We start from the raw sequence: 239,327 nt of genomic DNA, 5'->3' as shown, positions 1-239,327 counted from the left end.
ATGATGAGTCAGTAGGCGCTTGGCCAGAGAGCCGGTGCCGGCCCAGATCGTCCCCTGAGCCCACAAGGGATTAAGACTGTCCACACTTTGCCCCAGCTGATGCTACCCCTGACAAGCCCTGTCTCCCATCCCAGGTGTGTCTGGCAGGAGGCCATGCCTGGACCCTGGCCCAGGTGACCTGGAAGTAGGCCTGGCAGGAAGGTGTCCCAGGCAGACGGGTACAGGGAGGCAAGGCAGGGTGAAGTGAGGTGCCACTTGCTTTGGGGGGCTTGTGAACCAGAGACTGGCTAGCCAGGGCAAATGGGATTGGGTAAGACCTGGCAGGTGTGCCCTCCTCCATCCCCAAACTTGTGGCCTTGGGACTGTGCCTGTCCACTACAAAAGCACAAACTTCCCAAACCCACAGGAGCCTGGCGTGGAGAGCGGGAGAGCGGGACACAGTGTGGATGGCCAGTGGCCAGCCTGTGTGCTGGGCCTAGGGTGGAGGGTGGGGGCTGGAGGTCCACGGACACCTTAGCGCCTGCAGAGAGGGACCCACGACCAGGCCGGATGTGGTCTCCCCTGGCCAGTCCCTTGCTCGCCTGCCCAAATTCCGCATCAGACGGCTTTCCGGAGGAGGTGTGCCCAGGAGCTGCTGTGCAATGTCCTCCCCGCCTTTCTCCCCACGAGTCCTCGTTCATCAGGGCCTGCTCCAGCCCACTTCGCTGCGTGATGTAAGGGCTTGGGTCGTAGAAGTCACTGTTTAGCCCAGATACTCATAGTCCTCTTTGTTTTTGTGCAATAATCGGTGTTCCTGGCAGAGCCGGGGCCACGCAGGGCCACCTCCCCGAAGAGAGCCCTCCGCCTGCCCGGCCGCTGTGACTAGACTTCCCAGTTGCTGCATAGTTTCTACAGTGTGAATGAACACCCCTGCCCCCCGTCCTGGTTGCCAACGGCGCTGGCTCCTGCTGGCTCAGACCCCCGGCATAGAGAGCCGCGTGGCAGCCACCTCCAGTGTTGTTCGAATAAAAACCACCCAGAAGCCTATTTAGGGAGTTCTCCGTGTGTCTCTGCTGTTCTTTCTCACAGTGGGGGAGGGACCAGCTGGGCTTTCTCTAGGGAGGGGTGCAGGCTGTGGGGGCAGTGGTGGGGACAGGACCCTTGTGGCCAGCGGCCTCTGTCCTGAGCTTTACCCCTGACCTGTGACTCCTGCTCTGGGTGCCCAGTGTGGATGGCACTGTGAACCCTGGCTCTGTGACTCCCAACTGCTCACTGGACGACTCTACCAGGAGGCCTTCAGACTCAGTGAGCCCAAGGCCCCAGTATCACCTGTGCCCTCCCTGCCCCTCACCTCTGGGGGCACCTTACTTTGGCTTGATGGCCTGGACACCTCCCCCCACCTCCGACTTGGGTTGAGGGCCAAGGTCATGGCTTCTGTCTCCTGCATGTTTCTCTGGGGCTTGGGTCTACGCTCCTGGCCACTTCCTGCCCAGGGCTTGTTCCCTTGGATTGCTGTGCCTTCTGACTGCCTCAGAGCCCTGTAGCTGTACCCCCGACCGGCCCATCCTGCAGCATCCTTCCTCCTCTGTGCTTCACCAAGGGTGGGGGTGAAGCATAGCCTCCCAGGAGATCTTGGCACACTGTGGGAAGGGACAAGTGGCCCGGGTCCTATCCGCTGTGTCCAGTCCCCACGGCAGGTATGACTGGCACTGGAAGCCGCTCAGTGAGTACCTGGCCACCCATCTCGCTGGCCCCGCTTGTGTGTGGATCAGACTGGTAACCCTGGAGGCCTGAGCCTGCCCCCCAGGACCAGGGCCCTTCTGGTCTCACTTGTTCCTTGCTCTCTTTCTTTGGTTAACTCTTTTCCCTTCAAGGCTGTTGGAATATCAACTCTTCCAAGAAGCCTCCCAAGCTGGCCCCTGGCTTTGGTGGACGCCCTCTTCTGATGCTCCGTCTCCCCGCACCATGCCAGTCCTTGGTCCCTGATGCCATCGTGGGCTGACCGTATCTGCTTGGGGCACAGCAGCCACCAGTCAGTCCCCCACATGCCCACAGTGTGGCTGTGGGTGGGAGGAGGGGATGTTGATGTTCATGTGGCTGCATTTTCCATTCCTCTGCATGAGCAAACATGCCCAGAGAGGCCGGTGGGTCACTTGGTGTGGCACAGGCTGAGGTCATGCCTGCGTGTCCTATCTTGTCCCTTGCCAGGAGTGGCTTCTAGCCGCCCCCCCAGTCCTGTCTAGTCCCCCCTTTCACTCTCCCTCACCCATTAATAACGGGATTGAGAGCAGGTTGCTGCTGAGCAGAGACAGGCTTAAAAAAACAACCCGAGAATGTTCTAAGAGACCGAGAATCTTCAGCCATCAGCACTTTTTATATAGTCCCGAATTCATGAATTTTAACCAAATAAACACAGGCATGTTAGATATTAATGTATGTGCCATTATGCAAAAGCGCTATTACGGCTGTAATGAAAATTAGATTCTGATTTGGCAGTGGTGGCGGCGTGCCGGGGGGGAGGCTGCCTCCCAGGGCCATTGCCATAGTGACAGGGTTGCAGTGGGAGTCTGGACCAGTCCTGGGGGAAGGGACAGGGGCAGGGCCTGGCCCAGGTGGTGGGAACCTGCTGCTGCCTGGACAGTCCTGTTGGACTCTCAGGAGGGGGGACCGTAGTCTGGGAGGGGTGTGGGTGTGCTGCGCCTGTTGGACTCACCTCCCCTTGTCCCGTCCCCTCCCAGCCAAGCAGAGTGGGATTACATATGTGAAATAGATCCATCAGGGACTGGCCAACAGAGCTCTCAGCTGGCTCACACCCCAGATGCTTTTAGTGGCCAGGACTGGGCCAGGCTGAAGTGGAGGAGCCGGAACCCAATCCAGGTCTTCCTGGTGGGTCACAAGGATCTTACCACTTGAGTTGTCATTGCTGTCACCTCTCGAGGTCTACGTTAGCTGGCAGCTGGAGTCGGGAGGTTCATGAGATCAGGACCGAAACCCAGGTACTGCGATGTGAGATGAGGGCATCGTACCATGCCAAATGCCCACCCGTGTGCATGTGTGAGTGTCCATGTGTGAATGTGTACGCATGTGTATATGTGATTATGAGTGTGTATGTGTGTGTGTGAACACATTACACACAGTAGCTCACGCACACACCCAACCATTTTTTGGAACATGGTCTAGGCATGAGACAGTCACAGGTCTGTGTGCAAGTGGCCGTCAACCTATGTCTTCCCAAGCCCACGCTCTCTTCCTGGCCCCCATGCTCGGCCCTAGCCCTGACTGCTACCAGTCTGCCTCCTGCCTCCTGATATGTCACGTGTCTGTCTCCTTCCAGCCTTTTCTTACCCTCCACAGGGTCTTCAGGGTTTGTCTGGGTCACAGCCTGATAGGAAACTTCCACATTTACAGATTGAATTGCACTTGGCATGGCTGGGCCATGCTGTCTGTGCCTTTCATCACCTCGATGGCTTGTACCTTTCAGAGAATCACAGGCGTGTGCCCTTCAGCCTGTCCTTGGGTTGTGGAATTTGTGGAGCCACAGCCCTGAGCCCCTGTTCCCTGGCTGCTGAGAGCCACAGTGGCAGCTAGCTCAGGGCAGACCTGGAGATCTGGGAGGGCAGACTCCGAGAGGAGCCGGCAGGCAGCGGAGCAGGGTGAGGACTGTGTGGCGGTGGGATCATGTAACACAGGGCACGTGCGTGTTTGTTACAGCTCAGCAAACGACTTTCAGGATCAGTGGACACCCAGTGGCAGTGTGCACATCTCCCGTTTACTTTGAAACCATCGAGGCGTCAGATGGTTGGTGAATGGCTCCAGACGTGGAGAGCTGGGTAGATGTGTGATCAGCAAATATTTTGAAATGTAAATGGCAGCATCGTAGGTGGGAGCACGTGGATGTTTGCTAAAAATTCCTTCCACTTTGTCGTGTGTTTGAAAAAAAAAAAAAGATCTTGCAATTAGATGTCGGTGGAGGGGGTTGGGGAATCGCTTATGGAGCAAGTCTTCGCTGAATGCGGAATGGGAAAATGAGAATAATAGCACTGAGGGGCGGGGGGAGCAAGTGACTGAGAGTGAGTGCTTCCATCTGTTGGTTCACCTCCCCAAAAGGTTTTGACAGCCAGGGCTGGCAGGTTGAAGTCAGGAGCCTGGAACTCCAGCTGGGGCTCCCACGTGGCCAGCAGGAACCCAGGTCTTTGAGCCGCCCTCTGCCGCCTCTAAGGCTCATTAGCAGGAAGCTGGCTCGGAAGTGGAGCAGCCGAGCCCTGAGCCAGCCCTCTGTGCCACCCCAGCTAAAGGGGGTTGTTCCAGTCAAGGCTTATTTTGTGTGAGGCTCTCTCATGTGTTTTAGCTGCATTTATGCTCTGGCCACCCCACCAGGAAGCGGTTATACGTGGAGAAATGGAGGTTCGGGGACGCAGCAGGGGGCTGGGCTTTCTCTGGCTGAGTGTGGCAGTCTGGGAGCTTCTTCGGTTCAGGCTCTGAAATGGGGATGCAGACTGTAGCAGGTGGGGGTGCACTGTGGCTCCAGGGCTCTGCAGGTCCAGCAGCCGCCAGTGTCCCTCATCACCCCCAGCTCCTGGCGCCAGCCCCTTCCCTGGCTGATGCTCAGATATTTGGCATGGCTGGGTGGTTTGACTGGGGGCCGCACTGCCAGGGGTGACCTGAGCCTCCCGCTGGCTTCGTGGGAGGAGCCATTCTGTCCACCTGCAGTCCTCGCCTGGGAGAAAAACCGCAAAGTCCAGACAGGCCCAGGTCCCTGTCTCCTTAAGGGAACCTTCCTCCCTTGGGGAGGTGGGAGGGGAGCATAGGGCCCCTGAGCTCCTGAGCAGTGCAGGGAAGGAAGACCTAGGGCCCTCCTGCCTTGGAGTCTGTCCACACTGCCACTGTCTTTCTCTGCCCGCCCCTCACACTCCAGGGCCCCACCTAGCCAGGCCATCCCTGGGGTCTGTGCTCCTCCTGGAGGCTGCGTAGGTCAGGATAAACCTGGCAGCCTGTGAACGGTTGGAGCATGTGGGCTCAGCTCTTGGAGGGGGGTGGCAGCCAAGGAAATAGATTCCCTGGAGGTCAGGGGCCCACCTGGGTGGTCTGGGGAGTGGGCTTGGCCGGCTGTGCAAGCTCAACGGAGATGACAGCTGTGACGTTCACAGCCCCGGCCCCCCCACACCATGTCCTAGGGGCTCTGTCCTTGTGAGCTGGGTAGGGCCCCAGGGCAATGGCTGATGTGTCTCTGAGTGACTTTGTTCCCTGAAAACCTGGCCTGGCCAGAAACACTGAGCAGGCATAGCCCTGAGATCATCCCCCTCCCACTGCTCCCCAGGGCGGGGGTGGGGCAAGGCAGGTGCCCTGGCTGGACCCTCCTCTACTGAGGCTCCCTTGGGGACACCCGCTTGGGGCTCCGACTTGCAGACAGCTGTGGTGCGGGGTGAGGCCAGGGCTGTCCTACGTGCAGAGAAGGAGTGGGAAGGAGAGAGAGAGAGGGAGGTGGGGGAATGCATCCTTGGGACACTAAGTCACTGAAGGAGTCTTCATCATGACCTCAGCTAACCCCAGCAGCCCCCAGCACTTCCTCCTGCCCAAAAGGGCCTGGCCTGAGACATGCACTTTGAGGAGATGTGCACCTGTGGTTTAAGATGGGACTGGCCATGGGCCTCTGACCAGAGCCTCAAGCACAGGCACAGGGACCCTGAGCTGGGCAGAACCCAGAAAGCACTGTAGGTCCAGGGCTGGGGCTGGAGAGAGACTTCTCAGGTTGTTGTGTTCTTCCCTGGCGGAGGACCTACCCACCCCCAGCCCCAGCCTCTGATGGGCCTGGGAATCTGCGTTTGTAGCTGGTTCCTGCAGTGTGAGAGCTGCTGCTGGGGCCTGGCCCCCTTTTGTGGGTGATCGTTCGTGCCTCTTCCAGGATGTCTCCCGACAGTGCAGCTCCTCCGGACTGCGTTTCTCATCACCTCCGCATCTTCAGCAGGGACACCACACGTGTGTATACTACACAGAGATGTGCACCCATGCACATGTAACACACAGCCACTCACACGTGCACAAGCACACACAGCCTTTCTCCTCAAGGAGACGTGCCAGGCTCCTCTCCGGGCCCGGCTGCCAGCCATTAGTGCCCCTGCATGCCAGGCTGCATGCCACCCTTCCCTCCAGACAAGTCTAGCTCCCCAGGGAGCCTTTCACTGAAGCCGAGGCACAGACCCCAGGGTGCAGATCCCCACTTGTCCCCCCCGCTTCGCATGTTGAAGGCCACATCCCTCAGGGGCCGGATGGGGTCCCCAACAAGTCCTACCTGCCCCTCCCCTCTGTTGGCTCTGTCTGCCACCTGCCCTGCAGAACATGTAAGCAATGTGTTCCCCACCCCAAGTAGGTCCCGTTCCAGGAGAAGGCCCAGGGGACAGGAGGGAGGGGCAGCAGGGAGTCCTCACCCTACAGTAGGGATGTGGCCCTGTGCAGGGAGGGGGCAGGAGTTCTACAGCTGCCCCCAGAGGCACCCAGAAGGTTAGGGTGTTGGGTGGGCCGGCCAGAGGAGGTTGGGAGGCTGATTCATGAGGCAGGTTACGGAGACCGATGGCCTGTCACTCAGCTGAGAATCCTGCGGCAGAGCTCGGCAGGGCATGAGGAGGGGGAGGAGGAGGAGGGAGGGAAGCATGAAGGAATCCTGGGCCACAGCTGAGCCAGACGCTGGTGCCTACAGAGTCTGAGAAGCGGGGAGAGCTGGGCCTGCCGTCGGAACCCGGGGGAACCTGATGGGGGTCAGGTGCAGCCTGTGGCCCTGTCTGAAGACAGATCTGTGCCCAGGGCTGGCACAGGGAAACCCCAAGGGTGAGAAAAGCTAGTGTGGCCTGGGTCCACAGCCCTCCTGTGAAAATGTCCTTGGCTCTGAGCCCAGCACCGACTTCACAGGTGCACACATCAAGCAGGGTCGCCCCAGAGCCCAGTTTCAGACCCAAAGCCAACACAGCAGGGGGTGAGAGCCCTCCAAGGGACTAGGACGGGGCTGGAATGGGGTCCAGAGCTGGCAGGCAAGGTCCTGTTCGGGGCGAGGGCTGCCATGATCACCAGTGGACAGTCTGAACTCCTCCTGGCCACCTGCCAGGTTCATGGTCTCTTGGTTCTCCGTGGGCAGTGGCAGATGCTGCCCTCCCCCCCACCCCACAGGGGCACATGCGTCCGCTGAGTAACAGACCATGTGTGCCAAGGCACAAAGACTCATACCTGACTCACTGCCTCGGCCCATGGGCACCGGCTGTGCTGGCTAGGGTCTCAGCGTGGGCTGCAGAACTCACTGTGGACCCCTCCCATGTGGCCATCTGCTGGCCACAGCTCTGGGCTCATTTTGGGAGGCAGGTGGTGGCTCTCCCCACGTTGCAGGCAGGACAGGGAGCAGAGAGGTGTCTGACCAAGGCCAGGCGGTGACTGAGTAGGTTGGAGTCCAGCTTGGTCTGACCCCTAGGAAAACCCATTGCCTTCTTCCACAACAACCTGTGGCTCCCCGGGACCCTGGGAGTGAAGCAGGCCTGGGCTGGCACCTTGCAGGACCTGTCAAGCAGCCTGATGTGGCCTCCCTGGACTTGATGCCTGTGCCCAGTTCTTCTCTGCCCCTCCCAGCACTGTACCTGTCGTGTAGAGATGCTGTGGCCTTGATTCCTTCCTGAAATGCCACAGATAGGAGCTAGCAGCGACAGGTTATCCAGATCCCCCAGGGAGGCTGTCCTTGCCCTGGGTTCTAGGCTCCTGGAGTGGTGCCGGCTGCCCAGGGTGCCGAGCAGCCCTGGGTTAAGGTGCTTGGGTTTGCAACAGCCTTGCATGGTTTTGTTGTCAGGGAAGGTTTTGGGGGAGAGTAAGAGGGAAACGTAGCAGCAGAAACACTCCCCCTCCTCAAACAAGAGTTCCTCATGAGTTTGAGAGATGGACTCCAATGCAGAAGTGACAGATCTACTGGTGCTGAGGGCCGGCAGCATCCTGCTGCTGCGGGGGGCGATCTCCCCTGCCTGGAGGAGGACCCTGAGGGTGCTGGCCTGGTGTCCATGCTCAGAGCTCCTTGTTGCTTTATTTGATTGTCACTGATATTCAAGAGCGCTTATTGGAGAGGCTGCAGGTGGAGAGAGATGTGTATGCCCATCCTGTGAGTCACTCATCAAGTGCCACCACCAGCGCCAGGGAGTCCACGCAGGCCTCTCACAGTGGCAGCAGAAACACAGCCCCTGGAGTGGTCACTGCTGCCTCCCAGAGCACCCAGCAGCAGGAAGCTGGAGGTGGGATTGGAACCCAGGTCTTCCCACATGGGATGTAGGCCCATGCCCGCCCACTGCGAATAGAACTGGGGGCAGACATTTGCGTGATCCAGCTCAGCGTGGGGAAGGATCAAGTCTCAGCCCAGCCGCCAGCTGCTCCTGGAGTGAGACCCAAGGAGCAAGACCCACACGTGGCTCAGCTCCTGTAGCCACCGTGCTGTGGGCCCCTGACGAGAATACTGACCTTCTTCCTGTACCTGCGGGGCCTGCAGCAGGCCCCTGAGTGACTTGGTAGAACCAGAACAGGCTCTGATTCTGGTGCTGGAGACCAGGGGTCCTGGCGTGGTGGCTGGTGAGGTGGGGGTCTGTGGAGTCCTGTTTCTTGGGCGCATTCCAAGGAGCTGGATTGGACGTGGCTGGGACTCGAACAGGTTTCCGCATGGGCTCCTGTGGGAACTGAGTGGTCACCTTCTCCAAACCTTGTTGAGGGAGCATGGGAAAAAGAAGAAAAAAACACATGGCAGAAATGCTTTCTGCGTGAGAAAGCAGTGAGTGTCAGCCATGGAGGTTCCGGAGCCATTTACAACACGTGTGAGTGGCAGGTGCTCAGCCCAGGCGTTAGAGCACCCACAGCCCACACTGGAGCACCCACCCAGCGCCGGTTTCCTGTGGTTGCACCGCTGAGGCAGCCGGTGTTGGCTCAGTAGCAGCTGAGTCCACACCACCCCCCGGGGAGGCCTGGATTGAGCCCCCAGTTCCCAGCCTTGGCTGTCACAGGCATGTGGGACGTGAGCCAGGATGGCAGCTCTCTGTCTGCCTGCCTCTCGGATACAGGGAGAATGAAATGCCTGTCAGCCACGCACACAATGGAACATGATTCAACCTCAAAAAAGGGAAGAAGTTCTGACACCTGCTGCGACCTTGTTCCAACCTTGAGGATGCTGTGCCAAGCGAGATGCCTAGAAGGGACAACCTTATAGAGAAAGAGGAGTGGCTGGGGCTGGGAACCAGGGAGAGATGTGGAAGGTTTGGGGTTGGAGGGAGGGGAGGGTCGTGAGGTGGTGTGAATCTGCTTAATGCCACAGAACTGTGCGTGTAAAAACGGATAGGACGGTAGGTTTTATGTAATGTGCATTTTACATAAGAGGAAAAAAAGTGACAGCTGCTTTGGGGATGGAAAAGGAAGGGATGGAAACATTACCTCATGCGCAGAAATAAAAGGGCGTGAGTGTGCGCGTGCGAGTGCGTGTGGGTACACCGCACGTGTGTGTGCGAGTGGGCGTTTCCTTTAGAGAGTGAGTGAGATGAGACTCAAAGGAAGGCTGTAGGTTTGTGGCACCCCCACTGCGCCATGGCGTCTGCCGTGTCGGCAGGAAGCTGGTGTTGCTGGTGACAATCTGAGTGGTCAGACACCCCCGGGAGGGGCCAGCACTGTGCTCAGCATGCTAACCCTCCACCTCCGAGTGTCATCCCATGTGGGTGCCAGTTTGTGTCCCGGCTGCTCCACTTCTCATCCAGCCCCCTGCTTGTGGCCTGAGAAAGCAGGGCAGGATGGCTCAAGTCCTTGGGACCCCTGACTCCTGGCTTTGGGTGGGTTTAGTTCCTGCTGCTGTGGCCATTTAGGGAGTGAGCCAGTGAGGGCCAGAACTTTGTTTCTCATTCTCACTCTTTCTAATAAAAATCTTGCTTTTTAATAAAAATTAATAAATCTTAAAAGAACACCGCTGGGAACTTTGGAATGCTGTCCAAATTCAGGGTGACAGCGAATTCCAAAATGAGCAATCAGGTGTCTGAGCTGGTATGAGGGGTACAGCTCAGGCTGTGTGGTCGGAGCTGAGGTGGCAGCAGCCCTTACCACGTGGTCTATGCTCCCCAGGGCTGGCTGAGCCGTTGGCTGCCGCTGGCCATAGCCAACAGGGCAGCTGCGTCTGCGGTGGCTCTAATTGGACACAGAGGAGGTGCCCTCCGGATACCAAATCCAGGCAGGAACCAGCCTCAACTTGGCCAAGGGCAGAAGGGACAGCAACTTGGCGAGGAGGCTTGGGGATCCCCAGAGCTCCTTCCCTCCTGCTACGGTGACCCTTGGAGACCTCTGTGACTGCGTGGAAAAGCCAGGCCAGGCAGGGGCCACGTGACTTGTCCCTGAGGTTTCAGCTGTGGGCGCTCAGGGACACAGCTGCAAAGGACTGCACAGCCAGCTGAAGGGGTGCTGAGGTGCTCTGTGAACCACTCATCCTGTCATTGTGATTACTGTTGAAAACAGCTCTACCTGTCTTTCATTCTATCCTAGGAACCAGCTATGACCGTGACCATGGCCATGGCTGTGGCTGTGACCATGGCCAACTCTCCCTGCGCCCCCACGCCTGCCGTCTCGACCCCAGCAGTAGAGGCGGCACTGAAGCTGCTGGCTTGACTCTGGTGGTCCTGACCACAATTCGCTGTTTGGGTCCTCCATGGCAGTTTCTACTGTCCCAATCCCGAGGCCACAGGAACATTGTGATGGTGACAGGCTGGGGCCCCAGAGCCAAGAGCAAAGCGAGATGACACTGTATGGTGGTTAAGGGCCAAGGGAGGGAGCGGAGCTGTCAGCTCAGATGTGGCAGGTGCAGGGGCCAGCGGCAGAGGGAAATTGAAGGTTTCTGGGCCAACGCTCAGCGGGCAGGGGGCCTGTGTAGTGGGTCTGGCTTTAGCTTTGTTGTCTCTGGCCCCGTTCTAAGCAGGTGCTATAAGCTGGGGACCAGGCTCTCAAATACTTGGTATCAAATAGCCTGGGAAGGTCTCCAGGTTCCTGCTGTGGAGGTCTGTGTTCTGGGGTGCTGCCCTGGGAGGCAGCTCTCCCTCCCTCACCTCAACCTGAAGTCTCTGGCAGCCTTTCTTGCTGCCCCGCCCCTCAGGTCTGTCCCAGTCGCTCTGAGCCTCCTGGGCTCAGCTCAGCATGGACCATGGCACTGGCTGGCAAGCCAGCACGTGGGCTTGGGGCATGGCTGTCTGTCGTCCCACTGGCCTCCGACTGGCAGCCCCCTCTGTGGGGCTCCGGGTCTAGTCTCCAGCTGCCAGGACCCCGCTCCCCACCCCCGTTTGCCTCAAAGCAGCCCCGAGGAAGGAGAAGGGATGCTACGCCTGCTCAGCTCTGGTCATTCTCATAGCCCCTGGCTCCTGGGACATCACCTCCTGGACCCGCTCTGCTCTGTGTGGCCCAACCTCTGCACAGACAGTGGTTGAAGACTCAGCGACCACAGCCACCACCAGGGCTCCCTGCCTGCCCTGCCCCCACGTTCTCCTGGCAACCTCCTACTGTGTTGCTTTGCCTTGGGCGGGGGTGGGGGGCCCTGAACAAAGCAGGAGCCCGTGGGTGGCTCCTAGCCACCTGCATCTGGAGCCGTGGAAGATCGGTCCAGGGTGCTGGGGAGCCCTCCTATTTCTTATCTATTCTGTTGCAGGGCTTATTGGAATCTGCTCTCTCTCCTGCACTCAGGTGTGTATCTGGTGTGTGCGTGTGTGTGCGTGCGTGCGCGTGTGTGTGTAGGGTGCCTGTAGTCCCAGGTGTGAATGTTGTGACTGAGTTGAGTGTTTGTGGGGAGTGAGACCCAGGCTCCCAGAGTTACTGTCACCGGAGCCAGGCCAAGGTCAGGGTCGGCAGGGCCTGGAGCCCACCACATGCTTCCTTGGAGAGGGCTGGTCTCCAAGACCCTCCTGTGCAGACCCCGTAAAATGGAACGTAAACTCAGCTGGAGTTCTGGAAGCTGAAATGCTGTGGAGAGATGCTGCACCCAGAGACGTCTCCAGAACCTACTGGGATGGAGAGAGCAGTCCAGTGGACAGGGAGCCTTTTCCTGAGCCCCAGGAACTGCGCTAGGTTCTGGTGACCCGGTCCTGGCCCCGTCTGACTCTAGGCAGGAAAGGGAGGAGGGTGAGGTCCCTTCCCCAACCCTCCCTGCTGCCAGGAATGGGTACCTGCCTGCAATGGGTACCTGCCTGCAATGGGTACCTGCCTGCAATGGGTACCTGCCTGCAATGGGTACCTGCCGCAAGGCCTTTGCAAGTGCTGCCTCTTCCTGCCCAGGCTGCAGTCTCCTCGGACCTTTTCAGGCCTTGCCTCTGCCCATATCATAAAGCTCTCTTCCTTGTCAGGAGGGGCCTTGCTCCTCTTGGCTTTCAGATCTCAAGTTATTTGTGTTCTCCACTGACTGGGACTTATGGTGCGTGAGGACAGAGGTCTCGCTTGGCCTGTTGTCTGCTAGACTCTGACAGCTGTCCTGGAAGAGTCTAGAAGCGTGCCCAGGCTGGAGCAGGCGATCAGCAGATTCCTCAGATGGGCACCTGCTCTGGGTCAGGCACTCAGGGACTGGACACTGTGCTGTCCGCTGTGTTGCCTTGAGCACCTCATACGTGGCTTCAAGAATTCCGAGGGGAGAAGCCTCTGGGGTCAGGGGTGCACAAGGGGGTCGGGAGGATGTGAGTATAGGTGCTGCAGCTGCCCAGGATCCGTGCCCCTTCTCAGACTCCCGATCCCTGAGGCGCTGTCATCTCGCCGCATGGTGCTGTGATGTGACAGCTGTGCTGTGGCAGCTTCAGGAAGACGTGGAGGAGTGTGGGCCAGTGTCTGGCTTGCTGCGGATATCTGCCTGAGTGGATGGAGAGACAACTGACCAGGATCTTGCAAGTTGGGGGCCTTGGAATGATCTGGAAGCCATGTTGCCGCCGTGTGTTTCTGAACCCACCGAGCCAAGGAGGTGGCTGCCATCCCAGCCAGGGGCAGTCCATCCACCCTCCCCCAGCAGAGATATCTGCCCGGCTGTGGCTGTGACCTTCACAGCCTTCTGAATGCTGCTGCTCGGGCTGCTGGCTCCTGGGAACCGGGCAATTGATTCGTGAACTTGACACATAAAGGCTCTCGCAACATGGGACTCGGAGGGATGCTGTGACAGTCCATCAAGGCCGGGCATGGCATTTGGCCGGCTGTGTCTTTTTCAAAGAAGTCAGTCCCTGGGAACTGCCTCCCCCCTCCCCACCTCCTGACAGCTGCTTGAACCACAGACCCGGCTCCCGGAGGGTGCTGGGAAATGAGGGTCTAGAGACACAGCCCTGACAGAGAGGAACTCCTAGTTCTGGGCTTCTGCTCCCAGCAAGTCATCTGGGGCAGGCTGGCCGTCAGGGTAGCCAAGCAGGGGGACATGTGCAGGAGACGCTTGGAAAGGCCAGAGCAGCGGTGTAGGCTCAGAGTGGCGCTGTCCATCCAGCGCACGCTGCCCCTGTCACACCTCACTCCCCACCCTAGGGAGCGCTTGCCCTGGGTCCTGCTGGTGCCCCCTGCCCCACCAAGATCTGGGCCTGGCTGAATTGAGCCGAGTGGCTGCCTGAGACAGGAGGAAACTGTGAGACCCAAGCTGCCAGAGGTTTGGGTGATGCTGTGTCCCCAGGGCTGCCTGGATCCCATCCCTAAAGAGCTGTAGTCGGGACAGCATCCTTGTTGCACTGTTTCCGGTTGCTGGCAGGACAGGCAAGCACATCATGGCCCGGAAGCCCTGGGCACAGGTGCAATGTATGGAAAGATGGAAAGATGCAAAGATGGAAGTGAGGAACCTTGGAGAAAGATGCACACACTTCCCCACGTCCTGTGTAGCCCCAGGATCCCGTACAGAGCTTTGAGGTCTATCCTAGGCATCAACCAATTGATGACTGTTGGTGCACACTGGGGTGTGTGTGCACCTTGCTTGGCGCTAGGTGAATGAGCGCTCTGCACATCTCAGTGGGTCTCTCACGGAGAGGTGCCTCCTGGTAGCTGTCATGGAGGGGTCAGGATAGGATCTGTGTGACAAGCACGCGCCCCTCGGCCCACCTGCAGGCTGGAGAGGGTGTCCTTGTTTCCTGCGATGTTGTTGTTTTCAGGGAGTTCAGTCTTCTGAGGGGAAGGAGATTAATGAGCCAAACGAAAACACTAATTTCCATATATTAGAGGTGATGAAATATGCTAATGGCTCCAACCTAGCTAATCTCCAAGATCGTGACTATGGAAGATAGTGTGAAGGGCAGAGGGGCCGTGCTGGGGATTCCAGATGCTTCCTTGGGGCAGTGGATTGCTTGTGTGTGTGCTCCCCAACTGCTACTGCGCCTCCCTGTCGAGTGGTGAGAGGAGGTGCTGAGAGTGACCCCACGAGGCTGAGGTGGCTCCAAGCTCTGCAGCTCTCCCCTCCCCCTGCCCCCCAGAACTCCTACCACAGAGGGTGGAAAGCACTGGGGTTCTGGTTTATTTCTGTAACATGCAGCCCACCTGCCTCTGCTGCTTCCCAACCAAGATCAGACTTAGGGCACCTGACACTGACGTTCTATGGAGGCAGACAGTGGCTCAGACATGGCAGTAACACACTGGGCTGAGGGGGACCCTTGAGCCTGCTGGTCTACACTGCCCTGGCCTTGCTGGGTGGTGCCTCTTCCCCCATGTACAGGACAGGGCCCTTCGTGGGTGAGGTCTTGTGGTCTGTGTTGGACAAGCTGGATGGAGGGCTGCTTGATCTCTGTATTTTTCTAGGAGTGATTTTATTAGAAAGGCACAGTGAAAGAGTAAGAGAGAGGAGCAGAGAGCCCGAGAAAGCCCGAGACATTTTCCATCTGATGATTCACTCCTCAAATGGTCTCAAATAGCCAAAACCAGGAGCCTGGAACCCCATCAGGTTCTCGCACAGTGGGACCATGCTCTGCTGCTTTCCCAGGTGCATTAGCAGGGAGCTGGGTGGGAAACAGAGTAGATGGGACTTGAACCCGTGCTCCCACTCTGGGATGCTCACACTGCAAGCCGTGACTCCAGGAGGTGTCTCCCAGCCACGGCCATGGGCAGGGGTACGACTGGGGTGGTATTTCCAAATTCCTGCTGTTTTGCCGCAGCAGCCACAACAACAAACTTGCTGGAGAAACCCCAAACATCAGGAGCTTTGGCAGATGGCCTCCCGCCCTGGGACCCAGAGCTGTGGGCCCTGCAGCCAGTGATGCCCGCTGCTCCAGGGTCCCAGTCCCAACTTTACCTGTCCCTCTGAAAAGCCGCAAGGCTGAACCAAGACATGTTCAAGTGCTTTACCAAGGCCCAGGAACAAGCCAGACTGAACAGTGGGAACTCTATGAGATAAGCCACACAGCTAACACAGTCCTGAATTACTCCCAAGGGGGCAAGTTGACAGTGCCTGCCTCCCCAGTGGGTATCAGAACCCGCAGATGCTTTGTTCCTGAGGTCCACCACCAGCCAACGTGGCTGTCCCTGATGGGACCTGAATGGTTAAGACAACTGAAGTGATCTTCCCTCTCCTTTCCCTCTCCCACCTGACCATCCCAGGCTGAGGCAGCACAGCTGCACACAGTGGCGGCTCTTGGTAGACCAGAGTGAGCTGGAGTGGGGCTGGGCAACACCCAAACTCTCCATGGAAGGTGGGAACGGAGGTGGACAGGGCAGTGGGGCAGAGAGTGCCCCTACACCCAGCTCACCCTGTGGGACCGCTGCATGTTGTCTCTGCAAGGTTCCCTTCTCTCCTAAAGGTGGGTCCTGGGAGAGTGCAAGTCCCTCATGGCCTCCTGGGGACTCCTGCCCATCCCCCACACTGTACACCTGCTGTGCCTGGTCCTGTAGCTTCCCATGGGCCCTGGCTAAGCAGCCTTAAAATCCAGCCTTAAAAACGTGTGCCCTTGCCACTCTAGACCTCGCCAAGCTCCTCAGAGCCGGGGGGGGAGAGTTGAAGGCAGGGGAGGGGGCAGCCTGAAGCAGGGCTTGGCTCAGGAGGGGAGGCAGGCAGGGCAGCAGCTCTGTCCAGCCCCTTCCTCCTGTTGGCACCAACGGGAGACAGCGTGGACTGCACATCCAGGCTAGCCAAGGTTCAAGGTCCAGTTGTGATCCTGGCCAACTTCCTGGGCCTTTTAGCCCATTTTCCCATCTGCAGCAGGGCAATAAATCAGTACCTTTCTGGCAGGACCTTTCTGAGAGGACCAGGGAGTGCCCAGAACATTGCTGGCATTCAATAGGCACCAACCCTTATTGCAGCAGGGCTCTGGGGCCAGCCTTGCCCCATCCCCTCCCTTGACCCCCTCTGTTGGTTAATCACTGGCCCTAGGACAGCTACTGCTGGCATCTCAAGCCTGTCACCTTCTCCCAGCCCCCACCTCCAGTTTTCATCCTACCCTCCAACTACTGTTGACCCACTGACAAGGGGCAGGGAGTGCACTTAAAAGAGACATTTGCTGGGAGGGATTGAAAAGGACTAGAAGCACAGTTGCAACACTTTTGGCTAAGCCAGGGTGACTGCCAGGGGAATGGTGGAGGGGAAAGGAATGAGCAACCCCGGGGAGCCCAGGAGCTGGCAGAAATCAGGGAGAGAGAAGAGGGAGGGCAAGCATGAGGCCCGAGCATGTGCTGTCATGGTATTGCCAGCGAGGGGCGGCCAGGCTGGAACAGGGATAGCCAACTTGTGACTCAGTGAGGGTTCAGAACAGAGAGCGTGTGCCCGTTGCTCTGACACTTGCAGGTTGCTTCCCAAGTCGCCATTGTTCTTCTCTGATGTTTGTATGGTATTAGGATGGTGCTTATGGCAAGCACCTTGGCCATGCTGCCCGTGGTAGGACTGGATAGCAGCCATGAGGCAGATATAGTCTGTGAGAAGCTTCACAGAGCAGTTGATAGGTCCAAAACAGTGAATGTACCACCCACGAACAGGTGCAAGATTTTTGCCCAGCTCAACTGCACAGCCCATGGTTTGTTCCCCCTTAGAGAGGGTAATGGTTGAGAAGCTGCTGGCATGTGCACCTGCTCGGCCCCCGCCCTGCCTCTCTCCCCATCTCTGAAGTGGCCACAAGGGATGGGCCTGGAATCTGAATCCTGTTTAGACTCTGTGCGTCTACTTCCTCTAGGGACCAGGTGAGCTAACACAAATGCCAAGTACTTTGCAGCAAAGAGTGGCTCCCAGCACAGCCCAGGGGGCCTGCTGCTCTCCTTGCTGGGGCGTGCACCCCTGCAGTCCTTGTGGCATTGCTAGGGGCCTAGGTTGGGGCCTAGGTTGGAACCTATGCTTCTTCTTCCATTCCTTGCACCCACAAGCTACCCTGGTGCCCCGTCATTCGCTGTTGCCACATCCCACAATGCCTAGGCTGCTCACGTCAGCTACAAATGCGCAGGCTATGAGAGGTCTTGTTCAGTCTGTCCTGTGAGGATGCTAGCTCCGGAAGGCCAGGACTGTCATAGGGTTGTGGTTTGGGATGTATCGGCAATACCAACAGCTGATTTGTGCGCATGTGTGTTTTTAACAGTCAGTCTCCCGGCTGTCTGCTGTGCTCTGAGGCTCCTAGGACCATGTGCGCCGGCAGTGGCAAGGCTGACCCTTGCTGCTCTTTGAGTCCTGCCAAGGGGCCCCTTGTGTCCTTCCTGTTTGTTTTGTAATTTATGACTCTTATTTCGTTTTTTTTTTTTAATTTATTGGAAAGGCAGATTTATAGAGAAGGAGAGACAGAAAGATCTTCTATCCACTGGTTCACTTTCCAAATGTCACTGAGCAGATCCGAAGCCAGGAGTCAGGGAGCTTCTTCTGGGTCGCCCATGCAGGTGTAGAGTCCCAGGGTTTTGGGGCATCCACTACTGCTTTCCCAGGCCATAATCAAGGAGCTGGATGGGAAGTGGAGCAGCTGGGACACGAAGCAATGCCCATATGGGATCTTGGTGCTTGCAGGTGGAAGATTAGCCTGTTGAGTCACTGCACCAGCCCCATGACTCTTACTCCCCCGCTCTTTTTTTAAGACTGATTTGAAAGGCAGAGTGACAGAGTATGAGATCATCCATCTGCTGACTCCCTCCTGCAATGGCTGCAATGGCTCAACTGGGCCAAGTCAGGCCAAAGCCAGGAGTCTAGAACTCCGTTCAGCCTCCCACCTGGGTGCAGGCAGCTGGGTAAGAAGCAGAGCACCTGCCACCTGAGCCTGTGCTGCAATGCAGGATGCTGTGATGCCAGCACGGCAAGCTTAGCCCACTATGTCACAGCACCGGCCCCTACATCTCTTGGTTTAAAGGTGCATGTTTTCCCAGCTGCTGATAGCTTAGTCGTCCAGTCCTGTCCAAGAGAAGGTTCTTTGGAACCAATGAGCACACTATCTAAATCCCACACACATCAGCAGGGGACTCATCTTGCTAGTCTCAGATTCTCAACGACCTCTATGAACACTAGCCTGCGAGGTGACCCAAATCTTACAGACCCCATAGCCTCACACAGTCCGTCACCTCCGCGCCAGTGCTGACTCAGGCACCACCTGAGTGACCGCGAATAACAGGAAGTGCTCACCAACAGACAAGCTCAGCTTTCCGTCTTGCTAATCTTCGCTTTTATCACCTTTGTGTTGTGCTAACATCTTTCTAGGTAAATTCAGAGACTGTTGGATGGAAATACAAGTGTTACAAAAGCATAATTTATTCGATTTCTGACTGTGCAGCTGATTGGACCTAAAGGGCCAAAGCAGAGCAGGGACAGGAATTGGTGACTACAGCCTATCAGGTGGCACTGCACTCCACTCTGTGTGTCCCCCGTGACGGGAGGGCCAGCGTGTCCCTTCGGCCTTGCTGCAGGCTGCTGTGTCACAGGGGACACGGTCAGTTCTTGAAGCAGCACAGTTGCACACATTATACTGTGATGTTTTGTGCTGCAAGTTTTCTGTTTGAATAGCTGCGAATGCCAGGAGCCATAATTCTGCAATAATTACCATATCTCCGAGAACTTGCTGCACCATTGGTGAGAAAACAGAATTTGAAATTACCAAACAAAATCATCTTGAAAATGCAGTGTCTCCGGAGCCACTTTGCTCTTCTCCAAGGCTGCCTGCTGATAAAAGGTGCCAGTGTGCATTCTGCCCTCCACAATCGCACGCTTGGCCTCCTCAAATTACTTGCTGTTCTGCAAGAGATAGAATCTGCCCATGCCACGCTCCAAACCCTTTTATCACATCTCAGAATTCAGGCTATTAAAAGCCAAGTCAAAACCTAGAAGTGCAGGCCCGGGTGTGGTGAATAGGCTTCGAGTCTACCCTGTGGTTCTCAGGGCTCTGTATCTCTCCAGAACAAAGGCAGACAGTGGAGGGAACTCCCAGCCTGCCCCGAGGCACACCACCGGCCCAACGGGCTCACCTGCATGGCCGCTGATGCTCCGGGTTCTCCAACAACCCCCTTTTTAAGTCAATGGATGTTGGAAACTCTTTAATCCTCAAATTTCAATGACATTTTATTGTCAACACTTTGCACTCACAGGTATTATGAATTTGTAGCTTAGCCTTTTGTTAAGAGCCGGTCTGTTCAGGTACCCTGGCCATACTACTGTGTTGCAGTATCAGGTCTGAATCTGCTGTGTCCAAGCTCCTGACTCATTCCAGTCAAACCCACCAGTCTTCTCTGCCCAGGCAAGTCTCTTTGTTTCTCTAATTCCGTTGGCCTGACCAGCTGCCACTCGTCTTTGGGGTTCGGTCTGGCTCTGGCCCTCCATGTCGCTGTGCCCAACTCCTAGTTCTGGGCTGACTGTTCTTCCTCGCCAGCCCGTTCCCCTGGTCCTGGGTTCCCCAGACTCAGGACACCCTCACTGCACTGCCAACTTCCTAGCTCTGCCAGTATCGCCACCAAACTGTCACCCTGAAGATGGCACGTCTGCCTTTTTCACTACTGAGTGCCCAATGTCTAGCAAAGTGCCTACTTATACAGGGTGCTTATTAATAAATACTTAAAGAATGAGTGCATAAGTAATTTGATGATGGATGAACAGTAAAATGTTTTATAACTGTTATAAAATAGGATCCTCACTCAAAGCAAAGTGCTTAATAGCATTCCATGAAGTATTTTTACTCTGAGATAGGTACAAAGTCAATCAGGATATACCCACTCCTAATTTTAACCAAGTTTGTTCTGTTCGTTTAATGGAGTTGGCTAAATAGAAATTCAAATAAGTGCTTAATTGTAGTAATTAACAAATGGTTGAATTGAAATACATAAGCTATGTGAAACCTAGTTGAGACGTGTGGTTATCATGTGCGTGTGGCAAGCACAGAATAAGTGAGGGAGTTTTGTTGACCAGTGCCTTGTGGGGAAAAGCCCCACGCTCAGCAGCAGACCCCCGAGACATTTTAAAGCCAGCACAAGACGTTCACTTCTGCAACACATATACTAAAGCCAGCACAGGAAGAAGATGACACCACTCCGGCCCTAAGGATATACTGGTGGGTCTCCCAGGTGCATAAAGAAAGCCAGCGGGTGTGATGCTCTCCTGTAACTCATGAAGTGGCTTTGGCCAACATCGTATCCATGGCATTCCTTTCCGCAATGCTGGGACTTGTGTGTCAGCTCCAAAGGGCCTTCCCTGGACAGGCTGTGCCTGAACTCCAGCCAGCTCCTTCCCCAGAATCCTCACACTATCACGTAGGGGTGGGGGGGCAATTTGATTATTATCAGATTCTTGCAGAACTCAAGCTGTGCCAGGACAGCACTGTCTGGTTTTGTTCCAGTCACTCTTCCCTAGGGGCACTGGTTGAGTCTATCAAATCCCTGCTTCCATTTGGATGGCTTTGAGAGGAAGTCTTCCAAGAGATGTTCCTTAGAATACGGTAACACACAATGGGAATGAGGAGACAGGAGTCTCTCATGAGCAGCTGAGTCTGGAATTGACCTGGGTACTTCAAGAACTTCGTGGAAGATCTTGATTTACTTGACCATGATAGTGGTAGACCAGGCAAAAACCCAAGGATTTGTATTATTCCTACAAATAAGGGTAATCAGGCACTCAAGAAAGTGCCATGCACATAAGCCAACAGAGATGATAGACAACAAAATAGACCAGCAAAAAAAAAAATCAGGAATTGGTTTATCAGAGTACAATATGCTGAGACCGGGAAAGGCACCTCTACTCTTCACGAGAAGCGTCAGAGGACGAGGAAGGTAAGCACAAAATAATACTTGTGATGAAACGGGAAAGCAACTCTAGAAAGTAGTCTGCCAGTCCCTCCAAAAACTCATGTTCAGAGTTCCACTGCACATAGCAAGAGTTGACGCACGCCCACACCCATGGTCAGGGCAGCCTTACTCAGAACAAAGAAACGGGCAAGCCACCTCAATGTCCATCAACTTATGAACGAGCACACGTGAGTGCCGTATCCACACAGTGGATGTTATTCAGACACACACACACACACACACACACACTGAATGAAATGGCATCACGCCACAGTAGCAGGCTGTGCTGTACTCTGTGATGCCGGCAACTCATACTGAACTGCAAGTTTGAGCCCCAGCTGTTCTGTTTGTGATCTGAGTTCCTCCTAACATGCCTGAGAAGACACTGGAAGCTGGCTTGTCCTGGGGCCCCTGCCACCCACTTGAGAGGTGGGGAAGGAATTTCTGGTTCTAGCTTCAGCTTGGGTCAACCCTGACTGTGTGGCCATTTAGGGAGGAAGCAGTTAGCTTGGAGAGCTCTTTCTCTTTCTCTCTTTTGCCCTGTAACTACATCTTTAATATATATGTGTGTATATGCACGTATGAAATACATACATATATATTTTTAAATATTAATGAAATACTGAGCCCAGTGTAATGGCATATCAAGCTAATCCTGTACCTGCAGTGCTGGCAGGCATCCAATATGGGTGCTGGTTCGAGTCCTGGCTGCTCCATTTCAGACTCATTTCTCTGTTTATGACCCAGGAAAGCAGAGCAGGATGGCCCCAAATCCTTGAGCTCCTGCACCCACATGGGAAACCCAGAAGAAGCTATTGCAGCCATGTGGGGAGTGAACCAGTGGATGGCATCTTTCTTACTCCATCTTCTGTAAATATTTTTTCTTTTTTTTTAAATGAAGCGCTGATATATGCGACAACAGGACTGTCATTACACTAAGTAAAAGAAATTAGACATAAAAGCTACATATATAAGATTCCATTTATACAAAGTATCCAAAGGAGGTAAATTCATGGAGATACACATAGGTTAGTGGTTGTTAGGGTTTAAGAGAAGAGGAAATGGACAGTGGGTGCTAGAAGCTACGGCACTTCATTTTGTTGTGAATATTCAGGAATCAGACCATGATAATGGCTGCTCAATCTTGTCAATACACTAAAAGCCACTGAATTTCACATCCTAAAAGGGCACATTTCATGGTATGTGAATTCTATCTTACTTCCTAAAGCTCAGAGGGATGTGGTCATGTAAAAGAAAATTTATAGCCTTAAATGAATATATTAAACTATCCTCACCAGCTTGCTAGAATTCTGTCCAGTTTACTTGCTATTTCTTTGTAAAAGACTGATTGCTTTTAAGATTTACTAACTGGGAAAGCAGAGGTAGAGGGAGAGGAAGAGAGAGAGACACCTTCCATCCACTGGTTCACTTCCCAAATGGCTTTAAGTCTAGGGCTGGTCAGGCTGAATTCAACAGCCAGGAGATTCCTTCAGGTCTGCCATGTGGGTGCAGGGCCCCATGGGGCTTTGGACCATCCTCTACTGCTTTCCCAGGCCACAAGCAGGGAATTGGAGCATCCGGGACTTGAACTGGCGCCCATATGGGATGCCAGCGTTTCAGATTGTGATTACCCCATGTCACAGTGCTAGGCTCCCTGCCCCCAAATTTATATTTTTCAAAGGCAGGAAGAGAGGGAGAGAGATTAGTTTTCTATCTACTGGGGCACTTCTCAAATAGCTGCAACAACCGGGACTGGGCCAGCCAAAGCCCAGAAGGCCAGGTGAAGCCTTTGAGCCTTCACCTGCGGTGCCCCAATGTCTGCCCCCACTTGTTCTTCTTACTTCTAAGAATTCTATACTAATTTTCACACTTAACACTCTTACTAGTAAAGACTAGTAAAAACAGTTTTACAAATATTAAAAGTAATACAGATCTTAAAAGTACTATAAAAATACAGTTAACTTGATTAAAAACTTGCTGGGATTATTTGACAACCAATTAAAAGAGAACCTGTTGGTAGGTTGGAAATCATGGGATATTCTGGGGTGAAGTCTCAAACAGTTTGGCAAGGACATGTCTGTTTATGTAATGTGTATACACACAAACATGTTCAGCAGGAGAGAGGGTAAACTGAGAAAAAATGCACATATTCCACTTACAACTGTCCACTCCCAACTTCCAAAACACTAGATGCTATTTTGTTTCCAGCACAGTGGCGGCTTTTTTCTGTTTCCTTCATTGGGTCTTTGACAACCTCCAGATCTTTTCATATTTGGGCCCTCAGTTTCTCTCCACTGCCACTCTCACCCCTTTGGGAATTTCATCCAGTCTCAAGCCAAACTAGACTGCTCCCTGGAAATCACTCTCACAGCCAGGGCCTCACTAGCGTCTCCACAAGAGCATCTCAGCAAATCCACAACACGAGTCTGGAATCTCCTCTGCCAGCAGCAGCCCTCCTCGTTTCAGCCTGGTTCTTGGACTCAACCTGGAGTGGCTCTTCTCAGTGAGCCCTTCAGCCAATCACTGTCTCCCTTCGCGCTGTCTCCCTGCTCTGAGACATCACCGGTCCTATCTGCCAGAGCCTGTTAATGAGCTTACCGGCTCCACCTGTGTCCCTGCACATCTCCCCCGCCCAAGTCAGAGTGGTCATTTCAGATGAAGTCGTATCACGTACTGTAACTTTATTTCACAGTCAAAACATTGCAACGGCATCCAGGGACCTGCACTGTGCTCTGCTCTGCTCCGCGCCACACATCTGTCTCCCCTTCGTGCTTTTCACTGCAGCCAGCCACCTCCCACTCCCCACCGGCAAGCCCCACTCTCCACTCCGCCCCCAAACACACATCGCTGCTTTATAATCTTGGCACTGGCCATTCCCTTTCTCCTAAACCCACTTTGCATGATTGTGTCAGGAAGTGGGACCGAGGCATTGTTATTCTTTTTAAATGTTTCCTATTTCTTCAGCAATAACCTGGGGTTGGTTATTTCACCCTGAAGTTGGGAGTTGTTGAAACAGAACGATGGGAACATGGACTCATTATATGAGTCTCCCAAATACGAGCAAAACGAAGCTTCCACTGGGATCCTGGGAACAGCACGGCTAGCAGTCTCTGCTCTGTAATTCCCAAAGGAGACCATTTCCTCCCTCACGGAGAAGAGCCATTTCTATCTGAAAGGCCATCTGAATGAATTAGAAACTTGCACATAAGGTGAAAATGGCAAATTTATTTCCCGAAATAAAAGGATGCTCTTGAATTTACTTTGCAATATGCACTAACAGTGAAAACACCAATGCACTCCTGACTGATTTCAACTCAGCTCCCGCCCTGCGGCATCTGCAGAACCCAAAGCTTGCAGGAGAGTGTGGAGTGCCTGCCCCAAGCACAGTGTGCCTGGACAGGGCAGGGGTGCTTAACACAGATGTGCTGCGAGACCTGCAGCTCCCTTGCCTCAACCAACATTATAAAACGATTCCCTCGTGCTGACCTGCAGCACAGGCCTTGGCCAAACTCTCACTAAAATCCACTTCCAAGTGCAGAGAGGATGACATCCTCAGCTTCAAAGGGTCAAAGGTGACACCTTTCTCTTGGGGAAACAAACCACTCCAATGCATTTACTGATCTGAAACATGCGCAGGAACCCGGTGAAGCACTGGGTTCTCCTTGTTTCCTCCCGGGAAGTGGAAACCCTAGAGGGCTAGTCGGGCTGGGAGCTGCCCTCGGAGGACAGGGGAGCCTGGGAACTGGTGCTGGGCTGCAGGCTGGGCTCGCTCATGCTCAGCAGGTGGCTACTGATGACATTAAGCTCCTGGATCACCAGGCTCAGATCCTCGTGTAGCCTACCTATGGCATTCCTGACTTCCCCCAGGAGAACTTGAACGGAATTACTGGCTTCTGTTTCTTTAGGCAAGTTTCTCGTTGTCTGGAAGCTAGAACAGGACAGAGAAGTGAAGCAGTCTACATTTTGGGTGGAAAACTCCACCCAATTATGGCTAGAGATGTGACTTGTCTCCTTTTTGGCAGAAGCAGGGTTGGGTGGGAGAACTTCCAGCACGCTGAGGTTGCTGCTTTCCCCGGGAGTCTTGGCGGGCACGTGGTCGTCTCTGGAGGCGGCAGAGGCAGGCTGCTGCTGCGACAGAGGCCAGCAGGCAGGGCCGGCCAGGAGCGGAGGCAGGAGGTGAACTGACCTCTCTGCAGTGGTCAACTCCGGAGACGACACAGAGAAAGTGGAAAAGGAAGCTGTGCCCTCGGACGTAGCTGGAACTGAAATGTGGGAGGGAGAGAAGTGTTGCTTATTTAACACACAGGTGAGAGGAATAACTGGAATTATTTTATAAAATTTAAAGCTTACCTGGAGAGTCTCAACATACAGGAACTACTTAGATTTTTAAATGTTAAATCTTCATATTAAGTGCCCCCCGCTAAAAAAAAAAAATCCAGAGTGGGAAACCCAGAAAATCTTTTACAGACATAAATACCAAAAATACCAAGGCACTGAAGTGAAAATACAATGATCAGTGTTCACGTTGACTCCCAATCCCTGCCCAACATGCTCCGCGCTGCTGCTGAGTCAGACGGCGGGAAGGCGCTGACCTCCGTGCCACCGACTGGCAGCCTGGCACAGTGGCATTTGAAGCAGAAAGGCCTATGAGCCTGTCTTTCGATTCCTTGCAGAGAATATCCCACCTCGAGGGACCCCCACGTGGGTGAGATTGATCTTCTGTTCTCTCTGAGGCCAAGTGCCATCAAAACTGAGGTCTGACTCACCTGAGACCCACAACACTCCAGCACACCTACACAACTTTGCCAGGAAAGAAAGAGGCTTCTGAATCTATCTTCCAGGAGTCTAATGATCTCAGAAAATGTGAGCTTCCGCTCAGGCAGAATCCTAGCGAAGGTCACTTCCCTCTGACTTCCCTTCATGTCCTCATTTCGCAGCCTGTGCTGATGAACACGGATTCCAGGCCAGCAGGACCTGGCAGGTGTGTACTGCCCCCTCCCCAGCAGGGAGGAGAGGAACAAAGCCCACGACAGTCCTGAGACATCCATGGCAAACTACAGAGTGTTTTCCCAAACTTTTTCTTCTTAAACTTAAAAAAATATTTTACTTATTTTTTATCGGAAAGGCAGATTTACAGAGGAGAGACAGAGAGAAAGGTCTTCTGTCTGCTGGTTTACTCCCCAAACGCCCACACTGGCCAGAGCTGAGCTGATCCGAACCCGGATGGGAAGTGGAGCAGTAGAGACACGAACTGGCAAACATATGGGATCCTGGCACGTGTAAGGTGAGGATTTAGCCACTAGGCCATCGCAACAGGTCCTCCAACCATTTTTTAACACCCAGCTTTTATTTCTTCCTTGAAGTCTGTATTTACATTCATTTGTGTATGTGAGAAATTATTGAAATTCAATTCTATAGTCTTCGCAAGTAACTGACTAAACCTGGCTTTTTGTTTTTTAAATAGAAAAGAGTTGTTTGCTATAAGTCACAGTACATGGAAACGGACATTTATTGCTTAGCAGGCTTGACTCCTCATTATTATTTTGCTTTACATATTCATGATGCATCTAAGCTAAACTGCATCTCCTGTAAGAAAATGTGGTCAGGGCAGGTGGCTTCTATTCCCTGCTTTAGAGTCCTCCCCGGCTCACCTCCATTTCTTAGGAAAGTTTCCAATCATGAAACTACGGCTGCAACCACACCTGAAGAGGAGAGCAGGCGCTCTCATCAGCTGATGGGCACCCAAGCGAGCACACCTCGGTCTCCAGTCAAGCTTACCAGACACTGGCTCCGTCGGCTTAAAAAAGGTGGTGGGCAGAGGGGCAGGGGCAAATCGTGGGGGTGAAGAGGTGCATGTCCGCGGAGGGGGGAGCAGGGGCATGGCGAGTGGGGTCGTCTTGTGTGTCTTTTCAGAGTCACAGTGCTGCACTCAGAACCTGTGCACTGCCTGCCTCCCAGCATGCCTGCTGCGCTGGCTCTAGTCTCTCTAGCCCATGTGTCCTCTTGGTTTACTCTCATTGGGGTGTAGTGTATTCTTTTCAGGCAAGGGTAGGGGCTGGGGCAGGTACTTGCTGTCTGACAAGGTGGCGAATACGAAGAGCTCCCCCCCAGTTGTAGGCACCTGCCTGTGTTGCCTTACAGCTAGACAAGTGTTACACTGCTGGGAGAAAAGCAGCCAGGAGCTGGTGCACATTCTAGGCCTGGTTGATGCCAAATTTGTGTGAACTAATCAGTATGCCAGCATAGCTGCCTATTCTATTTATTTTAAGATATGTGGGGAAGGTGGGGGATTGCTGGGCCAGGACAGGCAACCCCAGCCCCCAGGCCAGGGGTGGGATTGGGATGCAAGGGTGGGCTGCAGTTTGCCTGGAGAAAGGGGGTCTGGAGATAGAGAGGGAGTGGCTGAGGGTATGTTTGACAGCACAGAGAGGAATGACTTCCGGGGCCTGCCATGGACTGGGCCACTGTACTTGCAGGTAGGCAAGGGAGCTGAGACAGTGGTTTAGAGGTGGGATACCAGAGGGCATGTCTTGGTCAGGCCAAGGCACCTGCCTATGTGGGGGACCTGGGCTGGACTAAACAGCATCATCTGTAGCCTGCTAGTGCATGCAAAAGCTGGGGTTGGGAGCATGCCTAGCTGGTGTAGGCTGCAGTACTGACCCATGAGTGCTGGAGCAGGGGTGGGCCATGCCAAGCAGGGTCATTTCACCCATTGGCACAGGTGGGACCCAGGGATGGGAGCAGGCCTGGTATGGGAACTAGGGGAACTCCCCTATTGGGCTGCAGCTCCTGCTGGGGAGCACAACTGATCAGTCTGGGGGTAGGCCAGGCTAAGGAGGGCTGCAATACTTGTCAGCCTTTGTGTCGGCCAAGTCTGGGGCCAGGCTGGGCTGGGCCAGGTTGCAGCACTTGTTGGCGCACATGAGAACAAGGCTGAGAGTGGCCATACCCAGATAGGCTAGACTACAACATCTACCAGTGAGTGTTGAGACTGCAGGCAGGCCATGCCAGGTTGGGTTGAAGCATCTACCAGTACATGCAAGACCTAGGGTTGGGAGCAGGCCTGGTAGGGAATCTGATGGCCTGTACAAGACCCACGGCTGGGAGTGGGCCTATAAGGAGTACCTCCAGGACTTCCCTGCTGGACCACTGCTTCCACAGGTGAATATGAGAGCTGGAACTGGGAGCAAGCCAGACTTGGCTAAGCTGTTGCACCTGATGGTGCACACGAGAGCCAGAATGGGTGCAGGTCAGCTGGGCTAGGCCTCAAAACCAGCTGGCAAGTGCCGGGACTGGCTATGAGTCATGTAAAGCTTGACTGCAGTACCCTAGCAGGTATAAGATAAGATAGGGGGCTGGTAGCATGCCTGGCAAGGGGACTGTGGGCACTTCCCTGCTCGGCTGTACCCACTGCTGGTGCCACATGAATCAAAGTTTGGAGTGGGCCAGACTGGACAAGGCAGTGGCACCTGTCAGCATATGTGAGCGCTGGGTCTGGGGATGGAATGAGCTGAGCTAAGTCACAGCACCCATGTGTATGTGTGAGAGTCAGATGTGGGATGGGCCAGGCTAAGTTGCAGCAGATGTTGGCATGTGCAAAAATCAGTGCTGGGGGCGCGTTTGGTGGGGAGTAGTAGGGATTAACCTGACTAGGCTGTGGCACCCACTGGAACGCTTGAGGACTGGGTCTGTGGTAGGCTGGGCTGGGCTGTTGGTTTGCATGAGGTAGAGGGCTGGAGTGGAACCTATCAGGTATCTGTGTCCATTGGTACGTGCACTGGCTGGTGCAGGTGACAGATCAAACCTCACCCTGCACTGGCTGGTACACACAAGTTAAACCTGATGTCATTTCAGATGAGGTATCATGGGGGACTTCCCAAATGGACCACTGAACTAAGACCTTGGCCACGGGAAAAATCACAGACTGCATTGTTCAACCTTGAAGTGCATGTACTGGGACTGGGCCTCCTCGGTTGCTGATGTCTGTGCAATGGACAATCTGTTCAGATACACCCCGGGGACATGACAGCCAGATGTTGAGTGCTTTGTCAGAGGATGGGAAGCAGAAGGGGTCGGACCACTCTCCTGGCCAAGCTTTGTGGTATGTTTCTGGGGCTGTGGATGCACTAAGGTGGATTTTTTTTCCCCTAATCAATAGACCTTGGAAAGACTTTCTCAACCATGGAGCAATCAACTTCTAAGAACTATCAAATCCACTCAAGTACACCCGTGGCGCACTCTCCCCTACACTGGGGTCTCTAAGGTGTCATCAAATGACTGTCATCTGTCCCTGGGTGCTGATGCAGTCTGACAGCAACAAGTGTCTCCCCTCCTCTTCTCCCCTAAGAATGTAGGAGGAAAAAAACCCAACAAATCTGTATCTCATCCACCTTCCTCCACACCTGACTCTCTCCCATCCTAATTAGAGAGAGACCCACATGGACATGCATCCCTCTCAATTATATAAACAATATTAAAAAATAAAAACAAAATAAGAATACCAACAGTTCAACTGCTTTTCAAATTGTTCTTTTCTACTTCATTTTTGGGCATAAACTGTGGAATAGGTTTTGTAATCCTATTTTAAACATAAGAGTACTTCTAAAAGTTCTTAGAAAATGGAATTAGAGAATATTTTGTTTTGGTGTACCACCCCCAATTGAAATCCATTCATACTAGCATGAAGCAGAGACATCTCAAAGGTTAAAAATCTACCCCATGCTCACAAAGCTAAGAAATGGCGGAGACAGGATTCAAATTTGCATCTCTTTGATGTCGAAGCATATCTTAGCCACTTCCATACTGTATTTCCATACCATTCTGCTATGTTAGAATTAGTGACTCCTTTAGAGAACTGCATTAAACTTTAAGCACACAATTCAGAAGGCAGGCAGGTTACCTGGATGGTGAGGAATGGTTGGTGGCTATGTTAATCTGCACCCAAAAAGAGCAGGACAAGAGGCCATACTTAACTTGTTTGAAAATTGTGACTAAGATGCTACCTTCCATTTCTCTTGCTGTACATGAGTTAGAACTGGATTTAACATGAAAAGGAGATTCTGCCCAATTAGTGAAAGAACTTCCTAAAATCTCAATTCTCTACACACACAATGAACAGGGTTGGGAAGTACTGAGTGTCCCAATGCTCACGGTGCCCGGGAAACAACCAGAATGACCAACCAGCAAAGATATGCCAGGCACAATGCAGCGTCAGGCGACAGAATGAGGCATCCCTGAGCAGGACACAGCACACCTGTGAGGGCCCTGGGCTCTGTCGGTTGCCAGGTGCTTGCTGATGCATGCTGCCGTGTGAGAGCCACTGTTTCCTGCCCACTGCCCACCTTTCTCTTGCTTTGTAGCTGCACCTGCTGACTCACTGGGCTGCCATCATTTACAGCTTTGCATCTTGTATTCACAGGCTACGTGATGCGTTCACTTAGAAGCCACTCATTTCTAATCGCCCCACATCAATTCACTTTTGTTCCCAAACACTCCACAGCTGTACCACACATTCCCAGCTGAAATTCAGGGCACATCTTCTTGGCCCACTGTCTCCCTTTCTCCTGCTCCCTCTGGAAGTTGTTTAGATATCTTGCTATCATCATCTGCTCCCTGCAGTCCACTCAACGGAGCTGACATGTAGCTAGTAGCACAGAAATGATGCAACAAATGATTGCTGTTTGAAAACCTTGTGAGGGACTGTAACAATGGCTCTATTGGCTAATCATCCACCCACAAGCACCATCATCCCATATGGGTGCCGGTCCTTGTCCATGCTGCTCCTCTGCTTGTGGCCTGGGAAAGCAGCGAAAAATGGCCCAAGTGTTTGGGCCCTGCCACTCCCAGGGGGATTCAAATGAAGATTTGCTTCCACCTGGTCCAAACCTGGCCACTACGGCCACCTGGGGTGTGAGCCAGTAGATGGGAGATCTCTCTCCTCTGTCTCTCCCTCTCTGCAAGTCTGACTTCCAAACAAATAAATATTCTCAAAAATAACAAGCAAGTTCTTAGAAATAGTTAAAAATCCTTATTTGCTATAAATGCGCATTTTCCTGTAAGCAGCAGGTCTTTGATCAGCTGGACACTCTAAACAGTTCATTGTACAACAGAGGGTTTTTTTTTCCATTCTCTAGTTCATCTCTTCCAGTCTTCCCAGCTGATATACATGACTGTCAAGTTAACTGTACACATACGCCATTCTGATTTTCATTCTGTGGTTAAAAATTCTAACAGTTTACACAAGTGTTCCTAGCAGGATTATCTGTAACAGCCAAAATGTGTACACCAGCCAGATGTTGACTGATGCATCAGCAAGATGTATGTAACTGGGTAGTGGTGTCTTCTTCAGCCAAAATGCTACAATATAGATGGGCCTCCAACAGCTCATGCCAAGTACAGAAGCCAGTCAAAATGCCACAGCTTACGCGACTCCATTTACATGAAATGTCCAGGAGGAGTAAATCCGGGAAGATAGAAGGGAGGTCAGGAGTTGCCAGAAGTCAGGGGAAGGATAATAGGAATGTGAGTGATGGGAACAGAACTCCCCGGGGTAATGAAACTGTTCTGGAATTAGTAGAGATGACAAGTCTAAGAAAACAAGAAACACTACTAAACTGTGACCTTTACAAAGGCATGCTTCAGGATATGTGAATTAGTTCTCAATTGGTAAAAAAAAAGTGTAACATTTACTGTCATTACGATCAGTAAACTACATAAAACAGATTAAGGAAGCCCCTACATCACGTATGCTAAACTTTGGATTAAAGATGTGTTTCCTCACTCGTCTTTGCAGCATTGAGCTCCCTCGATGTGAAAAATGGCTTTGGTGTGCCTTTCTGGCTGCACACAGCAGGCAGGGGCTGGCTGGCCTCCCCAGGGGCTCTACTGGAGTAGTGGCAGCTGTAGCCCTGGAGGGAATACGCTCTGCCACCCTCCTCCTCCTCTTCTTCTTCAGGGAAGCTGCTCATTACTCTGGCTTGTGCACCGCACAGAAAGCAAAGGGGCACGGCTGGTGCGGCTCCGCGTGTGGGTCAGGTAGGGCTCCTCTCACTGGAACGGCTTCTCCTGCAGCCCATTCTGCCCAGGGAATCCATGGGACAGAGCCCCAGGATGCAGCCAGGAGGAATGACCACCACGATTCAACACCACGGAGAGAATGAACCCAGTATGGTCAAACACATTTGCTGTAGCTGAGGCTCGTAAGAACAGAGATAGCTGGCTGCCTCTGTGTCTGGCTTTGAAATATCTACTAGTTCCCCTCTCCTTCTAGTGTGTGTGGTAAAGCTTCTAATGACTTGAAAGAACAGTTTGAACTACAGATAAATAACATGAAATTTAAACGGAGAAGGAATGACCTGTTCCAGGAACAGCTATTTATTACCAAAAGGTCAAGTGAGGTCACTGCAGCCAATCTGTTGCTCTTGCTCGGTGGAAATATGAACATGCAGTAGCTGGCCACCCAAGACGGCATCTTCCAGATCCACTAAAACATGAGCGTGCAAACAGTTTTCAATTTGTTCCGTTCAGTATCTCCAATCTGGCCCTTCATACAGGAAACAGACCCTGGCTTTTCTATCTTGTCCCACTCTGAGTGGTCCAGCGCATGGTGAGTCTAGCTGTCATGCTTTGACTCTCCACCACCTGACTGGCACCTGCTCCTTTCATAACTTGGCCACATCATGACTCAACTGTACCACTCTGAAATCTCCAAGCTCACCTGCCTCCTGCTTACTTTTGCTCCTCCCCGTTTCCTTTAAGATGCTGACATTTGCCTCCTCAGAGACCACAGGTTCACGGACCTTTCTCCCACCTCTATCACTGCCTGCCTGCCTCTTTTCTTACTTGTCCAGGCTAGACACCCCTTATTTGTCACTCCAACCGCTTTGCTGCCACTCCCTGGCTGCACACATTCTGCCTTACTGGGTCCTTTGTGGCATAGGCATCAGCAAACCTTTCCTGTAGAGGCCTGGAGAGTGACACTGGGGCTCTGTAGGGCAACGTCTGCTGCAGCTACACAGTGCTCTGGGGCTCGTGTTGCTTTTACAGACAGAAAGCAAAGGGGCATGGCCGGAGCGGCTCCGCGTGTGGGTCAGGTAGGGGTTCCCTCACTGGCAAAAGTGAACCAGAACAGCTCCTCCTGCACCCACCCCACCCAGGGAACCCATGGGATAGAGCCATGCAGTGGTGTCCTCTTCAGCCATGGTGTCTGTAGTACCAGAGCAGCTACAGGCAAGGAGCAAACGCTAGCCTGCCCGTGGTTGCATTCCGACAAACACAGGCAGTGGGCCGTGCGTGGCCCGCAGCGGAGCCCTGATCCTCTTACTGATGAAACTGCCACTCCTCCCTGCCTGAGCCCAGGCCCTGCAGAGAAACACGGCAGCCTGTGCACTGGGACCAAGCCTGCTCCCTCAGTTGGGGGGGTCTCCTCAGCATCCCCCTCTATCTCCTAGCGTCTCTCAGCCCTGAAACCCCTAAGGCTTGGCAGACAGCCTGTGGTGACACACAAAGCCCAACACACAATAACAACCCAGGCCTCCTTACATCTGATCTCGCCTACCCTCCTTCCTTCACGGCTCCCTCCACCCCCCGACCCCAGACGGGGAGCTTCTGTGCTTCTGGGTTCCTCAGACCAAGGTCCACCTGACATCCTATCTCCCTCTCTCTCTTCTCTGTGGCTCCTTTTCTTGCATGGTTTCCCATAGCAGCCTCTGGTTTTACCTCTAAAATCCATCCTATATTCTTAAAATGCCTCTGGAAGGCTTAAGACCTTAGTGACTTGCATAGTCTTCAAGGGAAAGTCCACACTTCTTGAGTGCTTGCGCATGCACGCACACACACAAAGGGGCTTTTGAAAGTTGGTAGGAAGTGAGAAAAAACTATAAATGTATTTCAAAACTTCTTTGCACCAAAATAAACTTATCCTGCCGTTACATCTCCCACAAACTTCCTGAAGCGCCCGTGCAGCCCCTCATGTTTTCCGGTGTTTTCTTCCATAATTTCCTCATGAGTATCTTCCCTTTCTGCTTTACTCCTTTGCTTTTAGTTCACATACTGTGTGCCCATGGTGCACAAGGCACTGTGCTTGGTGCTGGAAGCAACAATAAGCAGGGCAGAGCCTGGGCCCTGCCCTCAGGAGGCTAACGTTCCAGCTGGAGAGGAAGTCATGTTCTAACTCAGCACTGGAGCCAGGACAGTAAGGTGCCAAGACAGCATCCAACTGGGGTGCCTGGAAATCACACGGCAGGCAGGAAATCTTGAAGAGGCGATGCTTGTGCTGCCTTGGGAAGGGGGGACAGGACTGAGCTGGAGGCAGGGTGAGGTGGGGTGCTTCGGCCAGAGGGAAGAGCTGGTTGAGCCTGCAGCCATTACCAGACAATGGTGAGAAAGCAGGCTGGTGAGAGGCAGAGGCTGGGCCACCAGGGTTGGGCTGCCAGGGCTTGGCAGCTAGTTGCCTGGTACTCCGAGAGCATGCTCAGCAGTCCAGGCTTTGACAGCAAACACCAGGGACCGTGCCACTCTGGCTGCCCCATGGCTGCCACCTGGCTCAGTGACAAGTCCGCATGCATCCTCTGCCTGCATGCCCGTCCAGGAGGATTGGGGTTTAGCTGTTTCTGGGACTAAACGGGAAACTGCGGGGGACTCTGAGAAACAAGCAGGGGGATTCTAAGGTGAGGGGAGGGCCGAGGTTGTACAGTTCTAAGAAATGGAACTCAAATACGCGCACCTGTGTAACAAGAGCAAGTTTTGAAGCAGCGGGTCCGACTCTCAGCACATTACAGTGGCTATGACACCATGTCTGCTCTACAGATGCAGGTACTAACAGGACAAACACCTGCCGTACGAGGAAGGTCATGGGTCTGAGCCCAGGCAATCTGACTCAGTGTCTGTGCTCTCAGTATTAAATATTTTCACCAGAAATCCAAGACACCAGACACAATAAGTGAGCCACAAGATAAATCATTATTTTCGGGATGGGGGAAGTAGCCGCTGGGTAGGGAGAAAGCGGGGAGCATGGAGAAAGAGCAGAACAAAGGGCAGAGGCCCCTGGGTAGCCCACAGGTGGGGTATGGGAAGTGCGGGCTCAGGGCCTGGCAGGTGCGGCTGTCGGTGGACATCAGGGATGAAGGCCTCAGAGGACTGGTGAGCGGGCCGTCAGGTATGGGGGTCACAAAGTACAGGGGTTGGTGCAGGGCTCAGTGTCAGCCTACAGGTGAGTGGGCCTGACGGGTACTGAGATCCAGGAGATTCACGGTAGTGCAGGGCAAGCAGGTGTTCAGGGAGGCGCGGGTCCAGGATGGCAGGGTCAGGGGGCATTATACTCAGGACCTATGCCATTCAGCAAATGGGCACCTCTGCCTCATCCCTGGTGGGCCCATGCTTCTTCCCAGTAGCCCACTGTCAAACTGCGGCCTCCGAACCATGTCCTAAACAACTAAATACAAAAATGGCCCGGCCCTTGCTTATCAATACAGAGATTTCAAGAACTTGCAATAATTATTGTTCAATCTGCCAATGTCACACACATATTCTATCTCCCTCTTTCCTATTAACAAAATTATTAGGAGAAATTAAAGGCCAAATTAATTTTTTAAAGAAATAAATGATAAAACATTATAATTAAGAATGTAATAAGAGGCCAGCACAGTGGCTCAACAGGCTAATTCTCCACCTGCAGTGTCAGCAACCCATGTGGGCATCAGTTTGTGTCCTGGTCGCTTCCCTTCTGATTCAGCTCCAGCTCCTACTTATGGACTGGGAAAGCAGTCGAGGACAGCCCAAGTCCTTGGGACCCTGTATGCACGTGGGAGACCTGGAAGAACCTCCTGACTCCTGGCTTCAGCTCAGCTCAGCTCTGCTCTGGCTGTTGTGGCCATTTGGAGAGTAAACAGAGGATGGAAGATCTTTCTGTTTGTAAACCTGCATTTCCAATAAAAATAAATAAAAAAACTTAATTAAAAGAATGTAATAAATGGGACTGTAATAAATGGGTCTAGCGGATGAAGTCACTGTCTGCTATGCTGGCATCCTACATGGGCACCAGTTTGTGTCCTGGCTGCTCTGCTTGCGATGCAGCTCACTGCTCGTGGCCTGGGAAGGCAGCAGAAAATGGCCCAAGTGCTTGGGCCCTGCTACCCTTGTGAGACACCTAGATGAAGCTCCTGGCTCCTGAGTTTGGCCCGGCCCAGCCCTGGCAGAGGCAGTCACTGGGACTAAATCAGCAGATGGAAGATCTCTCTCTGTCTCTCCTTCGCTCTGTAACTCGTTCAAATAAATAAATCAACCTTTTAAAGACATGTAATAAGTAATTGCGTCTGTTAAGCACCACGGCAGTGTCTAGAGGGAAAGAACAATCCTGGTTCTCAACGAAGCATCCTGCTGACAGCCAGGGAGAGTCACCCAGGGGTCAGCGTTTCAGGAGGAAGTGGAACATGAGGAGCAGGTGTGCTTGACAGTCCATTCCTGCCAAAACTGAGCTGGTCCTCCAGGGAACTCATGCAAGAGCTCCAGCCCATGGGCCAAACGCTTTCCACCAAGCTCTCCTCTGAAAATGCCAGACTGGGGGCTAAGCATCAGTATGAATTTTGAGGAGGACAAACCACATGTAAACCGTAGAACTATTCCTATGTACATACACACAATATTCACAGGTGTACACACCTAATATCGATATGTATACACCTTAATATATATATGTGTATACGCATTTTCCCCAGTTAATTTGACAAACAAAAGCGTCACCTCAATTTTAACAGGCTGTCTTACCCATTCAACCGAGGTATCAAATCTATTGCCGGGGGCTAATGTTGTGGCATAGCGCCTAAAGCTGCTGTCTGCACTGCCGGCAATCCATATGGGAGCCTTTTTTGAGTCCTGGCTGCTCCACTTCTTGTGCAGTTCCCTGCTAATACACCTGAGAAAATAGTGGGAGATGGTCCAGGGACCTGGGAGACCCAGAAGTTCTTGGCTTTGGTCTGACCCAGCCCTAGCCATTGAGACCATGTGGGGAATGAACCAGTGGCTTTCCCTGTCTCTCTCTGTAACCGCTACCTTTCAAATAAAACAGATAATTCTTAAAAACAACAACATTTCCTTCATTGTTTATGGTTACACAGCAAAATTCCAAGAATGCTCTTGTTCTTATTTTTTTTTCTTTTAAAGATTTACTCATTTTTTTTGGAAAGGCAGATATACAGGGCAGGAGAGACAGACAGGAAGATCTTCCGTCTGATGATTTACTGCCCCAGCGGCCACAACAGCCGGAGCTGAACCAATCTGAAGCCAGGAGCCCAGAGCTTCTTCTTCCAGGTCTCCCACATGGGTGCAGGGTCCCAAGGCTTTGGACCATTCTCGACTGCTTTCCCAGGCCACAAGCAGGGAGCTGGATGGGAAGTGGGGCTGCCGGGATTAGAACCAGTGCCCATATGGGATCCTGGTGCATTCAAGGCGAGGACTTTAGCCACTAGGCCTGACTTATCTCTTAATTTCATTTTACCACAGACTTTTTGAAGTACCTTTATGTATGTAGAAAGCTAATGAGATTTAAAGGTTATTTTATTTATTTATTTTTATTGTTTGAAACGATTTATTTTTATTGGAAAGGCAGATACACAGGGAGGAGAGAGAGAGAGGAAGATCTTCCGTCCGATTGTTTACTTCCCAAACTGCTGCAACGGCCGGAGCTGAGCCAGGAGCCCCTTCCAGGTCTCCCACGAGGGTGCAGGGTTCCAAGGCTTTGGGCCGTCCTCGACTGCTTTCCCAGGTCACAAGCAGGGAAGTGGAGCTGCCAGGATTAGAACCGGCACCCGTTTGGGATCCTGGTGCATTCAGGGTGAGGACTTTAGCCACTAGGCAATCTTGTCAGGTCTAGAACTCTTTTATTCTTTGTGCTATGACATATATGAGAGGATTTCAAAAAGCTCATGGAGGGCCCAGCGGCGTGGCCTAGCGGCTAAAGTCTTTGTCTTGAACACTCCAGGATCCCATATGAGCACCAGTTCTAATCCCAGCAGCTCCACTTCCCATCTAGCTCCCTGCTTGTGGCCTGGGAAAGCAGTGGAGGACTGCCCAATGCTTTGGGATCCTGCAGTTGTGTGGGAGACCCAGAGGAAGCTCCTGGCTTCTGGCTTTGGATCATCACAGCATCAGCTGTTGCGCTCACTTGGGGAGTGAATCATCAGATGGAAGATCTTCCTCTCTGTTTCTCCTCCTCTCTGTATATCTGACATTGTAATAAAAATAAATAAATCTTAAAAAAAAAAGCTCATGGAAAAGTGAATTTAAAATATATTGATCTTGTTGTGAAAATAATTTAAATTTATGCATACTTTTACCATAATTTTTGCTTTAAAAGTTACATGTGCTTTTTTAATTAGAAGAAATATATATATGTATAATGTTTTATATTTACCAACATAGTTATAATTTCCAGTGCCTATCATTCTTTCCTGTTAATTCAAATAAATATGTGGTATAATTTCTCATTAATCTTAAAACATTCGTTCACCATTTCCTGCAATGTCTATTTGCTGATGCTCAGTTAAATTCGTATTCACTCCAAAACTTTTGGTTTTACTAGATATAAAATCCTGATACGCTTTGTCTTTCTTTAAAAACATTTGGTTGAGGGCCTGGCACGGTAGCCTAAGTGGCTAAAGTCCTTGCCTTGCATGCTCTGTGATCCCATTTGGGCGCTGGTTCTAATCCCGGTGGCCTTGCTTCCCTGCTTATGGCCTGGGAAAGCAGTCGAGAATGGTCCAAAGCCTTGGGACCCTGCACCCTCGTGGGAGACCTGGAAGAAGCTCTGGGCTCCTGGCTTCTTGGGGAGTGACCAGCGGATGGAAGATCTTTCTGTCTCTCTTTCCCTCTGTAAATCTGACTTTCCAACAAAAAAAGTAACTAAATCTTTATGAATAAATAAATAAATTAATTAATAAACAAATAAATAAAATTTTAAAAATTAGTTGAGAGACAAAGAGTACGCACACACTTTCATCTCCCATTTACTCATTTATTCCTCAAATCCCTACAACAGCCAGGCCTGAAACTGGGGCTGAGGCAGGAGCTAGGGTCTCAATTCAGCTCCTGTACATGGGTGCCAGGACCCGAGTGCTTCCCAGGTCTGTATTGCCCAGAAACTGGAATTGGATGCTGGAACTAGGAACAAACCCTGGCACTCCAAAGGCCTGCCCGAGATTCCATCTATTAACACTTGTGAAATGACTTTTTTGTTGTCTCTTGCTATATACTGCTTATAATGACAATCTAGAAATTTCTCTCGTATTGTTCCTCTGTACATGATGTGACAATATTTCCTCGCTGCTTTCAAGATTTTATGTTTGGCATTTAGTTGTTAACTATAATGCCTGGGTATAGTTTTCCTTGTATTTGTTCTTTTAAAAACTTAATTAATTTTTTTAAATGATTATTTTTATTTTTGATGATTTTTACATAGTTGATTCAGGTGATTAGGGTCAAGGGCTACAGGAAGGTGGGTGAGATCACCATTTCAACATTCTCTTTTTTTCCCTCCCTGTGTCTAGGGGAAGAGGAGAGACAAAGAGAGAAGACACACCTAGCCTCCCAAATACCTCTGCACACTGGGATGGAGGGCAGCCAACTGACCACCCCGGGGTCCCTGATGTGGGGCATGTTCTGAGGGTCCTGCTCATGAGGTTTCGATACTTCAACACTTCTGAATTACTGCTGATCTCGCCACTCCAAGCACAATGAAATCTCTCCAGACTCCACTGACATAGTCCACCTTAGAGTCTCTGTTTGCCCAGATATTCACTGCAAACACTTTGCTGGGGTAGTTGAGCCATTTGTTCTGTCCTCCGTCCTCTGTTGTGGTACCAGGTGTCCTCTGCAGACTCCAATGGACTGCCATATCCTCCATGTGCACCTGGATATGCTGTCCACTGCTTTGCTTGTATTTATTCTTAAGCTTGGAATTCCTTGTGTATTCTGGGAGTTTCACAAATCTGGGAAGTTTTTGGCTATTAACTCTTTAAATATTTTTTCTGCTCCTTTCCTTTTCCTCATGTTTTTTTGCCATGTTTTGAAAATACAATGACAACAAGGTGACTAGTTGATATTTTCCCATGAGACTTTAGATCTCTATATTTTGAACTTATATTTTCATTTTTCAGGTTGGATAATTTCTGTTTGAGTTCATTTACTTTTACTTTTTGCACTTTTCCTTATCTTCTAACTCCATTTTTTTTCACAAACTTCCTGAAATGCCCTCTTTGTTTGTCAAGTTTCTTTCTTACATTCACTCGCTGTACTTGAAACCCCTGCATGAATTCACAAGAGCTGCTCTAAGAACTTGGCTGCTGGTGGAAACATCTGGTCACCCAAGGGCCAGTTTCTATTGACTTCCGATATCCTCATCATGACTCATATTTTCCTATTTTTTCACATGCCCAGGAATTTTTTATTTTACACTAGACATTTGAATGATACATTGTAGAATTTCTGGATTTTGTAAAATTCCCCTGAATAGTGATTTTTGTTTCAGTAGGAAAGCCCGGAATTTCCAAGCTGTCACCCTTATGGTGAGCAAAAGCTGATACCTCTTTTCAATTCTTTTAGGCTTCTAGCAGAACTTTCAGTTTAAAGACTTATTTATTTCACTTGAAAGAGTTACAAAGGAGAGACAGAGAGCGAGATGTTCCATCTACTGGATCATTCCCCAGACAGTAGTGATGGCCAGAGCCGTGTCTGTCCAAAGCCAGGTGCCAGGAGCGTCTCCATGTCTCCCAGGTGGCTGAAAGGCTTTGGGCCATCCTCTGCTTCCACGGGCCAAAGCAGGGAGCTGGGCTGGAAATGGAGCAGCTGGAACTTGTATGAGCGCCCACATGGGATCCTGGTGCCACAGACGGAGAACTGACAAGCTGGCTACGCCACTGTGCTGGCCCCTGGAATTTACCTTTTGTAAATCAGATTCATTGGCTGCCCAGCTTACATCTGTAAGTATAGCACATTGTTCCAAGATCTGGGATGAGTTTGCACTTGAATTGGGAGGAGGTGCAGCCCTTCAGGAGTCTCCTTTTAAGGATTTTCTTCATAACTTCCCAGATTCTCTGTCGGCACTCTCTTCTCTCAGGCCACGTGGCCAGGAGGGCATCCTCAGGGTCCCCATTTCAGCTCTAAGACTTTCTTTTTTTGGTCTTGTTTTAAACAGCTATTAGTACTCTGATGAAATTCTCCATCTTTTCCTCTATTTTCTAGGTCATATTAACCATATTTTAAAGCATCTATGCATTACGTTTCAGAGTCTAGGTTACAAGTCTGTTTCCATTGTCGGATTCTCTCCTGTGTTTGTCCGTTTCCTGGAATAGGTTTTTTTTTTTTTTTTTTTGGTGCTGTTGAACACAATTTTTTTCCATTAGAAATTGCAGAAACTCTCACACAGGGATCTGATTGTCTTCTTGGGGCACTGGCAAACCCTCCCCTACTCTGAGGGAAGCTGGGCGTGTGAGCCTGCTCTGTTCCTGGGTTGCCTCACGCCCAGTGAAGCTCTGAAAGCACAGTGTGTTAGTGGCCTCTCACAGCAGGGGCCTCTATACTCTGGCCTGTTTTGAACTCTAACTCCTGTCTTCCGGCAGCACAGAACCATCCAAATCTTGGTTGGCTCACTGGCTTCCCAGAGGAGATTTCGCATTGAGCTTCTTGGCATCCTCACCCAGAACATGCGCAGTGATGCAATGAATCAGAGAATTTCTCTCCCGCATTTCCCTCCCCTCTGGCCCTGGCTCCACAGCAGCCGCCCATTCCTCCCGGCTTCTGAGCTTCTGAGGCAGACTGCACGCCCAAAGCCTCTGACTGTTGCTGGGAGTCTGGAGCCTCTCTCTGCGAAGAGGTAACTGACTCCAGGCCTCCTCCCGACAGCCTTCCTCACCTGGGATCTTCCTGGATCATCCTGCATCTGCCTGGCGACTTGACAATGACTTTAAATCAGCTTTCTACAACTTTCCAGCTTGAATGGTTATTTTAGGAGGAGGGGTCAGGTCAATCTATCTACTTCATTCTGAACAGAACCCAAAGTCCTTCTTGCTAACCAGTTTCAGACGAACATATTACTAAGTTCTGCTAAGCTTACTCAGTACACAAACAGCGCCCAAAGCATATTTTCAATTTCTCTGTGCTACTGTGAAAGGGATGAACGAAAAGCAGCAGCTTCCCAGGGCACAGCTTTGCAGAGTGTCACAATTACCATAACCGGGTCCCAGATGGTTTCCACACCAGTAGTTTCAGCACAAAGGTTAATTTGGTGATAGCCAAGAATCTGTTTTACTTCCTTTAGGCTGTTCAATACAAAAAAATTCTCAAAATGGTGGTAAGAATTTTCATTATTCATTAACCTTTCTAGAACCAAAGTAAAACTCTTTAACTTAACATGATACCTTCTACTGTTTGAATTTACAAGTAGCTTTAATCTCTATTTCAGGTAGTTTGAAAGATTTATGTTAAAAGCTTGCTATTTAGAGGCTGGTGTCTGGCCTGGTGCAATAGTGTAACAATTAAGGTCCTCACCTTTATCATGCTGAGATCCCATATGAGTGCTGGTTCTAATCCCGGCAGCCCCACTTCCCATCCAACTCCCTGCTTGTGGCCTGGGAAAGCAGTCGAGGACGGCCCAAGGCCTTGGAACTCTGTACCCGCATGGGAGACCTGGAAAGAAGTTCCTGGCTCCTGGCTTTGGATCGACGCAGCACTGGCTGTTGCGGCTCACTTGGGGAGTGAATCATACACGGAAGATCTTCCTCTCTGTCTCTCCTCCTCTCTGTACATCTGCCTTTCCAATTAAAAATAAATAAATAAATCTAAAAAAAATCTAAAAAAAAATGGAGGCTAGTGTCGTGGCATGGTAAGCTAAGCCTTTGCTGTGGTTTTAGTATCCCATGTCAGTGCTGGTCAGTGTCCCAGCTGCTCCACTTTTGATCTAGCTATCCTCTTATGGCCTGCAAAGGTGCTGGGACCCTGCACCCACATGGGAGACCTGGAAGAAGTGCCTCGCTTTGGGTAGGCTCAGCTCTGGCCACTGCAGCTATTTGGGGAGTGAAGCAGCAGATGGAAGATTCTGTGTGTGTGTCTGTGTGTTTCTCCTTCTCTCTGTAAATGTGCCTTTCAAATAAGAATAAATGAATCTTAAAAAATAAATTAGATGAGTTCTAACTTTGGAATACATCTGTAAATTTATTTATAAAAAAGCTTGTTATTTATCAGTTGGTAAACACTACTATCCATGAGAATATAACCACGATTTAATCTTTGAAAAATGCATAGGCAAATCATTATTCTACTAATTAACTTTAATGAAGGATGCATAATTATATAATGCATGCGTTAATAGCTGACAGCCCACAACCTCGAATTTCAACTAGCTTTGTCCAGTATCACCCAGTCTAAGCAATTCCAAAGCCTCTGGGAGACAGGAAAGGGAGGCGCTGCTTTGCTCCCTTTGTGTGCTGAGCACACAATGCCACCTGTGTCTGTGTGTGCATACACGCCAGTAGACACGGCCAGTTCTTTCTCATATGGCATCTTGGTAAGTAGCTCACATCTCTAGTAGGAAACTCTCACCCAACGTTAGTTCCTTTTAGTTTGCTGTGAGAACCTAGAGCAGTGTAGTCAGCGGGGCACCTGTAACCCATGGTAACGAATTCTTCATCAGCCTTTAATAAAACAGTTTGACAACGGAGAAGTATTTGGCATGTACATGCTAACATCATCGATGGGGAGCAAAAGGAAGTGGTGGTGGGAGGCAACACGGGAAGCATAGGAAAGGGAAAGGAGAAGACAGGTTTTCTGTTGCTAGGGTTTGTTTTTTGGAGACTCACCCCTGGTGGCGGAGGCCGGGTTCTCATCCGCCATGGGAATGCTCTCAGGTTCCGGTGGCTTCGGGCGGTCCTTGTTGATCACGACCTCCTTCATCGGGTTAAATGTTCTGAATGAGGGAGACACGTAGAGTGTCTCCACAGAGGCTTGGTTATAGAAGGTAGAGTCTGACTTGGAGATCTTGAAATTGCGGCTGATAAACTCTTCTTTACTTGAGTACCAGAATGTTGGCAGATCCGTCAGGGTCTCACAGCTTCCGGCAGCTGCCGTGCTGTTGGGAGGCATGGGCAGGGGGTCTTCGGTCACAGCACTTGTAATGGTACTGTCCGAACTCTGGTCCAGACTCACAGCTGTCTGGGGGGAGGGGCTCTTCTCCAAGGGAGCAGGCACGGCACCTACAGAACAGTAAGAATTCTACATAAAGAAAAACCCAAGACACGCCACCCAAACCCATTGCACTTCCAATAACCAGGATTTCCAAAGCCATAGCAGAACTCCTCCTATTTAACTCTCCTGCATTCATATTACACTTCTATCTGCTGCCTATTTAAAGCACACCCAAACTATAATTGCTGCCTTAGTCATTTGGTGGCTGCCTTCTCCCTCTCTTCCAACTGAAGTACAAAGCAAAGAGAGCTTCAAATAGCTTGCCTTCAAAAATTTCTGCCAGCACCCACGTATCAGTCTCTGAAACCACCATATTTTTAGTATCTTCGAATTCTCCTCCCTTACAAGACAAACTGGGGAAAATGTGCCGCACCCCACAGGTCATCCTCACCCAGCCCTGAGCTAGCAAAGCCTCCTTCCTGAGACATGGAGTGTCTTCTTCCCTCCATGTTGGCATGAAGGGACGTTAAAAAGCCTGCATTGGGTAGCAGCAAAATTATAAGTAAACCTTTTGTGGATAGGGAAGAAAAGAAACAATCTTCCAGGGTTGTGACAATGACTAGGATGTAAGTTCCTTGTGGTTTGAGATCTTTGTCCATTCTAATCACTGAGTTCATCAGAGTATCTACAACAGTGCATGGAATGAAACAAACAAGCAGCATTTATTACAAATAGAAGAAACAGAAGAAATTCTAAGAAACTGAGACTTAAGATGAACTTGATGTAGGCCTGTTTACTCAATCTAAGAGTCACAGGCCTGTTTGAATTTCCAGATGCAAATTGAGAACAATATTCTCAGTGCTTGGATTTTCTCTCAAATGATTTTACCTGAATCTGGAGTGGAAATAAAACTTATTTTGGGGAGGTTGGGTTCACCAAATTAGAAGTGTAACAAGATGATAAGAGTAAAAGGAAGGTTATATCATTTGAAGCTCCCCAAATGGGAAACAGAATATAGAAATTGTATAAACCACTATCAAGTGATTATAAGCTACAATGCAGATCATAACATACTTACAACACACATTTGTATGCAATCAGCACTTTCAGGAACTATCTTATTTATTTGAAGGGCAGAGTGACAGAGATGCATGGAATGAGAGGCACCCATCTTTCATGTTCGGCTCACTTCCCACATGGCCACACTTGTAAGGCTGCAGCCAGAAGCTCGGAGCTCCAGTCAGGTCTCTCACTCGGGGAGCAGGGGCCAAGAACTTGGGCCAGCACCTGCTGCCTTCCTAGGTGCTTTAGAGCAAGTTGGATTGGAGGCTAAGTAGCCAGGACTTGAACCAGCACTCTCTGATACGGGACGCTGGCTTGGCAAGCAGCTTCATCTGCTGTGCTACAGTGTCCACCCCAGGCTCTGAGCTATTAAAAAAGAAAGCAAAGGGTGGACGTTTGGCACTGTGGACAATACACAACTTGTGGTGCCTGTGCTTCATACTGGAGTATTAGGGTTCAATGCTTGCATTCAAGTTCAGCTTCCTGCTAATGTGTGTCCAGGGAGGCAGAGATGATGGTTCAGGTTCTCGAGTCCCTGCCATCCATGGGGGAGACCTGGCTGGAGTTCTGGGCTCCTGGCGTCAGCCTGGCCCAGCCCTGCCTGCTGTGGGTCTTTGAAGAATGAACCAATGGAGGAAAAACCTGTCTCTGTTGCATTTCTTTCTGCCTTTCAAATAAATAAAATTTACAAAAGAAAGAACACTTTCTTTGACTCTAAAAAACTTCCTTTCTATTTTCAACCCCAGTTGGGGGCCAGAAGAAAGTTGCTGGTGAACACCACAGAATTAGACAATAAAGCAACTTATTTTGCTGTCTCCACCAGGAATTCTATCTTTTGTTCAAACTTCTGGCTTCTAAAATTCAATTCAAATATCACTTGCTCTGACCCTTCTGCACCCCATTCTCTTCCTGTTCTTAGCATCTCCTGCTCAGACCTCGTGCTTAATTATAACACTTGGTGTGATGTGTTCCAAGTCCTGCCCCTCCCCGACAACAACCTTCTTGACAGACATTATTAGGAGCTATCTTTATATACCAGCACTTAGCAGCGACCTTCCTAGAGGACGGAGTCAGGCAATGCTCTTTAGGTAAAAGGAAAAAGACCGAAGCACACAGATGAAAAAAAGCAATGCCAAAGTAAATACAGTTTAACTTTTTACAAAAGATTTATCTATTAATTTTAAAGGCAGTCATAAACTGGGACAATTCAGAGTGACAATGTCTTTCTGAAGAAAATATTTGTAACAACAATTAAAATTTCAAAATTAAAATGTATAAAGTTGTCTATATGACTGTCACTTTAATATCTAATGCGAAATATAAATGTTAGGACAAAAAAAAAAATAAAACCCTACAAGAGAAACAAAGCAAACTGAGGCTACTCTATCCCTACAAGCCTCTTTCCAATACCCAGGAAGAATTGGCTGCATTCTTGCTTGCTTAAACTTCAGTTAAAACTAGTAACTTTTTAAATTAATCAAATGCTATCACCTTAAAGAATCCTGATGAAACCAAGCCTGTCCTGGGACAGAATTTCCTTGAATTGCACCGAAAAGGCAGAGAAGACTGGAGTGAGTTAATTTGGTCAGCCTGCTTTATCTGGTTTCTCATTTTCTTTCAATTTAAACCTGAATGCCAAAGAGCTTTGTTCTCAAGTATCTATCCAACTGACTCCTACATGGGAAGCTTGCTGTTCAATTATGAGACTGAATCCAGTTTTCTTTGTTGTACAGTGCTTTCAGACCTGTCAATGTGCTTGATTAATGCAGAATAGGACCTCGAAACATGGCTTTTATTAAAGCTAGTTTGATTACTGGTAGTTATCATGTAAGGAGAAGCTTATTCTCTGTGTAACATCAGGCTGCAAATTCCAAGTGGATTGTCCTGCAAAGGTCTGACAGAGCAAAGCATGGTGAAACCAAACCAGCACTACCAGCACACAGCAAAAATGTCTGCATGCTTCCAGCCTGGGAAAAGAGGGAATATCATACTGCTAAAAGTGCTAGAATGTTCTTGCCAATGTGCAGGTGATGATGAAGTCGTGTCTGAGTTGAGGCTTCACCTCTTTTCATTTTCCACCAACTGCACTGCCTTGTTTCAGGTACCACAATCATTGCATGTTAGTTGGTATTCATTACTGAGAACCTAATAATGGGTGTTATGTCCCAACAGAGCCACTGCTGAGCTGTATTCTCTGTTGGTCTGACACATAGCATCCAATTAGAGTTACAAAGTAGAGAGCTGGCAGGCATGACAAAAGATGGATGCCAACACAGGTCTTTCTGTAGCTTAAAAATGTATAACTGAATGAATTTCTACTTTAGTGATTAAGTTAATCAAAGGAAATAGGAGCTGGAGGTAATAATAAGGTCATTTTGCTAAGAGGCCAGTTAGGAATTATTAATATAGAGGGTGTTTTAAGCTGCTCATTAACATAATGGTTTAAAGTAGACTAGGCAATTTAAACTACACACTGCAAGCAAAAAATACTCGTAACATGTTTGACATGAAAATCTTAATTTTTTTTTCTTCTGGTAAACTTGTGTGCATGATCACAGGTTAGAACAGTTACACTTTCCTCAGGAGCTGTCTGGTGGGGGAGGAGGGCACAGTGCATGTGTGCCAAGTTGCAGGTCCCCAGGATTTCAGCATAAATCATCACATTTCATGGTACTGTAAAAATAATAGCCCATGTTTGAGAACCACGAACCATGGCATGTAGTCGTGACTTGTTCCAATGTAAACTTGAGATCATGGTCTAATCTCTCATGTATGGACACACATGAAGGCTGTTTTTTCAAAAACCTCTTGCAAGTGGGACAGCTAAAGACTTTCACGGCACAAAAACCAGCCGTACGAACAGATTCTAACAGGAGTTCAGCATGCTTATCATAATGTTTTATACCACAGTTAGCTTAAAAACTGTGATTTCCTCAAACAGACTGCAGTCACCAACCTGAAGCAGAGACTGTCTCTGTGAGCAGGTGATCCCTACTTCCACGCACTGGCCTCTTAGGCTTGGGCTGAAGGAACCTGGTCTCCCTGCTCCACAGAAAGCATTCCAGCAGGTGCCTCAAGACCGATCTGGATATTGACAATAAAACACTACAGATGACAACGGAAGTCAGGAGTCACAGCTTTAATTTTCACACATGTTAAGTGTGTGAAACAGTACCTGGCTGCTGGGTGTTGTTGCCTTGAAGTGGTATGAAGCCTGGAATCCTGCCGAGGTCTGCAAGGCCCTGCCTGGAGCCAGGGGAACCTGAACAAGGCAGGGACCCTCCTCCCCCTGGAAACTGCACAAAGCCGCCCTGCTCCCCTCAGGCTGAGGTGCAATCTGACACCAGCAGAACAAACAATAAGTAACCCTAACTCTCAAATGTTTTTCCCAGTAAATGGACACACCAATTAATAAGGCTTGTTAACTTCAACTAGGAGTAAAAAAAAGTCTAAGCCTGCAACAGACACATCATTTAAATTCTTAATTCAAAAAAGTGTTATTATGATGTATTAATGCTCCTTTATTCAAAAATGAGCCAAAAAGAGGCCTATTAAAAGTACAAATATTACACTACAGAGTTTGTTTCTTCAGAAACAACTTACTGCAAAGCAAAAAGGACACATAAAAAGTTGCTCTTTTTATAATTCCTTGCTTATATTTTCATGATTTACAGTGCTACCATGAAATTTATCTACTAATGTTTCATTCATTCTCTCAGGCTAGCCTCTTGTATGTATTTTCACTCACGTAACAGGCATGCTTTGGACGGACCCTGTACTGTGCACCGTGTTTGGGAATACAGGAGGCAGTAACGCTAGCCCAATGAGGCCTTTAGATACTGGAATTACCAAACCAAGAAGATACAACAACTGCAGGTATACTTAACATGGTGAAAAATAAAATCTTTCTAAAGATAAGCCAGAAATATGAAATGAATAAGAAATAAAATGAAACAGATTTGACAAAGATCCAAGAACTTTCTCTAAAAATAAAACTAAAATAACTTAAATTAGTGGATGAAAGATCAATGGCAGTTGAAGATAAAACTGGGATCTGGATGACAGGTTTAAAGGAATTACTCAGACTCAGTGCAGAGATCAAAGGGCAATGACAGAAGTGAGATTCGGAGAGGGCAGACGACCACATGTGCGCCCCAGCTCTCACTCCTGCCTGATCCCCTGCCACCCGCTCCACACGGCAGCCACTCTGCAGCCTGACACCTCGGGTGCTGTCACCCCTCTGTGCTTTGCCAGGGTCTGCCCTTTTATTGTGTTCTCTTTCCTCATTTGGAAGTTGACTCCTCATCTGCTGATTGGACAAGTCTTCCTTACTCTGTCTATGCTCCGTTCTCTCGGGTGTTAGCAAGCAGACACAGCCAACTGTGTCTCTTCCTTACCTGGCCACTGTTGTGGTCACCGCTCAGTTTTTTGTTGTAGCTTCCTTGACTAATATGGCCAGCTATACTGTCTGTGTGTCAGGAACCCAAATTTTGGCTCCTATGGAGCGGATGTGGGGATTTTTCAGCACACTCTGAGAGTCTCCTAATTACATGATTTCCTCTTATGGGACGTCTGGGTATAGTTCAAATTATTCCAAATCTTGGATTTTTAATGTTTGCATCTGGCACCTTGGGGCTGGGTTATTGGTCAGTGCTAAGATCTGCGCAAGTGCAACTCCGTGGTCTGTGTGCCCACAGATCCCTGTGCGTATCCTCAGCTCTCCACTTCCCTTAAAGACATTTCCAAAACCTCACTGCTCTCCATCTAACCTCACTGAACCATCTTTGTCAGTCTTTTTCCTTCTCACATTCAGCAGGTGTTGTCTCCCAGATTCATCAAGATGGCTGTTTTTTAAATGGCTCTGCTTCTACTCCTCATCCTAAGACCTTTCCCTCCGGCCCTAGCTTCAGGACGCCTTCCTGCACCTGTCACTGGCTCATCCCCTCAAACCCCTCCTTCTTGTCTGCAACTTCTTTTTCACCGCTTCCTGCCTCAGCCCACAGAGCTACCCAATCTCTCACTGTATTTTTTCATTTTATTAAGCTATAACTGACAAATAAAAATCATATATAGTTACAGTGTACAACATGGTTGCTATATATATCCTGTGAAGTGGTTAAATAGCTAATTAACATTTGTAAATGTTTAAGATGTACCATTTTAAGTATTACAATACATTTTTACTTACTAGAGTCTCCATATTGTACAATGGATGTCCAGAATTTATTCACCTTTCTAAACTGAAACTTCAATAACCTGGTGACCATCATCTCTCCCAACCTCCATCTCCTGGAACCCAACATTCCACTCTCTGCTTGTCTGACTTGTCTTCCCAAAACACAAGCAGAAGTTTGAAGTCTGATGTCTTGGGGTTAATCACGGCAGCTAGGAGGTGGGGCCGCTGGAGGTTGTTAGGTTAATGGGAGCATGTGTGTGCTTTCAAGAAGGGTGTGTGTGCTTTCAAGAAGGGTGAGTTGTTTGAGTTCAAGCTTAGTCTAGCTTCTCTCTCTCTCTCTCTCTCTCTCTCTCTCTCTCTGCTCCCATGTTCATCATTTGATTCTTCCTCCACACCCACCATGCCAGCCTCCATCAAATTCCACTGCAAGGCCAGCCATTCCTTTGATCTTAACCTCCAGATCCTAAGCTGAAACTAGCCTTCTGTTTCCCAGAAAGCTCCTTCTGGGTATTTTACTCAAGGTAATGAAAAGCAGACTAATGGCAACTCAGCTATTTTTAAATTTTTTTAAATTAAATTTATTCATTAATTACATTGTGTTGTAATTACATAGAATCTGGGATTCTCCCCCCACCCTCCCCCCATGGTGGGTTCCTCCACCTTGGCAACTCAGCTATTTTAGATCCTACATAGAAGTGGAATCAGAAAGTAGTTCGTTTTCTGTGCCTGGCTTACTTCACCTAGCATAAGGTCCTCCAGTTTCATCCAGGCAGCCTCAAATGACAGGACTGTATTTTCCTTAAATGCTGAATAGCATTTCATTGTGCACATAAAACATACTTTATACATTTATCCATCGACAGACACTGAGGTTGATTGTAGATCAAGGCTATTGTAAATAAGGCTGCAATAAATGTGGGACTATAGCTGCTGCTCTGACACACTGACTTCATGTCCTGGGCATGTAAACAGTGGGAATGCTGGACCACATGGTAGCTCTGTGGCTAATCGCCTGAGGACAGTCCTTTCCATTTTCAATGTTTCTTTCCTGGGCCTGATTGCTGTATTTATCTTTCTCCTGGTACACAAACTCAACACATTGAAAAAACTTTTTTTTGCCATTGATTTATTTTCTCCTAATGTTCCATTCTGCTATTTCATCTGCAGCTGTGCTATGAGACCACCACTGGCTCCTCCCTGTTAAATCAGTGAGAATGTGTCAATCCAAAATCTCAAGCACTTGATTAATTCTTCTCTTTAACCTGCGCCCTTTACTTTCTATACTTACTCATTCAAAAACACATTAGGCTGTGTGTCACATGCTCGCACAAGCTCCAAGAACACAATGGTGAACCAAAAGACAAAGCCTTTATTGCCTTGGAGGTTACATGATAGTTGAGGAAGAAGGCATGAACACTCTGACAAGGATTTACATGAAGGAGATCAGATGGTGGCTGCTCCTTGCTAATGGCCTGGGAAAGCAGAGGAGGATGGCTCAAGGCCTTGGGCTCTTGCACCCATGTGGGAGACCTGGAAGAAGTTCCTGGCTCCCAACTCTGGCCATTGTGGCCATTTGGAGAGATCTCTCTCTTCTCTCTCTCTCTCTCTGTCTCTCCGCCTCTCTGTGCAAATCTGCCTTTCAAGTAACATAAATACTAAATCTTTTTTTTTTTAAAGATTTTATTCATTTTATTACAGCCAGATATATACAGAGGAGGAGAGACAGAGAGGAAGATCTTCCATCCGATGATTCACTCCCCAAGTGAGCCGCAACGGGCCGGTGCGCGCCGATCCGATGCCGGGAACCAGGAACCTCTTCCGGGTCTCCCACGCGGGTGCAGGGTCCCAATGCATTGGGCCGTCTTCAACTGCTTTCCCAGGCCACAAGCAGGGAGCTGGATGGGAAGTGGAGCTGCCGGGATTAGAACCGGCGCCCATATGGGATCCCGGGGCTTTCAAGGCGAGGACTTTAGCCTCTAGGCCACGCCGCCGGGCCCAATACTAAATCTTAAAAAAAGAATTTCTTTTTTTTTAAAAAAAAAGTAGTATACAACCCATCTTCTAACATTAATTTATTGGAGGCACACACACACACACCTCTGCCCCAACCAGTGGTTCAGTTCTCAAATGTCTGCAAAGGCTGGGGCATGGCCAGAGTTGATGTGGAAGCCAGGAGCTAGGAAGTCAGTCCGGGTCTCTCCTGTGGATGACAGGAAGCCAATCAAATGGGCTTTTATTGCTCTTCCCAGGCTGTGCATCAGCTAGAAAGGAGTCATGAGCCAGATCTGGGTGTGCAACTCAGGTACTCCAAAATGGAATGCAGGTATCTTATCCATAGAGACTTTGGAATCCCATAGCTCTGACTTATCCTTCTGTCCTTGGTTACAGTTACAACTGTCGTCTAGAATTTTAGTTCTCTTTCTGATACTACAGTAAGTTAGATGCTATAATTATTTTTGTGATCTGTAATTTTTGTTTGAGTTATTGTAAGCCTTAGAATCACGATGTGCATATTGTGCTGAGGCTGTATCTCCTCTACCTTAATCCTGCTAATGAGCTGGCGAAAGCACCACTATCAATCACACAGATGGTGGTTGTGCAGTTCTGCAGTCTGCCCCTTCTGCTTTCTTCCTAACGACAGGCAAGATCATCTTCTGCTCCAGGGATGCGCTTGTTGGGATTCTCCAAGTGCTCCATCAGTGTCTTTTCGCACCACATGTTCTTGTTGGTTCAGTGAGGGAATTCAGGGGCCTGACCTGTCTCTTGCCCAGGCAGATTTGGCCCGGTCAGTCTTGCTTTTGTTTTTCCCCATGTTGTGACCTTTGGCATCTCCCTGTCACTTTCAGCCCTGAAAATTGTTAATACACCTTTCGCTGTATGTGCTTTGAAAGTTCTGCTCAGAATCCAGACATCGCAGTCTCTCATAATTACACAGGCTCCAGCTGTTTACCTGATGGCTAACATCTTTCTGCTCATCTGGAATGGTTTCCTTCTGCCTAAATACATTTGTAAGTTCTTTCCATGAGCACCAGTAGTAGTAGATTTTTTTTTTCTTATTTGAAATGTCTTTTTGTGAAAAATGTGTTTCACCTTTATTCTGAAAAAGTTACACATTTCAGATGGACAGTCACAGGAGAACTGAGAAGATACCATTCACTGCCATCTAGCTTCCAGGGGCCCTGCTGAGAAACTCGCTCCACACTAAACGCTACTCCTGTACAGCTCATCTGCCTTCCTCTGTGGTCTGAGCAGTTGTCCAGGCTCTGACATGTCAGCTTGAGCCGTTTAATGATTTATCCCAGTGGATAAACACTGTGCTTCTTGTATCTTTGGATGTATGTTTTTCAGGGAAAAAAAATTCTCTCACCATCTTTTCAAACGTTGGCGAGTCTCTTTCTACATGTTTGGGTGGATAGACAGACATAGTCTGTTCTCTGGGGCTCCTGCTGGCTCTGGTAAGCTTCAATAGTAATTTTGTCTCCTTACTTTCCTTTAATATTTACTATCTTCTTGGCCTCCTTTTTTTTTTTTTTTGCACTCTGGGGAATTTATTCCACTACATATTTCAATCCATTCACTCTCACTTCAGTCTTGTTTAACTATTTGATTCATCCATACTTTTACTTTCAATTGCGTTTTTCCTTTTTAAAAGTTTCCGTTTATTATTTTTCCAATCTGTTTCATCATCAGCCCTCCACTGATTCCATCTTCACTGTTTTCCAGCATTTGATTCTGAGATGTTTAATTTCTGCAGCTAATAACTCACAGGTGAGATCCACTGTCTGTGCTTTTGCAGGTGTCTGCTTGTCTTTCTGGGTATCAATGATTATGGCATTACTGGGGTCCACGCTTTTGCCCCCAGAAGCACCTGTGTTTTCCTGTGGGAGGCTCAGGCCAACAGATGACTAAGAAAAGCATTATCACCAAGGCGAGTATTACAACAGCCACGGCAGAAAGCAGAGATGACACGCAACACACCCACCATCATCATGAAATTGCCACAACTTAATTATTGAGAATTCTGAGTAATTAAGCTTTTTCAAGTTTATAGGGAGCAAAGGACCACGACTCCTTTCTGGAATTTTCTGGTACTTAGCATTTCTTTTTGGAATTTCTAAGTTAAATGAAATCAAGTATCTACAAATAAGTAAGGCATTTTTTTAATCTCTATTTACTCAGAACATCTGACTAGAGTAGGAGCTGCACCCTAGCTCTGTAATTGCCATCACCCTTTGTTTACCAAAATCTGTAAGTGCTACGTTGGTTACCACTTTGCAACACTGCATGTTGATCCATCTACAGGAAAGAAATGCCTGCTGCAGAATCTTCTCAGGCACATTAGGGTATCTCTACAGAGCAGTATTGTATCATATCACACACACCTACAGATACAACAGAAGCACTACAACGTTTTTACAAAGGAAAAAAAAAAACCATTTTGCATGGACTTGAATAACTTGTCAGAACTAGCTCATTCATTGTCTACTTGCCCTTGAGTGCATCCCTGCTCTTTAGGACTAAGACAGCAACATGAAGAGGCGAAGATCAAGTCTCGCTACCTGCGTTTTGTTAAAAACTGTGATGTGAACATGAACTGTGCTCAGTGACAAGCACAGAGAATACCCACACAGATTCTCCCAGCATTTCATCAAGGACAGCTCTGTATGCAAGGCTTACCCCTCTTCATAGTAAGGAAACACTCCAATATTAGAAATCTACAGGAGACATAGGACCACCACCCAGGAAGCATAATCAGAATCTTCTGTTTTTAAATCAGGCTTTTTAAGGAAAGTGACAGTGATTAAGAGATAGGAAAATCCATCATCTAAGTTTTGAGTTAGCTATCTGAGTGCACTGATATTCAGTGCTCCCTAGAGTAGAGTGAGATTTTAGTATCATAGCCCAAAACACACTGCTTAGGAGATTTCCCAGACCTGCTGTTGTCCCGTGGTCCCTGTCTTGAACAACAGCAGCAGCACACATACTCATCAGGCAATGGCGGCAGCACACACTCACTTCACTCCCTCACACTCCCTGTCCCAGCCAATGGCGGCAGCACACACTCACTTCACTCCCTCACACTCCCTGTCCCAGCCAATGGCGGCAGCACACACTCACTTCACTCCCTCATACTCCCTGTCCCAGCCAATGGCAGCAGCACACACTCACTTCACTCCCTCACACTCCCTGTCCCAGCCAATGGCGGCAGCACACACTCACTTCACTCCCTCACACTCCCTGTCCCAGCCAATGGCGGCAGCACACACTCACTTCACTCCCTCACACTCCCTGTCCCAGCCAATGGCGGCAGCACACACTCACTTCACTCCCTCATACTCCCTGTCCCAGCCAATGGCAGCAGCACACACTCACTTCACTCCCTCACACTCCCTGTCCCAGCCAATGGCGGCAGCACACACTCACTTCACTCCCTCACACTCCCTGTCCCAGCCAATGGCGGCAGCACACACTCACTTCACTCCCTCACACTCCCTGTCCCAGCCAATGGCGGCAGCACACACTCACTTCACTCCCTCACACTCCCTGTCCCAGCCAATGGCGGCAGCACACACTCACTTCCCCAAAACATCCTTGCTCCCATTCCCCTGTCCGCCAATCATCAGGAGATCCCGAGGACTGAACTCCACAAAACATCTCAATGCTGCTGTTTGCCATAGTCACTGCCTCTGTCCTCAGCCAAGGTCCCTGGGACAGCTGATAGGGAACAGTCTCTTCAGTGACCTGCTTCTGTTCCCATCCTCATTCATTCTCCCTAGGCCACATTTAAGTAAATATAAACCAGCTCTGTCGCTGTCCTCAGCATCCAGCCCTCCTCCTCCTCCCCACATCTGCCCTTTGCCGTAGCCCCCATCTTCCTCTGCTCATGCCACCTCCCCCTCACTTGCTACCTTTCGCCCACCCTGGCCTCCTTGCCATCCCGGGAGCAAGTTGATCTTTTTCCATCTCGTAGCTTCTGTATTTGCTCTTGTGCCTGCTTGCATGCTGCTTCCCTGGTTTCTTCATCTTTCTCAGCTCATCTCCTTTCATCTTCTCAAACTGCCACCCCATTATCACTTAACAAAGACCCTCTATTGACTTCCTCCAACGAACATTGGAACATGTTACAACCTGTAATTATTTTATTTCCTGTCACCTGTCACTTTATCGAACTAGAAACTTCCGACTGTAGACCCTGCTGTGCTTACAGCCATAAATCCGTTCCTTGATGGTAAGTATATGTTGAAGCAGAATGCAATTTTTTTTAGCCTTTCCTTTTGGACTTCTCTATTTAGCATTTAACAATAAGTTGTTGGCTACTATTTCAGTTTATGTTTATGTTTAGTTAAACTGAGCAATATCTAGACTTTGACTCTAGTTTAGAGAGTTCATCTATTAAGTTGGGATCTAGAGAACACCAGTATTATCAATCAACACATATAATAGCAACACTTCTATTAGTATCAGAATTAGCAAACCCCACAGCTTTACTGAATGGAGCTCTGTCTCAACAAACATGACTAATGAGCAGTCCTTCTCTCCAGTCTGTCTCTACTCTCAGGACAACACAAAGCTTCTGTTTAATATCACTCAACGAGATGAGGAGGTGGGCGCATGAAGGTGAAAGGAGCCTAGCTGAGGCATTACTATGCTTAGTGCTGGCCCCAGAACTCTACATATCATTGAATAGATCCCTTCCCCTAAGCAGACTCTATTAAACATGCAGTCACCAGAGTCCATAGAGTATTTGCATGCGGGGTCCAGAGATGGAAGATTCGAACAAAAAACAAACCTCACCCAGATAAACTTGGAAAAAGATTTCAGGAGCTGGTTTTTCATGCCTTTCTTTCCCTAATATTGAATCTAAGCTTGCATCCCAGAAAAGTGATTGGAGGGAGAAGAGGAACAGGTAAACAGCAGTCAGAATTCTATTCAGGTGTGTGGGGGAGGGCAGAGGGCCCTCGTGAGGCAGAGACCTGGACCCTGTTCGCGGCCAAGGTATGGGAGTGGGGAGGGGTGGTGGTCACCCTTTTGTCCAAAGCGCTTCTGGAGCACCTGCCATCTGCTGGCCAGTGTTTTAGGGACTGAACACTCAGCAGTGAACAAAACAGAAACATTCCTTTCTCAGAAGTCCCTTCCACTTGTCTTCCGTGTGCAGCCTGGAACCATGGGAGCTGGTCCAGAGCATCCCCCTGTGCCCTACCCCACCTCTCTTCACCTCACAGCAACCCAAGAGGATGGAAGCAGAAGCAGTGATGGATTCAAACGGCAGGTAGCAGGGCTCGGTAAAAGAGTGTCTGAGTCAGCCCCTCCAGAGCTGCCTCCTGTGTGAGACGTGGAAAGTTTTCAGCAGTTCCTGGGGAGGAGAATTTGCTGGGAGCAGGTGGTAGGAGCCACAGGGCTTCAGGATGGGGACAAGTAAGATGGGAAAGCATGGTCTAAAGCTTAACACCAGGGCAGTGCAGGTGGACCTCAGAGGCTACAAGCAGAAAGACAGGTGGAAGATCCAAGGGTCACTTCCAGCAGTGGCTAAAGGTTTCCCCGTCTCCAAAGCCATGACACTATCTTCAGGAGGGTAAAGGGAAATCTCAAAAGATTGAATTTAAGATAGAAGGTTATGGATTCTGTTATAAGGAAATTGAAGATTATCATCAATTACAGAAAAACAGAAAAATATCTCTACTTTCTAGCATACTTAAGTCATGGGTTGACAATATCGTGTCCACAACTTGTGCATGAACACAATGGGATCGCTGCCTGCAGCCCCCTGGAAGTTCTGTCCTTCCTCTGCCCTCCTCTCCTAATAAACCACAGGCCTTGTCTGTCAGCCCACGCTGCCTCCCAGCCTTCCTTGCCTCCTCGCAGCCTCTCCCCCGTCCGAGTGTGTGAGGGACCACTCCGACATGCAGACACTGTGTGAAGTCAATGATACATCCCTGGATTCAAGTTCACCAGGATGGGTCCTAGCCCAACAGACTTGACGTGGTCCAAAAGAAAACACTAAGTAAGAAAGATCTGGGCCAACCCAGTGCCCACATGCCTTCCTTCACTATATGCTTGAATATGATTTCAGATCTGTGCATCTGAGCATGTCTTCAAACAGACTCTCTTTAGCTAAGGTAACAATCAAGTATAAACCAGAGATGAGGAAACTTCCACAGGATTTCAAAGATGACTGCAGGTTGCGGACCTCCTTGGTGAACTCATGGTGCTCCCACTGTGTGGCTCATGCTGCTTGTCTTTTAAAAACCTGTAACAAGTCTTCTTCGAAGACACTTTTAAAGCATATACAACAAAGAGCTCGCTCTGTGAGGATGGCAGCCTTGCATTTATTGGCATTTAAAATGCTACTTATTCAGCCAACAAATGTTTGATTCTACACTTACTATGTGCTAAGTAGTGGATTAGAGCCAGAGACCATAATGATGATAAGACCCAGCCTTTGCTCTTGAAAAAGTCAGTCTAGTTGGTTTGATGGTGGGGAACCAATGGGTAGTGACAATGTGGCATGATGGGCACCATGTCTGGAGTAGGAGAAAAGCAGCAAGTACCCTGTCTTCCACATTTGAGGGACAGTCTTCTGGGAAAATTATTCCTTGCATGAACCCTGAAAATCAGCAGGGTTAGAAATGGCAAGTAGAGGCAAGGGTAGGACTTTCCTGGCTGAAGGAGTGGCAGGTGCCATACATTTGAGAGGGCACCTAATTAGGAGGGCATTGTAGCTGGGCAGGCTTACGCGAGGGGCAGAGGCAGGGAGATGAAAAGAGCAGAGGCCAGCACAGGAAGGAGTTTCTCCTAGGGAAGCTCAGCGGGTACCTGACCAGAATTACATTCAGTTTTTACCCCTGACTGCTCTTTGCGGCTCACCAGCTTGACCCCGCGGGAAGTCATCTTTAGGAGGTTGGGATCTGGCTACATCATGTCTTTCCTGAAGACATCCCAAAGGCTCCCCATTGGTGTTTGGACAAAACAGAAACTCCTCAACACGGCTTATCAGGGTCACCTTACTCAGAAAGCTCCAGGTTTATACCGGTTATCTGAGAATAGTTACTACTTGTGTCCCCTCTCACCCTCAAAAGTGTGCTGGTCATTTCTCCTGGCACCCGATGGTCAGCTGTGCAGACATGACCTTGCTTATCACTCTGGCACCTCTCCCACCATTCAGGCAACCTTAAGGTCCTGCTGGTCTTCATTCAGCTCATCAAACCTGCTGAGCTCTCACCTGCCCCCACTCCAGCTTCTGACCCCAGAATCTCTCTCAGACACACATTTTCACTCTGCCTAAGACAGTCTCCTCCTCCCACTTGGTTTGGCTGACTCTGTGGAGTAGGTGAAATGGTGTAAAAGCAACTGTGAGCCATCCATCAGGGACCCTGCCCTGGCACCCTCAGCAGGCTGGGTTCTGCCATGTCCCCGTCCTCTCCTCCTCACCTTACCTGTCTGATGAGACTCAGGGAGGCCTGCTGTTCTCCACTATTGCAAGAGCTGCAGAGAGGCAGGGATCCTGGTGCTCTCCGGATAGCCAGGAGCTGGCACAATGCCTGGCATTTGGTAAGTTTTCACAGGATGAATGATCTACTCTTGTTAATAAATACTCGGCTATTTGCTTCCCTCAAATAAAAAGTCATCTGGGAACTTACGCACCTGAGAGATCACAGTCAGCTTGATAAAGAGCCTGTCACCTTAGTTAAGATTAAGCATGGTTCTTCTAATTTGAACTGTCAAAGGGGTTTTATGACATTTTTGTAATACACACACTCATTAGTCAGGCAGAAAAAAGTTTAGGTTGGATGGCTTCCTGACCTAAACCTCATACACACTTCAATTTCTTTCATCTGAATCACAAGCATGTGAAAAGTTGGTCTTGAAAAAGAAAAGGTGGAACTTTTAATGTAGTTCTCATCCATCTAGCCTTTTAATTGACTTCCACTGTAAGTGACTGAGGTTTGTCCGATCTATTCACTCACTTCAATGAAAGCCTACTTTAGGTTCATTTGTGCCTGTTTTTCATGTGTGAACCATGCTTTCCCCCATTTTACTTTTAAAAATGTAAACATTTCACTTTTAAAATGGGGGAAAAGATCAAGATTTAAAACATTGCACTTGGATTCCCTGACATCTATCACATAATTCAGTTACTATGTTGAAAGTCTCTCAAATTTCTACAGTCAATTCCATAATTCCAGGCACACTTTGCAATGCTCTGATTGACATAAAGACAAATGGAGGACAATGTGAAGGGATGCAGAAAATTGTCATCAAACTGGAAGATCTGAATTTATGCACCTCGTTCACGAGCAACACACACGAACTATAGGCAACTGCTTGAAAAGCATCATGTATGTACCAAGAAGTAGGCAGAACACAGTCCTAAGTCTCCGCCTGATAGCGGGTTTACTAGGATGCCTGGGGGCAATGGGACTACGTGGCCAGGCTACTACAGCAGGCCCAGCTTTAGAAAAGCTGCGCTGACTACTGGACTATGTAAACTCACAGGACCAATGATCCTGCAAGTGCCAGACACATGGTGATGTTCACTAGAACCTCGATGAGCCCCTGTAGGAGAATCAGAGTTGACCAGCAGGACTTTGAAGTGAGGCCACACGCCTTCTGTCTGCAGGAATTATCCACATGGAAAACAACTCTTGGCTCACCCCTTGGCCCTGACAGAGGCTGAAAGCCTGTCTGCAGGCTACCTAGTGACTGTGTCTCCTCCTGTAATTGGTATCATCAGAACTGCAGAACCAAAAATTAGATGTAGATGACAGCATCCCACTGCCACATTAAAACAGTATACACCAGCCCAGATGAAGTCAGTCCAGAAGGCCCATGTGAACAGTTCCAGGTGGTGGCTCCAACTCCACGGCACCTATTCCCACTGCTTCCCTGCTTCCCTCTCATCCACTCCAGAGCTTCAAGGACAATGTCCATTGCCAATGAAAACGGAAGCACAGGATTGGTTTACAGGTGAATCTGCACTATGCCAGCACTATCCCAAAGTGGAAAAGGGCTAAATCACAGCCCCATTCAGGAGTGCCCCTGAAGGCAGCAGAAAAACTCTTCTAGTAGGCAGAATTGCAAACAGTAAATCTGTGCATCCTGGAAGACAAGCTGTCTACAATATGAATCAATAGCAATTCATGAGCAGCGGCTAACAGGTGCTGGTCAGGGACCTGAAAAGATTACAAGACTGGTGACAAGGGGGCACATAGATGAACCTCTCAGGATGCACACACAATGGGAAAATATTTATGTTCATGTTATAAATGCCTGCAGGAGACATCCACGGTGAAAGAGGCTCCCAAAAGTCAGGTGGGAAAACTGCCCTGTTGAGTTGCTGTCTACACGCATCCCTTCATCATTTAGCATTTGTTGTTCAGTGGGTTGTTGTGCACCAGGGCTGTTCTTGACAGGCACAGGCTCAACAACATGAATTTTCTTTCACCAGGTCATTGATTACCACAAATGTTGCAAGTCCAAATTGCCAAGGGACCAATACTATATTCCAGAAGCTACCAAGCACCAGGTCGACTGCCCCGGACACTTTCTTCTGCAAACAGAGCCATGCAGGGAGACCCACACATTTTGGGTACCATTCACTGTCCCAGGCAGTGGCCCCTTGGCAGTGGACTCAGGGAGTGACTTATGTACTGCAGAGCAACACTTCAACAATCCCACACCACCCAGCTCGAGGCATAAAGAAGAGTAAAGATGCTATGAAGCTAGCATAACCTTACTTCACAAAGTTTGGGTAAAACTGAAAACACTTTCATAATGTACATTTTCTGTGAACCTTTCGGAGATCCTCATACATAAAATATTAGGTACTATGGCCAGGTCAGATTCATTCTAGGAAATAAAAAGTATTCTAATCTTTGGAAATCAACTACTTTTCAAATTAATAGCCCAAAGGAGAAAAAAAAATCTGTAACTATCAATATTAATGCTAAAAATGGAGACAATTCCACACACAGCCATGATAAAACTTAATAGATCTATGAAACTGTCACATAATGCTAAATATTAATAAAAAAAACTTAATAGATTAGGAACAGAGATCTGCAAAAAACAGTTTTTCTTAAAGGCAATTGTTGAAATCCTTCTCATCAACATACAGAACAAGTCCAGGAAGCCATCATCAGCCTTGCACTCCGCACTGTGTAAGTAGTTCACCTGGCATGGCAAGTAAGAACACAGGATACAAGGTATATGATTTGCAATGAAGAAGCCAATCTATCACTTTTCACAGATGGCATCATTTTCAACATAAGAGACTCAAAAGAATCTACAGACAAATTGGGAAAATTGCTAAAAATTAAGCAAGGTGTTGGTTGCAAAATCAATATACAAAATCTAATTCCACTCTTTTTCAGCATGAACATGCAAGTTAGAAAACATATTTTATAAAATGTCTTTCATAGTAGCAATGAAAATAAAGAGGTTGTCAACTTGAAATGGCATTACACCCCAATAAAAAGCTGAAACTCTGGTAAGTTGAAGATGCAGTTACTACAGCTAGTCTGCAGTGCACCCTGCAGTGCACCTGTGGTCCCCGGGCCAAGCAGGAGCTGTGCCCACTGGCACTGCCACTGCCACCATTGCAAACGAGGATCACCACACCTATGGCCAACCTGAGGATAAACTGAAATTCAAAATCCAAGTTTCTCACCATGGGAAAGTAAAAAAGCCCAGTCAAGTGAATTTTCCTAAGTGAGGGATCTTTTGTTTCTCAGATACCAAGGACTAAATTTAGCAAAAGATGTAAAATATCTCTTCATAACAAAAATGCATAAAATATCACACATTAAAAATTAAATGGACAGAATGATTTGACATTATAAAAAGTTTTTTTTTTCCAAATCGATTTAAAGTTTCAATGTAATGGTAGTTGAAACCCCAATAAGCTTTTTTCAAGGAACTTGACAAGCATTCATGTGGCAAAGCAAAGGGTCCAAAGGAGCCCAAACTCTCCTGATCAAAGCAGAAGCCATCAGAATGATCACAAAAGCACAGTGGTTAAATGGCTTTGTAGGAGTAGTCATGAAACTGACAGGACAGAACAAAAATACCAGAAACAGCTACACAGGTGCGTACACCTGCCTTAGGAACAAGAGACACTGCAGTTCACTGGGGAGAAGCCAGCTAAGGCTGTGGACTATCCACGAGGAAGTAAAATGGGATTCCTGCTTCATACTCCAGGGTCAATTCTGTATTAAAGACTTAATTATTGAAAGTAAAAGCATAAACATTTGGAGGCTGGCACCATGACTCAACAGGCTAATCCTCCACCTCCAAGCATCCCACGTGGGCATGGTTTGTGTCCTGACTGTTCCACTTCCCATCTGCTCCCTGCTTACAGCCTGAGAAGGCAGTGAAGGACGGCTCAAGGACGTGTGACCCTGTAGCCACGTGGGAGAGCCAGAAGACACCCCTGGCTTGTGGCTTTGGATCGGCTCAGCTCTGGCCACTGCGGTCACTGAAGGAATGAACGAGCAGATGGAAGATCTTTTCCTCTCTTAGTCTCCTTCTCCCTGTGAATCTGTCTTTCAAACAAAAATAAATAAATGTTTTTAAAAAAATCTGGTACTCTCGGTCTTTGCACATTATAAACATTGCACTCTATTTAAATTATCTTCATGGTCTCAGCACAAGAAGAATTTTGAAAAGATGCAATGAGTACAGACCGTAAAGAATAAAATTCTACCTCATTAAGATTCAGAACTTCTGTTATTCGAAGACTCCATATGAAGTGAAAGAGCAAGTCATGAACTGGAAAAACATTTATGAGATGCAACGCTTAGCCTCTGGAATAAAGAATGCCTAGAAACCAATGAAGACAAGACAGAGGTTGGATGTAGCAGTTAAGACATCACTTGAAGATGCCTTCGTCCCAGTGGAGTACCTGGCTTTGGGTTCTAAGTGTGATTCCAAACGCAGCCTTCTGCTGACACGCCACCCTGGAAGGCAGCAGGTGACAATGGCTCAGGATTTGGATCCTGTTACCCATGGTGGGGATGGGGACTGAGTCCAGGGCTCCTCGGTTCATGGTGGACCAGCTGTAGCTGCGTGGGCATTCGGGCAGTGAACCAGCACATGGGGAGATCTATCTCTTTGCACTAAAATAATAATAATAGTAAAATGTAACCTAGATTAAGGGAGGGGTGTTTAGCTTGGAGGTTGGGCCGGTTAAGACGCCAGGGGAGACACCTGTGTCACTCAGCAGAGTGCTTCCGAGCCCAGCTTCCTGCTGATGCCCATCCTAGGAGGCGGTACACGTACACTCTCCTCACTTGCTATGGCTCTCTGCCTTAAAAATAAATTTTAAAAAATTTAAAGATTTATTTTTATTGGAAAGACAGATATACAGAGAGGAGTAGAGACAGAGAGGAAGATCTTCCGTCTGATGATTCACTCCCCAAGCGGGTGCAATGTTTGAAGCTGAGCCTCACGGAAGTCAGGAGCCAGGAGCTTCCTCCAGGTTTCCCACGCAGGTGCAGGGTCCCAAAGCTTTGGGCCATCCTCAACTGCTTGCCCAGGCCACGGCAGGGAGTTGGATGGGAAGTGGAGCCGCCAGGATTAAAATCAGTGCCCATATGGGATTCTGGCGCATTCAAGAAAAGGACTTTAATCGCTATGCTATAGCGCCGGGCCCAAAATAAATGAAAAATTTTAAGAGAAAAAGATAAACATGCAAATAGAAAAATGGCCAAAAGAGAGTGACAGATACTTTACGGATGAGTAAACATATCTACAAGATGTTTCAACACATGAAAACAAATTAAATTATATGATGAGAAATGCATACTATAGCAAATGAGACCTAACAGCTAACATACTGGCAAGTTTTTTTTTTTTTTAAAGATTTTATTATTATTGGAAAGCCGGATATACAGAGAGGAGGAGAGACAGAGAGGAAGATCTTCCATCCGATGTTTCACTCCCCAAGTGAGCCACAACGGCCGGTACGCGCCAATCCGATGCCGGGACCAGGAACCTCTTCCGGGTCTCCCACGCGGGTGCAGGGTCCCAAAGCCTTGGGCCGTCCTCTCCTGCTTTCCCAGGCCACAAGCAGGGAGCTGGATGGGAAGTGGAGCTGCCGGGATTAGAACCAGCGCCCATATGGGATCCCGGGGCTTTCAAGGCGAGGACCTCAGCCGCTAGGCCACGGTGCCGGGCCCGATACTGGCAAGTTTTTAACATGAGCAGTAAGAGTTAGTAACAACAATTAAAACTCTGAAAAAAATTAACTAGTAAAATTAAAGTCTCATTACTGACCACACAGCAACTTTATTTCCGAACATGTGAGTATACACCCTAGATAAGTTATTTTCCAAGGGAACCAGGAGTCATGTTGAGTACACAAGGTCATAGACATCACTGTTCACATTCTAAAAAAATCTCAGGGTCACGTGCTGTCACCTGCTCCTGAATGTGTATTGGGAAATAAGTGGAGTTTGTTACTTTATATAAATAAGTTTAAAAGATCTTGACACACACTGCTGATGACAGTGCTGCCTCTACAGACTAAATACATTCCTACAGCAATGATGAGGAAACTGTGCAGTCAGTGCACATGAATCAAAGTGTAACTTTCTGTTGGTGCAAAGGACTTGAAATTCATGCTGTAGGGATTTTTCACAATACATATTTTCATGAATTTTTGAAGACCTCTCTGACGCATGGAATTAAAAAGAAAAATTTGTTTCAAAATAAACTTCTCTTTTAATTCTATTTCCACAAAATTTCTGAAGCATCTTTGTACTGCATAGCAGTGAAAAAGATACGACAACCACATACACGATGAATCTCAAGAACGTAACACTGAGTGACAAAAGAAAGTCACAGAGGAGCAGGTTCAGAACAACAGCAGTTACATGACGCCCAGCGCCCAGGAAACGAGCCAGCGTACTGTTTAGAGAACACACACACACACGGGAACAGCATCCAGAAGAGCAGGGCCCTGTGAGCACACCATTCCCCAGAGGCTCCTTGACAGCTGCAGCAGGCAAGGCCGGGCTCAGCACGGAGCAACGAGCTGTGCGCTGCGCTCTGTGGGAGGGAGGCTCCCCACGCTGCAGCCGCTGGCTTGCCTAAGGAGGGCAAAGGCAAGGGAGGAAAGGAGAACTGAGGGTACCGCACAGGAATAACTTTCCTACTTTATTTTTGCCTTGGGCTAAAGTTACCAAAACCATAACATGGAAATGGAACCATCTGTTGATGGGATAAATCAGTGGACTGGACAGAATTTACCATAAGAAATTCAGAATAATGTATTCAGAATCCCTATCAAGTCACAGAAAAAATGTAAACGATAAATGCCTACTTTATTTGAAAGGGGAACAGGGAAGCTGGCATTTGGCCTCGTGAAGAGGTTTCTTGGGATGCACAGCCTGGGCTCCAGTGCCAGCTCAGCCCCAACCTCAGCCTCCTGCTAACACGCACCCCAGGAGGCAGCAGAATTCAGCGATCCGAGCCAGGAACACCCATGGGGGCCTGGATTGAATCCTGGTCTGGTTCTGGCTGTTGTGGAACCAATGGACAGATGAGAGATCTCTCTCTCTGTGCCTCAAAAATACAATTTTAAAAAAAGAACAGAACAGAGGTGGGCATTTGGTGCAGTAGTCAAGATGCCCCGTGTGAAAGCCAGCACATCTGCGCGCTAAGCTTCAAGCTCCGGCCTGGTCCCTGCCTCCAGCTTCTGGCGGATGCACAGCCGGGAGGCAGGGTGATGGCTCAGGGAGCTGGGTCCCCATCCCGAAGTGGGAGACTTGGCTGGAGCTCCTATCCTGGCTTTGGCCTGACCTGGTCCTAGCTGTTGTGGAATGAGATGAGAGCCCTCTCCATCTCTCTGTTCCTTTCCCTTCCTGTTTCTCCCATAAATAAGATTAATAAATAGAAAAATTATGGAACTCCATCTCCAAAAAAGGGTAAGAAATCCCATCTTTTAAAACAAAAAGTATGTACACATGTGTGTATGCATGTTCAGATTTGGAATGCCTACCGACAGAAATTGAACACCACAGTTTGGAGCATAAACACACAGAATAAAATTAGTAAAGTTTTATTATAAATGAAAAAGAAAAGCAAGCAACACTGAGCATAACATCTGAGTGATCCCCCTCCAGGGAAGGAGGCGGCTTGGGCTCAGCGGAACGCACACCAAGTATGCACACATGTGGTGGGGAGTGAATGCTTTTACACACTGTGAACCAGAATGTGAACTGGTGCTGCTAATGGCGGGGACACTTGGGCACACATTGTGACTCAAGGGTCCCATTTCTAGGATCCACATGAAGGAACACTTAGATACATGCACAGCTACTTGCTGAAGCGTTACCTGTGAAACACATCGAATACTCGAGAGCCCCTCCTCAAGAGCATCCAGGCCCTGCAGTTCCACACCTGCACAGGCAGGTGACAGATTTCTAAATACTGACATACATGGAAGGACACACGGCCATGGCACATTCTTACACTTTAAAAAGTTTCAGAAAACTACAAAATAATGTCATAAAACAAAGAAACAGCAATTTGATACACTTCTAAAGATACATGTTTGTAACTATACAGAGGAAGGTCTGGAAAGTAACTATTAATTTGGTAAGTAAATGCTAAGGAGACCTGTTAAGAGTGTGGGAGAGTCAAAAGGAGCTTTCAGCTTTATCTATATTGCTTGAATTTTTTTAAAGATTTATTTATTTTTATTACTAAGTCAGACATACAGACAGGAGGAGAGACAGAGAGGAAGATCTTCCGTCCGATGATTGACTCCCCAAGTGGCTGCAACGGCCAGTGCTGTGCCGATCAGAAGCCATGAACCAGGAACTTCTTCTGGGTCTCCCATGTGGGTGCAGGGTCCCAAAGCTTTGGGCCTTCCTCGACTGCTTTCCCAGGCCACAAGCAGGGAGCTGGATGGGAAGTGGAGCTGCCGGGATTAGAACCGGCGCCCATATGGGATCCCGGGGTGTTCAAGGCAAGAACCTTAACCACTACGCTATAGCGCCGGGCCCATATTGCTTGAATTTTTAAAAAAGAATTATTTACTTGTAGTTGCATAAATTTTAAATAAAGCTTGTGAAATGATACAAATTAGAAAGTTTGTAATAGGGATTTATGGGAACATGGTAGAAAGAGAAATGAGCTTAGCACGTACACAGATCCTGACAGCAGTGGTGCTATTTTCACTGGGCCATGACAGGATTCTGTCATGTATTTATAATTTGGCACAGTATTTGGCAGATCGTATTTTCCAAAGGTAACTGTTCCAGCCATCCTGTTCGATATGCTTTCCTTGCAGTGTGACACTGCCGTTCCTCCATGGAGGGGCAGGGTTCTGAGTGTCCTCCGTGGTCCAGGGCAGGACTTGGAGAGTGCCTTAACCCACAGAATGTGGTAGAAGGATCCCAGCATGACTTCAGGATTACTTAGTTTCTGCTGGGTCCCTGTTTTCACAGAACGCTCAGCCTTGGACCACAGCCACCCACGCTGTGGGGAAGTCCCAACCAGCCCACATGGGGAGGGGACTGAGGCCCCCAGCCAAGGGGCTGCACCCATGGCCAGACGTGTGGTGAGCAAGCTTCAGATGAGTCCTGGTCTCAGGCTTTGTGCTCCCCAGCTGAGGCTCAGAAACACATCCTGGGGCAGACAAGCCATCCCCACTGTGCCCTGTCCTAATTCCTGCCCCAGAGACTCCACGAACAAAATAAATGGTTATTTTATGCCACAGAGTTTGATGGCAATGCGTTATACAGCCAAAGTAACTGGAAATCTAAAGAGAAGAAACCACCTAAGTAATGAGATGTCACAAAGCATTCTGAGTGCTGGCAGTCTGGGGTGACGAGGCCAGAAGGCCTGCCTGGGGTCGGACCATGGAAAGTTCTCTACGTCAATGCAGAAAAAATAGACAACCCATTGGTGGTACAAAACTGCTCAAAGTTTTTAAGCTAGAAAGTCAGATGCTATGATCTGAATTTTAGCAACATATCCCTAAGACCAGTGTCAAGGGAAGTTTGGAGAAAAGAGAGTTAAACGTAGAGAAATACTCTTGGTTAAGACAGGTCCTAGCAACGTGAAATACTGCCATCATCCGCAGCCTATGTGTTCCTAAGACTTGTTCCTCTCAAGGCTGTCACGGATGCACATTTACACTCCAGTTCACTTGCATTAAAATGTGAGAGGAAAAGCTTATGATCACACAGAAACCTGCCACACATATTTATAACAGCTCTATTCATAACTGCTAAAATTATGTCCTTCACCAGATGAATTAAAAAAATAAATTATGGTATGTCTTGTTCAGCACTAACCAGAAATGAGCTACCGATCCATGGGAAGATACGGAGGAACCTTATGTGCAAATTACTACGTGAGACACTCAGTGTGACAAGGCCACATGCCCAACGATTCCAACCGCACAGCATTTCAGAGAATACAAAACTAAGGAGGCAATGAAGTGCTCAGTGGTTCCCAAGGGCTGGGGAGAAAGAAGGACGAACAGGCAGAGGACAGGAGTTTAAGGCAGTGGAATTACACTGTGATACTCCAATGGTGGACACGTGTCAAACATTGGTCCAACTGCACAGACGGGCTGACACCCAGAGTGAGCGCCAATGTAAGCCACGACTTGGGGTGAAAATGGGCAAAACAGCCTATTGACTAAAGCAAATGTACTATCCTGTGGTGGAATTCTGACAGCAGGGACAGGAGGAGTATGGGAACTCTGCCGTTTCCATCAGTTTTGCTATGAATCTAACTCTACCCAAAAAAGGAAAGTTGGTCTAAAAAAAAAAAAGTTAGGTGGCTGTTAGAATACAAGAAATATTTTGTATTTTTTAATTTCTGGAAATGGATCTGTTTGTAAAAACTGCACTGCAATAATACAAAGCAAACCATCTAAAGACTAACCACTGGGGGGGTCCGGCACGGTAGCCTAGTGGATAAAGTCCTTCTAAGCGCTAGGATCCCATATGGGTGCTGGTTCGCGTCCTGGCGGCCCCCATTTCCCACTCAACTCCCTGCTTGTGGCCTGGGAAAGCAGTAAGAGATGGCCCAAAACTTTGGGACCCTGCACCTGCATGTGACACCCAGAGAAGGCTCCTGGCTTTGAGTCAGCTCAGCTCTGGTTATTGTGGTCACTTGGGGAGTGAATCAACAGACAGAAGATCCTCCTCTCTGTCTCTCCTCCTCTCTGTAAACCTGACTTTCCAATGAAAATAAAGAAATCTTTCTTTTTAAAAAAAAGGATTGTAACCACTGGGGCAGGTTTTTGGCCTAATGGTTAGCATGCAGGCTGAGACACCTGTGTGTCCCGTCACAGTGCCTGGGTTGGACACCCAGCTCTAATCCTGACCCAGTTCCTGCTGAGGCAGACCCTCGGAGATGGCGGTGACGGTTCAGATGATGGAGTGCTTGCGTTTGGGTCCTGGCTTCAGCCCCAGAGTAGCCCTGGCCTTTGAAGCCGTTTGGGCACATGCTCATGCATTTACACACGGTCTCTCAAAGAAACGCTTCTAAAATATCTTTATCATTCTCACAACTGGCTTCATAGTAAAAGTTCCAGAAATGCGGACTTATAAAAAAAAATCTATACTAATCCATTATAGTTTTTAGATGACAGATGCCGAATATCCACATAAGGGAGAAAATTTGAAGTGCATAGTCCAAGAGGAGGGAAAATATTGAATTACAAATAGCCACCTCTGTAATAAGGAAAAGGATCTTTGGACGAATATAAAAGCAAAGCTACACAGTGAGAGGAATACCAATGAGAATATCTCATTGTCATCTTGGCAGATCTCACATTCTACTTTCTGAGAAAATCAAGGGAAAAAATGTCTTAAAAATGAACAATTTGGGGCCAACATTTTAGTGTAACGAGTAGAGCCTCAGCCTGCAATCCTGGCATCCCAAGCGGGCAATGGTTCAAGCCCCACTTGCTTCACTTTCGATCCAGCTCCCTGTTACTGTGCCTGGGAGAACAGTGGGGGCGGTCCAAGTGCTTGGGCTCCTGCACCCTTGTGAAAGACCCGGAAGAAGCTCTGGTCTCCTGGTTTCAACCTGGACCAGCTCTGCCCATGGTGACCCTTTGGGAAATGAGCCAGAGGACAAAAGACACACATTCTCTTTTCTCTCTCTCTCTCCCTCTCCCTCCTTACCTCCTCTCTTTCCCTTCCTCCCTCCCTCCCCTCTCTGTAACTCTACCCTTCAAATAAACATCTTAAGAAAGAAAGATTGAGAAAAATTTAAGAGAGAGAGAGAGAGAGAGAGAGAGAGGAAGGGGACAGAGTTAGCAGAGAACAGAGAGGGGACAGAGTGGCTTGACAATGAGCCAACCAGCCTAAGGGACCCAGAGCCACAGCAGAGTCCGGCTAGAATCTCACTGTGTTAATTCCTTTGGGGCTGGCTTTGTACCATTTATAAAATGTGTCTTTCTCTGATGTTAGTGATTCAAAACGTGATTAACCAATCTGTAGAATAGACGCCATGCTGTTTCCTTTTTCACGTGTTCACTTAATGCCTGCTTTGGAAAGATGTCATAACATTCTCTTCATCAGAAACTAGAAAAGGAACTAAAATCAATTTTCTGCTGTCAAAATAATTTGTAAAAGACTTAGGTTTGTAGCTAATTTTTTAAGCACAATAACCAAAAAAAGCAAAAGGAAAGTATAGGGAAAAAAACAATGATAGAATTATGCTGTATTATGTATTAGCTGTTGTTTATTATTCCACATATGGGTTAGATAAGTCCATGTTAGTCTGATCCCTCATTATCAAAGTGAAATAAAAGCCTCCTGGAGCTCGAAGTCCACAAAATGCAAACCAGTGTGAGGCAGTTCCTGACTAGCACTTCTGCTTCACGTTTCTGAATAACCAGTTTACCTGTGTCCTGGAACTGACGAACTTCTGCAGCTCCTCCTGCAAAGCACGCACCTGAAGAGGCACTGGAAGCAGGTACTGCGGGCACAAGAGGCTTGGGGTCATCCTCGTAAAACAGCATCAGGTCCTGACAAAGAGACGAGACAGAGCATGAGAGGTGGGAAAAACAAAATCAATCTCATTGGATGGGGCAGTTTCTGCAGATACCTTCTGTTGTACGTGCTCATAATAAATACATTTATCTCACTCAGACACAAGCTGCTCACACCCTTGGGTACATGAAGTGTGCGTGGTTCTCCGTGCTTGGGGATCTCCCGCTCCTCACCACAGATGCTCCATGGACAAGCAATGGTTTGTTTAGGCCATTCTCTTTCCCTACGACAACTGGAGCATATTGTCTTGGAGGTGAACTGTTTGTTTCCTCAGTAAAAAGTGTGGAAAAAAATAACACTGGGCCCAGTGTGATAGCCTAGTGGTTTAATCTCTGCCTTGCATGTGCCAGGATCCCATTTGGGCACTGATTCATTACCCGGCGGCCTCACTTCCCATCCAGCTCCCTGCTTGTGGCCTGGGAAAGCAGTCGGGGACAGCCCAAAGCCTTGGGACCCTGTGCCTGCGTGGGAGACCCAGAAGAAGCTCTGGGCTCCTGGCTTCAGATTGGCTCACCTCTGGCTATTGCGGCTATTTGGGGAGATGGCCAGCAGATGGAAGATCTTTCGCTCTGTCTCTTTCTCTACAAATGTGCCTTTCCAATAAAAAACAATCTTAAAAAAATAATACCAGTGTGTCTTTTGCTCATGTTTTAAAATTTAAATGTTTTATCATAAGGACAAAAGCAGCTAAAATAGATCATGTGATCATGTAGAACAAGCAACTGTCAGCTCATAGCAGGATATGAACCGGTACCCATATGGGATCCCAGCATGTGCAAAATGAGGACTCCAGCCACTAGACTACCACGCCAGGTCCTGCAGACCATATCTGAGGAGAGAAAGATCTTCCATCCGCTGGTTTACTTCGCAAGTGGCTGCAACAGTTGGAGCTGAGCTGATCCAAAGCCAGGAGCCAGGAGCTTCTTCCAGATCTCCCATGCAGGTACAGGATCCCAAGGCTTTGGGCCATCCTCCACTGCTTTCCCAGGACACAAGCAGGGAGCTGGATGGAAAGTGGAGCAGCTGAGACATTAACCGGCACCCATATGGGATCCTGACACTTGCAAGAGGAGGATTTAGCTTTTGAGCTATCATGTGGGCCCTGATAAAAACTCTTTAAAACAATAATCACGTCACAATGACAAAATTTATAATAACTCCTTAATGTAACCAATTATCAAAAACTTGATTTTCCATTTCTCAGAAATGCCCTAAATAAGGTTTTTTAAATAGCTTATTTGAAAGAAGTTTTAAATATAACTAATGAAGTGGGCACGGTTGAGATATCTTGCTTTTTCCTGTGAATTAAGGATATTTTTCCAGTTCTGCGCCAAATATATTTAACGCACAGTAAATGTTATAAATGTGCTGCCCAGTGACTTTGATCAGAAGGCTATGGCTATACAACCACTCTTCCCTTACTCCAGAGAGATCTCTGAAATTTCTCTCTAGTTGATGCCACCTCACCCTCCATAACCCCTGTGGTACTTCTGCCTTCTATGCTCACCAATGAATTTTGCCTATTCTTGGACTCCATGGCAATTATACTAGAGATTGTTTTGTGTCTGGCTCCTATTACTTGGCATAGCATTTGTGAGATGCACTAGGGTTTTGCTGTATGCTAGGAGTTTTCTCTTCCCCACTCTTTCCCATCCCACACTTTCCTTTTGGTGAGAAATATCCTACTGTAAGAACAACATCCATTCTCCATCTGTTATGAACATGCTGTATAAATCTTTTTTGGACAAATGTGCTCATTATTACTTGATAGTACATTGTAGTGGAATTGCTGGCTCATAGAATAGGTTTGTTTTAACTTCATCAAACATTGCATTTAGCAAAAAAAATTTTTTTCCAAAGTGAATTCAGCATCTGATTGAGAATCTAGATTGATATTTGATTGCAACAAATAACAGATCCCACATAGTCTTTACTCAGGTTTCTCCAAATGTGTCATCTTAGAAAACCACAGGACAGCCCATACCCACCATACTGATATTAGTACAGCAGATAGAGCAACAAGGATCCTTCCTGATGCTCATTTATAATTCCCCCTCCCCCTGGACCACTACTAATCTGTTCTGTAATTCTAGAATGACATTTCTTCCTAAAAAGATTTATTTTATTTTTTGGAAAGTCAGAAATACAGAGAGGAGGAGAGACAGAGAGAAGATCTTCCATCCATTGATTCACTCCCCAGGAGGCTGCAATAGCTGGAGTTGAGCCAATTCGAAGCCCAGAGCCTGAAGCCTCTTCCAGGTCTCCCACGCAGGTACAGGATCCCAAACCTTTGGGCTGTCCTCGACTGCTTTCCCAGGACACAAGTAGGGAGCTGGATGGGAAGTGGTGCTGCTGGGATTAGATGGCACCCATATGGGATCCCAGCATGTGCAAGGCAAGGACTTTAGCCACTAGGCTACCATGCTGGGTCCTCTATAATGACATTTTAAAATGTTATATAAATGCAATGATACAGTGTGAAAACCTCTGAGCATTGACTTTTTCTACCTGACATAATTCCTGAAGATTCACCCCCATTGTGTGTATCAATAGTTCTTTCACTCTGACTGCTGAACAGTATCCATGATATGGATGCATTACAGTTAAGCCCTGGATAGACATCTGGATCTTTCTATGCCTGTACTGCTACAGATAAGTCTCCGAACGTTTGTGCACAGTTTTGGTATGCTATAAGTCAGTTTTCATAGTTCTGGGATGGATGCCTAGGAGTACAACTGCTGGGTTGTATGACAGACAAATGTTCAGTTTTACAAAAAAGTACCCCAATTTTTCAGATAGTTGTAACATTTTATATTCTCCCCAGTTATATGGAATGATCTAATCTCTCCACATCCTCACCAGCATTTGATGGCCACTTATTTAAAATTTTAGTCACTTTAGTATTTGTGTATCAGAACGAAACAAAACAAAAGCAGTGACTGAGAGCATGCACCCTCTGGCTTGCTCCCCCCAGATGCCCAACACAGCTGCGCTGGGTCCAGGGCTGCAGCGGGAGCTGGGCACTCAGTCCAGCTTTCCCACACCACAGGTTGCAGAGACCCAACCACTTGAGACAGACCTGCTGCCCCTTGGGTCAGGCCTGGTAGGGAGGAAGCTGGCCTCAGGAGCCAGTGCCGAGAGTTGAACCCAGGCACTCTGGCACAAGACAGGAGCATCCTGCTCAGCACCTTCCCCCCTCCACTGTGTACCCTGGTTACAGCTTCCTCAAGGCTGGTGATCTTCTTGTGTTACTTGCCATCTGTACTTGATGAAATGACTGTGCGTATCATTTGCTCATTTTCTAATCTCCAGTTTGCTGAGGGTTTTTTTTTTTTTATCATAAATGAGTGCTGGGTTTTACTAAATACTTTACGGCATATTCATCAGCTTGCTGAAATGACTGACTTCATGAATTTACACTAGCACAGCTCCAGTTAGGAATCCCGAGGTGGCCGTGTCCTCCATCAGATTCCCACAGCTCCTCCTCTCATGCTGGAGAGATGACAAGCAGCACACGGGGATGCATTGGGGTCATTTGTCATACAATAATCTCAGAACAAAAATACCCACATCACAGGACAAAAATACCATCTAAACACAAAGTCATTTGTTTAAGAATACTTCGCAGGCTAAGATTTTTGTTCTGTTATTATGCCAAAATCTTTGCAGGGTCCAATGGCAAACCTAAACATGAAATCTAATCAATGAAATTCAGCATTATTACTTCATCGCCCTCGACTTTACTCCCTCTGTTCCACTGTGGGTGATTTTTTTTTTCCTAAATCTTAACTTTATGGTTTATCTTTTTTTGTGAGTTATTTAATATAAACCAATGGAAACTCCAAGAATAGAACTAACATAAATGGAAAGTTATTATATGATATAAGCCATACTTCAAATCAAAGGAAAAAATGGATTATTCAACAAATCATATTGAGATAAATGACTATCATTTATAAAAATATGAAAGCATTTCTCTGATGCTCTTCATTTAGCAAAAATACATTCCTTATAATTAAGATTTAAATATATCTTAAAATTTAAAGTGGGAGCCAGCATCATGGCTCAGCAAGCTAAGCTGCCTGCTGCAACGCCAGCATCCCACAGCAGAATTCTGCTTTCGGTTCTGGCAGCTCTCCTGATTCAACCCCATGCTACGGTGCCCGGGAAGGCCCTGGAGGGTGGCCCAAACAGCTGGGCTCCTGCCCTCCCTGTGGGGGACGACAGCTTCAGCACGGCTCGGCCCTGGCCACTGTGGCCACCTGAGGAGTGAATTACAAGATGGGAGAGCTCTTGTTTTTTCTCCCTCTCCTTTTCAAAAATAAATCATAGGGTCTGGTGCTGTAGCCTAGTGGCTAAATCCTGACCTTGTACCCTGGGATCCCATATGAGGGTTAGTTCGTGTCCTGGCTTCTCTACTTTCCATCTAGCTCACTGCTTGTGGCCTGGGAAAGCAGCCAAGGACAGTTCAGAGCCTTGGGATCCTGCACCCATGTGGGAGACCTGGAAGCAGCTCCTGACTCCTGGCTTCAGATTAGCTCAGCTCCAGCCGTTGCGGCCGCTTGAGGAGTGAACCATAGGATGGAAGAGCTTCCTCTCTGCCTCTCCTCTCTGTATATATGACTTTCCAATACAAATAAATAAATCTTTAAAAAACTAATAAATATACTTTTTTTTTTTTTTAAAGATTTATTCATTTTATTACAGCCAGATATACACAGAGGAGGAGAGGCAGAGAGGAAGATCTTCCGTCCGATGATTCACTCCCCAAGTGAGCCGCAACGGACCGATGCTGTGCCGATCCGATGCCGGGAACCTGGAACCTCTTCCGGGTCTCCCATGCGGGTGCAGTGTCCCAATGCATTGGGCCGTCCTCAACTGCTTTCCCAGGCCACAAGCAGGGAGCTGGATGGGAAGTGGAGCTGCCGGGATTAGAACCGGCGCCCATATGGGATCCCGGGGCTTTCAAGGCGAGGACTTTAGCCACTAGACCACGCCGCCGGGCCCATAAATATACTTTTAAAAAGCATACAAATTCAGGGCTACTTTCTTAGAAAATTAAATATACTGTTACAAACCAGCAATTTTACTCCTTGGTATTTACTCAGATGAACTGAGAATACACATCCTCACAAAACCTGGCACACGTATGTTCTATTTATAACTGTCAAAATTCACAAGCAACCAAGCTGTCTTTCAGGAGGTGACTAGATAGGCCAGGATAGATCCGGATAGTGGAATATTATTTAGTATTCAGAAGAAATGAGCTATCAAGCCATACAAAGATACGGGGGAACTCTAATATGTACTAATATGTGGAACAAGCCAATCCCAAAGACTGTAAGGCTCCAAATAAACGGCACTCTGGGAAAGCTAACACGACACAGCAGCACGAGGGTGCGCGGCTGCCGGGAGGGAGTACGAGGTGGAACACAGAGGATTTTTAAGGCAATGGACAGAACTGGCATGGTGTAGCAACGGTGCACACAGAACACCACACATTTGTTGAAAACCCAGAGAAAGAACACACCAAGAACCAAGCTAATGTAAACCATGGACTTGGGGTGATTACAGTGTCTCCCTGCAGGCTTCTGATCATCACAAGAGGGCCAAGATGCTGACGGCAGGGGGAGCTGTGCACGCAAACGGGAACGGAGGGCAGACAGGACACTCCTGGGCCTTTGCTCATTTTTCTATGAACCCAAAATGGCTCTAAAATCCTATTTAAAAAAAAAAAAACAGGATAACTTATATAGTCTTAAAGAAGATTTGAGAATGGCTTAAAATCCAGAAATTGTACTGAGAATGCACGTGATTTTAAGAATGCAAGGTGATTTTAATTTTATAAACATTAAAGACTTCTTAGGGCAAAAAGAAAACTGAAAATAACAGACAAGAACCAGACAATGGGCTAATTATTTAATAGATAACTTTTAAATTGATATGAAAAAGTAAGAATTCACAGCCATGCAAAAACATAAAATCAGTAAAAGGAAATGCAAATGTCCAAAAACATACATGAGAAATTTTCAGTACTATCTACTCCAGCTGATAAAATGTAAAAATGTGGTAACATTCCACATTTGCAATGACAAGATTCATTCAGCTTTAGTTAGTGACAGAAACTGGCGCAACTTTTACGAAGGTAAATTTACAGTGCTTTTCACAAATTTGTTTATTTGAAAGGCAGACTGAGAAGCAGAGGGACGGAGAGAGAGAGAGAGCACGCTCTTCCATCTGCTGGTTCACTCCCCACATGGCTGCAATGGCTGCAACTGGACCACGTCAGGGACCCAGAACTTCATCTGAACCTCAGCATGGGTGGCAGAGACCCATCTTCCACCACCTTCTCAGACACATTAGCAGGGAAGTGGATCGGATGTAGAGCAGCTGAGACTCACAAAATAGGCAGTGGCTTAACCCACTATGCCATAACACCAAGCCTCAATTTGGAGTATTTTCAAAAACTGACAATATGTAAAAACCTTTAGCATTATTTGTTTTCAGGTCAGCATCATGAAAATAGAAGGACGAAGGCTGCTGCTGCAACACTGCTTTTAATAAACAAACATGAAAAATCTCCAAATGATTTCCATTACGAAATGGTTAAATTAATTATTATTAATTTGTGCATTCAAAATACAGCACACTCACATGTACTATTATAGAAATCTGTTCACAATATGTAGCTTAGTGAAAGCCTGTTCTGGAATAATGTACTTTAACAATTACAATTATTAGGCAGCAAGGTAACCATAATACATTGCATTGTTCAGAGCAGGATGCTAGGCACCATATATTGAATTACTGCATTCAGGTAAAAGAATAATGTGCACATCAAATACGTCCCCCACAGTCCATTAAGAGACTCTGGACTACATGCTTCTAGTGCAAAGAATTTAAGGAGTATAGAGGAATAAAGGGTAACTTTGACCTTACTCTTGACCCTTTTGTGCTATTCAAAGTTTTTCAACAAGTACTTTCTAATTTAAAAAATAATAATACATGTGCAAACATGAGGATGGAAAAGAACTAAGCATAAGGCAGTGATGCAGCAGAGAGATAAATGATGGATTAGCATGATTAGAATAACTTCCATTTCTATAACAATTTTGATGAGCTCAAGCTTTTGCAAATATATAAATAAATGTAAATAAAGCTAAGGATAAAAACTATATACTTTGCCTTTAGCAAACATAAGTGGAACCAATAGGAAATAAATATTCTTTATCTATCACCATCAATTCAGTAACTCAAACTAGACAGAAGGTTTCCGTCAGCACTAATTTTATGTCAGCCACTTCACAGCAATCCTATCTGTTGCTATGGAAACAACTGTAACCCCCCAAATCACGACTTCATTGTTCAATATCCTCAACTAGGAAAAGAAGACAGTCTTCTGAGGTGGTAAAAAGCTAGAATTGCCTTATTAACTACAGAATTTAATAATGAAAATTCCAGACAGTATGAATAGAGAAAACAGATCCATGCCTGTCAAATTTCAAGGCTTTCCTTAATTTAAAAAAAAATATCATTTAGGCAAGCACTATTCTGCTGCTGAAAGCTCTGTTAAAATTTTATTTACTGCCTGTGAAGTAGTTTTTCTTTCATTTTGGGGAAAGAATAAAAATATTTCTATTTAAAACTTTTAAAGGATATTTTTGCAGCTTCTCTTGTTCTGCCTAAGCAACCAACAATATCGCTCTTTCTTTTGGTATTAGGAACACAAGGGTCTTCATGTAGACACAGCACTTCTTACACAGTTCATTTAGCAATGGCAGTCAGCTTGCACGTCCAGCTGGTTCGGGTCTTGTTTCCTGCTCCACGAGCAGCTTGCTGTAGAGGTCACGCTGGATTCCACCAGGAACTCCTGATGGTCGTATGAGGAGATGCTTGTCAATAGGATGACGGGACATTTTGATGACATAGTGATGCTTTGAAGAAGGGAAACTCAGCTTGTGAATTTCTCCTGAGGGAAGGGTGGTGCATTTTTTTTCTCATTAATATGGTGAGTGATAATACACATTAATCAAAGTGAGTTCCTCTAAAGTAAGAAAAATCATTACAAATCAGGATTTAAAGACTGATGTAGAAAACAACCATGTGTCATTTTCTGTCTTTGGCTCCAAAGCACACAGGGCTATTCAGTCTATTTTCTACCCAGAAGCAATCAGCAACAAATACATGGATTTCAAATTTAAAAAAAATTATTTTGACTGAATGCCTTACTGTTTCAAGTAATCTTTATCATTTCAATCTGTGAGCTGCTATGCAATGAAAGAGCAGTGACATTCCAATTTCATGCACCTTTTTGAGCTACCAGAAAAGCAGCTGGACCAAAAGCCTAAATGGTGAGAAACGGGTTAGGAAGAGAAGGTCAAGAACTCCAACTCCCCTCACTGGGACTGTGACAGGGAGCACGAAACAAACGAGTCTCTTTCAGAGGAAAATACTTACCTACCTAGTGTCTACTGTTCATTCATTTCTTCACTAACAAAAGTTTGTCATCTTAAGATCCAGCAATGAATACATTTCTCATAGTGCCTTCCTTTAGGGGGAGACACACAATACACACAACGAACAAGCGAATGGGTAACTGCACAGTCGCAGTGGAACAGACTTTTAATTAAGACGGCTCTGCATGTCTGCAGTTCAGCAGTACCTGACCTCCCCAAATACATGGCAATGCAAGAGAAAACACAAATGGGAAACTTAGAAATATGCAGTCATGCTCAAAACCAACATGAACTTCTGTCTTTAAGGATGAGGACGTGAACAGAAACACGTAATCCCAAGGAGGCTCACGCAGTGGACTCTGGGGCCCTGGGTTCAGAAAAAGGCAGAAGACCTGGGAGCATGGAGTAAACACCACTAGAAGTGCCCATCAACGACAGGCATGCTAAACGTGGGCTCACTGCTTAAGCCCACACCTGGGCGTTGGAATCCCCTGCTCATAAAGGAAGCTGAAACAACCTGTTGGCATTGCAGCCCAGAAATCTTCTGTGGAGGTTAGATGTGAGTGCTGTGGTGCAGTGAGTTAAGTCCTCACTTAGGGTGCCTGCATCCACACTGGAGTGCTGGTCACAGTCCTGCTATTCCTCTTCTGATGCTACTGCACCCAAGAAGCAGGCAGATAATGGCTCCAATGGTTGGGACCCTCCCACCCATGTGGCAGCACAGGTGGAGTCTGTGGCTCCTGGCTTTCAGCCTGGCCGGTCCTGGCTGGTGGAGCCGCTGGAGAAGTGAAACAGGAGATGGGAGATTTCAGTGCCATGGTGTGGGTGCATGCTGGCTTACTCTCTCTTTCGCGCGCTCTGCTTTTTAAGTGGATGAAAACAAGTAAATCTACACTTGATCTTAGCCAAAAGGCCAAGAGCTGATAACAAGTAAATCTAAAAGAATCCTACTGCTTCACTATCAGATAAAGCATTCCATCCCTGGTCAAGGGATCAGATCTGGCCCCATGCTGCCAGGTTAAGTCCTGGACTTGGACAGATCTTCAGAGGAAGCAAATAAAAAGCTGTCAAGCAAGAAGGGTAAGGAGACAAACACACACATGAGAGAGAGAGAGAGAGATATTAAGTCACCCAAGATGAATTTATAATCTAATAATCTAAAACATACATTACTCCTTACAAAATCAGAATTATAAACAAGTCTAAAAGGCAATTAGGAATTTTTCAGTTTGAAGGGCCGGTGAGTCATGAAACTGCCTGTAACACCAGAACCCCATCTTGCAATGCAGGTTTAAGTTTCTGCTGCTCTAATTCTGTTCCAGCTCCCTGCTAAGGTGCTGGGAAAGCAGTGGGAGATGGCCCCTGCCACTCGGATGATGTTTCAGCTCCTGTTTTCCAGATGGCTTAGTCTGGCCTAGCCCTGGCTGCTGCAGCCATCTGGGAATAAATCAGCACACGAAATATCTTTTTCTCTCTGTTTCCCCCTCTCTGTCAATCTACAATTCAAATAAATACAATTAATTTTGTAGAAAAAGAATGGTTAGTCTTCAAAAACAGCATGGAAAGGATAAAGTTAGTTTACAGGAAAATGTAAACAACAAACAAAAATTGGCAGAGATGTAGTAAGTACAAATAAGTATAAACAGGAATAAATAATATTTTCAAAATGAAAACAGAGAGACTGAAGTAAACTCACTGGAAAGTAAACTTTGTTTTCTAAAATGCTTATTTTCAATTACTGGAAAGAAGAAGGGCAGAAAGGTTACCTGCCGACTCACTCCCTCCATCCTCCGAGCAGGCAGGACTGCGCCAGGCCTAATGCTGCTGTGCGGACACGCAGAAGTGAGCGAACAGTGCCGCAGAAGCTTGGGGAGCACTGAGCCAGAACAGAGCAGGTGCCGGTGCTGGAGGCCCCCTTCCCTCCAGACCAACCCTGGAGGCAGCACAAAAGGATGGCACAAAAATGAGAAGGAACTTGGAGCCCCCTGGGGGATGGAAGTGCTCTTCTGAGTTGAAGGAGTGGTCTTATACCATGGCAGGAGGCCTTCACAGTGCTAAGGTGAAATGAGGTTGGAATTATTGGAATTCCTCTCTATTCTTTGCCTTGAAAGCTGCCTCAGCCAGCCATACCCAGGAGTATCTTAGCCCGAGTGGCTCAGGATGAGAAAATCCAGTGGGGGCTTGCCAGGCAGGCCTAGGAAGATGGCTCTTCAACCCCGCTCATCTAACTCTCCAGACGGGAACATGGTCCATCTTCCTCTGAAACTACCTCTTCCAGGGTAAAGGAATAAGCCCCCCAAGTGACAGGCACTGATCCTAAAGGGGTGAGAGATTAGCTCTGGACGTGGGGGGAAGGGAACAAGTGCCATCCACTGTGGCACCCATTTCCCCTCCTGCCACTTAAACGAACAAGGCAGACACAGACTAAAGCTTAGCAATCGTGGACAGAGCAGCTGTTACTTCTTGGGGTAATGAGTCATTTGAGGAAACCTATCTACTTGAAAAGAAAAACAAAAATTTCAAAAGCATATTTCATTAGCAGCATAGGTATTAGAGAAAATGGACGAGGAATTTAAAATAAGTTTAATATATTAAAATAAGTAAGGAAGAACATAAGTAATATGAAATCAAAGATGATATAAAAAAGAGGTATTACAGATAAGATGGAGGTATGCTTGTCTTACTGCTTGAGCCACACGCTGGGACCTCTGCACCTTCTGGGGGAGCACTGCTGGGTTCTACCTTCCTGCCCGTGACACCCTGGACGGCAGCACGACTGTGCAGGTAACCGTGAGAGAGCCAGGACGAGCACCAGGCCAGACCAACTCTATCCCATGGCTGCTCGCCAGCACGCACACTGGGTAGAACAGGATGGAAGTTCAGTTGAAACAGTATTTGCCAGAGGACAAGAGGAAAAAAACAAAAACAACACACAAAAAAACAAGAGCAGTGATTGCCAGGGGATAAGGCTCCAGCACCATGAAGGGCTTTCTTGGCGAGCAGGGGATGGGACAATTCTATTTTACAAATGGGAAGCCAGTTTCACAAACCTATGCATGAGATAAAATGGCACATAGTCACACACAGACACACAACTGCACTGCAAAGTAAAAGAAAAAGCCCTGACACCAACAGGAGAAGCTGAACACTGAGTCAGGTTGATAGTCTTGTTAGCACCAACACCAACAGTCGCTCCTGTGTTGACATGGTGCTGCAGCCGTGTAGGCTGCCAACCCCAGAGAAGGCTGGCGGAAGCACACACCAGACTTCTAGGTAATCATTTAAACTTTGTATTAACTATCTCACAATAAGAATCTTTAAATGAGGAAGATGGATGACATAATCAATTAAATAGTGTTTATTCAAACACAAAGCAACCAATAAAACAAACCTCTAGTTCACATTATGCTGTAAAATTCTAGGAGACATAAAGACCAGAACGCTTGGAAGGATTACGAGATTTTTATTGTGTCAGTACCTTAAGATGTCTTAGAAAGCACACATCATAAAGGAAAACTGATAATTTGACCTTACTTGATTAAAATCCTGTATAACAGGGAGAATCAAGATGGTGGAATAGGGTAAGGACACATTTAAACAGAGGGAGAAACATTTAATCAGGATAAAGCAGAGAGGACACATTCCAGGAAACAGGAAAGGACAGAACAACAGCAGAGGGGTACCTGGAGACTGACGGACACAGGAAAGCAGCAGACACAACAGTGTGGTGTTGCAGTGACTGATACCCCAGCAGCATTCAGCAAGTGGCGATCTGAATTCCACCAGCAGCAGAAACTCCACCAGCAACCAGGTGGGAAGGGACTTTCACTGGGAGCTTGGAAAGTGAACCTAGACAAAGAACCGTCCATCCTGCTGGTCTGTTTGCTTTGACCAGGAACAGAGACAGAGCAGCAGATCCCAGACGGGCAGTGTGAGAACAGGGTGGATTTCACAGCCCAGTCAGCCCCCTCAAGCCTAATTGGATGCCATTTTGCTTAAGAGGCAAAGGCAAGGGAAAGGACTGAGCATGCGCTGAACTAGGAGTGAACTCATTTCTGACTCAGTGAACTGCATCAACGTGGCATTCTACAGGTTCCACCCAAGACGGGTCTGGTTAGCCCTCAGACCTGATGGCCAGCAGATCAAGATCTCTAGTTTTTGTACACTGTGGCAAAAGCTTTAGGACTGCAGGGGACAACAGTGAACTGCTCATATGCTGAGCTTGTGAGAACTCACTGAGTTCCGTGGATTGCACTGGTCCCACAGGAAAATAATACCGACTGTATCATCGTACAATTCAAAATAGGTCTGTGTGGCACCCAGACCTAACGCCCAACAGGTTCCTGCAAGATCACCACCAACAACAACCTAGCTATGTACGACACCTGGTGTCTCCCTAATCCTGGAACCTGCTCCAACCGGAAGTGGGAGAAAGATTGTACAGACAACCGTGCAGTCTCAGCATGCTATCACAGGAGGTGGACACTGGTGAGCCAGGAGCTGGGGATACAGAGACCATGGTGAAAATCTAACATAAGAACCCAGGCCTGGAACTTGCTGGAGGGAGTGGCACAAGTGACTGCAAACAAAGAGCCATGTACAAACTTCAATAAGTAAAATCAAACTGTAGACCTGTGGGTGACACAGCTTAAAACCTGCTCCAAGGAGAAGACTTTGCTAACCAGAAGTGCAATGACCAAGAGCAAAAGAAGAGGCAAAGGCACAGTGAATATTACTGAAGACTCCCCTGCAAAGGAGCAAAAGCCTATGCCAACCTCAGAGTTCACTGAGAAAGACTTCGAGAAAATGGGGGATACAGAATTCAGAAAACTCATTTTAAAGCTTCTAATCAACAATGAGAAACACATACAAGAGTTCAAAGAATTTAAGGAATATCTTATACAAGCAATAGCAGCAATAAAGCAAATCAAGGCTGATATATCAGAAATGAAGAACACAAATGGAAAGTAAAGCAAATTAAAAGCATAGTGGAGAGTCTCCAAAATAGAATGAAGGAAGCAGAAGAAAGAATCTCAGAATTGGAAGATATTTCCTGTCATCAGGGGGAAGCAAACAAAAAGCTGGAAGCAGAGCTGGATCAGGCCAAAAAATGTATTCAAGAATTGAAACACACTATTAAGAGGCCTAATATAAGAGTTATGGGAGTCCCAGAAGGCAGAGAAAGAGAAGCTGGTTTTACAAATGTATTCAATGAAATAATAAGGGAAAATTTCCCTCATCTAGAGAAAGAATTGAGAAATAAGATCTAGAAGGAGCATAGAACTCCCAACAGGCTTGACCAAAAGCGGTCTTCACCATGACACATGATCATCAAGCTCTCTTCAATCTGACATAAGGAAAAAAATCCTTAGATGTGCACATGACAAAAATCAGTTGACATATAAAGGAATGCCAATTAAACTCAAGAAGATCTCTCACAGGAAACTCTACAGGCCAGAAGAGAGTGGAGTGACATATTTCAGATTCTAAAAGCAAAAAACTGTTGGCTCAGCATCTTTTGTCTTTGAAAATGAAATAAAATTCTTCCACAGTAGAGAAAAGGTAAAAGAATATACCTTTTCCAAACCTGCCCTACAAAGGATATTTAAAGATGTTCTCTTGGCAGAGAAAAGGAATTGCACCCAACAAAACCAAAGGCAAATGTGAAGAATATCCCAGTAAAATGACAACAGAAGACTAAATCAATGAACAACCCATTGCTAAAATGACAGGACCAAAGTATCACCCATACATATTAACCCTGAATGTAAATGGCTTAAGCTCAATTAAACGTCATAGACTAGTTGACTGGATTAAAAAACAAAACCCATCTATTTGTTGCCTAGAAGAGACACATTTCACCACCAAAAATCAGCAGAAACTATATTGCATGGGTTTTGATGTTTTCATCTCTTCAAAACACTTTCTTCTGATTGTGTTCTTCGATGACTCATAGATCATACAGTAGCATCATTTTCTGCAAGAAGGTTCTTGATTTTCATTTCTTCAGCTTCCTGTTGGTATTTAGTGACATGTTATTTGACTTCATGGTGTTGTTAATTTCTTTTTTCTTCTTGTTGATTTTGTTTTGTGGCTTTTCATTTAAGGGGATGTGTAGTGGCTGGGTAATGGAGACTGTCATATCTAGTAACATTTATTCAACTTCATGACATTGTAAATTTCTATTTTTCTTTCTATTGTTGATTTTGCATTATGGTTTCATTTGAGGGGATGTACAATAGCTGTGAAGGGCAGACTGACATATCCAGATTTGAGGATACAATGTAGTATGCATCTCTACTTCCAGTCAAAGATGGACTTACAATGAGGCTTGTCTTGATGATGGGATGTTGGACTCTCTGCCATTGTCCATGCCCACAATGGTGGATATATGACTGTGTATGAGGAGCTATACTTTAGTAATGATATAGAGGAACTAGGTGGGGGAGGGATTGGGGCTGGGATAAGGGAAATACCAGGAGCCTATGGAACTAATGATAATGATAATAATAATAATGTGAAATAAAATGTGACAAAAAATAAAAAAATCACACACACACACAAAAATCCTTTATAACAAAAGACACAAAGGTGAAAGACAAAAAGCAAAGTTCCTCCTGGAACACAGGAAGCTGCAGAGTTCCAGAACAGATTGCTCCTGGGATCTCCTTGACTGGTGCCCACTGAGACCCGAGCCTGCATTCTAACCTGTGTGGTGAGAGACAAGGGATGTTTTAAGGCACGGGATGTGTGGCTGCTTGTTCCCTCAGCAATGGGAAACGACCTACCTCTGTTGATTCCCACGTGTGGAGCACCAGTGGCAGGGACTCCTGGGACAAAGCGGCTCCAGCCAGCAGCCGAAGGTCTTGGCGCTGCTCTTGTTTCAGTCCTGCCTTGGCGGCATTCTCTGTCAACGACACAGAGCTAACATTTTACTTTGGCAGAAAACGGTAATGTTTTTATACCAATTTTAAGACTCGGTTTGCCTCCCTAATCTGTCCACATCATCCAGTGATTTATAAGTTTCAATTACTTCCACATAGCTGTTTATCATACTTGACAAGTTCAGACATTTACAAAACACAACTGCAACTCCAGTCCTTTCTTACATTTACAACTCTATTATACTTACATTATTTGATACATCTTCCTTAAGAATAAAGAATAAAATGGTAAAAAGTCTGAAAATATAAAAATCATTCAAGTGAAATTTTAGCAAAGAAGGCAACCATAATTATTCTAATTGTTTAAAAGCACTTTACTATTGCAGTATTTTCACCTGTTTCAAGAGAAACTGATCATAAATGCATATATTTGACAAGAATTAATACACTTTCTAAGTTTTAACGATAAAACATTCACCAATGAAAATAAACTTTTGTTTGTATATTTTTGCTGAATTTAATATTTTTGTGGTCTTAATATTCTTTCTTAATGTTAATTATTAATACCAACATTAAAAAGTACAACTCCTTTTTATGAAGCACTCGTTTATTATCATGTATTATAAGAGCCATATAAAAGCTATCCTTACAGTGATAAATGCAGTTATCTGGGGGTACGTAAAGACTTTTCAAAAGCTAGGTAGGCACCGGTAGTTTCTCAGGAACCACTTCTGAGATCCACCCTCTCACATCTTCTTTCCTGCAGCTTCAGGGGCCTTAGGCTAGTTCTTCCCTCTCATAACTACCTGTCTCCCACATTATAGCAGAGCAAGCAGTGCTGACGGAGAGGGAAGGCCCTGTTCCTGAGGTCACACAAAGCAGGTCTCCAGTTTGTCCTGTTCGGCTTGGACGTCCCTCAGATAGGGCACACCCAGAGTGCAGGGGGTTGTGGTCCACGGGAGGCCTGGTTCAGAGGGGCTGCATCACAGCGTGGGGACCTTCAATGTCCCTGGGCTTTTCACCTTTAACTTGGTCACACACATCATTTCTGAGGAAGATTTCTTGGAGGCAAAGCAGGAGACGTGCCCTGAAGTCAACAACCCAACAGAAGCCAACAAGGGAAGACCAAGAAGCGTGAAGATAATCCTGACACTTATTTACACATTCATTAAAGATGTTTTCTGAAAAACTTAATATATCATTTGGCTAGTTGTTTTGATAATGAGGGTTGGCATTGCCAAGTAGGTAAAAAAATGTAAATATTTTCCAAAAAGTGAATAAACCAAATCTGCAGTTTTCCTTATGTTTACGACAACACATTTAAAACACAAAAATTATCTGTTAAAAAGCATTACTTGACAAATTGGTGATACAATTAACATTTTAACTTTTCTCACGCTTTTGAGTATATTGGATTAAAGTAAAACAGCTTTAATTCAGTTACTTGATAAATTTTGATACATACTTTTTTGGTATTATTCCCAGAAATTGCATAAATTACTCCCAATGACTATTTAACAAATTATTTTCTAAGTAGGTTGTTTCCAATTCTCTGCATTTAACAACACTTTAGAAAAATCTAATTAACAGCCAATGGGAGATGAAAAACATTTTTAAAAATCACTGTATAATTTCTGATATATTACTTGGAAGGAATTCATAGAATTGATTGGCACTGCTATAATAAAACTCCCTCTAGTTCCACCTACAATTTCTGTGAACAGACTTTCTTAACATTTACATCGGTAAAAATGTAAAGCAGAAACAGAAATACATTGAAACCCGCTTTTATCTAACAATAAGTAGTAGTATATTTTACAATAAGATATGTGGGTATCTCACAAGACCATGTTTTTCTATAAGCTTTACGTTGGATAAATATTTATAAGAATTTATAATAATTAGTTTTGACTCATTGTATAATAATAATTATAAAGAGAAGTCAATCTAGGAGGAATATTTTACCATGTAAAACTTTGGTCACAGATTATTTTTTAAAATAATTTTAATTTACATACAGATTTGATGTAAAGAAGACTTTCAGATATAAAATATTTTATATTGAGAGAGTGGAGCTATGGCATAGCACATTATGCCTCCGCCTGCAGCTCTGGCATCCCATATGGGCACCAGTTCAAGTCCCAGATGAACTGCATCTGATCCAGCTCCCTGCTTATGGCCTGGAAAAGCAGTGCAAGATGGCCCAAGTCCTTAGGCCTCTGCACCCATGTGGGAGACCCAGAAGAAGCTCCTGGCTTCTGATTTTGGACTGGTCTAGCTCTGGCCATTGTGGCTGCTTGGGGAGTGAATCAGCAGACAGAAGATCTTCATCTCTGTCTCTCTTCCTCTCTGTATATCTGACTTTTCAATGAAAATAAATAAATCTTTTTTAAAAAGAAAGAAAATATGGTACAAAACCTTCAAGGGACTAGGGAATTGAGTCTAATACACAGACTTGTAGGAAACAGAGAACAATTTTATGCTATAGGTTCTTTTTTTTTAAAGATTTATTTTATTTTCATTACAAAGTCAGATATACTGAGAGGAGGAGAGACAGAGAGGAAGTGGCGCTGCCGGAATTAGAACCAGTGGCCATATGGGATCAAGGCGAGGACCTTAGCCACTAGGCCACACCACCAAGCCCTATGCTATAGGTTCTTGAGTTAACAAATCTGTAGGAAGGAAAAAAAAATAGTGTGTACCACAATAATCAGAAAGAGCCTCATATAGAGAGAGCTGAATTTGAACAAGGCTGTGAACCATTACTGGGATTCCAAAAAATTCAGGAGGAGAGAGAGCGTGCCAAGCAGCAAGGACTGTGTAGGCAAAAGGCAGCAAGTAACGGAGATGCCAGAGATCTGAGTCACAAGGACGTCTCATTTACAGTCACAGCTTTTCATTTGTTATAACTTCACAGGAAGATGAGTAATTAAAATGGTCTTATTTTGAGCCCAAAGACTGTAATTAATACTGGCAAACAGTGTGACACCGGGCTGAGATCATCCAACTGTTTGGATTTAATCAGGAACTTTATTACCCCTCTTCCAACATCCAGCAGCAAAAGTATCTCTGAAATGATATGGACTTGATTTTTAGACACTGCACAAGTCAATTAATAAAACATATCAGAACATCAAATTCTAAGTCAATCCTGAGTGAAATACAATAGGAAGAATTGAGAAGAAAAAACACCTTGTATATTTGGTGATGCATTTTAACCTTAAGCAACTAAAATGCTACGTATGACTCTATCTTATAGAAAAACTAGAAAGGCAGTTGTAACACAGTGAGTCTGCAGAACTTCATTTGTTTTTAATATCAGCAAAACACTGGAAGTAAGGTGTGCTTAATTAGACTACGTTAGACCAAGTGACATTTATTTGTTCTCCTTAGTGGAAATGAAATCCCTTTGATATCATAGGCTATTTATCAGTTGAGACTCAAGTCACAAGCCAAGGGAGGCTGGCACGTGAATGGGAAACCTCAGAGGAGAAGGCCAAGACGAAGACGCCGCAGGGAACACGTTAGTGAGTCACCCTGAGATAAGTGCTTAGCTATCAAAGCCATCTCACTGAGCTGCCCCTCGCAGATAACACCGCCAGGCAGGACTGGTAAACCAGGGATGGGGCTTAGATGCGATACATGGCACTCGAACTGTCAGACAGTAACAAGACAACAGCAATTTTTGGATTGAAATGTTCTGGAAATCAAATTTCCAAACTGTTCTGTTTATTATCCAGCATCTACTAACCACTGTTGCTATGAATTGGTAATGCCCACCCAGGTATAATTTAAGTGAATGAGGCTATTTACTTAACAAAATTAATTTTTAGAGACTAATTAGATCCTTCACAGAAATATTCAGTTGGCTGAAAAAGCAGATAAAATACAAAATAACTCTTATCACGATTAAGGTTATATCTTAACTCACATTTCTTTATCTGTGAGCATAATTACACATAAACATCTTTGGGTAATTTATATTTGTCCTATTTTTTTTTAATTATTTATTGTTTAACTTCAGTAATTACATTGTATTATGTGACACAATTACATAGATACTTGGGTTCTCCCCACCCCTCCCCAAACCCTCCGACCATGGTGGATTCCTCCACCTTGTTGCATAACCACAGCTCAAGTTCAGTTGAGATTTCCCCATTGCAAGCGTATACCAAACATAGAGTCCAGCATCTTATTGTCCCGTCAAGTTCAACGGCTTCTTAGGTATACCCTCTCTGGTCTGATGACAGAGCCAGCAGAGTATCATCCCAGTCAATTGAAAGCTCCAACATACCATCAGCAAAAATTTACATCATTATGGAATTAATTGACATAGTAATGAGTAACCAATATGTTAAAAGTAAATGCGGGTTCCCAGCCACCTTCTGTGACCACCTCACCTATACTTCAATTTTAGTTTATACACAACATATAACATTCAAAACATAACATGTTATACATAACATCATATCATCTTAAATTAAGGCAAACATGTGGTATTTAACCTTTTGGGATTGGCTCATTTCCCTTAGCATTATGGTTTCCAGTTTGGCCCATTTGGCCACAAAGAACTGCATTTTGTTTTTTTTAATAGCTGAGTAGTATTCCATGGAGTAGATGAACCATAGCTTTCTTATCCAATCCTCTGTTGATGGGCATTTTGGTTGTTTCCATGTTTTTGCAATTACTGATTGTGCTGCTATGAACATGGGAGTGCATGTTGGTTTCTCATAGAACAAGTGTTCTGGATATATTCCTAGGAGTGCTATTGCTGGATCATACGGTATGTTGAATTTGAGTTGTTTGAATATTCTCCATACTGATTTCCATAGAGGCTGTACCAGCCTGCAGCCCCACCAGCAGTGGAGTAGGGTTCCCTTTTCCCCGCAACCTCGCCAACAAGTGTCGTTGGTGCTTTTATTCATGTGGGCCAGTCTTACTGGCGTTAGGTGGTACCTCATTGATGTTTTAATTTGGATTTCCCTTATTGCCAGGGAACTTCAGCATTTTTTCATATTTTTTAACCTTTATTTTTACAATAATCTTAAATTTACAGGAAAGTTACACAAATAATACAAAGAAGTCCCGACATTTTTCATCCAGAATCACCAGTTGTTAACATTTTGTCCCTTTTGCTGCCTTAGTTACTCTTTCTCTCTTTCTCTGCATGCACACTACTACTGAGTTGTATTTTAAACCGAGGAAAAGTCACTGTGGGTTGGGGTCCATGCAGGGACCATTCTGAGAAGCCAATCAGTGAGCAGGCTGGAAGGCAAGACTGCACCAAGGCAGAAACTGACATGCTTGCAGAGGTCCTTCCAGAAGCCTTCAAGATGGAACAACTCTTGGCAACTCCCTTGTCTGGAAGCAAGGGGGCTGGCCCATATCCACAAGTCTTTGGTTTAAGTTCCCTCACCAAGGGACATATCCACGGGCAAAAATCCTCTTTAGCAGCTGGAAATTCCCACAGGACTCAGCCCCCTACGCTTTCACGTCACTGCTCTGCTTCTAGATACCTCTGAGAGGCATCAGGACAGAACATGTAATGTGCAAAAACTGTATACTCTTCTTCAAAGGGCAAATTTTGAGATTCTTGGGAAAGACATTTTAAAAAAGGTAAAAAGAATTCTGAGCATATTTCTAATTGAATGTGAAATAGGTAGACAATAAATGAATGAATACATTTTATTGCTGGAGATCTTAAAAATAAATAAGGTTAAGGCACTTTTATTTTCCCCATTTTGCTAAAAATAGCATGTAAAATCTGAGACAACTCTAATTATTGTTACTTAAGAATAGTGGGGACCAGGAAGAGTCACAGACTTTGTTAAATGCTCAGCTCCAGGAACAAAAAAAAAAAAGAACAGTACTGCAAAAGCAGCTTTGGATCACCAGGAGTTGATTGCTGAATTAAGGAAGCAGAGTAAAACTGCAGCATTGAATTGCCATCATTTAATACTTCATGTTATTTTATAAGTCAAAATTAATAAAAAAAATTTATGATAGCGATCCAAGATAGAAAAAGATATAACTGGGAGTAATTTTCAGAAGAAAAACAAAGAAAGAACTGTAGTCAGGAAAAGAAACAAGATCTAGGACATCTCTTCTTTCCCCCGAGTTACCCTGGTAGCTGCCGCGATGGTGAGACTTCTCATCAATCCCCGCATACGCAGCAAAGCAGAAGCCATGGACAATGCTTCCTCCCTTTGGCTGAGGAGAGGTGGAAATCACCTTGAGTGAGTAATGAAGAGGCTGAGAATTTAATGGAAGAGAAAGTCGCAGTTTCACATCGAATTGGCATGAGAGAAAAGGGGTAAGATTTGAAGATCTTGTAAAAAATTTTCAGGAACAGGGCAGAGCCCAGGAAGTCTCCAGCAGGTTGCACATAACTCAAGCCAAGACCTAGTCCTTGTCACTGGAAAGTGAGTAGAATAATAGCCCACTAACTGCACCTTGATGAAGAAAATAGAACTGGCCCAAATGACGGGAAAAGTTGAAAAAATTAGTAACTGTATCTGGCAAATAACAGCTCCAGTTGGGGCTAAGTTATCCCCATTGTACGACTCAACGGAAGGCAGCACAGTGACCTAGGAGTGGTGACATGACCAGCTAACTGAAGTCCTGGCACTCTGAGCCTTAGGCATTTCCTGGCTCTCTGTGGCCTTCAGTCACAGCTGCCTAGTACAGCAAGACGTGAAGAAACAGCGTGAGAACTGCCCAAATACATTCCAACAAGTAGAGGAAGCAAGGAAAAGAGGAGGAAGGCAGAGAGTAGCAAATGGTGTGCAACTTCAAGGTCCCTAACTGCAGACAAAAGCTGTTCAAGGAACAGAAGGAAAATCCCTCACAACCTGCTCATTACTTGATTTTTTTTTAAGAAATTGTAAATTATTTCCTTCTGCAAACTTCATTTTATGACTGTTATTGCTACCATAGGACAATTCAAAATATCTTCAAAAGTTCATTGAAATGTATAAACTAAAGAAAACACTATGCGTGGACTTTTTTTTAACCAAAATAAACTTCTTTTTAAAGATTTATTTATTTTTATTACTAAGTCAGATATAGAGAGAGGAGGAGAGAGAGAGAGGAAGATCTTCCGTCCAATGATTCACTCCCCAAGTGAGCACAATGGCCGGTGCTGTGCCGATCCAAAGCCAGGAACCAGGAACCTCTTCCAGGTCTCCCATGTGGGTGCAGGGTCCCAATGCATTGGGCCATCCTCGACTGCTTTCCCAGGCCACAAGCAGGGAGTTGGATGGGAAGTGGAGCTGCCGGGATTAGAACCGGTGCCTATATGGGATCCCGGCATGTTCAAGGCGAGGACTTTAGCCACTAGGCCACGCCACCGGGCCCAACCAAAATAAACTTTTAACTCCATCTTCCACTAATCTTTTAAAGTGCCTTCATACAAGGCTGAATATATTTTTAAAATATTTCTTGACTTTACATATTTCCTTCCTTTTTCTAGGAAATGGTTTCCATATTCCATTTTTTTTACCTCTCTCATTGATTTGGATGAGTTCTAGATGATGTTTTTGTCAGTTAAATATGTTGAAAAATCCTCCTGTTTTGTGACTAGAGTTTTTCCAGTTTCTGTATGATGGGTTTTGATCTCAAAATCTACTATTAAAAAAGACAACAACAAAAACAATAAACTTAGCAGGGCTAGGGTTGAGGAGAGTTAGGTCACTCCACATTTGAGTCCAATTTGAGTCCTCCCACTTCACCTCCAACCCAGATCCTTTGCTAATAAGCCTGGGAAACTAGCAGAAGATAGCTCAAGTATGTGGGCCCCTGCCACCCACATCAGAGACTTTCTTGCAGCTTCTGGCTCCTGCGTTTGGCCTGGCCAAACCCAGCCATTGTGCCACTCTGCTTTGGTTTGACAGTAGACCAACAGATGCCAAGATATCCCTCTTGCATGCCTCTCTCCTCTCTGAAACCCTGTCTTTCAAAAAAAATGAAAAAAAAAATCCAACAAAAGAGATCTTTGATACAGAAAATAAAAATAAACCACAAAAGCTATAGTTATCAAAATAGCATGGTCCTAGCAAAGTAACAGACATGGGGCTAGCAATTTTCAGGTTAAGCCTCAGCCTGTGATGCTGGCATCCCATATGGGTACCGTTTTAAAACCTGGCTACTCCACTTCTGATCCAGCTCATTGCTAATGTGCCTGGGAAACAGCAGAGAATGGTCCAAGTGTTTGGGCCCCTGCGCCCATATGGCCCAGGTCTGGTCATGTAGCAATGCGACAACCGAACCAGCAGATAACAGAACTCTCTCCTCTCTAAATCTGCCTTTCAAATAAACAATAATTAAAAACAAAAGAAAACAAAACAACACACATGTAGACCAATAGGGCAAAATAGAATTACTAGATACAAATCCAGTCAACTCATCTTCAACAAATGTACCAAAAATACACAATGGGAGAATGTCTTTCTTCCTTCCTTCCTTCCTTCCTTCCTTCCTTCCTTCCTTCCTTCCTTCCTTCGTTTGCTTCCTTGCTTTCCCAGTGGCTGTACCAACTAAGTCTGGTTCAAATGAAGTCAGGGAGCAAGAACTCCATCCTTCTCTCACACGTATGGTGGTGGGCCCAATTATTTGGCCCATCTTTAACTGTTTTTCCTGGCACATGAGCAGGAAGCTGGATAGGAAAAAGAGCAGCTGGGACTTGAACTGGCATCCCAATGTGGGATGCTGGTGTTACAGGCAGCACAACAGTGGTCCTTTACTGTAACTTTATTGATTTTTCCTATGCTGTTGTAACAAATTACCACAAAGTTGGTTGGCCAAACCAACAACCTTTCATTAGCTCACAGTTTTGTGAAGGCAGGTTAAGACAGTTCTCTATTTGGCGTGTCTCACGCAGCCACATCCAGGTGTCAGCCAAGTTGGATTCTTCTCTGGATACTCTGGGGAAGAGGTGCCTTCAAGCTTGTGCACGCTGCAGGACCCAATCCCTATCGTCCTGCTGCCTGCCAACCACACAGAGGCTACTCTCAGCTTCTGCAAGATGTGTGCTTCTTCCCATTCCACCTTAAAACCAGTGAGGTCACAGGGTTTGAGATCCTCCTCTGAGTGCTCCCACGTAGGGTCCATGATGAGGAACCTGGCCTCGCCTGGATAATCTGCCATGTAACTCACCAGGGGACTGACCATTCATCATGTCACAAGTTCTACCATTGCTCAAGGAGGCAAGTGTCTCGGGAATTTATTCTCACAATCCTGTCTACCTCTTTTTTAAACAGTCTCGTATTTTTAAAAAATTTTTTAAATTGTACTTCTTTTCATTATTATCATTTTATGATACAGTTCCATAGGCCCTGGGATTTCCCTGGGATTTCCCTTATATCCTCCCCAATTCCCTCCCTGCTCACTGAGGTCCCCTATTCATTACTATAGTATAGTTCTTCATTCTCAGTCATATGTCCATCATTGTGGGCAAGGACAATGGCAGACAGTTCAGCATCCTATTGTCAAGATACAGTAAACAGTTTCATTGGGAGTTTATCTTTGTTTGGAAGTAGAGGTGCATACTGCATTGAATCCTCACATCTGGATGTGATAGTCTCCATTACATAGTTACTTCACATCCCCTTAAATGAAAAGCCACAAAACAAAATCAACAAGAAGAAAAAAGAAATTAACAACACCATGAAGTCAAATAACACACTGCTGAATGACTAATGTGTTGTTGAAATAATGAAAAAGAAAATCAAGAATCTTCTTGAAGAAAATGATGCTACTGTATGATCTATGAGTCAGTGAAGAATTAAATCAGAAAAAAGTGTTTGAAGAGGTGAAATTAACAAAAAAAATCAAAATCCATGCAATACAGTTTCCACTGATCTTTGCTGGTGAAATGTGTCTCCTGTAGGCAGCAAATAGATGTTTTTTAATGCAGTCTACTAATCTATGACATTTGATTGATGAGTTTAAGCCATTTACACTCAAGATAAATATGTATGGGTGATACTTTGGTCCTGTCGTTTTGTTTTGGTTTTTTTGTTTTTTTGTTTTTTTTTTTTTGGTCCTGTCGTTTTAGCAATTGGTTGTTCCTTGGTTTAGTCTTCTGTTGTCATTTTACTGGGATGTTCTTCACATTTGCCTTTGGTTTTGTTGGGTGCAATTCCTTTTCTCTGCCAAGAGAACATCTTTAAGTATCCTTTGTAGGGCAGGTTTGGAAAAGGTATATTCTTTTACCTTTTCTCTACTGTGGAAGAATTTTATTTCATTTTCAAAGACAAAAGAAAGTTTTGCTGGATATGCTATCCAGGGCCAACGGTTTTTTGCTTTTAGAATCTGAAATATGTCACTCCACTCTCTTCTGGCCTGTAGAGTTTCCTGTGAGAGATCTTCTTGAGTTTAATTGGCATTCCTTTATATGTCAACTGATTTTTGTCACGTGCACATCTAAGGATTTTTTTCCTTATGTCAGATTGAAGAGAGCTTGATGATCATGTGTCATGGTGAAGACCGCTTTTGGTCAAGCCTGTTGGGGAGGGCTGCGGGAGAGGACGTCTAGCTCGGATCCCGAACCCAGTCCGCCATGTGCCCATGGCTCATGGCGGGCTGGGCCCGGACATGCCTGGGTGCGGCCTGCTTCCTTCTGGGGTGAGTACGCCGAGGGGGGAGGCCTCTGTGACTGGGCATGTCCGGGACCCACCCACCACCCTCATTGGGTGGTGGGTGAACGGGATTGGGGAGGGGCGCAACCTCGGGCCTGCAGGATTTAACCTCCGGCTGCCAGAGGCGAGCCGAGGGCTGCGGGAGAGGACGTCTAGCTCAGATCCCGAACCCAGTCCGCCATGTGCCCGCCATTTGGCGCCAGGCTGTGCCTGCTGGCCGCCCGGCCGGGGAGCTCTGGGGTATTGGACATCTGAATCGCTGCTGAGATAGCTCTAGAGTGACCCCACTGTTTCTGGGATCTGAGTCAATCCTAAAGATTCCCAATGCCAGTAACTCTTCCTTTGAAGAACTTCCAATCCCTTAATAATGCTGAGCTTTGAACACCTATCAAGTAAAAGATAAGCTCCGGCTTGTGTAGCAGGCTGGCACCTAATGGTCCTCGGAGCAACCACGTGCAGGTGCGTGATTTACAGCTAGGAACGGTCCCAATCTGGGATGCCACAGCTGGGATGAGGTTCCCACCAAGGGGTGTATGTGCTGGAATGGGGGCTGCGTTCTATCTAGGAAACAGTTGCAGTCACCCGAGGCACTAGTGTGGGCTGGGATTGGATGCACCAGGCCGGTTCAGATCCCAGCACCATCTGGTGTTATGGAGAAACAGGGTAGATGTGGGACTGACTAGGCTGGGTCTCAATCCCCTTCTGAGCCATGTGTGAGCTGTATGTGGGTATGGATGAGCCATGGCTGGGCTGAAACATCCAACAACAAGAGTCAGAATGGGGTGAAAGCCAGCCAGGAAAAGCCACTGTTCCTGCTAGGACAGGAGGTGAACTGAGTAGGGTTGGCTCAAGAACCCCCTGGCAAGCGCAAAATCTGGCATTGGGAGGGGTTCTGATGGAGGAGCCTGGGCAACTCCTCTGGCAGGACACAGTCCCTGCAGGTAAGCGCGAGAAGCATGATTGGAAACAGCCCAGAATAGGCCATGGAAAGTTTCCCACTGGCATGCATTCGGCATGGGTCAGGAGCAGGCCAGGCTGAATCAGTTCATGTCATCCTCTGGCAAATCCGATCACCAGAACAGAGTGTGGAATGGGCCGGGTTTGGTTGCGACAAAACCAGTACACATTCTGGAACGCCAGGGCGTGGTTGCCTGTACTGGATATGAATGCAGCACCCATCCAGCACACGTGAGATCCAGGAAGGGAGGGGCAGAGCTGGCGGGGGGGGGGTTAAGGGGCTGGTCCCCTCGCTGGACAACCACTCCCACTGGAGAGTGTTGGCTGGGATAGAGACAGACACGACTAAGCAAGGCTACAACACCTGTGCGCTGCATGTGGACAAGATCAGGGCCACAGCATCAGCTGGCAGAAGCTGGCACTGGGGACTAATTCTGTCGAGTCAAATCACAGGACCACCTAAAGAGTGCATAAATCGGGACAGAGAGACCTGGGAGGGAAAAAGTGGGTTCCCCCTTCTTGGGTCACTATTCCCATGGGAGGGCATGAAAACTAGGACGGGGGCTGGGATGGCTAGACAGAGGCACTCAACAACATCTGTGAGGGCTGGATGGTTGAGTCGATTAGATAGAACTAAGCTTTAATACCCATTGACAAGTACCAGAGCCAAATGGGATGGGGGACAGACTGGTCTTCTGCTACACAAATTGGCAAACCAGGGTAGGGGGCAGGCTTGGTGGGGGTTATTGTGGGTCGCCCCGACTAGGCTGCAGCTCCCACTGGTTGATGTAAGGGCCGAACCAGACTGGACTGCAACAGCCATTGGTTCCAGTGCAACTCGGGACTGAAAACAGAACCAACACAGCAATTGCAACCACCAGCTGATCAGGGTGATGGACTGTGCCGGGCCCTGTGCTTGCTAGAACATACAAGAATCTGGTCTGGGAATACCTCAAAGTATCTTTGGAGATCTCCCCACTTGAACTGCTGGACTCAGAATTCTAACCAAGAAAAGACAGAAGACAGAATAGGACAATCATTCATCTCAGCTACATGTTGGCAGCGAAATATGGGACAAATGGAGACTTCATGATGGACCATATCAATCAGTGGACCACCTCATTGAGCGAAACTGGCAGTGACTCATAACTGGAGAACTATTAACTCCACTTGAGCACATATCTCAGAGCATGCCCCACATCCGGGACTTGGGGTGGGCGGGAAACCGGGTGGGGCTTCTCCCTCAATATCCCCTTTTACCTCAGATACATGATGGAAACAATATGGACATAATAGCATTGCCCACCTCCCTATCCCCCTGAACCTTTTTTTTTTTTTCCTTCTCTTTCTTGATTTTCCTTCAACTATAGTTAACTATGTAAAGATTGTCAACAACAATACAATAAAATGGATTATAAAAAAAAAAAAAAAAAAAGCCTGTTGGGAGTTCTATGCTCCTTCTAGATCTTATTTCCCAATTCTTTCTCTAGATGAGGGAAATTTTCCCTTATTATTTCATTGAATACATTTGTAAAACCAGCTTCTCTTTCTCTGCCTTCTGGGACTCCCATAACTCTTATATTAGGCCTCTTAATAGTGTGTTTCAATTCTTGAATACATTTTTTGGCCTGATCCAGCTCTGCTTCCAGCTTTTTGTTTGCTTCCCCCTGATGACAGGAAATATCTTCCAATTCTGAGATTCTTTCTTCTGCTTGCTTCATTCTATTTTGGAGACTCTCCATTATGCTTTTAATTTGTTCCACTGTATTCTTCATTTCTGATATATCAGCTTTCATTTGATTCATTTCCAGTGTGAGATATTCCTTAAATTCCTTGAATGTCTGCTTTATGTGCTTCTCATTGTTGATAAGATGTTTTATAGCAAGTGTTTAGAATTCTGTATCCCTCATTTTCTCGATGTCTTCATCAGTGAACTCTGAGGTTGGCATAGGCTTTTGCTCCTTTGCAGGGGAGTCTTCAGTAATATTCACTGTGCCTTTGCCTCTTCTTTTGCTCTTGGTCATTGTACTTCTGGTTAGCAGAGTCTTCTCCTTGGAGCAGGTTTTAAGCTGTGTCACCCACAGGTCTACAGTTTGATTTTACTTATTGAAGTTTGTACATGGCTCTTTGTTTGCAGTCACTTGTGCCACTCCCTCCAGCAAGTTCCAGGCCTGGGTTCTTATGTTAGATTTTCACCATGGTCTCTGTATCCCCAGCTCCTGGCTCACCAGTGTCCACCTCCTGTGATAGCATGCTGAGACTGCACGGTTGTCTGTACAATCTTTCTCCCACTTCCGGTTGGAGCAGGTTCCAGGATTAGGGAGACACCAGGTGTCCTACATAGCTAGGTTGTTGTTGGTGGTGATCTTGCAGGAACCTGTTGGGCGTTAGGTCTGGGTGCCACACAGACCTACTTTGACTCGTACGATGATACAGTTGGTATTATTTTCCTGTGGGACCAGTGCATGCGCACAGCTCACTATTGTCCCTGCACTCTTAAAGTCGTTGCCACAGTGTACAAAATGGTACCTAATGTGCCACTACTAGAGTTCTTGATCTGCTGGCTGTCAGGTCTGAGGGCTACCAGGATCTATCTAGGGTGGAACCTGTAGGATGCACGTTGTTACAGTTCGCTGAGCTAGAATTGAGTTCAATCCCAGCTCAATGCAAGAGCAGAACTGTCCATAGCCCTTGCTTCGTTAAACAAAACAGCGCCCAATTCAGCTCTAGGGGGCTGACTGGGCTGTGAAATCCACCCTGTTCTCACACTGCCCATCTGGGATCTGCTGCTCTGTCTCTGTTCCTGGTCAAAGCAAACACACCAGCAGAACGGACAGTTCTTTGTCTGGGTTCACTGCCTGAGCTCCCGGTAGAAGTCCCTTCCCACCTGGTTGCTGGTGGAGTTTCTGCTGCTGGTGGAATTCAGATCGCCACTTGCTGAATGCTGCTGGGGTATCAGTCACTGCAACACCACACTGTTGTGTCTGCTGCTTTCCTGTGTCCGTCAGTCTCCGGGTACCCCTCTGCTGTTGTTCTGTCCTTTCCTATTTCCTGGAATGTGTCCTCTCTGCTTCACACTGGCTAATATTTCTCTGTCCGCTTAAATGTGTCCCTACCCTATTCTGCCATCTTGATTCTCCGTGCTGTACTTTAAAAAAAATATATCTCTTTCTATCCCAGTGTAATAGAAACTCTCATTAAAACAAAACAAAACAAAAAGCTTTATTTATTTAACTTGAAAGTCAGAGTTAGAAAGAAATTTTCCATTTTTGGTTCACTCTCCAAATGGCCACACGGCCAGAGCTGACCTAATCTAAAGCCAGTAGCTAGGAGTTTCTTCTGGGTTTCCCACATGGGCACAAGGACCCAAAGACTTCGAGCATATGTTGCTATTTTCCCAGGCCATAAGCAGGGAGCTGGATAGAGAAGTAGAGCAGCCAGGACTTAAACTGGTGTCTGTAACGGATGCTGGTTCGGCAGGTGATTAGCTTGCCACACCACTGTGTAGTCCTTCTCTTGAATTTTCATAAATATTTAGATAATTGCCCCATATTATCTATTCCACAATTCATCTTTTGCCCACCAATCTAAAAATTTACTTGTGATACTCACTGAGATTTTGTTGTGGCACAGGTCTGTTTTCCGGGCCCTATAGTTAGTTACACAGATCCATGAACCATTCCGCCTCCACACCACACTATCATGATTACTGGAGATGTAGTCTTGTTTAGAAAGACAAGCTCTCCATCTCACTTAGCTTCAGGAATGTTTTGAATATTCTTGATCTTTCTGATGCTCCCACAGGAATTTTGGAGTCATCCCATCAAACTCGGTCTAAAAAATTCTTTTTGAACTTTGATTGTAATTGCACTGAATCAGCGGTTCTCCACTGTAGACAGTTTTGGCCTTGAGGGAACACAAAGCCATGTCTGCTGACATTTTTGATTCCCACAACCAAAAGGGAATATATGCTAACAGTATCCAGTGAGTAAAGGCCAACGATAATACCAAATATTCTACAACACACAAATCCAATAGCAAAAAATTGTCTGGCTTGGAGCTGGTACGATGTGTAGCAAGTTAATCCTCATCCTGTAGCACAGGAGTCCCATGTGGGTGCTATTCAAGCCCCAGCTCTTTGCTGCTTACTGTCTCCCAGTTTGGTGACACTGGATTGCAAGCTCTTTACTTGATTTTAGGTGGCAAAAATACCAGGGAGCTCATTTTGTAATTGAGGAGGCCTCCTTTGTGCAGAGATGGCTGCCTGGGATGACTTCTGGACCTGTGGAAGGCTGGTTTCAGGACACTAAGCTTAAGGTTTTCTTACCAACAATCCAGGCAGACCTCAAAAGCATTTTCGTAACTACCAACAATGCCCTCACACAACACAAGCTCTACAGTCCCCTGCTGCTTCTCACAGCATCACAGTCACTCTGACCTCTGCCCACACATTCTGATTTATTTGCTTCAGCTATCATAAACTGTTGGAAGTCAAGATCGCTGGTGACTTCCCATACACCCTGTGAGGCCAGTGAATATCTCAAAAAGTGTATCATTTCCAATCTTTGGTTACTGGACAACAGATGAGTGCCTAGTGACTCACTATTAGAGGCAAATCTTGATCTTTTTTCTAAAAAAAAAAAAATCTCCTTTTTATAAAAACAATCTGACTCTAGTTACTGCATCTCTCTATATACATATGTCTAAATGATGGCAGTTAAATAGACTGGAAGTGAATGCTTCTTAAAATAAGCATGCGTTGTTTATGCAATAGTTATTTTCTTAAACAAAAACAAAAGAACATTAAGTAGTGTGGAAGTAAACATCCCAGCATGTGAATGGTGGCTGATTTGGGATGGTAAACTGCTATATTTCATATAATTATTTTAAGATTTAAAAGAATTAACTGCTTGATGTTTATCAGTGCAGATTAGTTAATAGGAACCACAGCTTCCATCATGAGTCCTGCCTGGCATCTTGTCTATGGGAACTAACTACGACTCCACATCAACTCCAGCAGCACAAAATTCACCACAGAGAATAACAACACCAAGGCCTGTGGTTTTGCTTATAAAGGCAGGCAACTACTTTGAGGTATAACTTTAACATTTTTTCTTCATTTTATTGACATGTAATATTTCTAATACAACGTGATGTTTTGATTCATGGTAACTAGTAAAACTACCTCCTCAAATTTTCATCATTTCTCTGTGACGAATACATCTGAATTCTCTCCTAATTACGACAGAATACATTGTCACTAACTACACTTACGTGTTTTATCACTGGACACCAGAACTTATTTCAGCAAAATGTAGCACTGCAGTATATATGGATCAAACTCTTCCAATTTCCCTTCCCCCTTTCACACCCCAGTCTCTGATAACCACCCTCAACTTCTACCCTCCACTTCTGTAAGATCAATGTTTTCAGATCCATATATGAGATCATGTGTTCCTGCACCTGAATTAATTTACTTGACATAATGCCCTCCAGGATCCATCTATGTTTCTGCAAATGACAGTTTCAAGATTCTGTGTGGCTGAATATTATTCTATGGTTATACACATTCTGTGTGCATAGATGCTGCATTTTCTTTACCCATCCTCTACTGATAGCTCTGTAGGTACAAACAGTGGTGCAGAAAACATGAGAGTGTGGGTGTCTGTTCAACATGCTGATTTCACTTCCTTTGGGTCTGCACCAGGAGTAGGGATTTGGGATCACATGGTAGGTTCCATTTTTAGTTTTTTGAGAAACTGCTATATTGTTTTCCGTAACAGCAATAATAATCGATATTCCCACCAGTGATGGGTAAGAGTGATCCTTTTCCCACATCCTGCAATTACGTTGCAATTTCTCTTTTTTTTAACAGGCAGAGAGGTAGTATCTCATTGTGGTTAAGATCTGCAGTTCCGTGGTGGTGAGTGATGTGACTCAGCATTTTTCATATTTGTATATCTGCTGGCCATTTTTAAGTGTTCTGAGAAATTTCTATTCAGATGTTTAGCTCATTTAATTGGACCATTTGTTACTGTGCTATTAAATGGTTGAGCTGCTTACATATTCTGGACGTTAACTCCTTCCCACATATATAATTTGTAAATATGCTTAATTCAGCAGCATAGTAAAAAGATCATTATGACCAAAGTAGAATCCATTCCAAGGATGTAAGAATGGTTCAGACATGCAAATAAATAAATGTGAGATATACTACATCAACAGAAAAAGAGTATAAAACAATAAGATCATTTTAACAGATGCAGATAAATATCCAATATACCTTTACGATACAGAAAAGTTTCTATAAATCAGTTTTAGAAGGAATGTACCTCAACACAATGAAGATCATCTATGACAAACTGAATAGCTAGTATCATACTGAACACAGAAGAGGTGAAAACTCTTTCTCTAAGACCGAGAACAAGACAAGAACATCCACCTTGACCACTTACGTTCAACACACAAGCAGTGTTACATTCACCAGTACTAGAAGCCTTGGTTGGAGCGATTAGAGAAAAGAAGCAATGTAAATACAACTAGCAAAGGAAGAAATTAAGCTCTGTATATTGTATAAAGAAAATCCTAAATAATCCGCCAAACACCTTTCGGAAGAAATGATTCCAGTATAACTTTTGGTTTAAAATCAATCATATCATATTTTCAGGAAAATATTCCCTTAATACAAAACTCCATTACATGTAACATGATCCAGAGGGTCATCCTTTCATGTAGATGAATTCCACTGCAGAGATTGCCACTCAAGAGCTCTTCATGAACACTGAAACAAGCACCACAGGCAAACACTTGCAATCTTTAGACGCAGTTTTCATAGTAATTACTGCCTTGAGCAAAGGGCCTACCGCTGATGCTTACAGCTCAGGGAAGCTGTGATGTAACTGTGCTGTCTGTAGTTTTCTGTCTTGCCATCCAGCAGCAGGTACCCTTCAGTTCATCCCCTTCAAACAACAAAAGCATCAAACAAAAACCACACAAGCTATCTTCCAGAATTAAAACCTGGGCTAAATATTCAGGCATAGGAAAAAAAAGAAGTATTAATGTGTATACAATGCTTTCTTTAAGTACCTCATTTCTCTTGCTAATTTACCATGCAGAAGTAAGGTGCAGATGTGCTGGTTCTAGCTGCTAAAGCCTGGAAATCCGATTTCCAGCAATGTTTTTTTTCTTTCACTACAACTAAATAATTTAGAGACATCTTTAAATACCTTCTTGCGGAAGTTTACCTGCGTGGCACACTTGCTTGCTCCATTTCCCCAACTCCAATGTTATTGCCATTTTTCATTTCTCCCTTTGTTTCCGACCAGCCACTGATCCCACTGATCCACTGCCTCCCTACCTCCCATGCTCTCTTTAAACAATGCTGCTCCCTTGTCTCCACTAGCCCAGAGAAGGGTCCTATAAGCATGGATTCAAACTGTCTCTTAGAAAACTTCTGGCCCAATTTGTGTTTCTTTACAAAGCAGTAAGAATAATCTTCCAACAGCTGTTTTCAGTAATAAGAAAGCCAAGTTTTGTGACTAAGCAAAACATCCCTTCTGTTCTTCAAGCTCTACAACAGTTTGTAGTTGCTGGGCTTCTCGAATTGAAATGTCCAACAGTGTTTACTATGTCCTCAATGAACTGTTCTGAGTACTCTTAACTGTCTGCTCAATTCTCTACAGATTCAAATGTATAGTTTTTACACCACTTAGCTGGGCAACCACATACAAGGAACTTCAAAAAGCTCATGACAAATAGTATTAAGAGATATTTACTCGGGTGCAAAAAAACAAAACCCATGCATAGATTTTTTTCATAATGTGCATCTTCTATGAACATTTTTTTAAAAGATAATTAATCCATTTGGTGATCTCTGTATTGTTCCAATTTTAGTGCAGGTATTGCCAAAGTGAGCACTTACTGGTTAATTTGGAAAGCTGAGCAACACAGAAACACATAGAGAGAAATACACAGATCTTCGTTTGCTGGTTCATTCCAAGTTGTCCAGATGGGATCCCGACGCATGCCAAGGACAGGATTTTAGCCACTGGACTGCTCTGCTGGGCCCAGAGAGTCATGTGTTTAGCCTAGAAAACCTAGTTTTGGCTATTTAGGGAAGAGAGCAATAGTCCCAGGATCTGTGTGGCCTCTACTACTACCGCTTCCAGCCATTCCCACTTCTCACCCATCTACCCATCTCCTACGCTTTCCTCTGTACTTTTCCTACCCTTCAATGAATGCTCTCCCAATTCGATTTCTTATCCTTTCCAACTCCCTCCCAAAGTGTTAGTTTTCTCTCTTCCTTTAACTATAAATTCAGATTCAAATATCTACATGGGAAACAGTGCTGCTAAATTTATTTAATCCAGTTACTCTTTTCCAAACAGAAATAGACATAGCTGTATACCTAGTATATATAGTGCTTCAAAAAGTTAATGAAAAACAGAAAAATTGTATGCTGCATGCATACTAAATATATAAAACAAAAACAAAACTAAGACTTTAAAACAAAACAATGATAGCATTTACATCCAAACATTTGCTAGTCCCTTTCAATTATTCTGTTTCTATTTTGACTTGGCATTTACTTTGATGATGTCATCACTAATCTCTAAGCAAGTCTCTTCTGTAACTTTTTTTATGAAACATATGTGAAAATAAACAGTGCATCTCAAGACATAACCTCCATGAGCAAACACCTAATTTGCTTGCCATGCCTACAACAATGGCTGGGATATACTGGGAGCAAAACTTTGACAGTAAACTGAAAACTTGTTTTAAAAGGTCAAAAATCATACAGAGCTCAGTCTAGGGAACAGTATGTCATAAAGTGGGGAAATGTCACTTGGAGTTAAAAAAGGAGAAGAAACCTCATCTGTGTCTATAAAGCAATGCACCAGAGTTTCTGGTATGAACCATAACAACGCCTCGGCATTGTTACTTAGGAGGTGAAGCTGACAGTGAACCTGACAGAGGCGGCTTCATTCAGAGCGCTTCTGCTGGCCCCTGTGCTGATGGGTCTCTGGCTGCACTCAAGGCTCGCCCTCAGTAGTCACCTCCTCCACATGGCCTCCAATAAAGTGATCCCTAGCACTCAGTCAGCTGACTCCGCCTTTGGTGTCATACAGACTGCTATTGACATGCTTTATATTTATTTTGCTCATGTGTTTAATGTCTATTTCTATCACTAGAATGTTAATCCTACGATTGAAGGAGTTGCACTTCATTCACTGCCATAGCTCTAGGTTTCTGGATACTTAAATTTCAAATAATAAATTCAATAAATTGTGTGTTTACAATGAAACAGGAAAGAAGAAAAGATACAGAAGAAGGAAGATCAAGGGAAGTAGCAGAGGGGATGAAGCAACTTTGGAGGAGAAATAAGTGGCTGTTTGATTCTGCGATGCTATTTTTAGAACCAGTTTTAAACTTTAGGCCTCCATGAGGTGATTTCAGAATGAACTGCAAACGCTTTTCAAGATTTTATTTCAAAAGAAACGGATGGAAGAGGTTCCACAACATTCAGAAGTATTTGAGCGCTATTTACTATCATAATTCCGACAACCAACTGTCTCTCCTTCTCTCTCTCTTTGCCCCCCCCCCATCTATCTATCTCTCTTCCTCTCCCTCTCTCAGGTCAGAAGCTGTCAGACAGAGAGGTCACCCATCCACTGGTTCACTCTCCAACTGCCCACAATAGCAAAGCTGAGAGCCAGAACCTGAATCCAGGTCTCCCACATGGAAGGTGAAAACTCAACCACCTGCTGCCTCAAGAGAGCAAACTCCAGGCGCCCTGAGAGGGGGTGTGGGTATCTTGACTGATTAGTCCTAACCACTAGGCCAAACCACTTGCCTCTACTTCTTTTAATGTCTACCTCCCCAATCCACAAGCACAACTGAATAAACACATGAGAATGACTAAGTCAGAGAAGTACTTGCATACATTTTTACCAAGATTAGTTTATATTGGTATTATTCACATTTTAATTAATGATTAATTCAACAATTTAATTTTCCTTCAATAATGTAATTAACATTTTTGATTTCCCACACCTGACACTTCAAGTTATCTGTTCATACTGAACAGCTGCATACCTGCTTTGGGGTTCTTCCTTCACAGTGGCTAAGCTCAGGCTGCTCACAACCTAATCCCCTAGGAGCAGAGATGTGTTTCTCACAGTTCTGAGGGCTAGCTCAGGAAGCCCACAAGGTCAGGCTGTGCTTGAAGGATCCTGTTCTGGGCTGCAGGTGCAGACTTCCAGCTGGAGTCTCGCTTGGCCACAGAAGGCTGACCAAGCCTCTGAGAGTCTCTTCCATAAGACCACCAATGTCCTTCATGAGGACCCCCTCCCCACCCCATCCCCACACCTTCATGACCTAATCACCTCCCCAAACCACAGCACAATATTCACTCAAGAAGCTCAGAAGTAAGCCTCTGAAAATACTTGTAACCATACTATTCCTACTGTGTCCCTCACCTTAGGGGACAAAGTTTACTTTCTTTCAAGGAACAGTTATCCAAGTTACATTTCATTAATTTGCTTGCCCCTCAAATGGTTTACTTCTTTAAAAAAAAAAAGATTTATTTCATTTTTATTGGAAAGTCAGATAGACAGAGAGGAAGATCTTCCATCTGTTGATTCACTCCCCAAGTGGCTGCAACAGCTGGAGCTGAGCCAATCTGAAGCCAGGAGCCAAGAGCTTCTTCTGGGTCTCCCATGTGGGTGCAGGATCCCAAGGCTTTCAGCCATCCTCTACTGCTTTCCCAGGCCACAAACAGGAAGCTGAATGGGAAGTGGTGCTGCTGGGATTAGAACCAGTGCCCATATGGTATCCCAGCATGTTCAAGGGGAGGACTTTAGGCCCTAGGCTACCGTGCCAGGCCCTAAAACAACATTTTTAATGTTCTGGCAAATGCAGTAGAAAAGATCCTTCTGCTTTCAGTTTTCCCACTGATTTCTATAATAACATCATAAACAAGCTCTTTTATTAAAAAGAAAGTTCAGTCATCCTGGCTTTAAGATTTATGCAAGCTAAATAGTATAGAGTACTATTCTAGAAGAAATTTTAACGTACTTTTAGAATTTTGAGGCACTTTAGAAAACTCAATTTCTTTATGCACAAAATCAGTGCCCAAGCACACATACCCAGACCCTTAGAGAACAGTTTATTCCAGTGATAAATTAAACCTTCCTCTTCTCCACAGTACGACGTATAACATAGCAGTATTGATATAACTACGAAATCTGATCATTTCTTAACTGCTCTTAAGCGACACCTCTGGCACTGTAAGTCCACGTTCACTGTACTTACTTTTACTTCTCAGGCGTGTTTTCTTGGGAAGCTTTTGTTTCTTCTGGGAGGCAGGGTTTTCTGGCATGGGGGCGGAGGCACAGGCTGTTGGTGAGTTCCCTGCACTGGGTAGTTTTTTAGGCAGCGCTATGGAGCAGGAGGTGCGCCGTCGAGTCCGACTCGCCACTTCCCTCTCTCTGTGCAGCAGCTGCTCATCCATCAGCAATGTCATGAGTTGCTTGGACTTTTCCCGAATGTAATAACCTGAAAAATGCATTTCATTTGCTTGTTAAAGGAAACTCTAGTTAACACTGTAATAATGATTTGTATAATAATGATTTGTATTCTAAAAAGAAAGCAAAACTGAGCAAAGTCAAAACCCTGTCGTAAATGAGGAACTGCCCATAAACACGCTCCTCTCCGTGTATTGTGGGAAGTAAATAAATCACTATGATGAAATCATGCCACAGATTGGCATTACATTTTTCACATTAAGTACATTATTGCTTTTCCTTTTAAAAGCAATACAAACTGCAATAAATCATACAGCATCGCATCAAAGAAGATGAATGAATTACATCTAGACATACTGACCTAGATGTATGACCAGGGCATATTGCCAAAGATTTAAAGTAAAAACCATTTGTAAAATTAAGGAGAAAATAAACTACCTTGTGTGTTCATAAAGAGACTTGGATGAGAAGCGCCCAGATGGCTGCTGGGTGAATGGGTGCCCTCCAGAACCTAGGCACTGCCATCACGATGGTCACAATGGTATTAAGAGGTCAGGTTCTTGTCAAGGTGTTTAGGCCTGAGGGCTCCTTCCTCATGAACGGGATTACGGCCTTATAAGCGAGGATTCATGCAGTGTTAGCCTTTTGCTACCTTTTGCCTGATACCTCATGAGAACATAAAAGTGTTATTTTTTTTAAAGAAATTTTATTTTTGATGATATTTTCATAGTTGAGAAGGATGTATGTCCATTGAACCAGTGATTCATGTGGAAAGGGTTGAGGAATGAGGGGAAGGTATAAGACAATGGCTTTCAATCCTTTCTTTCTTCCTGTATCTGGGGGAAGGAAGGGAAGGGAAAGGGCCACTCCCAGGAGCCCAACCGCCTCAGTATCCATGAATGGCAGATGGTCACCCAGCGTCATCCTAGGGTTCCTGGTTTGGAGCATGCTTTGAGGGTACTGCTTAAGTGGTCCTGATAGTTCTGAGATGCTGTTAATTTCACTGCTCCAAGGTTGAGAAAATCCTTTCAAGGTTCATTGGCTGACTTCATTTACCTTAGAGTTTCCACTTGCTCAGACACCTGCTGTCAAAGCTTGGCTGGGAGAGTTAGCCAACCTGTTCTGCCCTGCATCCTCTGCTAAGGCACTAGATGTCCTCTGCAGGCCGCAATGATCTGTCATGTTGCCCATGTGCATCTGGGCATGCTGTCCACTACACAGGCTTCAGCAACCAAAGAGGCATACTCTGACACATGCACTCCACAGTCAGATCACAGATCCTGAGATTTTCCCTGTGGTTGGAGTTTTGAGTCCAGCAGTCTAATTGGGTGGGGGTGGGGGCTCCCCAAAGAAACTTCACCTGAGATGACCCCAGGCATAAACTCCTGGGTGTGCCAGCCAGTGTGGAGTCCAGTTCTGTCCATCACCCATATCAGCCTATACACACATACACACTGGTGGTTGCAATCATCTGGTCAGTTCTGTCCCCAGCCCCTTTTCATGCGCAAACCAATGGATGTTGTGGCCCAGCCTAACCATACTTCCCACACATTCGGCTCTCACACACCAGCAGGAACTGCACCAGATGTTCTATTCTTTACAAATTGCTCTGGTATTTTGTTACAGTTGCATAAAAGATACAGATGATCAGGCAGATTGTCTACTTACAACATCACTAATATTTATTAGTTTAAAGGAGTGCTACTGTGGTGAGACTAGAAAAGGGAGAGAGGCATTGACGTTTCTTTGACTCAACATCCTATGAAAACAATTTGTTAGTATTAGTAAGGGGCAAAGTATATGGAAGCCAGAAGTGCAGTGACAGCTCTGCCCTCAGGCATCTGCCTGGGCTGCAGCCTGTCTGAAAAGCAGTATAAGCAGATCTGCTCAGTTTAATTTGCAGACATAAAGTACACTACAACTTCTAATTCATTCAAGTACCAGTCTGAGTACTATTCTAAACTCTCCCACATGAGAAGAAATAATGGAAACCAGTCACCTCTCTGCATTTTGTGACCAACTCACATAAGTATGGTCTTCCCCAGCTTTCTTCCAGAAGTAAATTGCAAAGTCTCCAAAGATGGATATTTTGGGCTTTAAAGCATGATGAATTAAAGTACTGCTATTTTCTAACAACAATTGGCCAAGGTTAAAGTGATGAGAAATGGTCAAATCCAGGGCACATTTAAATGACAGAGACCAGATTATCTATCACCTCATTAAGGACTGATTTGATCAGTATCAGAAACCTTGGCTCAGGTTGCCAGCTTCACCAAAATTAACTTACTGAATCTCATTTCTTAGTCAATTCTTCCTCCAAAGTTTCTAACTGCTGCAAACATTATTAATACCAGCACCTTTAACTTCCTATAAGTGTAGTATATAACTTTAAAAATCCAACAGTGTTTTGGGTCACTGCTTTGTCACATAATAACAACAAGTCTGCTGTGAATTTCAGCCTTTAGGGATAATATGTCATATCTGAAAAATGGACACAGCTTGGTTGGGGAGGTGTGGAAAATGTGCTTTCCTGGTCTTAGGCTGGTTGCTCACCTGCCACTCTCCCCCACTCTGTTTACTCGTCACCCTGACATTACCTGGTGATCGCTCCTGGCCCCTCATCTCCTGGGAGCCACTGCAGACGGCACCAGAACCCTCAGAATGGCTAGCTTCCCAACATGTTCAGGTCTCCATCCAAACGTCACCTCCTCAGAGAAGCGTTCTTCTGTTCAGATTCACCTTCCTTAAGCCACGCCCTCATCCCCTTCACGTCTCACCCAGCCATCTATCACTAGCTGGTATTACACATCTACTGACTGGTGTTCGCTCCTCATCTAGAATGTAAGTCCCATGAGGGGAGCAAATCTCATTTTAGATACTTCACATCTATGTCGTTTCTAGAAGAACGATTGGCATATAGTGTATGCTCACGAGTATTTACTCAATGAATAAATCAAAAAAAAAAAAACAAATAATCAAAAATCTTTCACACTTTCTCCTTGATATAATGCAATGGAACCACACTATATGGAAAGATACTGAGGCCAAGTGACAAATTGGCTTCCTGAAAAAGTTGTTTGGTCTAAATAAGCTCTGAAATAGGGGCAGGATTTCACACAGTTCTAAGACATGACCTGGAATACCTGCCTCGCAAATCAGACTTCCTGCGTTCAAGACTTCCTGCTACTGTGCACCTTGCACAGGCTGATGATGGCTCAAGTACTTGGGGCTTTGCCATCCATGTGGGAGACCTACAAGGAACTCCAGGTTCCTGGCTTCAGACTGTCCGAACAGCTATTGTGGGAATTTGGGGAGTAAACCAGCAGTTGAAAGACATTTACATTCATTCGCTCTCTCCCTTTCCTTCTCCTCAAATAAATAAAATCAATAAGGGCAGAATACTCCACCAGGAATCTGTGTGGAATGTGGGATATGAGGGCTGCTGCAACAGTCCTAAGAGACAAGCAGATACACCAAGTGGACAGTGCTTGGGGACCTCTCCTCCCCCACCACCTGGGCTCCTCCCTGAGGTAGAAGTCAGCAGTGCCAGCAAGGTCAGGTCAGGAAAGCTTACAAACCAAGGACGATGTCACCCAGAGGTGAGCTTCACACTCTACGACCTCAAGATGCTGTTTACTGACTTGGCCGGAGGGAAGCAAATGGGAGGACATCCAAGAAGGACCCCACAAACAGGCCCCAGGGGTGAGCTAAGCAATTGCAACAGTAACAATGAGACAACATCTACTCCCTTCTATCCTGTAAGCCAGGAAAAGGAAGGAAGGAGGACATAGTAACCAGAATATGGAATGTTCTGGAATATGGAATATGATAGTGCTGAGAGTTTAAACTTGGGCAACAACTGCTTTGTGCCTCAAAGAAAAGGGGACAAGAAAATAGAAAAGATTCTTTTTGAAATAAGATTTTAAATTATGCAACAGATTGCTAATCAAAGATATTATTTTAAAAACCAAGTTAGAAGGTTAGTCAATGTGCAGGTTACAATGAAACTAAAGCCAGCCACTACTGTAACTGCACTGTCATCAGTGACAGCAACCTCTCCCAACACACCCACACATGCCCCGGCCTAGACACCACTGCTCTCAGCTTCTGTACACTTTCCTAGCACTTGACACAGTCTTACAGTTCCAGTTTGTAACTGCACATCTCATAAGTATCTTTTTCCTCTATTTCACTGTAACGTCCATGATGGCCAGAACTACATATGAAAAATTTTGTAAAATAAATAAATGAAGATAACAAGGACAAACATTCCCAAATGTGAGGAGGAATCTTTATAAAGCTTACAACTGGACACCATGTAAAGAGGCTTGGGAATATGATAAATCTAAAGACCACGAACACTGAAGTGTACAACCAGGAAAAGTACATAACATAATCTTCAGAAAAATGTGTCATGCATCAAATAGTAGTTATGAAACATCTTATTACTGATTCATTGCTGTACCAAAGCCTATTCTTTCAACACCTTTCCTCTTCCCATTCTTATTAGAAATGTACACACACACGCTCCAAATCAGTTACACATGCCTGTGGGTTATATCCACCAAATGTCTTCTGAGTCCATTTCCTCCTTACCATCTCCCTTAACTCAGACCCCCATCATTTGTCGTCTTTGGTACCCTAAGTCATTTATACTTATCTCCCTTCCAAAACAGCCTCCACAATGCATGCAGGGGTCGGGCTCAAGTTGGGAGAGGAAGAGTAAAGTATCCAAACAAACTGTAAAGGGAAAACATCCCAGTCACATTGGTGCAGTAGCTCAGGCTGGAAAACATTCCCTGTGTTCTGCAGCAAATGCACAGCAACACTAGAGATTGCCAGTCCCCAAAACAAGAGAAAAGTCCATGGAACAAGGAAGAGCAGCCCAGAGCCTCAGGGCTGCTGAGCTTCCATCTGGCCGCCACGTGTTAGGGAACTAGAGCTGAGCCCACCTTTGATGTGAGGGGGTGGGGTGGGGAGTCTGTGCTGTGAGAGAAGGCCTGGAGCTTGGAGGAGAGAGTGCCCAACTGCTCCTTGGCCTGGCTTATTTTCTTTGGAGGTGCAGAAGCAGGAAGATAAGCCTTTAAGCCTAAAACCTCCAGAGTCAAGTTAAGCCACTTACTTGGTCTGTCCCTGTCGGTAACACGCTTCTACGTTTGCAGGGCATGAGCCCCAAACCACCAAGGCCTGTACTTGAGGTTATAAGAGAGCTGAGAAGAGGGAAATAAAAACCCAACACAAAAGCAGAAGAGGATATGGACTATTGTGAGAAGACTCTTCCATTCACAATAAACTTGAAAACCAAAACTCCAAAATACATGCTTTAAAAAAATCTAATGTTGTGATCAGCATTACGGTACGCAGGTTAAGTCCCCACTTGTCATGCTGGCATCCTATATCAGAGTTTGGGTTCAAATACTAGCTGTTCCACTTCTGATCCATCTGTCTGCTAATGTGCCTGGGAAAAGCACACAAAATGAGCCAAGTCACCCTTGGGCCCCTGTCACCCTTGTGAGAGACCTGGGTGGAGTTCTGGGCTTCTGGTTTTGACCTGGGCGTTGTGGCCACTTGGGAAGTGAATAAGCAGATGGAAGATGTCTCTCTGTCTCTTCTCTCTTTCTCTGTCACTTTGTCACTCTGCCTCTATAAACAAACAAACAAACAAATAAATCTTTTTTAAAAAAGAATTGGAGAATCAAAATGGCGGAATAGAGTGAGAACACATTAGTCAGTGTGAAGCAGAGAGGGCATATTCCAGGAAATAGGAGAAAACAGACCAACAGCAGAGGGACAACTGAAGACTGACGGCCAAAGGAAAGCAGCGGAGACAACGGGCTGGGGCTTCAGTGACCTGATACGCCAGCAGCATTCAACAAGTGGTGATCTGAACTCCACCAGGAACAAGGTGGGAAGGGGATTTCACCAGGAACTCAGGAGGTGAACTGACAAAGAACTGCCCATCCTGCTGGTTGGTTTGATTTGACCAGGAACAGAGACAGAGCAGCAGCAGATCCCCAACAAGAGGTGTGAGAACAGCGTGGATGGATATCACAGCCCAAAACCCCCACTAGAACCAAATCAGGTGCCATCTTGTATAGGGAGGCGTTTTAATTTCTTTTTTTCCTTCCTGTTGTTGATTTTGTTTTGTGGCTTTTCATTTAAGGGGATGAATAGTAACTGTGTAATGGAGACTATCATAGCCAGTGGCATGCTGTTTAATTTCATGGCATTGTTAATTTCTGTTTTTCTTCCTGTTACTGATTTTATTGTGGCTTTTCACGTGGGAGGATTTATTGTGACTGTGCAGTAGAGACTGACATGTCCAGATGTGAGGATATGCTGCAGTTGCATCTCTACTTCCGGATCAAGGATGGACTCCCAGTGACACTGTCGGGTGTATCTTGACAATGGGTTGCTGGACTCTCTGCCATTGTCCATGCCCACAATGATGGACTTATGACTGTCTATGAGAAACTATGCTGTTGTAATGATGTGGGAGTACTCAGTTTGGGGGGGGGGGTGAATTAGGGAAAGAGGTAAGGGAAATCCCAAGGCGTATGGAGCTATATCATAAAATGATAAAATGATAATAATAGTTAAACAAAGAAGTAAAAAAAGGATCTAATGCTAAGAAACAAAGATAGCTGATATTAAACACAAATCTACTCTAAATGAAATACACATTTCTATACACATTCTATACACATTCTAGAGTCAATACTTTATGGAATTTAAAAATCCTTTAAAATATTTTAAAATATATGCTTGAGATTACTATAGGACTCATGCCCAGAAAAAGGAAAATGAACTAGAGGCCAAAATAAAAACCAGCAAAAATAAAGTAAGTACAGATGAAAATGGAAAAATGCACTAGAAAAGCCCTAGATATGGGGGATCAGCATTGTGGTAAAGTGGGTGAGGTTGTTGCTTGCAATGCCAGCATCTGTATGGGATGATTGGTGTTCCAAGTACTCCACTTCTGATCCAACTAAGGGCCTGGAAAAAGCAGTGAAGGATGTCTCAAGTGCTTGGGTCCCTGCTACCCACAGGGAAGACCCGGATGAAGCCTCTGGCTTAGTCCTAGCCATTGTGGCTGTCTGGGAGTAAATCTGCTGATTTTCTCACTTACTCTGTTTTTCAAATAAATAAATGAATCTTTTTAAAAATCGTAGAAATGAAAACTATCAGAACAGGCAACTGGCATGGCTGTTAAGATGCTGGGCTTAATTCCAGGTTCTGACTCCCGGCTCCAGCTTTCTGCTAACACAGACCCCGGGAGACAACAGTGATGGCCCACCCAGGTCCTGCCAGCCACGCGGAAAGTAACAACTGCATTCCCAGCTCCTGCATTTGGCTGCACTGCACTGCCCTTGATTACAGGCATCTAAGCAACGAACCACAGGATGCGAGTGCGCTGTCCTTGTCTCTCCGTCACTCTGCTTTTCAAGTGGATGAAACGTTGAAAAAAAAAAGTCTTCAAAGACCAAACAAATAAATAAATAAAAAAAAACACGACTTACAGAAATCTGTTGAAAAATCAAAGAATAGGGGCAAGGCACGATGGTGCAGTGGGTTAAGCAACTGCTTAGGACACTTGCACCCCTTGTCTGAGTGCTAAATCTTGGCTACTGCACTTCTAACCCAGCTCCCTGGTAAGGCGCCTGGAGAGGAGCAGAGCATGGCTCAAGCACCCGAGGTGCCTCAGCCTATGAAGGAGGCCCACAGAAATCTGGGCTCCCAGCTTCAGCCTGGCCTGGCCCCGGTCCTTCCAGGACTTTGGGGAATAAACCAGGAGACAGAAATCTGCCTCTTCCTGCCATTCTGCCTTTCAATATACTTGTATATATAAACACTAGGGGAAAAAAAAACAAATAAACAAGAAAGAAAATTTAAGATAAAAGTAAAGTAAATCTTTATTTATTTTTATTGCAAAGTCAGATATACAGAGAGAAGGAAAGACAGAGAGGAAGATCTTCTATCTGATGATTGACTCCCCAAGTGACCACAACAGCAAAAGCTGAGTCAGTCTGAAGCCTGGAGCCAGGAACTTCCTCTGGATCTCAAAAAGTTGGGCTGTCCTCAACTGCTTTCCCAGGTCACAAGCAGGGAGCTGGATGGGAAGTGGGGCTGCTGGGATTAGAACTGGTGCCCATATGGGATCCTGGCGCATTTAAGGTGAGGACTTTAGCCACTAGGCCACCATGCAGACTCTAAAAATAAATCTTAAAAAACTACTAATTTCTTCTTTGGGCCAACAGGAGCATATTTGTCAGTTAGCTGATCAGTCATTTGATCAGTATTTATTCCGTACCTCCACTATACTACATAAAGAAACAGAGGCACAAATAAAGTGGTTAGCCATTGCAACACTGTCCGGTGGGGAAAACTGAGTTGTCCATCAGTGATCCCAGGAGTGTGCCAGGGCCATGGCAGATTTGGGGCCAACGGGCTGGGCTTGGACAAGGGAGTAGCTGCTCAATTCTCCAGGACAATAATAAAGATTTTCCTGAGGAACAGCTGCCCAAGTTTCATATTTTCACATAACTGTTTGTTTTAGAAAATGATAATAATAAAAGTAAAAATCAATCAAGGATTAAGAGGATCAGCTAACCATGGCTGATGATTTGCCACTATGTGCCTAACTTGCAGAAATATCTCTAATCCTCACAACCCTTGGGGTTAATCACTAAGTCTACTGCACAAAAGAGAAAGGTAAGGTTAAGAGTGATGAAGTAACTTTAATGTTAATAAACCAGAACGTGGAGATTAACACTACAAAAATGATTAAGTATTGGCTTTAATTTCTCTCATTGATTTTGGTATGCAGGAATGAACTATCTTATTTGATGAGACCCTTAGTAGAGAATAATTCTATTTGCACAACACTCAAAGTGCTAAGCTGATTGTTCTTCTTTTCCAGTTTACTGTACTCCGTCATCCGTGTAAGTGTAATAAATAAAGAAACAAAGACTATCCAGCTGCGTAAAGTCACAATAAGTTTCAATAAATTCCTATTTTGCTTCCTGCTATCAGGATTACCAACACAATCACATTTGTTGAAAAAGAAGACAAGATTATCTGGTACATTCAATTATTTTAAGTAATGATGTGTGCTTAAACTCACAATAGTATAATTTTTAGTCACAAAGCTTATGATGATCTAAAAGCTATGACATGTGCTTTTAAGGAAGACTATTTGTCCATCAAAAATATTTGGTACAGGAAACTGCATTTGCTTACTTAAGCTACAAACGATCTCAGAAGCCTTGGGTTAACCCACCACCGCCGAGCACAGCCGCACTCCACTAATGTCAACCATCACAGATCAGATGAATTCTCAGAGAATTTTAACTAGTGCTGTCTGACAAGGGCTGAAAAAAATTCAGTCTGATCTACTCTGAAGCTAGATATTTTTCTCTGGTGCTTTCTTTTTCTCATGTCACCTTAAGCTCAGGTCCTCCTAGAAACTACTAACTCCCCAACTTTCAGTTACTTGGCTTTCCTGACTTGACCTGCCTAACGATCATCTAAAGCAAATCATTATTTACACTGTTAAAGTTTCTTATTTCCCTTGAGTTTATTCCTTCCAGATGTCTTGGCTTTGTTTGTTACAGTCACCTTGAAAAGGAAAACCTCAAGCATTCCTTTTCCTGCCCCACACCCACGGCTCCCTCCTGGTCTAAACATTTCCAGGCACCAACACTTGGTGCTTTCCTTTCTAACTGCGCTGGGACTCAGAAAACATTCTATTCCAAATCAATTTTAATAATTCATAACCTAAGGTAGCTATGACTAAATATGTTAGATATTCCAGAGTACTTGTTTTTTATAACTTTTTTTTATATCTCTGAACCATGGTATTAAAAAAAAACTAACTCGTTCATGTTTTGGTGAGCAAGTAAGGAAGCTGGTGATTGCTCTAGGCCCAACAAGGGACACATTAAGGATCACAAGAAAGTAACAGCCTTTACAAGGACAACACATGAGTTAGGTCAGTGACAATGATGGTGCAAAACTAAAACGGCAGTAACGGGGCCCACGCTACGGCCTAGCCGGTTAAGTCACTGCCTACGATGCCGGCATCCCATACAGGGGCTAGTCTTGTCCAGGCTGCTGTATTTCCGATCCCGTTCCCTGCTCATGGCCTAAGAAAGAAGCATAGGATGTCCCACGTGTTTGGGTGCCTGCCACCCAAGCGGCAGACCCAGATACAGCTCCTGGCTCCAGTCTGGCTCTGTCCTGGTAGTTTCAGCCAAAAAACAGAAGATCTCCCTGCCTTTCAATTGAGTAAATAAGTCTTAAAAAATGAAGTAAGATAAAATGACAGTAAAGTCACCAAGGCATACTACTTCTAGTAAAATTGCTTAATTTTTTAACTTTGAAAATTGGTCTTTTTAAAATGTATCCCTTTTATAAAAAATATACCTTCAATTTAAATACAAAGTACTTCAAAAAGTTTGTGCAAAAAACAAAATTAAAAGATGCACTTTTCACAAACTTTTTGACTATCCCTCACATGGAGTGAACAGAGAAGGAGGAAGGTGCTAGCTCATACACATGTGCTCACTTGCTCTCTAGTCCTGCCTTTCCAATAAATAAATCTTCTTTTAAAAAATCTCCCACAAACTCTCTGAAGTACCTTTTAATGTATGTACATATGTATATATGAAATAAAGACATTAAAAAAGATTTTAAGTGAAATTAGTTTCATGACTTACCTAATTGAGAATAAAATAGCATATAAAGGGCCTGGCATCATAGCCTAGTGGCTAAAGTCCTCACCTTGTATGTGTCAGGATCCCATATGGATGCTGGTTCTAACCCCAGCTGCCCCACTTCCCATCCAGCTCCCTGCTTGTGACCTGGGAAAGCAGTGGAGGATGGCTCAAAGCCTTGGGATTCTGCACCCGCATGGGAGATCTGAAAGAAGCTCCTGGCTCCTGGCTTCGGACTGGCTTAGCTCTGGCCAGCAGTTGCGGCCACTGGGGGAAGGAACCAGCAGATGGAAGATCTTTCTCAATGTATCTACTTCTTTCTGTAAATCTGACTTTCCAATAAAAATAAATAAATAAATCTTTTTAAAAATAGCATACAAGCATTTCCTAAAAATCTACGTTGGCTTTTAAAAGCTATTCTTTTTGTGTAAATTAATATTTTGATGATGTGAAAAAGTTCTCACATTTGAGTATTTTCCAGACAATTTTGATTAGAGGAATTCTAGTAATTCAGTGAAATTTCTAAAATATTTTTAACTCAATTAAAAGAGGCTGTTTAACTTAACAGGATCTATACCAGTTACTTTGTTCAGGCATTGATTGGCTAAACAACCTAACCTCTATCACCTGATTTCTCTTAGCTTTGGCTCCACATCCCTGCAAAAGCCACACAGACCTGCTCTTTCTTACCCACACAGGATATGAGTCAAGCCCCCAAGAACAGTGTGAAACTTTAGGTAGGATGGAATCTTACATACTGTGTCTGATGTTTTACACACACACCCATGAGAAAGTTTTGCCTAGATATTAGGCATAGTACAAGATTAACAGCAATAACTAATAATAGCAAAATTATACTAACAAATTATATTAAAAACTACTTAAAACTTTTAAATGGAAATTTCTTTGTAATATTTTTGGAGCACAGTTCTTAGTGAACTAAAACTCGGAAAGTGAAAACTCTGGCAATCGAGGCTATTTTAGCCTTCTCTCCTCTTAGGATGCTTTAGGCATCAAATAGAACAACGTCCATGAATGTTGTATTGTTAGTCTAATGATGCTCAAACAACTGTTTCCCATAAGGAAAAGATGAAGTTTACCTCTTTCTCACGATGTACACAAAGTTAATTCTAAAAGACCTAGCTAAAACCAGAAAATGCCTAGAAGAAAATGTAGGACAATATCTTTCTCGAGGCTGGCAAGTTTTTCACATAAGACCAAAGAGGCATAAAAAAAATCACACTTTATCAAAATTACAAACTTTAAAAAATTATTTTTTGCCCTATAGCCTCTTGTAGACAGATCTTGAGGGCTTGCTTGGCATACCCTTGACCATGAACAGTCTTTCTGTACCAGGGAAAGCCATCCTTTCCACCTGGGGACAGGATCTTGGGAGAAACACATGTGAAGAGTGAGGAAGGAAAGGGATGCCCACAAAACCAGCCAGACCAGCCAACCAACCCCGCAGTCAACGGGGGACAGGCCGGCCAACCAACCCTGCAGTCAACGGGGAACAGGCTGGCCAACCAACCCCGCAGTCAACGGGGGACAGACGGGAGCCAGATAATTCCTTGCTTGTAATATTTTATCATTATGTAATTTAAAATAGTGCAATTTTTAAAGATTTATTTATTTTTATTGGAAAGAAAGATTTGCAGAGAGAAGGAGATAACAGAGAGAAAGATCTTCCCTCTGCTGGTTCACTCCCCAAGTAGCCATAGCAGCCGGATCTGAGCTGATCTGAAGCCGGGAGCTTTATCCAGGTCTCCCACGTGGGTGCAGGGTCCCACGGCTTTGAGCCATCCTCCACTGCTTTCCCAGGTCACAAGCAGGGAGCTGGATGGGAAGAAGAGCAGCCAGGACACAAATTGGCACCCATATGGGATCCTGGTGCATGCAAGATGAGGATTTAGCCACTAGGCTGTAGCTCTGGGCCTGCACAGTGCAATTTTTAAGCATGTATTCATAGCATAAACTGATCACGCAAGGCAATCAGCTTCTAGTTTCCGATCTTTACTTTTTGAGCCTCAACATTAGACTTTTTCAGCAAACGACAATGATGAAAACCAAGCTGCGGGCTTCGAGGATGTACCTACAGCATGGCTATCTGACAAGGACATCTGAAGGTATAAAGACTGTCTATCAGTAATAAGAAGAAAAATAGGCCACTCCTAAATAAATCCTACTCCTAAATAAATCCCACTCCTAAATATAAATCAAAGAGAATCAAATGAATACAAAGGCTGTTGCATGTATATCACAAAGAATCTTCAAAAAAACTACAAATAACCCAAATTTCTATTAACAAAAGATGGATAAATAGCCGGTGGTCCATCCATACAACAGAATACAATACAGCAGGGACCAGTATTGTGCCACGGAGAGCTAAGCTGCTGTCTGCAATGCAGCTGAAATCCCGGCCACTGAACTCCTGGATGATGCCCTGGGAAATCAGTAGAGGATGGCACAAGTGCTTGGGCCCCTGCCACCCATTTGGGAGACCCAGTTGGAACTCCTGGTTCCTGGTCTTGTCCTGGCCCAGCACTGACAGCTGCAGCCATATGGGGAGCTCTCTTCCTCTCTGCAACACCATCTTACAAATAAAATAAGATCCTTAAAAAATATGGCAATAAAAGGAAATTATTGATGTTCAAGATAACATAAAAGAACTTCAAAAATATTATGCCGAAAGAAAGAAGCATGAGACAAAGGAATATATGTTGCGTCTTTTCATAAGACCTCCACTGTTGGGGCTATGGCTGTCCCAGAAGCGACCCAAAGTTAGCTAACATACTTGTGCTCAGTTGCTGGGAAACTCTAAGGAAGGCACTAAGGTATACATGTGTGAGCTACCGTCAAGGCAAGCAAGACATTGCATGCTTGTGTCTCAAAGCTTTCTGTCTTCAAGGAAAACCACATCAGAGCATGGTCACGAGTTAGTTTTCTTACGGGGTCAGGAGTTGGGAGCTAGACTGCCCAGCACCTGCAGCTTTGCGTACATGGATGCCAGGTCCAAAAAAACAAAACCAAAATTATTAAGTATACATCAGGTTGTTCTTAATAATGTCATGGGTATGTCTGATGCATTGATTGTCTTTCGTTCTCCACATAATCAATAGCCATTAACTTGCCTTATATAAATCCTGCAACTAATCAATAAGTATGAGATACTAGGGTCGCTCTTGGCACTTGTGTTCTGCTAAGACAAGCACCCTGGTCTCTGCTTGATCGAATTCTGTTGTTTCTCATTTTTTCAGAGCTTGTCTCTCATCTCTTTACAGAACTGCTGCACTGGAACGTGACAAAAATAGACTATCTATGTCTGTTCATATGACTTGCAAGAATAAATGCAGCTGATTTATCTGGCTACAGAACTCAGATGAACAGTTGCCTGTGTGCAGAAGTAAAGATTGACTGAAGAGGGTATGAGGGAACTTATTAAAGTGGTGGAAGTGTTATCTGGATATAGTTGGTTGTATTCATCAGAATTCCTCAAACTGTACACACAGTTTATACATTTTATAATTCACAAATAATATTTCAATAAAATAGTGCTATCATTAAAACATTTTAGAAGTTGTATTAAAGAGGTAAGTGCTAACATTTGTATATTTTATCTTCCTAAAAAAAAGTCAATTGCTAAAAGTAGAAAAACACCAGGGAATTAACCATCCGTTCATCAAATATGTACTACGGAGTGGGCATCTGGTTAGTGATTGATCAGACACCTGGGGTTCAACTTCTGGCTCCCACTCCTGACCTCCAGCATCCTGTTAATACAGAACCAAGGAGAAGGTGGTGATGAATGGCTCAATAATTGAGTTCCTGCCACCTGCCTTCGGTTCCTGACCCTGGCCCCAGCCCAGCTTTCAGATGTGAACCCACGGGTAGGAACTCTCTCTGTCCATCTGCCTCTCAAAGAGATATTTCTATACATATATATATATAATATATATATTCTATATCCAGGCAATGGGCTAAATGTATTAAACTGTGTTTGAGAACTTCAGTTTTGCAATGGACAGAGACATGGACATAAATGGGCAATGGCAGAAGTACACAGGCATTGTGGACATCAAAGAGAAACTGTTAGACTGTCTCAGAGTGTCAGGAGGACTCAGAACTCCAAGTAGAAACCTTCGGATTATCTGTGGCAACACTTACACATTCTTATGAGGCTAAGCCTTGACGGCAATGGGCCTTACCTATGTCTAGCTTTTTTTCTCAGGACCACCGAATCAGCTAGACTTGAGTAAGGGATTCTTAAAGATACCAGTGCTACAATAAATAATCTAATCTGTGTATTTCTTATCCTGTCTTTGACCTAAATAACATCAAAACAGATGTTTTTGCTAACAAGTAAAGAGTTGAACAATGAGAATTCAACAGCTCTCCTTTGATCTACCAGAGAGGTACGGTCCCAGGACAAATGTTGACTCCTAAATTAGGGACCAACAGGCAAATCCAGAGAATCGTGGCTTTCTGGAGCAGAAACGCATACACACACACCTCTGAGGAAACCAGTGGTGATGCTGGGCAACCCAACTGTGACTGCTGGATGGCTGAGGCTCAGCGTGGTAAGTCTGAGAGCGAAGAACTCCAGAGGGAGCTGCTGTCTTCTGTGTCTCTCACACTTTTTTCAGTTTTATTTCTAGGAGCTTAAAGAGGATCTCACAGTGAATAATAGGGGAAAGTATCCTTGTGTGGGTGACTGGGTGTGGGGGAAGGAGTGTAGCAGAAAACAGATCCTTTCTCTTTTTAAAAAGGGTTATTTAAGGGCCTCCTGGCTATAAAGTCCTTGCCTTGCACGTGCTAGGATCCCATATGGGCACTTGTTCTAATCCCAGCAGTCAAGCTTTCCATCCAGCTCCCTGCTTGTGGCCTGAGAAAGCAGTCAAGGAAGGTCCAAAGCCTTGGGATCCTGCACCCATGTGGGAGACCCAGAAGTTCTGGGCTCCTGGCTTCGAATTATTCAGCTCCAGCCATAGTGGCTGTTTGAGGAGTGAATCAGTGGACAGAAGATCTTTCTGTCTCTCCTCTCTGTATATCTGACTTTCCAATAAAATAAATCTTTTTTTTAAGGTTTATCTTATTTTTTTATTGGAAAGTCAGATATACAGAAAGGAGGAAAGACAGAGAAGATCTTTTGTCCGCTGATTCACTCCCCAAGCAGCCACTATGGCCAGAGCTGAGCCATCAGAACCAGGATTTCAGTGCTGCTTTGGGCATGCCTTCCCAGGTGACGAGCAGAGAGTTGGATGGAAAGTGGGGCTGTTGGGACAGGAACCAGTGCCCATATGGGATCCCAGCTTGTGCAAGGCAAGGACCTTAGCCCCTACGTTATCGCGCTGGGCCCGACAGATCCTTTCGAAAGACTCCAGAGCACTGCTCTTAGCAAAGTCAGCCTACAGAGAAACTAGTGAACCGGGATCTAATCTGAGAGAATGGAAGTCCCCAACTCCAGTGCACTCTGGCCATCCTGTCCTACAGAAGATGGAGTGCAGGGAGACTAGACAAGAGGGTGACTGAGGAGCACACTTGCAATTCCGGCCCTACAGACACAGGCTCATTATCAACGAGTCCTGCCACTGGCCTTGCCACTACCTCGCTAAAGCCCTGTTGATTAGAGTTCCTTCCACCTGCATATAACACCCAACTAGCAAGCAAAAAGGACACAACAATGAGCAAAGGTCACAAGTTTGAAGAAATAGGCATCAAGACAGATTTGGGTGTGGCATGGTCATTGGAAGATTAACAATTTGAAACAATTATGATTAAGATGTTATGGCGTTAATAAAATGCATGGCATGGAAAGAACAGAAAACCAATGTGAGCAAAAACAGGGAAATTCTAAGAAAACCGAAAGGAAATGTCAAAGATGAGGAAAAAACATAACAGAAGAATGTTTGTTCCTGGTAGATTACACATGCTTAAGAAAATCTCTAAACTTAAGAAATTGCAATCTAGATTACCAAAACTCGGGGGGGGGAAGCAAGCCCCAAAACAAAAAACAACGTGCAAGAACTATGGGACAGCTACAGAAGATGAAATGTATCCAAGAGTTCTTCAAAGAGTTCATACAAAATAGAACTAAAAGACAAAATTTAGTGCAAAACAATTTCTAAATAAAAACTTAAAAAAATCATTCTTTTTCGTGATTTGCATTTTTTCCATGAACTTTTTTGAATCCCCCTAATGTGTAAAAGTAATCTTTAAAAGATGGAAACAGAACTATCTGAAACAATAATTATGAAGGATTTTCCTAAATTAACTTTAGATACTAACTATAGGTCAAGTAAATTTATAGAACATCAAGCAGGATATTTGCAAAAAGAAGACCAAGAAAAATACACCTAGACAAATTATTTTCATCCTTGCGCAGGGGCCATGCTAATCTTCTCTGTATCGTTCCAATTTTAGTATATGTGCTGCCGAAGCGAGCACTAGACAAATTATTTTCAAACTACAAAAAGTAAACAAGAGGAAAAAATTCTTGAAAAATGTCAGAGAAGAAACAACACCTTACACGTAGGAAAATACATAAGAATTCCATTTGACTTCTCAAAATCCAGACAAGCAACAAGAACACGGAGTGAAGTAAAGTACTGAGAAAACAATCACCAAACCAATACTTCACATCCTGCGAATCTCCTCTTGAAAAGCTAATGAGAGGATTGATGAGTAAGCAAGATGGCTGACTAGCACCCAAGATGCTACAGATTCTCTCCATACCAAATGACCAAAACAAGGAAAACAACAGCAGTTAGTTCACCAGAATGCCAGAAGCAGGGTGCAGAGGGATATGCACAGCACGAGGATCTGTAACAGCCTCATAAAGAAACTAAACACATAGCATCTACTGTCCAATTGCTCAAGTTCAACCCTGAAGCAAGAGATCCTTCACTCAGAGAGAAAAGTCTAGAAAGGAGGCCTCCAGCAGTCCCTCCTCAAGTACAGGCACCTCATGCCACATGGTGGCTAGCAGCAATGACACCTGCAGTACCAGCATCCCACTTGGGCTCTGGTTCAAATCCTAGAAGCTTCAGTGCCAGTCTCGTTCCTGTGCTCAAGTGCGTGGGAAGGCAGCAGCCGGTGACCCCAGTGCCTGGGTTCCTGCACTCATGTGACACACATGAATGGGCTCCAAGCTCTAGCATCCTGGCTTCTGTCCAGCTCAGCCCAGCCCCAGTCAGTGTGGCCATTGTGCAAGTGAACCCACAAAGGGAAGATCTCGCTGTTTCTCTTTGTAATTGCCTTTCAAACAAATAAATCTCTGTAACCTTTTCTTTTTTTCTTCAAGACACCAACACCAGAGGCACTTGCCACTGGAGAAGCCTGTGGCCCATAGAGGCACTGAGCTCACTTTGGGGAGCTGCCAAGTCATCACAGTACTGGGCAAAGAGCCCAACTCACCTGGCACGCCCCCGCCCCCCCAACGCTGCATCCTGCAGATCAATGCCAGCTTGACACTCTGACTACCTGGTGGGTGGGGGGTCGTACAAAGCCAACTCAGCCCTGCAAAGCAGTCAGGTGGCCCCACCCACCCTCCGTAGGTTCAGAAAGCCGTCGGGCAGCCTGTTCTAAGTGACTACAGAGGCACTGGGCAACAGACAGGTGGTCCCACTCACTCACCCATAACCTTGGGAAGCAGCTGAAAAGCCTTCTAAGAATGGCTCAGCCTGCTGAGGCCCTGAAAAACTCCCAGGCAGCTCCAAGCAACTTCTTGTGGCTCTAAGAACAGTTGAGCAGCTCAGGCTCAGAAGGTTAGCCTGCTGAGGCTCCAGAGTGCAAGTAAGTGGCCCTGCCCATCTACCTTTGGTCCTAGGAAAGTTTTCCAGAGAGGGCAGCCCCAGAAGTCCCATGAAGTCATCCATGTAGCCCTCAGATACTATCAAGTGTCATGTCTTGGCTCACTGTGACCCAATCCCTGGTTATCCCTTGAGCCCAAAGGGCACCCTGACCCTCTACTGGGCATACTGCATTGCACCTCCTTGGGCCCACTAGGTTGTCTTACTCCCACATAATTTATTGAAACAGATGGGTACATCACAGCCAAAGCTCCCAATAAACCCTCCCCTCCTTAGAAAATTGTATGTTAGCTAATGGTATAAGCTCATAAACATTGCCAATCATTGATTACCTGACACTTTGCTAAAAACCAATTTGGAACCAAAGCCAACATAGCTGATCCGACCAACACCCTGGAACACACTGCCAGGACAAAGTCCTGCTACAGAAGCTACCCTGTGAAATAAGTAGAGACAGCTGACCCACCAGATGCACAAACAGCAATGCAAGGACACAAGAAGAGTTGCTGGACATCGGCAGGAGGAAAGCAATGACTCTCCAGAAACAGAACTCCCCAAGGGAAGCCAATACATTGCCTTAGAAGAATTCAAAATAATTATTTTAAGGACACTTAGTGAGATAAGAGAATACAACAATTCAACAAAACTAAGAATTCTTAATATGAATGAGAAATTAATTACAGACAGAAATCATTAAAAAGAACGAAACAAACATCTTACAGCTAAAGAAGTCATAAAGAAAGCAACAAATCAGCAATGAGCTTCAACACCAGAATACATCAGGGAGAAGGATGAATTCCTAAGATTTAAGGTAGGCCTTTTGAAAGGAGCCAGATTAAAAAAATCAAGAATAAAGAAAGCCCTTGTGATTTATGAAACAGCATGAAGAAGCAAACATTCACACTGCAGGTGTTCCAAAGGGACGAAAGAGGGAGAGGCACAGAAAAACACCTAGGGCCCGGCGGCGTGGCCTAGCGGCTAAAGTCCTCGCCTTGAACACGCCAGGATCCCATATGGGCGCCGGTTCTAATCCCAGCAGCTCCACTTCCCATCCAGCTCCCTGCTTGTGGCCTGGGAAAGCAGTCGAGGACGGCCCAATCCGATGGGACCCTGCACCCGCGTGGGAGACCTGGAGGAGGTTCCTGGCTCCTGGCTTCGGATCGGAGCGCACCAGCCCGTTGCGGCTCACTTGGGGAGTGAACCATTGGACGGAAGATCTTCCTCTCTGTCTCTCCTCCTCTCTGTATATCTGACTTTGTAATAAAAATAAAATCTTAAAAAAAAAAAAAAAGAAAGAAAAACACCTAACAAAATAATTGCTGAAAAGTTTCCAAATAATGGGAAAGGTATGAATATGTAGGTCCAGGAAATCTAAAGACTTATACTAGATAAGATTAAGAGAAAATCATCTCCAAGGCATGATATGGTCAAACTGTCAAAAGTTTAAGGTCAAGAGATAGCAAGAGATTCCCATTACAGAACGGTGGTCTTCTCAACAGAAATCTAACAATTGAAAAGAGAACGAGATAATCCACAAAATCCCAGCACCTGAGAATACTCCACCTACCAAGGCTATCCTTCAGGAGGGAAGAGAATTAGTCTTCCCAAGACAAAACATCACACACACATCAGCTCTGTAAGAGAAATGCTTAAGGAAGCATTTCTGACATTAGAAGTCAGAGGATTGTGGGAAGAGGGTGAGGACACATTCAAACAGACGGAAAAACATTAGCATTGAAGCAGAGAGGGCACATTCCAGGAAATAGGAAAGGACAGAACGACCGCAGAGGGGCACCTGGAGACTGATACACACAGGAAAGCAGCAGAGACAACAGGGTGGTGTTGCAGGGACTGGCCTAACCCAGTTGAAATCATCTGAGGAGTGAACTAGCAGATGGAAGATCTCTTTCTCTTTCAAATAAATTAACCAAAAAGAAAAAGAAACAAAGACACCACTAGGGACACTGAGTGTCTAGGTTCAGGTCCTAGTTCCAGCCTCCCGCTGGTGAGCACCAGGACAGGTTGTAGGTGGACGGCTCAAGGGTGTGAATCCCTGCCGCCCACAGGAGAGGCCTGCACTGAGCTTCCAGCTTCCAGCTCCGCCTGGCCCAGGCTTGGTCACTGTGGGCATCTCTCTCAACCTCTCTCCCTTACTTCACCTCTCAAATAAGTAAAATTTAAAAACAGAAAAACACAAAGGTATGTCTTTAACTGTTTTTACTTATCAACAACTTTTTGAGTATAAAAGGATTAAATTCCCTAAATAATAAAAAAAAAATCCAAATAAATTTTTAAATAAGATAATGTGATGCCCATGAGCACTCACTTCACCACTAAAGTTCTCAGACAGAAAGTGATGGAATGGAAAAAGAGACACTCCACACTCAGAAAACAAAAGCAAGTTGGAGCAGTTATACTTAAATAAGCTTTAAGTTAGTAACTTAAAATACAGGTCATGATATAAAGAGATCAATTTAACAATAAGAAATAACAATTGTGGTATGTTTGCAAAAAGTTATTTATTTGAAAAGCAGAGTTAGAGAGAGAAGGAGAGAAAGAGATGTTCCGTTTGTTGATTTACTGCTCAGATGGTGGCAAGAGCCAGGGCTGGGTCACCCTGATGCAGCAGCCCAGGTACTTGGGCCATCTGCCACTGCTTTCCCAGGCACACGAGCAGGGAGCCGGAGCAGAAGCAGAGAGGCTGGAACCTAAACCATTGCAGATGCCGGATAACATCCTGTACCACATTGTTGATCCCAGGAAATTACAACTGTAAATGAATATTGTAAATGAACTGTAACTGAATTATATAAGCAAACATTATTAGACCTAAAAGTATATATTCTAATATAGTAACAGTTGGAGACTTCAACACCCTAGACTAAAAATAGATCTTCCAGACTAATAAAAGAAACACTGGGACTAAACTACACTATAGACCAATTAACCTAACAGATACTCATAGAACATGACATTCATCAATTTCAAAAAATACATTCTTATCAACTCATGGAACACTGACCATGTAGGCTACATTAGGCCATAAAAGAGGTCTCAAACATTTTTAAATATGTATTTATTTTTATTTGAAATATACATTTGCCGAGAGAGGAAGAGCCAGAGAGATCAATCTTATCCCTGCTCTCCAAGTGCCTGCAACAACTGGAGGTGAGTTGTTCTGAAGCCAGGTTTCTTCTCTTATTTTTAATATTACTTACATAGCTGAGAGAAAAGTATGCCTATGTGGGTCCCTGATTAGAGTGGGGAAGGTTGAGGTGTGGAGGTAGGTGGGTGGAATAAATGCTTCAGTTCCTTTTCTCCCCTCCCCTTCCCTTCCCTCCCCACCCCTCCCCTCCCCTCCCCTCCCCTCCCCTCCCCTCCCCTCCCCTCCCCTCCTCTTCTCTTCTCTTCTCTTCCTCCTGTGTCCACAAGGAAGTGGGGAGATGGGGGCCCACTCCTTGCTGTCAAACTACATCAGCATTTGGGAATGGAAATAGTCATTAGGTGCACCTTAGAGACACCGATGCGGGGAAGAATGTTCTGATGGTACTGAGTGAGTGGTCTTCTTAGTTCTGAGATGTTGTTGGCTTCATGGCACCAGGATTGAGAAAATCTTTCCAAAGGTCATAGGTTGATCAGGTCTACCTTGCTGTACCCACAGACGTAGCCACCTGCCGTAAGGCCCAGCCTGGAGAGTTGTTCAACCTGTTCTGCTTTCTATCTTGGAGAGTGAATCAGTAGATGGAAAAATCTTTCTGTCTCTCCTCCTCTCTGTAAAATCTGCCTTTCCAAAAAAAAAAAAAAAATCTTTAAAAACAAAAATAGATAGATAAATTGAAAACAATACACAGGTTAGGCATCTATCCTAGTGGGTAATATAGAGATTGGGATGCCAGCGTCTTATATGAGAATGCTGTGTTCAGGCCCCAGCTCTGCTTCCAATTCAGCTGCCTCAGGTATGTGAATCCCTGTCACTCAAGGAGGAAACCTGGAGATCCCAGCTTCCAGCTCGGGCCTGGGATCACATTACAGGTGTTGGTGAATGGCATCGTCCCAAAGGTCTCCCTGTGCCAAAACTACTCCATCTGGTTCATTAACTTCACATAACATCAGCTTTATTTACTGCTATCACAGAAACCCTGTTTTGTCCCTTATCGTCCAATGCCCATTGAGCCCAGTAAAATGAAATCAAGCATGTTGATCACAGCACACAAAACAAGGATGTAGATTCTCATTACAGAGAGCTAGGGAATGGATTCACTCTCCTCCAGCCCTATAAGTAAATATTAAAATAAAATGTTGTGTACATGCACAATACAATATTATTTCGCAATAAAATGAACACAGTCCTGTCATTTGTAGTAATGCGGATAGAATCAGAGGATGTTATATGAAGTCAGGCACAAAAAAAGACAAATATTACAGGTTCTTATTCTTTTATGGAAACTAAAATGGTAATTTCAAAGAAGCAGAAACATAGCAGATATTACCAGGTGCCTGGGAAGGCTGTGATATAATGGTTAATGAATATACATGTAGAAAAACCATAGATGACAATAACTGAATGTTTCAAAATAACTAGTAAAGAGGGCTTTGGATATTCCCAACACAAAGAAATGACAAATGTCTGAGATGACAGACAGCCCAATATGCTGATCTGATTATCACACATTATATATATGCACTGAAATGTCACACTACAGTCCATAAATGTAAAGTTACTATGTACCAACCTAAAATCTTATTTCAAGAGTCATTTATTTATTTTAAAGACAGAATTATAGACAGAGTGGGATAGATGGAGATCTAGCCACTAGTTCATTCCCCACATGGCCACAACAACCAGGGCAAGGAAAGACTGCAACCAGAAGCTTCCCTGAGTCTCCCATGTGGATACAGGGCCCCAAGCACCTGGGCCATTCTCTAATACTCTCCCAAGTGCATTAGCAGGAATCTGGGTGGGAACTGGAGTAGCAGGACTCAAACTGGTGCCCACATGGGATACTGGCTCTGCAATTGGTGGCTTTGCCTGCCACCAGCCCCTAACCTAAATTTTTTTTTTTAAGTGAAAGAGAAATATTTTCTCAAACAAAAATTTAGGAATTTGTTGTTAATGCAAAAAACTTAAAAGACAGTGCTTAGACAAACGGAAAATAAAGGACAAGTCACAAAGCAACATTAAAAAGGAAAAACATCAGAAAAGGAAGGGATGAAGGTAAAATAAAAATTTCATTTTTCTTAATCTTTCTTAATCTAGTACATAACAGTTTGCTTGAAATAATATTATCAAAGCAACAATGTAATTGGTTATATATTTATATAAATACATGCTTATGATAAGCAAAATGAATAACAATACATGAGACAAGAGAGAAAGATTAGAATTATTGTATTATTATATGGTTGCAACAGTATCTATGAGGTAATGCAGTGTTTAGGGTGGAAATGAATTAACTGTAAATGCATATTACAAATGCTAAGATCATACAAAAGAAATTCCATATGGATGAGAGTTCGTGTCCCAGCTGCTCCATTTTCCATCCTGACCCTGCTGTGGCCTGGGAAAGCAGTAGAGGATGACCCAGAACCTTGGGACCCTTCTCCCACATGGGGCACCCTGTACCCACATGGGAAACCCAGAAGATGTTTTTTGGTTCCTGACTTTGGATTGGCTCAGTTTCAGTGGTTGCGGCCACTTGGGAAGTGAACTAGTAGATGAAAGATCTTTCTCTTTGTCCTTCCTCCTCTCTGTAAATCTGCCTTTCCAAGAAAAATAAATAAATCTTTAAAAAAAAATTTTTTTTAGAAAAAGGCTTTTACAATGGACACAGTAGGCAATTTTAAGAGACATAATAATACCTGATATATAAATACAAAAACTAAGAGAACTGGAGAACAAATAGATTAATCCACCATTACAGCTGGAAGTTTCAACACCCCTCTTCAGGAATACCTTGTTTTATTGTGTTCCATACTCTTACATTTCAAAGACGGGGCAGAGATTATGGCACTGTGGGTTAAGCTACTACGTGGGATAACTACATTCATACGAGAACACCAGTTCAAATCCCATCCACTCAACATCTGGATCAGCTTCCTGCTAATGTGCCTGGGAAGCAGTAGACAATGATTCAAGTTCTGCCACCTATGTGAGAGACCTTGGCATGGCCTGGCCCAGTTCTGGCTGTTGCAGCCACTGGGGAGTGAACCAGCATATGGAAGATGGATCACTCGCTGACACTGTGGTATTCAAATAAATTAATAAATCTAAAAGATAAAAAGGTATTGCACTACTGCCAAATTGAAGTTTTATGGAAGCCAAGTTTAATATCATTTTCCCAACAGCATAGATGGTCATTAGCACTTTAAGCAACTTATTTTTTACTTAATTGTAACAGATGTTATATTTTTAGACATAATGCTATTATACACTTAACAGATGACAGAGCATAAAATTTTAAAAGATTTATTTTATTTTTATTGAAAAGGAAGACTTGCAGAGATGAGTAACAGAGAGAAAGATTTTCTGTCTGCTGATTCACTCCCCAAGTGGCTGCAATGTGTTGAACTGAGCTGATCCAAAGCCAAGAGCCAGGAGCTTCTTCCAGGTCTCTCACACAGGTGTAGGCTCCCAAGGCTTTGGGCCGTCCTCCGCTGCCTTCTCAGGCCACAAGCAGGCAGGGAAGTGGAGCAGCCTGTACATGAACCAGCACCCATATGGGATCTTACAAAGCAAGATTTTAGCTATTGAGCCATTGCTCCAGGCACAAATATAAACATTTTTATATGCACTGGGAAACCAACAATTTCTCATGGCTTTTTTTGATACTACATTTGCTTTATAGTAGTAATTTGGAACTGACCCTGTAATATATCTGAGGTGTGCCCACATAAGAAACAGACAGGCATAAAATCAGTAAAGCCACAGCTGAGCTGAACAATACCATCAATCAACTGGATATAATAGACCTTTAAAGACTACTTAATCCAACAACAGAATGTACATCTTGCCAAGCTCACATGAGTATTCACCAACATAGACCCCATTCTGAGCCATAAAACACATCTTAAATTTAAAAGAACTGAAAATCCTAAATCTGCTTTTAGACCACAACAGAATTAAACTGGAACTTGGTAAGAAAAATATACTCAGAAAAGCCCCAAATACTTGGAGGGTAAATAACACACATTTAAATAATGCATGGGTCAATTAGAAATCTCAAAAGGAATTGTAAAATACTTTGAACTAAGCAGAAATGATAATGTAAGTTACTGAATTTTTTGGGGTGCAATGAAAGCAATGCTTGCAGGAAAATTTACATCACTGGATGAATATGTTGGGGAAAACGGATACATCTAAAGCTTCTATGATTGCACCTTAGGAAACCAGGTAAAGAAGAACAAATTAAAAGCAAAGCAGAAGCAAAAGAAATAAAAATTAGAGCAGAAATCAACTGAAAACAAAAGCTTAAGAGAAAAAAGTTGCTTTAAAAAAACAATAGAACTAATAAGCTAGGTTAAGAAAAAAAGGAAGAGGGCCCGGCGGCGTGGCCTGGCGGCTAAAGTCCTCACCTTGAAAGCCCCGGGATCCCATATGGGCGCCGGTTCTAATCCCAGCAGCTCCACCTCCCATCCAGCTCCCTGCTTGTGGCCTGGGAAAGCAGTTGAAGACGGCCCAAAGCTTTGGGACCCTGCACCCGCGTGGGAGACCCGGAAGAGGTTCCAGGTTCCCGGCGCACACCGGCCCGTTGCGGCTCACTTGGGGAGTGAATCATCAGACGGAAGATCTTCCTCTCTGTCTCTCCTCCTCTGTGTATATCTGGCTATAATAAAATGAATAAATAAATCTTTAAAAAAAAGAAAGAAAGAAAAAAGGAAGACACAAATTTCTAATATCAGAGCTGAATGGGGGACATCACTACAGGTCATTAAGGGACAATTAAATGTCTAGTGGCTAAAGCAGTAGAGGATGACCCATAGCCTTGGGACCTTGCACCCTGCACCTGTGCTTGGGACCAGGCTACTGGCTCCTTGCTTTGGATTGGCTCAGCTTCAGCCATTGCGGACATTTGGGGAATGAATCAGCAGGTAGAAGATCTTTATTTCTGTCTCTCTTCCTCTTTGTATATCTGACTTTCCAGTAAAAGTAAATAAATCTTTTTTAAAAATGTTTAGTTAAGAAAATTAAAATAATGCTACTCCCAGAAATTTGATCATCTAGGTGAAAGAAACAAATTCCTTGAAAAATATAATCTGATAAACACACCAAAAATGGAATTAGTACTATCTGCCCTAGTGGTCAAAGACTCAAGCCCCCAGATTCAAGCTCTAGGACAATCCCAGCACAGGCCAGTCCCTGGAAATTACAGTGTAAGGTCCCACCCAACTCAGACCAGCCCCTGGGAGCCCAGGTCTTGGTGAGCCTGACAGGCAAACATTTCAGGACCAGACATACAAACTCAGGTTCCAGGGCCAGGCCCACAGACTCAGTCCGCTGGTCCATCCAGGTCGGCCTGGGCTTTAGCCTCAGCTCCATGGACCCAAGTGGCTACCCAGCCACCAGGCTGGCCCTACTGGGCGCACCAGCAGCAAGCCTACTGTCGGATGCACCAAACAGCTTGTGCACTCTCCAGGCAGGCTCAATGAGAAGGGCTCTGAGGCTAGCCAGCCTGCAAAGACAGGAGTCCACACTTCCTCAAGTGCACAGTCAACGTAGGTCAACAAGAAACGGGAGAAAAAAGATGACAATGACTTACTACCACCAAAAGAACTCAAAGAAAAACAAAAGGAGGCAAAGGTCTCTATTATGGATAACAGAACTCAGGAAGACAAGATGTCTGTTCTTCCCTACTTCGAACTATACATTCAATACATTCGCAAATCAAAATCCCAGCAAGTTGCTTTGTGGCAATCAAACTGCTTCTAAAGCTTATATGAAGAGCTAAAAGACCCCAAATAGCCAAAACAACACTGCATGTAAGGACTGACACTGACTTCAATGCCGTGTACTTTTCTGAAAGAGCAACAAATAACTCAACAGAACAAAATACAAAGCCAACAAACGGGTTTTTGTAAATACAATCAACTGGTCATTGACAGGGAACATGGGCAATACTACAATAAAGAAAAATGTAAGGTTTTTTTTTAAGATTAATTTATTTTACTTGAAAGAGTTACACAAAGAAGAGAGGAAGGGAGAGAGAGAATGAGATCTTCCACCCACCGGTTCACTCCCCAAATAGCCGTAATAGCCAGAGCTGAGTAGATCTGAAGCTGGGAGCCAGGAGATTTTTCCTGGTCTCCCACATGGGTGCAGGGGCCACAAAACTTGAACCATACTCCGTTGCCTTTCGAGGCCAATAACAGAGAGCTAGATCACAAGTGGAGCAGCTAAGACTAGAACTGGCACCCATACAGCATGCCTGCACAACCCCAAAATAAAAGATTTTTAACAAACAGTTTTGGGCTTAGCATGGTAGCCTAGTAGCTAAAGTCCTCGTCCATATGGGTGCCAGTTCTAATCCCAGCAGTCCCGCTTCCCATCCAGCTCCCTGCTTGTGAACTGGGAAAGCAGTTGAGGACGGCCCAACTTCTTGAGACACTGCACCCGCCTGGGGAGTCATGGAAGAGACTACAGACTGTCTCAAGAGTTCAGAAAACTAGGGGAAAGAATGTGTTTTTCAGATTAATTGAATTCATTGCCTTTGCATATATCAACTGAAAAGCTGTCTAAAGATTAAAGAAAAATATATTGAGCATATTATTTGAAAAGGTAACTAACTAATTGAAAATAAGCATCTCCCATGTCTCCTTCCAGCACATACAGCTATTACTAACCACTACACATGCACCCTGGGACAGGTGCCACTGGGGATAGCAGAGGTAGGGCACAGGCACAGCAGACATGGAATACCTCTGTCCTTGTGAAATTCAAGCTTTACTAAGAAAAGCTAGACAACAAAGTAACAAAATAGATTGTATACAGATGCAGAAGAGAACTGCTCTGGAGAATAACAGAGAGTATGGCCAGGGCATGGGAGGGTGGGCTGCTGCCTTATAAACAGGGTAGACCCAGGGGTCTCACCATTAAAATTTTGTATGAAAAGATCTGAAAGACACAAGGGAGCCATACAGGTCTCTAGGGAGCTTCACTGCAGGCAGAGACCAGCAGGTGTAAAGACCAACCAAGAAAGCACCCCCACCTCACCTCAGCTTTTTTTTCCCAAAATTTCTTCTGTGTCTATTTTCCCTTCACCCCTCTTGATGGCTTGTACTTAGAGTGGACTCCAGACGCGGGTTTCTTGGCTCCCTACAGTTTCTCTTTCATCTGTTTTCCAGTACATCCTTCACACTCTGCTTTTTATTTATCCAAGAAAATCATTTTTATCAAGTAGTTTTTCAGTAATTCCAGTATTCTTCCTCAGAATTCTTGCTTTTCTTAGAACGTCCATTTGAAAAAAGATGTACTAATTGCCTACTACATGTCAAGATCTGAGAGTAAAAAAGATAATTAACACATGATACATGCCTTCAGAATCTAGTTACATGCAAAGACATATCATAGACAGGATATGCTGCAGAGAGCATATGAACAAAATATTACAGCAATTAGTTCTGTCCATTGAAAGAAGGGTGGCAGCACAGAAGAGGCCTAAGCTGGGATTTAGAGACCACAGCAAGGAAAGAACTTACCAAGGGAAATAAAATATCTTTTTAAGATAGATTCATTCATTCATTTATCCATTCATTTATTCATTTATTTGAAAGGCAGAGTATATGAGAGAGACAGAGTTCTTCCAACTGCTGGCTCACTCCCCAGATGACCAGTAGCCAGGGCTGGATCAAGCCAAAGCCAGGAACTCCATTCTGGTCCCCAGTGTAGGTGTCAGCAGCAAGCACCTGGCCATCCTAAGGAAGTGGATATGCAATGGAGCAGCTGGGACTTAAACCAGCACTTTGATATGGGATGCTGGTGTTGTAAGCAGTAGCTTAACACATCACGTCACAACATGGAGAAATGAAATATCCTGTACAAGCACTAGGATGTGTAGGTAAACAATGTGTTAGGTAGGAACGTTTGCAGACACGATGTGCTACACTGAAGACTAAGGAAACTAGAAAGGTAGACTGGAAACATACTAAGAGGCCTCAGTAGCTTCCATACAATTTTTACTATACACTTTATCAGGAACAAATTTTTTTCAGCCAATCACCAACAACAGATACATGTTTACTTCAGAATAAATTATGGCAGTTATTCTAGTATATATTAATCAGAAAATGAAAAGCTAAAAAGAAATATGTAAAAGATGAACACAAAACAAGTCTTTCCTCCAATGTTATCATGTCTCCTGAACATGTATCAAATTAATATGGACCAATGCTATCAACCAATAGCTAATATGTCTTCCATAATCAACAAATAAACACACTATTCTGTACTGACACTTCAGTTCTAACCTCCATTTTTGTTTAGATTGTATTTTCTTATTTGAGTGGCAGTTACAGATATATATGTATAGAGAGAGATCTTGTACCTACTGGTTCATTCCCCAAATGACTGTAATGTCTGAGGTCAGGCCAGGTCAAACACAAGAGCTTTGGAGCTATATCAGGTCTCCCATGAAGGTGGCAAAGACCCAAGAACTTGAGCCGTCTTCCCACCATCTTCCCAGGCGTATGAGCAGGGAGACAGGTTGGAAATGGAGCAGCATTTGAACCACCGCTCAGCAATTCAAATCTCAGCTGCTCTACCTTCTATCCAGCTCTGTTTAGGTGCCTGTAAAAACCGCTGAAGTTGTCCCAAGTCCTTGCACCCCTGTACCCACTTGGGAGACCCCGAAACAGCTCCTGGCTTCAGACTGGCTCAGCTCTAGCTGTTAAGGCCAGTTGGAGAGTGGATCTACATGGGCAAAATCTCTCTTTCCCCCACCCTCTCTCTTTTTCCTCACTCTTTAACTGTCTTCTCAATAAAAATAAATACATATTTTTTTTTAAATCATTAAATTTGTTAGTGTAGTAATAACACAGTTAACCCTCTAAAAGGCAAGGATAAAAGGGCTTTCAGCCTAGTTACTGAGTGCTTAATCATTTTTATTTATTCAAAAGGCAGAATGACAGAGACAGAAAGGATGGAGATGGGGGAGGAGACAGATGTGAAAGGGGAGAGGGAAGAGAGCAGAAAGAAGAGGCAGGAAGAAGGAGAGATGGGGACGGCTCCTCCATCGCCTGGCCTACTCCCCAAGTCCTTGCAGCAGCCAGGGAGGGTGGGCAGGACTCAGTGTTCCAGACAGCACCTGCTGCCTCCTGGGTGCAGGTACTCTAATCCTGGACAAGAAAGGAGAGGCAGAGGGAGCACTGACTCCCGGTCCCGGGTGTGCTGATCAGGGATGCAGGGATCCGGAGCGCCCACCTCTCAACCTACTACTGGAGATGCAAATCCTTAATTAGCATTTTTATTTTTAATTATGATTTAATCCTCATGAAAGCTGATGCCTTTACAATTTCAGATTAAGCAATATAACATGATTAAACTCATGAAAATTTAGCTAATTTCATCATTAAGCTTCAAGCCTGACCTAAAATAAACACTTCAAAAATAGGATATATACACCACGACCAAGTGAAATTTATGATAAAAATGCAAGCAAGTTTGGTTCATATGAGAAAAATCAATCAATGCAATACAACATATTCACAGAAAGAAATGACTTAAAAAACACCATCATCTCAATAGAAACAGAAAAAGCAATTGACAAAAGTCAAATGTCCTTTTGTCACAGCAACACTCAACAAACTAGGACCAGAGAATTTCAAAAAGCATCTGAAAAGCTCACAGACAAGGCTGTATTTACTGACTGGAAATCTCTCTCCTTAGCAAGGTCAAGACAGCCATGTCCTACGGCTCACTACTGCCGGCAAGGAGAACCAGAAAGAAAGAAGTCAAATTGGGAAGGAAGAATTAAACTCTATATGCGCATGACATGAGTCAGTCACAATTTTTAATCAGTAAACCAAAAATGATTACGGTATAAACTCGTTTAACATAGTAGTGGAATACAAGTCAACAGACAGGGCCATTGTGATGGCTCAACTGGCTAAGCGCAGCACCAGCATCCCATATGGGTGCTGGTTCATGTCCCAGCTGCTCCACTCCCATCCAGCCCCCTGATGATGCCTAGGAAAGCAGCACAGGGTGGCTCAAAGCCCTGGGACCCTAAACCTGCGTTGGAGACCATAGGAGGTTCCTGGCTTTGGCTCAGCTCAGCTCCAGTCACTGAGGCCATTTGGAGAATGAACTAGTGGATGGAAAACCTTTCTATCTCCTTCTGTCTGTAAATCTATCTTTCTAATAAAAACAAATAAATCTTTTTTTAAAAAATCAATAGACAGGGTCGGGTGGCGTGACCTAGTGGCTAAAGTCCTCGCCTTGAACGCGCCAGGATCCCATATGGGTGCCGGTTCTAATCTCAGCAGCTCCACTTCCCATCCAGCTCCCTGCTTGTGGCCTGGGAAAGCAGTCCAGGATGGTCCAAAGCCTTGGGACACTGCACCCATGTGGGAGACCTGCAAGAGCTCCTGGCTCCTGGCTTCGAATTGGAACAGCATCAGCCGTTGTGCTCACTTGGGGAGTGAATCATTGGACGGAAGATCTTCCTCTCTGTCTCTCCTCCTCTCTGTATATCTGACTTTGTAATGAAAATAAAAATAAGTCTTTGAAAAATCAATAGACAAAAATTAGTTATCAATTTATTTCAATATGCTAGCAATGAACAATCTGAAAATGAAATGAACAATTCCGCTTATAATAGCATCAAAAAGAACAAAACATCAAGAAATTAACAAAAGAGTACAACACATACATATACAGCATTGTTGAAAGAAATGAAAGACTGAAAACAGATGACATCTTATGTTCTAACTACTCAGATGACAATACTGCCAATGGGGGAAAAATCCTTTTAACAAATGACAGTGGGACAACTGAATACTGATATGTGAAAGAATGAATCTGGTCTTCTCACTGCATAAAACATATAGAAATGAACTCAAAATGGATCTAAAACTTAGAGTTTAAATTATGTTTTAGAAAAATACAGGTATAAATGATCTTTATTTTTAAATACACAATGATTTCTTTTAAAAAGATTTATAGAAAGTCAATGACTGCAACTGAGCCGTTCCCAAGCCAGGAGCCAGGAGCTTCCTCTGGGTCTCCCAAATGGATGCAGGGTCCCAAGGTTTTGGGATGTTCTCTACTGCTTTCCCAGGCCACTAGCTGGCAGCTGAATGGGAAGTAGAGCAGCTAGGACACAAAAGAGCACCCATATGGGATCCCAGCACATGTAAGGCGAGGACTTTAGCTGCTAGGCTGCTGTGTCTAGCCCTCAAACCTTTGAAAAACAAATAAAATTGGGCCCCCAGCAGCTTAACAGGCTAATTTTCTACTTGCAAGCACTAGCATCTCATATGGGCACTGACTTGTGTCCCAGCTATTCCACTTCCCATCCAGCTCTCTGTTTATGGTCAACAGAGGATGGCCCGATTCCTTGGGTCATTATACCCACATGGGGAGCCAAGCAGCTCCTGGCTCCAAGCCTCAGATCAACCCAGCTCTAGCCGTGGTGGTCATTTAGGGAGTGAACCAGTGGGTAGAAGATCTCTCTGTCTCACCTCTCTATTAAGAAAAAAAATCTGCATGATGGCTAAATTGACTAATCCTCCCCTTGCAAGCATTAGGATCCCATATGGGCATTGGTTTGTGTCCTAGCTGCTCCTCTTCCCATTCAGCACCCTGCTAGTGACCTGGGAAAGCAATAGAGAACATCCCAAAGCCTTGGGACCCTGTATCCACATGAGAGACCCAGAAGGATCTCCTGACTTCAGATCGGGTCAGCTCCGGCCATTGCCATCATCCGAGGAGTGAAACAGTGGATGGAGGATCTTTTTCTCTATAAAACTGCTTTTCAATAAAAAAAATAAATCTTTTTAAAAATTATTCCTTTCAAATAGTCAATTAAATGTTTTTTAAAAACAAAATAAATGAAACATTTGTATATCAGAAGACAATATGTAGAATGTAAAAAGGCAACCTACAAAATGGGAGATGATTCTTTCAAATCACTTAATAAAGTTTTATATCCAAAATACACAAAGAACTATTAAACTCAACAACTGAAAAAAAAACAGCTAAAAATGGACTAAGAATCTGAAGAGGCATTTTTCCAAAGACATAAATTTCTAGCAAGGACAGGAAAAGATAAACCAAACCAAAATGAGATATTTCATGTTCAGTATGATGATTACAAATTTAAAAAAAAATCCTTGGCCAGGTAGCTTAGCAGCTAAAATCCTTGCCTTGAACACACCAGGATCCCATGTGGGCACTGGTTCTAACCCCAGCAGCCCTGCTTCCCGTCCAACTCCCTGCTTGTGACCTGGGAAAGCAGTCGAGGACAGCCCAAAGCCTTGGGACCCTGCATCCATGTGGGAGACCTAGAAGAGGCCCTGGCTCCTGGCTTCAGATTGGCTCAGTTCCAAATGTTGCAGCCACTTAGGGAGTGAACCAACGAATGGAAAATCTTTTCCTCTGTCTCTCCTTCTGTCTGTAAATTTGCCTTTCCAATATAAGTAAATAAATCTTTCAAAAATAATTAAAAAATAAAAGTCATATAAGTACAAGAAACCAATCTGAAAAGGTAAGAACATATGATTCCAACTCTGGATAGCTACACAAAGGTGGTTACAGACAGCACGAACATTAGTAGTTGGCAGGAGTTCAAGAGAAGAAAAACCAGGTTGAACAGTGCACCTATTCTGAGCTACAAGGGTTTTCCAGCTCCACAGAGATAGTTCAAGTAACGGGCTCCTGCCACCCCTACTGGAGGTTGGCCTGAGCTCCTGGTGCCAGCCCAGGTCCCAGCGCCACCCAGGGCCACTGCAGGCAGCTGAGCAATACTTCAGTGGATGGGATCTCTAATAAACAAAAACAGGTTAAAAGGCATCAGAGGCCTGTACAGCACAAAGAGTGAATTCAGATATAAAATGTGAACCTTAGCTAATACTGTTATCAATATTGGTTCATCAATTTAAACAAATGCACCAAACTAATACAAGATAACAGACAGTAATAGGAGAAATTGTACGTAGGTGAGAGTAGGTGAGAAATATGTGAAAACTATACTTTCTGCAGCCCTAACACTACCCTAAAGAATCTACTTACAACACATGCTTAACAGAGACTGCACCAAATTTTATCCTCTTCTCATGATTCATAAAACTATTCAGCATTCTAAGGAGAGGAAGTACAGATTCTTTCACCACTGTAGACTATCAGGTACAACTGAATCATCTCTTCTTCTATAACTCCTTCCGACTGCACCTCCTCCTCCACCCACATCAGGATTATTTCACAACCTAAATTTCTGTGTTCATATAATTACTTCCATCTGGATGGCTTTTGAAGATTCCATAGTCTTTGGAAACATTTCTGTAATTCATGGATATACTCCAGTCGTATTATGAGATATGGTGACATTACTAAATTGCCAGGCCTCTTGTTTTATTCACTTTATTCATTTTTCATGAGGTATCATTTTATTAGGAATCTGTGTTCAGAGCAGCGGGGGACCCCAGAGTGGAGCAGCGGGACAGGAGGAAGCTTGTATTCCAACCCTGGAGACTCTCGGATCCTCACCAAGGACTATCAGTACGGCCACCAAGGACTACATCCCAACTGCCAAAGAGACCACGGGGAATTAGAGTGCCTTCGGAGGCCGAGAACTCTGAGGTCATTCACCCCAGTTTGGATCTACCACATGGGATGGAAGAAACCCAAATCCTTCCTCGCAGGATCCAAGGTCATCGGAACAACAGCCAGGAACCCTGAGTGGTCCACAGAAACAGAACAGTAAAATTCCTTTGGGACTAGGGAGAGGAGCTTTCTCTGGTCCTGGGCATTGGATCCCCACCCTCTCTTGCAATGACCATCAGGGTCGCTCCAGAGCCCCCCCACAAACACACCCTCCCACACACACACACAAATTAGAATAGACAGACAGAGAACAACAAGGAAAGCTTAGAACCAGACAGGAAACGGTCAGCGTGGACTCACACATACCTTTGTGTAGGACACAAAGATTAGTTACTCCTCACTAAGGTATTGAAGATTTCTCTGCACACCCCTCCTCAAACTGTTCTGCACCTCAATTGTTGACACATGCCTTGTTAGAGTTATAACCCAGTTTAGACTATCTTAAAATCTGCCAAGTTCAGCAAAATTATGCTTCAGCACTATAACCTGCTAAATACTACAATGAAAATAGACACGAGACAACTGAATAGTACCTTATAGCCATTTTAAGGTGTATAGAAGCCAGTAGTATACAAACTGAAATTGAAATGTCAATGAAGTAGTCACAGGATGTGGTTAAGAATTTGCATTTTTTAACATATTGGTTATTCAATACCATGTCAATTAATTCTATAATGTTGTAAATTGTCGTTGATGTTATGCTGGGGCTTTAAATTGATCGGGATGATATTCTGCCAGCTCTGCCTGCAGACCAGAGATGGTCTCCCCAAGAAACCACTGAATTTACCTGGACAATAAGATGCTGGACTGTATGCTTGGTATACGCTTGCAATGAGAGAATCTTGACTGAATTTGAAATGTAATACAGCAACAAGGTGGAGGAATCCACCATGGGGGGAGGCTATGGGGAGGCGTTGGGGGAATCCCAGAGCCTATGAAACTGTGTCACATAATGCAATGTAATTAATAGAATATATATATATATATATATATATATATATATATATATACACACACACACATATATATATACACACACACAAAAAAAAGGAATCTGTGTTCATCTGACACATCATTTCCAAAAAAAGAGAAAAAAATCCTTGTTCTCTAAGGCCCTTAAGGCCCTGAGGAGTCAAGCCAGATGATTAGATTTGAAAGCCTCATTGCCCCTCAAGAAAGTTATCTGGTACATGCAAGAACAACCTCTCCATACCCCTGTTTCCAAACGACCCTCCCAAGTCATCTTTTTTAGCACACTGTATAAACCTCCTTACTTTTACCTTGGTCTTTCCCAGCTTCATCGACATGCTGAAAATCTTTCAATGTATGAAGGTTACTGAAGCCCTCTCTGCAATGCTGAATAACTCTCTTTGATCCGTTCTTGATAAGATAATCCATTAGCGTAAGGGATTTGTACACATGGCGCCAGTTTTTCCCATGGTCACCGAGTCTCTGCCATAGCATATTCATAATCTCCGAGAGAGAACTCGTGTTGAAAGTCAAGTCACTGATATCCAACATGAGAGAACTAGAGGGACCCCACGGGTCATTGGAAGTTGCTTCCCTGACTTTAATTTCTGCATCTGAGTAATTTTTCACAAAGTTTTTCATTTGCCTTCTGAATGCCATGAGTAAGACAAATTTAAAGGTGAGACAGGTGATGATAACAATGAAATAGAAGCTGTGCCATTGGTTTACAATGCTCCTGACAGGTAAATGGTCCCCAACTCCAAATGATTAGTCTCCATGTTGATAAAGTACCAATTTCCTACAAAGCAAGCATAAAAAATGCACCAGTTGATAAACATATATAAATTACTTTTTTAATGTCTACAGAAGGAGATGATGTTGAGGCATAGTGAGTTAGACCACCTCCTATGACAGCAGCATCCTGTATCACAGCACCAGTTCAAGTCCTGGCTGTTCCACTTAGGATCCAGCTACCTGTTAATGTGTATGGAAAGACAGAACATGACTTCAGTATTTAAGTTCCTGACACCAAAGTGGAAGACCCAGATGAATCCTGGCTTTGGCCTGGCCTGACCCTGACCATTGCCACATTAACCAGTGGACAGAAGATATCTCTGTCTCCCCAGGCCCTCTCTGCCTTTCAAATTTATAAATAAAATCTTAAAAAGAAAAAAAAGTTTCTGTAGGAAATCTATTTGGGCAGCAACAGAATAATTATGAAGCACTACATGAACAACGGACATTAAAAATGGCATTTGTATTTGTACAACTCTTTTCAGGGCTAAAAATATTATGTCCTAAAATTAACTTAAATGATGGCTTTGAAAAAGTGAGTCTTGGAATCAACTAGTGATCCTAGGACTGCATTCTTCTTAGAACTAGAAGTCATTAGAATCTGATCTAAATGTCTTGTTACTATTGTAAACTGAAGTCAGTCAGCTATTGAGACAGTCACATCTCAGGAGACTTCAAGGGAATTCCTAATCCCATAAAGTCAGTATTTAGTCCAGATAATGCTGGTAAATTCAAAGGAATGGGTAAATTACTTTCTTTACTCACTTCATGAATAAAAATATGAATTTAGGATTACAGTGTTGACATTAACATTCAAGTCTGGAGTGATCAGCATGTATTTGACAGATATCAAAGAGATGATTTTAGCTGCTATAAAAATACATTCAAGCACATTTTGGGCATAGTAGGTAACACAGAAGATGGGCTATGCATTGTGGTGGAGTGGTTTAAGTTACTGCTTGGGATGCCCACCCCATAGAGTGCTGGGATCCAGTCTGTTTCCAGTCCAGCTTCCTGCTAATGTGGATCCTGGGAGGCAGCAGGTGGCTCAAGGGCTTGAGTCCCTGCCACCACAATGAAGATCAGGATGGAGTTCCTAACCCCTAACTTTAGCCTGTTCCTGTGCCCACTGCCACAGGCATTTGAGGAATAAACCAGCAAATGAAAGGCCTGTCACTCTGCCTTTAAAATGAATAAAACCAACAGGGAAGAAAAAAGGAGAATACCTGGACAGCCACACCCCATATTAGGTTGGTTTGAGTCCTGGCTCCCATTTCTTGGATCAGCTTGTTCAATCTACACCCTGGGAGGCAGCAGATAACGGGTCAGGTTCTTGGACCCCTGCCGCCCAGTTGGAGACCTAGATACGGTTCTAGGCTCCTGGCTTTGACTGACCCAGCTCTGGCTCTGTGGTCATACAGACTGAACCTGAAGATAGATGACCACTTCCTGCCTTTCAAATGAAATAGATTTTAAAATTAAAATATACATACATTTAAACCTTAAAAAGGAATGGAGTCCCAGAGCTTCATATGATGCTTGTGAATTAATCAATTCATAATTTATATGAGACTATTCCCTTCCCCCCTTTTTCACTTTTTGCATTAAGGTGAGTCAGTTAGTTTGCAATTTCTCTAGAGATTCATCATTTACGGTGATGAAGTTAATGTACCAAATTGATTTCAAGCCCTGCTGAGCACCCAGGCCCACCAAAGCCTGTGTAAGCTATAATCAGATTTTACTAGCAAAACTGCACACACACACACACACACACACACACAAGTAAAAATGTTAAAATCCATAACGAATGTATTTGTCATTTTTAGTTTTGTTTCCCCTCCTTGACCTTCTCAGATACTAGCTTAGGCTTGACGAACTTGTGTGTGTACTGAAGAAAACATATTTTTTCAGAAACATCCTAAATGAACCATCATTCCTGTTGCAGAAGTCAAAGGAAGTCATTATCTTCTTTTCTGGCACAAGTACATGCATCCTTAGATAAATGAGACAGAAAATCTATCATTTTAATTAATATTTCTCAGAAAGAGATAGGAAGAAAAAGGAAAGTATATTTCTACAACCTTCTGATTTTTTCTCATTTGCACTTCAAATATAGACATTCTATCTGCCTTTATGTACAGCAGAAACCTGATTTATGATTCAATAAGCTATTAAAATTTTCAATCATGAGAATTTTCTATTGTCCTTTTTCTCCTCTTGCCAACTCATTCAATGCAGATACACTGTAACATTTGCTTATAGCAACAAATATTGATTGCTCCCTTTACAAATCTATTTTTTAAGAAAGCCTGTTAAAACTGTAAGTGTTAGAAGCAGACAATAGTTGCTAAAATTCATTTTTTTGGATAGCCATTTATATTCTGGAGGAAATTTTAGTTTTCAAGTTTTCCTATATTCTCTAATCTGCATTCTTAAATTTTTAGAAAGAATGTAAATAAGGGTTCTGCTCCAGAAAAATATCAAAATAATACTCTTGAATCCAATACAATGGCTTAATATGGATATGCTTGACACCATACAAAAATTAAACATAGTCCCAACCATCTAACCATTAAAATAACCACAAAAAAGAAAGTCTAGATAGTGAATTAATACCACTTACTAATTAGTATCACTTACTAATCACTTACTAGTATACTGCCCTGAACAATACTTTGCTACAGGAACAAAGTATACACTATTCTATTTCTTTTAATGTTTATCTATTTTAAAGGAATAGAAACAGTAAGAGAGTGATAGAGAAAGATTTTCCATCTGCTGGCTTATTCTCCAAATGCCCATGTTAGCCAGGGCTGGGCCAGGCCCAAGTAAGAATCTGCAGATCCCTTAGGGTCTCCCATGTGGGTGGCAGTAGCCAAGGCACTTTAAACATCTGCCTGCTAGGGTGCATTATCAGGAAGCTGGACTGGAAATGGAGCAGGTGGGACACGAACTGGCACGTCATAATGGGATGCAGGATCCCAAGAGATGTTCACCCTGCTAGACCACAACACCTGCCCCAACTTACTACTGCTGTCTTTTCAGACCAACAAGGAATTCAATTAATTGGTATTATTTGTAAACTATATGTTGTTTAGACACCTGTCTACATGTAAATGCTTGCTTTACTCATATCATCAAATAACTTTGAGGTTGCAGTTAATTATGCACTGCATAATGAGGTTTTGGTCAAAGACGGACTATATAAGCAATGGTGTTCCCATAACATTACATCACCTAATGATACAGCAGCCCTCTAAGCATATTATGTTCACACAATGATGAAATCACCAAATGACATGTTTCTCAGAACGCACCCTTAAGCAACACATATGGTGATGTACTACCTGGGTAAATGTCCACACGGGCGTTTTGATTGTCGGGCTACCCACACCATTATAATATTTAGAAGAAGAAAGTGAATGTTTTCATGTCACAAATTTCTGTTTCTTTTCTGAGAGGCCTTCACTGACCTTGGTAACTCCTAACGTCTCTCCTCACACCCTTCTGAGTGCCTGTTCATTTCCTCCGCGCTCCTTACAATGGTGTGTGTCTGTGAATTCACCCCGGTCTTTCTTCAAGACCAAACTAGAAGCTCCTTGTGGGCCAGGACCTTGGCCACTGCATCCACCCCTTAGCTCTAGGCTCGGCAGACACCAGCAATATCCTCTGGGACAAAACTGCAATGGCTTTACTGCCCTAGACTATAGACACTATTATTTTAAAAAATAATAATAATACCTAGCTCTTGTAATCATCAAGTAAAATTCTTGAGTTCTGAGCAAACATTTTCAAATCAACAAATATTCCTAAAGACCTACCATTTCTCTTTTGCATTTATTTTTTATACTTACATTTCTCTTTCTAAAACATGATCTCTACCTTCAACAACATACTATTCCTGCTTAGTAAAGGAACTGTTCTCCCTAATAGTCCCCCAGCTAACAAATGCTAACATACAAAAGGTTTCTTAGTTTTCTTTTTAGATTTGCCCACTATTGAAATGCTACTTCCCCACAACATCTCTTATCTAAATTGTCACAGAAAATGATTTAAATTACCAGGTATCATTAATCTATAGAATCACAATCTCACCCAAATCTCTTCAGGCTGAGTTTTAGAACTCGATTTTTATTTTTCTAACTTTGGATTTCTGAAAGATAGTGCAGTGCCTAGACCATAGATAGCATGACAGCCACAGTGAGGTGAGCGGTCGCCTCACACAAAGCCAACAGGTAAATATTTTGGATAAAGACTGGAAATGGCCTCACATAATGGAGGACCTGATCGCCCAACGGGACGTGGAGAACACAAGCTGTTAGCGCCTTTTGCATTTTGGAACTGAAAGTCAGGACCGGAAGAGCCGGCCAGACGCGGGCCAAGCCTGACAGGAGCATTGATGGCGAGCAGCGCCGAGGAGGGGATTCTAAGAAGAGGGCGGACGCCACCCAGGAGCTGGAGAAGCAAGCTGCCGCCCCTGCCGCCCGCAGCCCGCCCTTCAAGGTGCGTGCGGGTTTGAGCTCCTGCCCGCCATTTCCCCCGCCGAGGCTTAGCTCCTCCGTGACAGACGGCTGGGAGACAGGCTCGACCTGGCATGGCCACAGCCGGCGTCCACTTCGTTCCTTGATCAAGCAGGTGAGAGCGAGCTCCACGCAGGCGGATGGAGAGACCCAGCCCGCTTCGGCCAGGCAACCCCCTCCGCCTCTGCTGAAGCCACCACTGAGGCGGTGCCTGAGGCGCCGCAGGCCGGCCCACGGGGAGGGTTCTAGAAGGAGGAAGGGGCATCATGGCGTCTCACAGCAGGTATCTCCCAGAGGCCGCCCTCCACCCGCACACTCAAAAACTTTGAGCTGTTACCTCAGGTTGAGGCCCAGGAGCTGCCTGTGGGCCTTTCCTCTCTCAGGTTCAAATCCTCAGGGTCTCCGGCTAGTCCCCCTCGAAGACTCTACCCACTTCCGCTTCCTCACTTCCGGTCCCTTGCGTCCGCTCCCGACAGGGCCTGGAGCAAAATGGACCGGAGGGTGCTTCATATGTCCGCCCTGAAGGGTATCCGGTGACAAGAAGGAAAAAGACTTTAGAGTGTAGGAAAATGGTTAGCAGACAACCGTAGTATTTGTTTTTTAGCTTCACTCATAGTTATAATAGCCAAAGTTATTTGTACAGACATGTGCAGTGTAAGGGATCGCTATAAATTAGATAAATTGGGGCTGGGGTTAATGCTTGTAATCCTCCATTCAAAGAATAGATGTTTACAGGGTGTGCTGCTAGTGTCATTGTAACCGCCTCAGGCAGCTAATTGACACCTCAAGGATGGAAGAGTGTAATCTGGAGAGCCGCAGCCCAGCCTGTGCCGTGGACATGCTCAGCTGGACTCGCGCGTGCAGCCACTTCGTGCCAGGCAGTAAGGACCCTGAGGTAAAAGTCAGCCCCGTGTGTTTAGACTCCTGGGGGTGACAGACACCCTCACAGGAGAATGTGACAAGATCTGTGTAGCGTGACAGCAGAGGAGAGAGCATCGCATTCCCCCATGAAGCATGGCAGGCCCAGTTTCACAGAAGACTTCACACGTGGACGAATGACAGGGAGTTCACTAGAGAGACGACGCAGAGGTGGACACTGTGGCCAAGAAGCCAAGAGAACCCCCTATCTCGGTAACTACAAGGACTACATGACTGTGGCTGACACTGAGGCAGTTAGTGGAACAGCAGAGGGAGGTGAAGTGGCAGAGGGTGGCGGAGCATGAAGCACCTTGTCCACGCCACCAGAAGATGACATCCAGTGGGCACTGAAAAGGTGATCAAACCTGTTTCCAAGGTTGTCAGTGAGTGGGTACAGTACTGATTAGGATGGGGTGGGGGAAGACTCCGAGCATAAGAAAAAGATTAGTGGGCAAAGTAACTTGCTTTTAGTTCCTGCTACTTGACTCGTAATTTGTTATTATGAGTATAATGATAGCTGACATTATTTTTTAAAAGTATTTATTTTAAAAGTATGTATTTATTTTTACTGAAAAGGAAGATATACAGATGATAGGTTCTGTGTGAAACGTTTGGAGTCTGAGAAGTCTGAGATGACTAGGGTGAGGGTCCCCAGAAACAGTTGAACCAAGAAAGAGTTTGGGACCTGAGAATTGCCATGACATGGACGATAGAAGCAGCAGGTGTGAACAGGAGACAGAGCAGGATTAAAGATTGCAGTCTCCATGAGGGTGGAGGTGCCCGTGGCAGGGAAGGAGCTGGTTAGGTCCAGGAGAAATGCCAAGTGTTGTGGGCAGGTGTTGTGGCACAGTGCAGTAATCCATAACTTGGGATGCCCACATCTTATATTGGAGGTTGTAGAACTGAGTCTCCCTCTGCTTCCAGTCCAACTTCCTGCTGGTGTTGACCTTGGAAGATAGCAGATGATGCCTGAAGGCTTCAGTCCCTGCCACCTAGGTGGGAGACCTGGATGCAGTTCCTGGCTCCTGGCTTCATTCTTCCATTTGGGGGCACAGTTTAGTTGCAGAATTGTGGCATCCACCAAATGCAGTTATTCAATGAAGACAACTTGGCTGGTTTCTCTTCTCTAATTTTCTGAACTCAAGTTTTTATAAAAGTAAAGTTTACTTCACGTGATTTCCAAAAACCCTCTTCTCCTCTGCCTCTCACTTAGTTTTTCTCAATTCTCTGAATCTCAACTCTAGCCAAATCTGTTCTCCAACCTGTGTCTTCTCTCTCTTCACTCCCTAGGTGATGGTAACTTGTTAATTCCCCTCTGAACCAACAGCTGCAAGGCTTGTCCTTCAGCCCCAACTTCTGAACTGCCAGCCCAAGTATCTAACTTCGCATGATTTCCCCACAGGTCTGTCTGTGGACATCTCAATGCCAAGATGTCTGAAATAAGCGCCTCATCTTTCCTTCTAGGCCCATCTCTGTTGGTCTTTCTAATCTCAGCAAAGGACGCATCATGCTGCCCTAGCCCCTATTTGACTCTTCAATCGCTTACTCCTTACATCCCATCTGCCAGCTTCCCTTGGAGAGTCAGGATGACTAACAACCCAAATACTGCTTGCTTTATTGATACTGTATTCCTCCACAGTCTCTGCCCCCGATTCTCCAAACACTACGTGCTCACACTCTGACTGCTCCCTGCCACCTCCCCCACCATGGTCTAAGCCACTGCCATTTCTTGCCTAGACTCCTACAATACCCTCCTTACTCCGCTCTCAGCTTCCGTTCTCTCTCTTACAATCTAGTTTCAGCAACACAGTCAGGTGAGACTCTTAAAATGGAAGTCCCTAGTCAGATCACACCAGTATCTGTCAACCGCTATGTCTGCAAAAGTCATCTCCACAACTGTCTGTCAGTCTGACTGCTATGTCCCTTAACCTGTCTGTGTGAAATCATCCTCCCCACCACACACACACACACACAGACACACACACACACACACACACACTCATTGCGGCTCCGGCCCCATTGCACTTCCCTCTAGAATATACTGACTGTGTCTCCCTTTGTCAGCATGCAGGAGCCAGGAGGACCATGCCCGTGGTTTGCTCACTGGGACCTGCTCTGCACCCAGAGCACGCCTAACATGGAGTGGGTGTGCACACATTGTTTACTCAGTGGATGAAAAGACACTACCTGAATGCACACTATTGAATCAGAGGTATGCGTTTTACCACTTGGGTCTTCCACTTGGGGGCAGGGACCCCAGCCCTTGGGCCATTGTCCTCTGCTTTCCCAGGCACATTAACAAGAAGGTGGATGGGAAGTAGAGCTGCCAGGAGTCAAAAAGGGGCCTTTGTTATGGGACGCTGTGCTGCAGGTGTGCCACAGCACTGGCCCCTAATTTTTTAATGTGTGGTTTTAAAAGAAAATGTCTCCATTTTGAGTAAGTTCAGATGCTACACATTCCTGAGTCCTCCTGATTTTCCATTTTTCTCAAGTCCCTCTTGGATCCCAGCACCCAGAATGCTTGCTGTTTGGATTCTGCCCCATCGTCCCCGTGAATGACCAACAATGCTGGAAGCTGAAATGCTGACCTCACACTCAGGTCTTTATTCTCATGATGGTGGAGGTGGATGCTGCCCGCCTGCCTGCCCACCCACCTGCCCACCCGGGCCTCTGGTCCCAGGCCCTGCCTCTGTGCTGAGCTGTAGAGCTCCTGTGACATAGACCTCGCAGGTGGTTTTGCTCTTCTCCCAAGACGTTCTGTAACTCATCTGCCAGTCAGGGCGAACTGCCTCAGCATCTGGCTCTTTGAGATGTTTTTGTTTTGTGCTCTGACCTAAACTGGGCAGGGGGCTTAGAATCTCTTCTCTCCCGGGGTGGGCGGCAATGGGAAAGTGTCTTCCTCATCAGAGCACAAGCCGAAACCATCAGCCTTCCCTGCCCTCCCAGTCGCTAGCCAGGGAAGCTCAGAGCCTTGCTGTTTGGTCACGTCTTAGCCCTTGTCTTGGGATCTGTTGAATAATTGGGGTCACGGCCAACAGATTGCAGGAACTTGGCAATGTTCCTGCAGATCCTCTGAGAGCAGCAAAGCCTGGGGAAGTGGTAGGGCACCTGCGCAATGGCTCAATTGGCTAAATTCTTACCTTGCAAGTGCCAGGATCCCATATGGAAGCTGGTTCATTTCTCAGCTGCTCTACTTTCCATTCAACTCTCTGCTTATTGCCTGGGAAAGCAGTGGCAGGTGACCCAAAGCTTTGTAACCCTTCACCCACATGGGAGACCCAGAAGAAGCTCCTGGCTTCGGATTGGCACAGCTCTGATCATTTTGGCCATTTAGGGAGTGAACCAATGAATGGAGAATATTTCTCTCTGTCTCTCCTTCTTTCTGTAAATTTGATCTACCTTTCCAATTAAAAAAAAGTAGGGGTCCAGCTGTGAGATGTCCTGGCTTCAAAATCCATCATGATCTGTTATCGTTAGGGGTATGAATTGTCTTTGTTTTTTAATGCATGGAACTAATGGGGTTTCTCCTCAGATAAAACTTTTTAAAACATGACAAACTTAACTCAGTTTTTACTGTGCCCACGATTAAAGAATTAAGAAGTGCAAATGACTTAACTCATCTGATAAATATTTACTGAGCACCTGTGATGACCAAGGTATTCTTCTTAATCTGTATCAGATGCTTTTGCATTTCAATAAAAATGTTGAGCAGTACAGCCAAGGAAAAAGTTAAAAAACAAAACAAAATCTTGAACAAAGCTTAAAGCAAAAGAACAAATAGATACAGTAGTATAGAACTTTATAACATAGAATAGGGTTAAACGCTAGAGCCCCACTTTGAGTTTTCTGTGACACCCTCCTTTTTGGAATTCCGGAAGTTAGGGTCAGAACATCCATGGGAGCCAACGTTTCCCTCTTGTTCTTGAGTGGATAACCCCAAACTCTGAATGGTACCACTTAGCAAGTCACATGGTCTCTGAAATTGTGCAAAAGATGCAAGGTTGGCAGTCCATTTTCTACCAAGAGCAAAGGGAAAGAGAGAGGCTTCACAACTTGCAGTTGGTGTCGGGGGGCAGGGTAAGTTAGACGTTTGAACGAAAGAGCTAAGGAAGTTAAAGGTGACAAACCTCTAAGTCAGTGAAATATCTCAGAATCCCAGAGAGCTGTTAGTCCAGCATGCTCCAGATAATAGGACCCAGAAATGCAGGGTCCCCAGTTCAGGCCAAAGTGTAACAAGCCTGGGGTTAGAATGCACCCTGGCTCAGCACTTTTGGAATGACGGACACTAAGAGTGAAATTGCAGGCTGAGTGAAGTCAGAAGGCATTTTCTGGGGCTAGCACTGTGGCATTAAGGTTAAGACCATCTCTTGCAATGCCAGCAATCCCATATCCAAACGCCAGCTGCTCTCCAGTTCCCTGCTCGTGCACCTGGGAAAGCAGCAGAGATGGCCCAAGTGCTTGGGCCTCTACTACCATTGTGGGAGATCTAAATGCAGGCCCAGGCTCCTGGCTTTGTCCTGGGCCAACCCTGGCTGTCACGACCATTTGAGAACTAAACCAACAGGTGGACTATCCGAGCTCTCATCTCTCCCCACCTCATCCCCCTTTCAAATAACTAAAAATTTTTAAAAGTGTATCTTTCGGGATTTTGACAATGTGATTGATCAAAGATGGCTCAGGGATCAGCTGTAGAAAAGAAATGCTTCCCTCCGGATCCGCGGCAGCTTGCTGACCGAGCTGCTTGGGATAGCAATGTTTCTCTGTGAGAATCGGGGTTCAGGGTAGAAGGGTGTTGTTAAAACTGAAACTAAGCATCAGGGAGCAAAAGTGTTTCACTGAGCCTCCTGCCTTTTACTTTAACAACTCTGACAGCAAGAACACAAAACCACACCATCTAAGGCTCACACCCAGCTCTCTGAAGCCCCGTGTCTGCGAGTTCCTGTGTGGTTTGCCTACAGACGGCAGGGGTGACTGGGGGTAGTCAGGAGGAAGGAGCCCGGGGTAGGGAGGAGCAGGCACTACTGATGGATCTGTAACCTGGCACCTCTTTCAGTGTGGGACTTGGAAGACAGCGCGAGGTGGTGGATCTGTGTCTTCAAATGCAGTCATTTTGATGTCTGAGGTCCTCTTCCTTCTCACGAGAGGGGATTCCAACCACTCTGTGTCCAGGCGGGGAAAGAAGCAGCTTCTTCTCTTTCAGAAGGTAGGTCGTATTGCAACGCTGGGGCACGCTGTCTTGCAGCCTGAACGGCTGGGTGATGTGCAGAACCTGCTGTGCGAATCACATCTCCTTAAGACGAGTCCCTGGGGCTCTCTCAATATTGGCTTTGAATATTTTAGCCCAGGTGTCTTAAGTGTATGGTGACTTGTTTTGACTTCTAGCCAATGGATTCGGAGAAGACTTGTTCCCTACTGAGACTATAAACAGAAACTCCATGAATTGGCTTCGAAGCCAGCTCAGGGATAGACTTTTAGACTTACCCTGGAGTCAAGGTGGTGAAAATGCCACTGCACTATAGTTGGCGCCGAATCTAAACTAGGGGTGATTGGGGAATTTGGGGGACTGAGCGCAGCGTACACTAGCACCCTGAAGGTCAAGGATTTTTCTCACTTCAAATTCCGACTTCTGTTAGTACTTGCGTGACCTTTACAGAGAAAGAACACTTGATGTGGAGACACACTTTGAGCAGGGATCGTCTTTGTCTCTCTATGAATATTTAGGCTGTATCCCAAAGCCAGTGTCTCATGTGGACATCCAATCTAAACATAGCTCCTTTGTGCTCTTCAGTCCCAACTATTCCTGAGCCCATCAAAGCTTTCGCTAATTTAAAAAATGTGTCAGATTGACATGCACGGAATTAGGCCGTGTTCATGATCTAAGGGATCTTCTGAAAGTTCATGGAAAATGCCTGGTGTCAAAAACAAGGCATGGGTTTCAAAACTTTTGATGCCAAAAATAAATTGATCTTTTCATTCCGTTTTCCCCCTTGCAGACCCTTTGAAGTACTATCGTGCATGTGGGTTCATGGATCTATTATTGAGAATATGCCATGCATATTGAAACATACATGAGGAGGGAAATGCTTAAAATGTATCTAAAAAATTTCCTGGCTCACAGTCTATTATCTGAGTCTAAGAAAGCTGAAGAGCTTTAGTGCCCTGCGACTACATTGGTTTATCGTAAACCCAGTTCTTCAGTGGGTCTCTCCTTTCTTTGTTATTTTTGGGTTGAGAAAGACTATTGTACGTCCCTCGAACAATACAATATTGTATCCAAACTTTCTGAATATAAAATAATTGTACTGTGCAGTAAAGAGCAGTCAGCAAATAGAGAGCCATCTCAGGGCATTTGAATTCCAAGTTTTAAAAAATTCTGATTTGTGCCCTTTTTGGAGAACATTTTTGGCCTTTTTACCAAAGAGGCTGCCCCATACCATTGAGTGAGACTTCCTTTGTAGATTACTTTGAGTGTCTCCCCTGTCATAACCTGTAATCTTATTCTCCCTAAATTGTGATGGGTTTTATCTTTCCTTAAATGAATTTGCTGAAGCAGAGGGGAAGGTAGTGATCGATCTATTCAATATGAAGAAATATCCCGGCTGCTAATGTAATATCCTTTGGAATATATTTCACATCGGAGGCCCTGATGAAAATCTCTTTTTCAAAAAATTTCAATTGCTCCACGTGTACCTCATAGGGCTATTGTCAGAATAAATGAGTTAACATAGATATGAAGTGCCTTAGGAAAAAAGACCCTGCAAAAATGCAAGATGATATCGTGATTAATTATTTCTTCAAAAATTCTCATCATTTTAGGCCTACCTGTTTATATAAAATGTATCTCACTGGCCAGCTGAAGTCATTTCTTTTAGAACCATTGCCATCCAGGAAAGCTGAAAACGATCCTAGTTCCTGTGGATATATTGATTCCCAGAGAATAACACCTGCAGGTGTGGGTCACCTGGAGGATGCATGCTCGAATTTGAGTAGAACCTGCCTGTTTCCTGGCTCCAGAAAAGTCTGCAGCTGTTTAGAAATGTGTCCTGATATGTGATCCCATCAGAAATTCTTAACCAAGTAACAGTTACTGCTGGATTAATCTTAGGAACAGACTCTTCGTTTTTGTACCCCTCATAAAACAAACTCAAAAACTTGTGTAAGGATCTTTATGAGCTGAGCTTATCTGAATCAGTACATAGGATTAGTTTGGCCCTTGTACCCACTTGAAGTATTGACCCAGCATGGAAGACAACCACAAGCTTCATGTGTCTCTGCCTTGATTTTCCTATTTAACAAATCTCAGGAATGCAAAAATCTTGTCTAATGGATAAATATTTTACAAGCATTCCTTGAGCAGTTACTACATGTCATGACCTGCTCTTGGCAATGTTTTCTCAACAATGTTAATATTAGGCCTCCACAAACTTGAGCCAATAGGAAGTCGGCAAATAATTTTCTAAGAGTTTTCTTTTTTAAATACAAGGGCACACTTCAGAAAGCTTTTCAGGGAAATGAAATTAATATAACTAAGTTTATCCCGGCACAAAAACAAAAAATATTTGGAAGCACATGGATGGTGCTTTTTTTTTAGTCATTCGCATTTCCATGAAACTTTTGAACATGATTTTAAACAAGATTTATTTACTTTGAAAGTTAGGGTTACAAAGAGAGGGAGATCTTCCAGTAACTGGTCCACTCCCCAAGAAGCTACAAGGGCAAAGGTTGAGCCAGGATGAAGTTAGGAATCACATCCAAGACTCCCTCGTGGGTGACAGGGACCTATGTGTTTGGAATAGGTGTGGATTTTAAAAACAAGACAAACTTTTATTCTTCTTTTCCATGAACTTTTTGAAACACTGTTATATGCATTTAAGACAAAAATCTTAGGGAATTAAAAGAAACTACTGCAAAATAGATAATAATAGAAGTTGTAAGTGCTCTCCAAAGATGGTATAAGACATGTAGCTTATAAAGAAAGTGGAGACAATGTCTAAATATCCAGGGGACTTAAAATGTTAAGACAAGAATTTCCTCTAGACTCACCATCTGCTTTCAACAACTGTGTACTCATTGCAATATTTTCTCTGTGCGGACACAGTGTTTTCTGAATTACAGGTAAAAGGACTAGTCCAGCACGTGTGTAAAAATAAGGATGTTCAGTTAACCCACAATGCCGTCATTATACCTAAGATGGACATCTACGACTAGTCCAGATGTAACTTTTCCCATTTGTCCCCAGATATTTTCTAGGACCATTAAAAAAAACAGGAAGTAATTTTACAAAATGAAACCAAATGTTGCATGTGGGCTTTCTGTCTCCTCTCCTAGCACTGGATGTTTTAAAAGGTTAGACCAGTTGTCTTGGAGAATGCCCTTCTGGCTTGGTTGCTGCATCATGTGTGCTTTGCTCCTCTCCCTTCTGTGTTTCCTGCAAACTCACACTTACACTATAAGCACTTGCTACAATGTGCTGCCCAGGGTCCACATCGCTGCTGGCCTGTGGCACCGTCATGGCATCACGTGCAAGGCCACCGGAGCAGAGCTGTGTCTGGGAATGTGTCCTTATCCAGGTACTTTGGTTTCCTCTGCAATTAGCAAGTGACCTGCGAGGGTGACAGCCAATTCTCCAGCAAACTTTTGCCCCATGGTATCAGATGATAGTCCAGAACCAGCTGCTTTCTATTGGGAATCAGAGTTCTCATGCACTTTGAACAAAGAGGAGAAGCCGTGCATTCTTCATAAATATTTATGGTGAGCTGAGTTCACACATGAAATAACAGGTGGCACTCATTGAGTTCTTGCTAGGAAACTGTGCAGCTGGGAGTTGAACCCGGCTCCTGCAGCTCCTGAGTGAAGCGGGCTTTCTGCCTCTCAGTTTCTGAAGCTCTCACGTGAGAGCAGGCGTGCTGCCTAGCTCATAAGATTGCTTTAAAGATTAAGTAATTTATATACGTAAAGTTCCTCAGAGGTGTCTACTCTCACTGCTGTTGGTCACGAGGCATGCGCACGGTCTGCAAGTGTTAGTTCATGTGCTACTCCTCTCACAAATGAGGCAACTGGAGCACAGAGAAGTTAAGTACTTGGTACAAGATCACTTCACCAGCACATGGCGGAATCAGGTTTTGAACCCAGCCAGTCTAATTCTGGAACATTCTCTCTGAAGAATGGAACATGCAGTAAGGAAAGAGACAAGTGGATCTAAGTGAGAATTAGCAACAGGACCTCCCTGCGACACACACACGTATACACACACAAGTACACACACGCATATAAACATAGGTGCACACACTCGATGTTCCCGAACATCTGAGAGCTTGGACACTCATACACATTTTAGGCTTTGTTCATCTGAATAGGAATCTTATTCCACATTATGCACAGAGAAGTCGTATACTTATTGCATTTACATGGCTTGCAGCTCTGTACAGGAAACCTTAAATGCTGAATAATTTAAGAGTGTATAGAAGAACTGTGAATGGTTAGTAACAACAATAACTAAAACCTGCCAAAAGGAACAGCGCAAGAGAGGACTCAGGAGACTAGAGAAGGAAGATGCCTATTTTGGTACAGGTGGGCCTTTTGGCTAAGACCAAGTGTGGAAGGGGCACCCCTCGCACTTGTGACACTCCTGCTATATACGTAGATTTTATCACGAAAGCCCAGGACAGCGAGTCACCATCAGAGTTCTAGCAGGACGCCTTGGGTTTCCTGATGGGGCCGTGGGTGGCTGATTACCTGGTGTGCTTAGCATTCCAGAGGGCGCCCTTGGCTTCTGAAACACCTGTCTTCAGAAAAAGCCTCAGCACCTAGAGGACAGCAGGCCTGGACCGGGCCTCTTCATCAGCATTGCAGAAGTGTTTCAGGGCTACGCCAAATCTTATCCACTCCTTAAACTGCCATTTCAGAAAGCTCTCAAGAGTAATTTTCTAAAAGAGAGCTAAAAATAAATGAGAAAAAAATCCACATTAATAATGTTTTTATGCTTTTCTAATGCAGTTGATGCCAAATTGGTCTTGCCTTTTTATTGTTTTTTTTTTTTTAATGAAAAGCAGCCTAATTGATCAATTAGTCATGAATAATACTTTTTTGTTTGGTTTTCTCCACTCCCCACCCCAGCCCTCTAGAGCCCATAGGCTTAATTTATTGACCTACAAATGGTTCATGATTTCTGTCTTTTGTCTAGTGCTTTATAGGAAAACATTCAAAACACACTGCTGAGAACACAGTAGGAACTCAGCAAATAATAAGTAGATAGTTCTCTTGTTAAGTGTGGTTTTAAAGAAAACTCTTTCTAAATAACTAGGAAGCCTTTTGAGGGAAGTATGCATGCAAAAGGTAAAAGATTGGTTGGTTTGTTATTTGGAATTTTTCTATTCATCAGTGTCTGGATCACTTTTATTAAATAAAGTGTGAAGTCAGAAAGATTTAATTCATTTTAAAAAGTGGAGTTTTTTTGCTTGCATTTTATTTGAAAGACAGGGACAGGAAAAGGTCTCCCACCCACTGGTTCACTCTCAAAAATGTCCTCAGTAGCTGGGGCTGAGCCAGAGCAAAGTCAGTAGCCTGGGACTCCATCTGGTACCGGGGATCCGCGTGCTTGAGCCATCACCCTCTGTCTGCCAGGTTGTGTGCGCAAAGTTAGACTTGGGAATGGAGCTGGAACTCACACCCATCACTGTGATGTGGGAGGATGCGGGCTTTCCACGGAGCATCTCAACTGCTGCACTGAACACCGGTCTCACCCCTAAACAGGTTTGAGAACACTGAAAATACAGATTACCAGAACAGCAAGACGAGCAAGAGGAGCTCACTGACATTCAACTGAAGAAAATTCTCAACTTTCTAGACCTTAAACCTATGAAGTTAATTACAAATAAAAGGACAGTTACAAGATATCAGCAAGGGAAGGCAGGCACAGATACAGCACACTGCACACCTGGGCTTGAGTCCCTGTTCCACTTCCATTCTAACCTCCTGCTGGCACACACCCTGGGAGAAAGGAGATGATGGCTAAAGGGCTTGGCTCCTAGCCACCCACATGAGAGACCCAAGTTGAGACCCAAAGCTCCTGGCTGTGACTTGGCCCAGCCTTGGCTGCTGTGGACATTTACAGAGTAAACCAGCAGATGGAAGATTTCTATGTTTCAAATAAATAGATATATTTTTTTAAAAACTTATTTACTTTTTTATTATTTTTCTTAAAGATTTTATTTTTACTTTTATTGGAAGGTCAGATTTACAGACAGAAGGAGAGAAGAGAGAAAAATTTTTATATCCACTTGTTTACTCCCCAAGTAGCCACAACAGCTGGAACTGAGCCAGGAGCCAGGAACTTCTTCCAGATATCCCACACAGGGCTTTGGACCATCCTCTACTGCTTTCCCAGGCCACAAGCAGGGAGCTGGATGGGAAGTGGAGCACTTGGGACATGAACCAGCACCCACATGGGATCCCAGCACGTGCAAGGCAAGGACTTTAGCTACTAGGCTATCACACCAGGCCCTCATTTACTTTTATTTGAAAGACAGAATTACAGACCAGAGATGGTCTCACCAAGAAGCCATTGAACTTACCAGGACAATAAGATGCTGGACTTTATGATTAGTCAAAACCTCCAATGAAAGAATCTCAACTGAATTTGAACTATGGAAATGCAACAAGGTGGAGCAATCCACCGTGGGTGGGGGGAGGGCTTGGGGAAGGGGCGGGGGGAATCCCAGTGCATAAAAAAATGTGTCACATAATGCAATGAAATTAATTTTTAAAAAAAGACAGAATTACAAGGAGAGAAGGAGAAATCTTCCATCTGCTAGTTCACTCCCCAAATGGCCACAACATCCAGAGCTGGGCTGGTAAAAGCCAGGAGGCTGGAGTTTCTTCTGGGTCTCCCATGTGGATGCAGAGGCCCAAGCACTTGAGCCATCTTTTGCTGCTTTCCAGAGCACATCAGCAGGGAACTGGATTAGGAGTGGAGCAGCTGCAACTCGAACTGGCACCTTTATGGGATGCCAGCTCTGCAGGCAGAGGCTTAGCTTTCCACATTGCCATGCTAGCCCCAAATAGATTTCTAAAAAGACAGTTAAGGTACCGTGTACTTCTTGATGAACTCTCATATTATGATATCCATGCTGCATAGGCTGTTCCTGGAAGTGGCAGGGTAGATAGAGAACAGGGAGGGCTCACAGACACACTTGGGAAGCTGCTGGCAAGATCTGTGGCAACTCTCCCCATGAAACAAAATAACGCTGGGCCTAGCTTGCACCTTCACATCACTTCACACGGAACCTCCCTCCCCTGAGAGCCTCTCATTTATCCCCAGTGGGAGATGTTCCCTTGACCAAGTTGCTTCATGCTAAAGCTAAATGATCTTGTTTGATCTGACTGATCTTGGAGAACCATGGTGTACCTCGTCTTTTGTCCCTCCTTTATCAGAAAGAGAAAACAAAGCTTGATGACTTTTCATGACCTCCTCAAGGTAGTTTTGCTCCTACCTGCTGGAACCAGGCTGCTCCCACCACACTAAGTGGAACACAATGTTCTAGAATCACAGGATCCCACCAGGGCTCCTGAAAACTGAATCCCGTCACTCCCAAAGACTGACTCTGTGACCTTGAACAAGGCACCTGGAATCTCCAACTTCAGTTTCCCACTTGGTGAAATAAGAGTGTAGCTGGAATGCCCTTCCTCTGCAGCCCTTGGGTTTTCTGTTGGAAACCACCAGTCTCACTGAGAACAGAGGGCCATGACTTCCTGCTATGCAGGGCAAGGCCCTGCCCCTCTTCCCTGCAGGTAGCAAGAGTAACAGCCAACCCTGGTCCAGATCCCATCAGGAACTATAAATATCAACGGTGCTTTTGTGGGTTGTTTGGATGTCATTTGCTGGCTGCTTCTCTGTCTGCAGCGGCAGGTAGCTCACAGCGTTGACACTCCAGCCCCGAGCTTTGCACTGGGGAGACATCCCGCAGTGCGGTACTGCCCCTCTGGCAGTTGCAGTGTCATATGGAAAAGCAGAATGCGGATGTACTTATCTGGGGCTGATGGGCCCTATCTTTCTTAAGAAAGTTATTTCTTTTGAAGCCTGTGAAGGCTTCCACCTGATTTTTCACGATGGAGCATCATATCTGTTAATGTCCCTGAGATGGACTTGGCAGGCGGAGCCTTGTGAGAGGGTGTGTAGCTCTTGTTCAGAGACCAAGAAGGGACAATAGCCACTTCCCCAGGCCCTGGGACTCAGCAGAGCCAAAGGCAGCAGGCCACTGGCACTGGGACAGGCCGGCCGTGTCTGTGACCGTAACAGTGGCCACCTCCAAGTGTGACTAACAGCTGATGATAGTTGGCAGTGGGGGCTCTGTCTCTCGGCAGGAGTTTGCTCTTTCAATGGTCCGAATGAATTTCAGGCTGGTGAGTGGGGTTACAAAGGAGCAGACCATTTGCTATGCACATTGTGGGAGGTAACGCTGCCCAGTGACAGAGAGGGACGTGGAGCGTGAAAATGGCTCCTGTGTGAACATGACTCCTGTGTGAACGTGGCTCCTGCGTGAATATGGCTCCTGTGTGAACATGGCTCCTGCGTGAATGTGGCTCCTGTGTGAACGTGGCTTCTGCGTGAACGTGGCTCCTGCGTGAACGTGGCTCCTGCGTGAATATGGCTCCTGTGTGAACATGGCTCCTGCGTGAATGTGGCTCCTGCGTGAACGTGGCTCCTACGTGAACGTGTCTCCTGCGTGAACGTGGCTCCTGCGTGAACGTGGCTCCTGCGTGAGCATGACTCCTGTGTGAGCATGACTCCTGTGTGAACGTGTCTCCTGCGTGAACGTGGCTCCTGCGTGAACATGGCTCCTGCGTGAACGTGACTCCTGCGTGAACGTGGCTCCTGCGTGAACGTGACTCCTGCGTGAATGTGTCTCCTGCGTGAACATGGCTCCTGCGTGAACGTGGCTCCTGTGTGAGCATGACTCCTGTGTGAACGTGTCTCCTGCGTGAATGTGTCTCCTGCGTGAACGTGTCTCCTGCGTGAACGTGGCTGCTGTGTGAACGTGGCTCCTGCGTTACATTCTCATTTCGGCCTCCTGAGGAGTCCTTAGGCTGTGTCTCCCCTCTGTCCAGAACGCCCAGTGTGAGAGACTCCGGAGGCATCACACGTTCTACCAAGTGGATGCTGTGGATGTTGCCCTTGACCACACGTACCCTTTATGTGACTAGGTAGAGAAAGGGGAGAAGCATAAAAGCTGGGGATCCCCTGGTCCCAACTCCTGGAACAAGAAAGATAGCGCCTTTAGACTCTTACTTCCTCCCCAGTAGAGATACGCAGCTTGTGAGGGACGTGAGGAAGTGCGATCTACTGCATGGCGGACTCTGTCAGCTCGTGTTAGTCACTAAGTGAAGGGTCTGTTTGCCGTGATTATCATTAAGAGAACGCTGTAATGCATTGTCATGTAGATGCGATGAAACATTACCTGTCTGGTTACTTTAATTCATCTTTTGGCTACCGTCTGCAGAAAACTCCCTCAATCCCTGTAACTGACAGGTACCAGATAGAATGAGAACATTTAGGATAACACAAACAAAAGCTGAATAGAGTCACAATTTCTTACAGAAACTAGGACAAACCAGGGAAAATCCTAGTGCAATGCAAACTTCATGGCAAGAAGCTAACAGAGCAAATGGCTAGCAGTGGGCATTTATAGAGAGGGTTTCTTGGGGGCGGTGCGCCCATAGGCAGAGAGCGATGAGTCAGCAGAGGGGTATAAATGCTTCCACAGATCTCTGCATTCCAGAGAAATCTTGGCAAGAAGTAGATCTATTTGGCTGACAATGTTTGTTTTGCAAAAAAAAAAAAAAAAAAAAAAAAAAAAAGCAAAGAATAAGAAGGCCCTCCTGCATGTTTTTGTTTGTTTGTTTTACTCTTGAGGAATCCAGAAATTAAATTTCTGCCACCAGAAACTGGACCCCAAGCTCTTTGCCCAGAAAGCTTGCTCTTACCAATCCAGTCCTGTCCTTCAATGTCTTCTTGGCCAAGCACAAACGTCCCCCTGCTCGCCGGAGACCAGCTCCAGCTGAGTCCGGAGCTCGAGAAGGGTGCGTAGATGAGGCGCGAAGAGAGAAAGAAAGGAGAGACGGACCACTAGGATTCCTTGATCATTGTGGACCCCGCAAGAAAGCTGTCCGCTTTATTTATACAGAAGCAGTACAGTTTTCTTTTAGGGGCATTTTGACATAGCTTCAGGGGGGCACAATTTACAACTTCTTGAGAAATGATTGAGGAAGGATTCCACATTCCTTGCTTATCTTGGCTTGCCAGTCTTCATCTGCTCTCCTCAGGTCTGGGCTATAACCTAGGCACCGCCTGTGACAACCAGACCCCTACCTTGAATTACGTATGAGTTAAAAGGTCTGGGGCCTTGGTTTATGGGGATTGGGGTTATTGACATTAGTTGGCCATTAGGTCTGTAAGCTCACACAGTCTGTTAACCAAACAAGTAAAGCAAGGGTTATAACGGCGGAAAGAATTGCAATTAGCAATGAGCTAAGTTACTCTATTTAAGTTTCAACTCTACAATGGATGAGTGAGTGTTTCCAAAGACAATTCTACAAATTGTTTCAGTATTAGACAAGGCATTATCCATTCCAATGTTGCAACCAAGAGTTTCTCAGTAGACAACACATCTTATGCAGTAATACACTCTTACTACAATTCTTATTCTACAACTTATCTATAACTAAATGGGAGAAACACATCAAGAGAGAAAAAACATGAAGATCTAAGACAAAAAGTTTTAAACATTACATTCCTCTACAACTGCAGGCTCTACAACTTCATAAGTGATCAAACAATAATCAAAAATATATCTTTATGATGTTAGTGAAATCACCCTGTATTTCCTCTAGCTAAAAATTTATGAAAACAACTAAAGCAACTACATTTTCTATATTCTAAAGAATTGCAAGGACAGGCTAACCTTTAAGACCACAGTAACTATATTTTTTGCCTTAGCAGGATACTTTCAGGGTTACAGTAGCTATATTCTTTGTCATAGCAGGATGGCCGTTAGGGTCACAGTAACAGGATAACTTTTAGGGTCCCTCTTATCAAGCCATTTCCCAGAAAGCATGCTAAATATCTGGGCCAGATTTTATGGCAATGGGTAAACAGCACAGACTTAATTATACTCCTGTGTGTAGTTAAAGGCCCACTCACCAGGACATCCTCAGTAACGTTAACTCTTAAGCTCACATTGGTTGTAAAAGCCATCTCACAGGGGCAGACAATGCCTCAATAGATTACATAGTGGGGTGGTTGAGTGCCCATGCGAAAGGGGGGTGAAAACTGCGTTAAGGTGGTCAGAGATGAATCCACTGAGCCCTGCTAAGCAGCTGGTAGCTCCCCGGGCCCTGCCAGTCAGGGAGCTGTTCTCTTCACACCTTCGTGTTATTCACACCTACTGCACGGACCCCATCACCTGCTCCCCAATTCTCTCCACTGCTCCTCCCCTGTGGTAGTCGTGCCACCATCACGTCAGGTACTTGCCTCTGCACCAACTCCAGTCTAACACCCCTTTCCTTTCATGGTGCCCAGAAGGAAACAGAGCTCTCCAGGAGGGCTCTGACAGGGCTATGGGGTGCTCGTCTCCCTAAAGATACACCCCCTACTTCTATTAATACGGCTCATGTTTGCATTAGGCTTTTTGGCATTTATGGCACACTGCTGACTCATACTGAAATTGTGGTTGGCCAAGAGCCCATGTCTTTCCCATGCTCCATGCCCTTTCCTACCGTGTCCTTAGCATGACTGACTAAAACCTCAGGCCCAGAGGCTCTGATCCCCGTTACAGTTGGCCAGACTTGTGTGGATGGCGATGTGTCGAAGCATTCCCGAGCTAGCTGGCGTGTTGGCTCTCCCTGCCAGCAGGTGAGGACTCACGTGGCTGTGGGGCAGAAGAGCGTGTCTCACTCTGAAGCCCAGCTTCCAGAAGCTCCGTGCTTGCCTCTCCCCTTGCACCTGTAAGCCGTGTATGAGTGGACACATCTTCATTCAGAGGCAAACTAGGGGCCTCTGTCTTCCTATCTGTGAAGTCAGAACAAGTGGGAGAGGCCCTTTCCTCCCCCAGACTGGTCTCCAAGCCGTAAGGGAGACTGTCCTCCCGGAGGGCAGTCCCCTAGGACAGGAGCAGAGGTCCTGCCAGACTCTTGGCAGCTTCCACTAGATGTGGTTATCCACACTGTGACCTGATATAGATCGTGGCCATTTGGTCCTGCCGCTCTGTTGAGGGCCTGATTCAGAGTTGCTGTAATATCATGTGATGCCAGCATAATTTTTGCACAAAATTATTTGTAATTTGAGCAAATGCCATAAAGTTGTTTCCTTGCAAGACCCGCCTTAAAAATATAATTTTTTAATTTACTTGAAAGGCAAAGTGAGAGAGAGAGGGAGATCTTTCATCCACTGACTCACCCCCTAAATGGAGCTCAGATACAGGATGCTGACATTGCAGATGGTGGCTTAACACGCTGTGCCAGCTCCAGCAAGGCGGTTCAGAGTGACTGTCAGACCGTGTACATGTGTGTGAGCTAGGCCTCTTTCCAGCGAGAGCCCAGGGCAGGAAGCCCGCACACTCTAACGGACCGTCAGACTGCGAGGTTGCTGGAGCGTATCCAGTGGCCGCAGGGGTTACACCCATTCTGTCATCTTCCCTTAGGTTAGACGCCGGACTGATGGGGAAACTAGAGGAGCTGCAATATCTCAAGCAGCAAAAATTTAAATACATGACAGCAGATAAATGTAAAACGACGTCCTGCTCTCCACTCCCAACGCCAGCCCTTCCTCAGTCCTGGCCGCTTCCGTCCACTGCACATGGGCCCAAGCCCCTTGTGTTCAGGTTCCTACCAGAGTGTTGGAAAGCTCTGAAAGTCAGGCCAACATGGAGAACTTGCACAAAGGCCCCTGGGAATATTGGTAGAACAATGACATTAAAAGATGGGTTTCTTCTGGTGTGAAAGCTTTGAAATCTATACATGCTTGTAGAACATGTATAACTTCAAACTGGGGTCAAGGGTGCATTTCAGAACATTTCCAGTGAGTGCCTTTTGTTCATAATAGAATAATGCGGGATACATCCATGTTGCTCTCATCTTGTTCTAATGGAAATGCTGCTTTGGGGATCTTGTAATTACTAAGATCCCAGTAGCCCTTCCTCCGTCTCTTAAGGGTGCTTGTGAGCGCTTAAGGCCATGATCTTGGTAAAGCCATGAGCCCGGGCATCTCATGGTGTGGCTAGGTGACAGACAAGTGGGCAGTGGCCCGAGTGGTTCCAGCAGGGATCTGGGAGATAGGGAGTAGGGAATCCCGCCACAAGTGGGAGGAGACACACTGGACAACTGCCCTGAGCTCAGGGACAGGCTGCGCTAGGGGGCAGGACTGGAGGAGGGCTAGGGGAAGTCTAGGAAGAGAGAAAAAGAGAAGACTTGGTCCTGGACTGCATGCTAGGTGTGATCCCCAAATCATGTCAAACCTGAAAAACAAGATTTCCAGTGCCCCCATGAAATTCAGGAAGCTTCAGTGACAGACTTTGGAGCAAGGTACAAGTGGCCAGCTAGGCCTGGGCCTCGGCAGAGCCAGGCAGCAGCAAGAAGAAGCTGAAGCAGCATGGACTGGAGGGTCCTGCAGGCTTCCTAAGCCGCTCCCTGGGGAGGCGAGGCTGCGGGCCGAGGGCTCAGCCAAGGACATAGGTGGGCAAGAAGCCTGCCCTGGCCCTGGGCAAGGCACAAGGTAGGAGCTGGCACGGCTTAGAGAAGGCCTCCCAGGCACTTCCCTCCTGCAGGGCTCCTAAATCATCTCACAAAGGTTTTCTACTCGTCAGATTCTCTCTCCCGCCCCTGCACAGGGCGCACTCTGTGAATAACCCAAGCCACCCGCCGCCTCCACTGCCAGCCTCAGCCTTTCCTCTCCCGCCTCAAGACTCTCGACTCATTAGAGTTCTCCTCTGACCTTCTAATCCCTTTCTTTTCCTCTGGACTCGCTCCAAGCCTTGCTCGCCTGCGATCGCTACCCTGGAAATGCATTCATTGAATGGAGACTGTGTGCCAACTGCCCTTTTGACCATGGAAAACAAAGGAGAGAGGGCATGAAGGGATAGTCATGGTTTGGGAGTGGGGGTAGTAGTGCATCCGTCTGCTCGCTCCAAGGAGCTGTCATTCTTGGTCGGGTAACTGTCCTTACTCCATCCTCACATTTTGATTGTCCCATAGAGGCTTTCTCTGGGACCCTCTCCTAAGGATTAAAGAGTACACTCCTCTATCCAACCGCCCTGACGTGAATGTAGCCACAAACACAGCGGATAAATATATCCATTCTGTGTCACTGGAGGGAACACACTGCCACAGGGATTCAGTTTCCAGAGTGAGCAGCCCCAGAGGTGTATTCTACCAAATTCACTCTGCTGCAATGTGATCCATTTGATTTCACATCACGCCTCTAAGTAGGAAAGTGGAACTAATTTTCAGCAGGCTGCGTGGGTCTGTTGATGCCCCACGACATCCGTAAGAGTCACTGTGACTAGATGGTAGCAGTCACGGAGGGCTTCTGGGAAGCCGCTGTGGAAGTAGCCTGCTGTAGGCCGGGCTTTGAAATGCGGTTTCTAAGAGTTAGGACAGAGGAGGCCATGCGATGTCGAGAAAGGCAGACCTGTCTGACCAAATGAGCCCTGCTCCTGTCCCAGATGGTGAACCAATTCTTCACTCCTGAACGGTATTTTAAAAACACTCATCCTAGGGGCTGGTGCGATGACTCAACTGGCTAATCCTGCCTGCAAATCCCAGCATCCACATGGGCACTGGCTCATGCCCCTGGCTGCTCCACTTCCTATCCAGTTCCCTGCTTATGGCCCAGCGAAGCAGTATAGGACAGCTGAAAGTCTTGGAACCCTGTACTGTATGGGAGACCCAGAAGAGGAGGCTCCTGGTTCCTGGCTTTAGAACAGCTCAGCTCTGACCATTGTGGCCATTTGGGGAATAAACCAACAGATAGAAGATCTTTTTCTCTCGCTCTCCTTCTCTCTGCATTTCCAACAACAACCAAAAAAATAAAACCGTCTAAACACACTGCCTATTAGCCACTATTATATATAGAGAGAGGTAGATAAAATCATGTGTCACAAGGTGCAGCTCAAGCTACAGGCCCCACCCCACTTGAGTTGTAGAAGCATTGACTGTGCCCTTGCTGCACACCTGCACTGTGCTGGGCCCCCCTCCCTCCTGCTCTCTCTCTTGCACCACAGCCTCTTTCACCTGTGCCACTCCCCAGTTCGTAAGACGCTCAGTGTCCTCCAGGACCCTCCATGGCTATGTTGGGGCCCCCTTCCTTTCATGTCTCACCACTTGCTGACTTAATCCTGGCATTTGCTCCAAACCCAACAAGTTGGCTTGGGGAAATTTTTTTTTTTATTTCTCTAACTAGTAGTTTCTATACCAGGCAGTTCCTTTCAAAGGAAATCGCTTGTGGAGATGAGCCCCTGGTAGCACAGGGCCATGGTGCTGAGCAAATAGTGGGCATAAAAAATAGTGGATCTAAAAAAGCCACCTGTAAACTGCAGCATGCTCCCTCCAAGTAAATCATGACTGTTACAGCATATGAGTCCCAAGTTCCAAAAGTAACCGGGTGATATGTAAAACTTCAGCAAGGCTTGGTAGCATGGTTGGAAAAGAATGTTAGAGGTTTCAGAGTGTTGACCCTCATTAAAGCGCTAATTGTTTACACAAACACATGCCTACTTAGACAACATCCAGAGACTGTGCTGCCTCCCTCTCGGTAGAAAGGGCTGTCTGGACTGTCTGTGCTTTGGCGCCCATTTTCCCATCCCATACACTCCACCATTTCCCAGAAAGCTACCACCCTCACCCCGCGTCACGGTCCTTGACTTTGAGTTCTAGCTGCTCCTCTAAAGTGAATAAAGGTATGGTTCAAGCAGTTGAGTCCCTGTCGCCCACATGGGAGACTTGGGCGACTTAAGTCCCGGGTTCCTGACTTAGGCCTGACTCCACCCCGGCGTGTGTGTGCATTTGGAAAGGGAACAAGTGAATGGAAGATTCCTCTCTGTTTGCCTGTCTCTCCCGCTGCAAATAAATAAAGAACCACAGATCTTTGTGGAAATGTTGATTGCCCTAAATAAACATTGAACTGCTGCTGGGTGGCATCTGTCACAGCTCCTCCCCCTCCAGTGCTCTGTGAGCCACCACAGGTGGAAGTTACAAGTCACATTAGAATGACCAGAGGCTGAGGAAGAGAATTCCGTGAGCCCCAAAGAAGGCCTGTGTGTCCCTGAGGCTGACCTCCAATCTGGAAGAATCTGTACCCCTGTAGGGAACTCTGAAATAGGACAGGTTCTGTGAAACAGACTCTTGAAAACCCTGTGAGTGATGGGTTGTGTTCTTCCTTGTATTTTTCTGGAAGTTTGAAGTGGGTTTCATGTACAAATGTGCATGGCTGTTAAGACACATCCCTCTGGAAGCGCCTGAGTTGGATTCTCCTGGCTTCCGGTCCTAACTCTAGCCTCCTGCTGCTGCAGAGCCCGGGAGACAGCAGTGATGACTCAGACGATGGTTGGTCCTGGACACTCATGAGGGAGACCTGGATTGAATTCCCAGCTCCTGGCATTGGCCCCTTGGCTGAGCCCCAGCCATCCTGGGTATCTGGGGATAAGCCAGGGAATAAGAGCTTTCTCTCCCTCGCCCACCTTCTCTGTCTCTTAAAAATGAAAATAAAAAATAAACGCAAGAAAGACCCAGATGATTTAGAACTTAGTGAGTTGGATAAGCATCCCTGTAACTTATTTCAGGCTAAAGCTTTGCAGTAGTTGGAGCTACAAAAGCCACTCTTTGACTTCCCAGCTTCACTGTGTTTTATCTGAGTGTAGAGCCGCCATGAACCTGTGAACGCTCAGCCCAGACTTCACACAATGCCAGGTTGTGTTCCGTTCTTACTAGAAGGGGCTCTCTCTGCAGCGGGTGAGGCTCCTGGAGGCCAGAAGAACCACCTGTAGCACCATTAACATCTGCTGCCTGGAATGCACACTTTCTATCTCTGAGTACCTCTGATCCAATTTCATGCTAATGAGCACCCAGGGAGGCAGTAGAAGGAGTCCTTGGTCCCCTGCCACTTGCGTCGGAGACGTAAATGGAGTTCTGGGCTCCCTGGCTTCAGCCAAGCCCAGCCCCAGCAGTCATGTGTGTTTGGGAAGCAAACCAGCAGGTGTGAGATCCGTCTCTTATCTCTCTACCTTTCAGATAAGTAAAAATCAATCAATAAGCATTACACTTTTTTGAGCTGTTTTATTATTTTCATACTTGATCCTTGGCAGGGCAAACATTTTTCCAGCAAGGGGGGGGTTCAACAAATGATTTTTTTTCATGATAGTCTTCAGCATAATAAGTCACAAAACTATTGCCAAGCGCATAACAGCTGTTCAATCAATGATCTGAAAGTCCTTTGTTACTAAACAAAACAGTAACTTCAGTCATTTACAACAGCAAGCAGTGGATATGATTTCCAACTGCTTTTCTTTGTGGTTCAGTAGATTTTTTTTTTTTTTTTTGAATGGGGAAAGAACCAGACAGTGTTGTAGAAACTGCACTGCTGAGAGCAGGTCGTAGTCAAACGGCTAGCGCTTGGCTCCACACTTGTTGGAAGCGCTTCTTGTACTCTTGGATTATAGCTGTGTTGCTGCTGTAATGGGGGATTGGCCCAGAGCCCCTCACTTCGTGCCAGCCTCTGCAGCATCTGTCTTTGATCTTCCGGCAGCAGTCCCTCCCCTCCCCTCTCTGTAACTGCAGGCAAGGCAGGCCTGGCACAGACCCTTCACCTCAGCTACAGCCAGTTTCCCCAAGAACCTACCATCTCCCGTCAGCAGTGCCTCTTGTTCCCAAGCACTGTGCCCTGAAATTAGGAGTGTTCAGTTAGTTAAAAAGGGAAATATAAAATTACCCAGGTCTACCAGTATGTTAAGGACACTTGTAGACTTAAATAAGATCTCTTGCACAAAACCACTTGAACTCTTTCTTAAGATAGGCTAATTTTTTCCCCTCTCTCTGATTGAATGGTTGGCCTGCTGGATCTCTGACTGGTTATTACCTTGAGTGCGTTTGGAATAATTCTTGCCCTCACTAATCTAAAATGTAGTTAGCAGTGAAATGCCGACAGCACAAGCCCGTCACCTGGGGCTGGGGCTGCGTGAGATGGCAAGAACTGAGCAGCACTGCGTGTGTCCTGGGTGCAAAGAAATCTCAGAGAAAAACACGTGGCATTCAGGGAAAAGCTAAGGCTGCTGATGTCATAGGCCCCCTCTGGCCCACGTGTTGGATTTTTCACAAGGAATCCAGACGTACAGGGAAGTGTGGGTCTGTTTGAAAACTGAAAGCAACTCTGTGTTCTCAGAACTCTGCTTTTGCAATGTGGCTGCTGTCATGGCTCTGGGTCAAGCCAACCCCAAATCATACTTTCAGTAGTTCCAGCTACCACAACTCTCACCCCTGCCCACAGGAAACGAAGGCAGTTCAAGGCCTTATCCCAGTTCTCTTGCAACAGCAGGTGCAGTAGAGAATGGATATTGTTTAGGAGGTGGTTAACACAGGAGAAAACATTAGCCCACATGAGTGCTGTACTTATGGGTTACTCAAGTTCCTCATTTTACTATTATTCTGATTATTGGAGCAAGACAGAGGCCTCCCACCTACTGGGTCACTCCCCAAAACTCTTAACAGCCCAGACTAGCCAAGGGCTGAAGGAAGCCAAAACTTAGGAACTCAGTCTGGGTCTTCCACACAAGTGGCATGAAATCGTAACCACTTGAGCCACTACCACTGCCTTGCAGTATCATCATGAGCTGCAGGCTGGAAGCAGAAACAGAACTGGAATTTGAACCCAGGAACTCTAATATGGGCACAGGTGTCTTCATCACTCAGCCAAACACACTCCTCCTTGAATATAAGCTATGGTAGAGAAGCCTTTCATTTCTCAAGCTGGAGCCATTGCACATGGGCTGCTCCATAATTTCCGTCCTCACTCCTGAATTTCAGTCCTGCTGTGAATGATGATGAAGGTGTTCAGCCTGGAGACCCCCAAGAAGAGATGTCTAGGTCATTGCAAGGCATTTTGGATGGCCCATTCAGAATCTGTTGGAACCATCCAGAAAGAACTCTGCTAGTCACCTCATTTTAAGTCTATAATGTGTTTTGTGCACCACTCTAACACACAACGCCTTTTCATGATTATAGCAATGTTTTCCTTTAATATTGCAAGAATACTTTTTTTAAAGATTTGTTTATTTTTATTGGAAAGCCAGATATACAGAAAGGAGGAGAGACAGAGAGGAAGATCTTCCGTCCGATGGTTCACTCCCCAAGTGGCCGCAACTGCCGGAGCTGAGCCAATCCGAAGCCAGGAGCCAGGAGCTCCTCTGGGTCTCCCACATGGGTGCAGGGTCCCAAGGCTTTGGACTGTCCTTGACTGCTTTCCTAGACCATAAGCAGGGAGCTGGATGGGAAGCAGGGCAGCTGGGATTAGAACTGGCGCCCATATGGGATCCTGGTGCATGCAAGGCGAGGATCTTAACCACTACGCCATTGTGCTGGGCCCAAGAATACTTTTTATAGCTTCATTCATTGTGAACAAATTACATATTTCATAATATAGATATAAGAGCCCAGTGATCCTTTCCATCCTCCTCACCTCTTCCCACATTCCTCCTCACCCACCTGCCACCTTCCTTATTTCTTTGCTTTTTCTTTTTTAAATTGTCCAATGGTGTAGTTTCATTTCATTTCACAGTCACAGGCTTAACACTCCATTAGGTAAAGATTTCTGACCTGCATTTATTCTTGTCATGGCTGTGTGGGCAGGCAGAATCTTGCTGGCCTCTGCAATGTATTAATAATGTATTAATTAGCTTCCTGGTACTGTCCCAAATGAGGAACAGAAGGGATTTATGTATATCATAAAAAATTAAAGGGAAGCTAAGACTTTGTTCATTTTAAGGGCAGTTTCAGCATTAAGCAGTATAACAAAATTTATGCCTAACTTTTTGTTTGTTTTTAATGATTTGTTTATTTACTTATTTGGAAGGTAGAGTTACAGAGAGAGAGGGAGAGAGCTTTTCCATTCACTAGCCTACACACCAAATGGCCTCAATGGCATGATCTGGGCCAGCCCAAGTCAGAAACTAGGAACTTCTTCTGGGTCTTCGTTATGGGTGGCAGGGACCCAGGGCCTTGGGCCATGTTCTGTTGCTTTCCCAGGTGCATTAGCAGGGAGCTGGATCAGAAGCAGAGCAGATGGGACTCAAATTGGTCCCATACAAAATTCTGGCACCACAGGCTTTACCAGCTACTCAACAGCACCAGCCTCTAGGCCTAACTTTTTAGAGAAGATAACAAAACACCACTCAGTTAACAAAACATTTATTTAACGCCTCCTGTGCACAAATTCTAGGAGGCAAAAAGGCATGAAATAAATAAAACTGGCCAATTTGGTCTTATGGCCATAGTTAAAAGGCAAAGAATTTGTTTTAATTTAGCATTTCTTACATTAAATAGATTATATTGAGCTATAGGAAATGGATCATGCTTGACCATTTTTTTTATCCCCAAAGTGGCAATTTTGTATGATTCACTGAAATATTAAGGTTCTGTCATTCTGTACCAGCTCCTAAGGCATTATACGTTTCATTTCAAATTAAAGGATTCATTTCAAGTTGTCACTAATAGATCAAGCAACACTAGTAGGGGATCACAAGCCAGGCTTGACTGTATTCTCTATTTTTTTGTAGACAAGGTAAGCAACATGTATTTCTCAGTTTCTGGTGATGGAAGGTTTTTGCCTTCACTCTCTTAAGAGTCCTGGTCCCTGCCACCTGTCCTTCAGGTGTGACAGACTGCAACTCAATCCTTCTGCCATACCTCTGGGAATCTCATGCGTAACCGTCACCTCCTGTGTCTTCTAGTCTGCGAGGATGTTTGGTTCCAGAACATACCCCTTTTGTGAGGTACTACCATGAAAGGATTAAGGAGACTGTCCAATTTTCCAGTTTTTCCTGGAGTATAAGCTCCGAAGCAGTCAGAGCAGGTAGCCATGCCTATGTTCCTCTAAATTCATTCTTTTAGTTCCCTCTACACTTAAGAAATACTGACCAAGCTCCTGTTCTGAGCAAACACTTGAACAGGTCCTCTGGCAGGTTTGTAGTTGTATCAATAGAAAATGTGTGCATTCAGAGAAACCCAAGTTTGAAACTGGCTGTACTTCAACCCTTGATGTGAATCCATCTACTTAATCCTATCTGAAAGTATAAATACCCTGGTGGTATCCATCTTCAAGATGAAGCAATTGAGGCCACAGGAGATTGCATGAATTCCTAGAACCCAAACTATTAGCTAACTAAGGCATCAATTGTGGGGTACCTGATACTAAAAAGCAGATGCTTTTTGCAAACCATACATTCCAAGTACCTTCTAATACCCTGAGAGCTAGGACTCCACCCAGGCTGACCTGACTCTCATGACAGAAAGCACCTGCACCTGTCACAGGTATCTCCTCCCCAGCACACACCAGCACACAGGTGCTGCCCGGCCGGCTCCTGCAAAGTCATGTCTTTCCCCAGATCATATCACGACCCTGCCCAAGTCCAGCCACTATCAAGAAAATGATCACTCATCCTCTTCCCGTGACAGCCAATGTGTGAACACTGATAACACATCTCAATTCTAAGAAAATCAGCAGAAGTCATCTCAGTCAACCTGAAAAGTCTAGTGACTCATTCACACCCTTCTCACAGGCTCCTGTGGGGCTGCCTGCTTCTGCAAACCAGCCCAGGCCTCCCGTAGCCCCTCTGCAGCTCGGGCTCCCAGTGAACAGATACGGGTTAACTTTCTGCCTGGCAGGCTGTGCCGTCTCTGTGTTGACAGCGACCGCACCGTGTGTTTCCCCTCGGGGCGGGCTAAATAAGGCTGCCTTGGAAAAAAAAAATAATAGGGAGCAAGATGCTGGCACTGGCGCCCCCGGGGGCGTGTTCCTGCGCTCCGGAGGGTGCATCCTAATATCTAAACAGGACTGGATTTATGTCGGGTCGGATGAGTACGTGCACATCTGAGGGTGCTGAAGCCATGCACACTCTGATGCTACACACAACACAACACAGCAAAGTGATGGACGGGTTCATTAGGAAAACGAGGCCTCGTGTGCCAGCTTGCCAGAACCAGAAGCAAACAAAACAAAACAACAAAAAACCGGCTGCTTGAACTACACGCACACAGAGACACACACACACACACACACACACACACACACACTCGGGGTTGCCAGAAGACCACAGGAGAGCTAGTTGCCCTGGCGATGAAGACAGGATATCCAGGATTTTCTTGTTGAAAATTGCACTGGGCCTTGTAAATGTGTTGAGCTTTCTCCAAGCTTCACGTTGGACCTCCATCTGTTTTCTAACACTTAACAGTTGTGGGACCCGTGCAAGCCACTTAGCCAGCCTCTATTTCCTCACCTGTAAATGGGAATGATAAAAGGAGCCCACATGTGTCTCCTGGGAAGCTGACAACGTGTGGGAGCGTTTAGAACAGCATGTAGTGTGTTCCAAGGAAGCCCTCGGCCCATGGTAGCCACCTTGATGGTGGCTGGAGACAGTTCCTTGGGCCCCGCTGCGAGAGCAGTGAGCTCTGTTTTATTTTTGGCTTTAATTTCCAAAGCGCTTTAATCTCATTTCTCCCTCTTTGGTGTCCTCGGAGGAGGAGGCTGTTTAGCTGCGTTGTCCTTGGAGTGCAATCTTTCCTCTCATTAAGAGCCATTATGAAGTCTCTTCAAGCTTCTCTTCTGCAGCCAATGATCCGGATTCCTTAATGGTTCTGTTTTACATGCTTTAATCATTTATTTGAACTTCTCAACCATCTCCAGATAGAGTACACACAGAAACAATGTTAAGGAAGAAGTGGCCCTGCAGTCCCTGCGCATCTGTGGCTCATGAATGTGGATGTTTAAAACATCAGCTCAAATGTTTAAAATCCATGGTGCTCAAGAGCCAAGCTGACATCTGTACCATGCTGGCCATTGCTTTCACAGGAATTATCAGATGCATCCATCAGCCTGAGCCAGATGTTCCTGCAGTGTTTATGGAGGGCCTAGTGTGTACCAGGCACTGTGCTGTTCTCAAGATCCTTCCTGCTCAGAGAAGTTTACGGCTTAGATGGAGAGACACAACCGTGACCAGATCAACACAGATGCCTCCGCTTAGGGACGACACGCCCAGCAAGGTGGTGAAGCCACGTAGGCTTGGTGGAAGGCACACAGGATTATGCTATCAGAGAGCTTTTACAGGGAAGGTGACATTTGAGCTGCGTGTGGGAATGGCAAAGAACTGAGGTGAAAGTGAAGGAAATCGTTCAGGGAGAAAAAAACACCCGGGGACAGTTTGTTGGGTTGCTGTAACTGCAGGTGACCTTGAGCGTTGATGGCAGGATCAGGGCCAGGGGCTGGGAAGGGAGCAAAGATAAAAAGAGACTCAGGTCAGCCATGGTCAGGCCAGACAGCCTGCAGCAGTGAAGAGCTGGGGGAGGTGTGGAAGCAGTGGCCTGGCACCAGCTGATACATGATTTATCCAAGTCACTGTAGATGCAATAAAGAGTGGGGGACAAGAGCTGGGTGAGCCTAGAGTCAGGGGGAAGTGGGCTACAGGGGTCTGCTCACACCAGGCAGGATTGACCGAAAAGGGAGTGGGTTCACCTGGTACAATGAGCCGTCTGTGTCTTTATCACCTGCGATTCTTTTAGGAATACTCACTAGCATGTGTGACATGTATGCTAAAATGCTACGCACCTAGAAGTCTTGATTTTTAATTTTCTAGCAATGCAGTTCTCACATGCATTAAGAGGTTAGCACTACTTCAGCTGCTGGTGCCACCTGCCCTCCCTCCCCTCCCCCCCTTGTTCCCCCTGCACGTGCGCGTGTGCACACACATACACACCTCCACAAGGTCAGGGCTTCGTCTCTTCTGCCCTCATTTGCATTGCCAGCACACACCAGCACACAGGCTGCCTGAGAGGTGCTCCGTAAATGTTTGTTGAAAAAATACATGGATTCGCATGTGGGTGAAAAGAAATAGTCATTTTCCTAAAGAGGAAAGAAAGGAAACCAGCCGATCTGGGCTCGGAGCAGCTTCTGCACTGAAAGGCCCCATTGGCAAGAATGGAACTGAAGTTTCCAAGCGATTGTTCCCCCCTGCAGCTCCACTTCTGGGACAGTCATGGTTGCCAGTGTGGATGGCAGCTTAAATTGCCCTATTACCCGTTCTGTGCAGTTGTACCTCTTGGCAGAGCTCGACTTCCTTAAATGCCATTGGATCTGCAAAGAAAGGGTGATTTTTCCTTTTTGATTTCCTGCCAGTTACTCTTTTGTGAGAAAAAAAAAAATCCTGAATGTGGCTCCCTGGCACATGGACAATAAAGGCTTAACATGGAGGGGGTAGAAATTGAATCACTTGCCTGTGCTTGTCTCTAACCACATGATGTGAAACCATCCCCACGTGCCACCTGAGTGTTCAACCTTTCTCCCTTTACATTTAGCAGAGGGGTTCTTCCTCCTGGTGGCATTGCACACATGTTCCTTGTGATCTGTGAAATCCCAAGAAACACATTTTTAAAAGTACTATTTTTTATTCAGTAGTCTCAGAGTGTGGTCAGCAAATACAAGTGTAGCAGAGAAAGTTCATGGAAAGTGGAATTCAACGACAAGTCGATTTTGGTGCAAAAAACAATGTAAGATCTGTGAAGACAAGGGGGTCTCCCAAAATGCATGGGAATGCATGTATTTGAGAAACTTGTCACGGATTTCAAAATTTTTAGCACACAAGTATGCTTCCCTTTTAAGTCCATTTTTTCTAGCAGCTTTTTGACAGGCCTTCCTAGCTTACCTTTGGTGACACTGTGATAGGTCCATAGACCTCAAAGAGAAGTGAGACTTGGGTCCTGTCCCCTGGGACTGGCATGTTGATTAAAGGAAAGCACAAACTGTAAGATGAAACGAACAGATAGTAATGAGTGACTTTGACCCCGATTGCCACTTGGAGTGGATCAGAGGGCTGGCTACCAGATAGCAATCCTAAAGGAGATGGACTTGAACTTGAGTTGGATGTTAGTAGGAAGCCACAGTGATGGGAACACCCACGCAGACTAGGCCTAGGTGTGGGCTGTGCACACCCACCAGAGGATCCGGGCAGCACAGGCTGCCCAGCTGGGAGGGACTGGGAGCCCTGGAGCACTCCTCCTGGGTATAATGGGCTGACCCGTGCCCAGTCCACTCTGTTCTCAGATGCCAAATGGTGGGGTTCACGGCTCCTCACTGTACCCAGAGCCAGTCATAGTTCAGCTGTAAGGGCTGTGTACAAATTCTGGCAACATCAGAAGTAAGTGAAAAAATGAAGTGGTTTTTATCCTCTCCGCTATCCCTCCCTGAGCTCTGCTACATCCCCACTTTTCCCAGGTACCCCAATGTTTCTTGCACTCCACTATGCATTGTGCTGATCTCTTTGTCTGGGGCCCTTCAGTCCCCCAGCTCAGGCCTTACCTGAGTGTACCACCCCACCCCCATGGAGTGGGCTAAGGTCTCCCTGCCTTGGAAGGCTGCCAGGGCTCCAGCAGTGACTGCCCGCTACCTTATCACTGCCTGTTTATTCATGTGCTTTCTCATCCCTCAATGGTGGGCTCCTTGAAGTCCTGCAGGTTGGCTTCATTGAGTTCCCAGCTGCAAAGGCACTGCCTAGTTCAGATTAGGCCTTCAGTCGTCAGACAAATGAAAGAGTGCCAGTTGCCTGTTTGTCTTCTTGATGTATTCGTTTGTTTGTCGCAAATATTTATCAAGCGAGTGCTTATGATCAACACTGTGCAGTTACACTTAAATGTCAAAATAAACCTGTGCACGCCAGTGCCAAATTATGCATGAGTAAATTATGCATGTGGCGTGTTAACATGCACACGCCGTAGAGAGGACGTGCATATCTACAAACACCAGAGCTAACAACCAAGTGAGCTGCGTGCCAGATGTCCTGAAATTATCAAAGAACCAAGAACCAAAAATGACAGTTAGCACCACAAGCCCAATAAAAGAAATTTTAAAAAAAAGAAGGAAAAAGAAAAACATTGCAAAAAAAATAGATGAGCCTTAGGCTGAAGGAAGTGGCTGTGGGTTTTTTCCCTCCCCCTGCACTCCAGTTGAGGGTGGGAAGGTTTAGAAAAGCATTCTAGGCTGTGGCTGACTTCCTTAAGGGCTAGCTCTTAGGAGCTGTTTGGAAAATCCATTGCCATACATGAGTCAGGGAATTGTTCTGGAGTGCACTGGAATTTGTTCATGGGGACGGCATTAGCAGGCTCCCGATTGCTCTGCCTGACAGAGTCGGCAGGTTTGCCGAAGCAGTTGTGGAACCTGATTATTCTCAATTAGGGGAGCATTGTCTGGCTGACATCATCCAGTGAGTATAAATATATTGATCGTGATTGGGATGGGGGAGGGAGGCAGAAACAGCAAGGTAGGCACAAGCCGCCTTGTCCCCCTTCGCTTGGATCTCGCCCAGTGGGGCACCTGGTATGCAGCACAAGCGGTCACCAGCTTGCATGGTAGAGGATTCCAGAAGGGGCCCTGTCTCTCCTTATTTTTCCTTTTTTCATGTTTGTGTCTGCGAAAGTTGAAAGGAGAAGAGAAAGCAGATGCTGCATGGATTGCATTTTCATTTCACCCGTTGGCCACGCTACCCCCACTTAGCTTCTGCTCGGTTCAAAGTGATGGCGGGGAAGGCTGCGTGACAGGGTCAGCCGCCCTGGTGCGGAGCTGCCTGGTCTCCCATGGGTTCATTTCACTGTGGATTGGTGAGGGGCGGGGGGGTTGGGGGAGAATGCTTGTGGGAGAACCTGAGCTGAAGCTGAAAGTCTCAAGTAAAAATAGTCCCCAATGGCGGCTACACATGGGGAGCATCTCTTGGGTTTAAACAGCTGGGAAAGGAGGCACATCTGGTGGCCTTCCTGTTGTCTCATGGAGAGCAGGATCTGTTTATCTGCACGGAGAGGGGGAAGGCTACATCTGTCTATGCCGGGATGGGTGGCTGGGGGATACGACTGTCCCGGAGGGCAAGGGCAAAATCCCAGGGGCCTGCCTTCTCTGAGTCTCTAGGATGATGTGTTAATGACCATTTATGGAGCTAAGTTGGTTTCTGTGCTGTTTCTCCACCTGTGGGCTGAAGCCCCCGCCAGCCACCCCTTCCCACTGTGCTGCCGCCCACCCACCTTCACTCGCTGCAGGTTGCTCTATGGCCTGGCTTCCCTGGGTGGCACTTGGAGGTGCCTCTTCCCAAGTGCATCTGACCTCTGACTCTCCTCTTCCAGCCTATTCCTGTCCAGGGTCTTCTCCTCTGGTCTCTCAGAAACCATCAAAGCCAAACTCTTTCCACCCAGCTGCCGGAAATACACATTTCCATTGCTTTCGAGATCCAAGGGCAAAATGCCTCGTTTTTTTCTCTCTCGCTCTTTCTTCTGACCTCCTGCCAGATGCATTGTCTTTCGAGAACCAGAGCTCATTTATCCCCAAGGAAGAAAGTCCTTCCATAGCTACCCATTAGCAAATTATTGCCTACAATGACAGTTGATGCAAGTGCTCCAGTCTCTCCTAAGAAACAGTGTATTTGCCTGGGCCGAACCTTGGTGGATGGACAGCCACCGTCCCCTCCAAGTTGGCCCAAGATTCTCTTGCCGGCGTTTGTTTCCTGGAAGCAAAGAGATTTCTTGATTCTTCCTTTGCCTGATTCTGCTTTTGAGGGATGTGCCTGACTTTCTGGGTCAGCTCGCCAAGTAAGTGACTTTGCAGGGCCCACTGACTTCCCCCACATGCCTGTCCACTGGTAAGCTGCGTAGAGACACAGCTGAAGTCTTGCTCCTGACCCCCTGGTTCTGTGCTGTGTGAACAGGGGCATGAGATAGCCACCCGCTGAAAGATCGTGTCAGTCAACACCTAGCTTTGGGTTCTGAGGTCAGCGGCTCAAGCTGTACAGTAGACCTATCATGGGCCCCAGGCCCTCATCTTCCAGGCCACATATTCCTCCTGCTGGGAGCTGTGAGACATCAGCAGTTCATCTTGGCTGTTCTCCATAGTGAGAGAACAAGCAAGAGAAAGTGTGGAGTGTTGGCGCAAATTACACGTGATCCCAAGAGGGTGCTTGGGGCCTCAGCGTGTAGGTGGCATTGTGTGTGATCTATGTCATGTGGTTCCAGGGACAGAACTTCTTGAACACAAAGGTCTTTTTTAAAAAGACTTATTTATTTGAAAAGCAGGGAGGGAGGAAAAGAGAGAGAATCTTCTGTTCCTGGCTATAACAGCCAAGGTTGGTCCAGGCCAAAACCAGGAGCCCAAAACTCCTTGCAGGTCTCCCAGGTGAGTGGCCCAAGCACTTGGACCATGAGCTGCTGCTTTTCTAGGCACAGTAGTGAGGAGCTGGGGAGCTGGATTAGAAGAGGAGCAAGTAGGACTGAAACCAGTGTTCACACAGGATTCTGGCATCGCAGATAGTAACTCAACCACAATACTGCTCTAACAATGGCTGTTGACCTGGTTGAACGTTGTGTCTGCCATTCGTCTGCTTTGTTACTTTCTGCTGGGAGGTAGTAGCTAGAAGAGGGGAGGGGAGCCTGGTTAATCGGTATGTGCCCATGTTGGTTCCTGGTTCATACCTAACAAATGAGGACCGAAGAGGTCACCATTGAGGGAAGGCAGGCAAAGAGGGGGACTTCCTGTGGGTCTGCAGATGTTTCAATAATTGAGAGAGAGCATTTTGGCTGCTTCCATGTTTTTGCAATTACTGATTGTGCTGCTATGAACATAGGAGTGCATGTTGGTTTCTCATAAAGCAAGTGTTCTGGATATATTCCTAGGAGTGCTATTGCTGGATCATATGGTATGTTGATTTTGAGTTGTTTGAATGTTCTCCATACTGATTTCCATAGAGGCTGTACCAGCCTGCAGCCCCACCAGCAGTGGAGTAGGGTTCCCTTTTCCCCGCAACCTCCCCAACTAGTGTTGTTGGTGCTTTTATTCATGTGGGCCAGTCTTACTGGCGTTAGGTGGTACCTCATTGATGTTTTAATTTGGATTTCCCTTATTGCCAGGGAACTTGAGCATTTTTTCATATGTTTATTTGCCATTTGGGTTTGTTCCTTTGTGAAGTGTCTGCCCATTTCCCGTGCCCATTTCTTGAGTGGCTTGTTTGTTTTGACATTTTGGTTGTTTTGTAGCTCTTTGTATATTCTGGAGATTAGCCCTCTATCACCTACGTAGTGCGCAAAGATCTTCTCCCATTCTGTGGGTTGCTTTTTCACTTTGTTGATTGTTTCCCTTACTGTACAGAAGCTTCTTAGTTTGATGAGGTCCCATTTGTGCCCATCAGCAGAGGATTGGATAAGAAAGCTGTGGTTCATCTACTCCATGGAATACTACTCAGCTATTAAAAAAAACAAAATGCAGTTCTTTGTGCCCAAATGGGCCAAACTGGAAACCATAATGCTAAGGGAAATGAGCCAATCCCAAAAGGTTAAATACCACATGTTTGCCTTAATTTAAGATGATATGATGTTATGTATAACATGTTATATTATGTATGTTATATGTTGTGTATAAACTAAAATTGAAATGTCAATGAGGTGGTCACAGAATGTGGTCAAGAATTCGCATTTATTTTTAACATATTGGTTACTCATTACTATGTCAATTAATTCCATAATGATGTAAATTTTTGCTGATGGTATGTTGGAGCTTTTAATTGATCGGGATGATACTCTGCTGGCTCTGTCTTCAAACCAGAGAGGGTCTACCTAAGAAGCCGTTGAACTTGACTGGACAATAAGATGCTGTACTCTGTGTTTGGTATAAGCTTGCAATGAGGGAATCTCAACTGAACTTGAACTGTGGTTACGCAACAAGGTGGAGGAATCCACCATGGGGGCAGGGTTTGGGGAGGGGTGGGGAGAATCCCAGTACCTATGAAACTGTGTCACATAATACAATGTAATTAATAAAAAAAAAAAGAGAGAGAGATGGCAGATAAAAAATAATAATTGAGAGAGAGATGGGAGTGGTAATTAGGAGGAAATATCTTCATTTATTTTTAGTCCCTGGCTGGCCAAATATTTATCTTTTGTATACTCTTTCTTCTCTTTTACCTAAGCTCCTGAGAGCAGGTGGGGAGAAAAGCAAGGGTTTCCTTTCCTATGAAAGAAAACACAGAAGAGACAAGCTGAGAGACGTCCTACCAACATTATATGAGAGGCCCCCCCACTTCCTGTCGTCTCCCAGACCCTCTGCCTGCATCTGCACCCACCTTGCCCCTTCCCTTCCATCCCAAGGGGAGATCCCCACCCCCACCCGGCCCCTGTTCCCCCGAGTAAGACTCCCCGCCCTTCCTGTGGTTCCCAAAGGTCCGTCTTCCTGCACCTTCCCTCTGGGTGAGCTCCAACACCTCACTTGGGGCCTTCACGACCATCTCTCTCAGAACAGCTCCCAGATCCATGTCTCTCCCAGGACTTCCTGGCAGAGATTCACACCTGCATGTATGATCCCTGGCCAAAAACTGTTCCCCAGTTGTCCCACAAACATTTCAGCTCGGGGTCACCCCGTGGCTTGTCTTGAGCCATGGCTAGTCCAAACTGACACAGGCTGTTCAGATACATAGCAGATTTCAAAGGTTTCCCAAAATAGCCCAATAATATTTGTATTGATTTCACGTTGGAATGATGACATTGGAATTTGTTTCCGTTTACTTTGTAAATGTGCCACCAGAATATCTACAATGACCTGTAGGGCTCATATTGATGACTTGCATTCTCCTTCTATTGGGCAGTGCCATGTCGGGCTGTCCCCTGCCCCTAGGACACTGCCAGCTGGTCAATATGTCACTGCAATGCCCTGACATCAGTGCGAGAGGACAGAGGCTCAGTGCCCAGGCTGGGGTCATGTCCTGACTCCACTCTTTCTGGGTACAGGTGAGCCTGGGTACCTGTTTAACCTCTTCGAGTCTGTCAGCTAGATCTGAGCATCATTCACTCTCAGGTTCTCGCAAGAGTCAAGGGAGATATGCATGTGGAGCATTTACTGTAGAGATGAAAGTGTGAGCTGAAGGCCAGTGTTGAGAGAGGGAGCCCTCGTCCAGGCCCTCATCCTTCCAGCCAGGGCTATTGCCATGAGCCCTCATTGTCACAAACTGAAAACTCCCTAATGCTACTTCACTCCTGGGATGGAATCCAAAGCCCTTGGTTTATCCAACAATCCCAGATCCTGTCCTCCACCACATCACCAATCGAGCCTCCCTGCCTTTGCTCCCACTGTTCTCTATCTAGGACACACACGCTTTCTGCCTGTTTGTCCACAAGATACAGATCAGAAGCTGTGTCTGCTCCCGCCCACTCCTGGATCCCCAGCCACTGAGCTGTGACTCCTGCATTACTCTAGCCTCAAGCCTCCAACTGACTTGTCTGTCTTTCCCACAAGACTGTGAGCTGGCCAAGCTCTGGGTGGGCTCTGTCTTATTCACCCCCGACCTCCATGCTCAGCATGGAGGTGTCGTGCCTGGCACAGGGTGGAGCCCAAGGAGCACTGACTTGAGCAAGTGCTCCTGGTATTGAGACAAGTTGAGCCAGAGTTCCAGAGAATCCTGCAGCAGGACCTTAGAAGGGAACAGGGCAGATGTGGCCACTTCCTGGTAGTGCAACTAAGAGAGAAGAATCTAGGTAGAGTCAGTCATGAAGGAAAGACTTGGAGGGGCAGGCACGGTAGTGCAGGAAAGAAGTCATTGCCTGGAGCACCTGCATCCCATCTTGGAGCACCAGTTGAAGTCCTGGCTATGCTTAGGATCTAGCACCCTGCCAGTGTGATAGCACAGTACTCGGGCTCCTGTGACCCACCTGGGAGACCAGGACGGAGTTTCTGGAAACCAGCTGTGGCTTGGCCCAGCCCTGGCTATTGCATGTAATCATTTGGGAAGTAAACCAACAGGTGAAAGATATTTCCTCTCTCTCTCTCTCTCTCTCTCTCTATTTTTCTATTTCCCCTTCTCCAAACACTCTGTCTTTAAAATAACTGAACAAAAGTTTTACAAAGAGAGGATCAAGAGAAGAGAAGAACCCCTGGCACCGTTGGTGGTTTAGTGACTTCCTCTAAAATGATTCTAGGAAGAGACATGGTTCTAGGAAGTCACAAATCACAGAAGGGGAGGATGAGGCATCACCAACCAAGCCCAGGATTATTTGTCATTGGGTGACATGAGTAAATGCCAAGCTGGTGACTGTGTGATGGAACTGCTAATAACCAACTCGGGCTGCTGCCCCAGAATGTTTTACAGAGGCACAAATACTGAGCTTGGAGCGGCTTGACAGAGTACAGCTGCGAGAAGGGAGATAGTGAGTTTGAGGACAGTGATGTGAAATGGCAACATCATTGCAAGAGAAACATCTGAATACAGATGAGGGCCAAGAGAGTTCCTGCCTCACCACAAACACGGACTATCAGAAAACTCGCTTTTAAGAACAGAAATTCTAAGGTGTAAAGCTTATTTATCAAAACACAGAGCATCACAAAGCACAGAGTGGGAAAGGCATGCCTTTTGACCCACGCAAGATTAAAACAAACCAAGAGGGGCCAGTAGCACTGTGCTATGGTGGGATAAAGCTACCACCTGTGATGCCAGAATCCCACAGGGGCACTGGTTTGAGTCCCTGCTGCTCCACTTCTGATCCAACTGCCTGCTAACACACCTCAGAATGCAGCAGAAGATGGCGCAACTGCTTGGGCCCCTACACCCATGTAGAGACCTGGAAGGAGCTCCCAAGTCTTGGCTTTGGTCGTGTCCAGGCTTGGCCACTGTGGACATCTGGAGAATGAACCAGCAGATAGAAAATTTCTCTCTGTTACTGACTTTCAAATACATAAGTATTGAGAAACTGGAAGCTAGGTAATTGTGTAGCTTGTGGGCTTATGTGAATGAGAAGATAAACTTCCACACACAGACCACAGCTTTCACAACAATGTCTCAAGGCTTTGTTCCAGGAGCACAGATCTGACGCCAAGGCTGGGTCACTTCCCAATCTGCATGTAAGAGACCTCGTGGGACAGGCACTGAGTGAGGCCACCGGGCAACGGGGGTGGGGGAAGATTGAGAGAGGGAACCATTCTTAACCACATTGCTGTCCTCGGCTGAGATTTACAAATGATACTAGAAACAAACTTCCAGTTGTCTGCCTCAAATTCAACTTTAACTGGAGTCTTTATTTTTCTGTTTTGAGATTTAGTTACTTGAAAGGCAGCATGACAAAGCAAGAGAGAGAGAGAAGTCCCTGGTTCACTTCCAAATGGCCGTACAACAGCCTGGGATAGGCCAGAGACCAGTAGCCAGGAACTCCACCCACATCTTCCATGTGGGCAGCAGGGACTCAAGCACCTGAGCTGTCATCCGCAGGAGCTGGATAGAAGCAGAGGAACTGGGATTGAACTGGTGGTCCAGTGTGAGGGGCCAGTGTCCCAAGCAGAGGCTTACCCTACTGCACTGCAAGACCCACCCCACCTCTATGTATTAGAGGCTTCCCTGCTGAGGGAGGTATTCCTTTCCTCCTCTGCACTCTCCAGGAGACCCCGCAGTTACTAGCTCCCAAGGAGCGTGCAGTCTCACATGGGAGAGCATAGGTGAGGGCCCAAGCAGGCCGTGAGAGGCAGCAGATGCTCTTGTCTTGGGAAAAACACATGGCCCCAGTATCTGAAGGAGCAGCCCTGCTCCAGGACTCAGGGCCTGGTGACAAGAGCCAGGGAGGACTCTCAGCCAAGGCTTCTTGAATAGTGGACAACCTATACAACCAGCCAGAGTGGTGTGAGTCCAGTGACAGAAGGAGGACAAGAACAGAGCTGGGATGCAGCTGGGACTTGAGAGCCGTGAGGAGGCACTCACTTGAGCATGTCTACCGCCATGGGGGAGGTTTGGAAATTGTTTGTGAGAGACTGTGCCACAGGGTGGTGGGGAGGGATGATCGCTGAAGGCCTGAAATGACCACAGGAGATGCTTGGGGTGGGCACTGGGCCCAGCAGCCTACCTGCAGCTTGGGACACATGCATCCCACAGGAGGGCCTAGATGCGAGGCCTCACTCCTCTCCCAATTCCAGCTTCCTACTAATGAGCACCCATGGGAGGCAACAAGTACATGATATCCCACACACTGGAGCTTCTGGCACCCACATGGGTCACCAGCACGGAGACCCCAGCTCCAGGCTTCCACCTGTTCCAACCCCAGCTGTTACAGGCATCTGGGGAATAAACCAGCAAACACAAGGTTTCTCTGTGTCTCTCTTTTTTCTCTATGTCTCTTTCTGCCTTTCAAATAAATAAAACTGACAGGTGAACATGAGAGACTTGAGTGTGTACAGGAAGTCACATAAAAAGGAGACTGACGGATTCCAAATGGGAAAATGGCCTCCGAAGGGGAGTGTCAGAAGCGTCCACTCCCAGGGCTCCAGTGGCATGGGAAAGGACACAGAGGGGGAACAGAAAACACTAAGGTTGGCTACGCTAGGGAAGATGGACATCTTCCACCTGGCAGTGCCCCAGGATTATCCCAAACAGTTTATCCTGACATGTTTCTGTTCCTTTCCAGTGGATTTGTGTGACAGGCTTGGGGGTGGACTGGCCGGCACAGCTTGATGTCAGCGGGGTTACACCTTTCCCAACAGCCCCGGAGAATCAGATGAAATGGACAGCTCTAGGACAGTTCTGTGGCCCTGTGGGTCTGCCTCTAGCTGATAGGCAAAGCTGGCGGCTGAATGGGCTCATGCCCCCCGCCCCCCACAGGAAGCCACTAGATGAAAGCAGCTGAGTTCTACCCGGCCAGAAAAGGAAGGAGGCAGGGCCTGGACCCATGCTGGCCTCTGAAGTCCATGTCTGTTTAGTGTGGGCTCAAGAGCAGGAAAGCATGAAGTAGAGAGAAGTGGTTGAAGGAGGGCATGGCAAGTCCATGTCAAGGGCACCATGTCGGACCGAACAACCAGCCCAAGTCGGGGGACAACGGCAAGATGAAGTCAGACAGGAGGCCATTGAAGCTCTGTGGTTCCTCCCAAAATCCACGATAGGTGGGGGTGGGAATGCCAGGCCAGCACGTCATCCCCCAGGGAAGTAAGCAAGTGTAGCTGTGCTTGCTGACTCCCTGCCCCACAGAAGTTCAGAGTGCAGGGAAGGTGGCTCAGTCGCCCTGGCTGGTCAGCTCAGTCCAGCCCATTGCATGGAATATCAGATTCAAGTCTAGGGAACGCATTTAGGAGAGAACATACAACAGCTGAGAAGGAGCCTGGCAGGGGAGTAGTGTGGAGAGAGTGGGGAGTGGCTCTGCAGACACTTAGAAATGGGAATTAAGACTGAATGATGTTCCTTCCTTTCTTTTTAAAGATATATTTATTTATTTGAAAGTCAGAGTTCAGAGAGAGAGAAGGAATAAGGGATCTTCCATCCACTGGTTTATTCCTCCAATGGCCCTGGTGACCAGAGCTGGTCCAGGCCTTAGCCAGGAGCCAGGAGCTTCTTCTAGGTCTCGCACATGGGTGTCAGGGACCCAAGCACTTGGGCCATCTCCTGCTGTTTTTCCCAGACCCCGAGTGGTAAGAAGCTGGACCAGTACAGCACCCAGCATTCAAATCAGTGCCCATGCAGAATGCCAGTGTTGCGGCAATGGCTTTACCCACCATGCCACAATACCGGCCAACTTTGTTTCTTAATGTATCTTAGAGCAGAATTTGAACCAAAACAAAATAATAGAGAACTTTTGGTTCAATAGAGCCAGTTCACTGAACTGTCAGCTCACTCTCTCCTATCCTACGCCTGGCCCCACATCCGTTTACGGCCGTCTCAGTAAATCAGGAGACAACCTGCCAGCCTTCTAGGATTTCACCAAAAACTGGCAGTGAAGAAACGAAAACTATTAAAGAAACTATTAACATCTGAAAATAAAAGGAATCTGCTGGCACCCCATTTATTGTCCACTATTTTAGTATCTTCACTGGGTAACTTGCTAGATAAAAATGTCACGACCTGCAAAGGCATGAAGCCAGGTAAGGGTCATGTGAGTCAGCATTCACCTTTACAAGCTTTGAACTAAAAAAACAGCCAGCATTCAGCCAGCGTTCCAGTGACCACTGGAGACTCGGGGACATAAATAAATGTGACAAAGAGATTAAAACAGTTGTGGCCATGCGCTTGTCTGCTGGATGCTTTTCCCAGATGAGAATTAAATAGTAGCCCAGGGCAGGAGGTGAAAGGCGAGACAGGAGCTCTGAGCATCTTTTGGCCTTTGGGGAACAATGTCACAGGCCTGGTGACAGCACAGCAAGAAAATGGAGGCTCTCAAATATAATGACAGACGAGCCAGCTGTTCCTCACCACATCAGTCAAAACCACCATGAAATGAGCAGATGGGGAGTTCAGGGGGAGAGAAGGCTAAGGCACCCCAAGACCCCAGTGATACACGGGAGGAGAAATCATGTAAAGAGGAAATAGGATGTAAGAAAAAAGCCTGAGAGGCAGTAAGATGGCTGGCTGTCTCTTTGGTGTACCCTTCGTCCAGGGCTCCTTCCCGCTGCTCCATTCCAGCCCGGGCTGGTCAGGCGGTGATTTCTGAGTTGGGAAAGGCTTTGGTCGGTGTGGAGGTTTTGCCCTGGGGACACATGGAGTTGTGCAGACAATCCATAGTGCTGTGTGGTATGGGCTGCGTGCTCTCGGGGTGTCCCTTCAGGGAGGGCAGTGCAGGGGAACCAGCCATAAGCATCCCATCTTCCGTGTGCTGTGTTGTCTGTAGAGGCCCGGTGTTTCCTCCTGGAAGAAGCAGGGAATGGTTAGTGAAGGATACAGCACTGACGGGGTACACAGGGCAGTGGGGATGAGGAAGGAAAGGGAAGGGGGATAGGCAGCTTTGGACTAGATAACCGAGTTGTTTCCCCACCTGAAGGCACAGGTTAACTGCCTAGGAGTTCAGCTGAGTGGGTGACCATCTTCGCCTCTTTGGCCAGGAAGCAACCAGCTTGGACTGCGTGGGCCTGGGCGGATGGCTCCTGTCAATGACTTGGCTGAAGGATGGTACCCCCACAGCCCGGGCAGGTGCAGGGGTCCCCCAGCCAGTCGGTGATCAGCCTGAACTGGTGGCAGCATGAGTGTTAGTTCCCTGGTTTCCACAGAGGTGGGAGTAAGGAACCAGCAGGAGAAGTGTATGTCCACGCAACATCTCCATTCCCCCTGTATAAAACGTGAATGATAATAATTGATGTTGTGGGGGCAGTGGGTTAGGTCACTGCTTGGGATACCAACATGCCCAGTGGCAGAACTTCCAATTCAGCTTCCTGCAAATGCACCTGGGAAAGCAGCAGATGGTGGCTCAAAAGCTTGGGTCCTTGTCCCCACAGTGTAGGAGAGCCAGATGGAGTTCTTAGCTGCTACAGGCTCAGAGGAGGGAACCAGAAGATGGAAGATCTCTCTGTGTGTCACCCTGCCTTTCAAATAAACAGCCCTGTCCACAACAAGCGTAATCACCATGGCTCAGAGTGACCATTCATCAGGCCCTGGGCACCCGTTAGGTCAGATCAATAATTGCTAACTTATTTTTAGCTGCTCTGTGTGTCACTGGCGAGGCTTGCCAAGGGTGTTTCCTCTGTGGCGGCTCCGGCGCTTCCTGCTGAAAGTCACTGCCCCAGGTCTCAGTGAACTGTCCTCTGCCGCCTTCTCCCCTGGCCTCCCTCTCAGCCCCTGACATCTTGTCTCCCTGCTCACTTACAGGTTGCACTCCCAAAGCCGAAAGGGAGGAGCTGGGGGCCCGGGTTGGGGTGGAGGGAAGTGCTGAAGAGGCTGGGAAGGAAGACAGCTTGGTGGAGTGACACGCCTTACAAACAACACAGAAGCATGGTAGAAAATCAACCTGCAAACGTGCTTGGCACAGAGAGCTGCTGGTGAGCAGACTGGTCCATCTGACGGCCCTAGTTCTTGCCTGTGGAATTCAGCCAAGTCCCTTCAAACAAAACCATTTCACTTAGACAGAAAGATACCTTTCTTATCAAAAGTTTGTGGAAAGATGAGACCGTATTAGATGTTTCTTGAACAGAGAGAAGTCGTAAACAGGTGATGTAAAGCAGACTAGGGAGGGGAACCGCAAGAGATTGGTGGGCAGAGGGAAAGTAGACAGCTGACGCCCTATCTCATGCAGCCCCCAGGGTGGCAAGAGTGGGGAGCGGTGGGAGGGTAAGCTCCTGACTTGTCTGCCCCACCTGCTACTTCCTCTCCCTCCCCCACCCCCACCCCAGTGTCCAAACTTAAACAAGAGGAAAGAAATTCATGAAACATGAGCAAAGCATCCTCAGCCAGTGAAATCAACCTAATCCACAATGCTGGGCAGGGACCTGCAAAACAGCAGTTTTGATTAATAAGGATAGAAGGGATTTCAAGGGGCTCCCTGTTGGTGGCGGTGGCGGGGTGGGTGGGGGCGCTTGTCTGGCAGTCTCAACAGTCTTATAATTGTATTGAGCTTCCAAGCCCAGACCCTCTCCCACCCCCACCATTGCCTTTTCCCAGGGGAGACAGTGCCCACCTGGAAACCAGGCAAGGATCTCAGGCAAGGCTTAGGGCCCCTGGTGAGGTTGGGAATCCTAGGTTACGCTGGCAGAGGGGCCAGCAAAGCCACAGTAGAGGGTGGGAGCCTTGCTGTGGGTGGCAGCAGGCTGATGGGGACCACGTCCTTCTGGGTTGGGAGGCCAGCATGCTGTCTCTCCCCTGATGCCCACTCAGGGGCTAGCTGCCTGTCAGCGACCTGTCAGCTGAGACAGCTCCGAGGGGCGTGGGGCTTGATACAGAAATGAGGCAACGAGAGGACAGTTTGTTATCCAGGGGAACACACCTGCACCCAGGCAGGGAATGGATGGGAGACAGGCGAGCGCTGGCAGCCTCTATTCATAACCTGCCCCCTTGCGGGCTCCGGGACTGCATCAACAGAGACAGAGTTCTTGCAGGCACGCATGGTGCAGGCCCCCTCTGCATCCATGTGTTCCTCCCTGTGGGTCACGCTGGAGGACTGCTGCTTTCCTGGGGCTAAGGAGTGGGACAGCAATGAGTCAGTTGGGAACAGGAGACAGAAAAGGATGCCCTGAAGGCGCCAGTCACTTCAGCAGAGGCCCGTTATGGGGCTGAATTCACAGCTGGCCAGTCACCCAAGCAGCCAACCAGGCAGGACACAATTTGCCTGTCTTAACTGACTTTGGTTGCAGAACCACCCAAGGTGTTTCTCTCACCTGTCGTCTTGACAAGGTCGACCCTGAACCCTAGGTAACCCTTATCTCTGACTTGAGAAGTCCAGATGAATACAGGAACTGGGAGCTGTGACACCCCTCAATTCCAGTCCCAAATACACAGCTCCTTGCACACGTCCACTGGGGAAACCCGGGTCCCAGGTAACCCCATGAGCAACGGCAGTAGCTGCCACAATTCCAACTCACTCTTTTGACCCTCTGCATCTAACCCTAAAGAAAAGGCAGGTGGATCTTACTAGAAAAGGATGAGTGTGTTTTTTCCCCCAAGATTCATTTATGTTTTTGAAAGGCAGAATGTCAGAGAGTAAGGAGGAGACAGAGAATTCTCCCATCTGCTGGTTCACTCTCCAAATGGCTTGCAATAACCAGGGCTGAGCCTGGAACCTGAAACTCCATCTGAGTCTCCCTCTGTAGAGAGCAGTGGCCTGGGAGCTTGGGCCATCCTCTGCTGCTTTCCCAGGCACATTAACAGGGAGCTGGATCAGAAGCAGAGCAGCTGGGATTTGGGATACAGAATGCTGGTGTTGCCGGTAGCTTAACTTGCAACACCATAACAACAGCTCCCACCACCCCCAACACCACCGCCATCGAGGTCTGCTTTTATTTCATCCAAAAAATGAATGGGAGTCTGTTCCAAAGAACAGGCCCCATGAAGACATATGTAAGCCTTGGAAAATGTTGGCATTCCCATCTCAGCCCTGTAGATAGGCTGTAGATGGACTTCCTGCTGTCTTGGAAAAAAGCAAAAAACTTGGTTGTTTGAGAGCCCAGTGGAGGAAGGTCCCCTCTCCTCTCTTCCCCCCATCCACCTTAACAGTGTTGAAGCAGGGGACCGAGGCAAGACAGCAGACCAGCCTGTGCTCGCAGGTTCTTAGGAAGGCCACCTGTACTTAACCTGCCTCGGTTTCCTGTTCCCATGCCCAGCGCCCAGGAAGAGGTGATCACCCCCCGGCAGTACGGCCGCAGACACAGCTGCAAGGCTCAGATAGAAGAAAACCACACAGAATGGGGTTTCAACACGGGCTCATTGGCCTAGAAACAACAGCAAGAGGGAGGGCCGCCCCAGGAGGTGTGCAGGGCCCCCTCTTACCAGGACATCAAGACGAAAGCTGACAGGTGGAGGTCAGCCAAGCAGCTTAGACTCTAGCTGGGATGCCCACAGACTACCTGGGAGGACCCAGGTTCCATATCCAGTTCTACCTCGTGTCTCCAGCTTCCTGCCAACACAGACCTGCAAAGCAGCTGTGATCACCCCACATAATTAGGTTCCCCCCACCACCCACATAGGAGACCTGGATGGGAGTCCCCGCTCCCCCCTGCTCCTTGAACATTTTTAAAGGAAGGAAAGGAAGGTGCTGTGGCATGGCAGTTTAAGCCACTGTTTGGGACACCAACATCCCCTGTTGGAATACCAGTGTGAATCCCAGTACCTCTCAATTTCTGACCCAGCTTCCTGCTAATGTGCCTGGCACGGCAGCCACTATTGGCCCAAGTGCTTGGGCCCTTGACACTTGTGTGAGAGACCAGGATGGAGTTTGGGGCTCTTAGCTTTGGCCTAGCCCAGCTCTGGTGGCTGCAGGCAACTGAGGAATGAGCAAGCCAAGGAGAGCTCACTCTTACACATTCTCTCTCTCTGGTTGTCTTTCCCTGTATCTCTGTCTCTTGCCTTTCAAATAAATTAAAACTTTCTTAAAAATTGAAAGGAAGGGCTTTAAGCATGAGCCATTGCAAAGAGGATGGCCCCCTCCTTCTCCATCCAAGTCACTCCACATTTCTCAGGTGTCAGATGCCCAAACGTTGACATGTGCGTGCCTTCAAACTCACGGGAGACGATGCAGATAGCACCAGGCTGTCTAGAGAGAGATTGCAGGAATGCAAAGAAAAGTCACAAGATGGAGTGGGTGATTCAGGGTGCACCATTGCCCTCTATTGGATTAAATAAATCAGATGTCTTCAGAATCTCCCAGGCTGCGCGAGCCGGAAAGCCAGTGCTGCTCTGAGTGGAAAATGGAGTGATTCCGTGACAGGGGAAAGGCTCCCTCTGTCAGTAGGCAGAGCCTTCCCTGGGGAAAGCAGTCACAGCTCCCACTCTGAGGACAGCTGCTTTGTTGTGAGTTCATTTCCTCAATAGTTACTAAATGTACTATCCACGTAGTGGAGGGACTCTCAGAATAAATAGCAACAACTACCATTCCCTGGATACCCACCACATGCTGGGATCTACGTGTCAGCACGTAGCAAGGTCACACAGTGAGTGTGGCAACTCCCATCCTATGGATGAGAACACAGGGCATTCAGGAAGCAAGTGGCACAGTCTAGATTCCAACTCCACCCAGTACTAAACCTGCACTGGATCCACCAAGCGACAACCCCGCCAAACAGACAGTGAGAGACAGGAAATGGACATGAGCCCTTACAGCAAAAGCCGCCAAGGGGCCCAATCTACCCCATCCCACGTTTGGCCTTGAGATAGCATGGTTCCTACATGTTAAAACGGCTGAATTTTTATTTTTCAAATAATAATACTTTGGGGTGGCATTGTGGTATAGTGTGTTAAACCACTGCCTATAACACTGACATCTCATATGGGCACCAGTTCATGTCCCAGCTGCTCCACTTCTAATTCAACTCCCTACTAATGTGGCTGGGAAAACAGTAGTGTATAAGGTATAAGTGCTTGGGCCTCTGCCACCAGCATGGGAAATCCAGAAGAAGCTCCTATCTCCTGGCTTTAGCCTGGCCAGATACAAGATTCTCTCCCACCTCGTCTTCCTGTCTTTTTGTCCTTTTAAATGAATAAACCTTTAAAAATCAAATTAAAAAACCTTTTTTTTTTAATTTGAGAGACAGAGAAGTCACCATCTACTGTTTCACATCCCCAGATACCTGCAATGGGCAAGGCTGGGCCAGGGCCAGGGCCAAGAACTCAATCTGGATCTCTTATGTGGGTGGTAGAAACTCAATTACCTGAATTGTCTCTGCTGGCTGTCTGCCAACGTCTATTTTAGCACAAAGCTGGAATGAGGAATCGGAACCCAGTGTGAAACCCAGACACGTTTATACAGAACACAGGTGTCCTAACCAGCATCTTAGCTGTTAGACCTAACCACACCTACCCCTGAATTCAAACATTTTTACTGAAATACGGCCATGCACACTGGTTTCCCATATCCTAAAGCTACCTTGTCCACTGCAACAGCAAAGTAGTTGTGACTGAGGCTATGCTGTTGGCAAAACCAAAAACAAACACTCTCCGACCCTTTACAGAAAAGAATTGCGGACCCCCGATCTGTTCTCCAAGGCAGAAAGTTCTAGATGAGTAACAGTCTTTTTTTCGTTTTAAGTGCTTTGAGAATCAAGAGGAGGGGAAATTCATATTGATGCAGCCCCCAGTGCGCAGAGCTGGGAGAACCTATACAGGTGCAGTCTGTTTCAATACACAATTGCCTGAAAACCCAGACTTTTCAAGAGAGAAATTAAAAGGTAGTTATTTGCATAACAAATTTCCCCTTCTTGTTCTGTAAAGGATTCGCCACAGGGTTCCTTTACAGAGTGAGCCTCCATAAAACACGCTGAAATGATTCCATTTACAAACACTATTCATCGCCCCTGCTCGGGAACCTACCTATTGTGTACAGTGGGGCTGAGCTGTAATCATCTTCTCCCGCAAAGCAAGGTCTTTTCCTTCGGAGAAGTCACTGAGCTGACCTTGTGGCTCCGTTGAGGAGAAAATGCACCCTGGTTTAGTGCTGTCTCTAAGAGGCACAGGCTCTGCCTTAGCAACAACAGAGGGGCGGCAAACTCGGAGCCTCTACGTGAAGTGATGTGGGAGAGAGCTTAGAATTTCACTGAGTTCCTCCTGGTGACTGCAGCCCAAGCCCTACCATGCACCCTCTTCACTTTGCTGCATCGCATGCAGGAGACAAACTCATAAAAATTACATTTATTGCAAATGTCCCAAGAAGTAGGCAACAATACTTAGGAAGAAAGCGATGCTTCTCTCTCTCTCTCTCTCTCTCTCTCTCTCTCTCTCTCTCTCTCTCCCACACACACCCCTCTCGCTCTCTCTTAATTTCAAGACATTATGTTACCCGAATTACAATACAAACTGGGGGAAGTATTCACAGGGGAGCTGTCGCCAGCAAATAGGACGTGGGATCGCTGATTCAATTCAGGACTAGGCTGAGTCCTGCGCGTCAGGCTTTGCCTAGCTTTGTGGTGTTATGCAATTGCTCTTTTAAGAGATACATAAAATGGAAACCTTGGCTATTCATAGCCAACCTAAGGAGGAGCTGAAATCGTTCGAGAAGTTTCTTGCCGGGTTGCATTTCGGGGTAATGCTGCATTTCTGCCTTCTGTGTCTGGTGGTTGCGACAAGGCTATTTTTCCAGCACTGTCCATGGCTTCAGCTTTCTTCCGCGGAGGCAACCGTGTTGTAGAAGGTTTTCGAGGTGTTGGTGGCAGCAGCAGCAGCAGCAGCTTCCGTGGAAATGCAGGGGCAAAGCAGCCAGGCTATGGCTCTGGGTCGCCTGGCTGCTAAGGGGCAGCCGCATACACTCTGGAGGGGGGACGAGAGAAGGACACACAGGGCTGATGAGAAGTGAGTTGGCATTAGGGCTCGGCAAATGGCATCAGCAGGGGACTTGAGGGGGTGCTGCTGGAGGTGGCTTGGCCCTACTCTCTGCCACCACCACCTCCATCACCCCCACCAAGCGGCTGCAACTTCCCCACTGTGTAGCAGGTACATTTCAGCGATTTATCAAGCCGTCTCTGGCAAGCAAAGCGCATTTAATCCATCTGTGAGGTTTGCTGTGCAGGGGGCTCTGTCTTCATCCTCCCCAGGGATCAGAGGCATGGAAATTACAAACAGCAGCCAGAAGGCTCCTCACACCCTTGAATTCAGGTTACTGCATTCTCTACATTCTCTCTCTCTCTCTCTCTCTCTCTCTCTCTCTCTCTCTCTCTCTCTCTGTTGTTGCTACCCAGTCTTTGCCTGCAGCATATATTTTTGATTCCCCAGATGCAACCTGTAGTGGCAGGTACAGATGATAACACAGGTCGATACCTGCTGAATACACTGCATTAGTTTGCTCTTCTTTTTTTGTGCAAAGTAAACGCACATGGATATAGAAGAATGCGATATAAATCCCCATGCATTTTTATGATCCAACAGAAGGTGACCCCTGGGGGCGGCATTTGCCTTCTCTGTCATTAGGGGTGATTCGGGGGCCTGTGATTGGATGGAAGCAGCGTCTGCCTATCCACCCCTCTTAGAGAACTGCAGCCCACCACACTGCATCTCATGAATAGAAAGAGAAGCCTCTCTCTCTCTCTCTCTCCCTCTCTCTAAGTATGGGCCTGTTTAATTGAGGTTTTTTTTTTTTTTTTTTTTGAGCCAGGATTAATATTATAAGCCAAAGAGCTCTGTGATGTGCCTGTTTTTGACTTTCCCACTCACTGCCTGCCTCCTGGGGGGAAGGCAGAGAAAACCACCACTGTTCAAGAAGCAGTTGGATTCCTCCCGGGGGAACTGACAGCCAGGCTGGACCCCCGTGTCCAGCACGAAGCTGTTAGCGGAGTTGTCTGCAGGAGGTTCCCAAGCACAAGGTCACACATGTGCCTTGCATGGTGTCTTATCTTTCTTTCTTTCTTTTTTTTTTTTTCATCTCTAATTTACACGACTTTCTTTTTTTTATTAATTATTTTGCATTATGTGACAGTTTCATAGGCTCTGGGAACACGACTTTCTAACAGTTAACATTGGCCTCTCTTTCACCCCCTTCTGCTTATTAAGCTCAATTTGCATAGAAATGGGATCGTGGTTTTCAGAGCCATTCACCTGACACTTAATCTCTTGAAATGACCAGTTCCCATCCATGACTTCAAAAAGGTGATCCAGAGAAGCCCCTGTCTGCCTGCGGACCAGGAGCAAGGCCTTACGTTAGCATTAATGGGCTGAATCAAATCGGCAAAGATGTCCAGTGTTAATGAATGGAGCAGGCAGCAGCCCAGGGAACATCCCCAAACAATGTGCACAGGAACTTCAAAAAATTCATGGAAAATCACATTAGGAGATGTTTATTTCTAAATAAGAAAAAATAGCTAAATTCACGCACCTTTTTAAAAATCATGTGTATTTTTCACAAGGTTTCTGAAGACCCCTTTGTATGAGCATTTACGTCGTCCTTTGGGAAGGCGTTCCCACTGGCGAGAAAGTACACCATCACCTTTTACTTGGGCTCCTGAGCTGTTTTTGGCTCTGGATTGATAATATTCATCTCAGCAAATTACACTTGAAAGACCAAGCAGATGTGGAAAATCTGAGACACGAGCCCCTCGCTATCGCCCACTTGCAGTCACCTGCCAGCCTCTGATCTCCCTGTGTTGTGCCCTGCCACCTGCAGCTGCATCCTTTTTTGCCCAAATCTTGCCTATGTTGGCAGACATTCCTACTGCTTGCGTATGCCGCGGCCCCAGCCGCTGGTCCACAGGCGTCAGGTCTGAGGGTTCCTGATTAACAAAGCAAAGAAACTTGAGACTTAGGGAAATTTTGAAACAGATGAATGCACCAAAGGCTAAGTTTCTAGACAGTGCCCTGACAGTAAGCTGCCTTAGCGTCGAAGCAAAGGATTTGACGGACTGGGAGAGGGAGCTGCACATTTATTGACTGCAGTGGCTGGAGCTGGACCTCTCTGAAGCTTCATTCTGGTCTCTCAAGTGAATGCAGAAGTCTCCGTTGCTTTCCCAGGTGTATTAACAGGGAGCTGGATAAGAAGTAGAATAGCTGAGTCCTAAACCAGTACCTATTTATTACATGGGATGTGGCCTTGCAGTCAGCTGCTAAACATGCAATGCCGCAGCATGGGCCCCCAAAGTAGTGTATTTCAAGGAGAAAATTTTCAGAGGGGGTTGCTGGGAAACAAGAGAACGAATGTACTTCTGGGTGGGATGCCTTTTTTTCCCTTTATTTAATGGAAGAGTACTTCAAAAATCTAAAGCCAAAGAATTTATTTAAAGATTATAATCATGCAAAATTACAGTGCTCAAACCTTCTAGCAAAATAATTTTTTGAAAAATAAGCTAAATGCCTTAAAAAAAAAAAAACTAATGGAATTCAGAGGTGAGTCTGTTTGGTACAAAGAGTTGAAATCCATGCCAGGTATTTTCATGACATGCATTTCCTATGAGCACTGGGAACTTGACCTCTGCTTTATAATTTCATGTCCCAACCTGATTCATAAACTGTTATGGATTCTGTTTCACAGATGAGGAAACTGAGACCAGCTGCTTGCCATTGTTTCTATGACTTGCTCTTTGTCTCCCAAGAAAAGCGTAGCATTTCAACTTCTTGTCCTGGGTAGGGGACTTGTCTTTGCCCTACCTAGTGCCCATTTTTGGAGAGGCTAATATTTTAACTCAATTCAGGAAGACCTTGAAAAGACAATTTCCAAGATGCACTTGATTTACGTCGTAAGAAGAGAATGCCGCCCAGCCACCAGGGGTTTCCTCCTCCAGGACCAAAATGCTGTCTACACTCACGCCTGGCAGGAGGCCGGCATGCTGCTCCCTGATCAGCAGCTGCCCCCTTAACTGATTCAGATGTAAAAGAGCAAATGGCATCTGTGTCATTAACACCGCCTGGTTAAATATAGCTGCTGCCTGGGGATGGGATGCTCACAGAACAGGCATCCAGCCCCGGGAGGGCCCCAGTTGCAGATGACAGCCCGCCTCTCGTCCTTATCAGAAGGAAACAGAGATGCCCCAGACACGGTGACAAGCCCGGACAGACACAGGGAGCTGAGAGGAGAGGGCCAGGCCATGACAGGCCTGCTCCCCACACCTGGGGCTACGGAGGCACCTCAGCCCTCGGCTCCAGCTGCTCGGCCTGTTGGCCGGCACCAGCTCTCCCTTGCTGCACGTAGTCCTGCCCAGTAGCCCCCAGGGCTTGGTGGATCCTGCCAGCCGCCGAGGCTGCCAGGCAATGCCATCTGCTCAGGGACCCTCCCCCCTTAGCAGAATGACAACAATGACCTCGCGATTTCTCTTGCAGCCTCACACCGTCATCATCGTGGTCGCAACATGGAAGCTATCGCCAAGTTCGATTTCACCGCCTCAGGGGAGGATGAACTGAGTTTTCACACTGGAGACATCCTCAAGGTGGGTGCTGTGTGGCTGTAGGCGGGCAGCAGGCAGTGTTGGTTCTCCTGCCAAGACAGGGTGGCCATCCCTGCTTGGTCTCTGAAGGGCCGCAGTTCCCTCTGGAGGGATAAGCTTACCTCCAATTTGAGTTGTGTGTGTACATGCCAGCCAGTGCAAAAGCTACTGTCCAGGTTGTGACCTGGGGTTCCGGGGGTCAGGGAGAAGCATACAGGCCCATCCCAGGGCAGTTGCAGGTGCTCTTGGCTGAATCGTGGAATGACGGGGGGGGGGGGGGGGACTGGGTTTCACCTTTTGTGGGAGGCAGTGGGATGTGCAGTCATGTGACCCTGCCAGGAGCATCTGGCGCCTATAGCTTAGGGGGAGAAGGGGGAACAAAGACAAGCTGAGCACAGGCTCAGCCCAAGGAGAGCGGCTCAGCTAGTCCCTGGGGAATGAGTTTGTGTGATGAAAAAGCGGCAGGTGAATTTTAAAAGCTTTTGTGCCAGGGCTCGGCAGCGTGGCCTGGTGGCTAAGGTCCTCGCCTTGATCCCATATGGCCGCTGGTTCTAATCCTGGCAGCTCCACTTCCTCTCTCTCCTCCTCTCAGTATATCTGACTTTGTAATGAAAATAAAATAAATCTTTAAAAAAAAAAAAGTTTTTGTGCCAAAGTAAACTGGTCTTTTAAACCCATGAATTTTCCAGTGTCCCACATGGCTGGGCTATGGGAGAACTGGCAAGGTAGGGAGATGGGGGGGCCAAGAGGACTGTGAGCCCCACAGAGGTCAGGTGTACTTGGCTACACTCAGGGCTTCTGAGAGCTTGTCTCCAGCCACACTTGAGCCATAATGGCCACTTACTGCGCTGAAGTGGCCTGGGACCAGGTCCACCTTTCAGGCCACACACACACACACATTCCTTGGGAAGATGTGGTGCCAGGGCCTTGGCCTGGCCTCCATGCAGACCCACTGTCCTCAGCAGCCCAGCTGGGCCTTCTCAGACACCTAGTGGCATGAAGGCTAACATTGTCACACCTCTGAGAGAGACACCTGCTACTCAAAGACCTTGTCACTGTGAGAACAGGCAGGTTGGAAATCATCTGTGGAGGGCCAGCTGGGCAGACTGGCTTCTTCTGGGATTTGGACATTGGACACCATCCATAGGCTGCCTTCTCGCAGCACCTGACAGGTGAGATCTAGAAGTGTGGCTGGCAGCAGCTGGTACAGCTAAGGATCCTGGCAGAGCTCTGGTCCAAGCAAGTGACCTTGCTTAGGTCACAGAGGGGCTTACCATGGGGTGAGATATTCCTCTCTCCCCTCTGAGGCCTTGGGACCCAAGAGGAGCCTGTCTAGTTCCCAGCCTCATCTCCCATTTGCAACAGAACTTTGTCTCCAACGGAGGTTTTCCCTGTTTCCCAAGAGAGTGAAAGGGGGCTGGCTGTTTCCTAACCCCACTCCTCATCTCTGTCCCCTGTTGTACTGATAGTATTAGGAAAGATTCCCTTCCCTGGGCTCCTGCCACTTCCTCTCCCCATTCATTTCACCACACCCTGGAATCTGCCACTTTGCCCAAGCGCTAATATGACCCCATCAGTTGCCTGCGCCATGTGACAGCCTGCTGCCTTCTTGCTGCAGGGCCACCTGTCCTCCTTGAAAGATGATCTTGCTGCAGACTCCACCCTGGACTGTCTGCCCTTCCCTGCTCTCTGGGAGCCATCTTCCCCACTCTCTACTTCTGTTCTCACCTCTAAGCCCCAGCCTGCAGCTCCACCTCCAACTTCTCTCTGGAACCCCTTGACCCGCACTGCCAGCTGCCTGCATCCCCTAACCCAGCAATTCCAGAATCGCTCAACTGCCACCCCCAGGCACTCCCAGGATCTCCTGGCCATGTTCTAAGCATGACCCGGCACCAAGCCAGCAGCCTCAGCCCTCACCAGTGCCTCACATGCCAAATCGTGATAATCCATAGGCAACATGTGCCCAGACAGGATGGAGCCAGGTGGTTGGCAGACCTCGCACCCTCTGGTCAGCAGACCTGCAAGGTGGACACTGCCCTCTCCTCCATGTTAGAAATATGGAATTGAAGCTAAGGGGCTCAGCCAGGTGTCCAAAGTCACACGGCTGGAAGGTGACCAGCCAGGATCTGGGGGAAGCGATGCCTGATGCCTAAGCTCAGAATGTCTGCCTTTCGTGACATCACTTGGACAATTCCTTGTTTCCTGAGAAGAAGCATGACACGGGGGAAGGGCAGGAACTTTGGGGTCAGACTGGTCTGTGTTCAAACCCAAGGCCTGCCCCCCTTGTGTCCCCTGGGTACTCCTCTCTCTGTGGCAGGAGAGGCCAGCTTGCAGGACCCCAGCCTGAGCAGATGCCCAGTGAGTGGCTGTCACGACAGCGGCAGCAGCAGCATTGACTCCCATGGCCCACTGCAGCCCTTCATGGCTTCTTGTCTCTTCCTCCAATCATTCCACATACGGATCCCAGAGGGTTTTTCTGGAAAGATCTAAAACCAGTTCCTCAAAGGGCTTCAATGCTTCCCCATTACGAGCTGATTGAAATCTGAGCCTTCCAGTTCTGAACCCACCCTCTAATCTCATCATGCACATGGGCAAATCCACACAAAGACCCTCATAGTATGTGCATGTCCACAAGCATGTAGGTACACACATGTGTGTACTACACACATGTGCATATGCACCCTCCTGGGTGCACGCGTGCACACACACAAACACACACAAACACACACACACGGGCATCTTTCTTTGTAGTGCCCCTCTGTCCTACTGTAACACGCTGTCCTGTCCCAGGTTCCCCGGCCCCTCACTGAACACAAAACTGAAGTACATACTTGACGACCTCCGCCATGAAACCCTCCCCCACTTACCGCCCCAGCTCCTCCCTGCATCTCACCACACATTGCATTTCAAGGCATTTACAACCTGGCCTCACATGATAGCGACGTACGGGAAAGCTGTGCTTCTGTGGTCTCACACCCCCCCAACCCTGCACCCACCTCCTGTCGCCGCCCTTACTCTTGTGTGTGTTGGTGGCTGTGCTTGCCACAGCTGTCAGGGTCCAGCACTGAGGCACGCCAACCTCCTGGGACCTGATGAAGGCGTGGACGTGAACGCCCCAGAGCAGGGCTGTGCCAACTCACCCTTCGTGTCTCCCAGCATCCCACACAAGCCACAGCCCTGACAGGTGCACGGCATGTGTTCCTTGAATCGCCAGACGGCATTTCTCATTTAGAATTCCATCAGAAAGCCAACCTATGCCCCTTTTCAAATGCTGCATGAGGCAGCTGTGGCAATGAAGCAAAAGCCAGGCTGGGCTTGCTGGCCCTGCAATGGCTGCCCCTGCTTCCTTCCAGGAAAGGTGACATCACTTAAGACCCCCGTGGTTTGTCTCAAAGGCAGCACTCGGCTGCCCCAGCAACTCTCTGGTGCGCTCTGTCTCCTGTGTAACCTCCAGTGCCAAAAACCGCAGTGCCTCATGAAAGGGTCCACAGAACCCGCCCCACGGCCCCGTTTATGTTCCTCTGTATTCCCGACACTCACATGCCAACAGCACGCACTCAGTAGATGCTGATCCGCACGGAGTAGCCAGTGAAAGATAGGCAGGGAATGCCTGCCAGCAGTTGGATCCCATCTTCTGTCAAGAACCTGATTATTCATGTCCCTGCAGCTAAGCACAGCCCCGGAATTACACTGGAATTGGCCATCGGAATGGGCCGGTAGCTTTGGCCAATGTCTCTTGACCCACTGCCCTTTCACTGCTTCTGTAGGAAGTCCAATGTGACCCCATTTCTTCCCGTTACAACAGCCCCTCAAAGCAGCACGCACTAATCCAACCTAATGAGCTCTTCAATGCTTCAGGTTTCTGCTGTGCCTCTAAGAGCTATAATTTCATCCAATTTTAAAATTCATCCAGCCCCCCTTTGGTTCTTGCTCTTCCACGTCTAATGTACACTCAGGTCATGAAACCCAGAAAATTGTTCCCTTAGGGAACAAGATAAGAAATAAGATACAGTAAACTCAAGGGTGAAAAACTTCATGAGTTTTGGCTGAGCTCCTTTCTGGGGTTTGCACAATGAGCAGCTGGGGACCCAGGAGACATCGAGAAATGAGAACAGGAAGTTACAGGGCTCGGGGCCCTCAACGGGGCAGAAGAAACCCAACCACCTCCCTCCCCCCTCATGCACTCAAGATACTTCTCATGGCAGAAAATGAAAAAAAAAATTTTTTCAAAATTACCTTGCCTTCCACATATCATAAAAAGCCTATACATCCACCTCCCTGGGAAACATCCTCTCAGGCGGACTGAGCTGCAGGTGGCAGAGAGAAATGGCCTGGCGCCTCGCAGGATAATCTCCTCAGGCTCTGGAAGAGGTTGTGGGGAGAGTAAGAGCCGTGATGACTAAAATTACAGCTGCTTTCAGGCCAGAGAACCAAGCACCAAGTGTCAGCCAATTTCCAAGTGGCCTCTTTCCCCTCTCTCCTGGTGCCCCATCCTTCCTCCTCCTCCTCAGTCTCTGTATTTGACATTCATTACCCTGGCCAGATTCCAGAACCATAAAGGTGGGAGTGAGTGATGGCTCCGGCAACCCCATCTTTAGGCCTCCATGTGGATGCCAGGCTGCGTCAAAAGTTCCCTCTGACCTAGATTCTCTGTCCCCACCCCCTCCTTGCCCCATCCCCCATCTCAGTGCACCCATCCCCACGTGTCCTTGGGGACACCAACAGTCACATTTGATGTCAGAGACTCTGATGTTTTCCGTGCTCGGTAATACTCGAGCTCAGATATGGGGCATGCTTTTATTTCTACCCAAATACTGATTGCGTTCAAAACCACACACATAGAAGGCTCTGAGGGAATCACAAACCTTCGGTGTCCTCCCGTGGCCTCCCTTGGACCAGGGTGTGGACAGAGGCACGTTTTCCACCGCAGACACTTTCTGCAGGGCTCATCTCATCTTCACGGGGGGATTCCTAACCCTGTTTTCCACAGGCTCGTTGACTGGCCCTCATGGCGAGGAAGCTGGACATTCATGCTCTCTTCGGCCTCAGCAGTGACGTCTGTCACGGGGTTCCAGCTCTCCACAGTTCTCCTCCCAGCCCTTTCTCCGGGAGGAGGAAGCCTTCGGGGACCTCCTGACACCAACCCTCTCCCCATTCTCAGAGACTGCTCCCTGACCCTGACCTGCGTCCAGGCACCCCCAGCAGTCCCTGGCATCCTTTCCCCCATGGAGAACTCAAGTTCATGGGCACACCAGCCAGAGGCCATGGGTGGCTCCTGACCCTGCTGCTGCTGCTGTGTCTTCTAGCTCAGTGATGTCATCACCACCCACTCAGTCTCTCAGCTGGAAACCGGAGTCATTCCAGAATGCCCTCCCTGCTTGGCTCCCGAGAACCAGAACCGTCAGCCTGCCCAAATGTGGACCACACCCTCGCCTCCCTGTGTAGCCTGGCTGTGTCATCTCTGGCCTGGGGCCACCCTGGGTCTCAGGCAGTTTCTTCCCACCCCGTCTTCCTCCATGTCCTCTCACACAGCTCTCCCTGTCCTTTGCTGCTTTCTGTAATCTCACCCCTTAATGGCTGCCCATGTTTCAGGGTAAACCCTGTGTCGCCCAGCACCCGGGCCCTGTGCTCTAGTTCTCCCCTACCCCCAATGTCAGCCCCAGCCACCCTGAGGCCTCGTATTCCCAGGAGGCACTGCGCCCGCGCCTCACGGCCTGCCCCGAGGGAGCTGCTGCACGGCCTGGGCAGGTAGCCTCTGCTCCAGTCTCTCCCAACCGACTTCTGCTGTCTTCTTTATCCTGGGATTTCCTACAGGGATGACATTTCCAGCTACAAGAAGCAGAAACTGAAAATGGCTTAAACCATCACCAAGATCAGAATTTCTCAACGTTCAGAGTAGAGAGCTCCTGGAAGGGGTGGCTAATTCGGTGGTACCAGCGGGGGATTTTCCACCTCGGGCCCTTTGTCTTCACCTCAAATGACCGCTGTCACATACTTTAGATATGTTCTCAGTGGAGGCAGCAGAGCCCGCCTGCCAGTCAGCGTGGGCCCAGGGAGTAAGGAGACAGAACTTCCAGTTTTGCTAGGACTGGCTCTACGCGCTGATATAGGACAGGTATTTCAGGTATCCTAAATTTTGCCCCAAAGAACATTTTGTGAAACAAACTGAGTAGAATACCAAGGTGGATATTTAAATTTTTATCTGTGTAGTTAAAAAACAAAAAAAGTTTTCAAAAAATTAAGAATTTTATTTTTATTGGAAAGGCAGAATTACAGAGAGAAAGAGTGACACACAGAGAAAGATCTTCCAACCACTGGTTCACTCCCCAAGTGACCACAACGGCTGGAGCTGAGCTGAGCCGAAGCCAGGAGCCAGGAGCCTCTTCTGGGTCTCCCATGCGGGTGCAGGGTCCCAAGGCTTTGGACCATCCTCCACTGCTTCCCTAGGCCATAAGCAGGGAGCTGGATGGGAAATGGAGCACCCCGGACATGAACCGGCACCCATATGGGATGCTGGAGCCACAGATGGAAGCTTAGCTTACTATGCAATGGTGTCTGCTGTCGGCCCCAAAAGTTACATTTTTATAGGGTTTTTTACTACCTAGAAAAGAAGCAACATGGAGCCATTGTTTCTCTTCCCACCCTCTGACCTGAGAGGAACTTAAAGGAGCTTAAGATCCCAGACAAAGAAATTTCCGAAACACAGAGAGAGGGTTTCAAGAAGTCCCTGAGAGCTGCCAGGTGATGACACCGGAGGGTAGCCCAAGGTGACAGAAATAACTCCAGGTCCAGAGAAGCGAAACTCCAAAACAAACCCACCGCTGCCGCCATGGGGCTCCAGGGGACTTCCAAGGGCTGCTGGGTGGTCCCTTTGAGCTTCTTCTCCTCTGACTCTGAGGGTGTTCTCTGGGCCTTCCCCGCCCCCCTTCTCTGGCTGCCTCGGGGTCCTCATCACAGTGTGTGTTCTGTATCCCCTGCCCCCGCCAGATCCTGAGCAACCAGGAGGAGTGGCTCAAGGCAGAGCTGGGGAGCCAGGAAGGCTACGTGCCCAAGAACTTCATCGACATCCAGTTTCCGGAGTGAGTCTCCCCTGTGTGCGCGCTGCGTGGAGAAGGGTTGCCCAGGCACACGCCCCTTGCTCTTCCAGCAGGTGCTGGAACTGCCCCCGCATACCCCAGTCGCCGCTGAGAAAGGCCCTCCCTCCACCAAGGCCAGGGTGGGAGGGAGATTTGCATCTCATTTCGCTTCCTGTGGGATCCCACTTTAGGTACCTGCGTCACCTATTTTAACTTTTGAACAAAATCAGTGGATCAGCTGGAATCGGCCGTAAGGACTTCAGTCTCGTGGTTTCCAGGAATTCCCAAGCGGGGGCGCTGTTGGCTAGCACTCGGTTCGAGGCCAGTCAGGTGGCTGTGTGGGCTGTGCTGGCCTGTTCACCCCAGGGAGAGAAGTAGGAAAAAGAGGAAATTGCCTTCATAAAAAGAGGAAACGAGAAATTGAGATGGTGGTGTCCTTTGTCTCAACACTGACCACAAGGGTTAGATAGAAATCTAATCTTGTGTCACAGCTGGGCCTGTGGCCCCAAGAGCAAAGGTTTGTCAGAAAACCAGAATGGTGCGGTGGAAGGGGCAAGGGTCTGCCACAGGGCTCCCTGTAACCCCGGGCTGACCTCTGGGCTGGTGGAATGACCCCCTTGACCTTGACTGGGCCGTTGTTGCTGCTCAGCTGTCTTCCTAACTATTCTGGCCTCAAATCTCCTGCCCCTTCCCATCCCTGAGACAATGGAAGTCACCAGGAGAGAGCCCCCTGCCCCGTGCCAGCCCCACCTGCCCCCACATGCCTGCTGCTTCAACCCTGACGGATGGAGCTGCTGCGACACATACACTTGTCCGGCGCCATCACCTCAGCTCTTCCTTCCTCCTTAACAATTGTTACGATTCTCCATTCTTACCAAGCAAACCACCAACCCACAAAAGCCAAAACTCTCCATTTCAGATCCCCGTCCCGCTTCTACTCCCCCCCCACATTCTCCCTGGAAGGAAGCGTTTCCTTTACTGCTGGCTGTACCCCAGCCCTCATCCCATCCCTCCACGCTTGTTCAGCCCTGCGGGGTGCAATGCGGATTTGGCAGCCTCTTCAGCCTCCCCCCTACAGGCTAGCAACCCCTCACAACCCAGCCAGCTTCCCCTGCAGCCTTGAGCTGGGAGCACATACACCTTTCTCAAGTTCCTCAGTTCTAGAAGGCCTGAGGAACAGCTCACCAGGGAGCCTAACACAGAGCATCTGTCTTAAAGGGACAGTGGGGTAACCTTCCAGCACAACACTCCTTCGCCATGCTATGCCTTCTGCCCTGCGGCTGCAGCCACCTTGCCGTGCTTGCTCTGTCTTGACCTCACACGTATGCACACATGCACCTGCAGCCAAACGCACTCACCAGGGCTGCCGCCTCTTCCCTCTTTTCCACAATAGAGGTGGCATTTCTGGGCAGAACCCAGGAGCTGGCTGGGCAATGCCTGCCCACCTGTAGTATGTGCACAAGGGGTGCTGGGTGCCCTCTGCCCTGCACGCAGGACAAAGACCACTGGTATTATAGGCCAAGGAGGCGTCCCCGGGCTACCGAGAACTCAACCAGGGAGGCAGCACGCAGGGCCTGCAGTTGTTTCCTGGCCTCACGCAGCAGTCAGTGGTGGTCGGGGCGCTTGGGTGGCCGCCTCCTTGGTTCTGGACGCCTGGTGGCCCTTCAGTCCCTCCGCGCTTCAGAGATCCCAGCCTCTGCCCCTCCGGGTCACTGGGGTGTCTCACTGGCATCCTCCCACACTGTCTCACGCCTACAGGTGGTTTCATGAGGGCCTCTCGCGACACCAGGCAGAGAACTTGCTCATGGGCAAGGAAGTCGGTTTCTTCATCATCCGTGCCAGTCAGAGCTCCCCAGGGGACTTCTCCATCTCTGTCAGGTATCGGCCCCCTCTCCCTTCCAGCCCACATCCCGTTGTCCTGACCCTGCTCAGTCTGCGGAAGCCACAGGGCAGCCTCATCATGTGACCCGGCAGCCATCAGGGGCCTGGTGGCAGGCAGGTGACACATTCTCATTTCCTCCCCGGAACTCGGGCACACAACGCCTGCCCACCTGTCAGCCCAGGTGCCTACAAGGAACAGAACTTTGAGCTGCTACTTGTTCATGCCTTGAACAGCACCTTGCACCCATGCACGCCTCAGGAGTGTGTGTCAGGAGCAGGAGAGGAAAGGAGAATTGGCACAACCACCAGGGGGTTCAACTCTTCACCTTTTGCTTTAATGTGTGCAAACAAAGGCAGAAATTCAGTCATTGCTAGAGGTTGCCTTTGTAACGTGTCTCTGAAAATTTCGCGGAAATGCCTAACAATGAAAAACCATGCATGCGTTTGAAACTCTTTTGCACTTAACTCATGTGTTAAAGATTCATTTATTTATTTTGAAACAGAGAGATAGGGAGAAAGAGAGAAATTTTTCTGCCCACTGGTTTGCTCCCCAGTGGCCACAGCTGGGCCCAGCTGAAGCCAGGAACCTGGAGCTCCATCCGGGTCTCCCATGGTCGAGATAGGGGAGCAGGAATTCAAGCGCTCAGGCCATCTTCCTTGGCTTTCCCAGGCATTAGCCGAAAGTCAGATGAGCAACAGAGCAGGCAGGACTCAAGCCAGAGCTCCAATGTAGGAAGCTGGTTTCGCAGGCAGCAGCTTAACCCACTGCCCCATTCGGGCGACCCCTGGACTTACCTTTTAATGTCATCTTCCCGTGCACACACTGAAGCACCTTGTGAGCAGAGAAAGGCCGACTGCACACAGCACCAGGTGGCAAAGCTGAGAACAGGGCTGAGGCTGGCTGGCAGAGCCTGGCAGCGCCAACATGTCGGTCCTGGGTGGCCCCCAGAAGGAAGTGACTCAGTGCAGGCCCCAGACGTGACATGACACAGCCCCACACACGGGAGCCCCAGGTCTGACCGCACTGCACGTGGTCAGCCTACAGGGATTGCAAGTCACATAATCAGATATGGTGACCACATGTGAAAGTACGAGAAACTGCTGAGAGTAGATTAGGAGCCAGCATGGAAACCGTGCAACAAACCCCTGCCGTCAGGGTCACGGGCAGGAAGTCCTGGTCTGCACCGTTCGATAGGTCTTGAAGAGCTCTGAGTATGGAAATCCAATCTCAGGGAACAAACTGTGGCCACTTCACTGTTTAGAAACAATGGTTATTCAAAAAGCTTGTGGAGAATGGAGTCAAAAGACGAATTGTGGGGCAGAGGGGTTAAGCCACAGCTTGGAATGTCCACATCCCCATGTCCCAGTCCTGCTGCCATGCCTGGGAATGCGCAATGATCCCTGCATCCACACAGGAGAACCCTGATGGAGTTCTTGGCTCCTGGTCCAACCTGGTCCAGCCTGGGCTGTTGCGTGCATTTAGGGAGTGAATTCTTTCTTCTCTCTTCACCCCTCTACTTCCCTCCCCTCCCCTCCCCTCTCCTCTGCCCTTTTCCCTCTCTCCCTGTTGTTCCTCCTTTCCAATAAATAAACTTCACAAAAGCCAAAAGACATTTTATTTTGGTGCAGAGATATTTGAAATCCACAAATGGAGATATCTTCCAAAAGTTCATGGAAAATGCATATTAGGGGAAAGAGACAGAGACTTTTACAAAACTTTTTGCAACTAAATGCACGTGTCTTCTCATTTCCTGTGCAGTCTTGCTGGCTGGCCAGCCCTCAGGGACACAGGCACCTTCCCAGTGCTTGTCCTGTGCTCTTGCTGAACCAACCAGTCCTCAACCAGGACTTTCCTTGTCGCTCGCTGGGCCATAGTCAGCTTTAGCTCAGCCAGTACTGGCGCAGCACAGATTCTAAATGTGTTAGATCCCGGTGACATTTGGCTCTGTGAATAAATCTCCCAAATCAGCCCTATGCCCTAAAGGCCCCAATTACAACCAAATAATTTGTTAGACTGGAGGACATCTTAAGATGACCCATCCCCTCCTTTTTAAGGCTGATTTTATTTATTTGAAAAGTAGAGTGCCAGAGAAAGAGAGATTTTTTTCTTTGGCAGGTTCACCCCCAAGTGGCCACAACAGCCAGAGCTGGGCCAGACCAAAGCCAGGAACCAAGAGCTTCATTTGGGTCTCCCCTGTGGGTGCAGGCGCCCAAGCACTCGGGCCATATTCCACTGTTGTCCCAGGTGCATTAGCAGGGAATTGAAGCCACCAGGACTAGAAACAGGCATTAGTTGGCGATGCCAGCGTCATAGGTGGCAGCTTTCCCCACTGTGCCCAGTGGCTTCAGTTTACATGACCATGACTCCAACTCATTGAACTAGGAATTATAGTTTGTATTTCCTTGTTTAAAACAAATTATCCAGGGTCAACCTTGACTTCTGCTGATGCCTTTTCTAGTCTTGAGGCAATGCAGCGTCTTGTTGCAGTGGGCACTACCCCAAACGCCATGAAACCAGGTGCAGAAATGTACAAACTGCCACAAAGCAACCTGGTTCTGATTTCTTTTCTCCTCTGCTTGCCATCACGGGGTGGGCGGCAGCAGGGAAGAGCTCGCTGTGGCTGGAGAAGCGACTATGGTGCTAAGCTTCTGCCTCCCTCTTGCATGCCTTGAATCCAAGGCCCAAACAGATGACCCAAGGCCATTCTGACGTCCACCTGCCAACTCAGGGACCCTGAAGGGCTGAGGTCTTAAGCGGAGTCCTTTGCCTAAGTGGCAGTGGATAAATACTTAGATCGCAGGAGGATTTCACCTTCCTCCCTCTCATCTGGAGGTGAGGAGTGACAACGGTGAATTGAACCATGTGTTCCTGAAGGGGAGCAAGCTCTGGGAGCGGCCAGAACCAGGGGCAGGGCTGGTCCATGGAGTGGCCACTGCACCCCAGCAGAGAGACCCTGAAGTTCAGAATTCCCACTCCCCTCTGATCACAGACACCCCAAGTTCATCCTCCAGCCTTCAGAGGTAACTCCACTCCCCAAACCCTTCCCATTCTTGTTGCATGCATTACTACTGGTGTCTTTTTAAGTGGAGTTGTGTCTCCTATGGAAAAACAACCAAAGCAGAAAGGCCTGGCAGTAGAGTGAGGCTCCAGTGGAAAGTAAAGTCAAGTCGGGTGTCTCTTTCCAGATGGGTAAAATCCAACCTCTCTCTAACTCTGACCCACATGTACCCCAGCATTTGTGAGTGCAGAGCAGGATGCCTACTAGACTGGAATCAGGACTAGTGTGGTGGCACATCAGATTAAGACACTGCCAGTGATGCCAGCATCCCATATGAGCGCTGGTTCAAGTCCTGGCTGCTCCACCTTAGATCCAGTCCCCTGCCCCACTCTGTCTCTGTAACTCTGCCTTTCACATCAGGTGTGTGTGTGTGTGTGTGTGTGTGTGTAACTCTGTCCTGGAGTGTGTGTGTGTATACAGAATCTTGCTCAGCTCTGTCAAGTCCTTGGTGACCTTGACCAAGGCCCCTGCATCTGTCTGAACCTCAAGTAATGAATAAAAACAATCTCCAAGGTCTTTTCCAATGAAACTCAGCAATTCTGTAGACTATTTCCTGGCAGAAGCTCAAAATATTCTGTAACCTGATTTATGCAAAGCAAGATCAAGAGATCTCCTCATTACATCGAGAACAGACGACAGGTTCTTGGAGGAGCATCTTACCTGCCAGTGCTCGCTCACTTGCATGCTCGCTGATGGGCTCACAGGAGACAGTTCAAAGCAGCTGGTGATAACAGAGAGCTAGCAAAAGCCTTCGAAGCCCCTCGAAGGAGGTGTCCCAGCACAGGACAAAATTCAGATGTTGCCGTGTTGCAAGTAAACATGGATCTTTTAGTTTGTAAGGCACTTGGAACAATGCCCTGACCTCCCGCCCCGGGTAAAAGCTTGACTGCAGTGACCAAGACAGATTTTAGCTATCTGCCCTGTGCTGAGGTACAGGTCCCCTCTAGCACCTGTGCCCTGAGTGTTCTGTTCCCCATGCCTCCCAGAGGATCTTGCGCAGCCCTCCCCTCCCCCTCCACAGGGCAGTCACAGTGTCCACCATGGGTGGATGCAGGCACCCTGGGGTGCAGAGCCAAGGTCATTGGCTAGTGTACCACTAGGGTCTGCCTTGCTCTCCAGGCATGAGGAGGACGTGCAGCACTTCAAGGTCATGCGTGACAATAAGGGCAATTACTTCCTGTGGACTGAGAAGTTTCCATCCCTCAATAAGCTGGTGGACTACTACAGGACAACGTCCATCTCCAAACAGAAGCAGATCTTCCTGAGGGACAGGCCCCGAGAGGATCAGGTGCGCTGCGGGACCCCGCCACATCCTGGCTCCTGGCTGAGTTGCCAAGCTCGGGCACCTGGGGCGGCAGAGGTGGGCTCGTCCTCTGAGTATTCTGGAAGGTGGAATAGCTCTGAGGTCAGATGTCCATGTCAGCAACAGCTTGGCACCTCCTCCCGTGGGGCTTTGGAGAGTTCCCTGGCCTTCAGTTCCCTGCCACATGACATGGGGCAGGTGTGGTACTCCTGGCACAGCCATGAAGGTAAGAGAGGGGTTGTTCCTAGCCACACCGCAAGTGGTCTGTCAGCATTAGTTCTTATTGTGGGTGCTGGTTTAGCCACATGCCTTGTGGCTAGCAGCTCAGCCACAGCATTGCCCTGAGGAGGAAGGCTGGGGGCGGGTAGGAGACCAGGAAGCCAGAGAACAGGCTGGCACCCCCTGCTGGAGCCCTGTGCTAGGGTGTGGAGATGGGCACTGCAGCATAGCGGGCCTGGAATCACGTGTGCTTAAAAAAATGCACCGGCTGGAACTGCAGTCCATGGACTCAGTAACCAGTCAAGATGAGAAATCTGAGTGCCAGGTTGTTTTTTGTTTTCCAAAACAGAGGCGATGCTGTGGGGATTCAGTCAGAGGACATAGGGGACAGCATTGTCCCACCCCTGCCCACCGCCAGCTCGTCCATACAGGCACGAACTGGCCTCCACTAAGTACACTCACATGCACAATTTACAAATGACTGTTCAGAGCACCTGGCACGCTGGTGAGAGGCAGGTCTGGACAGGCGGCAGCACCAGCCGGCCGGCCAGGTCGTCGGGAAAGGCAGAGAGACGCTGCTTTGGGAAACTCCATAGAACCTACGCCTTTGGTGTACCGGTATCCGAGGAGGGAGGGGTGTTCCCAGCAGTGCACACCCACCTTCAGAGAGGGAAGCAAGGGGGGGAACCCCAGAGCTGGTGAGTTACTGAACCCGGAAAAGGGCAGAGAAATGAACTTGCCAGGATGTGCCTTCCAAGAGGAGCGGCAAGATGAAATTGCGTTAAAGCTGCATCAAGTGAGTTAGTATTTATAAAGCATTTAGGGCAGTCCTAGCACATGCCTCGCCTGGGGCTGTGGGTAATTGTTTGTTAAATAAAAATAACCTCAGTAATTCTGATTCATGTGGCTGCAGAAGAGGACGCGCCCCTTCCCTCAAAGCCCAGCCACAGGTCTGGTTTCCATGGTGCTGCCTGGTGGTATTGTTTGGGCCTGCAGCTCCAAGGGCTAAAGGATGGGTCAGAACCTTGCCAAGTCAGTAGCTGAGCTCATCTGGAAGGCAGGACGTCCAGCTGTGTGGTGACATGTGCCAAGAGGGGCTGACATTGTGTGTGTAAGCCTGATACCACCAAGAAAAATCGGACCACTGGGGATAAACAGGCACATGAGAAATGTTCACCGTAAACCCCGCAAATGATGCGGGGTGGTGAGTGGACAACTGGAGACAGCAGGAGCCACTTCAGGAATAGCCCAGCAGGGTGACCAGCTGGCGGTGGGGCAGGGCGGGGTGGCATTGTGAGGCCAGAGCTGCATCCTGTCTTCTCCTTAGCAGGGTCGCCGGGGCAACAGCCTGGACCGGAGGCCCCAGGGAAGTCCCCACCTCAGCGGGGCTGTGGGAGAAGAGGTCCGTCCTTCGGTGAACCGGAAGCTGTCCGACCACCCGCCCACTGCGCCCTCGCCGTTCCCCCAACTGCCGCCGCAGCCGCAGCCACTCCAGCGGTACCTGCCGCACCACCCCTTGCACCAGGTATCTCTAAGATACATGGAACATAGAGAGTTGGGCAGGAGGAGTCCCCAGCCCTTCCTTGGACCTGGTCCCGCCATGTCGGGTCCCAGAGTTCATAGCAAAGACCCCTGTCCCTGCCAATGGCCTACATGTCTTTCTCAGGAAAGACAGCCCCCTGCTCGAACATGTGCACATGTACACACATGTGGTACACACATGTGTATACACACATGTATGCACACATGCAACATCCTGAGAACACAGTCATGGCACAGTCCTATCTCCTCGGGCCCCAGTGTCCCACCCCAGCCACCAGCAGGAGCGGGATTAATCCCTGCAGGCCACAGGGCCACAGGGCCATGCTGGTTTGTTCCTTACCCAGCTTGTTCCAGACGGAATTTCAGGCGGCTTACTGAGCCAGACAATAGCCAGATAGCATCGCTGCTAAGTTCCTTAGTGGGGCACGTCAGGCCCAGCCGGGTCTGCAGCTCCCTGCCTTGCTGCCCCAGGCGAACACCTGTCAGCAGGGGCCCTAAAGTCCATCGGTCCCCTCTCCGCCTTCGTGCTACTGTACCGCTCCCTCCACCCGAGCCGGGAGTCGCCGGCCCTGACCAGTCCCACTCCTTGATATTTTTTTTGCATACATTTTAAACAATTAATTAATTGGTGAGCACGACCGAGATTTTCCATCTGTCTCAATGCCTACGACAGCTGGGGTTGGGCCAGGCTGTAGCCAAGAACTTGCACCACAAGCCTGGGTCTGGGAGTGGTAAGGGGTCCAAGTGGGGTGGGGGTAAGACCATCATCTGCTGCCTTCCCAGGCATAGTAACAGAAAGCTGTATAGGATGCATCAAAGAGCCAGGATTCAAAGTAGAACTCTGATAGAAGATTTGGGGATCCCAACCCCTGGCTTAGCTGGCTGTACCACAGTGCCCACCTCCTATTCCTATGACCTGTCCTTCAACCAGGAAGCCTTCCTTGTTTTACCCAGGCCAACTCAGGCAATCTCCTGTCTGCTGCCTCACCCTCCTCACCCCTGTAACATGTATTCCCCTCTTGCTTTTAATTGGAAGCCCCATGACACTGAGGGTGCTCTCTTCTCAGCTCTGTGAGGGCACAGACTTTTCATAGTGTGTATTTTCAACCTTCTGGGCACCCCACTGTGCACAGGCATCATGTTCTGTGCCACCTGCTAGCATACCTTTCCGTGTCCTGCCCCACAGTCTCTAGGCTGCCCACCAGTCTCCCGGGTGTGTGGGGTGTAAGACCCCTGGCAGGTGCCCAACGAATCTTCCTGGGTTGAACCTGTGAGTCGGCCTTCCCCTGTGCCTTCAGGATGTGAGGGCTCTGTCCCCGTTGGGGCTCTGCATCACCGCTTGTAAGGATTCCCAGAATTCTGGCCAGCTGTGCACCCAAGTGAGATCCGGTTCTCCCCTCTTCCCCTGAGAAGCGCCTTGCTGTGAGGGTAACTGGTCATCCACTGCACCTATTTCCAGGATCGCCGAGGGGCCAGCCTGGACATTAATGATGGACACTGTGGCATGGGAATAGGCGGTGACATGAATCCAGCCCTCATGCATCGGAGACACACAGACCCTGTGCAGCTCCAGGCAGTGGGGGTAAGCAGACTCTCCCTGCCTGCGCTCCCGGGACATGGAGGGGGCGAGAGAGGCAAAGAGGGGCATCCCTTTGCACAGAGCTCACACTAACATGGGAAGCTCAGGGCGGGGAGGGGGAGCAATAGCATAAGGGGTTCTGGGACCCACCTAGCAGCGCCGGAGGCCCTCTTAGTCTGGCAGCCAGGCCCTACCCTGTTCTCAGTTTCTGGGCTCCAGTCCCAGTGCTGGGAGCCAGGCGAGCCCCCCCCCCACCTCCTCCCCGAGGGCGGTTACTCTGGACCTGTGAAGCAGCAAGGGTAGACCCCGGGGGCGTGGGGCTAAGAGCAGAGCAGGGCCCAGCCAGCTGGCCACACAAAAGAACTACCTGTCTGTGTTTGCACCCCCACAGCGCGTGCGCTGGGCCCGGGCGCTGTATGACTTCGAGGCCCTGGAGGATGACGAGCTGGGCTTCCGCAGCGGAGAGGTGCTGGAGGTGCTGGATAGCTCCAACCCGGCCTGGTGGACTGGCCGCCTGCACAGCAAGCTGGGCCTCTTTCCTGCCAACTACGTGGCACCCATGACACGATGAACCTGCCGGTGGGTGGGGGAGGGGAGCCTGCAAGAGAGCGGACAAGATGGGGGGAGGAAACCAGGCCTTGTGACCACCTACACATATGGGCACTGACGTGTGCACATGTGTGTACAGGTGCACATCAGTCTATAATAGTAACTTATTGGCAGTTGGCTTGGTGATGAGTTGGTAAGACAAGGACCTCGGGCCGAGAGCACGGCCACACTGTGCAGAGACACTGGGGATGTCCGGATGGGATTGGGGGCAAGGCAATGAACTGGAACTTTCTCCCATCCTTGAGCTCACGCTGCTTCCTGCTTGGCCTGGCAGAACAGTGAAGCAGAGCCACAGCCAACGTCCGACTCAGCTCCGCAGGACCGAGTTGGATGTGCCGGCAGGGTGCATCCTAGCACATCTGCCAAGGCCCGCGTGCCTGCAGAGTTGTCAGGGTAGCTCTCCTGCCTCCCTCCGAGGCGGTGCACGCAGCCGCATGGAGAACCAGGATGCAGCTGACCCAGTGACACCACAGGTGCACAAAAGCAAGCCTGAACTAGATACAGGCAGGGCCAGGGCAGAGGGAGAGGCGCTATATACACATGGGGCCAGGCCCCGCTGGGACTTGCACCCCTGAAAGGAGCACCTCCTGGGCTGTCCTGCTGCCTTCATGGACAGGAGCAGACCGGAGACACTGCAGCAGCCTGGGATTTCTGCAGATCTCTGCAGGTTCCTGGGCCGTGTACGTTGGCCCAGCTGCGGAGAATGCAACACCCTAGCCTCTACAGGGTATGAGAAGCCGTGCCTGAGGACGGCGGCTCAGCGGTCGGAGGGAGCCCTGGCAGACCCCTATGTGCTTCCCCCCTGATTGGTTTGAACATGTCTTGCCCCGTGGCACATAGACAGGGTCACTGTAAGGGAACAGAATGTGACCCTGTGCAAGGAGCTGGCTGGGTGATCTCCCCTCTGGCCTGTGGGGAGGACTGACCCCCCAGGCTCCCTCTTTCTTTCCCCACACTAGAATCCTGTCCTGGTTTCCACCTGGTGGGACCTTACAGGAAATGTGGCCACATAGAGGGCATGCTGGAATGTGTGTGTGCATATTTGCAGATGTGTGTATGCCTTACCCATGTGCAGGTGCATGTGTTAGGGAGAGAGGGCTGGGAGCATGTGGTGGGCATGGTGGGGGCTGTTCTCTGTCCGCCTGCTGGAAGGAGGCATGGCGCCAGTCCCCAAGCACCTCCCTGTGAGGATAAGGGTTTCAGGATCACAGGTAACTGTCTGTGTAGTGTCCCTTGCAGCTCCAGTTCTGGGATTCTGTGATCTGTATTTTCCCTCAGCAGTGGGCACTGGGGGCAGGCAGAGGGTGTGTGGCAGGCAGCAGCTCCTGCGGGGCAGGGGCAGGGGCTGGGGCTGAGGGACAACAGAGAGACTGAGGGAAGTGGAGGGGGCAGGACAGCCATGGGCAGCATGGGAGGGAGCCGGCAGGTGGGAACATGGGCAGACATGCCATGGTGATGTGGAAACCATGGGCGCTCGAGAGCAGGCTGGAAAGAGTGGGCCCCTGGCGCTGGCAAGGAGCCTGGTGACAGGGCATGCTACAGCCCGTCAGAGTTCCCCAAGTCAGGTGCTTCAGGCTGCCCATCCCCAGCTGTAGGGGCAGTCACCCTGAGCGCCATGAAACAAATGGTTTGGTTCTGGCCCACACGTGGTGTCTCATGAAAACAGCTGGTGGCACCCCCACCTCTTTCTGGGGTTGGGAACCCCGGGAGACAGCACATGGTTGGTGGGATGCCAGGGAGCGATGGGCACCAGGCGTGCTGCCCTCCCCATGGCCACAGTGGGAGGATGGGGAAGGATGGCTTGCTCACTAGAACAGCCTTGCCCCACCAGCTCAGCTCACAGCAGCAGTAGAGTCACCTGACCACCCATGTGGAGGAGGGCATTGAGGAACCTGGCACCAGTAGCTGCAAGAACAAGCTAGTTTGGACAGCCTGGGGAGCCACTCCCTCACCCTGCCCCACCCGCAGTTACCCCAGGTTCTACCTGTCAGGGAGTCTGGGCCGGAGGAGGGCCCACACAGCACCTATCAGCAGCCACACAGCCACAGCGCCCTGTCAGCTGAGGCTGTAGCTCTGTGTGTGGCTTGAGAGCGGAGACTTCCAGAGAAAAGCCAGTTCCTGTTGGTCCAGCCCAGCCTGCCCTCCTGGCCCCTGCCACTGCCCACCCACTGTCTGGGTGGCCTTGGGGTGATTCAAGGTGGTGCTTCTCAGAATCTCAGAACCCAGAGAGCACCCTGGGGCTCGTGGGTTTTGGGGGCAGAGTGTGAGTCAGTCCTGCAGCTTCTCGGAGAGCCTCCCAGCTTTCCGGGTCACACTGTGAGTCACAGGAGCGAAGGGCTCGGCCGCCAGTGGAGTGTCTGCGTGATCTGATTGGGCCCCCTCTCAATCGAGGCACAGCCGTTTTTCTGTATTGCTGACCTAGACTGTTGCTATGGCCTTGTCCACACCCGGAAGGTGAAGTGATTTCTTAATCTTAGCATTTCCTTCTGCAGCCAGAGACATTGAGATGAAAGGTGAGTAGGAATTTCTTGATAGCCATTGTGTATGTTTTATTTACTCGTTTTTCATGTATTTGGAAGGCAGAACAGCAAACAAACAAACCTTCCATCTTCTGCTTTCCACTCCTCACATGCCTACAACAGCCAGAGCTAAGCCAGACCTAAGCCAGGAGCCGGGAACTGCATCTGGGTCTCCGAGGTGGATGACAGGGTCTCAAGTCCCCAGGCTGGCACCTGCTGGCCTCCCAGGTACATCAACTGGGAGCTGAATCAGAAGGCAGGAGTGGGATTCTATCTCGGGCACTCTGAATCGAGGTACGGATGTCCCAAGCTGAGGCTTAGCTTGCAGCACCACCGCGCCTGCCCTAGTCATTATCTCAAAACAGCAGCGGGAACTGTAGCAGCAGTTGTGAAAGCTTTCTCAGGAAACCCTTAAACATGAAACTGACTCCCAGCAGGTGGGGCTCTACATGGCCTAGTTAGATCTCATTGACCCAGAGCCAAACAGCCAGCACTGTGGGCAGACGGGCACGGTCCAAATATTTGTTATTTGCCACATCTGAGGCCAACATCTGTGCCTACCTGTGCCAAGGCAGGGGCGTGAGAAAAACCTTTAATATCTCCGTTCTTTGTTCAAGGAACCTCCTGGAGCGGGCAGTCGGCCTGGTGGTTAGGACGCCCACAGTCCACACCCCAGTGCCTGGGTCTAAGATCCGGCTTCAGCTCGGGACTCCAGTTTCCCTCCCAGGCAGATCCGGGAGGCAGCGGTCATAGCTCCCTGTGCCCAACGTGGGAGACCTGGGCTGAGTTCAGGAATTGGCCCAGTGCCAGCCGTGGTAGGCATTTGGAGAGTGACACAGAGCCTGGGAAATTGTGTGTGTGTGTGTGTGTGTGTGTGTGATATGCACAGCACCATCCCAGGATGTGTCAGGTGGCCAGGAACCCTGTGTGTGTGCACACACGTGTGCAAGTGTGTGTACCTCTCAAAGGAGCAATAGTCACACTGCGTAAGCTCCAGCACCACCCTCCATCACTTTGCCCACGCAGCCCTCATTTCTCAATAAGCACCCGGATCATCCCCTACACATCCTGCTCGTCTTCCTGCTTGTTCCTGACCCATTTCCAGCTCAGACGCCAGTACCATCTTTGTAAGAACAGTATCACTCCCTCTCCCACAGCATCGAGGCCTAAATGCAGCCTTGTGGGGTCTGCTGCCCCCCTCCACGTGACACCCTCTCCAGTGTCCTCATCTCCCCACTTTGCTGTGTGGCCCCATCCTGGACCTTCTCCCACCTCCCGGTGCCTGAGGAGTCCTGTCCCCAGCCCTCCACACCTGCCAACAACAGTTCATGCTCATCTTCAGGTCCAGTTCAGAGGTCACGCCCTCCCACGGTCCTGCCCTGACAGCTGGACTTATGGACACGGGGCCAGGCACCTGAGGGGCACTTAGGGCAAATGCGAGTACCAGGCAAGGTTATGTGACTGACCGGTGGATTGTACGCTCCTCAGCGGGGAAGGAGTCAGCCTGTTTTGTCACTGCTGTCCATTTAGCACTGTGCAGGGCACAGGGGCTCCCTAACTGTTTGCCTTAATGAACCAAGTGAAACTGCCTCCTGTCATCTGTCCATTTACTCTGCGCCCAGACGGCTCCAGCCTTACCGAACTCCAGGTGATATGGATGCTCATGCCCAGGTGACCAAGCACCAGCCACCACCCTGGCTTGTCCTGCAGGCATCTCTGAGACCCCAAGAGAGGAAGAGGCATAGCTCTCAGCCCGCTCCCATTGGCCACACTGCTGGCAGCCTTTGGCCCTGCACATCCAACCCAACCTGCCTGCCTTAATCTCAGACGCGCTCAGCACACCACCTCTGCTGCAGCCCCGTGGGACAGGAAGGAGGGAGTGGGGTGGGATGGAGAAGAGCCTGAGTCTGATGTCAAAGGTGCAGCCCTCCCCCCCTCATACCCCTAGTTCTTCTCTCTTTCCCAGTCATCCCCGTCTCCATCAATGGAAAAGTAATGTCCCAGACCACTTTGCAGCAGACACACAGACACACACACAGGGGCCCAGAGAAGGTGAGTCCAACAGTGCTACCTGGGCTCAGCTATTCCTCATTCAGTAAATCAGCAGATACTTACCACATTCCCTCTAGCACTGGGTCCTCCACGTCTCGCTGTCCTTACTGCACTCTGCCCCAGGACCCAGAGCTTGTAATGTTACAGTCAATGACTCCTGGCTCTCTGCCTGCAGCCTTAGACTAAGCAGTCAAGAGGGCAAAGTCAAGTTGCTTGCTCAAGAAATGGTTGCTGTGGGACTGCGTTGCTCTGCTGAGAACCGCCCGCTCCCAAAGTGAAAGCAGTGACCTTCAGCACTGACTGGGGGTGTGGTGTGAATACCCCCAGCTGCCCGGTGTGAACAACCCAAGCCACTCCGCGACACCTGGGTGAGAACCCAGCCGCCAAAGCCTTGCAATCTGCAAAGATAAAAACTCCATAATCAGAAAAGGGACAACCCTTGAAACCAGCATGGTGGCCTAGCAAGCTGATCCTTTGTCTGTGCTGCCAGCCTTCCATATGGGTATTAGTTAGTGCCCTAGCTGCTCCCCCTCTGATCCAGCTCTCTGCTAGTGGTCTGGGAAAACAGCAAAGGATGCTTGGCCACCTGTACCCATATGGGAGACTCTATCTCCCAGCTTCAAAGCAGGCCAGCTCTTTGTGACCATTTTTGGGAGTGAACCAGTGACTAGATCTCTTTGTTGCTCCCACCCCCTGCCTTCCTCTGTAACACTTTCAAGTAAAATAATCTTTAAAAATAAAAAGAAAATTAACAATCCAAGTAAAAATTGGGCAAAAGATATGTACAGATGCTCATCAAAGAAGCCCTATAAATGATACATAAACATATGAAAAAATACCCCATTGGAAACAGCAGCAGGACACAAGAGACCTCTATTCAAAAACTCAAAATCCAGAACTACTCACAATGCCAGGTGCTAGAAGAGATTGTGTGCCGGGGACACCTGTCATCCGTCACTGGTGGGAGTGCAGAGTGGTGCAGTCAGTTTGAAAGAAGGCTTGGCAGGTCCTTTTGAAATTAAGCTTACTGTGCACTCCAGCGAACGCACGGCTTGTCATGGATCCAAAGCCTGAAACTTTATAGCCACACAAGCACCTGCCCAGGGTATCTATAGCAGAGTAATTGCAATTGCTAAAATGTACAAGCGCCAAGATGTCCCTCCATGGATGGATGGGTAAATGGATCAACAAATAGTTTTCAGAACTGAGAAGAAATATGGGAACCAGCATTTATGGTGCGGCGAGCTGAGCTACCAGCAGCCCATGTCAGAGCACCAGCTCATGTGCCAGCTGCTCCGCTTCTCACCCAGCTCCCTGCCAACACACCTAGGGATGCAGCAACAGATGGCCCCAGTCCTTGGATCTCTGTCACCCATGTGAATCTCCAGGCTCCTAATTTTACCTGGCCCGTCCAGTCCTGACCACTGCAGCTGTTTGGGGAATGAGCCAGCAGATGGAAGGTTCTCTCTCACTCTGGCTCTCTGGCCCCCTGTCTCTATCACTCTGTCATTGGAATAAATAGATCTTTAAAAGAAGAGACATGAGCTCCCAAGATATGGAAAGTTAGAGGCCCATAGAGGCGTGGCACAGCGTAAAAGTAGCCGGCACAAAAAAGCAGCACGTGCTGTGTGGCTCCGGCTCCCTGACATCCTGGAGAAGACTGAGCCATGGGACCAGCAAAGGAGCAGCTGTTGCCCAGGGCGCAGTGGGCAGACAGAGGCCGAATGGGAGCAGAGGCTGCGGTGGCACGTACTGTCACCATTCATTTGTCAGAGTCCATAGCCTGCGTGAGGCCAGGGCAAACCCACTGTCAGCCACAGCTTTCTGGAATCACTGTGTGCAGACAGAGGGCTCATCCCTTCTGAACAAGACAGCTCCTGAGGAAACGGGATCCAAAAGAATGGCTGCCCATGAAATGGGAACCCATGCATGATGTCTGCAGCAGGCATTTTCTCTAGTACATCACCATGCCCCAGAGTTTGGTGTGGGGATAGGGCAGGGAAGGTGGGCGGCCTAGGCACCAAGACTAGTCCAAGAGCTACTGAGCAGTCATCTCACCCTGTGCCAGGAAGGGGAGGCCTGGGCAGAAGTCTCCAGATGGGGCCCAGCGTGACACCCTAGCAGCTAAATCCTAGCCTTGCATGTGCCAGGATCCTATATGGGTGTTGGTTCGTGTCCTGGCTGCTCCACTTCCCATGCAATTTCCTGCTTGTGGCCTGGGAAGCAGTGGAGAATGGCTCAAAGCCTTGTGACCCTGCACCCATATGGGAGACCAGGAAGAAGCTCCTGGCTTCAGATTGGCTCAGCTCTGGCGTTGCAGCCACTTGGGGAATGAACCAGTGGATGGAAAATCTTTCTCTCTTCCTCTCTGTAAATCTGCCTTTCCAATAAAAAGAAAATAAACCTAAAAAAAAAAAAAGATAAAACAACAACAACAAAAACCCAAAGAAGTTCCTGGACATGAAGTTTTCTCAGATCTCATGATAATGGCGTCTCCCTCGGCACCCAAGGGGCCGCCCTCGTGGTCTTCCCTGCCCTCCTGCTCCCAGTCTCAGCTGAAGATTGCCTTCCCGGAAGTCCCCTTCAGCCTCTGCAGATCCCTGGCTTGACTGGAGCGCAGCCTTCCTGCGCCAGCCAGCACCAAGGAAAACGGCCTGAGCCCACCACAGGGACTTAGACTGCTGCAAGCAAGCAGAGCTGTAGGGGAACCTAGGCAGAGATCTGCCCACAGGCAGACAGTGCACGGGGCTGCAGAGTCCCTGCCCATTACCTGCGCACTAGACTGAGGGGCACCTGCCGCACCTGTCTGATGACCAGGGGTGCTACAGGGATGTTTCCTGGATCACACCACAAACCATGTATATATCACATACACACCCCAACACATACAGCCCACACACTACACCCACACCCCCTGCTCACACACATACACCTTACGCACACCCGCAGAAACCACACATTCCACATGCACACATGAACTCCCCGTGCACACACACCACACATGTATACATAGCCCATACATACATGCATCCCACACATTCAACACTCAGCCCACACACTACACCTATACACACTTGCATGTAGATCTGCACATGTGTATATACCACATGCACATGTATGTCATATGTACACACTACATGCACATGTGTCCATGCATTCAGGCACACGTGCACAGGCTTCCATCGGCTCTGGCCTGTAAATCCCCACACCCATACTGGGCCCATGAGTCTGTGGGGGCAGGTTCTTTGCTCTTCAAAGCAGCCGCCAAAGCTGGGAGCCCCTTAGTCAGCCGGAGGACAAAGGCAGCCTCCTGCCCCTGCTGTCCCCTTGCTCAGTCACACCATCTCTGTGTGAGGTCCCCCCACACAGCACGTCCAGGTAGGGTTCCCGCAGGGTCATCTGTGGCCACGTTGTGACGTGGGCCATCCCCCATGGCAGGCAGCACGTGATGTCTCTGGTGTCTTGCTCCCCCAGCTCTGACCTGGTTATGGCGAGTTGCTAGGTAACTGCTTCCCACGCTGCAGGAGGCTCGGTTGCCATGGCAAGTCCAGAGGAGTTGGGGATCGGGGAATGGAGCAGCGGCCAGGGGTGGGCAGCCTGGACTCTGCTCTCATCTGTCCTAAGCTCTGCAGCCTTGGGGAGCCCTCCCCAGCCCCTCTGCGCCTCAGTTTTCTCGTCAGAAAAAAAAGGGGAAAAAAAGGAAAAGGAAAGAAACAAACAACAACAAAGAACAGAGGCCAAGCATGGGTGGGAAGGGGGTGTCTTTTGGCTCTAACCCCGCTGATGTTTACAGGTGGCATCAACTAAATAAACGTAGATTCTCAGACCCCTTGGGTCAGGAATGACTAGAGACAGGCTGAGAAGCAAGGGACAGGCGTTTCATTGTCTTCATGACCAAGTGGGAGCCTGGAGCCTGTGTCTCTATTAGCAGGAATGAAAGTCACAGATTCCTGTCCCCACCCACCCTGTCTGCAGCTGCTTGGCTTCTGAGATTGACACAAGTCCCTAGAGCTCCCAGGACCTTTTCAATAAAGGTTTATTTCTTTGAAATGCAGAGTGGCAGGGGCATTGGGGAGAGGGGCTTACATCTCCACTGGCTCACTCCCCAAATGGGCACAACAGCCAGGGCTGGACTACGTAGGAGCCAGGGGCCAGGGGCTCCATGTACGTCTCCCATGTTGAGTGACGGGGGCCCAGGTCCGCTGCTCTCCCAGGCACATAGCAGGGAGCTGGGTCAATGGTGAGCAGTTGGGACAAAACCCAACTTTCCAGTATGGCCTGCTGTGGGTCACCAGCTGTGGTTTGACCCACCATGACACAGCACCGCCCTTCCCCCAGCCCAGAACTGCACCTCCCACTAAACAGGGCCTTCCAGTTGGGCCCCAGCTGTAGCCATGGTAGGGTGACCCCGACTTCACCCTGGCTTTGCAGGTACACTGTTCTACCTGCCCCCTCACTCTTGGGGTAGCACCAGGCCAATCCCCTTCTCAGAACTGGGGACAATCCCTGAGACTGCCTGTCTGCACACCTGGTCTCCATACGCACTCCCTCAGCCTGCCTGTGACCCTGGACTGGAGCCCAGCACCACCTTACCCCTGCCTCAGCTCATGGCCACCAATGGCTTCTGTGACAGCAGAAGACAGGACAGGACCTTCTGGGCCCCAGCAGCTGTCTGTCCTCCCCTGCATCATCAGGGGGAGTGGCCCCATGGCATCTCTCTTATCTGCTGGCTTGGCTCAGAACATTCCAGCAAAGGCTACAGCTGAGCCAGGCTAAAGCCAGGAACCACAACCTCAATCTAAGTCCCCCACATAGAGGGCAGAAACCCAATGACTGAGCCAATAGCTGCTGCCTCCCCGTGTCCTTTTCAGGGGCAGCTGGCAATCGGAGCAGAGCTACTACTGACCTCACCAGCATCCTAACTGTGGGGTCACATGCCTGCCCCAGGAGATACTCGTGGAGTCGTGGTGCAGGCTCTGACACTTGCTGTGTGAGCCTAGGCCAGTTCCCTGCCCACTCTGAGCTGACCCACTGTACAGGGCCATCCTGGGAAGTTGATAAAATGACGGGCACATGGATGGCAAGGACCCTCTGGCCAGTACAAATGCAGGAAGGAGCAGGGGCCTGGGCCTTGCCTGAGGCTCCCGGTGGCTGGGAGCCCAGCCTTTGAGGACGTGTCCCTGCAAAGCCTGGGGCCTTGCCTTCCCAACCCGCCTGTCCTGTGTTCCCTCCTCCAGGCAAGCTCCACACCCAGCAGACCATGAACTTGTCCAGGCAAGGAACCAGTTTGGAGAACGCTTCTCTCCCGCTCACCATCACCCTCTTCCAGCTGATGTCTGCCCACATGAGGGGACCTTGGGAGGGATAAGACGCCCACAGCAGTGCTATAACAGCAGTTGCCTGCTTGGCCAGGCTTCGCCTGATCCTCCGGGCCTCCAGCTTAGCGTCTCCGTGCACTTCCTGTAAAATCTAGTTTCAGCCAAGACCCTGCTCCTCCACCTGCCCCCACGGGATGCCTGATCACCACGGCCTGTCCTTTGTTTTTTATTTATTTTATTTGGCAGTTACAGAGGGAGAAGAGAGATCTTCCACACTCTGGTTCTCTCCACAAATGCCTGCAACGGCCAGAACTGGACCAGCCAGAGGTCAGGAGACAAGTGTCCCCTATGGGTGACAGGGACCAAAGTCCTCGAGCCACTTGCTGACCTGCCAGGGTGTGCATTAGCAGGAAGCTGGAACGGCAGGCACAGCCTGGAACACAGACACTCAGATGTGGAATGTGCATCCCAAGGGACATGTTCATCACTGCCAAATGCCCACTCCAACTTGACCTTGTGGGAGATGAAACTCCTGTAAGATCATTTTCATCAGGATTCTCTCTTATCACCTGCCTTTCCTTTGAGCAATTTTCTACCCGCCGTCACCCACCTTGCTCCTTGACCATGATCTGGTACTTGCCCGTGCTGAGTGCAGAACTGAGCCCAGGGTCTCCCCCACTGCCAGACCCCATGTCAGTGCTTTCTGTGCCTCTTGTGATGGGCCTGAACAACGTCTTCCTTGCCTGTGTTTCCACCAGTGGCATTGGAAGTTTGTCTCTTTATCAAGTCAGGTGACAACTCTTGTAGCAGAGTGACAAACCAGGCAGGTAGGGGTTTACACAGGGGTTGCAGAACAGGAAGAGGGTGTGGGGGGGACGTCAGTTGCACTAGGGGACTATCTCTTTACAAAACACCCACCCAGCAGGTCCCAGGTCGCATGACCCAGAGCCATGGGTCCACCTGCAAGGTGGTCACTGGATCCGTGAGCCCCAGGGGTCACTGGGTCTGTGAACCCCAGGGGTGGGGGGTTCCTGCATGGCCCAGGTCTCCTGGGTCAGATCCGTGAGCCCACCTACAACTGGTCCTCCTCAGTGTAGAGGATGGAGTGCTAGACGGCAGACCATGGTGCACATGGAGGACATGGTAGCTCTTTGGGGTCCTGCAGAAGACATCTGGTACCACAGCAGAGAATGGAGAACAGATCATGTAGACAACTACCCCAGCCAAACAATGACAGCAAATATCCTGGCAATCGGAGACTATAAGGTCGATGGTGTCAGCAATGGACATTGGAAGGGACTCTTCAACCATAGATCAGCGAGATCAAGTTTTCAAAACTATGGCAACCACCTGGAGAGAACCTTCAGAACATGTGCCATTGTGACCTTGGGTTAATATTGGGTGGTCTTTCCCCATCCTCAGGTACTGAGATGGTTGGGAGGCTGGGTGTGGCTTCTCCCCCTGTCTCCGTACTCCTCCCAGAAATGGGAAGAAGAAACAGAAAGTTTAGAAACAATGATCACATCCACTTCTCCCTAACTCTAGATCCTTCCTACCCTGATCGACTATATAAACATCATATTAAAAAACTCACCCAGATAGCCCCTCACTAAAAAGATTGACTAATTTTTATTAGAAAGGCAGATTTATAGAGATGGAGAGATAGAAAGATCTTCCATCTGCTGGTTCACTTCCCCAGATGGCACAACGGCCCAAGCTGAGCCAATCTGAAGCCAGAATCCAGGAATTCTGTATCTTCTGGGTCTCCCACATGGGTGCTGGGACCCATGGACCTGAGCTGACCTCCATTGCTTTCTCAGACCATAAACAGGGAGCTGGATGGGATTTGGAGCAGCCAGGACATGAACCAGTGTCTATATGGGATGTCTGTCTGCACACTGCAGGCAGAGGGTTAGTCTACTAAGCCATGGCACCACCTCTTCCCCACCCCACTTGCCACAGGCCCTCTTATGAGCACGTCTTTCCCCTGCCTCCCCCAGGCTGCGGTTCACTCTGCTTCTCGACAACAGGGCTAGGGAAGGCATATTTCTCAACCTCCACCTCGCACAGCTCCCTCCACCCTGAGTGGCCTCTGCTCTCTCATTAGTGCCCTCTCTGCATCCTTGCCAGCTCTCAAGCTCAGGGAGGAGAACATTAGCCCCCTGACTCTCCTCTTGCCCTGTCCTGCCTTGTGCTCAGCCTGCCTTGCCTCACCCCAGGCAGTGGTGGGAGGGGTGTACACTTAGGGCCTGTCCCCAGATGTGGCTGCTCCGAGGGTCTGAGATGCAGAGGAGTGCAGAGCAAGGTCATTGAGTTTAATGGGGAAGAATACACCTGCCAGGCCAGGTAGGTGGCTCAGGAAAGAGCTGGGAGTGAGTGGCATTCAGACCTGAGGGCAGGGCTGGTAAGGAAAATGGGTCGGGTCATTCCCTCCCCCCGCCATCCCGCCATCTCCTGGACAGAGAGTTTGCTGAGTGTGGTGCAGGTGCAATTCCTCCCCAAGGTTTGTCACAGGGTTTGATCAGACTGGACAGAATGGATTCTCCTGGGCTGCCTGCCTATGGGGCAGAGAGAAAGCTGGAACTCCCAGGATGTAGGTAGGACTGGGCTAACACCTTCCTTTCACACACACTATCTTCCCACACTTCCAGGCCCACAGGGCAGGGGTGAGGAGACAGCAAGAACATCAGTACGCACTCCGTCCCTGGCTGATGTCAAAACTGTTCTAAAATCTGTCCACCGAGGTTCCTGGCACTGCCAGCGCGTGGCAGAAGGAGGCCCGTGCCAGCCACAGCTCTCGTCATGTACATGTAGATCAAGACTGTTCTAGGCAGCCCCTTCCTACATGCAGGGCCCACCAGGGGCAGCCCGGGGACTCCTGGTCCCTGTCCTGCTGCCTGGAAGAAGAAAGCAAGGGCCCTGCCCCTCCCAAAGACTTCCCTGTCCCAGGCCTTGAGCAGCCTTCTTCCTATGACACCAAATGTTGTTGGCACCTCTCTCCATCTCTGGGTCACCCTGCTGTCCTGGTCAAGTGCACTCCCTCCTCAACTCAACCCTGCTGTCCTGGTTAGGTGCACTCCTCCTCTGCTCCACCCTGCTCCCCTGGTCAGGTGCACCCCTCTCCAACACAGTTTTAGCCAACTGTTTCCCAGTTTCCACACTTTCCACAGGCTCCCAACACAAGGATTCAAGTGTTCACATGAGGCAACTTAGACTTCTGTCCCCTCACTCCTCTCTGTTACTCCTTACCCCTAAAATACACACAATGGAAGCGCTCTAGAGCTGTGCTCTGTAACCACGGCCCCCAGCAGCCTCACATGGCAGTTGAACACATCACATGTGGCTAGCGCAATGGGAGGACTTAAATGTTTACTGGTATTTTCTCTTCATTTGAATAGCCACTTGTCTCCAGTAGCAACCTGGCCGACGAGCACAGTCACCTAACCCTGGAGTCTCACGGTCTTGGTGACAAGAGGTCCTGGCTTTGCATCCTTAGTTGTGTAGCCCAGGTTGGGTGGTGAGATCTCTCTGAGTCTCAGAGCCTCATCGGCTACATCCTAAGCAGGTGATAACACCCGTGACGTGAGGATGAGATGACCAAACCCATCAGAATTCAGCAGCACAGAGCCTGGTGTCCGGGGAACGCTGGGAAAACAGGTCGAGCCGGAACGTTTGTCTCCAGGAATGAATTATTTTGGATGATGATCCGCTGCAGACAGTTAACCTCAGATCGATATGTCCACGGGCTTTAAAGTGCATTCGGCTGGGCTGAACGAGCAGGCGGCTCTGGCTCCAGGACTCTCATGGTAGGAGAGCAGGCAGCGCGGGGGAGAGCTGAGGAGTGGGCCGCAGCTGATGCCCTGTGTGTGTTGAGGACAATTCATCTTGCTGAGAACAATGTCCCGCACAGGGACTCATAGACAGGCTGCACTGTGTGCAGAGGCGGAAGACAGGCTGGCTTCCTGCACTGCGCCCTCAGGCTGCATCTAGTGGAGGGGGCAGCAGGCAGACTGGCAGCAGTGGGGGTGGAGTCCCACGACGGTGGGCTTCTGCCCAGGTGGAGGGCATTCCCACTGGGCAGTGAGAAACACAGCCTTGGTCTTACCAAACAAGTCCCCCCTCTCTCTCTCTCTCTCTCTCTCACACACACACACAGAGCTGCAGTTAGGCTGTACAATCAAATGGCTGGAAAACCTCTTATCCCATCGAGTCGCCTTCTGCATTCCAGATTCCTGATTTTATGTTCTCATGGCACTTGGAAAACTTTATGGAAAATGGAATGAATTGGTGTCATTTAAAAAAAAAATCCCTGTGTTTGTGAGGTTTTCAAAAAGCTCATGAAAAATACATAGTAGGAAGAATTATGCATGGATTTAAAAAAAATCTACCAAAATAAGCTTGCCTTTTAATTCAATTTTCCTTGATTTTTTTTTAATCTAATTCATACGAAAGGCAGAATGGCAGAGAGAGGGGGAGGCAGAGAGAGAGGTTCCTTCTACCTGCTGGTCACTGCTTAAAGGCCCACAGCGTCCCAAGCTGAGCCGGGCTGACGCCCAGAGCAGGAGCTCCAGTCCTGGTCTCCTTATAGGGGGCACCACCTGCCGTCTCCCAAGGCGCGGTGACAGAAAGGGCTTCAGCAGTGGGTGCAGGCTTCAATCCGAGTCACTCCAACACGATGTGTGGGCATCCTAGAGAGCAGCTTAATGCCCTGCACCACAATACCCTCCCCATGCACCTCCAGAAATGCTCTGTCCTTTATCTGTGTCAGGGGAAGACGGAGCGTCCTGCCTAGATTTAAGAAGGCATTCCCAGTGAGTCTGACACCAAGAGGCGGTGTCCCAAGGGGAAAGGGTGTGGAAGTCCAGGGGTTGGGGTAGACGGCCTGAGAACACTGTGATGACAGGGAGCTGGGGGATGGGGGCAGATAGGTCATTGCCACCCAGAGCAGGAGAGAGGGAGAGACCCTCCGCTGAAGGCAGAAGGTCCTAGGAGAGTTGCTGGGGACTGGCGAGGAAGGTGAGTGGACGCTGGGGCGTCCCCCAAGCAAATTCCCGAGTTACAGGGCCAAGGAGGGAGGCTGAGAGGGACCCCACAGACATGGACCGTGGGGGTCCTCAAGGTGCTTGAGAGTTAGCCCTACGGTGGGGGAGGCGGGGTGAGGGAATGACATCATCTCACACTGGAAGGGATCGGTGAGACAACACAAGACCCCACTTAGCCTAGTTGAAATCTGACCTCTCTAGAGTGAGGACAGACGCCAGTGGGAAGCCAGGAGACCAACTTGGCAGCTAGGCTGGCAAGAAGAGGATTCCAGAATCTCACAGAGGCAGGCCCTCTGGCCCAGTAGGATCCCAATTAATCCCTGCTCCCCCCTGAGCAAGAAGACAGGTGAGTGGTTGTGTCATGCAGGGGTGGCACGGAGGTGTGCTGTATTGGGACATTTGCATGAGAGGTGCCTGAGCAGTGTCAGAGCAGTGGTGGCCTGCGGGCAGCCTGGAGGAGTCCCGGGCATAGAGAGGAGTGAGAGTCATCCAAGACCCTGGAACTGGGTGAGCCTGGCCAGCGGTGGGTGGTGAGAAAGCGCAGACACACAGTCGGAAGGTGACAGCAAGACCCTCCAAGGAAAAAGTGAGGGGGGGACATTCCGTCCCTGCCTAGCTCTTACCTAACACTTTCGAAGACCCCCTCATATGCAAGGATTGCAGAAAGGTCTGCACTGACATGACCTCAGCGTTGAATCTTGTTTCCCAGCAGCTTCGTATGTGTCCAACGTGGCAGATAGAACCGAGGCCATGGATGTGGGAGGTCTGTGCGGGCAGGAACCTGCCTCATGCACTGTCAGTGCTCAGTAAACAACCATTGAAGAAGTACATGGAAGTTTTAGGTGAGTAATTAGAGGCCTCTGCAGGTGCATCCCAGGAGGGCATATGGGTCAGAATGGGTCAGAGGTGATGGCTGCTCCATTCACTCCATCCTCAGGGGCTATGTCTTACCTGGGGTCAGGGCACCCTCTCCCCTCATTCTCTAATCCCCCAAGAGAACCCC

The 239,327-nt window shown here is 47.3% G+C and overlaps 2 protein-coding genes and 1 pseudogene across 3 annotated transcripts; 1 reads left to right on the top strand and 2 right to left on the bottom strand.

Moving 5' to 3' along the window:
- Positions 1 to 24,828: 24,828 nt before the first annotated feature.
- Positions 24,829 to 153,065, bottom strand: ENTHD1 (ENTH domain containing 1). The gene is made up of 10 exons (XM_058673448.1): positions 153,008 to 153,065; positions 147,667 to 148,154; positions 110,839 to 111,081; positions 87,836 to 87,954; positions 72,506 to 72,566; positions 65,034 to 65,071; positions 54,943 to 54,948; positions 51,829 to 51,844; positions 44,004 to 44,396; positions 24,829 to 25,421 (listed from the first exon to the last, which is right to left on the bottom strand). The coding sequence occupies exons 2-10, from the start codon at positions 148,013 to 148,015 to the stop codon at positions 24,856 to 24,858; spliced, it is 1,791 nt and encodes a 596-aa protein (XP_058529431.1). The 5' UTR covers positions 148,016 to 148,154; positions 153,008 to 153,065; the 3' UTR covers positions 24,829 to 24,855.
- Positions 128,109 to 128,209, bottom strand: LOC131482152 (U6 spliceosomal RNA; annotated as a pseudogene).
- Positions 153,066 to 158,479: 5,414 nt separating the features above from the next.
- Positions 158,480 to 224,508, top strand: GRAP2 (GRB2 related adaptor protein 2). 2 transcript variants are annotated; one of them, XM_004589486.2, is made up of 8 exons: positions 158,480 to 158,791; positions 206,022 to 206,128; positions 213,113 to 213,204; positions 214,960 to 215,079; positions 219,261 to 219,429; positions 220,994 to 221,188; positions 222,665 to 222,787; positions 223,176 to 224,508. In XM_004589486.2, the coding sequence occupies exons 2-8, from the start codon at positions 206,051 to 206,053 to the stop codon at positions 223,353 to 223,355; spliced, it is 957 nt and encodes a 318-aa protein (XP_004589543.2). In that variant the 5' UTR covers positions 158,480 to 158,791; positions 206,022 to 206,050; the 3' UTR covers positions 223,356 to 224,508. The 2 variants fall into 2 exon arrangements, with proteins under 2 accessions (XP_004589543.2, XP_058529082.1); XM_058673099.1 differs by lacking the exon at positions 158,480 to 158,791 and adding an exon at positions 184,451 to 185,093.
- Positions 224,509 to 239,327: the final 14,819 nt, after the last annotated feature.

The sequence above is a fragment of the Ochotona princeps genome, chromosome 15, assembly GCF_030435755.1.
Source record: "Ochotona princeps isolate mOchPri1 chromosome 15, mOchPri1.hap1, whole genome shotgun sequence".
Classification (NCBI taxonomy): domain Eukaryota; kingdom Metazoa; phylum Chordata; class Mammalia; order Lagomorpha; family Ochotonidae; genus Ochotona; species Ochotona princeps.
This window is presented reverse-complemented; position numbering and strand designations above follow the sequence as displayed.

Bases quoted from the DNA above. Each gene is read 5' to 3' on its own strand.
- GRAP2 (XM_004589486.2), top strand. From the start codon at position 206,051: ATGGAAGCTATCGCCAAGTTCGATTTCACCGCCTCAGGGGAGGATGAA. The intron at 213,205-214,959 runs GTGAGTCTCCCC...TCACGCCTACAG, and splicing joins ATCGACATCCAGTTTCCGGA to GTGGTTTCATGAGGGCCTCT. The intron at 219,430-220,993 runs GTGCGCTGCGGG...TCTCCTTAGCAG, and splicing joins ACAGGCCCCGAGAGGATCAG to GGTCGCCGGGGCAACAGCCT.
- ENTHD1 (XM_058673448.1), bottom strand. From the start codon at position 148,015: ATGGCATTCAGAAGGCAAATGAAAAACTTTGTGAAAAATTACTCAGAT. The intron at 72,567-87,835 runs GTAGGTCGTTTC...TCTCTTTGTCAG, and splicing joins ACACGTGGGAATCAACAGAG to GACCTGATGCTGTTTTACGA. The intron at 65,072-72,505 runs GTGCCTCTTCAG...GATGGCCCAAAG, and splicing joins GCCCGCAGTACCTGCTTCCA to CTTTGGGACCCTGCACCTGC.